At 33.9% G+C, this 273,246-nt stretch overlaps 6 protein-coding genes and 1 long non-coding RNA gene across 12 annotated transcripts; 3 read left to right on the top strand and 4 right to left on the bottom strand.

Annotated features, from left to right (window-relative positions):
* Positions 1-32,063: 32,063 nt before the first annotated feature.
* Positions 32,064-40,845, bottom strand: LOC124356882 (carbonyl reductase [NADPH] 1-like). The gene is made up of 6 exons (XM_046808156.1): positions 40,603-40,845; positions 38,150-38,278; positions 36,552-36,683; positions 34,620-34,858; positions 32,661-32,866; positions 32,064-32,575 (listed from the first exon to the last, which is right to left on the bottom strand). Exons 1-6 carry the CDS (start codon positions 40,624-40,626, stop codon positions 32,472-32,474), a joined length of 834 nt encoding a protein of 277 aa, XP_046664112.1. The 5' UTR covers positions 40,627-40,845; the 3' UTR covers positions 32,064-32,471.
* A 5,639-nt stretch (positions 40,846-46,484) lies between these two features.
* Positions 46,485-47,197, bottom strand: LOC124356883. The gene is made up of 2 exons (XR_006921904.1): positions 47,114-47,197; positions 46,485-46,525 (listed from the first exon to the last, which is right to left on the bottom strand). It is a non-coding gene; the product is annotated as an uncharacterized LOC124356883 (long non-coding RNA).
* Positions 47,198-73,706: 26,509 nt separating this feature from the next.
* Positions 73,707-81,936, bottom strand: LOC124356884 (carbonyl reductase [NADPH] 1-like). The gene is made up of 6 exons (XM_046808158.1): positions 81,786-81,936; positions 79,798-79,926; positions 78,154-78,285; positions 77,500-77,750; positions 75,588-75,793; positions 73,707-75,504 (listed from the first exon to the last, which is right to left on the bottom strand). Exons 1-6 carry the CDS (start codon positions 81,807-81,809, stop codon positions 75,401-75,403), a joined length of 846 nt encoding a protein of 281 aa, XP_046664114.1. The 5' UTR covers positions 81,810-81,936; the 3' UTR covers positions 73,707-75,400.
* A 6,825-nt stretch (positions 81,937-88,761) lies between these two features.
* On the top strand, positions 88,762-103,183 carry LOC124356887. Of its 2 annotated transcripts, none has more exons than XM_046808165.1 (4): positions 88,762-88,844; positions 91,475-91,662; positions 98,779-98,874; positions 101,366-103,183. In XM_046808165.1, exons 2-4 carry the CDS (start codon positions 91,489-91,491, stop codon positions 101,603-101,605), a joined length of 510 nt encoding a protein of 169 aa, XP_046664121.1. In that variant the 5' UTR covers positions 88,762-88,844; positions 91,475-91,488; the 3' UTR covers positions 101,606-103,183. The 2 variants fall into 2 exon arrangements, with proteins under 2 accessions (XP_046664121.1, XP_046664122.1); XM_046808166.1 differs by lacking the exon at positions 88,762-88,844 and adding an exon at positions 88,910-88,955.
* A 2,618-nt stretch (positions 103,184-105,801) lies between these two features.
* LOC124356885 (ATP-binding cassette subfamily G member 4-like) lies at positions 105,802-232,302 on the bottom strand. Of its 3 annotated transcripts, XM_046808161.1 has the most exons (12): positions 232,183-232,302; positions 201,263-201,445; positions 130,761-130,878; positions 119,034-119,223; positions 118,375-118,520; positions 115,290-115,528; positions 113,199-113,312; positions 111,727-111,902; positions 110,914-111,082; positions 110,708-110,808; positions 109,872-110,027; positions 105,802-107,047 (listed from the first exon to the last, which is right to left on the bottom strand). In XM_046808161.1, the coding sequence occupies exons 2-12, from the start codon at positions 201,315-201,317 to the stop codon at positions 106,640-106,642; spliced, it is 1,872 nt and encodes a 623-aa protein (XP_046664117.1). In that variant the 5' UTR covers positions 201,318-201,445; positions 232,183-232,302; the 3' UTR covers positions 105,802-106,639. The 3 variants fall into 3 exon arrangements, with proteins under 3 accessions (XP_046664117.1, XP_046664116.1, XP_046664115.1); XM_046808160.1 differs by lacking the exon at positions 232,183-232,302 and having other exon boundaries at positions 111,727-111,860; positions 201,263-201,791; XM_046808159.1 differs by lacking the exon at positions 232,183-232,302 and having other exon boundaries at positions 201,263-201,791.
* On the top strand, positions 156,048-160,072 carry LOC124356886 (zinc finger MYM-type protein 1-like). 3 transcript variants are annotated; one of them, XM_046808164.1, is made up of 3 exons: positions 156,048-156,775; positions 157,358-157,527; positions 157,751-159,160. In XM_046808164.1, exons 1-3 carry the CDS (start codon positions 156,598-156,600, stop codon positions 157,820-157,822), a joined length of 420 nt encoding a protein of 139 aa, XP_046664120.1. In that variant the 5' UTR covers positions 156,048-156,597; the 3' UTR covers positions 157,823-159,160. The 3 variants fall into 3 exon arrangements, with proteins under 3 accessions (XP_046664120.1, XP_046664119.1, XP_046664118.1); XM_046808163.1 differs by having other exon boundaries at positions 156,067-156,775; positions 157,751-160,072; XM_046808162.1 differs by lacking the exon at positions 156,048-156,775 and having other exon boundaries at positions 157,264-157,527; positions 157,751-160,072.
* Positions 232,303-245,586: 13,284 nt separating the features above from the next.
* Positions 245,587-263,763, top strand: LOC124356889 (protein TonB-like). The gene is made up of 2 exons (XM_046808167.1): positions 245,587-245,796; positions 263,404-263,763. Exons 1-2 carry the CDS (start codon positions 245,598-245,600, stop codon positions 263,691-263,693), a joined length of 489 nt encoding a protein of 162 aa, XP_046664123.1. The 5' UTR covers positions 245,587-245,597; the 3' UTR covers positions 263,694-263,763.
* Positions 263,764-273,246: the final 9,483 nt, after the last annotated feature.

Consider the following 273,246-nt stretch of genomic DNA (forward strand, 5'->3'; position numbering starts at 1 on the left):
GTTTTCCCGAAGCCTTTTGAGCAGCCAGACCAATTCTGCCTCGTAATTCTTCTTCTTCTGAGTTTACTGGGGTGGAATAAACTTCCTGCTTTAAAAACCCCACACAAAAAAGTCCATAGGTGTAAGGTCGGGAGATCGGGCAGGCCATGCGACAGTTCCCCCACGTCCAATCCACTCGGGATAATTTTTCAGTCAGCCATTGACGTACTGTTGCATTAAAAATGTGGAGGGGCTCCATCCTGCTGGAATATAAGCTCATCTCTTTCAACATTGTTCAAAACCATCTATAAGGTTTAGGTAGGCCGTACTGCAAAAAAATCTAAGTAGTTTGTTCCATTTACAGTTCCATCAAATATGTGAGGGCCAATCAATTGGTCGCCAAAGACTCGACACCAAACATTAATACTAAAACGCGTTTGAAAGGATTGTTCCCTTGTCCGGTGTGGGTGATTTGTACTCTAGGAGCATAATCAGTTGCTTTCAGACCTTGAACAGGCGTACAATGGTATGGGATGGAACTTATTCTTATGCAAAATGTCCAAAACCTTCCATTGTGATTACACTTACGTCTCTAGCAAGTTGTCTACTACTATCATTCCGAACTGAATTTAGAAACTACTTCATCTAATCCTTACATCATGAACAATGTGTCCTACTTCGTTAGGTCTTTTGTGAACTGTACCTCCCTCCACAAGACGTTGATGGAAGTCTTGAGAACACAGAATGACTGGGGAAGTCGGCGATCAGGGTAGCGAGCTTGATACTCTCTTTGGACAGCACGCGCATTTCCATCACAAAACCGGTAAATAAAGTGCATATCAGCGTATTCTCGAGTAGTGAACTCCATGGCAGCCTATACTTGACTGAATTGGACAGAAAAAATAGTTTATTGGAGGTAGAAGTAATTTCATGTGGACACTGGTTCTTATAAAACAAAATAAGGAATGAATGTACAATAATACTGGTGAAAGTGATAAGATAAGAAATTAAAACATTGATAAAGGATGTGACCATTAATCTGTAACTAGCATCCACAAATTTATTTTAAACTGCTTTAGCTTTTTGTAATCTTCAATTCCTTGTTTTATGAGGCAGTTTTATAAAACATAAAAATTAAGTACAGTTGTTATTAAATTATTTTAATCTTTTTGTAGCTTGCATGTTTTTTAATATTCAAACCGATAAAAAAGTATGCAACCGAATACTTAACTATGGTTCATATGGCATAACCATTTTAAAGCCCCATTAAATGGCAAAGTTTTTAATATCACTTGACACATTCTTGTGTACAGGGTGTGTTTAAACATGTGGGGTTCAATGATATTTCCGTTTTTCTGAAACTTAGCAACTTTGCCATTTGAATCGACCTGAAGCTTAATTTTATTCTCTCTTACCGTTTTAACCGATAACTTTTTCAAATTTAAAATTTAGTTTGCTCACATATGTTCTATTACGTTGCTGATAAATATCAGACTTCCGTATAAAAACACGGGGTTTTTTAGAAAAAACTGAAAATAATTCATTTCAGACCTAATTTTTGGAGTTAGACTTTTTTATAACCGCCATTGTATCACATTTACATTGCGTTATATAACCCAAAAAATTTTTGTCACACCAAGAGCCACTCACCCTGTATATGACTAACTTCTACCTCGGTTAAAATCAAAAAATAAAGTGTATTAATTTATTTTACCTATAATAGGTTTCAAGCATGTTTTGCTAATTTACTCATTTAAATTAATTAGTAATTTATTAAATAAGAATAATTTACAAATTTTGATGAGTAATTAGTAAAACGTACTTTAAAATCTAAGTCATCTTTCAACCATAAAATCATAACATTTTTCTCTTCATTCAAAATAATAAGTTATAGTTTTATAATTGGTACATACCTTAGGAATAGTTTAAAAGATATCTATAAGATATCACTAGTGGAAATAATGATTTTTTAATAAAGCATATTCAGCAACAATGTGTTAATATAAAATGCCAATTAAAGTATTTGAAAGACAACTCTAGATAATATATAAGATGACGTGACACGTAACTCATTGTTTGATGATCGTCTCTTACCAGTAGACTACGAACAACCTAAATAATCGATGTATCAACCAGGCAGCTCTTAATCTGTCACGTATATATCACGTACAATTGTATGAGTGAGTTCACTCGAAATGACGTACGTTCATCGGTTATATTTTGTACATTGATGCGTAAAACCTGTATTATCTTTCTACCAACTATTCAGCTGCTTACTATGTTACGTATATCACTTACAATTTTATGAGTCAGTTCACCCGAAACTACGTACGTTCATCGGTATACTTTATTACATTGATGCGTACAAACCTGTATTATCTTTCTACCAACTATTCAGCTGCTTACTTTGTTACGTATATCACTTACAATTTTATGAGTCAGTTCACCCGAAACTACATACGTTCATCGGTATACTATATACATTGATGCGTACAACCTGTATTATCTCTCTACCAAAAACTATTCAGCTGCTTACTTTGTTACGTATATCACGTACAATTTTTTATGAGTCAGTTCTTCCCGAAAACTGCGTACGTTCATCGGTGTACTTTATACATTGAATGCGTACAACCTGTATTATCTCTCTACCAACTATTCAGCTGCTTACTTTGTTACGTATATCACTTACAATTTTATGAGTGAGGTCACCCAAAAATTACGTACTTTCATCGTTATACTTTGTACATTGATGCGTACAAACAACCTGTATTATCTCTCTACCAACTATTCAGCTTGCTTACTTTGTTACGTATATCACTTACAATTTGTATCAGTCAGTTCTCCCGAAACTACGTACGTTCATCGGTATACTTTATACATTGATGCGTACAACCTGTATTATCTCTCTACCAACTATTCAGCTGCTTACTTTTGTTACGTATATCACGTACAATTTTATGAGTGAGGTCACCCAAAATTACGTACTTTCATCGTTATACTTTATACATTGATGCGTACAACCTGTATTATCTCTCTACCAACTATTCAGCTGCTTACTTTGTTACGTATATCACTTACAATAATTGTATCAGTCAGTTCTCCCGAAACTACGTACGTTCATCGTTAAGCTTTATACATTGATGCGTACAACCTGTATTATCTCTCTACCAACTATTCAGCTGCTTACTTTGTTACGTATATCACTTACAATTTTTATGAGTCAGTTCACCTGAAACTACGTACGTTCATCGGTATACTTTACACATTGATGCATACAACCTGTACTATCTCTCTACCATTTATTCAGCTGCTTACTTTGTCACGTATATCACGTACAATTTTATGAGTGAGTTCACCCGAAATTACGTACTTTCATCGTTATATTTTGTACATTGATGCGTACAACCTGTATTATCTCTCTACCAACTATTCAGCTGCTTACTTTGGTACGTATCTCACGTTCAGATTTGATGAGCGATTTTGAACAGATGACAACTCTACATAACTCAGTCTAGACTTATCTGCATAAAGCCTCAGTAAATTTCTAATACTCAAAATTTATGGTTACTGAATCCAAAATTTAATAATTGTTTAATTTTACTGATAATTAGCAATATTTGATTTGAGCCCCTTAATTGATTGCAGATTGGTTGATTATATCTTTTCACTGGAAACATCTCTAGCAGAAAAGCAAAGTTTGCACTAGACGGTGTTCCTAGTTTTTTATTCATGGATTTGTTCCAAGGACAAAGTCACACTTACATTAGTGATCCTTAAAAGAGCTATTCAACTAAGAAACCATTTTCAGGTTTGTAATAAGTTTTGAGCGCCTGGACATAAAACTCTTACGTCCCACGTCTGCTTCGTTTCGTTTCCAATGTTTATTACTGCAACAGTATAATTGGCTTACGATTGTTACTGACATTCAATTTTCACTTTCCCTGAAACTGATGTTGCGTCACTCCTTTAATACATAAACGTCGTCGTGTCGCTTCAGTGTGACATGGAAGACGCTCTTGCTATCTAAAATCAGGTCTATGTAGTTATCTTGACTTACAAGTATGTAAGTTTTTAATAATAAGATGTTCCTTTTGTCAAACAAACGTTTTTATAAATATTAGTAGCAATATGTTTTATATTTTCTATTTATAAATAAGTTGAAATAAGACATTAAAACATACAGCAACATGGAAATAATATGTTAGTTAATTATATGTTTGATATATTTCTATGTTATTCGCTATTATATGGTGGTGAGGAAAACGTGATGGTGATTAATTATTTCTTTTAAAAATTCTTATTTAAAAAAATTGATTTAAAAGGGAAAACAGGGTTTCGGAAATTTGCCCTTTTTTAGAAGGATAGAGCGATTACGTTTCGAGGACATTTCGTAAACACCTTTGGCAAGTTCTTCGGGAGCGCAAAAATAACCTAGACTGTGACTGTGTGATATACTACCGTACTCGGCTTGTCCTTAGTGAGGATCATTCTTTTCGGATGTTGCAGGTTTGTTTCAGTGCAGTTTAGGACTCTTTTCTAGACTTCTACTGATCAGATTCTACTTGTTTAGTGCGTCAATCAGTGATGCATGGAGTTAAATGAGAATCTCAAATAAAAAAGTTGGTGCAAAGACCGATTATTACGAGATTATAAGTTCCTTATATACTTAATTCATTTTTAAGTAAGATGTTTTAAAGTTTGCTGTGATGTGAGTGGATCATTATTTTTGCAATTAAAAACACTTCTCATATAACTTCTTTTGAAGCATGAAACGTCTATTGTAAAAGAACCACGTCCAGCGAGTTATTTTTTTTAAACAAATATTATCTGTCACATAAAATATCGGATGATTATATACTTTAGTTTTAACTGAAAGTCCTATATAATAATCAGGCTCACTCAATGCATAGTATGTAATAACATTGTAAAAAGAACAAAAGCCAACAACAAGCTGCTTGACAGGTCTCATGAAGTAGCAAAAATTAATGTGAAATGTTAAAGATTTTGTCCAATGTTAAAAGTATTAATGTTAAAATGTATTAACACTTGTCAGCATTTATTTACTTAAGTTTCCAATAGTAGCCACAGATAAAGGCTGGCTTTTCATATATCAGAGCTGTTGTCACTCATTGAGCCACTATAGACAGATTTCCCCCACAAAAGCCCTTTACACTTAGTAATCCGGGGCTTGACGGCTCACAGAGCTTTTGTCGCCACTTTCATCATTGAGATAGTTTGTATCGGCTTTGTGGAGATTGTGTGCAACAAAAACCTGCACGTGGTAGACAGTCCAAACAATTATGGCACAGGTTTGTCAAACTCATCACAAAGAATGATGAATGTATTGTATCATATCTTATATTATGTCAGTGTTCCCTTAATGGTTTATGGATATAATACACACTGAGATCAATTAATTTTACAATGATTGGTGTTTAAAAAACGGTATTAGTTTCGACGCACTCTAATTGGTCATCTAACTATTCATTCGGTAACATAATACAATCTATGTTGACACGTAATAACGTATTCCATTGTGAGATAGTGCAGCTCTATTATTATTAAGTATACTAACAGCGTACATCTACTCTAGCATTCAAATAGTTTCAGCTACTAATTAGCCTAACTATTTTGCTTTCATAATAATTCTTTTCACCATTTGGTTCATACTCTTCAAAAAATTTTAATTACAGTTTAGATACTTTAAAAAGTATTATCTTAAGGATAATAGTTGTTTTAAAAGGAACTGGACGTTTTTGCACACCGAGTTCCGATCTGCAAAGGAAAATAATGATACTTATAAAAAACATCAGTTACAATAAAATTATTTATAAAAAAAATAATGGCTGCTAAATAAAGGTAAATGCAACATTAAAGTATATGTGAAGTATAAAGTCTATTTTCTTTGAATAGAATTATTTAATCGTAGTAAAATCTTGGATAAAACGTTTGAACATTAATTCATGTAAGTCAATTTCTACAACCATTAATTATTCAATATTGAAATCAAAACGAATGACAATTCAGTTTAAATCCACTGTACCAATAGTTACAAAAGAGTAAGTATAGACTGCCCAATGTTTATGGAAAAACTGCTGAGTCTGAAAATAACAGGGCAAAAGTGTTTGTTATCGAAACAAGAGACCAGTTTTTAAATGGGTCATTTATTATTTTTCACTTTATTCTCTATAGTTGTTATATAAAAGGAAGAATGGTGAAAGGTTTTGATGAGTTTAGCAAAGTACATAGCATGTTCATTCTTTCACTATCTACTCTTATTATATAAATAAACCATCGCTGTCATCTGAAATGGGTGAACACAAAATCCTATCCGATAAAGCTCTAAAAAAATGTATAATGAACACAGGTTCATTTAAAACATGAATTTATAATAATTTATAGTAATAATAATAATAATAGACTCATGTTTAATTTACATAGTTAATAACCGTTTTATACTTCTCGCTCAAAAAACCATCGGAGAGAGACTATTATTAGACTATATGTAAATAAAATTTCTTCTTCTAAAATGTTTAAAATTAGGGTTTACATAACGTACCCTTAAATTTAGGTTTATTGAGTTTGGCTTATTATTAATTGTATTTAATGTTTATTATATTTTATTGGCAAGGTAAAGTTTTATAATTATAATGAAGTGGAATGCCAATTTTTAAGGAAACTGTATTTCCCGATTATAACATTTCAATGCATAGAATGTTTTATATTTAAAGGTGTGAGAAAATTTTATATTTTCTTTCATAAAGTCAGAAAAAGTTGAAAATATTTAATCATTTCATGAGAAAGTATAGGCTTTTAAAATATAACATTTGAGAAATAAATAACATTGGCCAAATAACTAGAGATAGAAATGAGATCTTTTAAAGTATGTACATGAGTTATACCTTCATAGAATGATTTGTTCCAAATGAATTATTAGTGAATACAATTTTATTAAAAAAACATTCAAGAAAATTAAATGTTTTTTACTATCATTATTCAATAAATGCATTTTTAATACACAGAAACCATGTCATGTCCTTCTGTCATCTTTTAGGTTGATACAGTAAAAATGTTATATGCTTATCTGCAGTAATTTTATATAGTGTGCATTGTTGCTTATAGTTATTGCAATACAATTGTGTACTCTGTTATTGTTTTACAAATTTAATACCTTAATAGGAAGAAAAAATATAATAGACCGAAATTGCAAAACTAATACTGAACTGTAAAGCTAATTTATAAACAAATATAAACGTTTCTTAACATATAAGTCATTTGAAGAAAGATAGATAAAGAGAAGACATATAAAAGACATACAATCTATAAACTATCCAACGTTTTAACTGTACTTAGCGAGGAAGAAACTCTAAACCAAAACATTCATTTGTGTTTCTTAAGGACAGTCTTATTTGGAGCTCAGTTTACTAATACCTTATTCCTATCCTCGCCAAATAAATTCTCTTGCGTTTTTGAGGCATCCCTAACGCTGAAATTTCTGTTTGCCTCAGTTTGAATTTTTACCAGAGTCTTTTTTATTTGTGTGAAACTTTGAGTGTATTGTGCGGTTTTAAATTGAATATTAATACAAAGAGAAACATCACCTTGAAAATAAAGCAAAACGTAAATAAGGTAAGTACTTTAAAACTAAGTGATTGCCAGATTATTGAAAAACATAATATCACTTTTTTTTATAAAAGAGATCGATTCCAATTACAAAGTGCAAATGAGATGTTTTGAATTATTAAGACCACTTGGCAAGAATAATCTATTTTATAAACAGACACTGTTAGTAAGAAGCAACCAACAGAGTGTAAGATACCGATGGACTGACAATCCACTATATTGTCGTCTGAGTACTGGTCGACAGACGCAATAACACCGCTGCTTGAAATTGTCTTATCAGCAACCTGACAGGAGTCGTAACCTCCAATCCGTCCTTGTTTTACGGCATTTGTTTCCTACAAATAACACGGACCAGGGCATTTTCCATTCAGCTTTCACGTCTATGATGGAAAAGTAAAACTATAATTGGATTCCAATATTTTATTTTGAGTACATTTCAGTTCAAGTATTTGTAAATGTACGTTTGTAAGTAGTTTTTAATCCAATTAAACATATTATATTATCGTATCCTACACCACGTGAGACAGAAAAGTGTAAATTTTGAGCTGGTCCCTTTTTTATTTTAAGGAATCAGAGAGTTATGAATCCTTATTTGCGATATATGTTTTTACTTTTCCTAAAAGATTACAGATTATGATTATCAAATAATAATGTATACCAATGTGTACTATTATGATAAAATTAAGTGTTTAATATTTCTCACTTTCTGTAATTTCTTTGCTTCTTCGGCATACATTGATATGTTTCTTTGTTAATCCTGATAATTCACTAAACTTAGTGAAAAAATTATGGAACAGGAAGATACGATTATGTATGAGATGTATGTTATTGATCAGAAAACTATCATTTTTACCTTGACCAAGGAACAGTCCTCTTATAAATTAAATATTGTTAAATTATTTATATACTATTTACTATTTGTTTAAACATATAAATATTCTTTTCGTTAAAGCATGACAGAACGCTTCTTATACAAATAGAAAGAAAGAAAGATATATGCTAGAAGTTACCTTAACAGCACTCCCAAGTTGAGTAGCAAAACGCGGCTAATCCTGAATTCATTAAATTCTAAGTCACATCTGACCCAGATTCACAAAAAATGTATGCATATTAGTAATTTTGTTAATTTTATCCAAGAGTAGATCCGATGAATCAAAACATTACCAGACGTATTGCTTGTAAGTTTTATTCACTACATTTCTTATTAAATCCCATTATTGACAAATATTATAACAGCATTATATTACATGCACATGTGCTTAGTTCAAATTGACCTAATTGCAATGCACAATAGATATATTCTTTTTAACCGACCTACCAAAAAAACTCCTCTGATAAGTATTTGTCACTGGAATATATTCCAATCTTCCTTACGGCCTTCTAATAAATGGACAGAGCTCTATTTTGAGGCTCCTAAAGGTGTGCGTTGAAACATTTGTAATAATTACCAATGAAATAGGTAGAATTTTCTCTGCAAATTTCCATTTCTTTTTGTTTATTGTGGAAAGAAATTAATTATAGCTTTGATTATATTAGATACAAATCAAAGGTTATAGGTGCAAACCTAACAATAATGAACGTTGTAAAATTTCTTTTTGATGGATATGTATTGCCTCCGAATAGGGACGTTACCACGAAGGTAAATATTAAAAATTAAGTTTTTCTAGCCGGAACCAAATGTACCCCTCCAATTATATTTTTGTCTAGATTTCCATAAGGTTTTTTATGTTCGGAGAAAATTATTTCCTGTTTCTGTCAATCATTACAAAGTTTAAAGTGGGGTTACTAAGGGACAACCCTGTTTTATTTAAGAAAAACTTTTCAACACCTAGTGTTATGGATGGTTGAATAGTAAGGAAAAAAGGATTTTTTAAATCTTTTGATGCAGTTTCGTGTTGCATGGGTAATTAAACTGTTATCCTGTAAATAACCCAAATGTATATATTCCTAATAATCAGAATTTTCTGTAAAAATATATTCAATGTTCCATATTTTTATAAAGAGATAAGTATTATTATAAATTTCATTGGAATGAATTCCTCATTATACATAATTCTATTTTTTTTGTTTTTATAAAATCGTTTAAAGAAAATTACAGTGTCTGTTTTTGTTTATTAATACATACAAAAGCAAATAGTAACAAGCTGATAAACAACTACACAAATAACTGCCCGGTATCGCGTCGATCGAAGATTGCGCACTTTCCGGTCTAGAAGTGTTGCGGAAAACAAAGTTTGAGGCTGCAAGGCCGGAGATGAGACAATCGCACTGGGCGGTGGTTGTTGTAGTGGTATTGGCTGTTAGTGTTTTAGTTATACGATAAAAACTTTTGGATAGAACAATAAATTCATACTGTTCGGTTCATCTTTCACCATCTAGTAATAAAATAGTTCAGTATTAACAAGTTAACTTTAAGAATATATGTCGAAGCCAACCCAGTTAAATATTATAAGACAAAATTGCCTACCGGAGATGCAATTTCCACTTTTTCGAATCCTGCTGAGTTTTGGGTCATCACAAAACCTCTCCTACCAAGCCTGTCATTTTTGATTATACAAGATAAGTGCATTACAGATAAAGTTTTATAAATAAAAACTTTGCAAGTGTTTTTATGGCGTTCCACAAGGATCGGTAATTGATTCAGTTTTATAGAATGTTTAAATTTATTAGCCACCATTTACTTTGTTTCTTAGTAATTAGATTAACTACCAGAGTTAAATATTAATTGTAAGCCAAAGAAAATAAATCTTAATTCCATTTTAATCAACAAATATTTTGCTTACTCGGTAAAACAATGTTCTATATCTAAAACATGCATATGCAATTTCAAAAAATGAAGATACGGGATATTAATGCTGCATTTATCGTTGTGGAATTTCACATAGTTTTTTACTTTTAGTTCAAAATAATAATCATGGAAAAAATCCAGAGTTGAAAAAGAGAAATTTATTGTTCTAGGTATGACTAACAAAAGTAACAAAGCAAATAAAAATTATTAAAATATGAATATATTTAATCTATAATCTAATAGAAATGTGATGGCGCATGAAATTGTGTAAAACTGTGTTGAATCGCAGTTTTAATTCTGGTCACGTCCATACTCTTGTTTTTAGTTTTTTAACGTTCAAACAAAATTAGAAAAAAGAAACATGTACACAAGCCGGTATGTGAGTGAGCACAAAAAATAAACTTTAAATGACATTTACATTCAAAAAATGGTGTTTTATACGATTTGATACGTGTTTATTACTGTCTAAAAACCATCTTAGGGTGACTTACTAATATTAAAATTACAAACGATTTAGAATACAAACTCTTAAATAGCACACTAATTTGGCAGTCTAAATATACACAAACTGCAACCTTGATATAATATCAAGAGCAGAACTGTAGCCGCAGGACAGTGAAGGAAAGCATTAAAATTGACACAGTCCTGGAAGCTTAACTTCGGCATTCGACAACTGCAACTTTACTTGGCTTATATCAATAGTGAGACTGTAAACAACCGCAGGAGAGGGAAAGAAACAGAAAACTTGTCAGTTCCTAGAAGTTGAATTTTAAACCCAATAAATGCAATTAACTTGGTTTATATCAAGAGGCTGTAACAAACGCAGGACAGGAAAGAAGCATTACAATGTAAAATGTAATTTCTCCCTTGGTTGGTTGTGACATTTAACCACACGCTGATGTTTACTGCTCTGATATTGGAGTTTTATTGAGTATTTAAGATTATCCAGTTCGCACAAATTTATCTTTGGGCCATACAGCGGCAGAAGGCTGCGAAGATACTGAAACTAGGTTCAGCGTTATTTTTCTTCTGGTTACTTTGATTAGCCATAAGAGCGCTATCCTAATACTTATCACTAGTATAAGAAATTATGTGATATACAGTTAACAACTGCAAAATCTGTGTAAGATATACATATGCCCAGTCAAATTGATTAGACACATGAAAGTTGTTTCACATGATTTTGATTGATGGAACAATAGTGTGAAAATAAAGCGTTAGACTTTATTTCTTTAGTTATTAGGAGATTCACAGTCTCCTTTGATGTAAGGCCAAATACAATCTTTAAATTTAAAGTTCCAATTTCTAAGATCCTTGATTTTGGAATTAATGACAGTTATTACTAAATATGACTTTATTTTAAGTTAATAATAATATATTTTATCCCAAACCAATCACTAAGAAACGTTATCCACTTACCTTAACTTGCGGACAGATCTCTTTGATCGGTGACATATTTCACACTTAATTAAAGGTTATTCTCCTATCCTGACTGCCTTATTAAAACCATGTGACCGTTTCTCGGGTAATTAGAGGACTGGGTTGTCCTCCGAAGTAGTGTGCTGGCCATTCACACTAATAGAGATGTAAATATATTTTGTATCAGCTGATATATAGTATATAAACATTTTGATCCCTCGTAATTTTTTAAGAGGGAAGATTAAGAGAGCAGATAAGATTTTTTGCAAATTGATTTAAATTCTTCTATTGCTCGAAAACATGGTGATATCACAGCAGTAAATTAATTTTTTGCTGATAGTTCTTGCTTAATTAGTCGAATTCTGGTCTTCAGCAGATTTCTGAAGTGAGACTCAGATCAGAAGTAACTGCTTCTGATTCATCGAGTGTACTTTATGTCTCTTTTCCAAGTTTTCAACTCAGGTAAAGCGTTTGTTTAACGTCATTTCAAAATCTGGAGAATGGTATTGACTTCTAGTCGAGTTTCATTGATCGAAATTGAATTTTATAAAGGGCATTCGCTTGTCCTATGTAGATGTCACATAACGTGCCAGGTTAGGTAATACGTTTAACCTGTCCCACTATGGGCGCTAGATGAGGTCAGTATTGTGGGTACTATTACAGTTTCCATCATTTTCTCATAATTTCCATCTATTATTTCAGTATACATGCGTAGATGGCAGTATAAAATAAAACTGTAAAAAATTCACAAGCTAGGTATAATTATACGAGTAAATTAGGGATATCAATAAGAAAACTGAAGCATTTGTGTGATACGCCAGCTAGTTCTTATTAATGATTGGCTCTATAATGGGAAAAGTTGTCTATATATTTTGTCCTAATTCCATATATTTAGTATTAAAACGTAATTTATTAAAAAACCCCTGCATTTAGTGACAAGAAGCTTGGGCTCTACTAGCCCGTACGCTAAACTTTCAGTACAGATACAACTTTACATTCCCAGAAATACATCAAGATATAATCCAAAATACTCCTCGAAATCCCATACAAAGTTTTGCTTACAAAACGTTTCTCAGACAAAAGCTATGTAAGGGTGTAACTTGGTCTGGTCTCTCCTGTTTGATGCCGAATCACTAAATTCGTGTAAGATTGAAAAATAATTTATTACAATTATTTTTCATCTGCGTCGCCAAATATTTATACGTATACAAAACAAAATTGATTTATTCGTCTTACACAGGAGACGGGCCAGGAGGCAACAGTAACATAATAAATATGCACTTACTTCATGGCTAGGTGTTAAAATTTTCAGTAGTTTTCACATTAACTTCACTGAATAGCCCAAGCACTAAATTTTTTAAGCAACCTCACACTGATGTTTGTGATACATTACAAAGTATCGTGTAATGGGTTTGTTTCAGTTATGTCACTTTCATCACAAGTATTTTGTTTTATAAATAAGAGTAATTAGTATAGCTGTCACTAGGCAATGTTAAAATTGAAATGCATTTTATTTAAAACATACAAATTGATAAACTGATAAAAAATGGATATACTCTGAATGGGTCAAAATCGTTTGTGTTAGAGGATATAAAATACACAGATTTTATTTTAAGTTTTTCAACAAACTGAAATAAAAACTTCAAAAAGTTATTTGAGTAATTTTATTCATTAGAAGCATTTTAAATTAAAAAGTAAACAACGTATGATAATAAGTGTGCATAGTAAAATTATAAGCAATTTACACCACTTGTGCCATTTCAATGTGAAGGGACAGTTTTAATGTATAGCATGCTAAATTAATGGCGTTTTTTTGCAGTACTCAAGTGCTTAAGATTTACGGACAGTTTCAGATACTGTGATTAGCTCTTGTCAAGTTATCGAACCAGTAGCTTCCTCAGCAAGTTTACGATTCCACTGAGATATTTTACTTTCGTATCCACGTTTTCATTTCATTTCAAAAACTATAAAATGAAAAGGTAAAATGACACTGAATCTAAAACTAGACCATAAAAGCAGTGTGTTTTTATGATCGAGTGATATAATAACAACCAGTATACCTATCATTGTGAGTTAGTGTCACATCATGTAACAAAATATATTTTGTAATTTCAGAAATCGAGCGGTTACTGTCATCTATAAATCATTTTTTCATGGTACTCTCATTATAGGTGACAGTCTTCTTATCGTTCTATTGTTATCTTTAAACTGTTAGAAAGTGCCAAAAAATTATCTTTTTTATTAAGGATTTCAGGTGGGTAGTTTTTATCCTATATATGTTATTATATTTTATTTTAATATTTTATTTGATATCAGTACATTACTTTATAGTGAGTGTAAATGTTCTCGTTATTTTTATAAAACTGTCAACTAATATTTTATTTCAATTTGTTGCATGCAACTTCTTTGTTACCAGATGAAATCGGAATACTCATTTAAATAGAACATAATTATTTTGATCATAAAATCATATTGCCATTTCAATGAAAATTGATTTGGAATGCTTACAGTAAAGTTTATTAAAACCTTATAAATATTTATGGTATTAAAATAATGAAGCTTTCTACAAAATCATGTTTTAATTGTATTGTAATCAGATAAAAAATAAAAATTGGAAGAATGATGTTTTTATATTGTTTTAAAAAAATATTTTATAGTAGGTTTTGAAAGAAGTACTTTGAAACTTTTTCATTATACAAGTTCATGCTACAGTCTGAGAGCCAAGAATGCGACTTATAAAAGCGCTTTAACTAGTTATTTCGAGTAATCTATAAAGCAAATTCTCTTATGAATCTATATTTTTAACCTTTGTTCTTCTTCAGTTCAAAACAACTCTCAAAGTTAACAAAATAAACGCTATTAAATGTGTAACGATGTACTCGTCAAAGTTAAAATGGACTACAGAGCAAGTTGTGCGTTAAAACAAAAACGATATTTATAAATATCCGACATGCATGAAAATGATCAGCACAGGCACAACCATGCCATTTCAAAAAAACAGACGCACTGTACTCACATGCCATAATACACCAGAGAAGATGGAGTGGGAAATATCGGCATTTTCTGTGGTATCGCGGTACGTCATCTGAAACAAAGAGAACAGCATGTCGATAGTTGGGAGGATAGAAAAAGGACAGACGTCTTTGATCTTTTGTTTTAATTCTTGGCCTCTAAAATTATAGTGTATGTTTTATTTTCTGACGTATTTTCTAAAGTTACAGTTTATTTAAATTTCCTATGTATACTTAGCACATTAGGATTTGAACTCGGTTAAATTTGCCTAAAACAAAATCATGACGATATTAGCCATTTATCGAGATAACTTAAGATTCATGAGAACGTGGTCTCGTCAGAAGGACCATCTGCAACACTATTATCAATATTAATCTGTCAAATAAAAACACCAACCAAGGTAAGTTACTTTACTATTTACAACTTTATTTTTATATTACATTCAAAATTAAATGTCTCACATAAGAGTTAATTTTATAGTACGAAAATATAAATGTTACTAGGGCGGGTGAGGTGTTTCTCGGCAGCATGATGGTCCACTACAACTTTCTCGAGAGAAAACATTAATACGCGTGCCAATTAGGTTATTAATCCGCCAGTAATTTAATTCTAAGAACATCGGATGTATGTAACTTACATTTGCCACTAACGATTAACAGTGTTGCGAATATATTTATTATATAAAATACAACTAAATAACGGTTACAAGGTGCGCTACAGTCCCAAAATAATCATCTATTTTATTTTATTAAGTGTATAATATCTATTTTTAACAAGTACAAACATATTCCCCATAATATACTATTCGTTTTTTTCAGCTGTTGTCACAGTATGTAATAAAATGTGGAAGGAATCGTTTTAGATGCCGTTTAGGCATCCATTGTTTCAATTATAATTCGATACAAAATATTAATAATAACAACAACGAAAACAAAAATTACAATAACATTTCGTTTGATGAAATTTACATTACTTCAATTGGAATAATTCATCCAATATCTATATTTGTATGGATTCTACGAGCTTAAAACAATTAATGTCTAATGAGATTGACATTTTTGCTGAGCCTGAACAGTGTTTTATAAATTCAATTATTTTATTCATTATATAATGGTTTTGTTTTTGGATTTTATTTGTTCAATTTGTCCAATAAAAGGATGAAATATTTCTGTGGGTGGTAAATTTCTTACTGCATATTTTACATAGCAGACTTTTCATTTTTCACTGTCTTTGTAATTAATTATAGAATTTAGTTGAGGAAAGAAAATAACTAACCATAACTAATTCTCTATTATGGTTATAAACGTTTATTGTTTAGTTTACTTTGTTGGAAATATTTATGTAATTTACTATAATTACTTCTTGAATGTTGAATATTTAGAACTCCCTTTTTTTTGTTACATTTGGTTTTTTTGTTGGTTATAAAAATTATACATTACATTTGGAAAGACTTCAATAAGGAAAAAAAAAACGTCTATATAATGTATAAATTTGGTGTATATACATATACAGAGTGCAGGAAATTCCCGCACGGGCTTGATAATTCCCGAGAAGTTACACATTGTAAATGTTTTAAACTTTACACCAGCGTCATTTTTTAATGATTGGATCTCTTCACGTCGGTTGTTGGGCATTGGTGCTCTACTAATAGGAGTCCTTTAATTTGATTTTTACTCGATATATCCTCTAATTCAAATTTCCTTCTGACTTCTTGCGGGGCTCTTCCCCTGACATGACAAAAAAAAGGTATTAAACTTCAAAAAGTTGATTTATAGGTGCAGTAAAGTAATGGGTGTACTGAGTGTTATTGCTTTACCTGTCGTTCGGGAATTATTAAGCCCGAGCCGGAATTGTAACTCCTTTTGTGTTTGTGTATATATATATATATATATATTATATATATATATATATATAGTTTTAACAAGTGAAATTAAAAATAGTATAATGGTTTTACATCATTCCTAAGAAGATGATGGATCACAAGCTTAAACTTTGTTCAAGTCATTTATTAAACTTCGTGGAAAAGTAAACTAATTTAAAAACAAAAGTTTCTTTCTTAGTGAAGTTCTAACCCTTTCATACTTTAATAAATAATAAATCTCACAGAAAAAGGGATCAAAATTTTATGTATATGTAAAATATCAATATATTTATTTATATATCATCATATATAATTGTAATATTTATATATATATATATATATATATATATATATATATATATATTATAATTATATTTATATATTAAAAAATAGGTTTGATTCTTAATATTTGGATTAGTTTCAAATATAATGTTGTGTATTATTAGTATAATTCTTTTGGGTCATTAGATTTAGAAATCGGTTTATTTCAGTTAAAAAAATTATATTGTTATCGGTATATTAATGCCGAAGAAGTCTTTACTACAAATTCAAAAGGAAGCAAAGTGTAGTTGAATATAAAATTTAATCGTATAATTTCCACCTATGAGATATACGAACTAACCATATGTTGACAGTACACTATTACTATGAAAATAAGTTTTTTCACAATTATATAGCAAATGACATTAATGTTATCGATGTGGCTAGATATATTTAGGAAAAAACAATTAATATCGATGAGAAAACGAGATAATTAAAATAACTAAATATAAAATCAAATTATGTTATTTAAAATGTTAGAATGGGACGAGCGTCAAAGATCAGGTGCTAGATTACAGTTTTCCTCACTCAGGTCATTCCGTGAACTTTATGGATAAAGAAAACTAATTTCAAAGAAAAGTTTTCTTTAAAGAGAGTTTAATGAATGTTACTCTGCCAATGATCAAACTTTTAATTAATTGCAGATTATATCTCTTGTGAATATCCTTGAAATAAAACAATGATATACATAAGTCCATTGTGCATTACTATTTAATTAATTTATATGCACTAGCTGTTACCCGCGGCTTCGCACGCAATTTTTAGAACCGAAGTCCTTATAAAAAGCAATTATGATGTAATATGATGGGAGTCCTACAAACATTTTAAAATGTCAGGTAGATCAGGTAGATATTATTTAAGTTCGTGGTAAATAGTATCAGAGTTTAACTTAATTATTATATCATGTTTGGGCACGTGTAGGAGCAATTTGGTTTCAATTAATTATATACATAACGGTCACAGCTGAATCTGCCTTGTAACCCCGATCAAGAAAACACAAATCTCGGATCACACAGGTCTCGGAAACTTACTTTGGTCAAAAAGCGAATATTTCCAGTCCTTGTCATATATTTCAGGTCTAACATATTTCCAGTACCATAGTAGAGTTTGCCTTGTTGTCCTGACGAAGAACAAAATTATATACTTACGTAGGACCGAGATGCCTACTTCGGTTAAATAGTGCCTACTTAAAAACCGTTTAAATTCACTTACCTACTATATTACAAGTTAGCTTGCCATATTGCCTCGATTAAAATTACTATATACGTTCGATTATATAGTTCTCGGAAATCTATTTTGGTTAAAATCGTGTTGGCATGGTTTGAGTTTGCTAGGACTAAAAAGCATATTACGACCTAGGGGGAAGTCCTACCTACTTCTTATGTACTTCCGGTATAAGGGGGAAAAACCTTATTAAGGTTATGCAACATTCCAAAATAATCGTTATTAAAGTTTTTGCGTTACACTTGTTTTTTGGACTGTAGCCAGGGAAAGAATGAATGTTTTAAGGTATGTTAGTATTAATTTCTCTGTCTTTCCGTAAGCCATTGTTAAAATGTAATATCATAATGTCAAGGAAGTCCACGGTTTAAAAGTAACTTATGTGAAAACATTCATAACTTTTTTCATTAAGCTTAGTTTTATAACAGTATTTTAATTGCATTAGATAATTAAAAAAAGAAAATTTTTTAAATTATATTTTATTCAGTATAATACATTACTAGTTTTAAGCAAAATTAATCAGGTTGGGCCAACCGTAACGCACCTCCTTTTTATAAATAGATGTTCGAAAATGAGACCATCATTATCAGTACATTTTGCAGCACGTTTGTGTATTGCTTTTGTTGCGTTTCTTAATTTTTCAGGACTTCCCTGTATCTTCACAGCCGAATACATAATACGGGCAATTTAATTCATCACGAGAATTCACTTTTGTCTTGTATACAATGTCTTTCATCCATCCCCAGATGCAATAATCCAATGGAGATAGATCTGGTGATCTTGGTGAGGCCCTCCACGACCAATCCAGTGTCCAGGAAATTGATGATTTAAGTAAGCAGAAACGGCACGTGAAAAAGTGTGGAGGTGCTCCGTCATGCTGGAAGTTACAAATTTTGTCTGAGATGTAAAGGAACATCCTCTAACAGCTGCGGCAACTCTTCTTGAAGGAAATGCAAATAGAACTCAGCATTTAGGCGTCCAGGTAATATGAAAGGTCCAATCAGCCGATTGTGCAAAAGGCCACACCAGACATTGACGCTAAATCGGTGTTGAAAGTTCTGTTCCACTACCTCATGTGGATTTTCTTCTGCCCATGAGTGTTCATTGTGCAAGTTATTGACACCATCCCGATGTGAATTGTGCCTCATCCGTAAACAAAATACGCTTGTAGAGTTGATTATTAATATTCAAAAAAGTTGCAAAACTCCAAGCGAAGCGGACCATCCCCTAGCTGTAGATGTTGAACCTTTTATTTATGAAACGGATTAAAATTTGTTTCGATTAAGTGACCTCCACACCGTTGACTGCGAAACTCCTATCCGCCTAGAAAATACGTCGTCGTGTACTTACACCTGGACTGCGATGAACAGCATTAATAACAATATCATCATCAAGTTGGACAGCTCGTTCATAATTGGTTCTAGTACTTGGTAGTGATCCTGTTTCCCGAAGAGTACGAAAAGTTCCTGAAATTGTTTTGGTATCTGGAATCCTCCTATTAGGGTAACGTAGTTCATATTCTTCTACAGCAGCTCTAGCATTACCATTACAGTAACCCAAATAAAAACCATATCAGCGTATTCCTCTGATGTAAATAAGTAAGGCATTTTTTTCGCTGAATAAACAATCGAATTATAATTCACAGAAAAAATTGCATTTAATAACACAATTCACAGAACCACGATCTCCTGCTGTAGCTTGCAAAACACCAACTAATACACAGTTCTAACGTAACAGTACAGAATACCATTTTTGATCAGCTGTTATTCGTGCGTTACCAACTTAGAAATTAATAAAACAAAAAACTGCATTTCGATGATTAGTAAACAATAATAGGAAAATGTTTTTGCTTCATTTATTTTCGAACATTTGATGTAAATTTTTATTTAAAAAAAAATACAACGTAATAAAACATGATATTTTTATTTACAAACAAATTTATTTAACAGTTTAATCTTGTTTTCTCAATTTATCTCATCATTAAGGAACAAACATTTGGTTTTGTTTTATTTTTAACTAAATACCGTACGGTATTTCTTTACAGCTAGTAATGTATTATATGAATAAAATCGATTTTTTGGGTACTTATTTCTGTTTTATATTAGACTTTGATTATATCAATTTTCTCAGAATTAAATTCTCTACAATTAATGTTTGTTTTATTTTATGTATTTATTACTAGTTTAACAAAGTTATTGTACATTAAACTTAAAAAAACATTGTTTCGTGCCCCAATTTTTTGCATTTAACCCTGAATCCCTCAAAAAACTACTTCAGGTACAGTTCTGAAACCTATTTTATTAGCTTTTATCAGGTAAAAATACATAAGAATCCACGATATTTCTTACTTAATTAACCTTTCCAAAAGTTCAGTATGGCTTTATTTTACTCTTTACCCAGGAATTCAGGCGAAATCTTTCGCTAGCTGTAACTCGCTAACGAAGCGTTTTCGGACCTATGTTTATATAACATTTTTTCATTATTTTTACTATTACAATGTGCTGTAGAAGTGGGGGGAGAACTTCATGAATCACCCTGTATTCACCCCAACCAATTCACTAAAAAACACGTTATCCACTTACTCGGTGACATATTTCACACTTAATTAATGTTTATTCTCCAATCTTTACTACTTTATTAAACCATGTGACCGTTTCTCGAGTAATCAGAGGACTGGATTATCCTCCGAAGTTGGTCTACTAGCTCTTCCACACTAATAGAGATGTAAATATATTTTGTATCGCCTGATGTATATTATAAAACATTTTGGTCCCTCGTAATTTTTTCAGAGGGCACGGGGAAGATTAAGAGAGCAGATTTTTTTGCAACTTGATTTAAACTCTTCTATTGCTCGAAAGCATGGTAATATCAGAGCAGTAAATTAATTTTTTGCTGATAGTTCTTGCTTAATTAGTCGAATTCTGGTCTTCAGCAGATTTGTGAAGGGAGGACTCAGATCAGAAGTAACTGCTTCTGATTCGTCGAGTGTACTTTATGTCTCTTTTCCAAGTTATCAAATCAGGTCAAGCGTTTGTTAACGTAATTTCAAAATCTGGAAAATAGTATAAACAGGTATTGACTTCTAGAGTTTGATGGATCGAAATTGAATTTGAGAAAGGGCATTCGCTTGTCCTATGTAGACGGTCACATAACGTGCCAGGTTAGGTAATACGTTAACCTGTCCTACTATTGGAGTTGAATGAGGTCAGTATTGTGGGTACTGTTACAGTTTACATCATTGTCTCATAATTTCCATCTATTATTTCAGTATACATGCGTAGATGGCAGTATAAAATAAAACTGTAAAAATTTACAAGATAGGTATAAGTATACGCGTAAATAAAGGATACCAATAAGAAAACTGAAGCATTTGTGTGATATGCCAGTCTTATTAATGATTGGCTCTATAATGGGAAAGTTGTCTATATATTTGTCCTAATTCCATATATTTAGTATAAAACGTAATTTATTAAAAAACCCCTGCATTTAGTGACAAGAAGCTTGGGCTCTACTAGCCCGTACGCTAACTTTCAGTACAGATACAACTTTACATTCCCAGAAATACATCAAGATATAATCCAAAATACTCCTCGAAATCCCATACTAAAGTTTTGCTTACAAAACGTTCTCAGACAAAAGCTATGTAAGGGTGTAACTTGGTCTCTCCTGTTTGATGCCGAATCACTAAATTCGTGTAAGATTGAAAAATAATTTATTACAATTATTTTCATCTGCGTCGCCAAATATTTATACGTATACAAAACAAAAATTGATTTATTCGTCTTACACAGGAGACGGGCCAGGAGGCAACAGTAACATAATAAATATGCACTTACTTCATGGCTAGGTGTTAAAATTTTCAGTAGTTTTCACATTAACTTCACTGAATAGCCCAAGCACTAAATTTTTTAAGCAACCTCACACTGCTGTTTGTGATACATTACAAGTATCGTGTAATGGGTTTGTTTCAGTTATGTCACTTTCATCACAAGTATTTTGTTTTATAAACAAGAGTAATTAGTATAGCTGTCACTAGGCAATGTTAAAATTGAAATGCATTTTATTTAAACATACAAATTGGTAAACTGATAAAAATTGATATACTCTGAATGGGTCAAAAGCGTTGTGTTAGAGGATATAAAATACACAGGATTTTATTTAAGTTTTTCAACAAACTGAAATAAAAACTTCAAAAAGTGATTTGAGTAATTTTATTCATTAGAAGCATTTTAAATTAAAAAGTAACAACGTTATGATAATAAGTGTGCATAGTAAAATTATAAGAATTCCACCACTTGTGCCATTTCAATGTGAAGGGACAGTTATAATGTATAGCATGCTAAATTAATGGCGTTTTTTGCAGTACTCAAGTGCTTAAGATTTACGGACAGTTTCAGATACTGTGATTAGCTCTTGTCATAGTTATCGTAACCAGTAGCTTCCTCAGCAAGTTTACGATTCCACTGAGATATTTTACTTTCGTACCACGTTTCATTTCATTTCAAAAACTATAAAATGAAAAGGTAAAATGTCACTGAATCTAAAACTAGACCATAAAAGCAGTGTGTTTTTATGATCGAGTGATATAATAAAACCAGTATACCTATCATTGTGAGTAGTCACATCATGTAACAAATATATTTTTGTAATTCAGAAACGAGCGGTAACTGTCATCTATAAATCATTTTTCATGGTACTCTCATTATAGGTGACAGTCTTCTTATCGTTCTATTGTTATCTTTAAACTGTAGAAAGTGCCAAAAATTATCTTTTTATTAAGGATTTCAGGTGGGTAGTTTTTATCCTATTATATGTTATTATATTTTATTTTAATATTTTATTTGATATCAGTACATTACTTTATAGTGAGTGTAAATGTTCTCGTTATTTTTATAAAACTGTCAACTAATATTTTATTTCAATTTTTGCATGCAACTTCGTTACCAGATGAAATAAGAATACTCATTTAAATAGAATAATTTTTTTTGATCATAAAATCATATTGCCATTTCAATGAAAATTGATTTGGAATGCTTACAGTAAAGTTTATTAAAACCTTATAAATATTTATGGTATTAAAATAATGAAGCTTTCTACAAAATCATGTTTTAATTGTATTGTAATCAGATAAAAATAAAAATTGGAAGAATGATGTTTTTATATTGTTTTAAAAATATTTTATAGTAGGTTTTGAAAGAAGTACTTTGAACTTTTTCATTATACAAGTTCATGCTACAGTCTGAGAGCCAAGAATGCGGACTTATAAAAGCGCTTTAACTAGTTATTCGAGTAATCTATAAAGCAAATTCTCTTATGAATCTATTTTTTAACCTTTGTTCTTCTTCAGTTCAAAAAACTCTCAAAGTTAACAAAATAAACGCTATTAAATGTGTAACGATGTACTCGTCAAAGTTAAATCGACTACAGAGCAAGTTCATGTCATCTGTATTTATTATTATTACTTATTCACTGTTTATTTACTTTCGTTTGTACTGTTTTCTTTTATATTTTTATATTTTATACAATTTTTGCACCTGAAGACGGTTTTCACCGAAATATAGTGCCAATGTTTTAAAAACACTTTGTTTTAATTGTAAAGTAATTTACTACAAATAATATATATATATTATATATATATATATATATATATATATATTCAATTTGTGGTCTCACCTCTACATTTGGGATTGAACGTCTACGGCACCACCAGTTATCACCCACAAGGCCTAATGGTTATGGAGTTCGAACGTTTTCACCGTCATCTTAAAAGCGGCCAAATTCATCTGTCACCCGGAATCAAGCTTGGCTCCAAAGCCCTCACTCTAGTTCTGCTTCGGTATCCGGAATGACGTATACAGAGAAGATTTAACAACACGTCCTCTGCTGAATACTAGTATACGTGAGAACCCCCTTACGTCTACCTGGATCACTCCTTGTCCAGCCACCGCGCGCCCCTCGCACCTCGCCTCCCTCCGGGGTATTGGTGGACGCAGCTGAAGGACATCTCTTGACCACTTGTTGTTCAGGCTGCAAACGTCAATACCATCTCGCCTTCAACCTGTCTCTGGCTTCAAGCTCACAGCAAACCTCAGACCATTTGTTCTTCCAGGAATTATCAACATTGCACTCATGTTTTTCTTACGCCCCCACCCCCCCCCCCCCTGACGATTACTGTGCGGTCGAGGCCCCTGCAACCTCCATACAGGCGGACCCTCACAAAGTGCTCAGCCGTGGAGTCGACAAAAACTATGGTGGGGGGGGGGGGGGAACCATCCATGATACGCAGATAGAAGCTCTAAAAAGTAACGCATTGACAGAGTGAAGCCTGAACTTTACATTTTTACCTGGACCCTTCCCCACAGCCTCAAACCAAGAAGCGCCCCACACACCGGCAACACAAAGCATACGGTACACCTGCTGCAGGACCCCGGACCAACGCAAACACCAAGAGTTGCGCTAGCCAAGATTTGGTCCGCAATGTGCTGTTTACGGCTTGCTCCTGACTTCCAGTCTCCCTAGGGGGCTCATGTAGTGTCAGCTGGTCAGCTGATTTAAAAATTATAATTTATTTTAGTATTGTAAAAGATATAGACCCACTGTTTTGTTTTGAGTCCATTATTATAAAGTTAGTTATCAATCTTCTCATCTGTAAATACCAATTACTATTATTCTGACTAATTACATATCCTTTAATTTCTTAATTTAGGGAAGTTATTTAGTAACATATCAATTTGCCCTCATATATATAATATATATTATATATATAATGATATAGTTTTTAACAAGTAAAACTTTAAAAAATAGTAGTATAATGGTTTTTACTTCATTCCTAAGTTAGATTGATGGGTATCACAAGCTTAAACTTCTGTTCAAAGTTCACATTTATTAAAACCTTCGTGGAAAAGTCAAACTGATTTAAAAACAAAAGTTTCTTTCTTAGATGAAGTTCTAAACCCTTTCATTACTTTAATAATAATAAATCTCACAGGAAAAAAGGGATCAAACTTTTATGTATATGTTAAAAATTATTCAATTATATTTATTTATATATTCTGCATGATATATATAATATATATATATATATAATATATAATAATAGTACTAATATATAGTATATATTTATATATTAAAATAATATACCATATGATTCTTTAAATATTTGGGATTAAGTTTGTTAAAATATTAATGTTGGGTGTATTATTAGTAATTCTTTTGGGTCATTAGATTTAGGAAATCGGTTTATTTCAGTTTAAAAAAAATTATATTGTCTATCGGTATATTAATTAGCCGAAGAAGTACTTCTACTACCAAATTCAATAAGAAGCAAAGGTGTAGTTGGAATATAAATATTTAATCGTTTATAATTTCCACCTATGGAGATATACGAATCTAACCATATGTTTGGGACAGTTATCACCAACCTTGTTTACACTAATTACATATTGCAAAAAAAGTTTTTGCGTTCACAATCGATCTAGCCAATATGACATTTAATGTTATCGCAAATCTTGGTGGCCTAGATTTATTTAGAAAAAACAAATTAATATCGATTCCACCCCCCCCCCCCCCCACCCCCCCCCCCCCCCACCCCCCCCCCCCCCCACCCCCCCCCCCCCCCACCCCCCCCCCCCCCCACCCCCCCCCCCCCCCAATCTCATATGAGCATTTTTCGTCAGGGTATTTAGTCTGATACATTTTGTGCATGATTGAAATGTTTAAATCGTCAGGAAGGTACTTCTTAGACGTATCATGCAAACAGTAATGGGCACCTCTGCCATTGAAAGAAGTTATATGTTGCTTAATCAAATTTAAAGACTCATTATTAATTTTGTGTGGTCTGTTGGAGTGCTTACCACGTTGATCTTTAGGTGAGCACCCAGTCCATCTTTAAACTGTTTAATTAAGTACTCAACTTTCTTTTGGGTAATCCCATGGATTGAGATAAATGCCTTACGGCAAACTTCCCATTCAAAAACGACTCCGTTTTGGGCTGATCTTACTTTATATTTGCAAGATACATCTCTTACCTTTGAAGAGTCAGAGGGTATTTTAGGCCGCCGTTTTTGAACCGGTACAATAGAAATCAGACCACACAGATAAGAATTTTGTTCGTTAGTGGTCTCCAATAGGTTGAATTGTTGTAAAATCTTATCTCTTATTTCCAATGTTAGGCCTACTTTCTCAAAACACTTATATCTACACTTACAAGATGCACCAGCCTCATGTCCCTGCACCCTCATTTTCTTGGTTACATCACACATTCTTCCATGTACTTTACGTTTTCTAGTTTTTTTATCACTCTCAGGACACTCCACATTTTCACTTTCACTCATTGTTTGATTGTATCAATTAAAACAATCTACAAAGTAAAATCCCAATTTTAGTAGTCACAACTAACCTCATTCACCACACAAAACAATCTGACTGAAATGAAAACAATAGCTACTAGGATCAAAATAGAGTACTATTTACATCAGCTGAGTCATTACCTGATTCCAGTTAATTTGGAAACAGATAGCTCTAGTAGTAACTATTATAATTGTAAAAAACAGATAATATAATTAATTGGCTTGAAACTTCACTTCTTTCAGTGTGATGATTGTAAAGGAACACACTTTCAGTCATGCATTTGACTCCTTCTTTCCCAGTAGCGCTGCACGTAAACTCCTTATTCCCCTGTAGCCAATATTTTCAACTATTAATTTATTAGTGATATAACCCGTTTTTCCCGCAAATGATATAACCACGTGAATCCATTTCTTGCCTGCTAAGCAACGGTGAAATAAAAAAAAAATGTGAAAAAATTGAGTTAACTCCTTTTTCCCCTGTGCCCTTCAAATGATTTTAGTTATAATGTACCTTCAACATCAGTGCTATACGCTGATGACACAACATTGATATGCTCTGATGTTAATGTTTCACAAGTTAATTCTCAACTCACCAATTCGTTTGAACTAGCGAAAATGTGGTATTCTGCCAATAATCTGGTTATAAACGATGGTAAGACTGAGAGTATACTTTTTTTCATTGAAAAATAATTTAGACACAATTAATGACAACTTTTTAAAATCGGTTAAACTACTTGGTATTTCCCTAGACAGTACACTCTGCTGGGATGAACATGTCGATGGCCTTTGTAAGAAATTGTCAAGAGTGTTATTCTTACTAAGGAAACTAAAGTATTGTGTGAGCCCGGATGTTTTATTGATGGCCTATTTTGGTCTCTTTCACAGCCATTTAAGTTACGGTGTACGCCTCTGGGGTAATTCTAGTGCTGCAAAAAAAATCCTTTACATGGCAAAAGAAGGCAGTAAGGGTATTGGCTGGGTTATCTAATCGAGAATCCTGCAGAGCAAGTTTTTGTAAATATAAAATCATGACACTTACCAACTTGTATATTTATAGTAATTTAATATTTGTTAAAGTAAATATAAATAATTTTAATACTCACAGTTTAGTGCATAATTATCAAACAAGACCTGGTTGCACCAAATATTAGATTAAGTAAAACAATGAAAAGTTACCAATACCAACAGTTGAGATTCTTTAATAAGTTACCTGTTTCAATTAGATTGTTGCCAAGTAATGAGTTTTTACAAAGTTGTATCTAAGTGGCTTAAGTGTAATGTGTTTTATACAATTGAAGAGTATATGTCTTGTGAAAATTTTATATCTTAGTTAACCTTTTTTAAATTGCTAACATTGTTCTAGTACATAATATAGGTTTAGGAAATCTAGACTTACTCTGACGAAGCCTATTGTAATTTGTAAAAATTATTTAATGGCTAATAAAGATCTTGAATCTTGTGAATCAACAATTTAAAAACAAATATCAGCTGAGTAACAATTTAAAAACAAATATCAGCTGAGTAAAACTACTCAGCTGATATTTGTTTTTAACCCTTTGAACCCCAGACCAAAATATTGATGGTGGAAAAAACGTACCAAAATCATTTGACCTAAGAACTACCGAGAATCCCCGGAGCAAAAACAGCTGTTTTGCATACTGTTTGTAAAAAATTAATACTTTTGCTATTTTTTATGCTATTGTCTTGTATTACACACCAAAATGTCCAGAATGAAATTGTATACACAGAAAAAGATTAGTCTGAAGTATAAAAAAATGTTTAACAGCATTAAAATAATTTTAAAATATATGTATATAGATTTTTAGGCAAAAAAATTGATTTTAAGATTTTTTAAATTAAAAAATAAGAAATATTTTTACTATGGGCACCCACATTTTATTTTTCTAAATTTAGTTTTGTGTATGTACAAAAAAAATTATATTGATATCTCTAAAAATAAACTTTTTTTGAATTTTTATATAAAAGTATGTGACTTGTAAAAACCTCTAGGCGTACAACACAAAAATCACTGATATTACCTAAATAAATAAATTAGTAAATAAATAAATAAAAAAAATTAGTATTTTAATAAAATACATATAAATATGTATTAATACTCATAAAATAAGTATTTTACGATTTCAAATAAATATGTATTAAACGCATATACCATGGCGACGATATTACGTCGCCCGGGGATTCTCGCAACTTCATTGGCGACGATACATCGTCGCCGCGGGGATCTTCGCATATCTTCTCGGCGACGATATTTCGTCGCCTGGGGTTCAAAGGGTTAAATTGTTGATTCACACCTGATGATGGCATCTTCAATGTCGAAAGGCCTCGTGGTAAAATACACAAATTATTGGAGAATTGTGAGTTTTCTTTTGTAAAATAAATAGAAAAAATTACACTACGTACTTTAAAAAACTTTAAATTAATATCTACCTTATACCACGTGGTCACAAGAACAACTGAATAGGGAGACGATAATAACAGAGATTAGATAAGAGACTAAGGAATTGGTTCCAAAGTTCTTCCAGGGGCAACTCGTGTATTTGGGATTGTTAAAACATGAACACCACGGTTAGATTGCTTTTGAAACATGTTCCACTGATAGAAATCCTGATGTGTTTTTTACTACATTATTTAAAAACAAATTAAACTTAAAAGTCCAACTTGTTTTCCATTTGTTTCATTAGATTTTGATATTAATACAAACTAACTTAGTAAAAATATTAAAAGATCTATTTTTGTACTACAGTTTTGAAACCATTGGAGATAGACACAAACTTTAAATGTAGAAAATGTTTATTTTTTAAAGACCTTTCAAATGATGTACAATACCACCTAGGTTGCTATTTGATTTTTTTTAGATTGGGGCTGTTAAGTATTTCAAAATTCTATGTATTTTTAAAATGTGTAAATTTTGGGGTAGGGTGGCATTTGATGATGTTTTTCGATAAGCCATTTCATTATTATGTTTCAATAAAAATATCGTCTCTCTACATTTGTGCAGGTAGTTGCAATAAATTTACCCACAAAACTCTGATTTTTTAACGTTTTGGTGTACCCTGTACATAAGCGGCAAGATAGGTTCAAAATTTTTGCATCAAAATAATCAGTAAGGAAATACCTTTAAAATGAGGTATAACTCAACATACCTTTACATTTGAAAATTTTCCAAAAACCACCCCTACCCCCCAAAAACTACCCTTTTTGGGAGTTTTAGAGATTTCAAAATAATTTCTCCGAATTCTTTGGGGTGGAAATAGGGGGGTTTAAGTTGTTACGAATAATCTACCTCGTTTGGTTTGGCCGCTATACGTACTGTACGGGTGGTCTGCCTCACCCTGTATATTATTATACAAAATCGTTCTAAAAGGCAAAGAAAAAATAATTCCCATTTGCAATTTTCTGTCCAAAAGGTAAGATACAGAAACATTGAGGCATTGGCTGGCAATCTTATTGTTCCCACACCAAAAGCCATCTCAGTGATTGACTACGGGACATGATCGTGATGTCACAAGCAGAGAGCTCCAGCCTGTAGTGGAGTCGGCCTTGTTCTAGCACAAGGTTTGTTTGTGGGTAAATGAGCTATGAGGGTGTTGGCGATTGTTAATAAGGGAGAGGGGGTTGTGTTTCATCTGTTGATAACCAGTTACACCTCAAAGTATGTCTGATTAGTTAATGTAGTTGTTACTAACTGGCAGAAGTCTGCAGACCATTCAGCCTAAAAATGAACCTTGGTGGACTACGCTTACTTTCATGCCATGACTATGGCATATTCCCTGAAATTAGCACCAATAGCAAATACTAAAAATCAGCACTAGCATAAAAATTGTTTCTCATATTTGGCAGATCGCTTTTATAAATCAAATCAAGATAGATAAGTTATGTTTATTTGATTTATTATATATAAAATGAGACTAAGTACAGTGCCATAAGTCTACATTTAGCGCTTTTTTATTTGAAAGTTAATATAGAATAGAATAAAAACTAATATATTAATATACCAATCTTTTATCAATTAACCTTCTAAATTAACAATATTTTTCTGGTTTGATATTGTGGGATAAAAGCCACAGATAAAATCTACCTATATTCCGACAAGGCTGGAAGGGATATTTTATTTCGATTACACATTTTATTTTCAAAGGCATGTAGCCTACATGAGGGTATTCCAATAGTTAACATTTAAATAAAATATTTATGTACATTTGATATATATATATATATATATATATATATATATATATATATTTATATATATAGAAGTATATAAGATTATGTATTTGAACACTCAAAAACAATAGAACACCAGGCAAACCAGCTGAACTGAATGACTTCATGCACAGAACATTACTTGAAAACAGTCCAGACATACAAAGTGCAATATAATACATTAAAGCTTCAAGGATAAGAAGATGCAGAATCATAATATAATTACGGCATATTTTAAGAAATGCATATAGTCACCCTCAGCGATTTCTGCACTAAACTCCTTGACAGCCACTCCCTTGTTACAACGTTCGAAACAGCTGTTTTGCTACACGACACCTGACAGCTGTAAGTTGATACACAATGACCTCTAATAGTGTTTATTTTGAACTCCTACAAATCCACAGAAATGCAGTTTAATTGCAATTACAATCTGGTGGTTAACCAAAGAACTATCACGAAAGCACTTGGTGAAGTTTCACCAGGACATTAAAAACAGAACGTTATTGTTTTCTAGTTTTTTCAATTTTGTTTTTGAATTTGCTACTGCAAGTTTTTTAATGTAACAGTGATATGGGCATTTTATCAATTTCTCATTTGTCTGGATTCCTTGCATTGTTGTGAATTAACAATTCAGCAATGTAACTTTTCTGAGAATGACAGCTATCGGAATGTGGACTCAATTTATCGACCACGACCAGACGTGACGAAACAGGAGATTCTGAAGGCGGTTTGGTAAATGAAGGTGATGCTGAAGTTGACCAAGGTGTTTGAGAAACATGCTACATTTGCACTGACTATGGAGCTGTTCTGTGTGCAGTAAATAAACACGGTCATAGCCTATAACAGCACCATTTGAAAACTCAGCACTTAAAGGGGTCAGGCTGTCATGGAAATGATGCTGTAGCACTAACAGGATTAATAACAGAATATTATAGCCAAAGGATTTTATTTTACCTGGGGAGGCTGATAACTGGAACTTACAATATCTATGGTTAATACAACAAAGGACTTGACTGTTGTAGTCATGTAGATTGTTTTGACTGTGTTATAATACACTCATATTTCCAATAACTAATCAAGTATATGAAATTGTTTTATTTCTGTACACTTGGGATTCTATTTTTTTTTTTTTTTTAATTAGGTAGTCACGTATATTTTACAATGAAAGAGCTGCTTTCTGGTTATCAAAAAAAGAAAATACTAACATTTACATACCTCTCACAAGTGCCTATTGAAAAAGTTCAGGTAAAGGAAAACGACATTGAACGCTCTTAGTAAAACATTAACAAATTATATTTGATATTAAACTTGGAAAAGTATCAACAATGAAATGCTACAAAAATAAACAAACAATGTTAACATTATCAGTCAAATTAATGACTTGTACTGCCATTTGGTAACAGCGCCAAACACATTTGCTTTGGAAAATCAGGTCACTGGACCAGCCAGCCGATCCAGCTATTCTACGAAATTCAATTATTTTCAATGACCAAAATCTTCTTACATTTAATACATTAATCACTACAACTATATAACATAAATCTCCAGAGTAGATTGAGGCACAAAAAGTATCAAGATTAGTTACTTATAACCAACTTATGCAATTAACATCACAGTATTATAACGAGTATGTTGTGCAGCGAATCGGAGAGCAGCCAAGGTTCAAGTCATTAACTCATTTAGCCCAGTCAGCAACTTTTCGATCGTACCACACAAACTGTCCTTTTATGACATCAGGGCTATCTGGTAGCAAGGCAAGATACACTGGCGCATCCGCACCTACAACAAATCAACGTGATGGTTATTTTATCTTAATGTTTAAATCAATGCCCTCTTCCCCTCCTTACAACATTGTTCAGGTTACCTTGCTCTATAGTTCGAGGGCCCTTGTGGCTTGTCATGTCTGTGTCCACGTAGCCTGGGTGTACACAGTTGACGATGAGGCCAGGCCTGGGATCAGTATCAAACTGCCTTTGCTGTGCAAATGTCAACGCACTCAAACCCACCTTGGACACATTATATGCACTTGTCCCCCAACCTAATTCTTGGTTCTTCCCCTCGGCAGCAGCCCTGCAACAATTTCAAATTAAAGATCAAATACATTGAATTCTACAAAATATCAATTTCTGAACCATTCTAAATGTCTTTTTAACTATAATTTTTTGTTACAGGAAACTTTACAGTCTAGCATTATTTCCAATAGGTAACCCTTTCGGGGGGTGCTTAGGGACCATCTGTTTTGGGCCTCTTCGGGTTGACGATATCGTGGCATAGGGTATGGGACGATGGCTTTGTATGAATGGTGATGGATGAATGTCTGTTAAATTCCTTGTAAGTTTTATTCTATGTATTTATTTTTAGTTTCATAGAAAACCTTTGTTTCATTTTATTACTTTATATAAATAGATATTATAATTTTCGATTGTAAAATAGTAATGTAAACTGTATTGTGGCTCTTATTTTACAGTAATAGTAGAGTTTATTAATTTATGGTTAGGTGTAAGAGAGGACTTAATAGTCCTAACCTCGCCAATTGAATATGTTTTACGTTGTATTCAATAAAGTCATTTTTCATTTCATTTCATTTCAACCCTATCACTGACTTTATTAAAGTGTGTTCACGATGACATGTACCCCATTGGATACACACGATCTTTCATAACTGCCATTGTGTACCCGATCGGGTACACATGGAGCTTTCCTAAAGTGTGTTGTGCATCCAATAGGGTACACGTCAAGCATTTCCTCTTGAATGTTTTTATTGTATGCCTGTCTTGATGGTTAGTGAAATATGAATCTGTGCTTATAGAAATACCTAGACTATCATGTACCCCGTTGTGCACATGATTACTTAATTTTTGTAGGTAAATATCCTTTTTAGACACACAATATTAAAATTAATTTTATTATATAAAATTTTGAAGTCCACATACTTTTTTATACTTTAAACTTTTAAAGTTAAAAAATATTAGGGTCTTTGGTCATTATTATTGAGAAATTTTACAGCATACAAAAAGTCAGGTTATTGACCATTCTCATGAACATATTAAAGATGGAAATTTTATACATTGGATACAATTCCTTCTGTTATCACATTATTATCTAATAGAGATAACTTTTATCTAAAATTATAGTTTAACCTTAAAATATCCATAACACAACAATTTTTTAGACATTATTAGTGTTGTTTTATTGAACTCAATTGTATACAAAAAATTACATAGGCATGTCGCTAATTTTGAATTTTATTTGTTTGTGCCACATTAACCATTTTATACACAGGTTTTATTCTAATTGAGAGTTAAAAACTCTTCCATCTGTAGTGAACAGTTTTCCAGAAACAATAAATAATATTTCACTAGCTCAGTACTCTTTAAAAAAAAATCTGGAGGCACTCTCTTACAGGATTTGGATCTCTCCACTATTTAACTTACTTCTTTCCCAAATTCATCCTCAAGTGATCCCATTCTTGTTCCTGTACTTCTTTATAATTTAAGTACCCAAACTACCAACAAGGTGTCCTGCCTCGATGTTAATCAGTAAAAAGCCACATTCAGAGATAGTAAATCTAGGAGTTTGTGCTGATTGATTGTGTTGTAGACTTTTGAGGACTTCCATTTGATGCAGAAGGTGACACTTACCTCACAGTTAGATGTTCAATAATTCTTAGTCAACACCAAATTGAGTTTTTTTTCTAGACATAGCCTACTATTGATGCATTCAATAATATCAGGTGTAGAGTTTGCTATAGATCTATTAAAACAGTAACCTCTGATTTCTTATTTAAATTTTAAAGTACTTATTTAAATTTTAAAGTACTTACTGTACAAAATCTTTCATGAGAGAATTTAGCTGACTAATGGTGAGGTTTGGATCTTTCAATCTCTTCCGCAGTTCAGGAGAAGGAATGTTGCACAAGAGGCCACAAGAGCTGGAGAGGTTGACTACTCGGGCGTGTGGACGCAGCAGAGGGAACAGCGCCTCACACACGTCCACCTGGGCAAAGTAGTTGACAGCCACTGTCACTTCAGCTTGCTCACTGAATGGTTCCTTTGCTGACATCTACAATACGACAAAAAACTTAAATTTGTTTTCTAAAATTTCAATGTAAACAATTCTGAATATTTTAATAAATATTTTAACAGTTTGAAAAGTAAAAAATTAAATTTGTGCCATTTATTATATAACCCTTACAACACTCAACTATACTGATCACAAAACCTCTAGAACTACCAAACAGATTCAGATTAAATTTTGTATACAGTATTGTCTCATCTTTTTCTTCGGGGTTTACTATAAAACATTAAAAATGTCACAATGGAAATTTGAAAAAAATTGCGTAAATGATTAATTAGGGAAACTATTGAGACCTGAGACTTTGAATGTTGAACTTCTGTAACCTTCAAGCCAAAAACATCCACTGAAAAAAATCTTGCAATCCAACTACAGACAAGTTTTAAAAATGTAATCAAAAATCATGTTCAGGACTGAAACTTTTAACTTTGGTCGCTTATTTAAAAAGCATCCTCAGAAATTTTTTTTTTAAATTTTGAATTTTAACACTGGAAGTACATGAGAACCCACAGGACCTCTAGTATTTCTAATACAAGATTTCAGAAAGCACTGAATCAAAAGATCATCCAATTTTGCATACATATTTGTGTTATCTCCTATGGGCTTATTAAGATACATTTACCTTTAATATTAAAATATCAAAAACTTTGCGTAAACAAATAATGTTATTTTAATACTACTTTAATAATAGGTTTATAACTATGCTACACTGGCTTTCTAAATTTATTATTTTACAGATTTTACCAATTATAGTTCTCAAGTTCTTTTAAACCCTAATTGTTCAAATTTATTTTGTTTAAATACAGATTTCCGATTGCATCCCTATGAGTCAACAAATTTCAGGACTTTGTGCAATGAGATACGTTAGTGTGTGATGGTGAAGTCTCATTGATTTAGTGATGCTCAGGAACATCTCACCATAGAAGTAAAGATGGCTGCTGATAACCTGTAGAAACCAAAGTGGACATAAACCACATGGTATACAGTATAAACAATAATTAGTCAGTGTACTGAAGAGAGATGTGACCCATATCATGTGGCTAGTCAGGATAAGAGTGATCACTGCAGATATCAAATTTAATTAATCAAATCAAAATTCCTGTATTTACAATATCTTTAATATATGTAATAGAGTTAAGCTGCATAAGTTAGATACAATAAGGTACAGTATTAACAAGAAATAATAACAATGCTGAGAAACGTGAAGTCATAATTTTAAGTCAAGAGCAAAGAAATTCATCCAGTGAGTACAAAGGAACAGCCAGTTGCTTAGTCGTATTTGTGCAATGCGACAATGTGACCTGCATGATGATAATCTCTAGAGCTGAGACCAGGTTATGAAGGGGGAGTATACTCAACTGATTACATGAGTATACAAAGATACGAAGGTAACCTACTGATTACATGAGTATACAAAGGTAACGTACTGATTACATGAGTATACAAAGGTAATGTACTGATGACATGAGTATACAAAACTAATGTACATCAATCAAGAGTTACATAAAACTTGTAGTGAAATTACAGTAATTTATAATATTCAATACAACACAATTACTTGAGATTGGAAAACTATTATAAGAGAAATTAGAAGACATGCAACAAACAGTATTAATCAGGGAATAAAAATGCCAATAAACGACAAACAATTTACAAAATTTTTTTTAACCTTACCACTTACCTTATAAGCAATAGCTGCATTATTAACCAGAACATCTATTCCTCCATATTTACTCTTTATGTGTTCTGCAAATGCTGAGATACTTTTCTTGTCAGTTATATCCAACTGATGGAATTCAGGTTTGAAACCCAGCTGAAAATGTCATAATAATTACATTTTATATGTGAAAATTTAGAAGAATCAAAAGGTGACCATAAAAAGTGCTCAGACATTAAACCTGGATTTGGCAAGTTATATCATATCCCTTACAAATCTTGCCTATCTGATGCTAGACTTGTCTAATCTAGTTTAGCGTAAATGTCTTCTATTATTTATTTAATGGAAAAAAATTGATGAAGCTCTCCTCACAGTTAAACACTGAATTGAACTGTTAATTCCTATTTTTACTATACTTTCTGCTCATATGCTCCAAATTGGTGTCATCCTTTAAAATCACATTTTAATATCACTTTTAACTGTGTAAATTGTAAGTACAATTTCTTCTATTCCAAGATTTTTTGCCACTTACATTAACAGAAACTGGAAGAGGGATGATAATAGGAGAGGCAAAGAATTATAGGAAGGACGCTAGGACTAACCGTATTCAACCCTTTTAATTTCCCTCACCCATGGGGTAGTTGGATGAACCCTAGAGTGTAAAATGCTCTCAGTTCTAGTGCTCATCATTTTCTGCAGAAAAATTAACACTGGTTATTTCATTCAGCATTTGAGATATGAGAACTAACAGTACTAAGAACTCTGCACTCTGAATTCCACAACTAGTTCTCATATTGGGTTTTAAAGACAAAGCTAACTTCGAAATGTTTATCAATACTTAGTTACAGGTGTGGTACAAAAAAAAACTCAGAGCAGGAATCTCATTATCTGAGTGTAAATAACAAACAGGTCATCTGTCAAGTCTTTTGCACACCATATCGGGTCTACGGTTCACCTTGTCATTTTTGGATAACCCATCTTGTGCACAATTACTGTACGGCATGATGATGCTTAACGTAACCACCATACATTCTATGACAATATAATGTATGACAATGTAATGTTGGATACTTGTACTAAGTAGTACAAGTATCCAACACAAATCAACCAGTACATTGTTGGATATCTGTACAACTTCTATGGACAAATTTATTGTCTTGTAGGCAGACAGTTCAATCATACCGTGAACTACTCTTGCTTTCAACTTCTCCTGCAGGAAGTAATATTTGGAATAGAATTGAATGTAAAAAGAAATATGAATGTACATAACTAAATTGCTAATGATCAAAACACGATGGCATGCATGTTAGCAAATTGGTCACAATCGTGTAGTGTTATAATTAAGGAAGGAACTGCATGCCTCTGCAGCCATTCAGCGACTGATCCAGTTCAAGGTCACACAGAGGGATAGATGACTGAGGATTATTACCTAGCCATCTTTGATGGAAAACTAAACTCCTGCATAATATTGTAAATATGCTGCAATTTGCCACGAATGCATGTTCTCACATATTAAAATTTAAGGTTCTGGATGGATTGTAAACATAATAAAACATTAAAACATTGAGCAAACTAAAATCAATGTTACTTATTACAGTAATCCATCATTATATGTACTGTACCTTGTTGAGTTCAGCTATAGCCGCTTTGCCCCGTTTACTATCTCGGGCTGTCAGGTACACCACACCTTTGAACTTCTCACATAGTCCTTTCACTATTCCATAACCAATTCCTTTGTTTCCCCCTGTAACCTGAAATATATTGTTTACAAGTTGAAAATGGTTTAGTAATAAAAAAAATTGCAATAAAACCACAAGAATTCTAAATTCTAATGGTAAAGTCTACTTTGCTCCTTTAGGATCCGTCTGTATCTTAATTAGAAAATCATAACTAAAAAACAGCTTTTTAGTTACCATATTGTAATTTTGCACATTTTTACATGTCTTATTATGATGTAACTTTAACCCATAGGTGACATAAAGAAATTTATTATTAATAGTTTCAAAATGGCAGCCTTTTTCAAAGTTTTAGGTCTATGGAAAGTTTTTTTATAACTGATGAGAAGAGAAAACAGAATCAACACACATACAAGATAGCTAATAAAAAAATTGTCAATAGATACCTTCTATGTTATGAACAGATGAAAAATAATATTGCCTGGATTACGTATCAGTAGCTCATTGTCACCTGTTAAGAGAATATTCCTCATTTCAGCTGCTGAACTATTATTGAATCGAAGTCCGATGATGTGTTATCAGTTGATTAGTCATATAAATCACTTAGTTGATAATCACTATTGTACTCATCCTCACGAGCACGTCATTTTACCAGTAAACTAAAAAATCAATAAAGCCAAACACTAATATACATTACAGAGTCACACATGTGATGCACCAACGTAGAGTGAAAGTAGGGCCTCACAATAAACACTATACGAAAACTGTGCTACAAGCCAGGGAGAAACCAATGCAGTAGTGATGTTGTGTCCAGTATTAGAATGGAGCGCACTCACATTTAACCTTCTACAACGCAAGCTAAGGTTGTACTTGTACTATTTGAGTTAATTGACATGAAGGTACAGTTCTGTACCATGCACTCCTTGTGGGAAAGGGTATGGCATGGGTCCGTGCCGCTTACACAAAACATGTCAGTGTACTCACGACACGTACTCAAACTTTTACATTAAATATGCAGAACATCACTCACTGGCACCACAAAAGAAATAAACAATGACTATTTCTGTACATGTCTATACAACTAAATTAACCAATCAGGAAAAGCAATGTCGAAATCAAAAAGAACAATAATTAGCTAACAGGACCAAAATAATAAAGGAAAATCAATTAATAATATTTACTATGGAGATGGAAACATTGCCCAAAATGATGAAATGACAGAAAAAAAGGACAAAAAAGCTCAAATTATATTCAAATACAATTTTATAACCAATCTTTCTTCTCAAATTTTTGTGTAAATATTGACAACCTTCCCCATGTCAATTGATACCTACCCCTCCTTAGTTTGTTATTCTTCTCCACCCTGAAACCCTGATTCCATTTCCTCCCGGACCCAAAGATTGATTGAGTAATTCAGGTATCTAAATTAAAACACTTTAATAATTATTGTGCAATATATGGTTTGCGAGGACCTAATATTCCTTTTTGGGAATGAAAGTACAGTTGCAGTATGATAAGTGGCCAACATATTTCAAATCATATATGAGTAATATTTCTAAACACTGTTAGGGGGTAGGGTACGATAAGTGGACCCGGTTTTTTATATCGAAATTGGCAAACGATATTACTTAGCATAACCATCGATATAATAAATCGATACTAATTAGGCTATTTTGAACAATTAACTTAAATAATCTATACCAACAGCTGTAAACACTTTCAAATAATACACGTAAGGTAATATTTCAATTTTACATAAGTAACATTTGATTATTCAAAGTAGCAGTCAATTTTAGAAAACTACATGACATTGCTTTGAAACATGATAAGACGTATTTTTCGTGGCTTCAACATGTTGGACTCGTACCGATAAACCCATTATGTGAAATTTGTGGGAAAGAAACAACTGTAACTGTGAGAGGAGCAAACATGGTCGTCTTCAGTTTTCCTAATTTTGGTTATAATAATTTGTTTGATCACTTTAAATATTAAATTTATATTTTAATTTAAAACGTATGATTGTTATTGAGGACCATGGATACTTCTATATCGATTGATAGTCTAGGATTTGAGATGAGATTATTAGGTATCGATGGTTACATTCTTCAATATAAAAAACCGGGTCCGCTTATCGTACTCTACCCCTATTGGGGTCTAAAATCTTACAAAGGCTTAAAAACCCTAAATTTAAAACATTATTCATTAGCCTAGAAACCATACATATACGTTATAGACATAAGTTATAGATTAACTGTTTAAGTTTAATTCCATTTTTTTCATGTTCATGTTTAATTCCAGCCTACATAGACCAATAATCTTAAGCACTTAAAAATAATTGTAAGTAACCTGTTTATTTTAGAAAAACTTTAATAACAATAATATGAGCAAAGCCTACTAACCACTGCTACTTTATCGCTTGACATTATTTGTTTTTCTGCCAACTACTAGGTTAGTAGCCTATTCTCTAATTAATTATTTGATTCACAGCCTAGAAATTAAAAAACAAATCCAAAGAATAAAAAATCTATATTGATTAAATTAAAATAATCTTTCAAAACACTTTTAAAATATGTTATTATAAGTATCACTGCTTGCTTCCCTCAGTTTCTTTTTTATCCGTTTGTGTTAACGAGCTCCTCACGCCTGAGATTTAATGGGGTGATCAACCGAGGCGGAGAGAAAGAGTGGGGACAGAGCCGAGCAGAGCCGAGCAGTACCGATAAATCCCGAAAATTCCTGACAAACTCTGTACACTGATAGCGACCTCAGTTCGGAACGGTTCTGATTTCTATTATCTTACGAATTAATGAGTCGTTTTATATCCGAATTAATGAGTCGTTTTATATCCGAACATATCTGCAAAACGTAGAAATTATATCGAATTAATTATATTAATATAGAACTTTCTTTATAACTCCAAAGACACTTTACACGAACATATCTGCAAAACATAGAAATTATATCGAATTAATTATATTAATATTGAACTTTCTTTATAACTCCAAAGACACTTTACAAAATGTGAGATGGTGCACAACGAATAAAATGTCATAACCTTTTTGTGCTATTGGAATATATTCAAAGTAATAGGGCAAAAGCAACATATTATAATGTGGAGTCCTTAATTGGTAGTAAATAAATTAATAATTACACTACAAAATCTGTAATAAGAGTTATGTAATAGCTGTAATAAACTAAGGGTATTAAAAAAGAAACTTGCGAGTAAATATTCAACCAAAAACATAATTATAGAAATATGACAAAATCAATGACAACTACCTGACTTAAATACCTAACATAGCACGTGACATCATTAATAAATACAAAATTTTGCTAATTATATTATATTACTGTAACTGACAAATTCAGTTTAAGATCATATATGAGTATATTTTTGGTTTACAATTTTAAACACTTATATTTATGTAAGAAATATTACACTTATATTACAGAAATTTTATGTAATACGGATGATGAAAATAATTTAGTCCTACTGATCTCTAATGCTACGAATATAAAGATTTATGATACAATTACAATTACACAAATTTATATAATTTATTGAAGTCTGCCATTGTTACTCAGAAGGCTTAATTAAGTCTAGGTAAATTTCTAACTTTTCCTCCTCTGTGAGGCCTCTCTGCGAGGATTTTTTGTTCTTTTTCGTAGAAAAATAACTCCTCTGTTTGGTAATATTGGTATTGCCTGGTTGCCTTCTGTTACACTCTTCTTCCTAAAACATAAATTCAATAAATTTGACAGAATTTTCCGTGGCATAGTTTTGAGATACTATTAATTGTTTTAAATTTAATTCAATTTAAATTTTACTACTAAACAATAAATATTGGTTTAATTAAAACTGGCTATAAAGTGATTGGACTTACCTTAACTGGTATCTGCGAAGTAGTGGCCATTGCTTCTAATGTAGTTAACATTTGTGTGAAATGTTTATCAATATATTCTTTTTGGTCTGAAGTAGTTGTTTGTCTTTTCATGTATTCCATCAGGATGTCATTTTTTTCGTATATTCTCTTTGTGCGGGCCTCGTCATTAGGAGTGTTGATTTTGTCTCTGTTTTATAGCTACGCCACTGAATGTAACGAGGTTACTTTGTTACATTAGACTTCCTTACGTCTTTTTGGGTCTTTCGATACTCCGTTGTATTGGTTTATTTGTATGTAGACAAGAGTAATTGCCTGCTATTAATTACGTTGTAAAATCAAGGTTTAATGAAATAAATTTAATTGCGCTGAGTCCTGCAGCATCCAGCTTTAAAAATGTTATATATATATGTTGTTGTACCAAATTACTGAAATGTGTTTAATTCAGAGTAGAAGCTAAAAACACAGTGGTACATTTTAAGAGGCTTGTCACATTGATTGCCTGCAATTAAATTGTGCTGCATCCTGCAACATCCAGCTTTGAAAATGTAATTTAAATATATGTATGCTGTACTAAACTACGGAAAGGGGTTTGAAAATACAGTGATACATTTTAATAGGTTTGCCAGGTACTGAACTAAATTAAATTCAGATGAGTACAGAGCGAGAACACGCGGACTGCCCATTCCACTATTCTAAAACACGGGCTATCTGTAGTTGGCAGGAGGGGCCCCTCCATCCCCACTCTTTCTCTCCGCCTCGGTTGATCACCCCATTAAATCTCAGGCGTGAGGAGCTCGTGTTTGTGTTACTACCTGTTGTATTGTTTAAGAAGGCTTTGGTGCAGGCCCGAAGAGGCCAATACATAACGTTAAAAAGTTTTTGTCTTGTTAGAAGTTATTTTATGCTTTTGGTAATGTTTTGTTTACATTTTCAAAAAATAAATAGGCTATATTTTCCAAAAGTAGAACACGTCCAACACGTTTATATCTTTTATGTCTCGTCGTTTATACGAAAGCTTTATACGAACTACTGTGTTATGAGTTGTGTTACGATGTGGTGTAATGCATCGTCTGCACACCACCGTGAAGTTAGCGTCACTTTATCGTCCGTTTGTATTCCGTGCAACAATGTTGCAGTCAACAATCAGAAGGCGCTAACAAACATTCAAAATCTAAAATAATAATATAAAACGAATTAGTAACATACGATTTTTCACAAAATCTACACAGTTTTTCGTATTTATTATTTACCACAAAGAATTCCCGATAAATTTATAATAAATAAAAACCCAAATATAATAACTAAAATGTAAAAATGTATCCTTAAAAGGGCGTTCTCTACTTAAAAACCACTCCTGAGACTAAACCAAACAAGTGCCCACAATGAAACTTTGTACACAGATGCTCTGTAAGCTGAAATTAAATATACCAACGTCAAAAAGATGGTGTCGGCCGTCAGAGGTCCTATCGTCTAAATTAAATGCATCGTTGGACGGGCGTTCTCGTACAAAAGCCACTCCTGAGACCAGTGGCGGCTCCTGATAAGTGGTCATGGGGGTGCACACAAGAAAATAAACAGTAGGATTAGATAATTAACTTACGTCGACAAAACATAGTTACCGTCTCAATATAATAGTAATACAAATAGTAAACAAAATATTTCAGTCCTTTTAGGCTCTTTATAGCACCAAATTGATTGTTTGTAAAAGGTGTACAAGACTGTAAGTTATTTCGTGCTGTAGAATGAATAATTCGTAAAAAGAAACTCCTTAAAATTTGCAACGATATTTGACTACTTGCATTTTAATAATTGCTTATAGCCCAGAAAGTAATTAGCAAATATAACTGATTTATTGGCTAACAAAATGTTTATGAACATGAAAAATAAAAGAAAGATAATGTGAATACAATCTTATTTTATTAAATACAAAGAAAAAATGTAAGGTTATAAGTAACTTTGAAAATAGGTTAAATAGGCTAATTGAAAATTAACTAAATGTTTCATGAAATCATAGTTCAGCATTTAATACACAGTTTTTCTCCAAAAACACTCTTTGTAAGATGATTAGTTCATGTACAGTTTTTTAAAAGTTGAAGTCCATCCTTTCTTTCTTTTTGCCTAGCAAAAACATCGATTACACACCTCATTAAAGTTATGGTATACTCCTGATCATACCCTTTTCCACAGACAACATTGCCAATGCTGTTAGTCTTTCTTGCCCCATGGTACTTCTCAAAAAATGTATTGATGCGTTTTTAAGGTCGAAAAGCACCGTTCCCGCTTCCGCAGTAGTCATAGGGATGGTAGAAACAATGGTCAAAAAGTTTGTGAGTTTCTGAAAATGAAGTCTGTAAGCCATTCTCAATAACGAACTGTAACAACGGCACAGTCCCGTTCATGACTTGAAAATCTTTTCGTTTTGTAGATCACTGAAAGTTCTGTTTTCAATCGTTCTTTGTCTAAAAATGAATACACCTGCACCGTTTCTTCCAATAGTTGAATGGGAAACGTTTTCTCATAGTGCGTGAACTTTTTTGAATCAAACAGAGAAACCGCGCTGAAATGGTGTGTCAAAAAGAGTATCTGTCTTTTATTTGATTGGAAATAACATCACACACCTCTTTTGCGGCAATTGTCCTCGTCACATGAATATTTTCATCACGTCGGGCTCTTTTCACAGGCATAGGTAGTTGATCAACATCAATTTTGACACTATCCATGTTTTGCCTTTCTTTTTCGATGCATTCAATAAAAATTGTTTCGACATTTTTCTTTGTTCGCACAGCATCGGTGTATGTAAGCTGTATGTTGTTGATTATACAAAATGTCAACATGGGGCATGATTTTATGGAACACTGCGAGCCAAAATATAAAGTTGGGATCCTCTAACATACGTCTGATTGCCCCTGCTTTGGTGATAGTGATTGCTTGATGTGATGAGGCCTCTATTTCCTCCATGCAAGCAATTAAATCTTCTCTGTATTCATACACAGTGTTGACTGTACGGCTCTTGAAGTTCCATCTAGTTGCGGAAGCACGAGGGATTCTTCTGCCAACTATTGTGTCTAAAACTGCAACTCTTTGTGGAGAATTGCTAAAGAAGTTGGTCAACATCACTCAAATTTGAAAAAAAAATTCTCACTTGTTGGTTTTTGGCTTGTAGTCTGTCCAACTACCAAATTCAGTTGGTGTGCATAGCAATGAACATAAAATGCGTGGGGATACATTTGCTTAACAAGAGTCTGTACCCCTGCATGATGTCCACTCATTACACTAGCGCCATCATAGCTTTGTGATATAAGTTTTGCTTGGATCGTCTACAACACTTTGTATTGCACTTTTAATACATCTAGCTATTGAATCAGCATCGTGACCAGTGGGTTGAACAAACTGCCAAATCGTTCTACAGGTTGGCCATCAGGCAAGACATAGCGGAAAACTATGACTAATTGAAATGTTGATGAAATGTCAGTAGTTTTCATCAGCGATCAACGATAAAAACCTAGTAGTTTTTATCTCTTGTTTTATGTTGTCCTGGCAAACGGCAAGCATGCAATCAAGCAATTCGTTTTGGATACTTTTAGATGTACCTTTAAACACTGTTGCATTGTCCAGATGTTCTTTCAATGAAGCATCAAATTCTGCTGAGAAATTACTAGTCCCCTAAAAACGCCAGGATTTGAAGAATCATCTTGCTCACGATGGCCTCTGAGTGCTAACTCAAACGCCCCACAAAAATTAATACAATCAATTAGTTTGGAAAGCACATAACGATTTTTAGTAACCTGTTTGTTGTGCTTTTTAATATTTTCCCTGTAAGCACAGTCTAGCTGCTGTCGAATGTCCTAACTTGCCCAAAATATTAAATTCTAAAACTGAGTTTAAGTGTGACTGAGAACATTCATGTTTTCTGATTTTTGATTGCAAATGGGAAAGATCAGCAACCCCATATTTTACCCAGTTAGATTCACCACTTTGCTTCGAAAAAAGTAAACAGGGGAAGCAATAAAATCTATTGCTTTGTTCACATCCACAAATCCACGGGGTTCTGGTATATACGTTTTGATTGAATTCCCTCTTAAAGTCTCTATTCCTACCTTTTGGTTATGTGAACAATGTTAAGTTGGGGGGTCGGGTTTTCCACTTACTTTAATTTCAACCTTTCTTTCCAGAGATAAGTTAGAAAACCTAAGTTCTTTAAGTTCAGTTACTGTCACTGCCATAATAATCAAATGAATAATAAAATATTACAAAACACTCACATACAAATCTCTGTAACAAAAAACAACACAAAAGAGACACAATATTCACAAACAGCGGTCATTACGACATTCACACAGCAGAGACGCAACGAAATGAGGTTATATGTACATCACCTGCGACTAGCCGTCGCACTACCAGTGTTGCCAATCCACTTTTGGAAAATTCCCACCAGTACCTGAAAAAAATACCACCTATGAGCCCAAATTACCACCTTGCTTTTAAAAGTATATTTAGGCTACTAAAGTGTGTTATCGACATCGTATGACAGTCTATATTTGTAAATGCAGGGTGGTCTACCAAACTGAACGTATAAAAATTCCCTGACTTTTCCAGGTTTTCTAGGTTAGACACTCTTAAATGGCTTAACGAGCAGGATTTTTTATTGCATTGAATATGGTTGATTTTAGAGCATAATATCATATCTTATATTGTAAAAAAATTAACTTTTTACTTTTTTTACAGAGACAATTTGCATGAAAAAGTTAGTTTCAGAAAAACAAATTTAACTTTCAATGAGCTTGGATCCATGCCCAAAGTTTTTAAATAGAAACTTGTAAACTGATAAAGCAGACATTAATCATGCAATCCTGCTGTGATTCAAAGAAGGAGTAAAGGAAATATAATATGTAAATGACTTCTAAAATTCTCACTGTCAACCAGCTAAGCACAGGCTTTAGGTTTGAACATACTATAGGCCTACAAAGTATTATTTTAGGAAAGGCCTACCAAAACCAAACATGCAAGGTTAAGCAAAAATACTTACAACACTCTTTCATGATATCCTACCTCCAAAATAGGTTGTTTACTGATGTACAGTTTAATAAATTTGTATGATAAATCACATGAAACTGTTATGTGTTGTTCTAAAAAAATCCACTTTTTCCTTTAACTCAACTTGTAGCTTTATGGAAAAAATTACACTAGATCAACTGTTTTTTAAATGTGTTAACCACAATTTTTTAATGTCAGGCAAAGTGCTAGGCACACATAGTCTTGAAATTAAAACCTTAGAAGGCTAGCATTACCATGATGTGTTTAGCCTACTCTATAACTCAGGTTCAAATATTTATTTATATATAATATATATATATATAATATACACACAAAATTTATTTCACAATATATCACTTGATGACCAAAATATGAATCACAATATATTTGGCTATATTAACACAGTTTTAGTTTTTTTTTAAAAGCCAAATAATAAAAATAAGGCCTAATTTCTTATTGCCATATATTTCTTGTGAGCATTTCCCTTGGTAGGTTCAAATTTAACACATCCACCGCTATTTCGGATTCCTTCCCTTGTACCCCATCAATGAAAACGACTGTTTCTGTTTTTCAATTTGTTTCTGTCATTGGTTTTGCAATGCTTCAGTTCACTGAATATTCGTTCGACAGATGAATTTGAAAATGGCAGTATAAAAAGTAAGTTAAACACTTTTTTGTATTTCTGTAAACATAGCATCTCCAGCGACTGTCTTTAGACTGAATACAGCCTTCCAATATTGCATAGCAGACTCATTTGCATCAAGTTTATGCTCTTTGAAGTCTAGCAAAGCATGACTTTTTCCACTGATTGTCGAGTTTTTGGACATCAACAAACTTTCTTCAGAACGGGAAATCTGTTAATGACATGAGCCAAAGACCTTACTTTGAAGGTTTGGGCACTTTTTGGCTCCAAGACACTGAGGACATCAAAAACTTCATCAGAAAAATCAAATCTAGATTTGATTTGTGTGACCAATTCCACATAGAAGCTTAAAATACTTTTTAAGAAAACTTCAATATCTTTCTTTTCTGCATTTTTCTTTAATTCATTAAATGTTTCTGTTGCCTGAATGCCTAAATATATTTGTTTCTAATTGCAGGAAATGACGGGGGTTTGAATGCTCAATGGACATGATGGGTGTATTTTTAATGTAGTTTAAGTCCATGTAGTTTGTACACAGATCTTGAAGCATCTTGTGAACCTCTGGTCGCAATCTATGGAGAAGTGGTGTTTCGGATTGTGAACATTACATTAAAATCTGTTAGCATACCAAGAACATAAGACATAAACTCCAAGTATAAGTAGATAAATTGGTTGTTCATAGCAGCTAACATGCTATCCACTGTGTTTGACGGTCTTCGACAGAAGCGGTCAGCAGGTAGGCCTTCAACGGTTGAAATTGTTCAATCACTCTGTCAACGCAAGATTTTAATGACAGCCATCTTGTTACTGCTGGTGATAGTATTTTGTGGATTTCCTCTTGAAAAAACTCTTGGAACTGTACAAAGGCAGACTGTCTCCCAAAACTTCTGCTGAAGTGAGCCCCAAAGATTTCGGAGCAAATCCTCCACTGTCTTTGGTAACTTCATACATGCTTTAACTTGCCGCCAGGGTGGATCATGTGGCAAGAACACTTGACACATGCAATGTGAGGGATTTCTATTTTCAAAAGTGAAAAAACCGAATGATGCTGCCCCACCATCACATTACATGTGTCAGAACTAAATCCCACTAAGTTTTCAATGGGTATATTTTTTGATTTCAGCGAGTTCATCATACCAGTGAATAATTCATCAGCAGTGCTAGATTTGACTTCAAAACATGTCAAATAAATTAGTTTTTGGCGTTCCAGTTACATCATCAATATAGATAACTGTGAGGGCACATTGATTAACCGATGCCTGATCCGTTGTCTCATCCATGATCAAGGAGAAAAACGATCCTGGTGCCCTTAGTTTTTGGTAAATCAATTCCATGAATGCGGGACCTAAGGCTTTTTTAATCACAGTTGTTGTTTTAGTGCGTTTTCATACACAGTTTAGCAGCAATTTCTGAGTCCGGAAAGACCGATTTGCACAGCGGAATCAATGTATCCATCAGCGAAAAGGGCAGGTTGTTGGTTGCAATTAGGCCGGCTAATTTTAATTCTGCTCGTGTTGACACTTTTATCTGTTGTAGTTCTTTGAACAATTTTTTTTATTTAAGTCTTTGTTAGTGGCTATCTCCTTGATTAATTTTAGGTGCTTGAGGGACTTTCCATGACGCACAATCTCTGTTTTATGCGCCCCCATGACTGCATCACAGACACTACAATATGCCATGTCTTGTCCGGTTCTTTCTTTGACTTTTTTTTGTAGCCAGTTTTTGAACTGGGGGTCATTCAACCAGTTTGAATTGAATTTTCTTTCTTTTTTACTAGGCCTAATGGTGGCAGTTATGGGTAAAACCTAGACCACAATTTTAGGCCTAGCAGCAGTTTTTGGTTGGGTGGTAATTTGAAGTTGAGTGTACGGCTAGGTCTGTATCAAGCTCAGTTTTCCTTGCTACTAGCAGCAATATTAACCTGGTCCTCCTCACTAGAGCTTTGACCTAATGGTTCTGGATCATCTGGATCTATTCCTAAGTCTTCGTACTCCATTGGGATTGCAAGAGACATTGAACTAGGCCAAATAGATTTTTTGCTCGATTCACCATGTGAGCTTTCTACAAACGACTTGCTCTGTCTACTTTCATCATCTTTGTCTTTTTTCTCATCTTCATCTTTCTTAGGCTTAGGCCTACCTTTTAATAATAAACTTATCCATCTTAGTAACTTAAGTTAGTCCAATTAGAGATTCATGTCAATAAAGCTAGTTCAAAGTTAGATGGATTGTAAATGGAAAATGTAAATTAGTTAGGCCCAACACTAACTATAGTTAGGTGATGTTTTAGTTAAGCTTAGGGAAAACAATTATGAAGCAGAGCAGATAGGCTAGTAGTAGTATATTACAAAGCATAAATAGGACTAGGTCGTTACCTAGCTATAGGCCCCTAATCATATTTACAAAACAAATGATTTGTATGAACTTAAAGCAGCAAAGCTAGCTCTCAAAAGTGTCATCTACACTCTAAAAATAATAGTCCAAGAAGAAAAATAGCATTGCAAAAAAAGAGATCTACGTTCTTAAGTTATATGCACTATAAAATAATGGTCCAAGGGGAAAAGATTGGCCAAGCACTACTAACAGTTATGACATGAACACAATAAAAATAATGGGCTAGTCCGAGAAGAAAAAAATATTGCTACATTTTTGTAGCCTATACCTTGGCCACAGTCTACACAATTTCACTACATACTTTACTATTCTAGGTCCACGGATTAAAATACACGATAAAGAAAAACTTGAAATCTTACGTATCTTGGAAAAAACGTACTTAACTAAAGCCAAACTCACACGGCTATGAAATCTTCATCCATTAAACTGATCAACTTATCTCAACTGAATAACTTTCACTAGAAGAAATAAGAAAATAGAAACCAAAATTCAAGAGAAGAAGAACACTAACACTATTACTAACACATAGACTAAAATATCCCTGGTGTTGTTGTTATCATAGACTAAACTATGCCAACCGTCAATTTCTATCTTAGCATAGAGTATTAAAACAACAACAATCTGAATACATATTGTAATATTATATCGATTGAATGTGTTGAATGGGAAATCAATCAGGTTACCTGAAAGCGGAATTCTCAGTGTTCGTTGTTTTCCCTAATTAATTTAAAGTTACCACCAATTTACCACCGGGGCAAAATTACCACCTGAAATACCACCGAGACCTTAAATTACCACAAAATGTGGTAATTACCACCCGATTGGCAACGCTGCGCACTACTGGCTTGTGCACCCACGCTGTTATATGAGACCCTCCTCCCACCGCTTCCCCCCGCATGCCCCTCGCCTATCCCCGCTTAGATGCCAGGCAGCTCACTGCACAATGCACTGTCAGCGCGTCTCTGCTCGATTCGCTTCGCGTTTAACGCGTCATTGTTGTTAATAAAATTCGTTTATACTCTCCGTATTAACTGAATGTTATTTATGTTGTGGATTCAATAAGAAAGTATTTTAATTATATTTTTACCATAGGGGGCTCACGTGCTCATGTGCTCAAATGGAAAAACCCGCCACTGCCTGAGACTAAACCAAACAAGTGCCCGTAATGAAACTTTGTATACAGGTGCCCTGTATGGTGTACTTTAATATAAAAACGTCAAAAAGGTGGTGTCGGCCGTAAGAGATGCTATCGTCTAAATTAAATGCACCGTTGGACGGGCGTTCTCGTATAAAAGTCACTCCTGAGACTAAACCAAAGAAGTGTCCGCAATGAAAATTTGTACACAGGTGCCCTGTATGCTGAACTTTAATATACCAACGTCAAAAAGGTAATGTCGGCCGTCAGAGGTGCTATCGTCTAAATTAAATGCACCGTTGGACGGGCGTTCTCGTATAAAAGTCACTCCTGATACTTAACCAAACAAGTGCCCGCAATGACAATTTGTACACAGGTGCCCTGTATGCTGAACTTTAATATACCAACGTCAAAATGGTGGTGTCGGCCGTCAGAGGTCCTATCGTCTAAATTAAATGCACCGTTGGACGGGCGTTCTCGTATAAAAGCCACTCCTGAGACTAAACCAAAGAAGTGCCCGCAATGAAAATTTGTACACAGGTGCCCTGTATGCTGAACTTTAATATACCAACGTCAAAAGGGTGGTGTCGGCCGTCAGAGGTCCTATCGTCTAAATTAAATGCACCGTTGGACGGGCGTTCTCGTATAAAAGCCACTCCTGAGACTAAACCAAAGAAGTGCCCGCAATGAAAATTTGTATACAGGTGCCCTGTATGGTGTACTTTAATATAAAAACGTCAAAAAGGTGGTGTCGGCCGTAAGAGATGCTATCGTCTAAATTAAATGCACCGTTGGACGGGCGTTCTCGTATAAAAGTCACTCCTGAGACTAAACCAAAGAAGTGTCCGCAATGAAAATTTGTACACAGGTGCCCTGTATGCTGAACTTTAATATACCAACGTCAAAAAGGTAATGTCGGCCGTCAGAGGTGCTATCGTCTAAATTAAATGCACCGTTGGACGGGCGTTCTCGTATAAAAGTCACTCCTGATACTTAACCAAACAAGTGCCCGCAATGACAATTTGTACACAGGTGCCCTGTATGCTGAACTTTAATATACCAACGTCAAAATGGTGGTGTCGGCCGTCAGAGGTCCTATCGTCTAAATTAAATGCACCGTTGGACGGGCGTTCTCGTATAAAAGCCACTCCTGAGACTAAACCAAAGAAGTGCCCGCAATGAAAATTTGTACACAGGTGCCCTGTATGCTGAACTTTAATATACCAACGTCAAAAGGGTGGTGTCGGCCGTCAGAGGTCCTATCGTCTAAATTAAATGCACCGTTGGACGGGCGTTCTCGTATAAAAGCCACTCCTGAGACTAAACCAAAGAAGTGCCCGCAATGAAAATTTGTATACAGGTGCCCTGTATGCTGAACTTTAATATACCAACGTCAAAAAGGTAATGTCGGCCGTCAGAGGTGCTATCGTCTAATTAAATGCACCGTTGGACGGGCGTTCTCGTATAAAAGCCACTCCTGAGACTTAACCAAACAAGTGCCCGCAATGAAAATTTGTACACAGGTGCCCTGTATGCTGAACTTTAATATACCAACGTCAAAAAGGTGGTGTCGTCCGTCTGAGTTGCTATCGTCTAAATTAAATGCACCGTTGGACGGGAGTTTTCGTATAAAAGTCACTCCTGAGATTAAACCAAACAAGTGCCCGCAATAAAAATTTGTACACAGATGCCCTGTATGCTAAACTTTAATATACCAACGTCAAAAAGGTGGTGTCGGCCGTCAGAGGTCCTATCGTCTAAATTAAATGCACCGTTGGACGGGCGTTCTCGTATAAAAGCCACTCCTGAGACTAAACCAAACAAGTGCCCGCAATGAAAATTTGTACACAGGTGCCCTGTATTATATTCAACTGCAGTGCTACAAGCTTTTTAGGAGTTTTACAAGCATGTATTGAAAGTAAATAAAAATTAATATATTATATATTATTATACACTTTATTATAAGTAAAGTGCAATATAATATACATATTTTTTAGCAAATGCTACAGAATAAGGAAATAATAATTACAATTACTAATTGTTGCCTGTTGAAAAGTTAACGGTTTTAATTTTTTGTTAATATCTTTTACATTTAGTATAGCCCTTACTAAACTCACTCAAATAAAATTACAGAATAAAGACAAATTTATTACAGATAAAAAAATATATACAACTTGGTCATTAGTTTTTAGCAAAAAACAGGATCAAAAAAATTATGGTTGCCTGTAAAGTCGGTTTTACGGGCGAAGATTTTACGTGACAACGTCTTTTTCTCGGTAGAATATTTATTGATATGAATATTATTAAATTGCACAATAGGAACAAGGAATTGAATGAAAATAAGAATTGCACAAATTTTAACTATAGAAATATATTTTGTTTACTAAAACATTGTACATAATTTGAAATTAATTAAAATTTGTTATTGTAAATGGTAAAGTTGAATAAAAAATTTACTAAAATTGGAATTTGAAATTCTTGCTAAACACAGTTAAATTCTAACTCCGCGCGTGGTGATTGGTCGGTTTAGTTCGTTTGTTTGGTCGCACTGTTATGACAGGTTAGAGGTTATAATTTGTTATTTTAAATGTTTGACTAGCAATACGCGCTGTTTCTTCTCAATCGACTGAATTACGATTGATTGCAGAGTGATTTAAACTAATAATTTACTTAACACTATCAACATTTGTCAATAGTATGACATAACCTATAAACTCAGTTTCTCAACTTTTGTGTCAATCTAACAATTAATCAATCAATCATAGTTTACGATAATGAAATATCAGTGTACAATTATTTACCTTTATTGTTGTAGTTGTTGTAAATGACGAATCTAAGCACTCCACATTTTCACGAATAAACATAGTTATCTGCTTTATCCCGTGCGGCGGACCCACAGTTATCTGCTTTATCCCGTGCGGATCCCGTGCGGCGGACCCACTGGACGGGCATCGTAACGTTACCGGGCGTTACACTTTTTCATGAGTGACTCCGAGCCGCAACCTAATTTAAGACGTTGTCACGTCAAAAACTTAAATATTTTATTATAAAAGACATGTTCAGTCCAAAACGTGGTATTGTGTAGTGGCATCAAATTAATAAAATACTCAAAAGTAAATAACTGTTCTTGATTCTATGTGTGTTTTTCAGCATTTGAAGACACCATCAAGAATGAGAAAATACCAACAAGCGACAAAGGAATGGTAAGTCGTGTACTAAGTATTGTTGCACTAAAAGATTAAAAAGCTAGTTTGAAGTAAATAACCATTTTATTAATTAATTACTGTTTTACATCCATTTTGTACTTTGAGACGCTGGAATGTGTTTCACTTTTTAACCTTAAGGACGTAGAGACTATTAGGAAAGATCGAATGCTAAGTTAACGATAGCATAAGATCTTAGAATTAAGACTTACTTGAGTTGTTCTGTAAAGCTGTGTACTATACTGAGAGACTCTCTAAATAAAATAGTATTTTTATTTATTGTTTTTTTATTACTTGAAAATTATTTTTTAAATATACATATTTGGAAAAATCATAAACAATTTCTATTGCGAGTGCTCTTCTAGAGAGAGATCCTGGTAGATTGTAGTTATATCGTAAATATATGGAAAATATTTCATAAGCCTATTACAGTATAATTGACATACTTTACAAAATAATTCTAAAATGTTTTAGATATTTACGGACAACTAATACTTTCCAGAAAAAAATTTTTAAATTGATTTTTTGTAGAGGGTGTAGCAATGCATAAGTTATATATTCCTAAATCGACACTTAAACGTAGCTGGAAGCAGTATGAATAGTTTTAATAGTTATTTTAATGTTCAAGATTTTCCTTCACAATCTAACCCAGTGACTAAAAGATAAATCATTCTAAACAGAAAACGAATTCATAAACCTAACTAAAATGTAATCTTTACACACTTTCTTGCAGTGTACTGTTCTTTGTGAATATGTCATTAAAGTTATTTGCCTATTGTTCCATCTTAGAACACTGGAAGGTGTTTTAAATATATTTATTATTTTAATAAAACGAGGTTGAAGGTAATATTTATTCTTCTGTTTTCTCGTTGCCATTATGGTTACCAATAGACAAATAAAAATATTCGCTAAAGCTCACCCAAATCCAATGTAGTCGCATGCATCATAATATCTCTCATTGTTCGTCAGATAGAAATGAAATTTTCACGATATTGTGCTGATAGATAGACATAAATGGAATTTCCCATTTGACATTTGTCAATAGTATGACATAACCTATAAACTCAGTTTCTCAACTTTTGTGTCAATCTAACAATTAATCAATCAATCATAGTTTACGATAATGAAATATCAGTGTACAATTATTTACCTTTATTGTTGTAGTTGTTGTAAATGACGAATCTAAGCACTCCACATTTTCACGAATAAACATAGTTATCTGCTTTATCCCGTGCGGCGGACCCACAGTTATCTGCTTTATCCCGTGCGGATCCCGTGCGGCGGACCCACTGGACGGGCATCTTAACGTTACCGGGCGTTACACTTTTTCATGAGTGACTCCGAGCCGCAACCTAATTTAAGACGTTGTCACGTCAAAAAGTGTGTTGTTTGCTTTTCCTAAAACTCTGGCATATTTGAACAATTATTTTAACAGATGAGTTTTATAGCAACCAAAAAGAATCGTTGGTATATTTAGGTATATTTTCATGATTTAAAAAGCTAAAAATCTTTAACACCAAAAAAAAACTTGCGTAAAGAGTGACTCCCATAAGAAACATTGATTCCAGCTGACGATATGCATATATAAAATTATCTGTAGTCTAGCCACACTCTAGTTAAGATGGTATTAAAATTCAAAATAATCTTTATTTATAGATTGTACATCAATACAAAGAATGATATCATATGTCAAATGCTAATCTAAAAGAACTAAATATACTACACATTTAATAAGATAGCATTTAATTTTGTCAGAAAATTATTTGCATTGGAACAAGGTGAACGGTAGATACCAGCGAGTACAAACTGGAAAGAGTCCAATTTACATTCAGCCAGACAACATTCAAATTCTTTTTCAGTATTAAGACTATTAATTGAAAGTGTATTTAATCCTTCAACCGTTACATTGTACTTTGATAATATGATAACTCCACTACTACTATAATCCTTTTGTGAAAAAAATTATCTTAAATAGTATCTAGAAATATTGAGCCGTTCTAATTCAATACTTGTCATTTTGTGTTCTCAAAGGACAACTATATCAGGGTTAATTTCTTGGAGTGTCACTTCTAATGCTTCAATTCTAGTTGGTAAATTCTGGATATTTTGATGGAATATTTTCAAAAAAGAACTTTTTTCAACTTTGGCTTGCTCTTTGGCTTATGCTGAATGTTGTGATACTGGTTCCCCTTGGTTTGTTGGTTATTTGCATGTTGTATTTTTATGTAATTTTATATGTGTTTGTAAATGTTATTAGTCATATCCTTCTATATATCTCTCTACTGTGTATAATTGAGTGTAGAGTGTGTAGTTTCTTTAAAATGTGACACCCTGAAAGAAAGTTTTTAAACTAGCTGTGACTTTTGAGTTTTGGATACAATTAAAGTTGAATAGCATACTGGTGAATTGTCATTTTATAGCTTCCTAATGAAGTATTCTTGATCCTCCAATATTTGGTGGATAACTATAGAACTTATTTTATGAAAGTACATATACTATGAAATTAATCATAATGTTTACAGGCTATACAATTCTGTCTACTGGAGACATTGTCAATACTAAATGTAACTTTTAAACTGTTTTCTGTGTAGGCACCCAGTTTGGTACCGTGGTCACGCTGTTCGTAGCCGGGTATCTGACTGCAGGTCCATGGGGTTGGCCCAGTATCTTTTACAGCACTGGACTGTGTGGTGTGTTGTGGGCAGTGGCCTGGCTATTTTTAGGTGCCAATTCCCCGGACACCCATCCTTCCATCAGTGACAGCGAGCGGGAATACATCAAGGCAGCCTTTGTTAGCAGCTCAGATCAAAGCAGTGTAAGTAATTCAAATATATTTTTTCTGTCTACTTAAAGCTCAATATGTACATAAAGTATCGCCAAATTATTCTCTACACTATTACCCTGTTGTCAGTTTGGGAAATCCAAAACTGAAGAACATGTGCATCAGTGACAAATTTGGTCGCCCAGATTTGTTTTTGCTATACCCAGTATAGATTCTACTGGCAGGCAAGCTAGGAGTGTACCCTACTGGGGTATCACGTTGGGTTTAGTAAAAGACAAAGCTACATGCAGACCAAAAGTCCAAGAGGTTACATAGCCCAAGGTCCTTCTCATGAAAGGCTGAATGGAACACCACACATGTTATGTCAAGGCAACAAAAGGGCTCAAGACAATATTTATTTTGCAAGGAGAATGGAGTAACAAAAGGAACCATCTACAAGTACTGGACAGTGACTCCACCGTCCCAAACTAGTGATTGCTTTGAGGCTAACAACACCCAGCTCAATTTCTAGAATTTGCTTTTCTAGAAATGATGCTGTACCATTCACATTGCTATTATTAACTGTAACATGTATGGGGGCTATTTGGAAAGTATCCTATGTTCGATGATTACTCCTTATCTACAACCGCTATTGTTGTCAGATTCAGCATTTACTATCTTTATATACTTCTACTTGCTCTGAGAATAGCTTCCATTCATACCTTTAATAAATTGGTTGTTAGTCAGTGTTCAGTCTGCAGTTTCTCTAGCCTTCATCAGATTTAAAAAAACAAGATGGAACTTGAAGATTAGCATCGTTTTGGTTCAAACCCAGGAGGATGTGTGCATAGACCAGTCAAATGATCTAGCAAGCCTTTCAGGGGAAAGGCATGACTCCAACTTCCATAAATTACTGGATCATCCATTTAAAAAATGCCCATGTTTTGGTTGAAAGTGATCTACTAGCTACGTTCTGGTCAACCTTCCTTAACGCTAACCCACAAAATAATCAAACGTGTGAGGTTTGTGATAAAACCGGACAATCGCTTAGCAGTGCATGATATGGAGGAAGATTGGGATGTATGAGATCCTGAATTCTGTCTGAGGAATTACGTTTGAAATGAGTGAATGTAAATTTCATCCCAAAATTGCTCATAAAAAAAGGAAATTGCACAAGACATGTATGAAACCATAACAAATGACTGACATCTAACTGTTCCTGAAATTGAAGGCAGAACTTGTAAAATCCCGAGGGTAGATTTTACAACTTATTTTTCAAAGTGAAAGGTTCGTTTGAAGAAGTGCATTATGTCTAATGGAAATTACTTTGAGGAAGACTAAAGTTTGGTTGTGATTGGTAAGCTAGTTTTCTGAAATATCAGACTTATCAACTTGTGTCCACCATTTTCCAACACGGTAACTTGCTAATATTGTGTTTTTCATTTATCATGATAAGCTTATAGATTTTTTCCTTTATAAACACTACGTACACCACATTCTCATCTAATTTAATGGCATAACTCATCCTAACCCAAGCTGGCTTAGCTATTGTTATCAATAAAATTTAGGTTAGGTAGTGTCTATAAAATTCAAAAGTGGTAGTCTATACATATAACAGAAAATATCCATGCTTTTTACAAGCACTAGACTTACTAATTTTGTACATGTGTGCCACAGGAAATAACAACAAAGGCTGCTTGGCGTTTCTTACAAAACGTTTGCAATTTATTTGCACAGTATAGCTAATGATCTCTAATATAGAACAATTTATTGAACAAATTTAAATCAAAGCTTTTTTCCTGGCTTTCAGCTTTGCAAACTTGTTTATAATGTCAGAAAAGTCTGTACCGAAAGTTAAGTTGTTTTCACAACACAACAATATTAGAGAATTTAGTTTCTCTTGTAAAATAGTTTTTCTCTTCACATTCTTGACACAGGGTTAACAGAAAACCCTCTTTCTGCAGTCCAGTTAGTGATGGGTAAAAATCCTGAAGGACACTTCAAGATTGGAAAATCTAGTTTACAGATAATTTTTTGAAATACAATCATATAACATCATCAATATGATAAAAACAGCTGTTTGAACGTTTAATATATGTATATCAGTCCCTTGGACGCAACCCTCATATTATAAATAACTTATACTAAATAGTAAATTAGTTTAATTAAATTAACCGATTTTAGTTTTTTCTATCTGAAACTGTTTTAAATTTAGCATGCGACGCTAGATTCTTTGATAACCTTATATTATAATGTAAACAAAAATTCTGTATAAGTTCATAATAATAAATAAATATAATAATAATTATGTATTCAAATGATTGAAAGGCCAAAAATTTTTAAAACTTCTGTAAAAAATATTTAGAATCTGTTTATTTTGTAGAAGTTGTAAATATTGTTGATTTTTTGTGAGTGGGTAATGTAATGATGTGGACATCACTCAATCTTTTTGTCATTAAATCAAAGACAAAAATTGTTATCTTTCACAAATAAATTAATCACTTCAAATTTCCAAGGACTCAACCTTTAAAAAAAACCCATCGTGACAATATTAATTAATGATTGAAGTCGACTGTTTTAAGAGTTGTTTATTTTCTTGAAGATGTGTTTTACAATTTACACAGTTTTACCATACATGAACTCATTTGTTTAAAAAAACATTTGTAAATTTGTCACTTTTTCAAACACTGATCACTAAATACTGTTCATTTAATACGTAATTTAAGTAAACTAGTAATCATTATTAATGGATAGGAGAATCATCAGGCTTACCTTGAAAACTTTCTTCTCGGGTTCACTGATTTGAAAGGAACATATGGATCTAACTATTGATACTATATTTGAGTAGTATGTTATAGTACTATATCTTGTACGAATAATATTATAAACAATAATTTACCTAATACAGATATATAGTACTAAATTGTAGCATCAACAGTGTCCAGAAAAAGTAAATTGGCTACCCTACTACCTACCTTGATTCTGAAACTTAAACTGAACTGGTTGAGATAGATTGCTGTGCAATGAAACATTTCTAAATATGTCTTTATGTGTTTCTTCCAAATCAGTGGCCCCAGAAGGATATTTTTAAGGTAAGTCTGATGATTCTCTTATCCATTACTAATATTCATTGGTTTTCAACCCTAATAATTCAGTCCTAGACTAATAATAATTAAGTGAAGTTTCGACTTTATAAGCATATTATGTTCACCCATTATCTGATCAGACCATATTCCATTGATGAAAAAATATATTTCTTACCAACCTAAGTTTCATATATAAAAAAAAATGTAAAATATGAGGATTTATCCAATAATAAGCAGAATAGCACTGTTGGGGGTTGCAGTCTTCTGTCAGACATGTATAGCACAAGCTCATAATTTTTGTTGACGAATACATATTTTAAAAATATTCTGGTTCTTTTGGGTGCCCTCTTGCAATATTTAGTATCCTAGTCTGAGGAAAATAGATGACAAAGAAGTATTTTATGTTATTTAATAGTTTTTAGTACGAGACATAACAATGCAAGCCTGGGTTGTGGCGTGGTGTTGCCAGCTTTAACGGAAGAATAACTAGTGATCAGATAATTGATTGAATTCAACAGGCGAGTGTTACTGCTCATCGTTACTGCTCATCTATCTTCGAGAAACCTTTACTGTAATTATTTACACTATGACACAGATTGTGAGTAAGAAATAATAATAAAATTAATGCGAAATAATTGAATGCTGAAGAGCAAAACAGATAAACACAACCGGAATGAAGCAAGACATCGTCGTGTCGCCTCATACTGAGAATCAGCTGATGTAACAATGTGGTAACGCTGCAGGTTACATGGGAAGTGAAGAGTGGTAACTGCACATACAGCCAGGCTTGCAATAATGTGCCTCGTACTACATTAAGATCTGATACAATAGAAGGCATTACCATTGTGTAAGAATGAATGTAATAGCCTAGTTTTAATTAAAGACTAGATTATTAGACGTAAGTGCAATATCTTTGTACCTGATTGACTGAAAAATACCTGGATTAGCCATTACAATTAGAAAGAATAAAAGTAAAATTAATCATTCAAAATAGTTTCACTACCGTTTCTTCTGTAATATCAAAACACTCAAAACTAAATCTAAAAATTGAAATATTTTTGTATGATATCTAGACGTTTGTAAGTAGTTAACTTTATGCACATATTTGTACGAGTATTCAATTAATTCAGAGAAGGTTTGATTGTTTTTAGCAAAATTATTTAAAAGGTCAATATTTGTACCGAGTTTGAACTTGTTTCAACATTCCTACCACCAGTTCTTTGTGGTAGAAAAGTTCTTATGGGAGTTACGTTTAATCAGTATATCGAAAACCATTTGAGATACAAAAAGCCTGACTTATTACCATATTTTTAGTAAACTTTATAAATATTCCAGAACACTTTTTGTTTTTTCTCCAAGTTCTTAAATAACGAAGTTGTGAATTTTTAGTTTAAAGGCAGCCATGTATTGAAACGAAATGGTGACAAAGTAGTTAGTGATTGTACCACGTACAATTTTGAACGGGGTGGATTCGGGCTCTAGAGATCATTTTCAATGAAGTTATGTAGAAATATTTGGTAAGTGCTACCGTGAGGGTGATTACAATAGGCTGATTTTGTAAAGAAAATCTCACCTTAAAAATTTACACATTACAACTCTTTATTCCAAATTTAGACAACTGAAAGCCTAGACATGCCAGACAATGAGAACCTGTGTGTATACCACAAGCACACTCGCAGCACACACCAAAGTTTGTTACTTGTTCAAAATTCAAATCCCACAATTGCTATTATTCTATTTTTAGTTATTTATTATTTATGATTTATTAGTACATATAACTATATGTATGTATCCTTCGTACTTGGGTGAAGATTGGCAAAATATGTTTTTGGAATGGGACAACATTTTGTGAAAAAACATGTTTTTTTTAACTATAAAACTTATTGTGTAATAGTAAGTTTGCACCAACTAATATTTTTACCATTAAAAAGTCATGCTGATGTATCTGCCTCTGGTGCTTACTTGACGATAATATTAGCAAATATCCATCTGTTATCATTAGTAAATTCTTTGTGAATAATACTTTTATGTTACCTACTCAATGGATAAGAATAAAAGCAATTAATTTGAGTGAAAACTATTGCTTTTAATAAGATAATATGAGCTAATAAACACACAAGGTGTACAAGAAATCATTATGAATATACCATAACAAACAATATATCATACTCAAAGTTCATTGTTTGAGAAAGTTTTGATATACCTTCCTTTGACAGCTGGGACCACCAAGTGACTGCAGTATTACCAATTGAAAACACATTTATCTTACAAATAGTCTTTAAAGTAAGGCTTTGGTAGTTTTTGTGAACATTTTTGTAAATTATTTCCAATAAATGCAGTTTCAAATGGAAAATATACTAGTATAGTTTGTGGATGATACGTGTAACATATGTGAAAAATCTAATCTTCAACGTATGTATCAGCAAATTGTCTGCTTCAAGGAAAGTCATTAGCGGATGTGCTTGTATCCATCCGTGAAGGATAAATACAAGCAATAATTTAATGCGGGTTCTAAGTAGGCAAAGGAAGCACTTAACAATTTCCATACATTCTGTTTAAGATCCTCAATTAATTATGTTGAAGTTTCCAACGTTTATTATAGTTATGTTCATCTAGGACAACAAGATGAGAATATCTCTCATAACATTTAGTCGTAAAAGACTCTTTGCTCTCCTTCTGGATATTCAGGATGGGTAAGGAGATTTGTTGAGATCTCATGATGAGGGATAACGAGCACTTTCTCAATCTTAACACCTTGGAGGAAGAGGAGGTTAGTTCTGTTCCAGCCTCTCCCATTCAAAGTGAGTAGGTGAACCAACATTAAGGGAGTCCATCCGTTCCAACAGTCATCCTCTGCAATGGACCAGACCTATTGATGACTTCCAACCCCCCTCCCCCCATAAATCTTGTCATTCACAGTTCGCGAATTGCCACTCCTGGACATCTATTGGGTAGCCTAGATTTAAGTGATACTGGTTATTGTTGTACCCAGCTAGCCAATGCTAAATAGCTGGTAGTGCCAATTGCCAATAGTGTAGGTCCAATATAAGCCATCCAGAAGTGAGCTCTCCTGGAAACCTTTTTTATTGTGCTATGAGTAACAAAGAGCAGAGGATATGAAGAGTTCAACAAATTTTGACACGCCTAGCTATGGTTTACTTTTTGTATAAATCAAACTATTAGTCTAGAAGTTGAAAGCTAATTTGCACTATGTAGAACATTCAGCCGATTGTTTGTGAAATTGGCAGAGGATTTTCCGCTAAAGTTGTCATCTATTATAGTTTTCACGGAGGTTGAAATGGAAGAATGTCAAAAGTCTTAAAGTATATCGAAATGATAATATTTTACTCTGTTCATATTTTGTTTTAGCTTGACTTACTTAAATCTAATAATTATCAGACATGCAATAAAGTTATGTCATCAGCCAACTTCCACGAAAACTGATGACTCATTTCTTTCTTAGGGAAAAATCTTCTGTCGATTTCACAAAACACTCGGCTGTAAGCCAATATAATAAAAGTTAGCCCTCAGCTCCTAGACTAATAGTTTGAATTAATTGTTCCAAAAGCAAAAATTAGCACTATTGGCTCGCAGAGTACACCAATAACCGATGTGTTACTAAAGAGTTGTCAGAAAATGCTGAATTTTAGTCGGTCTCCGTATTTTTGGCTGATTCTGATTTAACTTTTCTTTATATCTCTGTTTTAATTGTCTTAAACTAAAACCAATTGACTCAGGAAAAAACTGTTCGATATCCTATTTCTATTCCCATCAGAATTAGCGTGACAATGTCTAAGAGAAAATTCCTCTATCTATCAATTTTATGAAAAGCTACATTGTGTGCTAATGCAATGCAATTTGGCTCTTGGCTCATGGACTACAGTATCTTCTTCTGTAAGGTACAATATTTTGAAGAACTAATTCCAAGCAAATCTTTAGTTCATTTTTATCCATAGTTCACTAAAGATATTTCATATATATTTAAAAAAACAATCAAAGAACACTGAACACAAATTTACACACTTACCATAAACATGCACTATGTACGTAAGTTTAAATTTCGTTCCTCAAACACTTATATTACAAACATCTTACTATATATGTATACGTACAAAATGTTACAATTTTGTTTAAAAAAAACTAACATAACGCATTGAAGGCATCATATGAGGGTGTATGACATGTGCTCGGAATTGACTTGTAAAGAATTATAACTTTATTTAACTAAACCAAAGGATATATAATATTTTTTTAATATTCTCCCACCCTTAAAATAATTTTATTTCTATATAATTGGAAGCTTTTTTTTATTCCATCGTAAAGATTTAGTTTCGTCACAAGAAAAAATGTAATTCAAAAAGGCATCATTTTGTTGAAATGGTTTGAAGAGCCGCTTCAAAAACATCCAATTGATGTCACTTGTCATCCTGCGATAACAGATGTGGAGCTCACCAAGAAGACACATTGTGATATCCCAAGTATGCTATCACGATCTCTTGGACACTACTGTAACTGATTCTGAGTTCTTCAACATTTTAAAAACAAGTTATGCGCTGATCTTCCTCAATGAGATTTTGGACTTCCTCAATGTTGATCTCGGTTTCACTCGTCCTTGGGTGACAATTGTGGCACTCATTCTCAACCCTTTCACATCCCTCAAAAATTTGTTTGTGCCAAGTAAACACATGTTTTTCGCAAGATATTGTCCCTGAACTTTTTTCATCACATTACAAAATTTCGGTTAGGCTTACTCTTTCCTGAGCCAAGACTTAATAATGAATTTGAGAGTTGCGGTTGTTTCTTTCTGTCCCCAACAGTATATAAGCTACGTACACATCAAGCAATTTTAGGTCAATGACTCATTCGGAATTTTTTAGATAACCAGTCTCGTTTATAGTTTACTTATTCTTGTAGTAACCTTTAAGGTGGTCAGTTGGAATAAATTTTTTTGATTCCAAAGAACTGGTTGCTCTTAGCCCTTTAAATACTACTTCTGAGGAGAGGAACATATAGAAAAATTGTTTTCTTACATGAGGAGTGTTAGGAATTTGATATAAAAATTTGGGGCTTATTCAGACTCAAGGAAAAATGGTTTAAGATAAGGATATAAACTGTTTACAGTATGTACATGAGAAGTGACTGAACTTTATGAAATATTACTATTTCCATAATAAATACTATTTAATAACCAATTTTAAACTTAAATTTAATAATAGGAAATAATTATCATGAAACCTTGAGTTAAAAGAAAATAATTCACTAAAGCCAAAATAACTATTAGTTAAATAAAATTGTTATTACTGTATAACCCTCAGTGGCAAAATAAATGCACAAGTTGGCAACATAGACTATTATTAAAAATTTAAGCTTAGCAGCCAATCACAGTAAAAATTCTGATTAAAGCCCTTCTAAAACTTCATAACAATATGCAACAAGTCTGATTTTGGAAAATGCATCAAGATTTCTTTATGTATTTTTCTCTGTAGACAACAGATATACTTTACCTTACAGTGGTCACTAGAGTAGCCAATCATGTTCCGTGATGTAATGCAATAGGGCTAGTTATAATTATTATATTCATCACAATAATGATCACTGACTTCAGAAATGCTATTTTTGGATATCTACTCATACTGAAGACCTGTCTTTGGCCTGTGCACAAGGATCATCCCAGTTATCATCAATATTACCTAGAATTCCTGGTGGGATATGTTTTGAAATAAGGTCTCTTCTCAACTCACTGTAACTCCTTTACATCGCTGTCCCAACACTACCTTTCAAATTGTATTGTTGGATGGAATTATTAACATGAGAAGATTTCTTCTAATAACTTCAGAGGTTGACTGTCACTGCTGAAAAAATGTTTTGATGTAGTAGAGATTACATTTTCTAGGTGTAAAAACCGATATTTGTAATTATTTGTCAAAAATCTGGCATTTTAAGAACTGCTTAAAAATCTTTTAGATTACAGTTTACAATTATGTCCTGTATAAAGATTGCATAATGTTAATAGGGTATCAATTATTAATCATAAGCATATTATAAACCACCCCTACACTGTGAGTTGATAGCAAAGGAAAGAGGTTTAATCGTTAATCTTCATCAATTTTGTTTTTTATATAATCTAGACAAGTAAATAGTGAGATTTAAGAGAAAGTTTTTTATTGTTACATTAGAAATTACACGATTGAATGAATGACAAAAATTACAAATATGAAGATGTGGAGAGGAAATACATCACAACTAAATCCATTTATCAGCAACCCCAGTGACTTGTGTTCAAATGAAAAATGTAAGAAATAGTGGTGAGCAAACAGCCAATAGCTTACAACGTGAATTTTAGCAACTGGTGCGTATCCACAACGTGCCTTCAGATTGGATGAACATTGTGCAGCTGCAGCAAACGGGAATTTAGGTACCTGGCGATTATCCACAACGTGACTTCAGATTGGATGAACATTGTGCGGCTGCATCAAACGGGCATTTAGGTACCTGGCGATTATCCACAACGTGACTTCAGATTGGATGAACATTGTGCAGCTGCAGCAAACGGGAATTTAGGTACCTGGCGATTATCCACAACGTGACTTCAGATTGGATGAACATTGTGCGGCTGCATCAAACGGGCATTTAGGTACCTGGCGATTATCCACAACGTGACTTCAGATTGGATGAACATTGTGCGGCTGCAGCAAACGGGAATTTAGGTACCTGGCGATTATCCACAACGTGACTTCAGATTGGATGAACATTGTGCAGCTGCAGCAAACAGGAATTTAGGTACCTGGCGATTATCCACAACGTGACTTCAGATTGGATGAACATTGTGCGGCTGCAGCAAACGGGAATTTAGGTACCTGGCGATTATCCACAACGTGCCTTCAGATTGGATGAACATTGTGCAGCTGCAGCAAACAGGAATTTAGGTACCTGGTGATTATCCACAACATGTCTTCAGATTGTATGAATAGTGCAGCGGCTGCAAACAGGAATTTAGGTACCTGGTATGTATCCACATGTCGTCTGATTGGATGAATAGTGCAGCGGCTGCAAACAGGAATTTAGGTACCTGGTATGTATCCACAACTTATTTTCAGATTGGATGAATAGTGCAGCGGCTGCAAACAGGAATTTAGGTACCTGGTATGTATCCACATGTCGTCTGGTTGGATGAATAGTGCAGCGGCTGCAAACAGGAATTTAGGTACCTGGTATGTATCCACAACATGTCTTCAGATTGGATGAATAGTGCAGCGGCTGCAAACAAGAATTTAGGTACCTGGTATGTATCCACATGTCGTCTGGTTGGATGAATAGTGCAGCGGCTGCAAACAGGAATTTAGGTACCTGGTATGTATCCACAACATGTCTTCAGATTGGATGAATAGTGCTGCAGCTGCAAACAGGAATTTAGGTACCTGGTGCATATCCACCATGTGGTGGTAAGATTCTTGGTATGTGTTCTTTACTGTATTGTATATCAGTAGTCTAGGGGCTATCAAGCAGGATTTTAGAATGTTGGATCCTCTGTTGAACTGTGATGGGTGTAGATGTTTGTTGTTTGACTGTTTTATCATTGTCCCTGGGGTTTTGATTCATTATTTTGTATCTCCACTTGTCTCTTCATATTAATGTACAGTTTGAAGGAGACGCAAATTTTCAAAACTCTGCCGTTATTACAGTTAATGGCTGTTGGAATTTATTCACATCTTGCACATCAAATTTTAAGCACAACAGGATTTTCTACTAGATTGTAACAGAAATGTTATCTACTCATGTTTATGTCACTTCCACAATTTAAATGAGTTTTTATAAATCATCTCTATAGTTACAATACAAAATTGTCCAATTGTTGAATAGAAAAGACTTAATTTGAGATCTGAATGAATACTATTAATTTGTTAAAAGTTTGGTTGGTAGTGTTGATTCAGAATATATTTTTAAAATTGTCATGTCCCAAATACTATTTTTAGTAACACAAAAGATTAGATTTAGTTAAATAACATACTAAATGTTTATGTATATTTCTATGCAAGAGTTTTTAATACTTTGACTGTGTCAGACACCTTACGGCATAGAATCAGAGTGATAGTATTAAAGTTTACTCAGTGTAGAGCCACAATAAAGGTGTTTAACATTAAATGTTCTATTTAAATAGTCAATTTACTGGATAAACTATACAAGAGTTTTTAATACTTTGACTGTGTCAGACACCTTACGGCATAGAATCAGAGTGATAGTATTAAAGTTTACTCAGTATAGAGCCACAATAAAGGTGTTAAACATTAAATGTTCTATTTAAATAGTCCATTTACTGGATAAACTATACAAGAGTTTTTAATACTTTGACTGTGTCAGACACCTTACGGCATAGAATCAGAGTGATAATATTAAAGTTTACTCAGTATAGAGCCACAATAAAGGTGTTAAACATTAAATGTTCTATTTAAATAGTCCATTTACTGGATAAACTATGCAAGAGTTTTTAATACTTTGACTGTGTCAGACACCTTACGGCATAGAATCAGAGTGATAGTATTAAAGTTTACTCAGTATAGAGCCACAATAAAGGTGTTAAACATTAAATGTTCTATTTAAATAGTCCATTTACTAAGACTTGGCCTTTCATTCTCAAACCATCATTTGGAACAACTCTCCTATGGTTTGTAAAAATACGATTAAACTTTGAATCTCATATGTAATATTTTGGCAGTAAAAGTTTATCTCTTAAAAATTACGGATTGTATAAATTAATTATTTCAATTGTTCATAACTACTGAAACTAACACGCAGATTAACTTCCAAATATCACAAAGGAATTTGTTGAGTGAAAAAATAGTTTTTTTTACTACTTAACCTAAGTCCATCCTGAACCCTTACCTCGCAGCCTTATCTTGTCCATTTGAACTTTCTGGTGCTATTTGCTTTCCCCACACATCCACTGATGTCTTTGATATCTTTATCGTCTATATACTTTTTTACAGGCACTTAACTGGTCAGATTATATGTTTAGCTAATTTACTTTATAGCCATGCAATTGCTCAATGCAGGAGCCAACCGCAAAATCTTTAGTGACCTGCAGAAAAGACAACATTATTTTCTTATTTATTTTTTTGTTAAGAGAGGCTGATCTCCTTTTAAGCCCTGTTCTGCCGTCCTCATGGACGGATCTTATCAAAAAGAATAAGAAGGAGAGTCGATACAGTATAATGTAATTAATTATTACTTACTGATAAAAAGTGGAGGCTACAGAGAGGCCACTATTTTTCCTGCGCTATTTTTCTCAGATCCAAAATTCGACGTTTAAACCGCTCGCCATCGCGCTTGTAATTTATTAGTACTTACTTACTTACTTACTTACTGCCGGGGCGTAGTAAGTAAGTAAGTACTAATAAATAGTAAATAGTAAAAATAGTAATTTATTAGTTCCAATATAAATTAAGTCACAGAATTTTGAATCATTTAAATTCACGGCATTTACATTTTTAACTGTAAAAGCATTCTGTATACATTTTACTTAGGAATAAGCGGTCACTATAATAGTTCACAAAGTATGTATGTCCAGTTACCGTTCGTCTCTTATTATATGGCAGCGTATTGATGACGTCACGCTAAAGCCATATTTTCTAAGGCGACAAAGTGAGAGCTCCACCATACTGGTATTTTAAGGTTAATTTTTGAATTATCATTGTCCTTTATTTTGTTACCGCTGGGTTAATCAAAATAGATGTAAAGTTTAAATCCTTTTAATATTTGAACGTTTACTCCCGGACTCCGAGGTGCTTAGTCACTGAACTCATATCCTCTGTAATTTAATTCAAAATCTGAGTCTTACAGAAACCTACTGTCGTTATATACGGTTTGCAGTTTAGAAAAGACAGCTAAGGCCAATAAGGGACTCTTACCGCATTTAAAATTATACATGGTGTAACAAAAACGGGATTGGGGATGAGGATGATTCCCGAACGATTACAGGTATAAATTACTGCACCTATAAATCTACTTTTAGAAGTAACTACCATTTTTTGTCATCTCGGGAGACGACCTGAAAAGAGTCAGAAGGAAATCTTACATTGAAGGATAGGTCGAGTAGTACATAACATTAAAGTTCTCTATTATTAGAATACAATGCCGCAAATATAACCTGAAAAGGTTCATTCTTTAAAAATTACGCTGGTTTAAAGTTTGAAACATTTACAATGTCAGTCCTTTTCTAAGTGGTTCCTCTAAAGTGTTCCGAATATATTCGTTTTTGTTTTACCAGGCGTGACTGCCTTAAAATTACATATTTTGCCAAGTTCTTTCAGTTTCCACAAATGCTGGTCGATATTTTCACCAAGTCCTTGCCTTCTAGTCGCCAACAAACTGGTGACGGAACTATATCGTATTAGTTGGTTTTATAAAAAGTTTGTCGAGGATAGTTATAGGTTCAGGATACGAATCAGCTCCTGATAGTAGTTCATGGATGCTGAAGTTGACAAAGTTTATAAGAAGCTTTAACTTGCTTTCCTCAGCAGCGCATATTGCTTCAGTAAAGTTTTCAAATGTTGCTTTCCAGTGGTTCCAATGGCCATCAGCATGATGTTCATTTGGGTCAGGCATAAGCGTTCTGAAGATTCTTGGAGCAATTGGAAAATTCTTTAAATATTTAAATATAAGCGTTCTGGCTTAAAGAATTGTTCAATTAATGCCCTTAATGTGAAAATCACTTGTAATATGATTAATACAATTAAGTTGAATAAAATTGTTATGAAATGGATTAAAGTTTAACCAAACTTAAATGGTATTATTCAACTTATTACATTAGATAATAGACTTACAGAAAGTAAACAGTAAACATAACTATTGGGAATTGATAAACAGCATAATAGGCTACTACAATACCACACACAATAACATACACCATTATATATGATAAAGAAAATAATGAAATGCTTCTCTAATCTAGTAAAATGTTTTACAATGATTTGTTTTCTAACTGTTAACCACATTTTTGACGTTGGTATATTAAAGTTCAGCTTACAGAGCATCTGTGTACAAAGTTTCATTGCGGGCACTTGTTTGGTTAAGTCTCAGGAGTGACTTTTATACGAGAACGCCCGTCCAACGGTGCATTTAATTTAGACGATAGGACCTCTGACGGCCGACACCACCTTTTTGACGTTGGTATATTAAAGTTCAGCTTACAGAGCATCTGTGTACAAAGTTTCATTGCGGGCACTTGTTTGGTTTAGTCTCAGGAGTGACTTTTATTCGAGAACGCCCGTCTAACGGTGCATTTAATTTAGACGATAGGACCTCTGACGGCCGACACCACCTTTTTGACGTTGGTATATTAAAGTTCAGCTTACAGAGCATCTGTGTACAAAGTTTAATTGCGGGCACTTGTTTGTTTTAATCTCAGGAGTGGCTTTTATTAGAGGACGTCCATTTTACGATACATTCCTACGGTTTACTTTGGTATTATATTTGGGATTTTTATTCATTACACATTTAATGGGAAACCTTTGTGGAAAGTAATAAATAGAAAAAACTGTGTTGATTTTATAAAAGATCGTTTTTATAATTAGTATTATACAATTTATCTCAGTTTTTGAATTTTTGTTAACGCCTTCAGATTGATGACTGCAACATTGATGCACTAGACTGTCTGGACGATAAAGTGACGCTAACTTCACGGTGGTGTCTGCACTGTACCTTCAAACTTGCGTACACGTACAGCAGACAACTGCACAGCGATGCTCTATCTGATCAGCTGATCACTCAGTAGAGCTGTAACTTAGTATATATTTTCCTGAGCCGATTTTTTGACTGGTACTAAAATAAAAATTGGTGGTATAAAATTTGTACAAAAATATGGTGCAGTTTATTTTCATTTACGACAGTTTTTTTTTCAACACGTAGACCTGTGAGCCGACTTTTAAACGGTTAATAACTTTTTTCAGTGATTGGTACAAAATTTTATTTTTGTGATACAATAAAGTAGGTACAAAATTCTGATATAATTTTTAAAACGATTAGTGATGGTCGGCTTACGGGTCTATACAGCGACTCAGTAGGGCCCTGCAAGTGCATATCGTCCTCCCCCTCCCCCTTCTCCAACTCATAAAAACATTCACCCCACACCATTGTTTTCAGGTCAGTACAAGTCGATTTTATGTTTGTGCGGTGCGGTTTGCTAAATTTACAGCGCAGTTTTGTTTAGTTTCAAGCTATGTGATAATTTAGTCTAGTGGACTTCTCGGTCTAGATCAGTCTTCTTTAATCGGAAGACACCCTAGAAAAATTGTGAAACGCAATCCCAGTTGCCCTCATCATCCTCCATCATCTTTCCGCATACCGTTTTCACCGAGAATGTACCAAGTAACCCAGTGACCTCCAGGCAGGGTCGTTCCCCACGCGGGCAGCGGAAGAAAATGTTAGGAAGAACACACTAATGGTTTAAAGGTGACTTACAAATAACCATTAGTCATTAGGCAGGCATGATAATCGATCCATATATTAGACACGCTCGTCGTTGCTAGATTTAGTTATCAAGCAAACACCATATTAATTCAATCGGTTTTTATCAATTCTGTCATTATACTTGTAGGAGGCACAGCGTTTATATTGTTAAAGCTGTTTGGGGGCATACCAATTGTTCATATAAGATTTATTAACGATTTATTAAAGGTGCGCTCTATCACTCTGGTGAACGCTGATGCAGGGGTTTTGTGAATCTACCTCATTGTAGGCCCATTTTGAGCTATTGTAAACATATTGATGTCATTTATGGAACTAAATGTTTATATACACACCTACATTTTTTAAATTTCAATTTAACTTAAGCTGTACATCAGGTGTAAAGTTTTTTTTTAATTAAGGGCATTTTCAACGCTTCGTAAAAAGGACGTGATTTTTTTTTTAATTGAGTACATACTGGGGTAGACTGGAATGTAGTAAGCATAAAACTGCACACAGTTTGCTAAAGTTCTGAAGTTAAGGCACAATGAGGCAGACATGAAAGGTCTGCAAGCGTTATTCAACGCTCTGTCAGGTGGCGCGCATGGCGGCTACCGCCAGAAACTTCGGCAACTCTCCTATATACCACTACTTGCTGGATATTTCCCATCACCAGTTTTCGCAAGGTTATAACGTATAACCATACACGTTCACTATACGTTTCATTTGGTGTATAACTCGTGTTTACAAGTTTGATATAGTTACAAAGTGCCAAATCCAAGACTAACAAATAAGCACCGTCTGCCACTGAGTGCAAAGAGGGGAAAAAACCGTGGCCAATATCCTAGACACTGGTGAGAAAAACAAACCAGAAAGAATAACATCAGGTAAGAAAAAGGGGGTTTTAAAGAAAATCGCCAAAATTATGCATATTTTGAAATATGTGTTACTTAATTTATTTTATTTATACATTTTAATCTTGAAGTTCTTAAACTAGTAATATAGAAGGCTAGAAAGATAAAGTATAACACCTAATCTGTAACAGTAGTTAATTCATAGTTCTAATATTGGGTCAGCAGAGGAAACTAATAAGTTGCCGGCAGTTTGGAAAATCCTCTAGGTCTTGGATTTACATGGGTTGGTTAAAGTGAATTCTGTACTAACTAATTATTAGCGTTTTTAGTCAAAACTAAAATTTAACCCACCGAATTGAAAATATGTTAAAGTTTCCTTATCTCCCAAACAATTCTTTTACTGAAACTAACAAAATATTACGATTATCTTAAAATTCTTAGCGATGATTAAAGCTGTAATATATTAAATGGTACTATATATTACTTCGCTAAATTTTGAGATTGATATATAAATGTTTATTTGCGCGCGTAATTCGACCTCTACTGTAACGATTTGGAAATGGAAAGAAATACAAATTTAAATTTTCATTAATTATACCAATATTGACACCCAAAAAGCTAATTTAGCTATTTTACTTTACTTTACTCAGTATTCAAATAATTAATTTTTATCTGCCTTACGTACTTCTTGTACCTGTCATTATTATGAATGTACAGTATATAATTGATATAACATGATTTTTTTTAAATTGTGTGTGGAGTTTTGTTCTTAAAAACTTCTGTAAGTATATATTACAGTTAATAAACCGAATAAAGGAATTTCACTTATGAATGAAAAATAACAGATAAAAAGCATCTATATTTCGTGGGATTGTATACTCACATCTTTTGGAATCATAAAATAAGAATATAACAAGAACAATAAACAAACAAAAAAATAGGAAAATAACCACAAAATGTAAATTATTAACTAAAACATTCAAAGACCCAGTTTTTATATCATTAGCGGCACAAAAGGAATTTGGAAAAATCATATTTATGTTAATTTTAAACTAGTTGGGTATTTAGATTTTGGAATTAACTGATGGGCTTGTTCGAGATTGTTTAGTTTTAAACGTATTTAAATTTCATCAGGAGATGGGAAGACCTTATTAATCCTTTAAGATCATAACACTCTTTATTTTGTCTGTTTTGTGCTCAGTAGCATGTTTGGCCAATGGCTTCTCCTTTCCCTTATGACAAATATCCAATCTGTGCCCTGTTATTCTGACTCTAAGATGATTAGAAGTTTGCCCAATGTATTGTTTGTTACAAAATGTACAACTAGTTTGATAAATTACATTCTATACTTTTAGGAATATCAGTTATAAGATCGAGTGTGCTACATGCGTTATTGTAAAGGAAATCATTGTTGTATGGGATACAATGACCGCACAACTAACTCACTTTTCTATAATCTCTTGATAATGTGAGTCCCTTTTTAATGTTCGCCCCTTTGGACAATCTTATTTAAAAAAACTTTACCGTTGGGTTTGGAAATGAATTAAAAAAGTTAATACTACAAAAACTACTGGACATGTTATATATACGTATTTTAACAGTAACATGAGTCAAAACGAAATATAAAGGTTTTTCCAACGTTAATTACACGAAATAGTTTTAAAATAAATATGATTAGGTACTTTTATGATGATGCAGTTGTTATTGGCAACACAGAATTTATGGAAATGTTTTGATCGGGAAAAAGCATCCAACCTCTTCACTCATGTAGCCCAGACTACGACATCACGATTATACGTCACAAATTGGCCTTTGGGAACGTCACAGGTATCAGGTAGTAGGGCAAGATACACTGGCGCATCAGCACCTGAAACAAAACAGGTTGATGGAATATTGCTTTTTTGATGGAGCGTTTGAATATTTCACTCCCAACAACACATTATGCTTTACCTTGTTCTATAGTGCGATGTCCCTTGTATCCAGTCATGTCTGTGTTCACATAGCCTGGGTGTACACAGTTGACGATGAGGCCAGGTCTAGGGTCAGTATCAAACTGTCTCTGCTGTGCGAATGTCAACGCACTCAAACCCACCTTTGATACATTATAAGCATTTGTTCCCCAACCCACCTCTTCGTTCTTTCGCTCGGCAGCAGCCCTAGAACAATTGACAATTATGGCATCGTCTCTCATAAGATAGTTATTCTTATCCCTCTTAGTTTTTCTCTATTGTATTGTGAACAATTATTTTTGAACCTGTAACAGTAATTTTCTGCTTTACAATCAATGTTTTAATTCATAGATTATAAACAAGGTGGTAGCACTCTATACCACGTGTCGCGTAATGGGCGTCGCTGAGGCTGCATGCAAAATTTAAATCTATAGCTTATTTCATTTTCAAGACAAATTAACTGGAATATAGACAGAAGACAATCATACAGAAAATACACTTTTACAACCCCGGCAGACGAAAGAGAAATTGTGTTAGCCTACCGAGTGATGTGTTTCAATGGCGCTTAGCCAAATTCTGAGGTTAACAAACACTATCATACAATATATTATTGTATATTTAAAAATTAAGTTTCCTAGAAATTTTAAATATTAGCTTACAGATGAAATATTGCACTAGAAGGTACCTTAACACATGATACATTCACATTTTTATTCATTGTTTCATATCAGTGTTAAAATAGTAAAAGTTCACCGACGCTTTCAGTGCCCTGAAATCAAATCTTGTCACTAACTTTTAACACTGACTCTCCAATCTATTATTTTTCCTTTGAACAAAATGCCACATGTCAATATTTCATATACTTGTACTCAGTTTGTTTACAAATATACAAATATTCACTGAAACTAAGCCAAATCCCATGGAGTGACCTGTTATATCATCGAACTCAGTGTTGTATATATAGAAATTAAACTTTTGCAAAATCTAAAGTTCATATGCCAATTCGTTTTCGATATATTATGCGGACAGACAGACAGAAATGAACATTCCAGTATCTCGAGTCATTCACTTTGCTAACGCTCAGCCAATAATCAAGTATTATATAATGTAAGCGATTTTCTTTAGAGTAGTTTAAACAAACTTGAAACATAATAAAATACATTTTTCTAAAATGAGCTACTCATCATAAACCTATGAGTTTGAGAGGTGCTGTTAAAAGAAATACTTGTATTAGTTCAAATAAGTTATTTCACTAATGTATTAATTAAAATACAAAAAACATATTAATTTAATCACATCTAATTTAATAAAAGGATTGAATTTGTTAAAATAAGAAATTAATAGAAATTTGTTAATTTTTCCTACTTCATAATTTATTTTTTATAAAATTTTGATCACAATGTTAATACTGAATTAATCTTTAGATCATTTAATTACAAATTAATTTCTGGTCCTTCGCTAGATGACCAACTTAAGCATCGTGTTTGATAACAGCAACAATAAGAAAGATGTATCGAATCTAAAAAAATCCAATTTTATTTCCTACTCAATTAATATTGACAAGAAACTTATTTCAACACATACACCAGACAAAAAGATCACTATTGAATTTTACAATACAAACATGAAGTGTTAAACTTAATTAAGAACAAAGCCTTTAAACAAAGTTTGCCGATATCTTAAATAATAATAGTTTATAAATAGTTTATATATGTGTGACATTGTATAATATATCTCGAGTATATTAATAATCAGGTATCAAATTTCATGAGCCACATCTGGCATTTTGGCAAGTCAATTTCCAAGAAGTACACTTCTGCCGAATTGTACACAACCTAAACAGGATATTATTGTTAGATATTATTATTATTGTTAGGATATAATTTTTAGCTGGAGACAAACTAAGAACTTACTGCACAAACTCTTTCATGAGGATGTTTAGCTGACTGATGGTGAGGTTTGGATCTTTAAACCTCTTCCGCAGTTCAGGAGAAGGAATGTTGCACAAGAGACCACAAGAGCTGGAGAGGTTGACTACTCGGGCGTGTGGACGCAGAAGAGGGAACAGCGCCTCACACACGTCCACCTGGGCGAAGTAGTTGACTGCCACTGTCATCTCAGCACGTTTACTGAACGATTCCTCGCCTATTTTGTACGTTGTTGGCTGAGCAAATACTAAAACTTGTTAGTGATGGTCAAATTAAGCTTTGGAAATGACTTATTATAATAACTCACTGAATTTACTTAATCCAGATGTTTGATGAGTTAATTGAATAATGGAGTACATAGTTTTCTGATCAGGAACGAATAACCAGTTAAACTTAACACATTGATACTTAGAACTACCGGCCAATTAATGTGTATCAAGATGAAAAACTTACCAATGGCCTTTTTAGTTAAAAGTTTTCACAATATTTGTATTAAATAACTTACAGTCGTTCTTTTCCATAAAAAAACTAATTATACCATATATGTACAAATCCATATCATTCACTAATTCTTAGGAATTGTTGAAAAATCTAAACGACTAAATAGTTTATTAACATCGTGTGGGTAATTATACTTACTTCCAGTGCAACAGCTGCATTATTAACCAAAACATCTATACCTCCATGTTTACTCTTAACGTGTTCTGCAAATGTTGAGATACTTTTCTTATCAGTTATGTCCAACTGATGGAATTCAGGTTTGAAACCCAGCTGAAAATTTGGAAGTAATCAAATTGCATATATTTTGTAATTATATATATTTTACAATCATCATTCACAACATAAATAGACGAAAATGAGTGAGGGAATATACTAGTAAGATTAAACAGGTGCAATAACGTTTTGTAGGTAAATGGATACTAGTAAGGGGGCTAACAAACTTACGTGCAGATGAAGATGGTCACAGCTCAACATGTGTCTTTAATTCTCCTACAGTATAACTAAATTATATGTATGTTATATTTGTCTAAAACGTTTTACTAATAAGTACAATATTATATTAAATTTATATACTATACATTTAATTATTTAGTTAGCTCACACTTTCTTTTTGTTATAAACATGTTTACACAAATATAATGGGCATCTGTAGGAATAAAATTAGACATCAATTTAAATCTGACGCGTTGTATTATCTGGTTAGTAATATATTGTTAAATATTGTGGTTGGTTATTGTTTATTGTTATCTGTTATGCGTTTAAGCAATGGTGTAACTAGGACTTGGCTTTGTAGGGGATGGATCTGTTTGAAGAGCACACCACATCTGAGAGTATGGATTAAATTTGAATAAATATAGGTTTAAATAAACTATACAACCCTAATTAAAAATAAAATACTTAAATGCTGTATTTCAAACTAGATACATTGCATTTATACCTTTTTAATATTTGTGCTTATGGGAAGGATCTATCCCCCTTCGCCCCCCTTCATAGTTACGCCACTTGGTTCACCATGGTACAGTATGCTATAATTAAGCATGATGTTATTACTACAGAGATAAGCTTGTTAGGCCTATATAATGTTATTATTTAACCCGAATGTTTCGAGAGGGTGGACAAATAATTTAAGATATAGGCTACACGGTCTCTACAAATGACTCTACTAACTTCACCATTTAATTTTTCAGTTCAAAATAAGTCAGAAATGACATAAAAAGTCTTAGTTTGCTTAGTTTACTGTCTGTCCATTTGCCTGTTTGTGATTTTTAGGAATAACTTATGCATTAAAACTGAATAAAGTTATAACGTTCAAACTTTACAACATGTTCTGTCACATTACAAACTGTTTTCTAAGTTTGAAAAAAATTGATATCAGGTTTTAAAATGGCAGCCCACAAAGTTTTAAGAGTGTAATAAATGAAAAACGAGATGTTCTATGAGAATTTCCAAGTATAGTGAAATATGGATTAGTTTCATATGAACAATCAGATACCAAGTCGATTTCTAATAAACAATAATGGAATAGTAAAGGATCTCTGCATCATTCCTAATTTAAAATACACCAATCGAGCTTTTAATGCTGTTTAACTGCTGATTATTAGTCAGCTGATAAATAACAACTGAAATTACCTACTCGCAAAATAAAATATATTTTAAAACTCTGACAAATAAAATGGTGAAGTTTGATAGAGTAATTTGTGTCCACACATTGTGTTCACACAATACTGTAGACTAGAAACGTTAAATAGGTTATAACTTAACAACATTAAGTGGTTGCTATACCTTATTGAGTTCGGCTACAGCCGCTAGTCCTCGTCCGCTATCTCGAGCTGTTAAATACACGATACCTCTGAACTTCTCACATAGTTCTTTGACTATTGCGTATCCAATTCCTTTATTTCCACCTGTCACCTGTTTTAAATTAAAGGTTATTTATCATGAGAGTATAGGTAACATTAATTATTATAACTGTTTTAAATTGGTTATTTTCTGGCAAAACAAACATAATTTAAAGGTAAACAAATTAAAAAAGATATACAAATGAAATTAGAAATAAGAATGTACGCGTATGTAAAAGTATTTGGCAGATTTTCTTGGCCTTTCTATCCCCCCCCCCACTTCAAGTGAATCTGAACTGAAAATGAGTTTTTAAATTACTAGGTATCTTTTTCCAGTTTGTTTTAAAACAGTTTACTTTCATAAAACAGCTCTGATGTGTTAATCCTATTTTATATGTAAGGTAACATATTTTAACCTCATAATTAACAAGATATTGCCCTAAATAGATGTTTAACTATTTGTTATCTAACTTGGGTGGGCTATATTGAAAATTATTGTTGTTAATTGTTTTACAGTTCAATGGTTTAGCACGCATATTATACTTTTTACAGTTGTGTATTCGCACATATAGAGAGAATTTCGTTATTATGGTATTGTAGACCATTCCATTTGAGATAAATAAAATTGCATTGGTGTGTTCGAACTTAAAAAGGTTTTTAATACATCTCCATATCTATTCATATAAAGTGTTCTACCACTCAGGGATTTGTTTATTTAGACCTATTTTAATATTAATTGAACGATTAAGAATTAGCAATTAATTATCTAGCAGATATTTTACTACACGCCACTGGGCAATTCATGTTTCATGTAATATGAAGGTAACACAATATTTACATTCAAAACTAATTATATGAGTATTAAGAATCGTTAGTTTATTAATTAGGGTTTCAGATAATAGGACTACAAATATGTTAAGCTCAAATATTTGAGAAAAGTTTTAAGGAACCAAATTGTGTGAATATTAACCTCAATTTAATAAGTGCCAAAAGACGCTTTATGTTGTGTTGGATAGTGGGTTTCTAAACACCATTACTGGGACATAATCTATTTAACAGCTTCCCTGTTCAGACAATTATATATGAATATAAAACCCTTAAGAGTCTATCGAACTGCATTTTAGTAACAGAAGCATTTTTTTCCGATTGTCGATTTGTAACAGTTTACTTGTTAGTTAAGCCTGCAATTATAGTTACAAATTAACGAGGACTTTTGGGATTAAACTACTTCCTGGTTGCTTAAATAGTTTAATTGCGTGTTTAGCCTAGTTATTTGTAATTGCCAAAGTGATACATTGTATATTTCAAATAAATAAATAAGCCTATTTAATATAATTCCTCCTTAATGGCCAGTTTAAAACAGTTTATGTAATTTTTATGATATAACTATAAGTTAAGAAAATAAAAATGGTACTAGGAACAGAATGCGAGAATAAAAGTTTATAATTTAGGTACCGTAATGAAGTATTGTACAATTATTTGTTATTTTGCGGAAGCTACACTATTTATTTGGGAATGGAAATAGAATTGACATTGAAGAGGAAGTAATAATACACCTATTTCGTATCGCAGCTGAGTTCGTATCTTTTGTAGCCTACTCCGAAACTGCTTCCTAGTTTTCAAATTCGAGCAAACCTTTTTTATGTTGAAATAAGGGTACAAATTGAAGCAATATATGACGTAGGCATACGTTCGAATTATTTTTTTGGGGTTTTCACACACACACACACATTCATTCAGTTTGTTGTTAATTTCGGTTTTGGGATCACTGAGAAAGTGAAAAAGATCTACCACATATTTCATCATGAGGACTATTGCAATAGTTTACTACAATAAATGAACTTAACTAAAATATTACACTTTCATTGCGTTTAATTCGTTTTAAATGGAATATTTTACTTAAATAAATATGAAATATATGAGTATACTAACCACTGCTACTTTAATATTTGACATGTCGGTACTTGATGTTCACTGTTATACAATAAAACACAAAAAATCGAATACACTGAAAACTGTTGAATAAAACACTCTCGTTTTAATACATTTCTACTATTCTGTTATGTTTTATTAGGTCATTAAACAGTGATAGGAGTGAGACAGAGATAAATGCGGTAGTTGATAACTTGGTACCGATATGACGTCACTCTACTGCTCATCTGGTTAAGAGGTCAGCAAATACCATGGGGGGGGAGGGGGCGAATACATTCAAAGTTGTACACTTTCAATGCTGCTACAATACATACTACTTCCTGATCAATACAATTAAACAAAATGGTAAAGTTATTGTCACACCTAGACAGTTCTAAACCAGCATCACATAAATGGAAGGTCTAATCGTGTATAACAAATCAAAAATATAACTCAGTAAAGGTATGCTAGGATATACACCATTATTAAACTCGATATTGCCTATAAAGATGTGGAATTGTGCGCAAACATTTAAGTATTTGAAGTCTTCAGCTCAGCTCATTTTCGACATTATAACATGGATAAATAGACAGACAGTAAAGAAATCTGCCCGTTCCATGAATTATTGAACTCACAAACTCCCATTCATAAAAATATAATTATAAGACAGATAAGTATTTCTTTTTCATTCGTCAATAACATTAAGACATAATTAAAAAAAAAAACATCAGTGTGTTGTTACGTTTACTTATATTTTAATCATAATCTATAAAAAAAGGTATAAACAAAACAAATTAAAAATATTAAGGCTTTTAAAGTGTAATTTTTTGGCTAAGCATTATTGAACTCTAGGAAAATTTAATTTCTGTCAGTCTGCCTGACAGAAATACATCTGTTCCACAATCTCTCGATGTCGAACAGGTCTATACACTGGGAATTTCGCATGATGCTTCGTTTCTATATAGATAACAGCAAGTTTTATTATGGCGTATGTCACTTGATATGATTTGGCTGAGCGTTAGTGAACATTTTTACATCGGTTATTATTCAGTTCTTTTTTAAGGTGTCAGTGAAGCGTTTGATAGGGTGTGGCATACTTGATTTTTTTGTACAAAATTAAGAAGTTATTGTTCTATTTTCCAATGTTAAAATCATATCTTCCAAACAGATCTTTCCAAGTAAAATATCGATATATTCTTACTCAGCTGCATTTAATGGAATGTGGAGTTCCTCAAGGAAGTGTACTTGGTATGATTTTATAATTACTGTATACTGCTGATCTCCCAGAAAATTAACATACTCAAGTTGCAACTTTTGCAGATGATACTGAAGTTTTGTTAGCTCATAAAGATTGTCTTCAAACATATAATTCACAACAGAGTTTAAAAATAAAATAAAATCAAATCAGCTTTATTGCAGCGACAATATTACAATGTATAGCAAACGTCACAAATTTTAATCTAAAATTTCTTACATTCATGCCACAAAATTCTCATTTACACATACAATTTTACACTTATGCACCTTTCATCCTTCGCCAATATATCCCACTTTAAACAGCAGAATCAGTCGTGTAATTGGGCGGTCTCCCAGTTAAATGCTAAAAACTCCCCTGCATTATAAAATGCTTGTGACACCAAGAGGTGTTTAAGGCGACTTTTGAACGCCTTGAGCGTTAGGGAATTTTTTATTGAATTTGGCAGTCTGTTAATAAAATTAACACCTGCCTGTGAGGTCAGGTGTTCAAAAACCACTGTTCTGTGGCTAGCAGTTCGTAGTAATTCTCTACCTCGTGTCTCATGTGTATGTATGTCCCGGCCTCTGGTTAAGGCACACTTATACATACAAAACAAAGTGGTTTCTAAAATGTACAGACACGGGAGAGTTAACAGCTGTAATTCCTTAAAAGCTTGCCTGCACAACTCTCTGAATTTTATTTTTGCAATTATTCGAATAGCTTTTTTTGGAGTTTGAATGCTCTCTGAAACTGAGAGCTTGCGCACGCTCCCCACAGGACCACTCCGTAAGACAAATGGGGGTAAATTAAGCCATAATACGCCGTTATCAGTACCTGACTTGGGCAGTATTTTTCTAAGGATCTCAAGACATAAATGCCTGAGGAAATTTTTGCGCAAACATGATTGATGTGTTCATTCCAAGTCAACCCTTGATCAAGGTGTATTCCTAGGAATTTTGAAGAGAGGACTTCTTCCAGTGTGGAATCAGCTAACAAGACGGCGGATCCACAATGGTTGCCTACATCGCGCAAAGCAAAATTTAAAACGTTGGATTTTGAGGAGTTTGTTGTGAGATTGAGGCTTTGGAAGTATTGTACACAGTTATTGATGTCAACAAAGGCCTGTTGTTCCAACACTTCACTTGATCTTGCACTAAAACAGAGAGTCGTATCATCAGCATACTGCACTAGTCCTCCATGCAGAAGTGATGATCCTATGTCGTTGACATAAAGCAGGAAAAGCACAGGACTGAGAATGGATCCCTGGGGAACACCGTACCTCAGTTCTATTGGTTTTGACGATTGATTTGATATTTGGACAACTTGTGATCTATGACTTAGAAATGAGCTAAGCCATTTAAGGGACACGCCTCTGATGCCATGGGACCCAAGTCTGTTGAGCAGTATGCTATGGTCAACGCAGTCGAATGCTTTGGACAAGTCTAAGAACACACTCATTGTGTGGTTCCGACATTCTATTCCCTCTACAATCATATCGACAAGACTCACTACTGCGTCTGTCGTCGATTTGCCCTTTCTGAATCCAAATTGTTCATTTGAGAGCTGACTGTATTTGTCCAAAAATTGAAGCATTCTTATGAGAAAAAGCTTTTCAAAAACTTTGCTCAATACTGGCAAAATTGAGACAGGCCGATAGTTATTGATTAAAAATTGATCGTCTTTTTTAAAAATTGGAACAACTTTTGCAATTTTCAGGAGGGAGGGAAAACTCCTGTTTGGAATGAAGAATTTACCAATTTATTTAAAGGTCTCACCAAATGCTTGCAGCATTGTTTGATGAGCCATGTGGACATTAGATTAAGATCATTTGACTTTTTGGCTGGGAGCTGCTGAATAATTCGGTGAAGCTCATCCTCAGTGACAGGCGTCAGCAACATTGAGGCTGCTGGACTCTGTCTTCGCGAGGGACGTACTTGCGGTTCAGACGGCCGAGGACTTTGCCCAACAGCAACGGATGCGAAAAATTCGTTAAACTGATTGGCAACCTCAGTTCCATCCTCCACAAGTATATTCCCATTTTTAATTTTGATTTGTTTTTTAACTTTTGTTTTATTGTTAATGATGTCCCAAGTTGTTTTTGAAATATTTTTAGAAGATAGAATAGATTTGGAGACATCGTATGCTTTCGCAGCTTGGATCACTTTCCGGTAAATTTTTTTGTATTTTTTGAAGAATGTTTTGAAATTTTCATTACAAGTACGTTTGTTAATTTCAGAGAAAAATTTCACTTTCTCTCTCGAGATCAGAATACCTTTTGTGATCCATCTGTTTTTTGACGTTTTTTCGCAAATATTAATCGTTTTTGTAGGGCAGCATGTGTTAATATGGAAATTTAGGACGTCGTTAAATGTTTTGAACTGCTGCTCTACAGATTGAGAAGAGTGAAGGAAACTCCACTTTTCTGTTGACAGGGAAGTGTTGTGTGTTGAGGTGAGCGATGTTTTCTGGCCTTGTGTCTCTTATTGTTTGGTTAATTTTGGGCTCCCTTTCAAGTATCATTCCACTGACGACAGCTTCTTGCCCGTAGTGGTCAGATATAGCTGTGTTTACCACAGACACCGCGACACTTGGATGGTTGGTGATGATGTTGTCGATAGCCGATTGGGTTGTAGCCGTCACTCTCGTCGGAGTTTTGACTAACAACTCCAGGTCGAATGACCTAAGTAAATCAACTGATCGAACTGTGGAATGGTGTGTGTTGTCCAACGCGTCAATGTTAAAATCCCCCATCACGATATATTCCTGACGTTGATCAGTCAGGTCTGTCAGTAATTGTTCGAATTTTGAGAAAAAAATAGTTTAGCTATATTTACACAATAATTAATATATCTCCATATCTTAATATTATCTTTTCATATCCAAATTAACCCTCTCCCGTTCCCATGGTTTCCAGGCGCTCACGGTGCTTCTAACCTCAATTAATTCGCTCTGCCGGTCGGGCTCGGTCAAAATACGCGGCGTCTCGGTATTTATTGACAATGCCGTGACCATGGAAAATGGACTTTTTTCATGGGTTGGGCATTTATAGCCAAGTATTATTATCACAGGTGCATATAAACTGGGGGGAAAGTATATTATTGTACTGTATTATATTGATGCCTTTCGGGCATTATTGCGTTAAGGATGGAAAATAACCGACAAAACTTTGTCGAACAACACTTGGAGGGTTAAGGAGCAGGGGCATCACGTGATCTGGGATTCGGCTTTTGCATGCTGGAGTTAATTTTTTTTCTAAAAGAGCAAGCAGTGCGCAGCACTGCGCAGCGGGCAGGCATCGTTGACAGGATTAATGTACTAGTCAGCATCATTTCAGTAAAATTGCCAGAGGTACTGTCAAAAACAGAGTTTTCAAAGGATTTCAAAAAATCGTAACTCCTTTGATTTTCGTTGCCGACGAATTTTTTCTTCACTATTGTTTTCAGGAAAAATTGTAGTTTTCAGGAAAAAAAATGAACATACCTTTCCATGGTCACGTTATTGTAAATTGATACCGGCGTCTCAACTTACATACGTTCTGTCATTGTAATTAACTATAATTATATATATTAATTATTTTACTATATATTGGTTCAATGAAGTTGATTGTACGAGACCAGGGAGGGGGCACACGGACAGCTGGGCGCCGGGTTGTTTGTTGCGCAGCTACTTGGTGAAGGTCATTGTCTGGCTCGCCGTCACTGCCCCTCCCACTGTGATCACTCCGAACTACATCCTCAATGCCACTAACCACTTCACAAAGCTCTGGTACATCACTACACTCACTTGAATCGTCGCAATCACTACTAATAACGAGATCGATTTCACTGTCACGAAGTGTACGACTACAACCCGCCATTGTTTCCGCACAACTAATATACTGTAAATAGCAAAATAATGGAATAAATCTATTGTAAAAGTAAAGTAAATGGTCTCCTGATAGCAAACAACCCGTAGTAGTACATACTATTGCTACTCGAGAGCAGCACTTATCGGCTCTAGTAGATAAAGCAGTGCGTGCCGATCTGTGCCGTTTAGGCTGCAGTGGCTATATTGTGGCCGTGCCGATTCATGCCTTGCGAGCGGGAGAGGGTTAACCATAATAAATTAGTTCACATAACGTTTACATTAAATCAAGTTTTTTTGTTCTCCAGTTACCCTGAACAACGTTCATTTACCCGAAGTAACTTAAGTAAATTATAAAACTTAAATTTATAAAACTAAGCGTGCGCTTAGAGAGAAGTGCTTACTTAGAAAACCCACATTTGGACGAAGAGACAGCAGCTAAACTTATAAAAAGATCAAATGAATCGGTTACTCAGATTTAAATGAAAACTTAGTTTGAAAAACAAGTTGCTGTTTATATTAAACTATCCTAAACCTGTATAGACATATTGCGTGCAGTTATGGGGCACAACGAGCAATTCATATTTGGAGGTAATTCAACGGTATCAATCAAACTTTTAAGAAATTTTTGCAAAAGCGCCTTGGTATATATCCAATAAAAAGTTACATCGAGATTTGAAAAATCCAACAGTCAAAGAAGAAATTATCAAATATAGTCTAAATTATCTTTCAAAAGTAGAAGGTCACCCAAACCTCCTTGCGTAAATCTACTTGAACAAATAGAAATGCAATCGCGGGACTGATCGACAGAAGTGACTACTTCTTAACGTGCTGTCCTAGTTGTCAGTTGTTGACTGCTGGTTGTTTCAGTAAAACATACTTTAAATGTCATGTTTATCAGATGTACAGATCAGATGTTTATATAACGGATTGTTTACGTTTTAGTAAAGCTGTCATTCTACTTTGAAAGCATGTTAAAAATAGACATTCTTTTAAAAAACTTCCAAGTACAATTTTTGCTTAAAATTATGGGTTTTATAAAAAAAACTATCATCCTATATATTTTAAATAAATTTAAGTTTATAACCTACTAAAATTAATAAAATGTTATAAATTTAATAAAGTAATATATCCAATTTTGTAAAACCCAATATGCAAAACAATTTTATTGTAGTTATTTTTTTATTATCAAGTAAGATTAACTGCACATATCTTTGGTAAACACATAAATACTTAGGGCTATGAACCCCAAATCTATGCATTTAATTTCTGAAGAATCCTTCTATCTCAATTAATGTGCATTAAACAAATCCCCAAAACAATTTCTAATTAGAATTATATGTAGTCTTTAAAAATATTCTTGTCCAACAATTTGTAACATTTTACTTAAAATGATTTTAAAAGCGATTTCTATACCCTTGTAGTATACAATTAGATTACCCAAATCATTAATAATGGTTTATTGAACTTGAAAAATATTATTATTAGCTCAAACATGCGTGATATGACATTTCGGACGCGAAACGAAAGTTTTCCTCCCGTGCAAAACATACATACATAGCCCGCCAAAAGAAGTAGTCACTTAAAAAACTGTGACTTCAACAATCTGCTATTCTGGAACTACCTTTTATGTTCTTGAATTAAGTAAGTTAGTTTTAACCATAGTTACAGCTAACTCAATTTTAATTGTTAATGTTGTTTCTTTATATAATATTTATTTATAGTTCTTTTTCAGTTGAACAGATTGAAAATAAATAACTTTAGACACTAACCGAGAGGGTTCAAATCCCGGGGAGGTCCAATAATGTAATAATAATAATAATAACCAGTGCACTTCGAAGCCGGCATAGCTGACGCTGGGCTTAAATGAGATTTAAAAAAAACTTTTGACGTTAAGAAAACCTTTTTTTTTCTTATGTCGAACTTCTTTGGCAGACGACTGAACAGCTGTAATCACTAGCAGCAGCAGGTTAATACAAAATACACAACATTGGAATTGTGTACGTATGTGTATTTAGATTGTATGTTTAATTTTAGTAATTGGACGTAGTGTTTATGATTTTATTATATATTATACTGCATTACAAATACATTTAAATTCAAATTCTTGGGTATTATTTTCAACTGATTTTTTACAGTAATATCCCGTTTGACACTTTTAATGCCATACACAACATGTATTGTTATTATATTTATTCAATATTTATAGTTAAGCTATAACAAACATCAGAATGGGCGATGAATAATAGATGTAAAAGTATAGAATATGGATTTTACTGACTACTTTTTCTTTTTATGTTTTTAGTATGTACAATAAAGAAACATGTTGATATGGTAAATAGAATAAGATAAATATTGCCTTAAGGGACACTCAACAAAATGACTTAAAACCACCTTTAAAATATTCTTAACTGTGTAAACGAATTTCTTAATAATGAAATAAAACATGAAAAAAATAAATAGTAATAAATAACCTGAATTTAGTCCAGTAACCAATAAACTAGGGGATAGGGAAGGAATTGGGTTGTGGGTGCGTGATTAACAAGTTAAGAGATGTAGAGATATCAGGGTAACCAACAAAAAAGGGCTGCTGAGAAAAATAACACCAATGAAAACTCACCTAACCTAACTTTCTGACAGACATATCCGAGGAATAACTGTCTGTCTATATGTGCCACTGCCATAACTTTCTTATTTTCAGATAATGTTAACTTTAGCCATGTTAGGTAAAACTATCAAAAACCACTTGTAACAATTCCTCAACACGTACACACGACAACGTGAACCCCGTACACACCGAGCTTTTGTAAAGTGAACTGTATCCCTGATGGGGTACACATTACTAATTTGTACTCTATCGGGGGCACAATTGCTTAATTTTTAAGGTACAAATAAAAAGTCCAGAAATAAGCTTTGTGTCCTAAACGTGTTAAAATAGTATTCTTTTATTTCCAAATATAATTTTAGGCAGTTGCAAAGAAATATTGTAAACAAATTATTAGTGTTTTAAGTTTACATTTTATATTAATTAGTCTATTCCATTTACAGAACTAGTCATCGTTTATTTGCTTTATGGTGATAGTGATCAGTGTTCTTCTGCATATTCAATGTAAAAGTTAGTGTCGTGAATGCACTTTAAAGTATACTAGGCCTAATTTTTATTGTGTCAGAATGGACAGAGAAGACTGTGTTATTTTATTTAATTTGAATTAAAATTTTTTAACTAACTTGAAAGTTTTTGAACTTCTACAGTAGCGGGTGTTGCCCTGCTATGTAGAATAATATGGTTAGGTGAGCTTGTAATATTTTTAATTATCAAGCATTAGTGATCAGCCTTTCGGAATTTCATATTTTACTGATTGGTGCTATCTTTAGGAATGTTTTTCACTTGTTGCCATCAGCACTGCTCCTCCTAGATAATCGGAGGCATTGCTGTTAATCTGCATGTTTTAATCTACTCTAAGACCCAAGAACCAATCACCAAACTAGTGGTCAAATCACCTGCTCAAGAATTAACCACTCTACCCTAGAACCAACTACTCTAATATAGGGCTAATTGTCCTTGTATAGGGCATAGAAAGAGTAAATCTGAGTACGGGTTGGCCTTGGATGGGGTTAGTCAAACCTGGAGAGAGTGGTCGATCCTGGGTAGAGTGGTCAGCCCACGGGTAGAGTATGTTGTGACATGTGCATGACAGTTTGTTTGTACGTATTTTACCGTAGATATAATAGGAGTAATTGTAACAATTCTCTTATCACCCACAATGTTTTTCATTTTGAGATATGTTACTATACATTTCTAAAAATAAAGAATCGTGAATAAAATGTCAGTTAGTTGAAATATTTCTAGATAACCGACCAGGTCAGAGTTTGCTGCTTAGCCGATCACAACTATCAGTTTGTATTATATTTTAGCTCTTGAGCAATCGTGATCAGATACTCTAGAATTTTGACATTTTACTGATAGATACTATTTCGAGGGATGTTCTTCATTGCTTACCATCAGCACAGGGGTGGCACTGAATGGGTTGTTACAAGCTGTGATAATGCCAAAAGCATTACCATTAGCCTTGTCAACTAATAGTTCCTTTTACAAACAGAAAATACGTCTTATAACGTGAATAGAAAAACAAACATGACAATTAAGTTTCAGAAAAGCTGAAAAAATTAAAAAAAATCTTGTAAAAAGAATTGTAAAAATTTGCCTCAGTCAATGTGTTAAGAGGTCTAACAGTATAATAAATTACAACATAATTGAATAGCCTACATTTTTTGGATATTACATATTTTTTTATAAATGCCAGTTGTTCTAGGAATGTATTGTGAATTAATAATTTTGTGTGTGTGCTATCACATTTTTGATAACATGATTAATTTTGTTTTGGTGTGATTATATTGTCGAAGAAAGTTTCATTAGAGTAGATGTTTAATTGTAACATCACTTGGAGTAATCAATAGGTTACTTAATAATTTACTTTTGATTGTTTTATTCAGAAAACTTTTCTGATAGACATTGGTTTACTTTAAACTTTTAATAATTAAAATGACTACAATTTAATCTCGTAACATGTAGTCAAAATAATTTTTAGGAATGTGATTGTAAGACTAATAGGTTTTTCTTATGGTCTAGGTGATTGTGAGACAATGGTGTGCAATTGGTCTCCAGATCCTCCAAGAGATATAGATGACCATATGTTCGTGCCCTCACAAGTGATGACTGTGGAGAGCGATGACAGCGACGAGGAGACATTAGGAAACGCTCCCCCGGGATATGAGCTGCTGCCGCAGGGTCCAGCTGTTGGATTGTCAAGTGAGGAGGTATGTGACCTTACATTGCTTCAGAATAGCCATTGCTTTGTAATTATTAAGGGCCACATGCTGAATTAAGCGTATTTATGTGTTGTAGTTCATCAGATTTGATACTGCACACTTGATCCTACAACTGGAAAATATCCAGTATTGGGCATTTTAGTTTTATTCTAGAATGTAGTACCCAATATTGGGTATTTTAATGCGGCTTATATCTTTATGTTATAATGTCTTTAAGATGTGCTCAAGAAGTACCCGTATTGATACTAACTGAAATAGGGATGTTTAGTTTGTATCTAATACACTTTTGGATCATTTAGAGATTCTGTACATTTTGTAACTATTATTGTCTACTATACATGGTGTGAAAAGTCATCCGGTTCACTCATGTATTGTTATTCTATCAATCACATGTTGTTTTTTCTTATTTATGAGTATCATACAAGCAGCTTACACCAAAATAGCCCGATGACTTTTCAGATGGTTTTACCATATCACTGCTAACAACCAGCTATTTTCACTTAGACGTGGCTATGGTCATATACTGTGTGCAAAACAGATAAATGAAATAAAACATATGTATATTTGTTTATGGTAACAGCTGACGATGTGTGTTTATTGAAACAAATCAGTAATTTTCCGTATACATAAAATTGGTAACATTTTTTGCGTGTGGGGTACAGAGGTGTAATTTAGATGTAACAACCACTATTAGACTATTTTGGTGCGGTCTGCTCTACTAGTATTTGTTTGTTTTAATTTGAGCATGTGTTTTACTGCGCTGTTACTATTACTTATGGCAGTGGTTTGTTATTTTTGTGATCCCTCTAATGATTAGCAAGCATGTGTAAATAGATTTATATGGTTTAATCCCTTGAGTCCCAAGAGCCGATGAGATCAGCCCGCAGGTAATTCAGAAAAGTGCTGAGAGTTGACTAGTTCAGCTTTTCGAATATTTGTTATTCTGTAACTAGATTTTTACATATAGCAATTTACTTAGTCTCATTTTATTCATAATAAATCAAATAAAAATATATAATCTATTTCGATTTGATTTATTACAGCTGGTAAAAGCTAGTTGCCAAATATGAGAGACAACTTTTATTCGAGTGCAGATTGTAAACATTTTGCACTAATATATAAGAAAAGTCAAAACATAGTTATACAGATACTTAATTTTTTGCAACTTGGTGTGTTTGTTAATATGTAGGCCTATGTAAGGAACAATCATAAAATACATACAAATGAATGAAAATCATAAAATTACAAATTTTGTATTTAAAAATGTTAACCTGTTATATTATTCAAACAAATACTAAGTTATAGGCTACTTCCTCCACTACATAATAAAAGGAAAATCTCATTGCTTATTTTTTCCTAAGATGAAGCAATGTCAACGAGCCAATCTGTCCTTATCTACTATTTGTCATTTAGCTATACAAGTAGGTAAATACATACATAATCAGAAATCAGAAATTAGAAATTCTTTATTGATAATCTTTAAGATTACAAGTAGCGTCAATTAACAAAAAGTTTACATAGTTATAAAATATAAAAGTTCATGTTTGTCTCTGTCAAGTTGTCAGTCTCCATAAGTAAAATTCCTCCACTGTGTAGATGGTTCTTTGCAAGAGCCAGTTCTTTATTGCAGTCTTCATGTTAATGTGATTGTTTCCATTTTTCTTAATTTCTTCTGGCAGAGCATTAAAAAGTTTTTTCCCGGCATAGGTTGGTTTTTTCTCAAATACAGCTGTTCTGTGAAGAGGTAGTGGAAAGTCTTGACCATGTCTTGTGTTATGTTCATGAAGATTACTATTTTGAGGAAAGTCTTTTGATAAGCAGTACAATATCGTTTCCAGAATATATAGAGAAGTCACTGTCAGTATATTCAATTCTTTAAAAGTAGCTCTACAGCTTTCTCTAGGTCCTAGCTTCCCCATTAACCGGATTGCTTTCTTCTGAATTTTGAGGACTTTTAGTAGGTTAAATTGAGTTGTGCCCCCCATACTACTATCCCGTAGGCTACCTAAGATGACTTTCAAATAGGGCATAGTATGCTATTTTGGTAGATTCAAGAGTGCTTGTTGCATGGGTCCTTCGCAAAGCATAGAGTGATGAATTTAGCTTCAGGCATAAGTTTTTAATGTGATTTGTCCATGTCAATGTATTATTTAGTGTTATTCTTAAATAATTCATGTCCTCTGTTTCTTGAATACCAGGGATTTCGGACACATAGTTTTTATTAGTTCCTAGAGTGAGTTGTTTAGTTTTCAAGCTGTTTAAGACCAGATCATTGTATTTGCAATATTGTTGGGCCATATTGAATGAGATGTAGGAGTTTATTTCTAGCTGTTCAACAACCTTCTGGGCTGAGAGTAGTACGGTATCGTCTGCGTACATGATGGAATTTGTGTAGTTTTCCAAGAATATTGGCAGGTCATTGGTGAATAAAATATATAACACTGGTCCTAAGACGGAGCCTTGGGGAACCCCTCGAGTCATAGGTAGTTTTTCAGATCTAACAGTACAGGTCTCTCCCATTCTTCTCTGTTTAACCTCTACAACTTGGTATCTTTCGTTCAAATAACTCTCAAACCATTTTAAGGCTGACTTTTGGACGCCAAGAGTTTGTAGTTTGGCTAGGATGAGCTTATGGCCAAGACAGTCGAAAGCTTTGCTCAAGTCTAAAAAGATACTAGTGATGGTGTTGCCCTCTTCCAGGTTGTCTGTAATATATTCAACAAGGTCTATTATTGCAGTCGATGTAGATCTTTCTTTTCTGAAGCCATGTTGATTATTGGAAAGGAGGTTATTTGTCTTGTAGGTGAGTGAGTAGTCTAGAAAGAGTGATCTTCTCTATTATTTTTTATACAGTTGGTAGTAGTGAAATGGGACGGTAGTTTGTTGCTTCATCTTTGTTTCCTTGTTTATATTTAGGGTATACTTTGGCCTGTTTTAAGTTTTTTGGAAATATGCTCTGTATAAAGGATATGTTAGTGATGTGAAGGATTGGTTTCAGAAGTTCAGCTTCGCAGAATTTTATGATATTTGATGAAATCTCGTCCAAACCCGAGGAGGTTTTACTTTTCAATGAACGGATTGTTTGTTTAATTTCTTTGGCTGTGGTTGGGGTCATTTCTGTCATTGTGGTATCTATATTGTAGCATGGACTATACAGTAAGTTGTCATTCGATATTTGGTGTTGTTTTAGCGTGTTTTCTGCTATATTTACAAAGAAGGTGTTAAGGTGGTCAGCGATTTTCTTTGGGTCCGTTTCTTTTATTCCGTCGATTGTTAAATGATTCAAGTCTGATGTTGATTGGTTCTTAGCAGCTCTTTCTCTGTTTATGAGTTCCCAGACTGCTTTTGTTTTGTTATTAGCATGATATTGTGGTCTGCATTAGCTTCCTTCCTAAGTCGCCTGAGTTTCAGATCATAGGCCTTCTTCTTCTGGTTTGCCTCAGATTTATCTTCAGTTCTTCCTGTGACATTAAACTTATCCTGCTCATTGATAAATTCCTTTTGTAATCTTAAGGTTTCTTCATCATAGACTGTGTTCTTTCTAGAGTGGCTTTGTTTCTTGGTCTTGAGTGGGCAGGCAAGATCTAATGCCCTTGTAAAGGTATTAAGGAAGTTATCGTAAGCGTCATCAATGTTGTTCGATTGCGTCACATTCTCCCAGGTTTCTGTGGCTAGGATAGATTTTAGGTAATTTAGGTTCCTCACGCATGTGTTTCTGTATGTTGAGAATGTTATATTGTCAAATATTTTAGGAAAGTCAGCTGTGCAATATTGGCCAGTATGATCTGATAAGCCAGTGTTACAGATTTCGACATTTAGTTTACTGGGTGGGAGGTCAGTGCATATAAAGTCAATAGAGGAGTTAGAGGCGGCTGTGACTCTCGTTGGTGGCAGGGCAAGTCTCTTTAGGTCATGTGAAGCCAGCAGTTCATCTAGTGCACCTTGTTCTCGGTTTCTGGTAAGGTTATCTATGTTGATGTCTCCAGTGATTATGATGTAAGAGTTGTGTCTTTTGATTTCAGTTAAGGTGTCGTCTATCACTTGGAGTGCAGTCTCAAGATTTGCATTCGGTGGTCTGTAATAGCCTAATATATGTATGTCCTTTTTATTACTAATTTTTATTTTAGTTCCAGTTACCTCACATACCATTTCTATACTGTATTTTTCCAGGTTGAGAGTGGTGGTTTTGTTGGCTAACTTCTTGTGTCTATATATAGCAACTCCTCCCTTGATATGCTCTGTTCTGCCATATGCTCAAACAAAGTCATAATTACTGAGCCTCACATGATTGATGACATGCTGTTTTAGTCCGTGCTCAGTTAGGACCACTATGTCAGCAGGTTTAGTATGTAGTTGGTGTTCCAGTCTTTCGATTTTATTGCTTACTCTGTCTATGTTTTGATGAAAAACTATGAGCTTCTCTGTTTTTGTGTTACTTAGACAGGTGCGTCGTGAGGTTGGCTTGTTTCTAAAAAATTGCTGGATGTGCTAGAGAAATTCGTAGAAGCTAAGGCAGATTCATTGTTAGTGCATGACAGATCACCACTATTACAAGCATACCCATAATGTTTTTTCATATGCTCCTTATAGAAGGCAATGTATTTTATGAAGAAGTCCTCATAGTTTTCATCGCTTCTTTTTGATATTGAATTAAGTGGTGGAGAATTGCTCAAATTCACCTTTCCATAAGGCTTAGTAGGTACTTGGAGCTTCAGTGAATTTGCTTTATCTGCAGCTTTGGCCACTTGAAGGGAGACACTAAACATGTTTACGTTTTTACCTCTGTTTTTCCGGGGTGTATGTAATTTTTGTTTACTGGTTCCTGAGGTTGGGGGTAGGTTGCAATCTGTCAAAGTGGTTTGCAGTTTTTGTTTGCAGGTTTGGCTGGTTCTTGAAGTCGGGGGTAGGTTGCAATCTGTCAAAGTGGTTTGCAGTTTTTGTTTGCAGGTTTGGCTGGTTCCTGAAGTCAGGGGTAGGTTACAATCTGTCAGAGTGGTTTGCAGTTTTTGTTTGCAGGTTTGGCTGGTTCCTGAAGTCAAGGTTTGGATTGTCTCTGTCATCGGTAATGTCAGGGTGTTTTCTAGTTTTTCACTAAATGTTAGACTGGATCTTGAGGTCAAAGTATTAATAGCTATCTCCATTCGTTCAAGTTTTGTTTTTATGTCAGATATTTCAACTTTGAAAAAAATTGAGCTGTCTCTAGTTTCATGATTATCTTGACTAGAGGAGGAAGTTTGAGTCGTAGTGTGTTTCAAAATGCTTGTTTTTGAGACTTGGTTTTCAGTTTTCCTTTTAAGCATTGAAACAGTTTTTTCTAGTTCCGCTATCTTCTTAACATAACCATCAATGAGTAGACCGAGTTTTGAGTAATTTTCCTCATAAATAGTTTGTGCTTCTAAGTAAAGTTTCTTCTCTTTAGTGAGTTGACCTCCAATATCTGTATTAAGCTGTAACAGGTTTTCTATTTTGTCAATGTGTGCCTTTTCTAAGTTTTCCATTTCCTCAAATTTTTCCTCCATAATGCTAACTTTGGTTTTCAGCTTGAGTGTTTCCTCTTTTAAAAACTTGTTTTCTTCTACTAGTGCTGATCCTATCTTGGCAGCCATTTCCAATTTCTCTTCTTGACTATCTGAGTTCTCTAAACAGTTATTTTCAATTAGACTATTTTGAAGTTCTTGAATGGTGTCAGAGCTGTTGAATGATATTGGACAAGCTAGCCTTTGATTGTTAGGATTGGGGTTAGATAGAGAAGAATTCAGGTTGTAATGATCAGGTCTTGGGAATTGGTCCATTGTTGCTTTACAGTTGTTACAGGTCCAAGAATTAATATCTGCTGGGGTCATTTTTTTTTAGTTGTCTGTCAGAGATGTTGACACAACCCAGATGGAACCATAGCCTGCAAGTGGCTGTGCAGAAGATAGCAGAATATTTAACTCCAATACCACAACTGCCACACGGGTATTTAGATTTGCTTTTGTTGCTGTCCATTTAGTGGATTGGAAGTGGTTATTGGTATATCAATTTATATAAGCGTTCTTGATTAAATGGCACATAAGTGTCGTGTCAGGAATAAGAGTAGTACAGCAGCTGGCTATGTTGCTGTAGGTCAGCGCTGACGATGCTGACACAGTGTCTGGGGTCAGTGGTCTAGTTACAGGTGGCCAAGCAGCTGTGTGCCATGCCAACGCTGTATGGTGTGGAATTTGTTGGATTGTGACTTGGCAGTGACGTCACTTTTTATGATCATACTTAACATAATACAACAGTTAACGAGCGCTCACATGATCTGAGTTTGAATTCAGTTACTATCTCGAGGGAAGCCTTTGTTTTTTTACCAGAAGTGCGGGATGGCACCACCGAAGCCCGCACTGATGGCCAGGGGCATTTACGATTGGTACTGTCCTGAACTCATACCACGTCCCAGATTGTCCAACTTTTCAGATATCAGATCACGTTGGTCAATCTGGCATGTGATCTGAGGTCAGGAAAGTACCGATCAGAAATGCCCCTGGCCATCAGTGTTGGCTTTGGTGGCACCACTCCGCAGTTCTGGCTAAAAAAAGAAAGCATGCCTCAATATAGTATACCCAAAGTCAAGCTCAAATCGCGTGAGTGCTAGTAAAGGTTATCTTTAACTTTAGTACTACTAGTAATATATTAAATGGCAATCTAATTTAAACCTACTTATATCACATAATAACAAGTAGATAGATAGAGACAGAGTGGCCTCCTTCAGGCTGACATCACTTCCTCTTAGGAAAAAATAAGCAATGAATTGATTTTCCTTTTTATTATGTAAGGGAGAAAGTAGCCTATAACTTGTAATATTTGTTTGAATAATAAAACATGTAAACATTTTTAATGCTGAACAACATTTTTTAAGTAATAGAACAAAAATATATTTTTTAAATTTTTAAAAATTTGGAAAGACAAAAATTGTAATTTTATGATTTAAATTTATGTGTATGTCTTGTTCCTTACATAGGCCTACATATTAACAGTTCAAAGTTCAAGCCAACACAGTGAAATTCCTTCAACTTTATACGCATTGGTACAGTAAGTTATATAACATCTGAAGCCGCTCATTTACTGTATTGTGTGTAGGAAGAGGAGAGTGATTCAGAAACGAGTGGCAGTGTCGCAGTCACAGTCTCCAGTTCTAGACAACCCAGTGAAGTTCCTTCAACTTCAGATGCATTGGTACTCAGCAGTTTGTTTACAATCCTTGTATATGTGTTTAAATGAGACCTTCATCTTAGGAGAATACAATTTTACTACTATTTGAAACATGTATTAAAATGTATTGCTAAGAATAATACTATTGTATTTCTCAAATTGTGCAGTGTAAAGACTGCACCATAAAAGGCTTAAGTATTCAGGAAGTAAAGTTTGTTAGTAAATAAGAGGATTATGAATATTAGCCATTATAAAATTTGACAAAAACTGAAACACATGATATTTTGAGAAACGATAGACATCTTGGCTCTCTTCTTCAGGAGACAAACAGAAAAGAATGCTTAGCATACTTAATAGTCGATGGAAACATGATAATTTTCCTGCGAATTGTTGTTCTCTAGTAATAACGTCCTTTCGCTATTGATGGAAATTTAATACATACATGGGTTTTTCTCAGAGAAGCATATATTACTTTCTTATTGATCTTACAGACCATTGATTTGTTGAAGGTAAAATTCCCCTTCCACACATGAAATCCTGGATCTCCAACAGTACGGAGAAGTGTCTTGATACAGGCTTCATTTTTAATAGCTCCCCCTCATTGGGAAACATTAAAACAGACAAAAGATCCACAATTTATCACCCAATAAGAAAATATGTTTAAAATTTGTATAAGAATGTATATTATTATATATACAGGGTCTGTATAATAAGTAACCGGACTGACTTCAGGAAATTTTTTATTGGCAAAATATGTACAATTTTTCTTTAGAAATCTTCAAAGTAGTCCCCATTGGAGTCGATAACACGCTGATACCATATTTTCCAATCCCTGAACGCTCCCTGGAAGTCGGCAACCTCGATGTTGTCTAGAGCCCTCGTCGTAGCACGTTGAATGTTTTCCAGAGTCCCGAACCGTGTCCCCTTAAGGTGTCTCTTGATCTTGGGGAACAGAAAGAAGTCCGGTGGTGCCATATCCGGGCTGTAAGGAGGCTGTGGCAACGTTGCCCTCAACTGTTTTGCCAACTGTTCGGTGACGAGCAGGCAGGTGTGGAGAATCCACGAATCGGCAATCTCCAGACGGACTCGGTGAACCCGGGCGGTTAGTCGACGGAGCACCTCTCTGTAGTACTGGCCGTGTACAGTTTGACCGGGTGGCAAAAACTCTTTGTGAACAATGCCTTTCACGTCAAAGAAAGCAATGAGCATCAACTTCACCTTCGATTTGCTCATGCGCGCTTTTTTCGGTCGTGGTGACACCGGTGTGTGCCACTCCGAACTCTGCCGCTTCGTCTCAGGATCGTATTCAAAAACCCACGTCTCGTCTCCTGTAATAACGTGGTTGAAAAACTCTGGTTCGGTTTGCAGTCGATCAAGGATTTCCGAAGCGACAGCAACACGACGCTTCTTTTGCTCATCAGTCAGGTGTTTGGGTACCAGCTTCGCGCAGATCTTCCTCATGCCCAGATCGTTCTTAATAATGTTTTGAACGGTCATCTTATCAATTCCGACCTCATCTGCGATAGCCCGAATGCTCAGACGACGATCACTGTTCAACACATCACACACTTTTTGCACATTTGTGTCCGTGTGACTCGTTGATGGAGGACCGACGCGCTGTTTGTCATGGACGTCATCGCGGCCCTCCCGGAAATTTTTGTGCCACTGAAACACCTGAGTTCTGGACAGAGCATCCTCACCGTAAGCCTCTTGAATCATTTGAAGAGTTTCCGTGGCCGTTTTCTTGAGTTTGACACAAAATTTAATGCTAAAACGTTGCTCGATCGTACTCTCCATTTTCACTCCGACGGGGTAACTGAACATGCACTCCGTTCTCGCTCGATACTAACTCTCCAAGCCCTTGGAGGCAACTGCTGCAGCCCGGTTCCCTTTCACTAGACCCCCCACCACCACTACAGCACCAGATACCGGTTAGCAGACGCTTTGACGGAGCGGGGCAGGCTCAGTCCGGTTACTTATTATACAGACCCTGTATAAACCGGTAAGTGAGAGATCCGAGTTCGAGTCCCGGCGGAGCAAGTACTTTTTGTGATTCAATCTTTATTGAAATATATATATATATAATTAAAATGTAGCATATTGACCAAAAATGCAATAATGTTTTTGATGGGCCAATATAAATACAGCTCTACATAAAAGCCCAACATTTGTTGTCTTATTGGTCTGAAATAGTGCTTTATAAAATAGTTTTTAACATACTGATTGGCACAACAATGATAAAAAGTCAAAAAAGCAAACTTCATTTATTGTTTTTAAGAGCAATCTGCTCATAAATTCGTGATCTTTTAGAATGCCTTAGGAACGTACTGGTAATACTTTACTTATGATAAAATTCTCATTTTCAGTATTGAAAATTATGTTTGTCTTATATCTCAAATCATATTTAAAAGTAGTAAATATGTGTTTAAGAATTATTTTCAATTAATTATTAATTGCACCCAAGTGTTTCTGAGAGGTAGTGATCAAACAACTGACACGAAACTACTTTTGTTAGGCTCGGCGCCGCAGTGAAGTAGAGGAGGTGGATCGACTGTACTCCACACCAGCGCTGCGGCCAGAGATTGCTGTGGACTGTGACGAGGTCAGGGCAGCCATGTCCGGCTTCTCTTTGCCTCCTTCAGCATTCCCCCCCTGGGCTACCGGTGTGCCTGAGGCCGAGTGGGCCACTGTCCTGACCCAGCACATACAGAGGATACAGTCTGGCCACAACAGCAGTGATACTCCACACAGCTGAGTTTGTTAACCCCACTTTTAACCATTGATAAGATTTTGTAATTTTATTAAAGCGTCCCCAGATCTGTTTTATTAGATTTAAGGACTGTTCTACATTATATATTTAAAATAAATAATGATGTTAATTAGCAGGTTATGTAGAATAGGGTTTTTGAGGAAATATGTGTAACTGCAACATGGCTTTCAGAGTATTGTTTGTACTAACTGACTGTTAGTACTGATGTGCTTTTGTATACATTTGAAGAAACATAAATAAATAGCTTGAGTTTTTTCAAAAATATTTTGGCACTGTAATATTCACAATATATATGTTTTATAGAGTAATAAAAGTAAGACGATTATGTATTTTTTAAATACAAATTTGTATTGACATTTTTTAATATTACAAAATATGTATAACAAAATTGTACTGCTTCACAAATATTATACTCCAAGAGATTAATAGCAATAATACAACAAATTTTCATTGTTTTAACAAAGTATTAGAATAGTTGTTTTATTACAAAGGCTATAATGTTCCAAGAACTAAGTTATTTTGGCTGACAGTACATTCTTTAATAATTAAATGTTAATGCAGGATGTCTTTGAAACTAATATTATTTATTACACAATGCCAAGTATTAATACATTTTATGAAAATTAGAAATGGCTACAAAGGTAATCATTCAGAAATCATAGTATTATCAGTGACGTGTTCATAACGACGTGTATTCCCATCGGGTAAACACAATCTTTCAAAACTGCTGTCATGTACCCAATCGGGTTCACACCGTGCTTTCGTAGATCGTGTTGTGCGCTTGATGGGGTATACGTTGTTATGCATTTCATTATTGGTTTGTTAAATTTGATCCCATGCTTAAATAAATACCTCAGATTATCATTTACCCTATTGGGTGCACGATTGCTTACTTTTTAGGGTTTATTAGTTATTTTAGGTATCCCAGAGAAAAATTGGAAAAAAAGATAACTAAATTGTTTTTGTACAAAATTATGAAGCCTACATACCTATCTCATTATATTTAGATGTTTGATGTAAAAATCTGATTCCGATTTTATGCCATTATTATTGAAAAATTCAATAGCAAATATAAAAGTTCGGAAAAATGCTGACGTATGTGTATGTATTGAAGTTAATTACAAGACGTTTAAACCATGTGGTAACATTATAAAACTGGATGTAAAAAGTTTTACTGTACTATTCCATTTAGAAATGGTTACATCAATTTAACAATCAAAATGTGTAGGTTATGTGGATAAAACATACTGTTTCATTCTGTTTAAAGTTTTATTAGTATGATTTACTACTATATTTCACAAATAAAATCAATGATCTTAAATATTTTGTTGTAAGTGGTGACTATTTCACTTTATATTATTTCATGTGTTTTAGGAAATGTAAAGGTAATAGAAAATAATTAATTTCTTTCACCTTCTAATTTTCATCAAACTTCATACGTACATTTTATTATGTACATTACCATTTAAGCTAAAATTGTATTGTTGATCTGTTAGTATTATTATTAATTTATAGATTGCATTGTTCTGATTACACAGATATATTAAAAACAAATTGAGCAAGTTTTGTGTATTTTTATTTGGTTTAACAATCAATTTGTTGGATACTAACCAATAGGGATTTATCGTAGGTTGAGTGATTTCTCATGATTAGTAGTTAAAGCACTAGAAGATTATTTCTGAATTGGTCATAGCACATCAGCTCAAGATGTGTCGATTTGGCCTCTGAAGATGAGTATAACAAATAAGATTAAGAAAATACTATTGACTGACTGATCACTTTTTCTCGAAAATTATAATGCTTTGGACAGTGAAACTTGGCATGAATAATCTGTATAGGCTTTAGATGTGTACTAAGAAAGGATTTTGGAAAATTCAGTGCACAATTTTGTTGTTACACATCAAACTCTACTCTGATGTGCATGTTGCATACCTTAATTTCATGAAAGAACTGAGCTACCAATCCTCACAATATCTCCTAGAGCCTGCTGTAATGCAACGATCTCGAATTTTTCCTGTAAGAATAATGCTAAACCTCATTCATTTCTACCACATTATTTTTGACTGCAGCGTTATCGAAGATGTCTTGCTTAAAGATCTTATTAATATGCATACAAAAGCTTTTTAGTTTTTCTTGTAAAATGTATACTTTTTTGATATTTAAATGTTAAAGTAGCAAAAAATGATAAACGTACCTAGAAAATCACTGTAAATATTCCAGAAAATCTTTGTGGTGTTGTTCAAGGCTTAAAGATATTAAGAGAAATGTCTTGGCATACTCAATAATGATTCTTCTAAAGGTGTAATTACGAGTTGTAAATAATCATCTTGGCTCAGGGAACAAACTATTTTAACTTCCAAAAACAACTCTACAACGTACATTGATAATCTTTTATTGGAGCAGCTCCTCACTCAGATTGTGAAGTACCAAGATGATTCTGTCCACTATTCTGTTAAGGTTCTACAAAATCTTAACCCACCAGGAATTTTATATCACAATCTGCTGAGTGTCTAATAATGTTGCTATGGAACCTTATCCCTCCTAAACTATGTAATAGCACAACACTGCAAGTACCGAAATGTCATAGAGAAAAATAATTGCCTGTGGGACTGGTGAAGCAGTCCTCATATTCCCATGATTCCCTCAAATTATCAGTTTAAATTTAAATAACTACAGTTCTACTAAACTTTTTTCTATGACAGTGAATAATGCTTAAGGACAATCATTAAAAATGGCTAGAATGAATATAAGGAGCCTGTGTTTCTTCCATGGCCAGCTGCATACGGCCTGGCCTGCTTTTGATTAAGCTCTTCTCACAGTCACACAAAAAATGTTATGTATGGGGAAAGTTTAAAAACAATAAACATTCAAATATTAATGACTGACTCATGTATTACATTATTCAATACACAATAGTAGTTGACACATAACAACTAAGTGAAACAAGTAGTTTATGTTTTGATCCTGTAAGAAACCACGGGCATTCAGCTAGTGCTTTCTAAGAGAGTTCAGATATAAAGATTCACTATTTTTGAGGGCAAGAGAGTTTGTAATCTTGTTAGATGCACTGCTGTGCGAAGAAGAGAGAGGAGACTGGCCGTAGTGATTTCCAATAATGTTCTGCCAACTCCAGCGCAGTAAAAGATTCTGTAAAGAGTTATCTTCCTTGAAGGTCATCATTGGCTGGTCACTGCATGTTGTTCAAACTCAAAGAATCACCAGAATGTGATGCAAGGTTTTTTATCAGCTTAAAGAAAAGAAAATGTGCTTAAAATTATGAAGCATCAGGATATTTGCCTATTGTTATTAACACTTTTTGTAAAAATAAATTACATTGTTCATTAATCCAAGATATCATTAAGTCTTATAGGGCTAGTAGAAACAAATTATATATTAAATTGTAAAATTTGTACAGTACAGATTGCTTACTTTTGGCCTTTCAAAGCCTGTTCAATGATGGATCCCTACTCAATCAATCTCTATCCTATACATGAGAGAAATTTATAGATTATCTAACCCCGGACAGTCCCTATAGCTGTGATCAGTAATAGTTCTTCCACATATTGAACTTAACATGGTTATCTCAAGAAACCCATATCTTGAGTCACTTGAGCATCCCAAATTCACCAAGAACTCTTGTGTTCTCAGATGATGAGTGATTGATAACAAAAAATACATCAGATGTTCTTGACCTCATCAAAGGTAACACACAGGACTTTTGTGGAGGAATTAAATACTTAAGAAAGAGAAAAGTAATAACCAAGAGGAAAGTAATAACCTCCTGCTTTGTCATTACATGAAACTTATCAAGAGTTCACACTTGCCTAGGACCAGCTTTTTGTCAATGAATACCTAGGACGATCTTAAGAGTGAAAGTTTCTTAGGTACTCAAATTTTACAGGAATCACAGGAACATGAAGGGGAGTCATGTGAGGGAATAGTTAGTGGACAGATCCAAATTATTGGAGTGAGCACTTCAGAATTGTTATTTGTGTCTTCTATAAGAGGGCCAACTGGTTTTGAGCTTTGAACTATGAGTTGGTGAGCCACCACTGGGAGAATTAATTCATCATATTTTAATGCAGTGCTCAAGTTTTAATACTTTATTTTTAGTACTTTAATTTTCTTTGATTTCTACATTAAATAAGGTAAGAATTTTGGGTAAAAATCAAAAGTTGCACTAACAGTGTCAATTATTTATTTATAATAATTTACAACAATAAAAAAATACTTAAATAGAATCTATTTTCTAAGTTTCTCTCTACCTCACAAAACATTTATAAAATATACTTACATCTAACAATTTGTCAATTGCCTTACACACTATTTAATACTAAAGAATTGACTTTGTACAATGAGCAATATGACTGATGAATAGTTGAGTTAAGGTGATTTACAATCAAAATAATAATAATGTTTCAATGTTTAACGATAATTTAATTTAAAGCTAGATACAGTATATTAAATCCTGCTCAAAACTAACGTAAATTTGATTTACATGCTTAAAAGCATGTTTAAGTTTAATGTTTTGTCTAATTATTATCACATTGTCACAGTAAACTTAACAGTTTAAGTTTACTTACTACAAGTTTATGTTACAGTACAACAAAAACATAAAAGTACAAATCTTAGTTGTATGGATTTGGATTATTACAAGTGAAAGTTTAAAGCAAGATTTGTCAAAGAAGAAACTGAATTGTCTTTGGTCTCTTTAAAAACGGACTTTAAACAATGGTGTTTTCTAATAGGTTTATAATATAATAAGACCAGTGCAAATGAAAAAAATAATGCGCACAGAAATGAAATAAGGTGTAAAAAGAAACAATAATTAAAAAATAGTATGAGCAAATGTTACAAACAAAATTTAATAAAAAGTTGTCATGTTCAAGGTGTTTGTAGGAACAATAAACTATCGTTTGATTATTTTACTTCCTTCATCCGTCGATCACAAGTAATGAGTGGAAAAGGGTGAAGATGACAATAAATAAGTAACAGTAAGGAACCGAGAGGAAGGATTGACTATCTCTGCTTGATGATCTTGTGGACATAGCTGATTATATGGCTACGAAGTTGGTTTGTGAGCCGGAACTTCATGGCAAAGTACGCAGCTATCCTAAACAGCAACAAGTAGCTGCAGAGACCGATGAGGTTGTAGAGTGTGGACTCTCCCGACATGCCCAGATCCCGCACTAGTATAGTGGGATCCTTATAGTGGCAGTAGGGATGAGTATCATCCACGTCGCGGCAGGTGAGAGGAGTGCGGTCGTGGTAGTACAGCGTTGTCACTATTGACACCAGTGCCAGCCGTAGGAAGCTGAACTTCATCAGAATCACTTGGAATGGCAGTGTTTTCACACCGTAGCCCATGCCGATGTATGACAGCATCAGGATAGGAGCCATCACCGATGGCCCTACTACTGCTCCATTCTGGGAAAAATATGAATCGTTACACACTTAAGTCTTACAATACTTTTAATTAAAAAGAGAAACAAATAGAGTTAAGTCTTATTTTGTAATTCCTTTTAATTCAAGTTCCCTCGTTTCAGGAACAATATTCTCTATTAATAAATTTGGGACTAATAATTACTCTCGATATTATTAGTACTCTCGATATTATTAGTACTCTCGATATTCTAGAGCAACATAAATGATTAGGTCAATGACTACAATTTTCGAACTTTTTTATGCGCTTAGGGATTTTTATGGCGATAATGCATTAAAAACAAAACATTTAATGTGAATCATGTTTTGTGTGATGGCTGAGGAAATTATCAAGATGGTCAAGGATGAAAAACCTTTCAACATCCTTTGTTAGTAAAAAAAGTAATTCTTTCAGTTTCGTGTCCTTTTTGGCAGTAGCGTAGCCAGAAATTTCGTTCGGGGGGGGTCCGAAACCGGGGGATCTGGGGGACTTTTTGTGTGTTATTTGCCAATGAGTTCACTGGTAAAAGGTAAATACCAAAAATATGGAGCTTTAGTAACTATGCCTTATAGAAAGTGGAAAGATGTAATAGGCAAATTCAACTCTCACAGCAACTCTAGTACCACAAATTTTCTTGTATAGCTACAGAAACTTTACGAAGTTAGATTCTGGCCGAGTAGAAGGCACCAAAGTGATGTTGGATTCACTGGATGAGAAAGAAAAAGAACAAAACAGAGCTTCACTCAAGCGTATAATTGACACAACTATATTCTGTGGAGAAAATCAAATACCCCTTCAGGGACATTGGGCCACTGACAGCCAAAAACCCTTTAGAAAAGGAGGGCAATTTTTGAGCTTTGCTCGGGTACAGATCAAACTAACGGTCGGAAAATAACCGGAAAAAACTCTATTGATTAGAAGTTCAGCTACTTGGATTTCACTGATTGAGGTATTTATGAATGAGTTATAGCCTAATGACGATTTTTTGTATCATTACACTGTAGACGAGTATATAGGCCTAATTATCAGAAAAAAATCAAAAAAATCACTTTCGGTCGGAAACAAAATACACCTGAAGAACTCTAACGATTAGAACTTCAACTACTTCGGACTTCAGTTATTGAGGTAAACATGGTATTGTTGATGGAGTTAGGACGACAATTTTTTGTTATCATTAAACTGTTCTTGACTACCTATATAATTATCGAGAAAAAATCACTTCCGATCGGTAAATACCGAAGAAAAGCTCTCTACAAATTCAAGTTTTGACGATTTTGGATTTCACTGGTCGTGGTAAAAGTGGTACTTAGAATTATGTTAAGACGTTGATTTTAGATATTAATTCAACGCCGACTAATACCCATATAATTAATTATCGAGAAAAAAAAAACAAAAATAATCACTTCCGAGCGGAATATACTAAGGAAAATGAAATAATACCTCAGTCAGTGAAATCCAAAGTAGTCGGAACTTCTTATCAGCAGAGTTTTTCCGGTGTATTATTCGACCGGAAGTGATTTTTCCAATTTTTCTTTGATAGTTATATAGGTATTAGTCGGCGTTCAATTGATACCTAAAATCAATGTTCTAACATAATTTTATTCTAAGTACCACTTTTATCTCAACGACTCAACCAGTGAAATCCAAAATCGTCAAAACTTGAATCTGTAGAGAGCTTTTCTTCGGTATTTACCGACCGGAAGTGATTTTTTTTCTCGATAATTATATAGGTACAGTGTACAGTTTAATGATAACAAAAATCGTCGTCCTAACTCAATCGAAAACGCCACGTTTACCTCAATCACTGAAGTCCAAATTAGTTAAAGTTCTAATCAGTAGAGTTTTTCAAGTGTATTTTCCGACCGAAAGTGATTTATTTTTTTTTGTTTCGATAATTATATACACATCTACAGTTTAATCACACTTAAAATGAATGTCGTAACTTAATTCTAAGCAGTCATTATACGTCCCCAAGACGAATTTGAACGAAGTGGTCGCTAATTTAAACTATTCGCCGTGTTACGGTTCAGATTACTTTGCGACGTCACGTGACTGCGCCCTATATAAATACTGTGATTACACTACACTATCCGAAAGGCCGAGCCCAAAAGTATCGTTTGATACTTTATGATTTAAACGAAAGGACAATTATATGTTTAACAACGGTCGTTTTAATCAATTAAATCAATCAATTTAATGTTTCTAGACAAGAGTAATTATAACTCTCCCTTTTTCTCCTGCTCCATGCTTAATTTTTTTAATATGTCTTAAAATTTCGGGGGGGGACCCCCCCCTTCGCTACGCCACTGCTTTTTGGTAGCCGGTCAATGACCTTATTTTAGGACAAGTTATGAGTACGTCACACCACGTGTTGTGTAACAAGCTTTTCTGAGATTGCATGAAAAATCTCAAATCTATACCTTGTCTCATTCTTTATTATATGTCATGCAGACAGACTGCCATACAGAAAAGAAATATTTACAGTTGCTTATGTTTATTGAGCAATTAATTAAAGATTTCAAAAATTTCACTCTATAACCTAAAAAGATCACAACAAAATTTGTTATAACTGTAACAGTTTACTTGGTTTAATTTGCATATTAATTTTGTGAGACAGACAAATAAATGTAGTTTGCATTGTAGTACAATCCATTGTAACAAGATGTGTTCAATATTATGTTACAAGTTTTGACAGGTTTTCAAATCAAAATATTACCGAAATCTACAGCTGCAAGTTCTAGAACAATTCTCATTCCCACAAAAATATGAACAAAGACAGGCCGGGAAAGACATGTAATATGTGATGTTCAAGACTACTACGTTACTCACTGTGCAATTGAAGATAACACCGATGAGTATTCCCATTCCTTCAGACACAATAGCCAGGACTGTTGTTGCTGTAGAGAACCAAGCGAATCGTGACAACTCCATTGGTTGGTTTGACATTGTGTACACAATTGTGTTGAACAGCATACACAGCGTCAGCTAAACACAAAACCTTGACATCAGTACTCATCTTTGAACGGATTTTACAGTTGTTTCTATTCTGTATAAAAATATATTTTATCTAATTTATAAAATAATCATTATTGTGTTTGGAATTTAAAATATTGGATAAAAAGATTGATAATAAAGAATGTTTATATTTTTCAATATAAAAGCTTTCTAGACTGTAATATACAAAAAATGCAATCTTTTCTCTACTCTTATTTATATGAAGTGACATTGTATGAACCAATGATTTGTTAACTATACTATTAATGTATATAATCAGTTAGATGGTAGTTAAACTATGTTTCAGTTGTTTTTATGTGTTACAAATAAGTTTGATATTTTATTAAGATAACACAATATTGTGTAGCTGTAAGAATTTTACTATAATGAAATATTATATTTCTTCTAAAACATGTACATGATGTCCTGGATCAATTTTGTTTAACCTATGTGGTGTTTAATATGAGGCTACATACGTTTTCAAATGCATTCCTTACAAAATTTAAATGTACAGTTCTAATCTACAAGCTCATAATATATTTTCCTCAATACCTACTTCTGATCAACTAATAGGTATGATTTATATTGTATTGATGTAAGACCTATCATACTAGTTTAAATAGAAATAAGTTTAATACTTCATAAACATACTCAAGGTTTTCTTCACTTACTGTTAAAGGTATCGTAGAAACTGTTCGTGCCAGGTAAAATGCTTTTACACCATACCACCGGTTGAAGTATTCTCTTCTCAGTACTTTCATTTCCATTGGTACTGAAATAAAATTTTTATTATACAAATGTGTATTATGAAGTATGTGTGTGTCACACCTAAGAAATCATTTAATTTTTCCGTTACTGAAGGTAGAGGACAACTTACATATAAGTATAGGGGACATGACGTAAGTATACATCATGAAGACAGCAACACACAGGCAGAACTTGAAGTTCTCGAAGGGTCTGCTGGCGTTGTCACCGATGTCCCAGAAGATTGCACCCATTATCAATCCGGAGAACAGGTGATGGATGATCTGGAGCCACAGTGCTGTCTATGGCCAATAAATTGATTGATATTGTTTTGTTTCATCTTGAAAGTATATGACAGTATATAAATATATTCAGGGTATGATAGAAATAGAGACCTCTAGTTTGTGCTGTTCAGTTTCTTTTACTAAGACCTCCAGGAAGGGTCACATAATAAGGGTTTGCTTTGTTATTTGTGCACATCCGATACATCTTGTTTCCGCCAAAAGTGTTAAAAGTGAACAAATTATTTGCATTTTACCACAGATTGAATTGTGTTACCCAATACGACCAGTTGTATACCATACAGGGCTGAATCTGATGGTCTGTTCCTTGTCTTATCCCATATAACATAAATCTTGTATTTATTATAAGTATGTTGATGTCAATTACTTCAACTTCACAATAATGGCTGAAATAAACTAAAATGTGCTAGGCACAACCATTCCATAGCATACACAACTTAGTGTAGTAAACAAATAGGATATTCATGAGTTGGAGTATTAGTATACAGGAAATTAAAAATAGTGCAAAAAAGACAGCAATACAAATAATTTCAGAAATCAGCCATTTAGGGCAATAGTACGAAAAGATTTTTTGCTAACTGAATATGTCTTTATTCTAAATTTCACTAAGAATTACAATTTTCAGTTAAATTTGCAGAACTCACCTTGTTTCTCATCTTCTGCAATAACAGCCTGCCCAGGATGATGCAGAACTGTTGGAAGAAAGATGTAGGAAAGTCTAGAGCCCTTGATTCTGCACCATAAACATTTGGCATGACAGCCATCGTCTCCTTGCGACCTGACGGATAATCACTGCCTAGAGTGGTGTCCTGCGAGTTTACTGAACACATGCAAACATGCACAGAATGAGACATGCGGTGACATGCAATGATATGACAATGTGAATCATGACAACAGACACTTCCCTTTCTGGCTCTTGTAAGTGTGACAAGACAAATATTCTGCATTTCCCTAAAGATTAACAAACAGATGATGAAATCAAATGACAGTTATTTTGAGAAGTGCATACATGTTGCGTGCATGAATATTTCAAATCGTGATTTAACTAAAACAGACTCATTTGCAAAAAAGTGTAAAATGTTAAAAAAATTAAAATTCCTTGATTGATATTAAAAAGTTAAATTTTAGATTTAAGACACAACCAACTTCCACACTACTTTTCTGACAGAAATAGATTAATTTCGTTGTATCTCTTCATGACTCAGTACAGATGGTGTGCTTAAACCAGTTTCTCTCAACTCATTCAGTTGATACACAACAACTGAACACACACAACAACAAACAATATATTGTAATTTTTTTCTATGACTTGTTTTGGCACGAAGTTTGAAAACAATGAGATTAGTGGTCATTCACTTTTATTAATATCAATATATTTTATCTAAAGTGAAGGCTATATTATTGATAATTAATAATATTAATGAATCTACACACTTGATTTGATAAAAACAAAATGAATGTCTTTTTAGCCACAGGTAATCTCTAAAACTACTATGTTATGGTAGTTAAAAGTGTATAAATACTCTTTAACGATGTACCCCCTTAACAAGCAGAAGCCAACTTTCTCCTCTGGTATTGTCTATAAGGCAGCAATTGGCCATATCAACAACACAGTGATATGGCTCATTCAACATGGAACACACAACAAACACAGTCAACAACAATGAAGATGAAACCACATTTTAACCAGTTAATAAATGTTCTGAAACTGAAAACATGAATGGTAAAAACATGATATAGAGTGCAATATAAAAATGTAAAGCCCATGCTCAAGTTAAAATCCAAACATTTGAAAATGTAATGAAATAATGTCAAATTATAATTTTTGTTATGTAACTCAATTAATTAAAGTTAGGTTATGTCTTTATGAATTCTACGATACATTACATGCAAGACTGTTACTTTATGAATCAGCGTTATTTATGTCAAACTGTAACCAACATTACTTTACTGTAAAATCATAACTTTTTTATATACCACTACTAATGTATAAATTTATTCTAAATATTTGCCAAAATAAACACTAAATTATAAAAATTAATGTGCTGAATTTTGATATAAAGTGGTAAAGAAATTGGAAAGAAAGAAAATACTCTACTGGCGTATAAAAACTTACAAAGTTTAGATCGTGGAGGTTCTGATTTGGTTGGTGCATCCAGTTTAATAATTCGTCCATTCTGGATTTCATTTGTCATCGTATTTATGACATCTAATTGTAGAACTTCAAAAACTGAAAAAGAAATTACAGTAGTTTAATATACCTTTTAGAAGTAAATGATATTGTATTTAAAGTAACGTAAATTGCAGAGTATTGTTCAAAGTTGAGTAAAGAAACTTGAATATCCATAAGTGAATGGTAATTTGTAGTGAAGGGCATATGGCATTCTGCCAGAGACCTACTAGCTCTTTAAAAGTGAGATCTGAAAAAGAAAGATTTTATTCCCAGTAGCACAAGTTGTTTTTCAGTATATATTATTTGATGACTAGTTTGTATCTTTCAGTTGATAACATTTTGTCTACAGCCTAGAACTAAATAGAAATGTTTTCAGAGCAGCTAATATAAACTGAACTAAGTACTGAAATGAATAACAGTTCAGGGTGATGAAACATTATTGCCTTAACCACAAATGCACATCAGCTGCTTCATACTTGTTTTTGTCTGCACCAGTTTCTGCCCTTAACTCAAGGTAAAGTAAAGTAAAGATGTCTTATTTTACCAGGCGAAATTAAGGCTAAGAAGCCCTCTCCTAACACTTAACCTCGGGACCAACAGCTTTAAGATGACTTCCGAACCACCACCAATGGCTAGGCAGGCGAGCTGCTTTCAAAGACAGGGTCGCCCAGCAATCACTCATCCAAGCAGCACAGCAGCCATGCTTGACGTTGCTTGATCAAGGTCTACATACTTTAAATGTCTGCAAAATGTAAGAGGTGCTAACACTTTCCTTAATTTTTTAACTCAACATTTAAATAACCGCATCGTAAAAAATTATCTTAAAAAATAAGTTGTTTTAAGTTTCTCATTTGATATGAAATCAAAGGAGGAAACTGTCAACAGAGAATCAATTAATAGCTGTAATATGTAAATTGAGCCAAACTAATTTACATTTGTAGATAAAACACAATGCCTTAAGTCGGTCAGGCCAGCCCACTTTCGTTCGTCTGCTGGTTTGTATCACCTTGACCCAAAAGCAGAGCATTGTCGTCCAGCGGGAACACTGTCGTAAATTGTACACTCACTTGTAGTTTATGATCCATTTCAGTCAAAGTGGGTAGTTGGTCTATTATGGTCTCGTCAAGCTCAAAGTGTTAAAGGTTAAAGTTAGTTTTTGATTATGGCTAGTTGTTAAAATCATACAAATCTTATCAAATCGAATTGAAAGTCCATACTTTTAAATACAAATACTGACCTCAACTGTTTAAATATTGAATCCACATTAAATTAAGTTGAATATAGTTTTGATCAATTATTAATTCATAGCAAAATAAGAACTTATTTTAGTAATCCTATAAGATATGTTGAAATCTTTAAAACCATGATACTTAGAGGTTGCAGTTTCAAATAATTACTATAGTTTAGTTCATGTATACGGCAATGGTAGTATGCTTGTTCTTTACCAGCTTTAAAAATTAGTACTTAATCCTTAAATTATTATTGTTTTGACTTTAGTAAATGGGAAAACTACAATTAGTTAATTAAAATGCAAGTAATATAACCACAAATAGAAGCTCAGGTGATTGGTCAGTGTGTGCAAAAATGCTATGCTCAAAAAGGTACTCGAAAATGAGGTGATAAACTAAAACATTTAAGATCTGCTCCAATTTAAGATTCAAAAAGTCCATCCTCAAGAGAATTCCAAGCTAAATTAAGGACATTTTGAGTAAAAACATGTTAATTGATAACATTTATATGAACTTACATTAACATTTTAATATATATTTAAAAAATAAAGTTAGCAAATGAAGAAGATAAATGAGCATCAAACCAACCAGTGGTTCTCTTATATATTAAACGTTATGGGCAAGGTTCTCTTATGTATTAATATTATGGACAAGGTTGAAAATAGCTGTAAATTAGTATGGATTCACTGTGGTGGGGGAGGGAAGGAGGAGGAATGCTTCAGTGTTGGTGATTTATTGAAAAACCAAGTCTTAACTCTTAATCCCCCCCTCCACGGTTTATGTTAAGGGTTGAAGTGACAGTTACCATAGTCAGCAGGGTTATAGGTGGCGGGACAGTTGAGACCACAGTTTGACAGGAAGGGGACCAGCTGGTGACTGGATCCCTGGTAGATACACTGGCCGCGAGCCAGCATGTAGACGACGTCAAACATGTGAAACATGGTGGCGCTGGGTTGGTGGATAGTGCAGACGATGGTACGTCCTTGCCGTGACAGGTCCTTCAGCAGCTGGATACAGTTGTTGATAGAAACAATATCCAATCCCCTGTGAAAAACAGATTCTCAGTACTTGCCAAAGAAATTTCTATAAAAAGTCCTGAGAAAGCTAAATAAAATAACAAGAATACAGCAAGATATTGTTAAATCTTTAAGTGACTGGGAATGTAGGTGATCAATGATAAGTAAACTGAATTTTGCATTATTTTAATTTATTCCGCATAGCTACTCTAGTTTTTTGTAGTTTTAGTAGTGATCATTTGAAAACATTGATGAACTATTTTTATTATAATATAACTATATTTATTCAAATAATGTGTTGTATTAATAATTAGCATTAAAATTAATTTTAAAAGGGAGGACCACAGAATAGATTTCTATGGTAATTGTATTGACATACAATTGGTCTAATTAACTCTAAAACTCTGCTACCAAGCACCGAGGCTGTATTTTAATTCATAAAACCTGCCATTTGCCTAGTAGATGACTCTCAAATTATTCCATTGAAATATTACTGATACTGTTAACTGGAAACTAATTGGCCGAAAGTCATACAATATGTAGTCAGTGGAATAATACTGTGTTGTGTTCAGTAAGCAAGTCATGGTACTAATTAATCTTTATTTCATGAAGAACAATCGTTATGATTGCATTGCAAATGTCAAGGGTTTTTTCATATTTGCATTCATAAAGATTATCATTCATACTTGTGTAAATTTACAATCATAGGCTTGTGTACTCATCAATCACATTTGACACCAGAATCAAGACTTTTGCCAATCGGGTATTCATTACATAATTGTTCCACCTAGTCATGTTAACTCGTAATTTATTTATTATTAACTAAACATTTATTAGCCTTGCTCAGAAACATGTAAGGTTATGTTTATAAGTTGACACATTGTCTTAGTGAATAAATTGAAGAACTCATTGATTCAGGATGGTATTTACCTCACATGAGTAAGACTATATTTAGTTAGTTTTACTTGTGATAAGACACTTTCTTTCTTTGGTTTAAGTAGACTGACCAAATCATTCCCTATGTAAACCGGGACACCTCCAAATTTGTAACCCTCCTTCCAACTAACTACCCCAATAATTCCTTGGTTTATGAAACTTCTCCGATATATTCATACATTTATAATACTGTTTTATTTATAATATTTTATAGATTTAAATAAAAAACAAAGATTGTATGAGTGTTCTAAATAATCTAACTCTAAGTACTTACCATTAATAACATTCTCGTACTATAAAAATGTAATTTCTATATTTTTATGTATAATTTCTACAATTAAAAAATGGTTTATGGAATTTATTATGAAATAGCGTACCTAAGGCCAAAACATTTGCAGGTCAATACAATATTACTAATCACTATGTAAATACAGGTACAACTCTTGACTAAAATAACCTTATCAACAGTACACATCGCTTTGACAGTAACATGATAATGATAAGTGGTTTGAAAAGCAGATGTTGGTAGTTTACATGATTGCTGATAAAAATAAAAAAACAGCTGTTATAACAGTGGATGCGTCAAAGAAACAAAATTGCTTGGTATATGCCCTCAAATTTCCCTTGTTTCCATGACATAAACTGAGCGAAATCTATAAATATGTAGTGTATAGTGTAATCTATAGAGTGTTCAGAGCCAGTCCCAGTTTTCCAGGACGTTTGGTTATCCTAGGTTAAAGGGAGTGTTTTCTATGCCAATAGCATTTTAATTGAATGCAATAAAAATATTTTTAGGAGAAAATTATCCAAACCCATTTTTAAGTTTTTACTGACCAACTTGGGAATTGAACCTGAATTGACTAGGGTTAAGATTGGTAACTGACCTTAAATGATTGTGGTATTCCTTAAATGTATTCCTAAAAACTTGGGATTAATTGCAGGACTTAGGGTTAGAAGCTTATTAGAATACGCTGATTCTCTACTGAGCCCTTGATTCTATATTCATATTACTAGTATTCCCAATTATTCCCACAAATTATGTAAAATTAGAAGATCTAGTATATATTCCAACTTTGAGAAAGAGAATAGAATATGAGTTCTTTCACTTTATCAACGCCTAGAATATTATGTACACATCCGCCAAGGTGAGATCAGAACAATCATTTCCTTAGTACTTGACCTCTTAGCAGATTACTAGCCGCACACCACAAGCATAGAGTAAGCACTAAAAGTGTTTAATGCCATGTAATCACGTGGTGCTGCTATTAAAGCCTTCTCTATTATTTTAATTGCACACCTCTTTATTTATGATGAAATTCTGTATCAAGGCTATCAGAAACTAATAAATGTCTGACTAATTTGCTAATGACCATGGGACTCTTAAATTATACAAATTTAAATTGCTGATAAATAAGTGTGTATATGCTATTTGTGTGTATTTCCTTTTTGTCAATACTTTATATGCTGAAATATAATTAATGCAATAGTAAGTCACTATACAGTTGCAGAAAATTCATAATTAAATTATTGGATACAACTTCAGTAGTTTGTACTGTAACTGATGTTGAAGCTACCTTATCTATTTGTTAATGGTTTTAATGTGAGTACAATAATACCTGCTGTTTTCAACAAAGTAAAAAAAGTGATTTTTTGTAATAATCCATGCAACATTATAAACTATCAAAATGTCTATAAAATATTAGAAAATACCACAAAGTTTGGTAGCTATTAGATTTTAGTTGCTTATCATATCCTGAAAAAAATTACACTACCATAGTTTTTTTGCGTCACTGGACTTCCTGAACAAAAAATACCAAAAAATGTCTTAATAATAATAATAAATTATTTGATAGCTCTACCTGATTTAGCCTTATATTCTCATATGTTCTTCATTTTGATGGTATGGCTAGTGTTTTAGGCAATGACTGTGATGCTTACGTGGTTGGTTCATCCAGGAAGATGACTGGAGGATTGTTGACCAGTTCCAGAGCCACTGATACCCTTTTCCTCTGGCCACCAGAGAGTCTCTCAGTGAACGTATTACCACACGCAGACAGCCCCAGTGTGTCCAGGATTTCCTCCACCTCGCACACAACAAAACACACTACAGTCCCTGTCAAAGCAAAACTGTGAATCTTCATTCAGTCTTAAGAAAAACCTTATATCAGATTAAAATATAAAGTTTATTGGTTTTTTCCCTGGTAAGTGCATTCATTATTAAAGATAGTGTACACCTGTTTTTATGGATTTGCATCCATTATTCGTATTTCCAAAATAAAAATAGTATATTTGTTGAAAATAAAAAAATTATTTTGGTCTTTTCTTCTTAAAATGAACACCAGCTGGAAGAAGTAGTTGTTTTTTTATTAGCTTTTATATGAAAGACATATTGGAAATATGTAGAACTGAAAGAAGAGTGATCAAATACATTTCCTTCACACAAAATCCATTAACAATTTTTTGTTTTATTTGTTTAATAATGCTACTATGAAATATGACTTACAATGAATTAAATTGATTGGTTCAGTCTTATATTAAGTACCCTAATTTTTATAACTTTAGAGCACAAAACACACTATGATGTTGAGGTAACTTACAGCAGCTTCCTTGTCTTCTCTAGAGAGTTCGTCTCCCAATTTGAGGTGAGCAGCTACCATCATTGCCTCACTGACTGTGAGGTTTGGTTGGATCATGTCCTCTTGCATGATGTACGAACTGAGCTTGTTGAACAGCTTCATCTGCCTGGGATGTCCATTCGTCATGATGGTGCCAGACATGCCAGAAGATCTGTAAAGAGAAGAAATTAATGACCACAACTGTGATAAAACTGATCAAAATGTGAAATGTCAAATTGATATTTTCATATCTGCCATGAGAAGAATTAATCATTAATTAATATTTAAAATTAAAAAAATTAAAAGGCAAGAGTATTAATTGAAATCTATCAAGCCAACACAAATTGTTGCTAATTTAACTTATAGACTTGAATTTGTTTTCCGTCACCTAGCTTTGCCTTCATGGCTTAATTTCATGACCATTACTCTACATATTCTGCCCTCACATGACACATCAAGGTTGGATTCTACATTATGACCTATCTGTGTTGTCAGGAAGTAACCCACAGGCATTGACCAAAAGTAAAGTATCATGACATATGATTGGTACCGATGACTCATCATCCACTGGCCCTGCCCACATGTATCCACTAGGTCAATGAATCCATTAATAATCTTAAAATCCTTGAGCACACCATTCAGGTTTCTTTATGTGCTGAAAAAAATAAAGAACGATTGCTTTATTAATTTAGGAAGAAGAAAAACAGTAGAAAGGTTGTAAAACTTCATTGCTACACCCATTTATTTGTTAATAGTAACATACGTATTTGTAACTTGCTATCTTAGAAGAGTGAGCCTTTAATCTATTTAGGGGCATATTAATTATGAAAGGAACCTAAGTAGAAACTGTAGTAGAACCATTATTCCAATGTTTTGCCATATGGATCATCATGTTAAGTTACAGAATACCTCAATCTATTGAACTAGAAAGGCGAAACTTGGTTCACCACTCTTCATCATTCATGTAGGTCACTTTAATTTCCTACAAATTTACTAAACATCTTCCTAAAGTCACTAATTTATACTTTTGCAATAAAATTTAAAATTTTATTTATTGTTAGATGTTTGCAACATTTTAAAATAGAACTAAATCAAATAGCAAGTTTAAAACATATTTTAAGTATATGTATTTGGAAGTTTTGAACTTTGTTTGAAAAACAATACAAATGATTATTTTTATTGTTAATTTTTTAGTTTTAATTGACTTACTTTTTATTTTGGCTAAAACACTATCAACTGGAGGGTTTTTAGAATCATTTAACAAAATGCTTAAGTTTTGTGTTAATAATTCTGAAATTATTTCGTATTGTTATTCTTATAGAAAAGTTTGAAGCAAAACCATGATTATAAAGAGTTTTGTGAAATTCAGTGTGTAATATACTATATTTTAATGAATACCTGACACATTTTAACATTAACTCAGTTATTTCTAGATTCAATGAAACTTTTCACATGTCTTGAGAGTATTTTGTAAAACAAAACTTTGGCTCTAACACTACTTACTACTTGAAACTTACCAATATTTATAAAAGAATTGTTCACTTACTCATTTCTTAGCACATAATATTCAAGATAAGCACCTTTATTAATTAACATTTGTTTTCCCTCATATTATCATATGCAAAAAAATTCAGAAATACACAGACTGAATATTTGTCTATCTTTACAGTTGGGTAGTGATAAGACTCAAGTAAACTGCTCTCTATTTTTCCATAAGTAAACATTAACCAGTTATCGTTCAGTTTGTACCAGCCATAGGTTAAAGCTACATTGCCAAATGGCCAGGAGTATTTTTTCTTATAAAATTCCTGCTCTGAAATTAATTCAAGGCTAGCAACTTGATCTGCACGAGACCTTGACAATGTACTGTATCCTTAATATGGTGTGAATGATTTAACAATCTTGAAGATATGTTAATTAATAACTCAATATGTTCTATCTAATAATTTGCCATAAACTAACAAATTACTTGTATGACATGTATATTGCACGTTAATATGTTTTCATGATTTTTGATAATATGCAACTTAGAATTACTATGAAATATATATATAAAACAATGGGCCAATTATATTTTGGTGACAATGGACCATGCATTGTTTGACAACATGTGTAGGATTGTTGTCTTTCTAAGTGAAGGATTCAGAGGCCAGTGAAGAGGGACCTGACATTGACATCTAGGATAGAGTATGATGCTGAAACAGAAATGGGCTTATCTTGACGGACCAATACTTTTTCAGAATGAGAATCTAAAATTAAGAATTTGAACATTGGAACTTGGTAAATGATTAAAATAGGATTAAGACTTATATAAATAAGGAATTTTGTGAGAGATCCTACTCCTGGTCTTCCTGCAGAGATGTCAAGTTGCCTTTCTGTGCTCTCAATTAAGGTCCTTGAGATTTTTCTTTAGAAATAAATAATTGAAGAACACAAGAATATACTCCAAATTAACAACAAGCTGAAAAACAGTATCAGGTATGTGATTGAGTTGAGGTGATTCCTTTTGAGATAAATTAACAAACTGTAAAGATCTTCCTATTTCTGACCTTTTGGCACAAAACTCATCTAACGCAATATACTGTATTAACTCGAATTCCTTTATTGTCCCTGAAGCAGGGCCTTACTCAGCTTTAAGGGGCCCCGAAAAAGATATTCGGCTGGGCTCCATCATGTCCCCCACGTCCGTCGACAGAGTCCCTTCAAATAGACAGGTGTCGGGCCCCCCCCAGTTGCCTGGGCCCTGGTAAAATTGTCTGAAAAACCCGTCTAAGTACAGGTCTAAATATACCCAAAGATCTATTTCTATAGAGGTTTATTGTCAATACAGTTAAAATATTGATAGCATTCTCATTAAAATTTGTATTTTGTTGTTTACAAGTATAAATTTATTTGATTTCTTTAATTTATTTAGCATGTCAGTTTTGTTACTAAATATAAAAAAATGTATTATTGGTGTTTATAATTTTTAAAGTATTATTGTAATTTTATATTTTTACAATTAAACGAATTAATTCGTTACTGTTTCTTATGTTTCTAAGCTTATTTGCTCACCTAAAATTCTACAAAGGGGAAGGAGATACATTAACCACTCTGTATGGTGTATGCAATTCACTCATAGCAATCCTGTCAAGAAATTGCATTATAAAACTGAAGGCTTTTGGATTTATTGTCCCACTGGGTTTTTGGAAACATGCTGTAGCGAATGCATCAAAATTAATAAATAGTTTTTGGATAGTAACATATCCTTTACTTTACTCTTCTTTTTTGATAATATTACATTGATTAAGTTGTGTAGTACATCTGAGAATTTCCTGACGGTATGTTAATTTTTCGAAACAAAGTGTACAATAATACTGATTAACATTAGCTTCTCGTGTGTGGTTATAGAAGCAAAATGATTTTTAAGTTAATTTTGTGAGCTGCGATTTGTATGTAATGTACTCTCAATTACAGAGCATTTTGATAAAATTCAAAAACTAACTTTGTAAGCAAGTAATCTGGATGATTATGGACTGAATAAATAAAATTTTCCCTAGTTTATTAATCTAGCTCAGATTGGTGACTTGCCAATGAGATAATGTGTTGAGTGCAATTTCAAATAAAAAGATTTAATTGGAGTTGACCCTTTCTAATAACGATGATTCAGACAAACTTCGGATTATTAATGCCAATAATTAATTGTCCACGAGCAAATTAAGTATTATGATCACTACAATTGTGCAATTTCTGTAATTATTTAATCACGGGATGTGTTTAATTCTATACTTGATTAATTGTATACCAGCAACTGTCATCCAAAATCCATTAAGAAGTGCGGATTTGGATTATAAATCCTCTCCTGAAGTAATTAAATAATTAGAACAAAATTCAAATTAAAATTTTCAAGAATTCCCTCAACTTCAACTGATATGAATTAGTGGCGATGCAGCGTGGTGGAGTATATTAGAGAATGTTGCAGGCTGGCCTTTTAATAATCATTTTAATAAAAATTTTGATATTATAAATACAAGAACTCAAATTTGACTTAAATTATTGGTTTAGACCAATAACCCTCTTTCGCAACCCGTTTTTATCCGTTCTCATTACAATACAATAATAATCTTAAATAATACAACTCGAGTCAACTGATTGGTTAGGAGATTCACTAACTTAATATAAACTATTATTTTTGATAGTAATCACTCGTCTGTTCTAATTTTGTTTAGAGGCTGCAAAAAATAGTTACAAAGAGAAAATTTGAGTTGCAATCATTATCTTTTATTCTAAAATTAACAATTTTACTTTATTATACATAAATTTTATACATAGAAATTAAAAACAATATTTTAGCTTGATAACAAAATAATAAAGTAGTTTTTATTAAATTGGTCACTCGCAAGTTTCCTTAAAAAATAAAAACTTTATTATAGTACGATTTAAACTACTCAAAATTAAACATTTATTGAGAAACTATTTTTACTTTTTCTGCATATAACTTCTGCCAAATTCTAAAAAATGGTCAAGTAAAAATAAAAAAAATTAGGGCTACTAGGGAGATTAGGGCATTGACTTGACCAGAGGTGCGTTTACACAAAAGTTATTATAAGTTTCTTTCAAAGTGAGGATCCTTTTCTTTTATTTTTGTCTTAATATACGACATATCACTAGGCTTCTACCCTTAATTACGAGTACTTTGACCTCTGTTTATGAATTTCATTACATTATACTGTTGAAACTTCAGAGGCTAGAATGGTGCCACACAACAGGATACGACATGCCACACCACCTTGTAGGTTGGTCTAACCTCTGAGTTCCTGGTAGTCATACACTTGGGTATGATTGGGCATTCCATCTTGTTCCTGTGACTAATCAGAACCCATCCCTCTCATGTTTATGTCATCTGGTTTCCTCCTGCATTAATCACAGGTTAAATGAGGAAAAGTCATGGTGTCTTTAATTCAAAGCCCAGCAACGTATGGATTTTAGTGATGAAAAAAACTTTGGTACCTAATACAATTCTAGAAAGTCAACGCTTTATATTGAACAAATAGCTAGTTAACAGCATGAACAGGTTTCTGGTTGCATGTTGAGGGGAAATATATGAATGCCCAATAGATAATTTTAAAAATTTCCAGTTTTAAAAACACAATCTTGAGCCTCTTTTACACTAATTTGGTTTGGTGGAAAATGTTGAATTCTATGTTACATTTCATATTAGCAAAGTTGCTACCAAAATTAGATAATCTATCAAGTGTTCTGGAATGTAAACTTGTAATTAAAACCTGAAGATATTTTAGCCTCACTGTTGCGATCTAGTAAAGAGATGTTCAACTGCATCTCAGACTAAAGATAGATGGACATTCTAAGAGTCCCTAGTTAAGTATAGGGCTATATTCTTATATCAAAAATCCTTTCGGCCTACGCCCCACAGGTCTCTAAAGTAGCAATACAGCAAACAATATTAATTAATTAATTGAAAGAGCCTGATTACCATTACTGTTCTGTGTAAACATTGTTTTATGACAGCACAAACATATGTTTAATTAATTTAACCACTGTTATCAATTTGTCTTAAACGCATAGAGTAACCTTTCAGCACTTCCTTTTTCAACCTATTCTGCAACCACCGATAGCACAGAGTAAGAAAATATCTAGATTCAAAATTAAAAAGGTTTAGTAAAAATTTACTTTTAGCTGTACATTTTATCAAATATTAAGTAGTCTATTCAGTGCTCGGTCAGTACTGTTATGCAGATATCAACGAAAAAGTTACTGTCTAACTTTTAATATAAATTTGAAGATTGTTATAAAACCCATCTTAGCTGTATTTTCACAGAAGTAGGCTTCTTACACCTGTCTAGCTATATATATTTTCTTGGTTGGGGAAACAAGGCAAATCAACAAATACTAAAAGCGGCGGATTCCTTATTACAATATCTATAAATATACACTTTTTTATGTATTTTTTAACTCAACATTAGCGTCGGAAACATAATTCACTCTAACCGGAAATGAATAAACGTGCAAAGCTTACGGAATTGGGTACGAAGCCTAGGGTTAATAGTATAGGATACAACTTTACTAGTACATTTTTTATTATAATAGTCTAACCATGAATTAGGCTACATATAAAACAACATTTATATAATGAACTTATTTCTACAATACTTTACTTGTGTGATATATAAGACATGCATTGGTAATTACAATTTCCTTGTAAAACGGAACAATTATTTTTACATGGGATTCACTTAATTAATGGCATCAAAATATGAAGTTTTCGATTAAATGTTCTCGGTATTCAAAACTCACTGGATAATGGGGTGATGGTTCAAGCTTCGATGTAATTATCCCCGGAACTCAGTAAAGTTAAAAAACAATCTAGACTTTCAGGTTAACCTTGGTGTATCGGGTGGCCTATAAATTACCATATAAGAGAAAACTCAACTAAACTAATTTTACTTATTGCGTAACCAATCTCCACTATTTCCAGTTGTGCTGGAATTCTTGTCAGACCCTTTTAAAAATAATTACCTATGTAGAAGAAAATAATAACGCGTATGCACAGAGATTATTTGGGTGTTTTAAGCAAACAGTAATTTGGACTTTGTTGTTGGGTTGGGGATTTCGAAACCCAACTATACGATGCAGTGTTTGAACTCTAATATTATTATTCAGCTGCTGAAAATATGAACACGTTCCCTTGACTATACTTGACTAACGAACCAATGGAACAACTGTCGCCACTAGGGGAGCTATAAGAAGTTCTCTAGGTTTAAGGTGGTGTAATCAGGATTTTTCCATAATTTGTAGGTGTAATAATATAGTACAATAACTAGAATTTTACTGTAAAATTAATTTAAAAACTGGAAAAAATGTGTATATCCATCTCAACAGTTTTTCTTTGGACCTAATTATGAGATGCCCCTAATTTCGATTTCAAATGTCTATAATTCTTCCTAAACTCACAAATGGAACAGATTTCCCCTGTTTTCATTAAAGCTGTATTGAAGTGGTGTGACCAACACTTATTCCAAACATAGAAAAATATATTCCAATCGAAAATTAATCACTCTCCCTTAAAGGTCGTAACTCATCCAGCAATTTACACTTTCGGTTGAACATCACTTTTATGAGAAGAATTCAGGCTCCAGTGAGGGTGGAAACCTATTAATTAATTGGTGGATTCCTGTTCCCTCCCTTCACAAAAGCCCATGGTAGCCGAAACACGATGGGATACACTGAAAAGTGACAGTAATATTAACAACATTTTTACCACATATTAACCACAGTTCTATTAACCACACAAAACTACCAAGATCCTGCATCATTACGTACGTTGCTTACGATGCCTACAATTTCGAGTTGCATACCACATGGATTACCCACATGGACTGAATGGTTGTGTAGTATTGTGCAGAACTACCTGCACAACTACCATAATTACCTGCAGGACTCAGGCTAGTCGGTTGCATGTTCGCAGCTCATTCAGCAGCTAAGACCCGCGTACGGTCATTGGCAGATTGAGATTATGTAACGTAATGTTGGTACTCTATAGGTCAAGTGCTCTTACGTCACTGTTATGCGTACGCTACCTCAGCTACCACCAATCTGTTATACATCTAACGGTATACTCTAACTCATAGCTAAGTCACACTTCAAATTTGATGATTTTCCATGGGTACCGAAAGGAATACGTGTATTGACAGTGTCATTATAATACTTAACTCCTTTGAAATTGAAAAAGACAGGCAAATCTTACATCACGCAGTGTGGCAGGTTCTCAAAAAAAATTTTGCAAGAAAGACGGGTGAACAACTGTAATTTGGCAGACCTTGGAGGGGCTCGGAAGTGACTTGATGGAGATAATGATGGCTGATAACATTGTTCGCCTGTTGGCCTGTAATCATGGCATCAGAGCTCCAATAATGAGCCATCAGACAGTCTGACTTACGAGTGCGGCGGCGCGGCGAGGCTCTGTTGTCAACGGTATAATTTCGTCGGTCTCACAGCAATCGTGCTCTCATGCTCGTACTGATAACACACTCAAAATTGGTTGAGGTATCCAAGGTAAACCACTCTAATTGAAGAACTTGATAAAAAAAAGTTTATATAACACGATTGTTGAAGTATTTGGAGGCTAAAACGCCATTAAAAATCCAACTTCAATTCAATAGGTACTTTAATTTAAAACTTTGAAAAATATTTTTTTTTTCGAAACGTTGCTAATGGTACAGAATAAGTCAAATACACAACAGAGTTGCTGAAAAAAAAACGATAAGCATTCTCTATTCTTCATGAATCAGGCGTTGCATAATGTGGTCGATAAGTTTATAACAGTTTATTTGTATAATCGTTACGTGTAGCTGGAACCTACCACAATACTACCTGTAGTGTGAAATACGCTATTGGAACACTCCGGGAGGTGCTCGTAGCATCGCAATATTGGCAACGACGCATTTCTTCTTTGGCAACACTGGAAGAACTGGTTTATAGCACCAAGTGACAGGGCTCGTTTTACACTTGTGGCTCAGCTGAGTGGAGAAATCTATTATACACGTGTGCACTTTATGTCTGTACAATATTGTATAATCAAAGTTTGTCATTTCCCTCTTAATAGAGAATTGTTGTGTACGTATTTTAAATCAGGAAATGAATGTAATTCACACACAAGATGTAAACTTGTTATATTTTAAGTAACCAAAGTATACAGGACATTTCAAAATTGTATACAGGTTGTCTGGAAATACAAGGGTATATTTTCGTGTTAAATAATATTTGCGTCTCTTATGAACATCTGCCCGCAAATACACCCTTTGGAACTAGAACTTCCAAGGACTAGTCCTAAAGTAATATTACTTTTTTGTCATACCGTTCAAATGTGCAGATCATCCATCACACATTTTGCCATCCTGTAGTATTGGAACGAAAAATTCTATTTTAGTTACATACAACATATTAAGTGTGATTTGGAGTGTTTTGAGGATTTTATTGTGTTACCGTACTGGTAAACATTTTGGCTTTAGAGCTCTAAAAATAAAAGTAATCACTATTGTACTGAGTTTTTGTCGATTACTATGTATTATGTTATAAATCACCTAGAAAGAAATAAACACAAATGAGTACGTTCAGGTTTTGTGATTTTAACTGCTAAAGTAGTAAAGTTTACTGCAAATTTTATGTTGTATTTATGATTAATGCGTTTCTAAATAGTAATGTGTACATATAGTTATTACTCATTTACATTTACTACCTTCAACAGCTGACGTTCATAATCTCGGTTACAATATCACTGGACTAAATCACTTATTAAATTTAAAATGTCGGTTATTCTTTTCTATTTTCAGATTGTACTCAGTATAGTATGTCTGATACTTTTCTGTAATGTATTAAATTTATAATTACTGTTTGTATAGTTTTTGATAAATATTATACAACCAGAACATTTAAAGCATAAACAGAATTATCAGTCTGTGTAATGATAAAAAAAAACCTTTACCTTAGAACAAAAATATTTCATGAGCTGATTCGGCTATCGGAATACTGTAAATATTAGTCAATTTAGTGATTATAATTTTACTCTTTGATTTGTATAAACTAATATAAGTTCAGCAGATGGTCACAGCGTAATATAACCACATTCCCAGCAGCTGGCCACAATCCTAACTTATTGCAGCTGGTCATACTTCCATCATTTGGGCACAATTCCAGCCAGGTACAATCCAAAATCATCAACAACGTAGCTGGTGACAATATCAGCAGCTGGTCAGAATACCATATGAGTACAATCGCAAATTCTCAACGCTATAACTGATGAAAATATCAGCAGCTGGTCACAGTTCCATCATATGGTCTGAGAATATCTGGTCGTGATCCCAGCTGGGTACAATCCCAAATTGTCAACACCGTAACTGGTGGCAATATCAGCAGCTGGTCACAATCCCATATGAATACAATCCCAAATTGTCAACGCCCTAGCTGATGCCAATATCAGCAGGTGATCACAATTCCATCATATGGTCCGAGAATATCTTGTCACAATTCAAGCTGGGTACAATCCCAAATTGTCAACACCGTAGCTGGTGCCAATATCAGGAGCTGGTCACAATCCCATATGAGTACAGTCACAAATTGTCAACGCCCTAGCTGATGACAATATCAGCAGGTGATCACAATTCCATCATATGGTCCGAGAATATCTTGTCACAATTCAAGCTGGGTACAATCCCAAATTGTCAACACCGTAGCTGGTGCCAATATCAGGAGCTGGTCACAATCCCATATGAGTACAGTCACAAATTGTCAACGCCCTAGCTGATGACAATATCAGCAGGTGATCACAATTCCATCATCTGGTCACAATTCCAGTTGAGTATAATCCCAATCCTAGTTTATCAACACCCTAGCTGATGATAACATCAGCAGCTGGTCATACATCCAGTGTGTAGTTTGTATTCCGTTGCCATCATAGATGCACAAGGCAGATTGTTATTTTTTAATAACACTATTCAAGTTTAATAACTATTTGTAGTAAATTGATTATTTAAAAAAATCATGTTTTATTCAGAATGTCGATGATTAATATCGGCGATAATAACGATATTACGAGTGACGAAGGGATATCAGGACACTCGATAATGATCAAGAACTGTACTATCTTCGAGATCAGAATGTTTGAACATAAATCTCTTAGAGATCCTTTGTCGAAAACCGATATAGATGAGGTGCACGTTATAGACATACAGTGGATTATATAATCTCAAATCATGAATAAAATTATGTTCCTACATAATTGGATGAGGGCCTAACTATCTTTGAGCAATTACGTGGCACGGCCAACTAGTACATCGAGTTTCTAGAGGACTTTCCCGTAATAGATAGTAGTGCTTGGTGGCAGAGGCGACATCCTACGTCACCATCACGTTCTGTGCTGGACTCGCTGACCTTCGTGAGGACTAGAAAACGTGCACTTTGAGACATTCCTCTGTGTAAAAAAACACGTTACTAGTAAAGTTGTTCTATTGTGGTCACTACAGTAAAGTTGTCTCGTGGACACTGCTAACTCGTGAGGACTAGAAAACGTGCACTTTGAGACATTCCTCTGTGTAAAAACACGTTACTAGTAAAGTTGTTCTATTGTGGTCACTACAGTAAAGTTGTCTCGTGGACACTGCTAACTCGTGAGGACTAGAAAACGTGCACTTTGAGACATTCCTCTGTGTAAAAACACGTTACTAGTAAAGTTGTTCTATTGTGGTCACTACAGTAAAGTTGTCTCGTGGACACTGCTAACTCGTGAGTCGATGAGTTGCCTACTTCCTCAAGGAGTACTTTGGCCGCTAATTTAACACTTGCAGCTCGCTCACGTTCGACAATGAATCTCCGTGAGTTAACCTGCCGGGTGCCAATGTTACCGGAGAGCTGGTGTTGGTTCACACGTCACTTTTCTAGCCGAATAGCAACACGTTCCCACTGTTCGTTAATACATTAATGTGGTAATATAACGAACATCTGTAATATTTGATGGACAAGCACTGTTTTGGAATCTTCTGACAGGGCAGTCAGGGAATGTCTGGATGGATTTTCTTCGTCTCCCATTTTTCTCAAAGCTTTTTGAAAATTGAATAGCCAAAACGATTGCAGTTATATTGTTCTATTTGGCTATAGTGAAGTGTAAAGTAACAACAAATTACTTTTACAACAACAAAAGATTGATATAAAACTTACACGTAGCCTACGAGTATGTTCATGAGAGTGCTCTTCCCGGCGCCTGATGGCCCCATGATAGCGGTGAGTTCCCCCGACTTGAAGATACCATTGATGTTCTTCAGGATCCTCTTTTGTCCTGCAACAAACCAGGATTCGGGTTTTATTAGATATTACATTAACATAAATATTTATCATCTTTATAAAAAGTACTTTCTAACCCAAACAGAGACAGTTTGAGAATATAAATAATAATGTATAATAAACAAACAAAAATAACTTAAACTCTAAACAAACCGTTTGACATAAAACAATGTACGAGACATAAAGACAAATGAATGAAATAAATACAAATAATTGAATACGAGAAAACAATATCAATAAACCACTAAATATCAGTAGCAACAAATAAAATAACACCAGAACCGAACAATAATAAAAATACACTCGTAAAAATACAACATTAATAGGTGATTAACGAATAAATAATTAAAGCATTTGAAGAGTCCTCTCTAGCACAGGTCCCCGGGCAAAAATCCGCAGCTGGGGGTTGATATTTTCTGGGTTGCCGAAGAAAAATCCATCAACGGTAATACAGACGCTTTTATCTAGGGATAGGGCTGTGCTAAAGATACCAACAATTTCATATAGCCGATGTTGACTGGTTCTTGTCAGAAGGCAAAAGTTCATATAGTAATTTTAGACCAATCATGCGGCAACAATTTAAAGAAACCCAATAAATGATTTTGATGTACTTTTAAACCCAAAGTCATTGAGTTAAATAAAGATTCTATTTACATTAATTTCTTACATAATACTTTAGAGTGTCACACATAACTCAAACCTTATTGGTTAGACGTTATATTTTAGTGTGATTTACGGCAGATGTCACATCGAATAGATAGATCATAGAGCAGGTGTTGCACTGGGCCCTGAAATGACTCTATCAAGAATGGCTCGCTCTCCTTGAGAAGTCTAAACTTTAGTGCTAGTATTAATAGATATGACCTTGGTTTATTTGGGGCATGTTACGAATAACATTTAAATTTTTTAATTTCCCTCTCTCCTCCATAACCTTCAAATCAGATCCGAACCAAAGTTCTGTTCAGTAAAATCAGTTCCTTTGATTTTGATGTTAACAAGTGGAAAATTAAACTGAGAATTTGGCGGTCAATACAGTACAAGGTCGACGGTAATGTCACATACAGGATTTCATCACGTGTGCTAACTCTAACTCAGATCCATCGGCACTCCCAACCGTAATACAGTGAATACAGCATTAAAGAGATTTCTAAGATTTAATTGAGTGAGTAGCACATAGTTCCAATAATTCCAGTTTTATTAGACAAAGCAATCTTTAAATCTTGCCATACGTATTACAGTCGTACATGTTCATAATAAAGCAATTACCGTTAAACCCTTATTGAAAACATCCAATATAAGTTACTGGATGTAAAAAATCATAAACTTTACAGTAGAAAATGTCATCTTTAAAATCAAAAAACTAATAGAGGTTCAAGTAAGACAAAAACTAAAAATTGCGTGACAAAGAATTTGCAACAAATAGAGCATATTGATTACATGGCTACAAATGAAACTTGTACTTCTCTAAGCTTGTCCGGGAAATAAATAATAAAGAATGTTAAATTATGAACATAAAAATAGGTCGTAACTTTATATAATGCGACACCCGTGGTACATGAATACTCCTGGAGGAGAGTCATTTTTCCACTTATCCCAAACACTTACCCTAAACAGTTTAAATACACATTAGTATAATTTTTATCTTTACCGAACCAAAATTATTATTTCTTATTCTGAACCAATACTTTCCAGTCAAGATGTCTAATCAGCAACACAAAACCGTGTTGCTCTAATGCAGTCTCTAATGAGCACGAAATAATGTAACACCTGAGATTGTGCACTGGTTGTAATGAAATCGAAGAATACTTTGTCATTTTTTCAGATTATTATGATGCAATCTTCGAAACATGGATAGTAAGCGAGGAAGTACACACGTCTGTATTTAAATGCAGTACGTATTTGATTGTACTAGGTTTGTTTTCAATAATGGCAAGCCATGCTAGTTAGCCATGATAGAGACTAAGAACGAAGTTTTCAAAAAAAACCTGCAAACATACGACCGTATAAAAAAGTTCTATATAAAGACGAACCCATATTATTTCCAATACTTTCCTTGTCTGTCTGAAATCATCATTTCTGAACGTAATTTTAGTATGTCTGAGATAGCCACAGCAGGAAGTTAGTTGCAAGGTCAACACAACTGCGACGGGATCTAATTTAGATGTAGAAGTCTGCAATTTTCCAGCTACAAGCATCTTATATATTAAGTGAAGGCATCACAATTAACGTGCTCTTACCTCATCATAATTATTCTGTCGTGTCAGCAGTGAAGTCTTTTGTTTGTCACTGTCATAGTGTTGTTCAGAAACACACATCTACTGTCCTGCACTAGCTTGGTGAAATCTGTTCAGTTAGACTTATTTGATCATAGTCTGAAATAGTGTAGATACCTCTTATTAGATATAGATAATCATGATTACTGAGTAAAATCTTATACTGTCCCCAGAAGAGAACCTATTCTAGGAAAAAAGGTGGTATCTCATAATTTGGGCAATCAAGTGAATGTCCAGGATCGGCTCATCATTGATTGCAAATGTTGAGATATTGGGGTAAATGGTGGTTGACAGGTTTACTTTACTGCGGAGGATGACTCTTGGATTGGTCCCAAGCCTAAATAAGGGAGAGTACGAAACATGTTCGCTTTGATTGAAATGGAAGGAGTTCGTGGAGAACTAGCATCCCCTTCTTCCGTGATGACATGATTGATAATAGAGCCCGCGCTAACCCGCTCTCCTCATGGTGAAAGTTACATAGCAAGTCAACAGGAGGCCACCCCTAGTCCCAATTTATTCTTACTAAGCAAGAACGTAGCCAGAAAGAAATTGGAGGGAGGGGTCAAGATAAGTGCTATTTTCCCGTGGTGGACAGAAATTATGGAAAGTGCAGTCAACCACTCATTCCACCATCGTGACAATGTTGCGAACGATCAGTAGATGTCAGTAATACTGAATTATTGAAATAATAATAATAGTTTGCTAAAAATATAATTAAAAACGTTAAAAATTTGGGAGTGATCCGGACCCCTTGCACCCACTACGTCCTTGGTACTAAGTATCCTATTAGTTCAGAAGCAGTGCAAAGGTCCTTGGACTAGGTGGAATGAGTGGTTTCCTCATCTTCTTATCTCAAGCGAACCAAGTTGACAGGTTGATAACAGGTTTAAAAACAGGAATAGCTTACTATGACGAGTAGATCGATGACTTCAGGGTATGTTTTAATGATATTTGACTAAAACAGTACTTTTATGTTTTTCAAAGTATCACAGGAAAGATAGAACCCAGAAGTCTCACTAGAACACTGTTTACAGAACGATCTGATGGCCAAACCCAAGAACTACCATTGCCGGACCATAGAACACAATATAAAAATCTGTTCTAGTTATTAACCTCAGTGAGATGTCTGGGTTTGGCTTATTTTTGTTATCTACGAACAGTAGTTAACCGTCAGTTTTCGTAAGTTTTGTTTTAGTTTCAATAACTTTTAAAATTCTATACTTGAGCATAATTTTATTGCGATCGATAATTTTAGAATCAGCTGTAACACGTAAGTATAATGAGGATTAGAATGGTCACTACCTTAAACTTTAACAAGCATTCACGTTAACCAACGGTGAATATTACCAAACAAGGTAATTGTTCCGAAAGGGCCTATGGTAATCCGAAGAAGTGACTAAGGTTGCCGTCGTGCAACACGAGGACAACTTCTTCTCAGCGCTCCTCGTGCCACATAGACGTGAAAGCGTCCGCAGAGTGTCAGTGCACTGAAGGCGTGACATTCACACCGCAAAGTATAAAACCTCAACTGAGCACTTTAAGACAATTTATTGTCACAACAATAAATCTTCTTCCCATCCCATTCTCTCATCCCGAGAACGAACTCCCGACTTAAATTGTGTTCAGTAGTTTTAGCTTAAAACCAGACATTATTATTTCACACAATATTTACTTTAACAACACCACGAGATATGTACACAGATAATCAATTAATCCTTTAAACAATGAAAGTATCATTTTTAAAACATTCTCAATTAAATAAACGACAGCAAACGTGGAGAGGTGTAAATGTTGATGGCGCTAATATCAGTAATAACCTAATAATCCCTACCAAGGCACCTATCGCCCATATGTGTGCTTGATGGGCGGAGTACCTGACACCCATAAGTGTGGTAGTTGGGCGAAGTACTTGACATCCACTCGTGTGGTCGATGGGCGAATTACCTGACACCCATAAGTGTAGTAGTTGGTCGAAGTGCCTGACATCCACTCGTGTGGTCGATGGGCGAATTACCTGACACCCATAAGTGTGGGAGTTGGGCGAATTACCTGACACCCATAAGTGTAGTAGTTGGTCGAAGTACTTGACATCCACTCGTGTGGTCGATGGGCGAATTACCTGACACCCATAAGTGTGGGAGTTGGGCGAATTACCTGACACCCATAAGTGTAGTAGTTGGTCGAAGTACTTGACATCCACTCGTGTGGTCGATGGGCGAATTACCTGACACCCATAAGTGTGGGAGTTGGGCGAAGTACCTGACATCCACTCGTGTGGTCGATGGGCGAATTACCTGACACCCAATAAGTGTAGTAGTTGGTCGAAGTGCCTGACACCCTTTCGTATGGTCGATGGGCGAATTACCTGACACCAATACGTGTAGTAGTTGGTCGAAGTACCTGACAACCATGAGTATGGTAGTTGGGCGAAGTACCTGACATGCACTCGTGGTCTATGGGCGAAGTACCTGACATCCACACATGTGGTCGATGGACGAAGTAACTGACACCCATAAGTTTAGTAGTTGGGCGAAGTACCTACATCCACTCGTGTGGTCAATGGGCAAAGTAACTGACACCGATAAGTGTGGTAGTTGGGTGAAGTAACTGACACCCATAAGTTTAGTAGTTGGGCGAAGTACCTACATCCACTCGTGTGGTCGATGGGCGAAGTACCCATGTGTGATAGGTGGAAGTACTACTTCACATTTACACTTGTTTAGGGTGGGCGAAGAAGTGAATGCCAAAACACCACATCTATTAGGTATTTTTTACAACGAATCTCTAATTTTCATTCTATGATTTATAAGCACTGAATTTTCATAACGATTTTCTGATTTTCCTATCGGAATGCATTTAAACTAAATTTTTGGAATACAAACCCATTTATTACAACTTAACCTGATACGTGTTATTCCATAATTTAAATTGATACGTAACATACGATTACAGTATCAAATAAAGGAATTAAATTGTTTAACTTTTATCTAAAAAAAAAAGAATGCCTGTCGGTTTAGCCTGCCATATCAGTTTTGTATCTCGAGTAAATGGGGTACGGGTACAAATTGTTAATACGTATTTAATTAAGTTGTCAAGGTTAGCTTTGATCTACTTTAGTAATTGTTACACCGGATACCGCTCATATATTTAATTCATCTGTATAATGAAATAAGTGGTATATTATAAAAAGTCGCATAGTACGGTACTTGCGTGGAAATAAGATTAGTGCACAATGATCACGAACTCAGCCTGTAAAGTGAGCACGAAGTTAACCGTCTCTTTTGTCCGGCCAGTGCAGTGACCGGTGAGACCAGCATCTCTTGCGCTGGCGATCAGACCGGTGTTACCGGTGACACACTTTGCCGCTAACTTTCACTCCCCTCGTCGTTTGCAACACGACCGACCGATTCCTGCGGTAAGTTACCGTACCATCACAGTCGGCCCCCTTGAGTGTGACGAAACTCTATCTTTTCTGCTTACTGTTGGATGAGATTTACATATAGTTTAGCACTCCTTTGAAATGTTCATAATCGAAAAGGACTGTCCAATGTCTTTGTGTGAAACTGTATTACCTCATCAGCTGTTCAAAACGTGTGGTTACAATGGGGCAGTGCAGTAATTAACAGGCTGTGTATACCTGAATCCACACGAAACCTTCTAGGGCGTATCGAGAGATTAAACAACTCTTTCGTCACTTCAAACTCTTATATACTCGTAAAACTATACTTGAAGACCTAGGGCTTCTCAATATTTAGTCACAAGCTTGGTTATATATATACTTCCCCATAACATCGCAATACCTTTCCCAATTTTTATACGAGTAGTTGGTTGGATTACTCATTCCAACTGAAGTCCAAGTGAAAGTTCAAAATTCTTTAAGTATTCTAAGTCAACGATTAAGTACATAAATCTCACTGATCCCCATGCGCCTCACAGGGCGCGTGTGGGACTGAAGTCGTAAGCTACGTGTAACTGGAAGAGCACTATGGGGTGTTGACTGGAATTGAATATAAGATAGAATGAGTCGTTCGAATAAGTAATACGAAAGTAAAGGTTACCAGTAATCAGAATTTCATTTAACTGTGTTGCCCAAGATTGCGTATACTAAGTAAATGGCTCAGTAAAATATAAAAACAATATATATATATATATATATATATATATATATATATATATATATATCTGTAAAATGTATTATATATTGTATATTATATATACAATATTTAATAATGTACCTCTTCTGGATCATGTGGAAAACAAATCCAGAAACATCGGAACAACATACACTGTAGAGAATACTAAGAGTTACAGTAGTACGGAACTATTTTCGTTACAAAAATCATTAGAAATGTTTAAATATTGTGTCATGAGGAACATTTTACGCCGCTTGCTAAATTTATGTACAATTATGATAATGTTCTCAATAGTGTATAAGAATAGAAGACATGTGATATAACTTTCTATGGTGTACAATTCTCAACCAAAGTGATGAGCGCCTTTACACGTGACTTCTCCTGGTGTAATTGCCTTCGAGGCGGTTTTATAAGGTCTCGTGCGGATAAGACCTTGAGCTATGTAAATATCCCTCATTAATTAATTATGACCTCCTTAGTGGGATTACAATTGTTATTTTAAATGGTGCATAATAGTCATGTTATAAAAACCAGTATAACGCGTGATGACCTTGTTACGAGATCAGAAACGTGCTGTTTATTTTCAGCATAAGATACGTCTCGTGTCTGATATTTCTCAATAAAACATATCCGTATATTGATATAAAGAACGAAACTTAATAAAAACAACCCAGTCAAACATGTATCAAACTGACTCTAACTATAAAATGTTGGTACACTTTCATTTCTTTAATACTTGTTAATGGAATTAACAAGTAACCAAAAATAACAAATATAACCTCAAAAGGCAACTCTCAACACTCACAAGTATAATAATAAGGCTTGATGTTATAAACAAAACAGTGGATCGACGAAACTTTTAGTATATAATTTTATTATAAATCCTTACTGTTAAAATACATTTATCTGTAATGGTTCTACGTTTATTACGTTTTAGGTTAAGGTAGACATCTGAGAAATTGCGTAACCATGATAGTAGTTGCAGACACCGTAAAGAGATGCAACAGGTTTGCACATGCACACCGTTTTGCATAGCTGGCTTGCACTAGCGCATTGACCGCGTGGATACTGTACAGTTACTACCGTACTGGTTTAATGACACCACGGCCGCAGCGCCTCTATCGTTAATATGAACAATGGTGGAACACGTTGTGTCTGCTATTGTGTTTTTGCATCGTGACCTTCTAGAAAAGGTTATCTTTACTATCCCTTTTAAGGTTCTGTCAAATACAGTTTTCAAAGCTTTCGTACTGTGTGTCAAATTGAACGGCCACATTAGGGCCGTCACATAACAACAGCTGACTTTCACATAACCCCTTGTGTCAACAACATGTGAAGCCAGGTGCAAGAATGTAGCTGTTCTCTACCAGAATAGTAAAGTTGTTATCTTTCTCCTCAGTTCTTCCTATCTTGAACGAGAATGGCGTGAGGGTTATGCTGGATGGAGGGTGTTTGGCAGTTCATGAAAAGATCAAAACTCTTGGACTTTAAGTTGGACAGCAAACTAATTTCACTGACCATGTCGCGCACTCTATGCAGCGTGCTTTAGGCAGGCTCAAGGGCCTTTACAGGTTTAGGAATTTACTGCCACAGACAGCAAAACCGCAGTTCATACAGTCACTGCTCGTATCAATGTTTTTACTGTTACATATGGCAATAGCATCTTGAGAGGTGACACTGAGCGAATACAAAACTTCCAGAACAGTGCTATACGGTTCATTTTCAATCTTTAACGATTCGCTCACGTGTCTGGTTGCCGAGATACCTTAAATATGCTACCTGTGGCATCCATAAGCAGATACTTACTAGTTGAATGGTCCACAAAGTTCCGGGAGACTAACATACCGGGAGGTCTCGCAGCGAAGCACTCGCCATGGCGGGAGCTTCACTTTCCCAGCGTGACAAGGGAGATCGGAAGAAGTTTCTCATTCTTTAGCCCGACAGTGTACAATTTCTTCCCTGCATGCCTCTCGAGTTTTTAAAAACATTTTAAATTTTATCTCTGTAGTTTTTTAATTCGAAATTAAGATTTTACGTATGAATTAATACAGGAATTATATTATAGGAATTAATATTTATTTTTATTTATTAATTCTCTTCTATAGTTTAGTTAAACACATTTTAGATTAAAGATTGTTGTTATAGTTCATTTAAATGTAGAATTTGTAATATTTAAACGTGACATGAGTTTCTTTGAAAACGAGTGTATCTAAGAAACGCTCAAATGAAAAAAGGAATTTTTATTTTATTTTTTATTTTAAAAAAAAACCACTTAAAGTACACTTGGTTTTCGAAAAAATGAAATAGTTGTAGAAAACAGTTATGTTCGGTTTGAAATGCATATGCAGGTTTTCATAAATTGTTTACCACAAAGTTAATAATTAAATATATATTTACCGACGTGTTATGTGAGTAAAATAACAATTTTGATGCTGGCCAAGTAAATGATTAATAAACAGGTCTGTGACAGCCTTATCACCACAGTTGAAACAACCACAGTTCTTGCTCAAGGCAGATTGAAGGATTCCTGTGGTAATTACCAATTACTGAGCTATTACTTGACACGTGTGAAGGAAAAGTATATGCTACAAATAACACATCTTTGTTGGGAAGGGTTCACTTAATTGGAATGTTGAGTTATCTCCATTTCACCTTGACATAGATCTTCATTCGCGGTAGATTCTAGCTAAACATACGACAGCAAAGCACGGTTCTGATCTGCACCATACATCATTAACAATATACATAATTAGCATTATACATCATTAGCACTATACATTATTACCATTGGTGATGTGGGTTCGGCACTATAGAATATAAATTAAAGTGTTCAATATAGATAATACAGACATCCGATACAGATAGATTTTAATTCAATATGTATAATTATCATTTAATACACAAAAATATAACAATTTAAATCATCTTTACAGTCGTACTCTAATATTGTTCTTGTACACAGTTATAGTGCCAACCCGCTATAGTTTGATAACCCCGTAAACTATTGAAATGTAGAAGCAATATTTCACTACTGTTTATTGGAACACAACAGGATTAATATTTGTTTGATTTCGCTAAGAACATACGAGAAGCTAACTGGCCTAAATAGCCCTATTTTCCATAATGTTATATGTACTTTATTCACAAAAATTATTTTTGTTATTATTTTAAATAAGGTGTTTTAACGCAATTATAATTATGTTCTTAAATTATTATTTTATATTTAAGGTTTTTATCAAGACTTAGCATTTCTTAGGTAGGTTTTATTTTATTGAGAAAAGATCCGGTCCACTAATCAAAATACATTTTAATTCAGGTCTCAGACGGCAAAGGATTAGCAATGCAAAATCATCGAGATACCTAATTCTGTTGACGAGAAGAAGGTACAAAAGGGATTAAAACCTATAGACTGAATCTATTCTACTAAAAAACGATAAACATGTCTGAACAACGCATGATTTCATATAACTTCCAAACCCCAAACAATAGACAACAAACATTTATACCATAATTTCCAATCTTTGCTAGAAATAAAAATATGCTGACACACACATATTTACGTTATTATTAAGCATATTTAACTGCAACCTTACTAGAGATTCTGTTTAGGTCATCATAGACAATGTCTCATACCTTTACTTTATTGATAAAAAATGTGTATAGTACATTTTACCAGCTTCTTCTTATTGGAAACTAAATGCTTAATATATAATCAACACTCCAATAAATGAAAGATTTTTATTTTGTGAGGCCTTTCGTGGCTCAAAGAACACATCGTCAGACCCACATAACTGAAATAAAAGTAAATTAATAATAAAAACAATTTAGATTTAAATAAAAACATATGTCTTGAAAAATACAAAGAGATAAGATTTTAAAGGCCAGGAAGCATGTCTACTGTATATATAAAAATTAATATTTAATTAGATTAAAGGCAGTAACGGTGAATTTTGTAGAGGTCCAGGTTCATTATTTACTAAATAATTTTGGTTCTTCTGTATAAAAATAGTTTCGTAAGCATCGAGGAATTTGTTGTCATTGATTTCTTTTAATAATTTGACTTGTGAAAAGCAGTGTCCAGTATGGAGTGCATGTTTCGCCATGGCCGATCTTTCCTCTTGCTGATACTTCAGACATGCTTTATGTTCCTTTACTCTCTTTTTTATTTTCCTTTTTGTTTGGCCAATATATTTTAAATCACAGTTGTCACAATTAACAATGTGTATAGTGTTAATAAATCTGATTTGATTTGATTGTATCAATCCCAATAAAATATGCAACGTTAAACACCCTCAGTTTTGATTTTAACGAATGTTCAATAAGCTATTTTCTCGATCGTATATTTGTTTCTCAACAGTAACGTCACGTTTACAATAATGTACGTGGGAACAGGAAAATATATAATGGGATACAAAAATGGGTAATTTAGAGTTTGAATAATAGTCTACTCCAGATCCACAAAAATCGCTGAATACTATGTTGCAGTTCTCTCTTCGAAAGTGAGCATTACGTGAGGCAAAGAAATCGACCAGGTTTCCCACTTCCTTACCGCTGTGTAGAGGACGGGTTATCACACTGTACTGCTGGTACAGTATACAGAAGTAGTGCCTTTCAAAGGTGTCACGTGTTTTCTTCTGTCTAACAGAGTGGAAGTAAATTTAATTTAGCAACCGGGGACCATCGATAATTATTTACCTTGTATCCACGGTAAGATCCAGAACACAAGGTTCTTCCTAAAAATTAGCGGCCGCAGCGATTAGGTCATCTCCTGTGGTCAGAGGAGTCAAGGATAGACAGGGAAAGGTCAAGGAAAATTACGATTCTTCAAGATACGTGCTGAACCTCCATTCCTTGAAGTTAAATATGCATATATGTTGGCGGACAACTAAGTGTAAGATGATGACACAGTGAATGAAACTTTCGAATGGTTGTGAAGGTCAAGATTTAGATAGTGTCAATATACGTCAAGCTCAATTAAACGTTGCTTAGTTTCTTTAAATGTGGATTATTTTATTTAAATGTTTGAAGACACATGTTGTGAATTTTTAGTAAACATCATTACACAAAATAACTACTTAAATTAAACATATACCTGTTTCCCAAGTAATAGTGTAGTGTTATATTGCGTTAAGCAGGTAACGTTTCTTATACGTAAATGTACTTTCAATAGAAACGGGTCAACAGTTCTACGATGTACAATAAATCGTACTATGATATAAATCTCTGTTGCCAATTGTAAATGATAAAGTACTCGTAGCTGATGAAAGGACTCTGAAGATTTCACCGTTATTATTCGAAAGCGACCAAAAATGAGGAAAGTTTCGCTGATAAATTATTTATTAAATAGTAACTCACAAATATGTACTACATTAAAATTTACTATCATTATTTTATGAAAAATTAAAGTCTTTAAGCTTAATACAGATCATTAAACAAAATAAAGGGGTGTAAATGGTCAGTCATAAAAAAACTATCGTTACAAGGTGCGAAAAAAAGGCCAAAACATTAGAAAATGTAACGTTCTTACAATAATATTTTTGATTGAGTTTTGAATAAGACCTACGGTATTGTCTTCTTTTTGAAACTAAGTTATATATTTCCTGTGTAACATAGTTATAAATCTCTACATATCTTTAGTTTTTTGGAGAATCCAAAAATTCTCTACATATCTTTAGTTTTTTGGAGAATCCAAGAAATTTTGGTTAGTTTACCAAAATCTGTCGATTAAAGGGATCCTCGCGATTTCTGAAAAGATTTAAATTTAAAAAGGTTCTTATAAAAGTTAAAAAGTTCCTTAATGGGTTTATTAAGTAAAAATTATTGTGTATCAGAACCAAATAATACAAAATACCCCATTAAAATAATTTTTCTTATATGAATTTGTGATCAAATAATAATTTAGAAATATGCAATATTGAAGCCCATTCTTGTAGTGTGATGTATCGCGTGGGGGAGAGTATGATTAACCAATTTAAGATAATCAACAATGCAACAAAAAGTAATAAGGTTTCTTATTTATTAATTCCTTAAGGGTGACTGTCGTAATTGTTTACCTATGAAATGAACCTAACGTGTTAACACTTATCACAAATGCAGTTGAGTAACATGCTCTCACATTAGAAGACATTTTGGTTTTTGAAATTTACTGGAAGAAGAAAACCTTACGATAAAAAAACTCATGATAATGCCATACGAGTAAAAAATATATCCTCCTAACGAAGTGTGACAGGATACGGAAGCTGATATAAGGACACACATTTAACTAGGACGTAGATTATTAAATATTAAAATCCATAATGGCAACATTAGCATTCACAGCTGATTTGGAGGTAGCCATTGACAGATGGATTGCATTGACCTTGTGATTTAAGTGCACCCATATATTCCACACGTGGACTTCTTATGACTGCTTCCTAAATATTCCATGTATCCCTGGACAACCGCCGCCTACAGAGCTCTCATTATTGTGATGTCTTCCGCCGGCGTCAGCAGTCAAGGTCAAGCTCGTGAACTTGAAACAGTGACAGGTCGTTGCCGAGACTTGCAGCGTGGTTCAGAGAACTGATATTGGCACTAATACCCAGGTTAATATTGAAAATGTCCTTGGATACGATGCTCTTGCTATTCTATTAATCTTATTATTTGTAGTTTTGATGGGCAACTTCGACCATTACTTACATGTATGGAAGGATAAGGTTGATTAATCAGGTTTTAAAGATTTCAAAAATATTTGTATTTGCTCAAAATATTTTATTTAGTCTATTGCTCAATAGACTAAAGTAAAAAATGGGAATCTTTAATTTAAAATATTTGTTGTGTGTGTGTGTTTTTTTTTTATTTACTGATATCTACATTGATAAGTGTTTCAAGGTTGCAGTTCAAACACTTCTACAAAGTATATCAACCCTAAGAAGTTAAGCATCTAAGCTAAAACCAATTATATAAAAACAAAAATATGATTCAAAACTATCGGGAAGTTTGAAAAACGTTTTTCTTATGTATTTTTATCTCGTAAGGGTTAATACAATATGGTGACTGTGCATGTTTTTCTGAAGTAAGTTAGCGGTAACATCACAGCAGAAAGAGTGGACACAAAAATTATAATAAACTCTAACTAAAAATAGTTGGCAACATCACTAAGCTTGCTGAGTTTATTAACCATTTCAATTATTTGACATTTTTCCAGGTGGTAGTTATTAATCAAAATATACGTTTCATTTTGATTACTGTGGAATGTAAATAAAAATAACACTTTTCTGAAAATATACGTGATTAAAACGATATATCTGTAGAATTCTAGATTGCTTCATTCAACATTTCAGATGTGTACAAGTAAACAAAGTATAGGTAGTCTACGCTATCGAGGAGAAACTAAAAGTAATTTTCAGTTATATATAAAACAACGTCTGTCCTATAGTTTATAAGTATAACATATACACGATGCGAGTGACACAGTAGCTGTACGAATTTTAGTATGTTTATATTTACAGTTTTAAATAAAAATCTTAGTAATCGGCATATTTGACCTTATTTCTGCATTTTAAATGAGCGTGGAACAACCTTTATTTTTAGTCATGGAGTCTTTCTACGTCAGTGACATTACAGGTTTATGGGGCAGCGGATTAAATCTACAAACGCAATCGTGTTAAATAGATAGCTTTGTTGAAAATTTTTAAATTTTAGAGAATAGAAAAGCCTTGACATCTGAGACTGGATATCAAATCAATACAAGCTGCCATTTTGTATGTATTGATTTGTTTGAGATCATAGATATTATAAACAATAAGATGGATGAACAAATAGATAAGCAATTCTATGAACAAGTGGAGATATTCATGAATAGTATTAATATGTTATTTTTTATTTAGTGGTGTATCTGCTTTCGTTCATAAAATATAAAACATACAAACTGACTAGTTTGTCGCCTATGAATGGCATTATTTCGTAGTACAGTATTACATTATTGTATTCGCGTTGGCAATAATTTATCACTTACACTAAGGTCCTATCACAGAACGATATACGATATTAATCGTCCATTTAACAGTAATGCCATTCTCTTCTTATTACGTTTGAAATGATCCACACAAGTATTCTTCAACACATTAACACGTACTTAAAGATTTTTTGTAAACTTTGTCGTATAAACAACTCCTAAATGAGTAAGTTCAAAAAATGTATTAAAACCTGTTTTTAATTTTATATTTAAATGTGAAAGTTAGGTATCCTACAAGAATTTCAAAGTTATGAAATTTTTAAATACCATTTTTTACTGACAGTAAAAAGTACATGGTGCCACGGATAAAATGGACGCTCTGTATATAGGGCAAGGCGACCACCCGTACGGTATTTATAGCCGTCACACTAACTTAAACACCGTATTTACACAGTGTACCAAAATTTTAAAATAGGCCTTAAAATTTAAGTACTTCGTGTCAGAATTGGTGTAAATTGATCGTGTCAGAGTTGATTAAAAAGTGTTCAATAAGGAGTAAATCATAATAAATTCAAACTCTTTTTTTATGAGGTAAAATATTGATATTATCAATGCAAAAAAGACTTGTCAGTTTAAACTGGCAAAATATTGCATCATACACAAAAGAGTTAAGCGGCATCTGACAGTAAACTAATGATGTTTAATGTGATGCAAGTCTAATCGTGTTAGAGCTGATTTACTAAGCCCAGTAGCTCCTGACCTTTCAAGAGGAGTCAAGTCTCATTGATTATTGATCGCTTGCCGCTGATAAGTACCACGATTGTTTATGTTTGTCTGTATGTCTCTTGTAACATCTCTCATTGTTGTGTTCCGCTTATTGTTGATTTTGTTTTTGCTTTCTCAATACGACCCGAAGGCAGTTCATAATGCGATACTGTACAATTTAAAGGCTGTAAAATGCTACTTGCTCATTTGACACAGTTTTCTGGAGGATAACGAGATTAGATGCCAACACTCTGAAATGAGGAAAAGAGTCCTTCAGATCACGTGTCCTGGGAAAACCGCATGCTAAAGAGGTATTGCTACAAACACGCATTACTTACAAGGTGAGAACCCGGTGAACTATCTCGACACATGCATATGTTCAGAGTGCCCACACTCGCGTTCTGACTTTAATGTATTTCAATGACCTCAGAACCTTACTTGGGGTTGTGTTTAGTAATAATAAAGAAACAGCAATATTTATAGCGGGAGGACGGTTGAAACGGCGCGTAAAACAGATTTCTATTTATTTTTCAAAAACCATTGGAGACACGAAAATAGTGTAAATACACACTTTGGCCATCTTAACGATGTGTTAAAAACAATGCACAATATTATGCATGTTGCTATTTAAAAATTTGGACTTATATGAATTTTGAGTTTTTTTTTTAATTTGAGTTAGGGATCAAAACCTAAATACTGTTAAAAGTAGCTATGTGATACATCAAAGTGAAGCTGAATTTCTTGTGAACAAGGAATCAGAATCAGAATAAAAAAGTCACACGAATAAAATTCAGGGCGTTTTGTAAATTTTTTTTAACGGCCGCCAATTTGAAACGAATTGAGATAAGTGAATTCCGTTTTCGCCAATAAGTTTCTTTTAACAAGACCCTTAAATTATATATGATTTGCCCTATGATTTACCTTTAAACAGTTCGAGTCCTTTACCAGTTAAAGATTCGAGTCTTAATTTTGGTACACACTATACATATTTTCAATGACCCCCATGGACGATTTACGGAGATAACATTATGTTTTAGTTTGGTGAAAACATTCACCAAACTGCTCTCCCACTATAAAATATTGCACGGGTGGCGTGTCTCACACTGTATGTGCTGTTAAAAATGTATTATCTGACTTTAAATTCGGTTACTGTCATACATAAATAAATGTTTCACTATCCATTTCTTCAAAGTCAATGCTATCACACCCGGCTACGATAGTCGCTAACTAACTGTACCAACGTCGTTAAAACCTACTAGCCATTACAAAATCCATTTAACATTAATAAGTGTAAGTTTACTATTATTGATTTGCACAGCTGAAGTGCTATATTTAATTCTGACATCACTGTAGGCACAAAATAATAATCAGTAAACTTACAACGAAAATAAGTAAACAATCGTATGCTAAACGCTTGTCGTACTATAATGAAAGACACTACAGAAATAAAACTTGATGATGCACTGAGTGTCAAACTTGAATATATAACGGTGATTTCTTGGCGGCCTTCTTACACAGAAGGTGAATGTTTTTGCCTTAAGAGAAAGCAGCTTCAGCATGCCACGGCCAGCCTCTGACTTGTAACTTAAATATTGCAGTGTCACTGTTCTTACAAAAGTACAAGGTTTTAAGTGCAAATGCACTAAGGTAACTATTGTCTGATAAGTCACAATGAAATTACAATCTAAGTTGATACAATGTGGTCAATAAGAAGATATATTAACTATTTTTAAAAGCTAAACCGTTTATTGTATGTACAACTTTACTACTGAAAAATATGTTTCCTAAAAAACGTAAAACAACATATTTTTTGACTATAGAAATTATTTTTTCCGCATAAGTTTGATACTGCACAGGACCTACATTTGTAGTAGCCTCCGGTGTTAGGCCCAAAACACATAAATTCAATTGTCCTATACACACGTGATGCATAAATGACGTTTGCCCATATTGTATTTAAATTTAACACGCGTACCATCGTCTGGTGCGGAAATCGAAATAGGTAAACAAAATATTTTTTTTTTTAATGACGAAGAAAAACCACAAAATGCATTAAAACTAGTTAAGCACCCGGAATTCACAAAACTTTTAAAATAGATGGACATTAAAATATTTTTGATTTTTCAGCTTAATAATTGCTCATTGATGAAATTTTCCAACAATATGAAGATAAGAGAATTCAAGACCCCCCATCATAAACGGAAATTATGGAAAAAAGGAGAAGACAAATTAAAGGAGTGCCCTTTTGATGGCGCCCTAGTGTTTATGTTTTTGCAACCGAACTTCGTACAGCTACCCGGGAAAATCTGAGTTATGTTACGTTAATTACTATTTTTGAGTAGCCAAACATGAGACCGAAGAGCTTCACGCTATGAGACGAACATCCTTGCTATGTACATGACGAAAACTGAAAGTTACTTGCAGACTACTTCTGAAACAGAGCCAGTCTCAGCGTCTAATTATCTCAATATGCAGTCACTCTCGTGGATTAACCCACTCAACCCAGTAACTCGACTCGCTACCGGAGTACTAATAACACGAGGTCGACGCCCTTTTTCCAGTCCACTGGGCTTTTGATATTTCTCCACTTGGGCGTGTAATTTTGTAAACAATTATTTAAAACGTTTAATATTCACCGCGGTTATAATTGAAATTATATAGGCCTAGTCGTTTGCAACTTACCTGCCCAAGATAATGATGATTTCATAACAAGACCAACACAGAATTTTGTAAATAATAAAAGCCAATTTTAATAAATATTTTATAATTTTAAAAAATTATAAAATGACATAATCAATAACAGTACACTTGTACGAACTTACCTATCTTATATAATATTCGGTAATATAATGGCAGCTGTGGTGACAAGTCTTCGAGTTACGATTTTTCAAAATTGCAGATTGGTTGAAAAGCGCCAAAAACTGGTAACCTTTTCGTTGATATCGATACAAAAACAGGAAATTATTGTTTGAAAATATTCTATTCTTTATATGTATAAACACGGAAATAAATAAGCTAAATTGTAATATATTTTTCGTTATAGTTCCTCTACTGATTAATTTGTGATTAACTTTCAAATTTGGGTGTCTACATTTTTTTTTATTCTGGAGTAAACACCAGGTATACTAAAATTCCTTAAACCATCTTACCGTTTACGATAGTCTTATTACATAAGTACGTTTTTTATGAATTTAAAAGTGAACTACCTCTGTTGTAATGTTTTGAAATATCAAAATAGTGAATGGGGCACCTCAAAAACAAAGCGAGTGGAATCACCCTCTAAAGTTAAAAGAAAATAGAAATACTAAGAAAACCAATTCCATACTAAACGATCCAAAATGGATACCTTTTGGACCAAGTAAAAATTCTATCACATTGGACATTTGATGGGTCTACTTATAGATCTTACATTTTCACCATGATCCTTCTTTTCTTTCAAGATCTATAATTACTATTACACATACTTTACTCTTATTCATAAATGGGGGTTTACTGGGGTAAGTAAAATATTTTTTACACCATTATATTTTCAGTGCTGTATATATAGGCCTACTGTGTATATATATATATATATATATATATATATATATATATATATCGTAATTATGGGAGGGGAGAGTTAAACAATGTCAACTATTCACGTGGAGAATAAGCACAAACATCTTTAATGAAGTTCCACGTAAGGTACGCTAGGCATGGGTACTCTTTTTGGAATTCAAGCGTTGTGACTACATTGCCTTCTGTATTCCGTAAGCAGATCCAAGTAGGTCCGCCCAACGTCGAGGAACGCAGTAACATTTGGACATCCACGGCAAAGAGAGATTCAGCGTTCCGCGACGACCGACTATTACGTAGAAATGTTGCGGTCAGTTGCACAAGACACCGGTCTCGGGCTGGTCTCGCCCCTCCCGCCAACCCGGGACACATTCGAAAGTCAACCATTTGCAAGTTTTATGTAGGCTAATAAAGCGCAACTTCAAATACCAAAGGTGGCACTTCCTTCTGTTCTCAGGATTTTAACTAAACTATATAATCTATTCGTATTTATATCAGATTGTGTATTTCTAAGAATCGCACGTTATGGAGACGGTTGGGTTGTGGAAAATGCGTCCAAGAAAAACCTGGCAGTAGAACAAGTGAGCTAATGAACGGTGTCGCGCACACTGAGCTACTCTCGTTAGTTTCAAACAAGTTTTTAGTGCACCTGCTGTAAACTGGTAAATCTAGATCAATTCAAGTTGACCGGAATTTTCTATATTCACTCTTTCCGACGCTGGTCTACACTAGGGCATTGCGAAAGTCTTCTTGCATACGTGTCACATGATCACAAGAAAATGTTCTCATTTTAATCTATCAATTTAGCCTTAATGTAAATAAGGCAGGGCACCGTGTTGGAGTGGGTATCATCCAGTCCTGGATGGAGAGCTATCCATTTTACTTTTGCCTATAGTGATAATATTGGGATCAACCCACTTCTATATCCCATATTCTATTCCAACGCATGTGATCCAGGCTGCAAGCCCATTACCTTGCCTGCATCTGATATTCCTGACTTACGCGTACCTAGGAAATGAAGATATGTCCCAGATATATCCAAGGTCATAAAATGGGGTTAGGGCTACAATCCATATAAACCATTTCATCCACTTGTGGTACCTGAAAATGGCATGAATTCATGTATGATAGGAAACCTCAAGTTTGGAACAATAGTATTTTGGTACAATATTTTTATTAATTTGAACCGGTCTATTTCATTGTTTTGGTATGAATGTAATCTTTAACTCAATGTATTTTTTATTCTTTGCGGTATAAAATCAGTTAAAAGTATTGAATTTTCACACATTGAAACATAGCAACTCACAAACACACTATATTTAATATGGGGTATCTAAGAAATGCAAAATATAATTTCAATTTTATAAAATTTCACAAATTTACTCTTTGCAATCTACATTATGAGTATTTATAGTTTTCTTTATTTTTGAGTTCAATGTTACATATACAGCTTCTCCAATAGTACCAGAAACAGATTTATATAAAAATTATATGAAATATTTTCAAAATAATATTTAAAAGCAAAGACGTAGCCAGCGAGGGGGTCCAAGGGGCCTGGACCCTCCAAATTTTAAATTTTTTAATCACTTTTTAGTAAACGAGTATTATTATTTAAATAATTCAGTAGGCCTATTGTTGACATGTACTGCTGAAAGAACGATCTCAACAAAGAAACGGACCAAGAACTTTTTAAGGGACAAAATGAGATCTTACTCTCTGTCCACTACGGGAATATATCAGTTGTCTGGACCCTCCTCCCAAAAATATTTTCCTGGCTACGTTCTTGCTTTCGTGGAAAGTGTACTCAATTTTACTTCATAAAAAACTTGTAGCGACAGTTGTAAGCTTTATAAAGCAGAATGAATCACTATGACATGAAGTCTTCCGAGAAAGAATTGAGGAAATTAAAACGTAAATTAAGACACCCCTGGCAGCAAGGTGACCGGTAACACTGCTACGGTCGTGTCACACTCGCTACATACTGATGTCCCTCTGTAGGCCAAGGTCACTATTGTGTTATTATATGCTGCAGCGGTTGTTTGTTTCGAATCATTTAGTTATTGCCAACCTAGCATTGTCAGTCTATAAAACTCGATTTTATCCTCGTTATTTGTATCGTTCTCTGTTCTTTTAGTATACAAGTTTCAAGGTCATTTTATAACGTTTGAACTGTTCCCAAATTGACAGCGTCACTGTGTTAGCATGAGCTTTATTAGTTTATGACCAAAAGCAATATAAATTTTTACCATCACACATTAAGTAGGACTAGTTGCCACACTGCTATATACCGCCCAGGCCTAGTACTAGCATTGACGGGGACGTAACGCAAAATAGTAGTGAAGTTTGTTGACTTGTTTCAGTTAATTACCTCATGGAGATGTCTAAGATTAGAATATAATAGAAACACTTCCTTATTGATTGCATTTTAGCAAATAGTTTAATGGTATTGGGTTTCATTGGGTACAAAATGTTTAAAGTCATACTTCTATTTTTGACTGCAACGTACAAAAATTACAAAAAGTATTTACTCAAGGTTTTCGGTTGGATATTGCTCTATTGCTATACAAACTTTAAGAGAAAATGGATTTTTAAATCATTACACAAGGAATGGTAGGCTTTTGAAGCAAAATGAAGGGGCATAAAACAGTTGAAGATAAAGATATACATTTTTACTGTAACATTTAAAGATGACTAAGAAATAGCATGTGCTAAATTATAAATAAACAAATTTTCTTTTTCAAAATTCTATTAATCGTCTTCTTAAATTATATTTAGTTAAAAATACATGTTCGTTAGTCATAAATTACCAAAAATATAGTATACAATGAACATGATTCCGGAAAAAAATGCGCTTGGATTCTAAATTGGATGAAGTTCCAACTTTAAGAGCTTGTAGTTCTCCGTAGAGTGATGTAAAGTTGTGGTGTTTCTGTCCCTGCGTAAGTTATCTTAAAAGGCTTAAATTTTAAAATTTATTAAGTGTCAGCCAAAAACTAACTGCACTTGCTCAAAATCTACCGAGATCAGTCCAGGGCTTCTGTTCTACTCAAAAACCGTCGTCAGTCCAAGTTGCGTGAGGTCACTGTCATCAGTTATGGAAATGAGCCCTACTTCCAGTTCTGTCCTCTGGATGTGACAAATTTAAGCCGCTCCAGCGAGGTGCAAGGCCCGTGACGAGGTGAGCTGGGGACCGTTCCCCACGCTGCCCACAAGCTCTAATCAAATTGACAAATCCAATCAAATACGGCCTAATTGAGAAAAATTAATTAACTCACAAGGCCAAAAATCAGTTGGTAGTGCCTTTGTATCATTCTACGACAAGATATAGCACACGAGATATAGCACCCAATGTCCAAGGTATAGCATCTGTTGCAGTTTGAAGCGTTTTGAGTTATTTAGCGACAAAAGAAATAAACAGTTATTATAAATACATTACATAAATCTAAAAAAATACAGTATAAATTATTAACATTGAATAAAATCCGACAGTAATAACAAATGTTCAACATTTTAAAATTTACAGAAAAATGAGGTAATTACTATACGATTAAAAGGAATGAATCCTTTAGAAAAAATTATTTTAACCATGGCAAACATTTAAAACATACTACTGGTACTACCACAGACACCACAGACTCTATGAGGTAAAATTAAATTTCAAGCAAATAACGCCAAAATAAAATTAATGTAACATATAGTATTTTTAATGAAAAGACCAGAGTAAGCTAATTACACGTTCAAATGTATAACCATAGCTAACAATTACAAAAGACGTTAGATTTATTTTATTATAAGTTTCGTTCTAATCATCAAACTGAACATTTCAATACTGTGTACAGCATTCATTTAGAAATTTTATTTCCAATTCAAAAAATTAAGATAATTAGAAAGTGTAAACTGGTTAAAAGACAAAAAACTATTCTTCCGATTCTGAAGTGAACTGCTATGTAGAACATAACGTATCAACATTTCAAGTGTACAAATCAAGGTTAGTTAGTGCTCAATATGGTTTGAGTGCTCCGTAAAAAACTTGGTGATAATGAATTTCTTGCTCGCTAAACCGTTCAGTCAAATCGAGAAAAAGTAAACAACTGGCCTGTCTCACAAAAAGCTGTTTTCATAGTGACGCTCTCCTTCAGAAGTATACCGTCTGCATACTTCCTTATCACTTCCAACTTCGCCACTTTCAACCGGCTGATATTTGGTTAGTCATCACAACGTTATCACCAGCTGCACTCGATTGAGCCGGCCTTCGTTCAATGAATGGAGCCTATATGGATACTGCGGCTTCTTTGTCGTGCACCTTTCACTTCCCGCGATATACAACTTCGTGTCGCGGAAAAGCTATGGCAGGAAATATTTACGTGCCTTCCGGATCAATGACTGGAGAGTACACTTTTCATGGACGTCAGCAAACGTATGCCTCGTACCTTGAACTTAACCTTAGAGCTAGAGACCACAAAAACTGGCCCGACCTCCACCGACACCCGCCTGCCTTGTCGCCGGAGAGGTGCTCACTGCTCGGTCTTGCAGCAGGTTCCGCTGGTAGCCCACGAGCGACACACCATGACGTGACGTGCCGTTACGTGGGGAGAAACTCGGTTTCTAACTGCAGAAGTTCGGAAATCAATTCCCTCCAGTCTCATGCACAAATGTAATCGTTAGGAAACGGGGACCGTACACACCGATCTTTCAGGTGGTCCAATCGATTTCTGTTTGGAAAATATTTTTTTTATGTTGAATTCATAACTCTTTAAAATATTATTCGAGTAAAGAGAAAGTAGAAACATTACGGTATGATCACTCTACGTGAAGTTTCAGGTATTTTAAGTAGATTATAGGCAATTTTGTAATCAAACCAAAATGAAAACGTCTGAAGCAAAACCATGAAACTGTTACAGTACATGTATTATCGCTTCAAGAGTGACATGCCTTAAGAAAATGATGTTGTTATTGGTAATTACATTTTTTTTATAAATATTATTATTTACATGTTTATACATGTTGCATCCTGAAGTTATAATTCATGTACATACTGTAGGCACTTCACATTTTTTATCTTCAACCGTTTATACAACCAGCCCCCTGCTACAAATGTCCGTACATTACTTACTTTAAATGCCTGTAACTGCTATGGTAGGATAAAATAGTATACTGTATTCTACTGCTACTGTTTCAGGGAAGTTATCTCAGGGCTATGGATTTGACATAAAAAAAATTTTAAAGATTGAAAATTTTGCTTCGACGCTTTCGTAAAAGACCTTAAATAGAAGTAAAACATTAAATTAAGTAAAAAAGTATGAATTTTGAAAATTTGTTTTATAATATACAAAAGACATTTTTGTACCTTTTTTGTATATTTTGTATTTTTTTCGCTTCAGTTTACCTCCCTCTTAGTACAGAGTCTGAAATCTGACGCTGTCACGGACTTGACTCCTGGAGCCTGGAGTGATGTTCGTCTGAACAGATACAAAGAAGTCGGCGACAAAGAAACTCAAAACGAACTTTTAGCATTGTTTCGACATCAGAGACACCTAAGCTGCAAAATATTATGCAATCTAGGCAAAGAGACATTCCAATTGTCTCATTAGGTGCAAAATTGAGTGCGCTACAGTTAAAAATCATGCAAATAGATTAATTCATCCCACGACATATGACCAAATGTTCAAAACAAACTCATCCCATTCTATCTCAACTTCCATAATATCTTTAACTGCAGTGCCACTATCATGGTTAAACCTCGTATGTACAACATTAAGCAACAAATACTTTTTAGGTCTAATTTTGGTCCTATACTTATGGACGATGTCTAATTTTAAATGCATAATTAATGCAAATCCAAACATTTTTAACTTTTTCGTAAATTACAATACCATTCTCAACTTTTAATGACCAATAAAGCATTTGGATGCATTTTCACAACATATTTTAAATTGTGCATCTCTCATAATTCTGCGGCAAAAAACAAGAGAATAAGTATTTGAAGTGTAATATTATTCTTATGGGGCTGAAAATAATATGGCTGCCGGTAGGCTACAGTCGGCTCTTAAGCAAGAGCTCGGGATCAAAACAGAGTTAAAACACAGCAAATAATAACTTAATATAGGTAACGCTTTTTCTATTATTATATGGCACTACTTATGTACAAAAACGTATTATATGTTAAAACATAGTTACCTAGAATTACAATAGTTATCAATGTACTTTTTACGAATTCATAGATAATAAATTAGGCGTGGCTAACAAATCAACCAACTCGACCCAGATAAGTTTTTACTGTGATCTACTGTTTCTGCGACTGACCCACGTGGACTTTGAACGTCATTAAGTGTTCTCAACATTTTAAAGAGTAAACAGCATTACTTGTGGACTTTCAGCTTTATACTGTCATAATACGTGTGCAAATAATACAATCTTACCAGCGAGACGTTCTCTTATTTTTGACACCCATTCTTGTTACCTGCAATACAGGCCCGTAGCTAGGCTGGGGCAACCGGGGCATTGCCCCGGGGCCCCCGGCCAGGGGGGGGGCCCAAATGAAGGTGGAAAAATTGAAAATGAAATTAAAGTTTATGTGAAATTTATTGATTACTGTAGGGTCGTAGGGATATTTCATCGAATCATCAAAATGTCTTTATAAAAAAATATTTAAATAGCTTTTCAATATAAAATAATGGACAGATATTGTTCTCACAGAGATTTCGTAACAAAAATAGACAGACTATCAATCAGCCTGTCAGTTGTTACGCAATTAAAGAAATGCAGTTTGCACTTTTAGTTCACCTTACTCCCCCATCCCCAACAGTAATAAACTCGTCCTGACGTCGACGTGACGTAGACGGCTCCGTCTGCCGACTGCCTCTGCCACAGCTGACAGACGACAGTGAGAGTGACTACGACTAGTGAGCTAGTGACAGACAGCCCGGATAAGGTTATGTTATGTTGATGGTAAACTAACACCAAAAACTGACGTTTTGGCGTTCGTCCGTTACTCGTTTGTTACGGTGTTAAAGTGTTATACAATTTGTATTCTTATTCTTGTATTTGTTAAAATGAAAAGAAGCTATCAAAGTGGGGCAAAGAAAAGGCAAGACAAGAAGAAAAGAGAAGAGGATGCTTCAAAGTGTTCTTTCACCCTATCTGCTTGGTTATGTCCTACTACTAGTACTACTACAACTAAAAGTACTAATGTCACATCTACATCTAGTACTGAAACTAGACCAATAATTGGTGAGTGGTTTGAATTTAGATACGGTATTTAGGCCTAATTAATTAGCTTGGCCAATAACTATATAATTAATATCTTAAAATTTAACTATGTTAAAATTAACTGTGTTAAAATTTAACTAGAGTTTGGATGTTTGATTGAGTTTAGACCACTGTGTCTGACTCAGACTGCAATCTATTCTAATCTAATAAGCAATGTTTGTTTGTGAATTTATCACTAGTCATATATAGGCTACATATTATCTACTATTGTGTAGTGGTCATTTAATTTTTTATGTGATTTTTATGATTCCTTTGGTTTCTACTTCTTTCTGTGTAGGTATTTTATTTGTTTATACATGCACAGCAGCACAGCATGAATATCTATCATAGTAATTTTATATCTTTTTGTGATAATATGATGTAAAAAATGCACCACACTCGCTTGCACATTCATTATTTATCAGGCCATGTATCTACTCTTTTTATATTTTTTTATATATTTTTATATATTTTATTATATCTTTACAATGTTATTAAAATTGGCTTTAAATTATATGTTATATGTAACTTAATGTTATTTTGACTTGCTATTTTTTATTGCAGCCTCAGTCCCAGGAAATGAGATTGAAGAGGAAGTTACAGCTCAAGATAACGCTGAAGAAAGTATTGATGAAGAAGTAACATGCCTAGGGCTAGGGCATCAACAAGAAAATTGTGCCAAACCTCCAACAAGTCCTACGTCAAGCAGTGAACTGATCGGCGTAAATGATCAAGTAAGTAGACATGCCAAGTACAGAATACTTATATTATATTTTTCAACATAACAACATATGCTGTTTTATCGCCCTAAACATGGAATCCCTACGATAAAATATTCCATGGTTACATGGAAGTAAACAGTATTACTTCCATGTAAACATGGAATTACAGTAAGTCCCTATTGTTATGATCATGTTTGTAAGAAAAAAATACTAATGCATTGCAATCTACTTACAGGTGGAATGTAGCCGGACGAATAAAATTAATGAAACTTGTTTAAACACCGGAGAACCCCATTTTCCAGACTAGATCATCGATCCAGAGGTGAAAAAACGAATTATTGAATTAGGACTAGGACCCTATCAACCAGTTGGCCCATTTCCATATGATGGAAAACAAGGTAGGTCCTTTTCAGACAATTATTTTACCCTGAAGTCAAAGTCTGGGCTCAAACTGAAAAGAACTTGGTTGTGCTATTCGTCCAAATTGGATTGTGTTTATTGCCAACCTTGCTGGTTGTTTCCCCAGAAAGGACCTGTAGGAGGATGGGATTCAGGATTAAGGGACTGGAAACATTTGTCTGATCGCATAAAGACACATGAGAATTCACAGCACCATGCTGATTCCTGCTTGGTTTATGAGCAATGGCGACGTCATGGCTCAATAGACGATGCACTAGAAAAAGGTTTGAAGGAGGAGCGGAATTTTTGGAGGAAAGTTTTGAAGAGGGTCTTAGATGTCTCCCTTATGTTGGCAACATGCAACCTTCCTTTTCGTGGAGACAGTTGGCATATCACTGATAGAAATAAAGGTAATTTTCTATCATTGATTGAATTGCTGTCAAAATATGACACTATCCTAGAAGATCTAATTACAAGGCCAAGTGGTACTGTTAATTATCTCAGCCCAACAATTCAGAATGAAATTATTTCTCTGATGGCTAGTGAAGTGCTTAGTGGAATTAAAGAAGAGCTTTTGAGTGCGCCTTTTTTCTCCATAATTTACGACACAACACAAGATGTAAGTAAAGTAGATCAGCTAAGCGAAGTTTTTCGCTATGTAAAGATTGACCATGACCAACTCGGAAAACCTTGTGAGTTGAGAATTTGTGAAACGTTTACATCTTTCACAGCAGTTACTGACCAAACCGCTTCGGGGCTAGAAGACGTCATCATAAAATCAATTTCAGAAAAAGGCCTTGACATAACAAAATGCAGAGGACAAGGATACGATGGTGCATCGGTCATGAGTGGTGTGTATAATGGAGTACAAAAGAGAATCCAAGAACTTGCACCCCATGCCTATTTCATTCACTGTGCCAGCCATAATTTGAATCTGGTTCTTAAAGATGCCGTTGAATGCAATCGAGAAATAGCACAATTTTTTGAGACGGTGCAAAATATTTACAGTTTTTTTGGCCACAGCATTGTTCGGTGGCAAGAACTAAAAGTCGTTTCTGGTTGTACAGAGAATCCGAAGGCTCCTGTTCCTAAAGACAAGGTAACATTAAAGACTTTAAACCCTACACGTTGGGCAGGGAGATATGAAGCTGTGTACGCTTTAAAGGAAAGGTTCGGTGATGTAATGAAAGCCTTAAATAAAATAATTTTGACAAGCAAAAAGCCAAAGGAAAGGAATGAAGCTGAGGGGCTCAAAAAAAGGTTAGAATCTTTTAGTTTTGTTTTGCTCTTGACTGTCCAGTGCAAAATATTAGGGGAAATAAACATTGCCTCAAAATCCTTGCAAACGGAATCTATTGATTTAATGACAGCGTACGATCTCCTAGGCAATGCTTTATTGAAAGTAACCGAACTTCGTTGGTCCTTTGAAGAAGTCTGTAGTGAAGCAGAAGAAGTATGTTCAAAATGGGGGATTACGATTACCCATGAATTTATTGGCCAACGTGCAAGAAAGGTAAAAAAGCACTTTGATGAACTTTGTGAAGACCAAAGACTGACAGATCCTAAAAGCAATTTCAGAGTGACAATATTCTTCCCAATGGTTGATACTATAGTGTCACAAATTGACAACCGTTTTAAAGGCATGAAGCAAGTGATTGATGCCTATAAAATTGTTCACCCTTCTTTCCTGGCCTCATGTTCAGATGAAGAACTGCGTTGTGAAGCTGATAATTTTGTAAGCAGATTTTCAGATGATGTAACGCCATTGTTCAAAGCTCAGATTTTATCAGTAAGGAATGCTTTTCAATCCAAATTAAAGGATTTCAAAGAAGTAAAAGAAGTTGCAAATCTCCTACTCATTGAAAACAGTTCCCTAGCATCAACCTACCCGGATGTACTAACAGCATGCTTTATGTACCTCACAGTCCCTGTGACAGTAGCCAAAGCAGAGAGATCATTCTCAAAATTAAAACTCATCAAAAACTACCTGCGAAGCTCCATGTCCCAACAACGTCTCACTGATTTGGCTCTTTTGTCTATTGAAAATGACAGAGCCCGAAAAATAGATTTTGACCGAATTATTGATGTTTTTGCTAGTGTCAAGTCAAGAAGAAAGTCTTTTTAGTAAGTTCAGTTGCATTCTCACTATCAAACTAGTTGGGCAATTTTAAACTTGAGAATGAGTGGGTATTACCACCATTGATCATATATAATTAATGGTATTACCAGTATTACCATAAACACCATAAATAAATATACAATTTATTGTGTATTCAAAGGTATTACATAATTAATGATATTACTTGTATGTTTATCTACTAAACTACATTGCTTGGATGTAGGCCTAAGAAGAGACTAAAAAGTTTTAAGACATCAGCACTTATGTCTTTATTTATTTATTATCTATTGTGAATAAAATTTGAAAAAATAATTATGTTTTTCATTTTCCTTTCAGCACTATAAATAGAATACCAATCACAATGGTAAGCTGAAAAAATAATGGCTCTAAAAACCAAACTAATGGCACCAGGGCCAGGAGTCATACAAATTTGCATATAAAATCATTACCAGTTTATGACTTACCGTAGAAATTTGTAAACATAGTTTAAGCAAACAATTAAGTATTATAGATTTAATAAGAAAAAAAGGTAATAATAATAATAATAGGATAATAATAAAAAAATGCACATAAATTCTAAGCCTAAAGATCCAATTACTGTATGCTTATATCTATTAATTAAAAAAAGTGCGAAATATATAACAAAGGGGGCCCCGAATGGACTTTCTGCCCCGGGGCCTCCAAGGGCCTAGCTACGGGCCTGCTGCAATAGAAATAAAATTATTGAAAAATGGTATACGGTTCCTATGGGTTTTATATTATACAAATAAACAAGTAAGTTACAAATAAACAAGCACAATTACAATATTAGTACACCATAACGATACCATATCTATCTTTTTGTTCTGTACCACAAAGTAATTTTGATAAAACAGAGCAAATAAAAATACTGCAAAGCCAATTAACGTTGTACACATTAATATATTTTTTAGTGTACTTAATATTATGTTTTATTTACGGAATAAGTTATTCAATTCAAATTAATTACCATTTAATACGTTTAAGGAGATTCATACACTATTTGGCATTAAAATCGTGTACACTAAACATTTTAAATAGAAAATTGTCCAATTGAAATTGTAATTTTCAAATTTAGACGGTCCCTGCCCACTTGCAGTTATGTACTGACCTACCCGAGAATTGAACCCGTAACCTCTCGGTTAGATAGGCCTAGTCTTATCCCTACACTAAGGTGCAGATTGATCTGAATTTTTGTTTTGTATCCAAAAGTTTTGTCTTAATATATTGTCCTTTCCAATTATAAATGAATCATATATAACATCTGCATACATACTAGTCACACATCAAAAATATTGAAAAATAACAAAGACTTTCGAGTACAACCAAATAAAAAAATTATGATAACAAAAATAAATATAATGGTAAACTCATTACTTATGCTAAATCCTCTTTTCCTTGCATAGCAACCAAGAGCTGGTCGTCACAACCTTATCGATGATGTAATAAAGTCAAGCTGGAAATTTCGATTTCACATTGCAAAATTTCAGCATTTGTATCTGTGTAATTGCATAACTGTAACGTAACCTACTTCTTCCTTAGCCCAATAAATAAGAATTTATCATGGTAAGGAAAGTTAGTAATACAAATAAGTCAATGCAAAACTGTAATATTGCATTAACGTAGTAATAAATATAAGCTATTGATACGTAAGCCAGTGATTTGATCACTACTGCTGTTGAGGAGGTTCCTCATTATACCATCCGTTGCTTAACGAGACGAAAGGCAATTAATTAGCCATGCGTCGGTAAATTTCCACGAATATTTCCTTTGAGCTGTAGGATGTGGAGAGTAGTCCCCAAAAGGGTGGACTTCTGGCTGGATTATACCTTCCAGTTGAACATACACTGAGTACATAAAAACGCGATGAGTCACTTAAATCTGGGCAACCTTATAGATGTCCAGGAGCGTCACATCACTCACTAAACGCGAATGTAGAGATTCTGGGGTGCAAGTGTAATTCGATAGGTCTAGTCTACTGCGGAAGATGGCTGTTGGAGTTGGTGGTGCTCCCTAAGTGTCAAAGGTTCTTGCTAGCATAGACATAATGGCGTTCCACCCCCTGTCTGCTTTGTCTGGAGAGACTGGTTCAGAGCTGGCTTCCCTTTCTTCCGAGGAGACATGACTGATATTAATACCCTAAATTATTCCTCATGGATCTTAACAGGAGGCGGCGCTATCCCCAACCTTACCCATCCAGAATATCATGTCACTCCGGAAGCAGCACAAAATTCCTTTTAGGATGATGTGCAATTTATAAGCTTCTTGCCCTAATAGAACTAAACAATGTAGCGAGAAGGAGGTTCACGAGGATAATAGGTATTATCAGATAACCTATGTGAGTGAGGCGATTGCAAATTCCACAGTGCAGTGATAAGAGATAAGGAAGCGCTGAATGGTAGCATGCCGAGGCTCCAGCACGTATGTACCGGTCAGACAGGGTAACTTCTACAGCGAGCTCGTGTTTCTTGCAAATAACTTCCTCCTGGAGTAGCGTCTGTCTAGTCTCAAGAGATGGAGGTTGCTAAGTGTCATATCAGTTACACAGTTCACGTCATCGGTAACATACTCCGTGTACTTCATGTGTGGATTGCATAATGTTATGAAAGGTCTATGATTAGTTTACAATCAGCGATGATGTATTCAGCGTTTAATCGTACACTGAATTTACAAATAAGTAACATTGTTAATAGTGATATGATTAATTGTTGGTAAACCTTGTTCATAAATACTTTTACGATTTAATTACAATTCATAACTCACACAGAAATGTCTCCCTGCAGTTACAGAGGGCATTTTATACAAAACGCACACAGTTACTTTCAGCATTCACTTTTGTTTGGTGTAAATATGATTTGTGAGGCGATATCTAACATGAAATCAGTTCCATTTCAGAATATCTGTAAGTCGGGTGTATCTGGTGCAGCTGCGACGTTAGTTTGTTTCTAACGCATGGAGAGATCAGCTGGGAAGAAGGTAAAAAAACAAAAGAGGTATCTTATCTAATAAATAATCATTAATTGATAAACGCTAATCTTCAGAATTTCCGGACGAATTCGACTAATTCTCTTTGCAAAGTATTCATTGAAACCAATTATATGAAGAAAAATATGTTGCCTCGAATAATTTGAAACTTTGTAGTATTCACATTTCATAATCCAAATTTAACTGACACTACTTGTTTCATGCAAAAAATGAACTTTATAAGGATTTACCCCTTATACCGTAATTATATAGTAATTAGGTAGGATTTCTCCCTAGGCCGTAATAGGTTTCTCAGTCCAACGTATGTATGTATTATAGCTTCTTTGTCGGGCCAAAGCAAAATCAACTATAGCACTAGAAATATTTTAGACCGAACGTAGATTAAGTTATTAATTAAATTTTCGAGAGGTATACAGGCATATAGTTTTTTGATCGAGAACGGCAAACTAAACTGTGGCACCGTAAGTAAATGTAAAAGGTCGGAAGTTGGCCCTTTTGACCGAAATCAGTTTCTTAGTTCTTCATATGTATACATTCTTTCTTCGTCGGGAAAACAATGCATCTCTACTGGGGTACTTGAACTATTTTAAACCATAGGTATATGACAAGGGCTAGAAGTAAACGTTTTCTGACCGCATAAGTTTCCGAGGCAGTGAATTTGTATTTTCTTGTTCGTAATAAAAAGACAGACTCAGCTGTGAAGTTGGACTAATAATTAATTTGAACCAGAATGTTCCTACATGTGCAAAACATGATATAAGAGTCAAAGTAAACTCTGATACTCTTAACCATGATATTCTTAAATAATATCTACGTAGTCTATACGTTTGATAAATTTCATAAGACTACCATCATGTTACATCATAAGTGGTTTTACAAAGTTATTGGGTATCTGATTTTGAAAAATACATGTTAAGCTGCGGGTATTCCAGCAGTATTTACTAAAATTCCAAGAAAATTTACTGAAGCGAATTAGGGGAACAACAGGATATGCAAATAAACGTTTTCATCGTATAACAAAGTATATATATAAATTACATTATGCATTAATGTACATGTACATTTTACAATCAAAATACCAACATTTTTCTTTTACAAGAGCAGTGTGTACAATAAAACACCTCTACAAATTTGTTTTCCAATCCTTTGTACATTGCCTATTTTTTCAACGAAACTAAGAGTATACTCATAGTTGACGTCAGTAAATATACCCGGATACTGGCCGAGGGCCGTCAACAAACAGCCTGCAAGTGACGGGTCATGTTCGAGTTGTACTCCCGGATGGAGCCCACTGTCGGTCAACATGTAAACGCTCTCTTAGAACTTATTTAACAAGCCCAGTGACGACGGGGAAACTTTTGCACTAATGGTAATTTAAATAGGTACAACTAGAACTTGTAATCGCTCTGTTTATATGTTTACAGACTCGTTATTTATTAACTCACCTACAAACTAGACCGAAGATGACATAACTGATAGTATATGGTACTAATGGGTTTGTAACGGTTCCTGCAATTCTAATCAACTATTGATATCATATTTAGAATTTGATCGCATATTTATGTTTAATGTTTTTTGAAATTGTGTATAAGTACCGGATTTGAAAAAACTGTAACCAACCATTGCTATGTATTATGGTGTATTTTTCATTTTGAGCAAAACAAAATATACCAAAAGGTGAAATGATGGAATATGGCTGAGGAAAGGAATTACGGTAAGGGTCCAAGTGCTTTCAATATTAACAGGTATCAAATTCATATTTTGTTGTTTTTTCATTCAATTTTCCACCTAGGATATGTGATAAAACTCTTGAGTTTCTGAATTTTTGTGGTTATCTTGTTTTTTTTTTTATATAGTACAGGTCATACTTACATAAAAGACTCACCCTAATAAAAAAAATACCACAAAGATTCCCTAAAAGGAGCCTAAATTTGCAAGAGTATATTTTCGAAATTCCGTACCTCGTGATCGTGAGCGATGAATATTGTCAATTTTACGAGTAAACATCATTACGAGCAAAGACAATACAAACCCAAACTCTCACTGAGGTTAATAACTAATCCTGTTAATAGAATGCGCTAGCGTCCCAACTATGGTAGTTCCTAAATCTAGCCGTCAGATGGCACTGTGAAGAGTGATGCAATGAGAATTCTGTATTCTATATTATTTCCTGTGCTCGGTGGCGTAGCAAAGGGGGGCGGGGGGGGCGGGCACGGTGAAACCCACCCGATCTCTTAACTTTAAGAACAATGTACAAACAGAACAAAAAAACATATATCTCTAGCACAAAAATGTCTTTTTCTGGGATTCCTCCACAAGCACTAGCTCAACTCAGTGTATAATTCGGGGATTCTCGCAAAAGAGCCTGACGTTATCGTGGGGGATTCCCCGTTCCATACTCGCGATCTTTGACGTTTCAGTTGCAACATTTCTCATTTGTTTCGTGAGGTGTGTTGTTGCGTGTCCGTAGCTTCATATGAGAGGAGTTTCAGTAAATTAAAATTAGTAAAAAACTATTTGCGGGCAACAATTACGCAATCCCGCTTTAGCAATCTTGGTATATTATCCATCGAATACGAGGCAATACAAAATATAAATTTTGATGAAGTTATTGCTGATTTTGCAGCTGTCAAAGCTATAAAGAAGAGATTTTAATTGTATTACAATTCCTTTTCTGTCTTAATTATTATTGTTTTGCTATTTATTTAATATTATAAATAATAAATTATCCATGACCTTTATCATATAAAATGTATTGCTTTTTACTTTCGATGGGGTGACACCACCCACTTCCGCACCGGGTGCCACCCAAGATAACTACGCCACTGCCTGTGTTCTTTACACGTTTATGTTAATACAACTCTATTCATCAGACTTTATAAATGTTCCGAAAACAACTTTCTCCGTGTTTCCCCTTGAGATCACTATTTTTATGATGTTTCTGTAACGATCTACAGTATAATTGACAGAACGTACACCACCAACGAACGTATCACCAATGAGGATACGTAGGCTACATCATACTACTGCCGCATAGTCACAAGAGTAAACAGCGATCATCAATTAAGGGTCATAAACCTGCGACTCGTGGAGTGACTCGAGTCTTCCATATGGTCTTGGTACTAAAATCATCTCCTCGTTGGGTTTTGCATTTTCATCTAACTATACTGTTTATAACTTTTCCTTTCGGACGAAAAGTAGTCACATTTCCTCAACAACACACAATGCTTAAGATAAAATCTTCTTAAAATGCTGTCCATTTTCTAATCACGGACATTTACATGATGAGAATATATTGGTACTGCTGTAGACAATGTTACAACTGTGATAATGTCACTGCTGTTGACGATGTTACCACTATGGACAATGTTACTGCTGTAGATAATGTTACTGTTACTGATGTAGATGATGTTGCTTCGGTAGATGTTGTCACTTCTGCACTTTTGAGAAAATGTGTGCCTTAATCTAGATAGGCTTCATTGCTGTGAACCATTAAATAAAACTTACGATCGGATTGTCAACAGTTTCTCTCCTTAGTAAAGGTTAGGGAAGGAAATGTATACACAGTGCAGAATATCTAGGGCTATGTCCTATGACAAACCTTCTTAAAGGTCTGATTCTGCCAGTTAAAAAAAGGTTTGGAGTCGTTAAGTGCTGGTCACTCATAAGGAACATAGCAATACACCATGGGTTGTTTCCCCTATTTCTGTACATCCCCGGTTTTTTTTGTTATTCAACGGCCATCATAACATTAACTTTAATGTGCTCAGTGTAATGTGTGACCCTGAACTAAGTAGCTAAGTAGCCGTTTATGTCCTTCGGTTAGATAAGATAACTAATGTTCTCCGGACGTTAGTTCTCTGCACAGACACTGAAGTCGTTCTTTTCTTTTATGTAATCACTTCACGGTGCGTTGTTGGCTGAGCGTTGGCGAAGCCTATTACTTCAGGGCTGAAGAATTAATTTCTGCCTGTCTTTTAAGTCTTGAAATTTTGCATTTGTATACGAGGAGCACTGAGTTCTCCGATGGTACATGTCACACCGTGGGATCTTGATAGTATAAACAAATTTGTACACAGACTGAGCTCAATCGGTCTTGACTTTTGATGGATTGGTTGATAAGTCTTTCGTAACATTCTACCGGTCCCTTAAAAACTCCGCTGTATATGTTTATTTATATACAGACACGTTAGAGTTTGATTATGATGCGAATTCCGAGGTGTGATTTGATTAAACGTTAGAAGAGCCTATCGCTCAGGCCGATACATCGAGATTGAAAATTGAAATGTATTTTCTGTTCAGCTATCACTAAGGGTTCTGGACAAATTTTTATTCTGTCTGAAATGTTGCATGTGAGGCTTTACACAGCCTAATGAATATCAACGTGATACTCGAGAACTATTTTACCTGTTGATCTAAATTTTGCATGAAACTTCATTCTTACATTGGCACGGATTAATTCACTTAAGGTTTATGTCTATCCAAAGATGGACTGAGTGCAGTTGAAGGCATATATCACTCGATAGGTCAACAGATTTCTATTCTTTCTGTCTAGAGGCCCTAAAAAACTTTCGCCTGATTGGTGTCTGTCCGAAGAAAATCTCGATATTGAAATAAATTGTGGCTTATTCCTACCTTTATAGAAAGCAAAAAGCAATTGATTAATTTTACCTTTGTCGATAATATCTACGTAAAGTTTTTCACTACAAACAAAATTGTTTTACTATATTATGTATTTCCTTAATCTTCAAGATCACATGATTGTCTCATTGTACTATTGAAAAGATAACTTATACATTTCAGATTACAAGGCGTTTGTATAAAATTGCACGAAATAATAGGGTAGTTACAATAAAAAAGAAATTGTATTTTTATCGAAGCTATGGTTACCCTACATTGAATCAGAATTGGATCTTTTATTAAATTATTTATTGGAGAAATTCCTATTAATACGTGTATTAGTCTTCACATTCATAATGGGCTTGTTTGTCATTTACATTTACGTTTTAAATAAATTAATCTCGAAATCTGACAAAATGTATTTATGAATATGGTTTATAGAATGGTCATCTAAAAATGATAAATTAGATTTGTGTAAATCGTTTTGAAATGTATGTATTCAAACAGCATTTTTGCTGTTACCCAATAGGTATTCCCGTCTGTAAATTTGACCAAAGTTTGTATTAAGACACGTACCATCATATTTACGATTAAAGACATAATAATTCTACCACGAAACCGTAATCAATATGATCTATAACAAGGTAAAGAATGTAGAAACACTGAATGCTAAACGTATGATTGCAGAGGTTTAGAACTTCCGAACTAAGCATTAACGCCGTGTAGGAGCCGTACAGAAGCGGTGGTAAGAACAAACAGCCTTGGAGCAGGCGGCAAGAGACAAGGGCATGGCTGCCCATGTTAGATAACATAGCATCATCAGCAAGTGAAAGTGAAGAGGTGAAAGTTTGGTCCACACTTTCTTGGTCAGACTCAGCTAGACTCCGCGAACACTCTCTCTTGGCTTGCGAATTCCCTCTTCCAGAAGATGTTAATTAACAGTTTTGTAATCTGAGTTTCCTATTACGTAATTTAACGAGCAAAGATGACATCGTATTTCCAAAATAAAAGTTGAAAATACTCAAATTATAAATGAATACCAATTCCAATATCGATTAGGGTATTTAAGTGGCAGCTAGTACCATGTGTACAATGTTGCCTTCTTAAAAACGTTAAGCATAATATTATTCTGATTTCATAATGCAGTGGCTTTGTTCTATTGATAGGTTTTAATGCCTATTGATTGGTCTTTCTGGGTTTCGTGCAGAAGAATGGTGTTTCTGAAGTCCTTTATTTCTAAATTGCTTGGTTAAGGCAATGCAAGCCATAAAAAACAAGCCCACTGGTACACGACCCATATTTCAGACCTAGAAACTACCAAATAATGGTATAGCCAAATCTGGTGACTGATCCTTGTACACCTCAGTGAGGCGTTTTGGTTTGGACTGTGTTTTACATAGGCTGTTTGTTGGCTTGCTTGCAGCCAAAGATATTATTGGCTGAATGTTAGTGAAGTCGTGGGGCTGAGAATTTAATTTCTGTCTGTCTGTCTGTCTGTCCGTCTGCCACAAGCATCTCGAAAACAAAGTGATCTTTAGATTTAGAATGTTATATCCAGTTTCGTTTATTTCAATACTAAGTTCGATTATGGTTACGATATTCCATGGTATTTGGATGAGCGTTAGCAAATATTTTTACATTGGTATTACGGGTAACCATGATGGTAACGAAAAAATAGCGGAATAAATAAATTTGTAAAGAATCAGAGTAAATCATATCATATTTTAGTAAATAACAATTAACACCGTTAGATTATTCATGTACGCATTAAGACTTTTGAATACTAGAAATTTGTGATACAGAGAGAAAAAAATAGAGTCAATGTTAAAAGTGGTGACAAGATCTGACTTTAGTACACTCTAGCGTTGTAGTACCCTCCTTACGTAAGTTTTTTATTATTTAATCGATGCTATGAAACCAAGCTCAATGAACAAAAAGTTAATGTGTCATATATCAGTTTTCAAGATATACCGATAAAGAAAATCTGCAGGTTTTAAAATGTGCTTGAAACTGTATATGTTCATAGTTGAAGAATTATTTCTATGATGGTTCATGTCTAGCCAATGGATTTGGCTGAGAGTCATTGAAGCACTTTCTAGGCTGACACTTTCTTTTAATCTTCCAGGAGGTTGTAAAAATGTGTTTCTGTATCACGTAGGCGATGTATGTGACAACAAGACATCGAGAATAATACATGCAACCTGAAGCTACCCTATGCGCGCGCGTGAGAGAGAGATGCGTGCGTGCGTGCGTGCGTGCGTGCGTGCGTGCGAGAGAGAGAGAGAGAGAGAGAGAGAGAGAGAGAGAGAGAGAGAGAGAGCCATGCATGCTGTGAAGCCTGTTACGTGACATGAGGTATTACGGAATAGTTCCAGATTATGCGTCATCCTCTACTGTCATTCGTGGGGGGAAGTCGGAGTAACAATTCGCACTAAGATATTGGGGACTTTTTAAAGAATATCTCATGACCATCGAATTAAACATTCTCTTCAACATTATCACCCTATAAGCCAACTTTTACATCGTCCATAATAAAATGTTTCCTGGTGTGTCAGAAGCCTGTGTAGGCAACGGTCCTCTCTTCCTGCGCGGTACCAGGTAACCTAGCTGCCTTTGTGTGGAGTGGAGGCCAAGGGCTGGGCCAGCCACCTGCGACCATCGAGGTCAGCCACAACGGGACGTGCTCACAGCTATGGTTCCTTACAGTGTAGCTGCACACGATAATCAAATACGGTGCATTGAATCAGGGATATCTTGCAATTTGTCAGTAGTGAGAGTATTCGAAAAGATGATGATAGATCGAAAAGTTACTGTTGTCTCACGAATAAGATGGAGACTTATAAATATTTTTTGACCCTGATGGGAATTCTAGGTTAAATTATTGGCTTTAAATTGAACAAATCTAAGAATATAGATACACTAGTGCAATATCCATACACTGTTGCTATCCGCTGGACGGACAGGGCGTTGCAGAACTAAGTAATTCTTGGATAAAACGAAATAGTATTGTAAATATTCGTATGCTTACATTACAACATTGAATACAAATCTAATTATTTAAGTGGGTTAATCAAAACATTCAAATTTGGCATAATGGTGCATTAAATTTACGGAAATATTAATTTGTAGACCATTACGAAACACCTAATAGTAAAAGGCGTCAGAATAAGTTGTAAAAACAAAATAGTATAGTTTTACCTATACGTTGTACTGGTCATAGATTTAACTAATTATTCTGTATAACAAAGAATTCGTTTGATCACTTAGAAAATGTATTACCCACAAAATAATTCATTTACCGGGAACCACAGTACTTATGTGAAAAGAAAAAAAGTTGAAGTCTCAGAACGTAGCACCCGTAATTAATGTCAGCTCCACTTATCTCGTGTAAGACTTGTAGCTGGCAAGAAGGGCTTATCCTACTGGGCCAACCATGCATAATGAACTCCCTGCGTGCCTTAAAATGTTGTCTCAAGAATCGTTTACGCGTAGTTGAAGGGAACTTGTTAAAGATTATAATATTTTGTAGCGTATTAAGTAACGATATTATTAGGTTTAAGTGACTAGAGTCTGAAAACCAATTGAAACTTAGAAATTCTCGCAATAAAAGGCATTTTTATTTATTTATTAACATTTATATAATGATGATAACATAACACGTAACATCAAATATATTATATTTTCATTATTTAAATCATATTTACTCATATTTTCAGTCTTCACATTTCATTGTTTCAGATTACATAAACCGATACAATTGAGCATCGAAGGTACCATTGGTTGGTAACAAGTCTTACCAACGAATTCAACAAAGTAACTTCGTCACATACGTTGGTAATTAACTGACAAGTGGTACATGATCTGTTCTATACTTATATATATAGAATATCATACTAAAATGGCCGCCATTTTGTAAAGGACAAATGTGTTAGGAACCACTTTATAAAAGAAGAGTACTTTGAGTACTGGAAGTATTGAAACTTTGAGTATTGAGTTTCGGTTATTAAACTAATATATACCTATTATTCCCAAATCTATCTATGGCTGTTTAAAGGTTCAATATTGATCTTATAACAACAGTCACCATTTCTAATGAATAAAGCCTTTGAAGTGTGGATGCAGGCTTACGTTCTAATAATAATAAACTTTCAAATTATATGCATATTGACCTGGGCTTGTATTTAAGATTTATATGACATTCCCCAATGACCGTTATTAAATGTAGACGTGTGTGATGGTAATTGCATAAGTATGCATTCTGGAAATTCAATAAATTGTATTTACTATGATTTAGAAAATATTACGGTTTTTCTAGAGATTTTACACAATTTGTATAGCGGGCACTGTTGCATTTATATTGTAACGTTGAACTTTACCCATATTGTGTTTTAACTAAATAGTTACATATTTTTGTGAATACGAATTTAGAATTTAGAACTTAAAATGTTAAATTTCTCAGCCCAAGTGTTATAAGGAACCTTTTACTGTACTATGATTGGATCAGTGCTGAAATGTACTCTTGGAATTTTAAAAATTAATGCAGCACCTGCGATCGGTAATAATTCAAAGTTTTTATAAAAATAACACCAGTTTTCTAAATTTATATGGACATTACAAACTGTTATTAAAATTAAAAACTCCTTCTCTGTCGCAAACAGGATGTAAACTCAACATGCAGAATTATTTCGGGTAAAAATCAAAATAACATTGTAGAATAATCAAGCTTGTGATTAAAAGTTAAATATTTGCGAGATTACAAACCCTTGAGGCCTCTGAAGCAGGATACGTTTTTGTGGTGAATCAATTAATCCCTGAGTGACATTGAGTCGTTACTTAAAGTAATTCCCTTTACACTAATATCCGGTTCGGAACCTTGGGACGACAGGTTTGGGTTCATTTGTTTCTGCCCACTTCTGCAACATTCTAACACGATGCGTCGTCTCAAGTTTACGGATGGTCAGAAAACAATATCTTACGAAGTAATTACAGCCTATGTTCTTTGTGGAGCAATAAAAGTTCTCCACTCTTTGTGTCATTAGGAAAGTTATATTAAAGAGTTATAGATTTAAAATAAAAAATATTTTCCTAACAAAAAATGGATTGCACATCTTAACCGGTCTATTGCTAGGCAAATACAAGGACGAGGACCTAGCATAGACCACTCTAGGCCTTCTACCGGCCTCGGTTAGATGCTAAAAGCAAAATGATTCTTGCATTGAATCAAATAAGACATCAAAAGTGTTCATCCTTAACGTACATGCTTATTGGAATAAACATAATTATTTATTAAATATATATATAAGGGTGTCCCAGAACTCTCTACCAATATTTTCAGGTATTATTCCGGAACCAAAGATAAACCAAAATATCATACTAAAACTTTTATAAATTATATAACTACCCGAATAGCCTCTATTTTGGTTTTCCACTTAACCTTTTTTATTTTGAGAACCGGGTTGTTATAATAAGTTGAAATTTGGTATATAACTTTACAACCTACAGTGGCAATCATAGAACAATTTCAATTTCTTAGAACCTTTATTTTCAAAATGGCGGCTTCCTAAAACTTTATGATAAGTGGAAATTGATTAAAAGTGTAGTATTAGCTTGGTTAAAGAAATGAACGGATGTCAGATTTTGGATCTTTCCATAGAGGCATCACTTTAGTTTATGACTAAGAGATCCTTGCATAGAAATAAATAAATAATAAATAAAAAAAATAAATATTTAAAAAGACTAGAAAATATCAACTTCTAAAAATATATGCAATAATTAAACGGATATCGTAGAATTTATTATAAATGGCACATTGTTTAATCGTTGAAACATTTTTCAGAATTTTAAATTATTTTCCAACAAGAATACTCCAATAAACAAAACTTTTGGAAACTGTAATAATATTTAAAACTATTTAAATTCGTCCTTGCCAATTCAACTGCATTTTAAAACCAAGTTCACCAAATCTCTGACTGCAGTAAAGACCGCTCTGACCCCTCTCTATAACTTGAGACGGTAAAAAACTTATTTTATCTCAACTACGTGACAAAAAGCAATGATTCCGTCGATTCATGCTGTTAGTAAACCAAGGTACTTTGTCGAACTGCTAGGTTTTATCACAATAAGTAATAGCACATTTACACTCGACAACAAAGAAATTAAATTGTGTTATGGCCTTATTACAGGAAACAGTGTCTTTGTGGTGTTATTACAGGGGTTTATGCATTTGTGGCTTTATTACAGGAAGTGATGTCTTAAAAAGAATAACAGTTAAATCTGGTGCAGACATGTTTAAAACATATAAATGGCGCATTTTTATGAACATTACTCATAAACGTTTCATTCTCATTCCCTCATTGGATGGGAACGAAGATTTACTATATGTCTTAACTGTTTTGTAATTTACTTCTGAAGCACGCCTCCTTTGGTGTACGTGTACCCGTCTATCGTTTTACCAACCAGAATTATAATTAAAAAGTATTTTTTATTTCTTTGTCTGAAGTTTGTTTTGACGGTTTGTAAGATTGTGAAGGAAACAGGATTTTTCCAACATTTGATATTGTTCAGTGATGCAAAAATTAAAAAAAAAATAATTCGTTTCGAGATCTGCAATCTGATCTCTTCCTCAGGTGAATAAATAATCCAACATATAACTAAAATATAGGATAAAATAAACAAATCATAACTTATCGTTGTGACACGCATAAACCAGGAATCACAACAACCATTTTAACTCCATTACACTAACTCTAACTAATCTACATAGATCTCACTAGAGGCCAATAGTCAAGGGCGATAGTAATGGCAGAAACAAGATGCCGGCACAAATGGAGGCAACGTGAGTTATTTTGATTTACTTACTCAACCTCAAAATGTCAGTATAGGGATTATAACAATATTTTACGAGGATAATAATAATTGATGACTCAACCAGGCAAAACCCCAAAGAGAGCCTCTTGTAATATTCCTATACCAAACATTGCTCCTCATTTCAACAGGTCTTGCTATGACGCAAGACATCTAGTGTTACACATGATCAAATTTGACATTGAGTAGAACCGGTTTAAATGGAGTCAGCATTAACCTAACTTGTCCTTCCTGATAAAACCTAAGTGATGTAATTACAGACCAGTCCAAATTATGTTAGTGCTCTCAGAAGTACATAAGGTTTGTTGTAGATGTTTTTCGACCTTGACCGTTGCAGCTATGTTGAAAGTGCAATTGTCTTCAATTTTTTAATTAATTCCGTCCAAGCTGATCACACATTCTATACATCTTCTGACATTATACTGGCTTCTAGGAGGTGTCGATTTAATTCACAATTTAAAATCTTATTTAACATTTACTTTCCAGTCACGACAGTACACTTTAGCAATGCATGAAAGGATTTTATATATTCATAGCGCTGCTGGGACTCAGGTTTACTGTACGCTGATGTCATATGAATTCATATATATATATATAAAAAACTGAAATGAAGTTTGTTAGTCCCATTTACACTCGAGAACGGCTGGACCGATTTGGCTAATTTTGGTTTTGAAATATTTGTAGAAGTCCAAGTAAGATTAAAAATGTGAGAAATATTGGAATAGTTTCTCAGAATATTTAATAATTCTGGAAAATACTTCTAATATTTATGACACATAATCCAAAGCTGACCCCAAACAGCTGTTGACCCTTTCAGCTGAAGTTTACCACGGAGGCAGAAACATGAGTTTACATTTAAAGTTTAGAAAATAAAGAATAATTGTACAGTGCTTGATCAGTAATGTTATGCAGATTAAAAACTATCTGATCTTTATTTTAGATTAAACCAGTGACGAATAAACCATCTAACGCATTGAAAATAATATTTAAACAGTGTTCTTAAATCCACCTTCATGAGCAAGGCTGTGATTGTCTTGCACATAAGTTTATCGAAACTGGTTGTCTCTCTTAACAATTTTACTGCAGTTAAAGAAAAAGCAAAGGGATGTCACACTCTTCCCCTTATATCAAAAGTAGAATATAAGCGACGGAAGTAAATGCATTTTGGCTAAAGTAGTCTTTTTTAGCCCATATTTTCTTGATCGGGGTTATAATCAATATTACTTATAGCACCAGAAACATTGCGGAGCGCAAAATAAATATTTTAAAATAAATGTGGATTTTAAAACCCACACTCGTGTTTATTTTCTTGGTCAGTGCAACAACATAAACTCAACTGTGGAACCGTAATTGAATTTGACCGGAAGTGAATTTAATCAGTCGCATCTGATACTTTTGGACTACGTAACTTTTCAGTCGCTCGTAGTTATTTTTTTATCGTGCCAATACATCTGTCACTATGCAGTTGAAAACGCTTAGATAGAAAGTATATTAAAAGAGCCGAAAGTAGCCGCTTTTTAATCGAAGTTGGTTTTTCAAACTCAACTATGGCATTGAACATTGCATTGAAATAACTTAGATAGAAAATTAATATAAAAAGACGGAAGTTGTCTTTTTCATCAGATTATGTTTTTGAGACTTATAACAGAAACCAGTCAAAATTTATTTACGTTTTAAATATCTCAACTATGGATACTGAAATAATATGTACCTGATGTGTCTACTATTTAGGACTGTATCATATTACGTCATAAATGTTTTCACTACGAAAGCAACGGCCTTCTATTTAGAAAATTGCGTGTATATATATATGTAAGAGGCAGCTATATCTTTGCCATTTTATGTCATTATGCTGTTTCAGACAACATAACAAGTGCTACTAAACTGATATAAATATATTACATGACACTGTTATGAGTTGTAAATCTGTATTTCTATTGCCATGCCCTACATAATGCTAAATCAAAACTTGCTTCATTATAATGTACTTTTACATTTGTATGGCTTATTTTTAGGATTAGTTTATTGTTTGATATAAAATCTGTAAGCGTTACGACCAATTTAGGAAGAACCAGTTTTAAAGATAAATCTTATCCAGAACTGACCTCAGAGAAATGTCCGTATCCAACATGTTCATAAATACAAAATTAGACACAGTAGGCAGCTTGACTGAAAGATTGATGATATAGCAGTAAGTACCTATCATTACAGGAAATGTATGACGTAGTGAAGTTGAAAAAAATTGTAGTAATAACAAAGTTTAAGACTGTTATGGCAGGTGTAATTTACAACAATCATAAATATTTGAGTTGTAAATTGTTTTCCTGTCTCCACTGATTTGATTGCTTTCATTAGTAGCCCATGACTCACAAGATAAATCTCTGCCAAGTCTCTAGCGCATTTGTTACAACAATAGCCATATCCGTTATTGATTTATTTTTTCTTGTTGTGCTTCTAAACACCTTAAAATAACTTGCTCGTTAAGTATATTACGCCATTAGCTATAAGATTTCTCCTTGTGGTTCAGAATATTTACAAGTAACGATCATTTTGTAAAATTTCCTATCATTTGTAGGGGATTTTTTCTACTCCTGTTGCATTTTATTCGGTTATTTTAATCGCTTTTAACGGTTCAAATCAACTTGAAAGTATTTATTGACCTCTCCGAGAATCGAACCCATGACTTTTTCGTTCTATTAAGACAAGAAGCTTAGAAATTGCACCTAGTTCTCCTAAATGACCTTTCCTCTCCGAAAAAGCAAAGCTCTGAACCAGCCACTCCGGTCAAAGCCGGCAGGGGTGGCACACCCTTATGACTAGGCTAGCAAGAATCTTTGACTCTTAGGGAACAAACCCACCTAACCCAACAGCCATCTCCCGCAGTAAACCAGATCTATCGAATTACTCTTGAATCTAGACAGTTGCGGTTAGAGATGTCCCTCTCCTAGACATCCATAAGGTTACCCAGATTTAAATGTTACATCCGTTTTTGCTATGTTCGTGTGGGTTCAACTGGAAGCCAGAACCAGTTAAACCAGCCAGAAGTGAACCCACCTGGGTTAAACCCATGTCTTACCCCTTTGCTACGGCGTATGTAATTATGATTAACTAATAAAGTGTCCAAATTCAGTAAAATCTAATACAATATTCATACATAACAATCCTAGTTTCTTCTTGCATTACAATTCGAGTATCAATGTATTTTTATAAAATATTATAAACTAGGTCGTACTATACTAAATAATGTACTATGTACTATACTAACTATATACTAAAACTATACTATGTATTATCAAAGTAAGTCTCGATGTGTTAGAAATACATTTCACCTCATGGTGCTATAAATCTAATATTACAACACAAACAGAAACTTTTGTTACACAACTTACCAATATTTTAAGATTTAAAAACTATTCATATCGTACGTTAATATAACTTTCACAAGTAGATCAAACTTCTAGTTGTGGCGGCTATTAGCATTTTAATTGCCATTTAAATGTATGGCGAAAGCTATTATTAATGCAAAACAATATAGGTTCAAAGTTTCGTTAATACGTAATCTGTAATAACAGGCCAAGGCGCCAAGGGCAAGGTCAATGTTTATCTCTGATTTAGGCAACAAGAAACACAGACGGTTCTTGTATTGTGTATCTCAGACGGTTGTATATAAATGCTGAGACGATAAAACTTTTTCCATAGCCTGCTCCAGCCTTACACTATAATCTCAGCTTTATAATAATAGAAGTACTTCCTCAGTTGGAATAAGTTTTATATGGCAAAAGGATTTTTCAGCCGCGACCTATAAAGTGTGCCCTTGACAGATGTAGGATTAAACAGTAACCTTGATTATGAAACCTCACATAGTTTCATAATCAATTGTAGTACAATATAACAGCTTGGTGCTGATAAATTCTATTTTAGAGATTTAAACATTCACTTTCTCAATAACTATTCAATAGTGTTGTGATAGAATATTATTTTCAAGATAATTACAAAAAAATAGAATTCTTGTAATGTACGTTTCTGAAACTCACATTCTCTAGACGGTTTTGACCAGTTCACGACCTATTATAGAATATTCTGGAGCGAATAAGTCTCTAGAACACTTTTTAAACAAATATAGGAATCACGGCAAGCCAAGTACTTTTTGTTTGTCAATTTGTATTGAAATTAAAGTAGGCTATTGTCACATATAAAGATTTTATGAATATTAAGTCAGTTGAGAGGTAGCCTATTTGGTTTTCCTATCACATGTTAGTTTGCTTATTTAATCACATTTTAATTACAAATTAACTGATGCACTAAAAATAAGAGCTATATGGTGTAATAATAGCATACTCGCCCGGCAAGTAAGAGGTCTGGATACGACTCTGGATACTGGTCTGGAGTCCCGGCGGCGCGGCGATGCAAGGACTTCTAGTGCATCTTTTTTTTTTAATTAAATTAGACTAGTCCTATAAGAACCTTTGCGCTGCATCCCGAGTGACAGGATTTTCTGTACTGATAATGTTGTGGTAGGGGCCACCTCCTGTAGAAATCCATGAGGAAGAATTTAGGCCACTAATATCAGGTCATGTTCTCTCGGAAGAAGGAGAAGCACCTGACGTAGCAGTTAGCACCGTATAAAAATTGTATGGTGATATAAACACATATTTTCAAATTAGTTATTACTATCAATACCGCAAAAGTCCAATTTTTAGAATTGGCAACCAAAGCGGCCTAATCTCGACTGATGGTTGACTGATTGGTTGGTCTGCCAATTTAATGTATGTTGCCTCAATTAATTTCCTTTTGAAGAAATGTGATTCCTGATGTATTATGTTGGCTTCATCCCAATTCATATGATGGTCTTCGGACCAACAATGGTGTGCAATTTTTGAATTTTCTGTGAGACCCTTTCTTGTGTTTTCTTTGTGCTCTTTTATCCTTACGTTTAGTGGTCTTTTTGTCTCGCCTATGTATTCCCTATTGCAACTACATTTTATACCGTAAACACAGTTTTTGGAATCATTTAATATAACCGCATTATATTAAAGCCTTATAAAACTTGTTCTAAAATATTTCTACTCTACTTATGACCTATTGCTTTCTGTCCGGGAAGGACGACTTTTGCGGTTCCTAAGCAAGGGACTGTTCAGAGCAGTGTTTATATACGTGTATATTGGTATATGTTTTCACAAGGTTACTTCCGCGCATTTATCCACCTATATTAACAACTACTCATTTATCAGTATTAAATATTAGCACGCATTTGCTTACAATTTACAATAAACCACCCAGCCTGTCTACAGACATATAATTAGATATTTAGTTCCGTCTCGAGTCAAGCCCCATTACTGCCACACACACAGCCTTGCGTTATTGCCCATGTTCCTACGTAATCTCATGTGACTTACTTCCGGATAGTACGGAACATTAAAGTCATCCATTTTATAGGAATAATTTTCGCTTGGTACCGCGTTGCGTGTTAAAGTGCCAATGTAGAGGGTGAGTAAAGGCTAAGTAATGACTTCAAGATATTATTTAAAGGCTCCCTAAAGAAAAAAAACCTTCCATCCACATTTAATCTTTTCATTTAAAAACCCTCCAATCTCATTTCAACCTGATTTATTTTATATTTTACATAAAATCTGCTGATTCTTCATTTTGCTCCTTAGCTGTTAGGTTTTCATAGGTCATAAAATATAAAAGAATATTTCAAGTAACTCTTTTCCCCTTGAAATTAGAATAATTTAAAACACACAGCTGTTGAAACCTATTGCAAAAAATAATAAGATTCGTTGAATTGAAAAGATAGATCACCTTACTCAGTTTAATAAGACTGCAACAATTAAAACTCAGCTCTTTGTGTCAAATGAACACGTCGATTTCGATTCTATGTTCTGACACAGTCATGCACGAATCTAATAATGTTTGCATCATCGTTCACTTAAATTGTTTAATTTTTTTAAAATCTGAGAGGCACAAGATGAGCACATTGTCCTCTGGTAAGTACTATGTGGTTGGTCGATGAGTGCAGACCTATTTTGACCTGTATTCTATAGTTCAGTTATAATAATTAGTGTTTTGTTTTTATTAAGTGCATGTTAGTAGAGTTAGTTTACATGGATATGTCATAAATAAACGCTCTGGTATGATTTGTTTATTTTAACCTAGGCTGTGGTAATGTGTTAAGTTAGTTAGTCACCTGAGAAAGAGATCAGATTGCAGATACGAAACGTAGTGTTACTGAATTTTTGTATAGCTGAGCGATGGAAAATTTCCGGAAAATACCGTTTCCTTCTCAACCCTTCCATCCTTACAAAAAACTTCAAACAGGCACAAGATCTTACCATCAGGATACAGCTGGTAGTTCGAACCACTTAAGTTGTAGAATATAAAAATAATGTACGGAGGAAAGAAAATATTTAATGTGATGACATCTTGCAATATATTCGTGAGGTCTTCCCCAGCTGAGTTTACGAAAGTTTAGTTGGACACATCTGGCCTCTGGACACCTCTGACCTACAACAGTAGTGTATTATATTCTGTCTGGGACATGAACGACACAACTATGATATACGCGAGAGAAGGGTCCATTAATACTTGTGTCAGCTATGTAGGTTTAAATTTGCATATCAATAGATCCTATTCCTACAGCAAAGGATACACCCGAGGCTCACAGCAAATTAAATTTCAGAGATGGTATAAAATTTCCGTACTCCACTTCTCTATATGTTTACAGATCACGTATCTCTAGATCAACCATTTTAACACAAATCCGAAAACAACTCAAGGCTAGACTAAGTGAGTATGTTGAAAGAATTCGGACACCTTCACAGGATTTGTATCTAACCTTGAATCGATTGTTTGTGATGCATACCACCACAAGGGAGAGGCTGGTTTAAATTCCAAAGAATGTTTGTTTGCATAAAGCGGAACTTGTTATTGCAAAAGCTTGCAACCTACTTTTCGAGAAAGACAGTGAAGGTTAAATAAAATTAGTCAATATTCTTTTCTCAGATCATTCTTTAGCTGAGAATACTAGAGATTAATTGTAATACACATAAATAAATGTTATATCAGCGTTAGACTACATCTTTATACATCTTTATTCGCCACTTTCAGCGAAAACTTCGGTCTTCACGGGGTTGGCTGATGCTGTTGTAACTCCAATTTTCGTGTCTGGAGGTTGGCTAAGTGTTTTAAGCTGATGGGAATGTCATCTGAAAAACTATTTCATCTGAGGATTCGCTATTTTTAACCTCTTGGATACCCTTCCCTTTCGGTCCACCATAACTAACGTTCCTGACTATCAATATATTTTTTTAAGGGAAATTACTGCACCAGTTTCACAAAAAGCTAGGTTTTGTGTGCTTACACAATACAAATTGGCTCTGGCTCCTGGATTATCATCTAATTAAATACCATGTAATTAAATTGTCTGCTGTGGTGTGTTATACTCTACTATGTTCAATGCCTTAAAAGTATAACAGGATGGTTACTGACATTTGCCGTGGTTACGGTGGTTGCCAACGTTATTGTCAAAGTGCGTTATTTGCCAATGTACGTAAGACATTGAACGTAATGTATATGCATTTGTCTTGTGTTCTCAATAATGTAGAGCCACACATGCATGTTTTGATTGATTGAGTTTTATTCATGTTGTTTTTATATGTATCGCGCTCCATCTAAAGTTGTTAGTTTCTGTGTCAGAAGTGAGTATTAAAAGAGGCGGATTCCTGATCTCGAAGGCGGAAACCAATTGATTCTACTTGCAGAAAATTCTAAGAATACATAATTATGTAGATGAATATGCAATGTAATAATGACCGAGTTCAGCTTCATCAATTTAATTAGAGGTCTTTCGATGTCAGCAATTTGATAAGAGCCTGTTCATTATAGCCAAGGCATGTCTTGAAATTTTTAATATAAGGTTCCAGTGTTTATATAAAAATTCATATAACCATTATTTATGATCATATAAAGTTAAAGTATGTTTTTTTTTCAAAAGAACCTTAGCTTAAGAAAATACATTTTACTCTATATACATTAAATGTGTGTGTATATCAACATTAAAAAATATTATAAAAAAACTAAGATACTTTTATAAATACAATCATTGTTGACGTTTTTGTGAAGAAATTACTTGACACTTCAATTTGCAATTACAAATATGGAACTCACACAAACAAAATAAATTATTTTAAAGATAAAATTAAGTTTTGGACATCTACAAATAAAATTATACTTCCCAAACAACACTAGAAAAGTACAGTTTAGTTAAATATTATTAACATTTTTATAAGTCAGGCCTTTGATTTTTTAATACAAATACGGAGCTAACATAAAAATAAAAAATCAATAAATAAATGAATAAATGATTTATTCCACCAAGCAAAATCTCTTTTTGGGAGATAATTTAGTTTTTGAATATTTTAACTAAAAAAGTCTACAAACTTACAAAATACTATAACTTACAGTTTGTGTAAATATCATTATTATCAAAGTTCCATCATTTAGCAGTAGTAAAGGTGGTATTACTATATAATGAAGCATTTTTTGCATTTTGAACATATTTATATAGACATTTTTATAAAAGAATTATTTCTATCTACGTCTATCAGTTAAAATATTTCAATCTAAATAGGAATCTTGCATTAGATAATTGTCAATGTGACTTATTTATTTTTATTTTATACATCCGTAAAACCAGACGCTGGCGGTTTAGAGTTTCTCCACGTCCGGCAAACGTTGGCGGTGAAAGGGTTAACATAAACAAGTTAATAAATTATATTTGTAACAAATATTTTTCTTCTTGTTACATGATGAAATAGTGTTGCAAATCCTACCCTAAAACGCTAGCCACTCTAGAAGAACATGTTCGCTTCTCTGAAAATATCAGTTCTTGTAGTAGTTACGAAATACTATACTGTTACCCAACTCTTTCAACGCGGAAGAATAGGAATTGATTGATAAACACTTTTTTATAACAGAAGAATTCAGAAAACCTGCTCGAAGTGGTAATGGGAAGTGTTAAGTACTAGTATATGTTTGTTAGCGTACATATTTCGTTGAAGAGGTAATAAAAAATGCTACAAACGTTTTAGTAATTATACGATTACATGAACGCAGACGCTTGGTAACTGCAGGACGTGGCACTACAGTCACGTGTAAAAACGAGTTCTTCACTTAATGCACCTTTCGTCACGCAGACTGGAGATTTCCAAGAAGTCGGAGGTGAAAGTGTAAAGTCAAGAGAGTGACGCAATTCTCAGACAAGAGCTCACGAACTCCTGCGGCTCCTGCGTCCTGTCTGAGAATCGGTCGGCCTACACGACTCCTGGAGCGTCACGAGGATGTCGCGTCACATTATGTCGTGAGAAACTGAACTGAGAGCTTCTGTTGCAAACTGAACTGTGAGCGTCTGTTACAAACAGAACTGAGAGCTTCCGTTGCAAACTGAACTGTGAGCGTCTGTTACAAACAGAACTTAGAGCTTCTGTTGCAAACAGAACTGAGAGCTTCTGTTGCAAACTGAGCTATGATCTTCTGTTGAAAACAGAACTGAGACCTTATGTTGCAAACTGAGCTGTGAGCTTCTGTTGCAAACTGAGCTGCGTGCTTCTGTTGAAAACTGAACTCTGTTTAACTGACTCCTTGTCCGTGGAGTCCCAGCTCCCTAGCCGAACTATCACGAATTTAAATCCCGGGGTGTAGTCGTGAAAATATAAAGAACTTAAATGCCGGCATAGCCTAGAGAAGAGGCTTAAAAAGTAATGAAAATCTCTTTACAGACTAAAACGCTTGAATTTATAGGAAAATGAATCTCTCAATGCAACATCAATAAAGGTAGCATTGCTATCCTAACTTGCACCAGGGCAAATTTGGATCAAGCGCCTGCGCTAGAGACCAATATTGATATGGTTTATCTTGTCATTGAAGATATGAAATTGTAGATTTTTCGGCGTAACATATTTCGCTACGAGTTACAGCGTATTTATACCAACTTTGATATATTGAGTATAGATTTACTGTCTCTCTTATGGGTTGGCTATAGTAAAATGACATTGAGGTTTCCCTATGTTAAACTCAACTCAACTCCTCAATTCGTTATTTTAGCATGAAAGATATAATTAATGCGCATTTAATAGCTTTATAGTTTTTTTTTGTATATACTCTTCGAATGTTTTGTGTGTGAACAGTTTGAGTGTTTTCTGAAAAACGTATAAAAATATTTTTTTTTACTGAAAAAAGAGATTGGATGCGTATCAATTACCTATATCTTTTAAATTAAACGTCTTCCGTAAATACTGCTGAGATCAGGATAGCCGCCAAACAGCCGGTTCTTAAACTACTAGCCCTTATGAATATTCTAACACCCGCAGCGAAACGTGTTAACCCTGACCATGATAACCTAGCAGTCGGATATAAACAAACAGATAATGAGTATTTATACACTCATACTCTCTTAAGTGTAAGAAAGAGTATGAGGTCCCTACGGCCTAACGTAAAAAGTTGTCATCTTTCATTTATGTATCAATTACTGATAAGTTCGCTAATTTGAACCTATAATTCATATATTTAATAATATACTTGTTATCAACCTTATGAGTAAGATAGTTTTTAACATTTGAAAAACTATGTAATACAATTTTTTTAATTTAAAAATTAAATTAAATTATTTTTAACATTTTAATTTATTATTGAACAATTGGATACTTTTTCTGTTAAAAGATCAATAACATTAAATTTGTGCTAAAAATTGAACATTATTGATAAACAAGCTCAAGGTTCCCATCTCTAAATTTTAAAAGACAAATTTGAAATAGGACCCGAATGCCAAGCGTAGTGCTCATTGCTCTCGTAACGGCTGAGTTAGTTTCTGCTAGGCATTGTAACTAACGACAATTAATTTCAGTTTGTGATAACAATTATTCTGTTAAAAAGCTGTATGGTATTTCTTTTTATTTATTTAAAACCTTACATCCTCCACTGCTTAAATAGCAAAATGGCTTTTGCTATTTCTTATATGTTTATTTTAAGCAAGCCTTGATTTTAAAATAATAAAGAGAATTGAAACTTTGCATACTAGTTAGAAGTTTTGATATTTGTAAAATAAAATAAATCCGCGACAACATTTCTCACGGATGGAGAAATAAAGTTTACGCATAGGACAGTCAACAAAATGAAGAGAAGACAAAGCCGAGTGTCATAGTACAACTACAGAATGATATCGTATTTAAATTATTAATTTAAAAAAAATAACGGTCCCAATAACTCCAATATTTGATACAGATATTGACAATCAATGTCGTTAAATTAATATAAATATTGAGTTTGGTGAGCCAATATTTTCTTGTAGCTAGTTTTGTGAGGTGGGAGAATATAAAAGAAAACATCTGACAAGGATGGTGAGTTACGAAGTTAATAATAATGTGATAATAATTTGTCAAGTGGAAAATAATTACTTATATACATTTATGAAACATTATTTACCTTCACCTAGGTCTACGTACAAATTCAACCGAGTAGTCAAGTAGTATACACAATCATGTGTATGTGTGTATTCACAACTTTTAAACGTAGTGATAACATTCTTGAGAATTAAAGTGAGATATTCTAAGCACTCAATAAACAATACAGCAGGAGTGTAGCAATCAGTCCTTCAATTAAAATTCTGTAAATATGGATAGGTTCTAGATGGGCTCTATATTTCTCAATGATAGGTTATTTGAGAAAATTCAGTACCTTTGAATATTCAAGGCAAATGTACAAGCATATATCTAAGTTGTCCATTTATCCCAAAAAAGGTCTGGAAATCGAAGACATAACGGTGTAATTATTCCTTTATGTATCCCGATAAACGTGTTATTTGTTAGAACAATCAGTTTTCACTTATGACCGAATGTATAAGGGACTATCGGGACATTGCTACTGTCAGATCTGTCAGCAGTATTGGCCGGCATTGCAGTGTGGAGTGATGACCTTCGTAGTCAGCTGACTCGGGAAAGTATTGTTGAACATCTCCATGTTGTGACTGACGGTCGATGCTCCCTGCTCTCTTCGTGGCATTGTGTTAAGAATGGCCTTCAGATCCTACCGTTCTGTCCGCTTCACACCTGTCTGCTCACGGAAACTTCCCTGACGAAAAGGGGAAATGAAGTAACCAACAACAATTAACGTTTTAACGGATAATCACTTTTCAGAAACGATAAGCTGTGTTTGTTTTCCCTTGTTTACATTCCAATAAGTATATTGTTTTATTCAAAACAAAGAAAGGACGTAAAATACTCTTCAAATGGTTAAACAAATCATCTTCAGAGTCACCCGCCATTGACCTTCGTAAAGTATACCTGAAGTCAAGAAATAAACTTAACCAAACTAACATAGAGACACGTGAAGAATACGTGCATGAGTACAAAAAAACGTTCACGGTTGCGTGGGAGAGGCTGCTGCGGCTCTAGCCGAGAGGTCTCGGGTTCGATTTAGAGAGGAGATCAATACAAACTTGCAAGTGAGTTTGTAAAAACGTTTAGCGTGTTAAATTTAAAGAGCCATTAATATAGGAAGAACTCTATGGAGTTCTTCCTATAGTTAGATTAACTTCGAATCTGTTATTGTTTTTATGATTAAGTTTAAAGTTATAATGCCTATTCCACACACACCTTAAGAGGAGGTTCAACGCCAAACTGTACTCCGTTTCATTACAAATAGGCCAGAAAATATTCTGTCCTTGACTGACAGATTATTAGCAAAGATTATCACTCAGGAACTGGTAAAGCCCTCTATGTCGGTATACAGAACATCTGGAGAATCATCGGGTTGTAAACTCTAAATTTTTCGCGAAACTATCTTTATTTTCATATAACATTGAATTCGATGATGGTTTTTTTCACAGGATCACTCTGAGCGATAGCGAAGGAGAATATTTTGAGAACTAACGGAGCTATAAACTTAAAATTTATACATTGGCAAAACTGACTTCGATGATCGTCCCTCCATGGGATATCCGTCACTGTAGCATTAGTGTAGCCTGTTACGCGACACATAGTTCGGCTTTGTAACGTACAAAATTAGTACCCCGCAACTGTTTTTTTCCTTTTCTTTGTTTGATCTGGAACCGATTACCACATTACCTCAGGCTAAGATTAGACAATTATTTTAGCGTTAAGAATTCCGTGTTCAATCTGGAATTCGGACCGGGGTCCTTGGATTGGGAAGCTGGGATACTAATCACTTTGCTACCAGAAGTGGAACTCCACCAATTGTTAAGGTGAAGTTAAGGTCAATGTGTTTCAAATAAGTATTCTTAAATTGATAGTCTCGTAATCCATTTAAGTATAATACGGCCAGTTATGGTATATTCTTGAGGTAATAGGCAAGGCTACACTTATCGCAGACAGTTGACAAACACTCACTTATCTAACCCTTCATGTGTTTCTTGTCACTCAAACTCGGTAATATCACCGTTTCTATGTTGAAAGTATGACGTCATTTCCCTATATATGACAGTCCGGGACCTTCGGTCAGATGATTGTGGTGTCCTGTTGACTTAGCGGTACATATGACAGCACGGTCTCAAAAATTGGTCAATTACATTGCTCACGAGACCTCTACGTGAGACTGGAAGTGCTCGACTGCCACACAAGAATATATATTATATAGCACCATAGTTGTCTTAGGGAGATATAACTTTTCGGCCAAGTATCGCCTATACACGCTATACAGCGAAACATCCTTATCCTCTGTACTTTTGTAATACGAGGAACATTTTTAAGGGAGGACTGATTTTGTAAAAATTCAAATATTAAAAAAAGTTCAGGTTCTAGATACATTGCTATATGTTCTACAAGGTTTATCTCAGAACTTATATTTTAAAACTAAATTTTAAATTCCGTCTTCAATGAAATTTTCCACCTGCTCCGACAGCCAAGAGTGCCGACCGTTCTCTCTTCTTCTGAAGTGCTTCTCACCAACATTATTTTGATGACTAAAAATGTTATATTCGCTTGGGAAAAGGTCAGAGGTGTGCATTTGATGACCCAACTTCCTATCCAAGGTCAGGAGTGCAGCTGATGACCCAAATTCCTATCCAAGGTCAGGAGTGTGCAGTTGATGACCCAACTTCCTATCCAAGGTCAGGAGTGTGCATTTGATGACCCAACTTCCTATCCAAGGTCAGGAGTGTGCAGTTGATGATCGAACTTCCTATCCAAGGTCAGGAGTGCGCAGCTGATGACCCAACTTCCTATCCAAAAGTCATTAATTTTCCAGGTTTGGACAGGAATGTGAGGCCTTCTGAGAGGCCTATCAATTTAGAAGCCTTAGTAGACTATTGCGTCGTACCGTGCAAACTTTTTAATTTTTAGATATCATATTGGAACATTTATGAATTAACTGGATCAGTTAGTAACATCAAAGTTTTTTGGTTCACAACACGACCAATCATTGCTTACACAATTAACTTCTTGAAATATTTCGGTCTCTCTGAGGAGAGTCAACAGATGTTAAACCAAAAGGTTGCGATCTAAAAAGAGACAAGGGTACACACAAACCTGCTGACGTAATCACCTGACGGAAACTACTCCGACCGCAAAGACGTAACTGGAACGGACTAAAAAAGCGCTCAAAAAACTGGAACCTTCCTTAAAAGGTCAAACAAAATTTGGCAATGACCAAGTCGAAATCCTACGAATCATCTAATCTACCACCTTGGTGTAGTATTTTAGTACTATACCGTAGAATTTCTTATGACAAGTTTGATCCATTTTGAAATAATAATCAATTTAAACAATCGGAATGTTTTGCCGTGCGTTTTGAAATGAATGGAAGTACACTATAATTTAGGTTTGTTATGAAGGTGATTCATAGTTGACGTAATGAAGAAGATTCTGAATTTAAATATTTTCATATCAAAAAATGTTTTAGCAAGCATATGTTAATGGACAATTCCCAATCCACCCTATTTTAATATTAACTCTTAATGACTAAGAAGACAAATCTGAAATTGAACACTTTATTTTTCTGCAGAAAAATCGCCTATACGTTCGAACACTAAATGGGACTGTTGAATTATTCTTGTTTACTGATTTTCGCGTCTACAAAAGATTCAATAAAAACCCATAATTGCCAGACTTGAAGTCCAACTTTACGAACAAAAAGCAATTTTAAATCCTACAAGGTAAACTCAGAAACAAGTGGCTGTTAAGTGTTGAGTCCATCGTTGAGCGGAAGTAGGAAGTACGAATCTCTGGTTGGGAAAGGCCAAACTGGTTAAACCAAGACAGAGAGAGCGACCGACAACCAGACTAACCGGCAGATGTGACAACCAAACAGACAAGAGACCTAGATTACCTGCCGACCTTCATCGTTCCACATGAATAGCCAAGAGGGCGAATAAAATTCATTTTGTATTGTTTCAATCTTTAACAAATAACTGTGGTATGTTATACATTGTTTAATTTCAAAAATCCTGTTTCTTTACCAAAATTCATCTTTGCTGATAAGACCTACTAAAAATATTTTAAATTGAACAATGTTATATTTCGAAACTACTTTGTAAATATTTTACGTGTGTTATATTAAATCGTAGGTAAATAATTCTGCCTATTCAACTTGTATAACATGAGGGCTCTGAGATTAAGTTAAAAAAAAAATGTTATTGTTAGTGGCTATGTATACAATTCATTCTTCGTAAGCATTTTTATCAAAGTTTAACACTTTTGATTTATACAATTTGTACATTAAATATTCTTCTGTGCAAGTTAAAGTGTTCGACTGCACTATTCATTAAATACTTTATCTGTACAAATTATCAAATGTTCATCACTCAACCTTGTAAGGTTCCACTATACGATGTTGTGTAATTTTCTGATTTGTACACTCCATCTAAACATAATTTGTATTTCTGACTCTTTTATGAATTATATCATATTTTATGTGTTGTAAAAATGTAATATTTAGTTTTGTTTGCCCCTAAACTTGCTTATATTTAAAACTTTTATAATCACCAAATCGTTAACAAGTTATACAAAAACAAATAATACAAATTTATTTTTCAATATACATTTTTAAAATAAACGTTTTACAAGTACTTAAAATTATTATTACACAACGCATTTGTGTCACGTGTAATAGTATTTAATTGCTTTTACATTTTGCGTGAATGCAACTTGCGTTAAACTTACAAAATCGATTGTTTGTATCTTACTAAAACTTTCTGTATTCTGTGGGGGTTTGTATTATAGACCTATGATTAATTTTTATCTGCTGACCTCATCAAAATTACCCCTTAGTCACTCAGGGTTACACGTTATGATGTACGTTGTAGTACGTAGAGTAAGTATGAAAAAGTACGTAACATTTTATTTGAGTACACCGAAATAAACCTAAACAACGTATTATCGAAGGACTCGACGCAAAACATAATGTAACGAAAGTCTTCATCAAACTAATATCAAATTTTACCTGCAATAGTGCAAATGTATGTCCCTTGCTTCGCCAACCTTTTAACACCAAAATCAATAGTTATTATTTGTCACTAAGAGAACTTACACTAACAATTTTAAGTCTCAAGAAACTTTCATCTTAGAGTCATCGCACACACATACAAACAGACCACGATAGATTTTAAGAAGGAACTATCTTGTTTTTATAACGGTTTATAATGTTATTGTTATAGTTTAAAATTGGAAAATAATCCCTCTTCCCTAACACGAATGGATCCACATCCCCAAAATTATAGAGAATCATTACTCTATTAGAAAACTTCATACATGTATGGCTATTTTGTACGAATAACATAAATTACTGAGTTTTAATCAGGTTTGAGTCATAAATCCGAAACAGTTTTTATAAAGGGAAAACACTAAGCAGCAATATTCAACAATCTAGATCAAGGCAAACAATCCCTCGAATCACAATAGTTCAGGAACAGAGTAAGGTATGTTTACATAGACTCCGGTTGCTCAACAAGACAACAGGGTATGTTCACAATAAATTCAATAGTCCAGAGCAAAGTGAGGTATATCTACAAAAAACTGATAGACCAGCCACAGAGTGAGGTGTACTAAAAGGAATCTGCGGTAGTTCAGCAACAGAGTGGAGGCTATCCACAAGAAGCTTCAAGTCCTAAAACGTAGTGGATTATATCTACAGCGAATTTTGATAGTTCAGCAACAGAATGGGGTTGTCCACAATAAACGTTGACTGTGCAGGAATACAGGGGGTTATATTCACAACTTAGATAGTTCAAAAACCTAGTGGATTATATTAATTTTGATAGTCCAGCAACAGAGTGGATTATACTCACATCCAACTTAATAGTCCATCAACATAGTGGATTATATTCAGAGCAAACTTTGATAGTCTAGTAACAGAGTGAGGTGTATCCACAACAAAATTTGATAGTGCAGGAAAAGTGGGTAATTTTCACAACAAACTTCGATAGCCCAGCAACGTAGTGAGGTGTGTCCATAAGAAATTCTGGTATTTCAGGAACAGAGAGGTGACATTGAAGCATGGCACGTTGAAATTGGCTGAAGAAAAAAACGGAGAGGCGGGGTTGTCACGCAAAGAGCTGTAATTGCAGTGTACCACACAACGAGTCACTCTCACCAGGACGTGGTCCGAGGAAACAAACCAGGGCAGCGAGCTCTTGTCCAAAATTATGCTATTGACTCATAAACTATCAAATTATTTGAAAGTAAACCCGGAAATGGGAATATTTCCTAATTACTTATATCAGGAGTGCCTGGTATAATTAGCATGCCTATTGCCCCCTTTTATACTGTAGAGAAATTCGTGCGAAGATGCGGGTAACATCCAACCTTCATAAACGGGACATACGTAGGTAAACTATTCGTAGTTGAGGCCTGTTTTTAGTTGAACGAACTCTCAGCTCTCACTCATTACCTGTATTAGTGGCACTTGGCACTCATTCCTCAACATAGTAATGCGTTCAACCATTGTGCTGTACCTATGAAGTATCCTGACCATATTAAATCATGTATCCAAGCATCTATAATGTTTTTTGTTATAAAGTGGCATAATTGTTTCCATTGTGTGCTTGTGTTTCGATCATGTGTACACATAGATGTTTTAAATGATATTAAATATTTTTAAGATTGGTTGTCTTCCTCTCAGTAGAAAATATTAGTTAATTTATTTTTGTATATGCATTTTACAAATTTTTAAGCAAAGAACTGAATAAATGTGTTGTTAAAGGATTCAATTCAGAATTGTTTTTTGTAAGGTAATCGTAAATACTGGAAAGGTAAGAGGGTGATTGTAGGTCTAAATCATCATCGGAGCAACCAAGTAACTCAGTATCGTTCGTTTGTATACCAGGTCAAATTGATGTTCCCATTGTATAAATGAATGTCTTCAATATAAATTATACAAAGTACAGGATTCTAGATGAACATATTTTTGATATGAATACACTTATAAATTAAAATAGTGTAAGGTCATACATAAAAATCCACCAAAATGTTTGAAGGTTAAACATTTTTGTACAGATAAAATTGAGATTACAAGTTATGAAAATACGATAAAAAAATATTATTCAATAGTTAAACATTATCTACACTTAAAATACACCTGATTTTGACAATTCCTTGAGGATATGAGAGCGAAACTTCTACCCAAAAGCCCTTGAGCATACTTTCAGATTCAGAGGAATTGTTAATTTATCAAATGCATCCTCCAGCATACTTTTATAGTATTGTGAATTATTAATTCGATGATTATAGATACCCTGAAATATATTAACTATTCATAAATACTAGCAGACATTTGAAGATTAAAGTACATGCCCCCTTTAATCTTAAAAGACGATTTAATCCAAAATTAACACGTCTTGATGCTAGGATATCAAGATAAAAGATCAATATATACATTCACTCACTAGTAGGTTACTGACCATTCCGAAGAACAACGTGACCTGCGCCTAGAGTCATGAAGGTTGTCATGGTGTCATATTTGTATTCTGCCCACTCCGATACCGGATGCTCCCCGCACGAGGTTTTCCCGCAGAGCTGGCACTACCCCACCTAGCTGAGGACAGCTGCACCTTCACCTCGACTTGGCCCTTCCCGCAGAGCTGGCACTAACCCACCTGTCTGTGGACAGCTGTACTTTCACCATAGACTTGCCACTTCCCGCAGACCTGGCACTAACCCACATGGCTTTGTAGACAGCTGCACCTTCACCATAGACTTGCCACTTCCCGCAGACCTGGCACTAACTCACATGGCTTTGTAGACAGCTGCACCTTCACCATAGACTTGCCACTTCCCGCAGACCTGGCACTAACCCACATGGCTTTGTAGACAGCTGCACCTTCACCTCGACTTGGCCCTTCCCGCAGAGCTGGCACTAACCCACCTGTCTGTGGACAGCTGTACTTTCATCATAGACTTGCCACTTCCCGCAGACCTGGCACTACACCACCTGTGTGTGGACAGCTGCACCTTCACCATAGACTTGCCACTTCCCGCAGACCTGACACTAACCCACATGGCTTTGTAGACAGCTGCACCTTCACCATAGACTTGCCACTTCCCGCAGACCTGGCACTAACCCACATGGCTTTGTAGACAGCTGCACCTTCACCATAGACTTGCCACCTTCCCACAGAGTTGGCACTAACCCACATGGCTTTGTAGACAGCTGCACCTTCACCTCGACTTGGCCCTTCCCGCAGAGCTGGCACTAACCCACCTGTCTGTGGACAGCTGTACTTTCACCATAGACTTGCCACTTCCCGCAGACCTGGCACTAACCCACATGGCTTTGTAGACAGCTGCACCTTCACCATAGACTTGCCACTTCCCGCAGACCTGGCACTAACCCACATGGCTTTGTAGACAGCTGCACCTTCACCTCGACTTGGCCCTTCCCGCAGACCTGGCACTACACCACCTGTGTGTGGACAGCTGCACCTTCACCATAGACTTGCCACTTCCCGCAGACCTGGCACTAACCCACATGGCTTTGTAGACAGCTGTACCTTCACCATAGACTTGCCACTTCCCGCAGAGCTGGCACTAACCCACATGGCTGTGTGGATAGCTGCACCTTCACCATAGACTTGCCACCTTCCCACAGAGCTGGCACTAACCCACAAGCCTGTGCGGACAGCATTGCTGTACCTTCACCATAGACTTGCCACTTCCCGCAGACCTGGCACTAACCCACAAGCCTGTGTGGACAGCTGCACTTTCACCATAGACTTGCCACTTCCTCATCAACCAATTCTTTCAAGATGCTCCTCTACATTAGCTATAAACTATGCCTGAAACAATCATCGAACAAATCTGTTCAACCCGCGCAATTGTAAGCGAAACTTTGCAACTGACCGACATACCATTCTCCGTAATGGTGATAGGTTTAGTAAGCTCAGAATAATTGGGCTTGACGTAACGTGATTGCCTGACTGAACTTATTTATAGTCACTATTTACTGTTGCTCCACGCCAATTAGACATTTTCAAATAGAACCAGTTTGTTTGCTACAACTATTTTATATTTACTGTTTGTTGTCAATAAGTTTAAATGTCTAAAACAAGTAAATAAAGTTCTTTTGATATTTTTAGTGTTTACTGACTTGAAAATTATTCTTTATAATTTTTCTACTAATTTGTGGTCGAGGGCGTTTTCCATTTCTTATTGGAAGTTACGAGCAGTCTTCGGATCTGCTTGTTAATATCAGTTCATAAAAATTAAATACTGTTATCCTTAAATACGTAAATAATAGATAAAACTCGAGTTTTTACAAAGGATACATTTTATTCCTTGTCTCTGGGAAAAAAAATTAAAAATTCAGTACTAAACAATTAGGAACGATAACTTAAATACCGTACGTATCGTGTAGCAAACAGGATGGTTTGTACTCTAGCAGATATGCTACATTTTGATCATTTTTCGATAATACTGCAACTTTTAACAAATATAAAAATGAAAATGAAATGAAATGAAATGAAATATGTCTTTATTTTAAGAGGCACAGGGAGGGCAAAGATATCTGACCATATGTAATTTTGGTTGTTTAATTATTTGTATAACAGAAACATTTTAATACAAAATAATGCGTGAGCAAACATTAAGCGCTCTGTGATGTGATGGCAGCGTTGTAGCCCAAAGTGATACATCGGTTTCGAACCCCGGCGGCAAATGGTTTATGTTTGCGAAACAAATCCGTACACTACTAAAGTTTTTTTCTAAACCCAGATTTAGAATACTTTAGATGATTGACATAAAATGTTAAAATTCGGAATTGATTTTGCAAACATGAAGTGTTAGATTAGATAAATAGTAATCCTTCTTAGATTATTCTAACGAAAGGACTGTGGTGACGAGTTGGAAGTCATATAAATGTGTTTACGGAAGTTAATAATACTTAATGAATTAATTTGTACGTGACGCCAGAGAAATTGTTTATCGTATAAGACAAGAACAATGCGCTATTGCCAACAAAGATACAGAACTAGGGAAGTGTCTACATCCAAGGGCAAATCAGCAGGTTGTGCAATATGAATATCATGAGCAGATCTCTGATTGCGACTGACAGCTATAGCTAGGAAGTGATGTATGACGGCATAAGGCATTTTAACTCTTGTAGGTCATATCCGTTTTTATTATCCGAGACATTATTGTGAGTTACACTGGAAGTACGGAAGAGTGTGAACCCTAGCACACACTAAACCGAGTTTTAAATCTGCCAAAAACTCGAGCCTGTTTACGAATAAAAACGTTTATGAAACGTTTTTATTGTTTTCGATAAAAGTTACAAACAAAACTTAATAAAGCTTCATAAATTTAATGAGAATGACTTAATAGCTGTATACCAATTTTGAAATCGGATATAGTATAAGTTAAAAGTTATCATGGTAACAGTGCTTATTGAAACATCAAACAAGTTTATGAAATGTTTATATTTTTTCCATACAAGATAAAAACAGTTTAAAGTTACCATGGTAAAAGTGCTTAGCGTAAATATATCATATAGAAGTGATAATATCACTAAAGTTGAATGTACGTTATTCTGTACTTCCAAGGTCATAAATACACGGTTTTACTACCAACTGTACATATTTAAACTTTACAACTCGATTGGGCCACTTCAGTACCAGTATCTTACCAGGAAAGGATGGTTCTCTATAGTATATATTTTACCAGACAGTATGTTGAAACTTGTATTTTTGTCCAAAATCTACGTGATTATTTATTTATTAATAAGCTGTACTAAATACAATCAATCACTTCAATGGCAGTTTATTTTAGAGGGGGTTTTTAACACCAAATTCATAAACCAATACGTTTAAACTGTTATTTATTAGAAATCCATTCAAATGGTATTTAAAACAACTTACACATTTTCAGATGAAGATTTACTCAACTTGAGACCTTTGGATACTTCGAGGAACACACCAAGGGCCATTGGTGTCTGTCTCCAATGGCTCAAGCCTTCCATGATTGTGTACATCTATGACGAAATTTTGCAGTGGTGTCAGATTACCATATGATTACAACCGTAAAATAATTTAACCACTACGTGTAATATGTAATTAAAATGTTCCACGTCATATTTCTCACATTACGACCCACGTCACTGCCTGCACCGGCCAACAGTCCGGCGGTTGGGTTGCATAATGACAAATGTTGGCTCGGATCGAGGCCGGTCTCATAGCCTTGGTAGCCTTGCTGTGTAACTAGACACACTTTCTTTGTGGATAAACACTACCCGATATTGTAGCAGTGGTCATGGGCGTCATCAGCCTTATTACCTTGCTGTGTAACTAGACACACTTTCTTTGTGGATAAACACTACCCAATATTGTGGCAGTGATTATGGGCGTCATCAGCCTTATTACCTTGGTAGCCTTGCTGTGTAACTAGACACACTTTCTTTGAGGATAAACACTACCAGTACTGTTGCCGTGGCCACCAGCGTCATCAGCCTTATTTACCTTGGTAGTCTGCTATGTAACGAAATACTTTAGTTATGGATAAACACTACCTGATATTGTAGCCGTGGCCACCGGCGTCATCAGTCTTATTTACCTTGGTAGTCTGCTATGTAACGAAATACTTTAGTTATGGATAAACACTACCTGATACTGTAGCCGTGGCCACCGGCGTCATCAGCCTTATTTACCTTGGTAGTCTGCTATGTAACGAAATACTTTAGTTATGGATAAACACTACCTGATACTGTAGCCGTGGCCACCGGCGTCATCAGCCTTATTTACCTAGGTAGTCTGCTATGTAACGAAATACTTTAGTTATGGATAAACACTACCTGATACTGTAGCCGTAGCCACCGGCGTCATCAGCCTTATTTACCTAGGTAGTCTGCTATGTAACGAAATACTTTAGTTATGGATAAACACTACCCGATACTGTAGCCGTGGCCACCGGCGTCATCAGCCTTATTTACCTAGGTAGTCTGCTATGTAACGAAATACTTTAGTTATGGATAAACACTACCCGATACTGTAGCCGTGGCCACCGGCGTCATCAGCCTTATTTACCTAGGTAGTCTGCTATGTAACGAAATACTTTAGTTATGGATAAACACTACCTGATACTGTAGCCGTAGCCACCGGCGTCATCAGCCTTATTTACCTAGGTAGTCTGCTATGTAACGAAATACTTTAGTTATGGATAAACACTACCCGATACTGTAGCCGTGGCCACCGGCGTCATCAGCCTTATTTACCTAGGTAGTCTGCTATGTAACGAAATACTTTAGTTATGGATAAACACTACCCGATACTGTAGCCGTGGCCACCGGCGTCATCAGCCTTATTTACCTAGGTAGTCTGCTATGTAACGAAATACTTTAGTTATGGATAAACACTACCTGATACTGTAGCTGTAGCCACCGGCGTCATCAGTCTCTTCTTTTTGTCAACATTTGTCGACATAACATCCGAGATACAACACAACGGTGTGGAGAACACCCACGGTTAATATTGGAAGAATACTACTTAGTCGGTGTGGCTCGTATGTTCAATTATCGGCCAATTTCAGCTATTCTAATAAGAGTTAATAACAAAATTAGAATTGGAAATTAACTTAAAACGGTAATTACGGCTGCCTACAGTGTAAAACATAACTTCTGACCCGCACCTACATAAAGGTCTAACCTAAATGTTGTTCGCTATTTTATTTTTTTTTAATCTTGGACAAATTAAATCGTACTTAAATTAAAAGGACAATTCAAAAAGTTGTATCTGATACACCTGAATCTATCTGAATGTTCAGTAAAATTTTCCAAAGACACAAGATGTAATAGTAGGCTACACAAAAAACGTATACAACGTACAGCTATGAGAGTTTGTCTGTGTGTGATTTTACATAAAAATTTAATACTTGGGAACCACTTTAGTACGATTTAGAAACTTAGTGATTGAATTAACCTTTATATACCTTTCAAAATTAAAAAAATCTTTACCGTAATATTTAATATGTGTTAAGTACCAATGAATACTAATACTAGTATTCATTGGTAGTACTGCCCTCCATAACTATACAGCACAATCTTATCTACGAAGAGATTACAGTTTCCTGTACAATAAACACAGTTTATGTTCCAAGGACCCTTACTTCCGTAACACTGTTTCCATTTATTCTGCCATTGAAATAACCAGTATATAAAAATACCGGTTAATTTGTACAAACACATACATAAAAGTTTTATAATTTCTCACAAGTACATAATTTTATTCTTGCCTCTTGTGGAAGCTAAAGTTTTTAACGGAGCTTAGTTCTTCATTAAGAAAAACTATTTTTGTTTTCTTTCCAATTCTTTAAATTGAACGTATTAATTATATAAAAAGTAACATTTGGGATTGAAACACGTGTTAAACCAATAACGCTATAAACACATCCAGTTTGCGTCAATATGCGGTAGTGTTTATTTCTTCTCAAACGCATTTACAGCATGAAAAGAGAATTACCATTAAAATTAAACATCCTAAGTTAGGGTGTGCTCTTTTAACGATGATTTCTTCAGAGCATTGAGTGCACCCAAAAAACTAAGTTCAATGGACCTAGGAATATTTTATAAATTTCCGTTTATATTTATATTTTATATATTTGCAAAACCGTTTTAATTACCCTTGTATAATTTTATCACACCCTTGTTTTGTTTTATTTCCCTTAGTGGATTAAAAAAAACAGAAGATCCCAAAACAAAAATTACAGGTTTTATTTTATGACCATTTTACACAATGGGATATTGCTTTAAATAATGTAAAGTTTGACTCCTGCAACGGTAGGGAAATCGAAAAATGTCTGAGTTAGCGAATGTAATTGAGGCTAATCAGAACATAAATATTCGGACTAAATTTGCTACCCATATTTCTCTTATTATAATTTTTATCGACACTGCTTGAATAAGTTAGCTAGACTTGATTTTGCGATGCTAATTACCACTGGTTTAGGAGTTAATTTGGACAACCTGTATCTGCAGTCAGAGTAACAGACCATGTTGAGTTTCACAAAACTGACCACATACGGTCCATTTTATTACTAAAGTAATTAAATTTTGGGAACACGCCTGCTTTTTTTCTTTCAGATTTAATGACTGGTATTTTCTGGAACTTTATAGGTAATGTTATTGTTGCTGTTGAAAGCTGAAAACAGCAATAAAAGTGTATAGGAATATTGTAAGTGCAATCTTAACTTTTATTTTTCATCTTTAATGTACTGGATGACTTAAAGTACATTACCAGAGTATGCTATTAGCGTGAGTAGATCTCTATCTGCAGGTAAACATCCGGATCAGTCACAATCTATCTGCAAGTCATGGTTTAACTCACAAAACACCTTGCATAACACAAGAAACATTAGACCAATTTAAGTCTGCCATCTTTGGAGAATATCCGAAATCCTTGTAATCTTGTTGTCTTTCAAGCTATTCATCGCCGATGAACCTTACAAACAATTATAATATTTTTAGAGCAAGTATCAATTGATTCTCAGAGGTGTCTGTTCTTTCGTAATTTGTATCCTAAAATAAAATTCTCTGTACACTTTTTTCTACAAAATTGGGTTATTTGAAATACATTATACAGGTTTCCTTAAAAAAGTTTTCCTTTTAGCTTGTAATTTTATACGCTAAGTCTGCGTTTAGACACGTATTTATGGATTGTAACATCAGTTCTACAAGGCGCATCCCACGAGTAACCCGAAAAACTTATCAAGTAGATTCCTCTCATGAAAAAAGTTCATAAACATATGTCCGAAAACGCTCTATTAGCTACGGCTAGCGAAAGATTTCACTCGATTTTCTATGAAAGTGAAATTTATGTTTTTATTGCATAAAGATAGTTGTTAAATTTATTGGATTTTATGTAAAATGAACTGAAAGTTTTAATAAAACCCGTCCCAGACCTGTAAGGCCACTCATATCTGACAAATCATGCTCGAACATATGTTTTTATGAACTTTGTTCATTATTTTGATGAGAGAAAACCACCTGAGAAGTTTGTCGGGTTACTCGTGGGACACCCTGTATGTGTCAAAACAAATCTGCCGTCCTATTTTACTTGGACAACTGTTAATACTATCTTAATTAATTGGAAGAGTCTTCAAAAATTGGTTCGGTCTTCATTTATTGCACTAACCTTTAACAGTTTCTTTGACGTTTCTTCTTGAAACCCTATGAATACGCTTTCGCACGGAATACATTTATGCCCTTAAGGGATACTTGTTAAAGCTTAGTGTTGTTACATATAAAAGTGCTCCTGACCTGCAGTGAAGGTGAGGTCCTGGAACTCGATGTCTACGGCGGGTCTTTTTGCCATCCTGGTGAGGGTGGTGAGTTCGACCCTCGTGGGTATCCTGGTGATGGGGCGAGGCCGCTCGATGTCTTCAGTGCCGGAGAATCGAACCAGAGACTTGCGGCGAGGGATGCGACAGATCTCCTCCACGCCTGCACAAGGCATCATTTGCACCGTTTCAGACATTTTGTCGTTCAAATTTCAACCAAAGTAAATCACAAATGTCGCCGTACAAGTATATCAATAAGACACAATTTCCCTAGAGAAATTATAAATCGGTTCACTTTGTGAATAAAAAGTTTTTTCGCTATGATCACAGAAAATTAAGAAAATGATTTTCACTAATAGCCGACAGCAAGTTTTAACCACTTGACAAAGTTTTGATTTTCAAATAGAGAAAAGTACGCGAGGTGAGCGCGGTTGTCAGGGACATGAGCGTGGTGCGGGAGCGAGAGACATGACGCGGTCTACCAACACTAATACTGGAATATGGTGGCTCAAGCCCTGCTCCCGTGGGTCGCGCTGGGAGAAAGTGTTGGAGGGGAGCGGGCGCAAGGAGGGGCTCCCTTTGTCCTTACCGATATTTCGATTACCTCCAGTACATTTTTAATTATGTACTTAAATTATTTATACACATTTGATGCGTAAATCGTTCACCAATTATTCAAATACCAGAGTTCGAAAAAAATATTTTATGCAACATCAACTCGTTGTAACATTATAACACTACTAAACCACAATCATTTTCTAATAATAAGACAGTAATATATTGTGGGCGATTTTGAATTAATTAAATCCTTAATGAATGTCTTTGACTGCAGCGCGTTTACTGAAAGCCTGTGTTATTAATCCCCCCCCCCCCCCCCACAGATCATTGCCTTCATTTTATTTCATCGCTTTTGAATGACTAATTAGTAGTTTATTGTTTCTGGTATTATGATTTGTCAATCCTCAATACAACCAAGGGAGTGTTTGCGCGTTTCCTTATTGCACATTGACTACATCACCATGCACGTTAGAAAAATCGAAACTAATACACACGTTGTTAAAAACTAACAACGCCAGGAAATCTAAATTTTTGACCATTTACAATTATTTTTTTATACATGATTGTTAAATAAAGAGCAAGAATGCAAATCAAGCTATTAATGATTTTATTAAGTTCAATACGATTTAATAATTTTATTACCTATTAAGATCAATATAAAACTTTACTTCATTAAAACAAGCCACTTATAAATTATTTACTTCCTGCTATTCTTTCTTTATTCATGTATTGAATGTGGTCAATTATTAATTTCTTACAAACTGCAGTGTTTTAAGAGGATGTTGAACATAAGATTTAAATAAAATAATGTTGTTCCTTCTTATATCTCGTTAGAATTTATCTAATTTTATTAAATTTTTATTTTAAGTTAATAAAGCGTATTCTCATCTTCAAACTTGTTTGTTCAATGTTAGGACAACTATTGTAATTCATACTAGTAGGTTATATGTATGTATTTGAATTATTATTCAATTTTATTTCTTACAATATACTCAATAGTAATTACAAAAGTACAATACAACATAAAACAAAATATCATACAGTAATAAATAGAGTAAAACGAAAATATAATAGAGTGGAAAGTGAATGTTAAAAGTCTGCGTCAAAATTTAAGTGGACTGAAGCACTCTTGCGTTTAAATTATTGAAAACACTTTTAATGTATCAATGTTGTAAGACATCGTGAGAAAGGTTTCATCCATTGATTTTAAATATTGCATGAACTTCATTACTACATATACGAGAGTGTGTTCTATGATGGTGCTTTTCCAACCTTAGAATTTGGCTGAACGTAATGTTCGTGTCAATTTATTTTCTGAGTGATTGTCTGTCTGTCTATCTGCGCACAGGACATCTCGGGAATTAAATTAGTTATATATTAGAAAATTTGGCTTGCAACCTCAACGAAGCCCGTAACGCGACACGTAGAAATCAAGCGTGTACTCCTATCTTGTAGTAAAGAATATTCTTTAATGTAAACAGGACTCCTCCGCGTCATACTGACTCCGATATCTACTTTAAAAACGAAAGCCTCATTACGTCAATTTATTAAACTGTAGAATTCTCTCTACTGAAATCAAAACATGCCATGAAGATAAAAAATGCAGTATGCAAGCACAATTTTTTAGAGTTTTGATTGGACGAAGACTAAACTTATGGGACGATAGTACGATATAATGTGAACCGTGCATCACTCTAGAGAGTATTCTGTATAAGATTAAGATTGGTGAGGGCTCTGTGGTGCAAGTATGGTAATGGGAATCTTGAGTTTTACGAGTACTGTAAGTTTTGAAAATACAGTAGAGTCCCGTTAATCCGACCTAATTGGGACCGAGCCCTGTTCGGATTAGCCAGAATTACAGAAAAATACGGTTTTAAACTTGAGAATGGGTCTATTTTGTTATAGAATTATCAACATTGTTTATTAAAACATGTTTTCTGACTGTTGCATTGTATTTCTTGACAAATAAACGTGTTTGCGAATACTAAACACATTTACCGTATTTAGTGTGAGAGTTCTATTGTTAAGCAATGTGAGCGTACTGGATATTGTACGGGTCCACGCGTTCAATAGTTGTACTCTATTGGAGAGTCATCCAATAGACTCTCTTTAATGCGACAGAAGACAATAACTGAATTTATGTCTTTTAACAATTAATATTGTGCTCAATAATAATATCAGTACTGTACGTCCAATTTTTGTTTGATTTCACTTCTTAATACAGTAATTTAACTCATACTTAACCTATAAGTTTCAATTTGGTACTGTATTTAACTTCATTATTTATGTACTGTACCGTACACAATTTGTCTTAATAAAATACTGTATGTCTATTTAATTAAATTTTTCTTTGTTTATGTACGAAATGATGCAGCCATTTTCATTTTTTATGTAATTAGTTCCTATAACTGTTCATTATCGTTATAAATAATTCCTCCTGGACCTGTTCGGATTAACCGACGTTCGGATTACACGTGTTCGGATTAGCGGGACTCCACTGTACAGTTTCTCTCGACTCGAATTTTTAGCACTGCTGTAAGAGTTTTGATTTAGGTAAAGGGGTAAGTAATCTTTATAAACAGTACAGCTTATGTAGTGCTCGTATTTCTGGGTCCTTCTTTGTTTTCAGAATCGTGGTACATATCATATAAAAACAGACGATTAATAATTTCCAAGTGTGTTAATAAAATCACATTTTAAACTTTTCTTGGAAAATATAAGAAAAATGCAACGAAAGAGTAATAACTAGCTGACAATTACTTACTGGTGATTCTACACAATGACCGCCTGCAGTCTAATGCTCTATTAGCAAGTGTCTGTCATGCCTTGATGGGTGTATTACCACTAATGTATGTCACAGATCACTACTACTATGACCCTCAAGATGGGCTTGGACAAGAATTACTTTAGTGTCTTTGAAAGCATTGTAATAAATCACAACTCCTTCATCAATATAGGGTTTGCAATGATCATCCTGATGACCAAACTGTAGTCGAAGTTAACTCAAATGTGTCCACGTATCTATTCACAGCATTGCATGACTGTTAAAATACGTTTATGATAGAAAGTATACATGCTAATGTGTATGCTGCTTTTCAAAAAACTGTGAACCATTATTGTTCAGATTTCGACACAAATTACTGTAAATCCATCTCCCTAAAAATAGTTTCACCGTCCATTCCTACGTTTTAAGTTCCATTTTTTATTAAGATTACTATTTTTGTTTAGCACTGTGTATTTGTTTGTAAATATTGATGAAGCCACCCGTAAATCAAATTGTAAGATAAACGAGGTTGTAGCACGTTCTGTTGTTGATTATTCATTACAAAGCTCTCATGTACACCTATGGGAAATAAACATGGAACAAAACCGCACACATTTAATAACAGTTCATTCACAGGGCAATTAATTGTGAAACAGAGTATATTACAGTTCTTATAGATTATCATAGCCCGTCTGTAATGGCACGCTAATTATCGCTTACGGTGTACAAAACTGGAATACAACCGGTTGTCTAGAACAGGAATTAGTTCACGGTTATTGTTGCTAATACAAGCACGGTTTGCGACCGTATCTCTCGCCAATTTATACAATAAAAGTGCCTGTTTCAGCATAAACACTAAATGTTGCAAATAAACAACAATTACCCTACAGCAAACAATCTACATAAATCTATTCCTTTTTTCTTTATTATTCGTATACAATCAAATGTAAATTAGTTTAAAAGTTTGAAAGAATTATATTAAAATCATTGACGTTTTAAAACCTAGTAACAGAAATTAAGGCAGATTTAAAGATACAATAGTTAGACTATAATCTGGGAATATCACGACAATATAAACAAAATTAGAGATATAATAAAGATAGCATGGAGATATAAAACCTATTTTAAAATTAAATCCTTATAAAACTTAATGGTACAACTTATGTAAGTGTTTATGTTAACTGAGTAATTAACATATCAAAATACCATGGAGGACCTGAGAAATTCCGGTTTGGGCAAGACATTTTCATACTTAGTAGTACAACGTAGTAGCTTGAGGTAATGTAATATTAGTATACTTAAAAACAAGATAACTCATCCAAAACAATTATTTAAAAGTTATTAGTGTTATAATTATGACACAATATGAGAATTCTTTGAACTTAAATCCTTACAAACGTCTCGTATTAACGCCTTACAAAGATGTACTTATTGTTAGTTCAAGTTTTATTTTGACGTTTTCTATGTTTTCGTTGCTTCGGGCGCCGAAATAGCGGTAAAACCACGTTTATTTACTCATTAAAATAGTTCGAGCCGCAGTGTTCAAAAAACTACATAAATTCACCGACTATAACATTTCAAAGTTTATTGAAAATAATTTTCCAATAAACTGATTGAATGTGGGTCCTGTAATTTACAGACAGGCAGAATAACCTGGGACTATAAACCGAACAAAAATAAAAATTAACATTACGCTTCTTTAAAGTAACATCACGTTGTAAAAACTTTCTTGGATACCTATATGTTGTTGTAAGTTTTATATAAGAGATTTTATAAAATATAACCTAACAGAATGAAAATTGTGTAGAAGGTTTAATGGAATTGTAAGTGATCTATTATTAATAGTCACTTACATTTAAAAAAAATTAGGTCAATCCTTAAAACAAAGGACTTGCACATTTTAACATTGGTTTCTAATGTATAAGTTTACTTTTCCTGGTTGAATTGTCTAAAGTTTAAGTTCCTGTTTCCTACATCTTCACTTGCATCTCAATTGCCAGCCGCGGATCGCTTAGCTTCGCGAAGAATTCTGAGAAATAATGAACTTACTCCTAAATGAACTTACTTGATGAGAGATGATAAGCAAAGAACAACTGATAGAAATTTTTTACCATTTTTCAATTATAAGCTGGGATTAAGTCCAAAAGTAATAAGATCATTGCAAGTAACACATAGACTAATAATGCTCTATTTCAGAATCGAAGAAGAATGGAATTAATTCATAATGATTTGTATATATGTTTTATTACAGAAAAAAATAACTATAGCCCATTAATGCTTTGAAAATAATATAATATTTAAAAATATTGTAGGTGGACAGTGAAAATAATTGCGGAAGATAAATCTAATTTTCCGCGTAGCTTCTCATCTCCTGATCTTATTTTTTTTCTCTCCACTTTTTATTGCTGTCTGTCTATCTGTCAGTTTCTGCAGTAACTCTTGATAGAAAGGTTATAGAGACTAACGTCCTTCCATCTGTCTGGTAACCATTCGTTACGCTCCGTCGATAAACGTTTACAAGAAATATATTTTACAGTGATGTTTATCCCCCAAGTATAAAATTATTTATTATGTAGTCTGACAGAAATAATATGTGCATTCCGCAATTACGACTGAACGGGTTAACTCAATTAATTATGTTTATTTGGACAAGAATGTTGTTCATTTATGTTTGGCCAATTTTACTGCATATACTAACACACTTTAATCCACGTGACAAACATAATATATAGTTGTATTTTAAAGGTCAAAATTAATAGTGTTTTTCTTTAAAACATATGAAAAAACAATTCAAGGTATTGCCGGCCGGAATAAGCGTAGAATAACGAGTTTATAACGACAAAAGCAATTAAGTGTAATAATCCAGGAACAGACAGAACATTTTATAACCACACAACCTTAACATCGATTAAGAATTAATTTCTCCTAAGAAAGAAATGGACGGTCAAATGTGCTAGTTCTGGTGGAGATCGAAGTAGAAGGGTTTCAAAAGGTTTAACACATAAAAGATCATTTTATTCTCAGATAATTTTTTTTTTACCGTGTCTCAGTCAACAACCAACCGCCAGGCACTTAAATAAATTTCAAATGAGTGTCAGCTAGTTATTTCCAGATTCTTAAAGTGGAGACATTCAATTCAATAGCAATCTAGTTGACAGACTTCGTTTCACATTGTTAACTGTTTTGATATCTTCCAATTGTGACCACCACCAACATTATTGTGGCTGTTGATCGATTACTTTCTTAAGAAAAATACTTCTTACAATTTCCAAAAAGGATTTTTTACTTATATAATGTCTTTTAGCCCGAGACTAATATAAACCTAGACTATAATTGGTGTAGTAACCTATCCAAGAAAAATAAAATTTTATTTAAAACTTTTAATTGCGGATAGATAGAAAGTGTGCTTACACCGTTTGTACGTTTTTGCACCAACAAGCCGTGGACCAAACAAGTTAGAACCAGCGCCGTGGATCTTTATATATACCCTAAAGCTTTTAAAATGTCTAATCAGGGGATTTCTTTATTATTTTTATGGCAGGAATAAAAATATAACTTAATTTCATTGTCTATCTATGTTATACGCCTCACCAACAACATTTTTTCCCAATTGTCACTAAAATATGTTTCTGGACTTGCTTAATATTCCTTTATATTTCATTATACATGAAATTGAGGATCGTTTTCTCAAGAGTGATGTAACGTTCTTTTAATCAGACAATATGGGATTTTAAAAATTAACAGAGCAATTAAAACCGTATTACCATTTCTTGTTCATCTTATTTTAAGATTGTCATTTTACTCACAAAGCGAACATTTCCCTTATACACATAACTTACTTTAAATAAATTTAAATACAAAAATGTGATTGAGCTCAAAATCTGTGAAGGCGGGGTGATAATGAATAAGATGGCCTTGCATGACTCAGTGTAGATAACAATATGACGACCTCGCTAATCTAGTATACACTTATAACGGGCTTCTTTAGTGCATCTATAGTTTCTCCGCCTTTCTATGGAAATACAAGACTAGTTTCACTCTGAACACCAGCACCAGCACCGCTTCCTGCACTACAAACATGTACCTCCAAGGCTAATCTTGTGGCACACAAATAGAGGTATTAAGGCATTAAACTGCGTGAACTGCGTAGTTAGAGAGCGTAAATTACGCACTGCTTCTTTACATTTATTGCAATGTAACGACCACGTGTATGTATGTTGAGTCCAACCTCATATGCAGGGTTATCTCTTGTGTCTGCACTTCCACCATCAACTTCCGGAATCTAATGTACTGGATATGGAGTCCAGAAATGAGTCAGTATTAAATTCAAAACACGAGTTTTCTTCAGGGCCGACTATTTCTCTTCGCCCCATGTAAAACATTTATGGAAATACACATTTGAACAACAATTATAGGTTAAAACGTACCTTGTCGTAGAATCCGGTATAAAAAACAAGCTTCAGTATAAATATACAATCATTATAGGTTAAAGCCACAATACATACATCGGCGTTACCTTAGTCAACATTATGAATTTATTTTACAGAACAGAATTTTAAAGCTTCGCAAGCAAGGACAAATTTAATTTATCTGCAAACATTAAGCTATGATCCTTTTAAATTGTATTTACTCACTTTTGGCACATTTTCATTATTTAAAGTTGATTATAAACGATGGAAGATTCGAGGAATAAAAGTGTGACACTTGCTATATGTAAAATAAATCGTGATGCTACGATTCTAGGAATTGTATTTAGCCTTTCTTCCAGTAAACTCATTAGATAAAGTAAGGCAATCAAAAAATAAACAATCCAAGATATGACGATCACACTGGCCTGAAGAAAATCATAGTAAGTAAGATGGATCTAACATAATAAATCGCGAAGAATTCGTTTCAAATAATTTAAAAAATCTGGTGCGTGCAGGCTGGACTGCACACCAACCCCAAAATTAAAGAAGATTTCTTGTTTTAAAGTTATTACTAATACGTATCCAAATTATTTTTACTTATTTTATATATCTTATGGGTTATTCAGTTAAGACTTTTTTTATATTTTAAGATTACGTGCAACCAACATGTTTAAATGCATATTAATTGAATAGTTTTAAAATTATACAATTCCCACAACGCTGCGATCAAAAATAAGAGCGTGAAATTTCATGAGGATTAAGATTGTTTTATGATGAAAAACTCAAGGTCATTTTGTTACAGCCGACTCTTAAAATTGCATCGCTGTCTGTCTGTCCGTCTTTAGACAATAGCTTTTGACAGAAATTGTCCTAGAGACGTGACACTTATGTTACTTATGTAATGACACTTATGTACGTATGTTCCTTTTGATCCAAATAAGAACTCTATTGATTTTGTAGTTAATAGAGCAAAGTTACATGAAAACTTAACTAAACCGGTAAATAAATAAAATACCACTAACACTAGCACCGTTACCGAGCTACGGCCTGCAGGAAACATCGCGCGCGATCCTGTATATTGTGCTAGTGTTATTTGTTTATTTATATGTACACTGTGTTTTGTTTGTGTAGTTTTAATTCTATAACAAAGCCATCCGCCACCACGGCTACTGAGGTTGACGATAAAGGTTAACTTTCGAAACATGTCACCGTAACCATTTAGACCCCATGAATTTGGATCGAATTCACGGTAGGATATAACCTATTGCATTTTTAATCGTTAAAATCAATCCTGGGCTATCAACCATTAAATATAAATATAAACTAGTGGCTAGCAGCATCAATTGCTGCCTTTTATTGCTATAAAACGAACACATTTATTGTGTTATGTTAGATAAAAACTCAATTTTACGTAATTAAATCAGTCTTGTCAATTCAATATTTAAACGTGTTATGTTAATTTTTGTGTAACTATTGTTGACATTGTTCAATTTTCCTTGTGTCTTTTTTTCTATTTGCGTCAGTATGTCTTGAGTGATTTCTTCCTCTAGAAAAACCACAAATAATTGTCCATAACCGAATACTACAATATATACCGATCTATTAAAAGACGACCTTGAGCTTTTTTATTGTCATTGCAAAGGTTAGTCGTGATGGAATTGAGCTCTGACAGAGGAAAAAGGCATGTTTTTCTCCGTTACTATATAATCAGCCATATGAATGCATGTGGCTGTGATATACCTATAAATGTAACCTTGCACCTTAACAGTATAAGGACTATCTTCAGGTATCTTTGCTACATGCTGTTCATTATGTAAAGCTATGGCACTGTTATATTTTCTGATATTACCAAAACAATATTTACCGTTCAACGTTGTGTTGTAATTGTGGGTTTGTTTTGGGCTGAGGTTAAAATACAAGTAAATTAAAATACATTGTGGGAATATGATGTAAAGTAGCCTTTCACTGACTCTGGTAAAAATAAAATTTACCACAATGCATGCAGTTTTTATCACGGCTACCAATGCAATCCTGAGTGGCATAGCTTTTATCAACCAACGGCGCCCAAAATTGTTGTATTGTTCATCATGTTCACCGTCGTTTCAAATTCTCCTTAATCATTCTCTTTGCTGTGTATAATTCTTAAATAATCTTCTACGAACTACGATGGATTTTAACGTGTTCAATTAAGGGGGCAATGTACCCAAAAAAGATTTATATTTGTTTCTAAAAAATCTTTTTATTAATAAAAGTGTACCTTAGTACTAAACTAAAAATAACATGTGTTATTAGCCCCCCACCCCGACCCCTTCGGTGGAAGGGGTAAAAAAATCACAAAAACCAATATTCTTGTATTACAGCATAACTCCTTTTGTATTGCACCTATTTCAATGATATAAACATTTTTTTAAAGGTAATACGTAGCATTACAAACATGCATGGTTTTTTTATTTGTTGTAAAAAATAAATAACTGTTTGACAAAATTTTTCGATAAATACAAAAAAATATATTAGGAGTATGGCTACAAATATTTTGATTTCCATGCTACAGTTTATGCACAATATATTGAATATCATATGTATAAAATTTCAGTTCTATAGCTCAAAAAATAAAACAGTTATGCTGTAAAACGTGATTGAAAACACAGGAAAATCAAACTTACGGTAAATCGCAAAAAACCTCAGATGTTTATTTATAATGAAAAAGTAACACAATTTACATAAAATGCTTTGTCTTTGGTATTTTACGTTTTACTTACATCTTTTGCAGTTAAAAGAGACCAACACCTTATTTTTTTCAATTTTTCGCCTTCTATTTTCAATTTTTTAATTTTTATTTGTTCACATTTTGCCAACGTTTCTCTGCTGCCAATGCAGCTTTGTTTTTCTTACCAACTCTACTTCTTGAATACTGATTTTTAGTTGATTGCTTCTTGACTAACACAAAAGTACTAAACCAAATCAATAAACTGAACCACAAAACACAACATGAACAGTGAATCAGTCACAAAGTAAGGTTATGTATGAGTACAACTTGGAAAATGGTTCTAAAACATTGAAACTAACCTAGTAAACTAAATACAGAATTAAGGCACATTAGTAATGAATTGATATATGATATATTATGAATATCAAGCGTTTTGCTTCCAATAGACGCCTGGAGGAGAAAAATCAGCTCTGCGCGGTGATGAATTTTAATCTAAAAGACACACTTTTGACGTTGAAATGCAAAACCAATGCTTAATACTTGTTTCCAAATAGTTTGGGAACAAAAATATGTAATAAAATGTTTTTTTTTTTTTTAAACTCAATTTTGTGGGTACATTACCACTTTAAACAGAACACTGTTATCAATAAACAATAAAATACTAAATATTTTTGTAAATTATCCTTAATCACATTCGCTCTGCTGCATACTACACAAATTACACGAAATCGCGGTCTATACATTTCAACGGATCACTAAAAACAATAAACAATAAAATACAAAATATTTTTGTAAATTATCCTTCATCACATTCCCTCTGCTGCATACTACACAAATTACACGAAATCGCGGTTTATACATTTCAACGGATCACTAAAAACAATAAACAATAAAATACTAAATATTTTTGTAAATTATCCTTCATCACATTCCCTCTGCTGCATACTACACAAATTACACGAAATCGCGGTCTATACATTTCAACGGATCACTAAAAACAATAAACAATAAAATACTAAATATTTTTGTAAATTATCCTTCATAACATTCCCTCTGCTGCATACTACACAAATTACACGAAATCGCGGTTTATACATTTCAACGGATCACTAAAAACAATAAACAATAAAATACTAAATATTTTTGTAAATTATCCTTCATCACATTCCCTCTGCTGCATACTACACAAATTACACGAAATCGCGGTTTATACATTTCAACGGATCACTAAAAACAATAAACAATAAAATACTAAATATTTTTGTAAATTATCCTTAATCACATTCCCTCTGCTGCATACTACACAAATTACACGAAATCGTGGTCTATACATTTCAACGGATCACTAAAAACAATAAACAATAAAATACTAAATATTTTTGTAAATTATCCTTAATCACATTCGCTCTGCTGCATACTACACAAATTACACGAAATCGCGGTCTATACATTTCAACGGATCACTAAAAACAATAAACAATAAAATACTAAATATTTTTGTAAATTATCCTTAATCACATTCGCTCTGCTGCATACTACACAAATTACACGAAATCGCGGTCTATACATTTCAACGGATCACTAAAAACAATAAACAATAAAATACTAAATATTTTTGTAAATTATCCTTAATCACATTCGCTCTGCTGCATACTACACAAATTACACGAAATCGCGGTCTATACATTTCAACGGATCACTAAAAACAATAAACAATAAGTATAAGCATTGTTTGCATAAGACTTTGTTCACACTAGATGACACAATGAAGACATATACGTGCTGTATTACTAATAAAACGGCTAACTGTAGTTATACAAAAATGAACATCGAACATGTGAGTAACATTCAGACTGTTTATTCACCAATGCATTTCCTATGGAGATTCATTCAACTTTATAGGCCAGTGAGGCAGGGCTCAAGTTATTTTTGTTACACTCAAGCTTTAAAATGAATCTCGTAAAGCTATCTTATTTCCCTCACAGCTCGAGAAAAATGTTCAGAAGACCGACTTACTTACGGAATTAAATAGATAGATATATAGATCAGTTACGACTCGGGTTTGAATATCGCCCCAGTGGAGTCTTTGTAGTGAAATGGCAAATAAAATTTTAATATATATATATATATATATATATATATATATATATATATATATATTGGTTTAATGTTCCACCCTTTAGTATTCTAGTAAAAAATACTAAATCTATCAATTCTATTCTATTATACTGGAGGACGAATCAAATTTTCTATGGATGAAGCAAAGTAAAACCATCCAAATTATTAGACCATATACTATATTTTAAATTTCATAACCAGAACTATAATAAAGGATAAAGGGATATAATACAATATAATATTATAATACACTTTTCATCATCTGTATTGACCCCACATAGACCATAAAATATCAGAGTTTTTGTAGATCCTGGATGGATATGCGAAACTTGTTATTTTTATATTTTTAATAAACACGTAAAGTATAGTTTTAAGTATATTTTATGAAGGAACTAAAGTTCATGTGACTTTCCTGACGAATGTTTGCGAAGAGTAGACACGTAGGGTGTTATTATCAATCTTCTATTATTAATGGTTAAAAACATCCTGTATGACTCATATCAAAACCTAAACGTTCATGGCATCGTCATCGTTTTTATAATTACGAACAGCTTTATCTCAACTAATACAGCTATTATACACACCACTGGGGAATTGCGCGTGGCTTCAGATAATAATTATAATATATTATACGTGCAAACCTATTTACACGTGTACAGTAGGTAACAGAATTGACCATGTTGTGTGAATTTTGTATCAAACAAAATCCTTTTGTATTTATTTAAAATACTGACAATAGTTTCAGTCAAAGCCACTATATTTCAATTGCAGCAACTACATGAGATAGTGCCTCGGCAATCTCAATGAGGCATCTTTATATTCCTATTTTCAAGGGACGAAAAATGGAAAAAACAGATGAACAGATTTTATGTAGTACCATGTATACACACCATGCCATGCTATGTATGTCATCCAGCGCCATTTGTTCGTACACACCAAACCACTCAAACCTTGTTTAAAGTATGGTAAGGTTTTGTTACTATCCTGATTCTCAAAAGTGCTGCTAGCATCTATATCTCTTTTCAGTTTATTTTCAACGTTTTCTAAATTAGAACTATCCATGTAATCATGATCAGGTACAATAATAGTTTAGACAGCTCTGTACCTCCATATTCTCCGTCTGGGCGGGGCTCAGAGCCGAACCCTCCGACATGTTGGGTCAGGCCCCGTATACAGAAGAAAATTAAATCAGATTATGCTGATAACGTGCAGTAATACAAATCACAGGGGAAACTACAGCAAAAAGTTACTTCACCAAAGTTGGACCTGGATAATGACTGGCCACTACAACCTTACCTCTCATTGATCGTCCAACTGAAACAAAGGCAATAATCCAACTAAGAAATCCAAATAAACTTACAGTTTATCCCTCATTAAATGTTTGACTGTTAAGTTAAAATTTAAAGTAGTGAACAACAACAATAAACACCAAAGACGAAACTAAGTTATCAAGATTAATTCAATTGACATGTGAAGTAAACACCAAACTGTAAACAATTCTGATGTGTCGAAATACAGTTATGAATGTTTTATAACAATTTTATGTAAGTATCCAAGTATCCAACAACGCCTTTTTCCAGCTAATTTCGGCTGATTCTACTGGGAATAAAGATTAACTACTTCAAAACTAACGATTGGTTTATAATTAATATCGTCATATTAACGAAGTATCAACTGGCACGTGATGTAATTAATAATATGCATGAATTGTATAAAATAATTATAATTTTAATGAATAGTTCCACTTTAAAATGTATTCTCATCTTTCAAACGATCTCAATAACCACCACGAATAATTATTTACAAGTAACAACACAGTAATTTCATGAAACAATCAATCTTGCATAACGATTTCTCATTCCATGTACAAGTTATGTTATTGTATACAAAGCTATTAAACAAGGTTTTGTGAGAATATCATAGTATAGGTATATTTACTCTTTTAATTTTATTTATTTAAGATAAGATTTATAATATAAAAAAACAAATATTTAAAACATTTTAAATGTAGTTCTAAGTTTCAAATTTACATAAAATGAACGTGACATGTTTCGTATACTTAATTGTTTTCATTATGCATTACTAAATCCTAAACCACAAAACCCTAGTGAGAATTTAATACAGTGTAGAACAGTATAAGAAGCTATTGGTTTGTCCTAAAACCTTATAAGATATTTAGAACAGTAACATACTTCGTGTACAGCAATTCTCTCTCAAATCATAATTAAGTGTTTCAAATGTATGCATGCAGATCATAAATTATGATTTCCATAATAGGGATTCTCATTGAACCAACAACACGGTGGCATTCAAAGTTTTGTTAAATCCCTCCATGACATCTATTCCAACCCAAGTTAAATAATGAAATGACAAGTCGAAGAACAGAGTGGTCACGTTTAGTACTGACCCAGTTCCCCACTAACCTGCTATTGTTATCTTTACCGGCCCCTCACGTGTTATCCGAGTGTTATTTAATAACGAATTCCATTAAAAGCTGAAAATAAATTTAACTACGAAATGTATCCAGAAATGACCTGTTTTACTTCGATTTCAGAATAATTTATATGTTGCAACATAGATAAATCTGTTGTAACATAGATTATTAGTTATTTTCTTTAGGTATTTTCCTGTAGTAGTTTCCTTATATTCAGTTACTTCAACTGCATTTCTGGCATATCGGTTTATTGCGATCTTGGTATTCTTTATAATCTGAAATGTATATCTGATCTGATTGTAAGGCTATGTGTTTGAGCTATGTTTATGATAAAAAATCTCTTCGCTTACCTTTATTCCACAAGAAGCATCTTATCCTTAAAAATTTGCTCTGTATTATTTTTTGTATTGTGTATCCAGATGTATAATTGTATACATAACAGTTAGATTCGCATGCAATTTCCTGCTAAAAAACTGGGACATCGTGGGCATATTTATTTTGAATGACCTTCTTAATTATCCTGAGATAAATTATAGTCACTTAAAGATATCTAGTCTTCTGATCCATCTCATATTTTAATTTTAAAATCATTTTATAAACTCAGAAGTCAGAGTGGAACAGTTTTTATAAAAATCTGTGTAACAAATTAAATTTCTCTCCAATATTCTATATTTTTATTGAATAATATTGACAATTTTCAGTAGAAATTAAAGTATTTTAGGCCAGTGGGGAAGAGCTTTTCAGTAAACACACATTTATAATAAACGGTGGGGCTCTATATAATTTTGAAACGGAAGTAGGGATATTTAGGTACATATCATTATAGTGATCATGGTTATGTATGAGCTTAAGATATTAAGCGAAATTGCGTATGGTTTTTATTTTAGCCCTTAAGTATAATGCGCAATTCTGGTTCGAATGAATTATATTTCCGACGCCATGGTTGAGTTTGGGTTGTTTTACCTTGAAATGGATAGCCTATTTGAAGCAAAACATAAAAAAGTACATATATGATTCGGTCATAAAACGTTTACTTGGCCATTGTAATTTTCATCCAGTATAGGATAGTTTTGTTACCATAGTTCAATTTGCTTTGTTGCTGCGATCGAGAAGAAGATATATGAAACATATGCATATTAAGCAGTTCTGATAACCCTACTTCTGTCAAAATAAACAACTAAGGTAGTTTTTATAGCCTTATAGCTTATTGGTATAACAGCCTTTAATCTGTAGCCAAAATAAAGATAGTAGGCCTACTTTTGTCATTGATATCTGCATTACTCTACTGATCAAACACTGCAAACTTAATATTTCCTAAATCGTACATTTAAACGTCTATTTTTACTAAAACTTCCAGTTTTATTATCTGGATAACCTCTGTGCTTAACAGTGATTACTGCAAAGGCTTAATAAGAAGTGTTGTTGTTTTTATGCTTAATCTATATTTCCAACATTTCCTCAAAAAGTAACTTACATTATTGACAACGTATTTTAGAAAGCTAACTTAGTTTACACAATGTGGAACATTGGAGATCATATGTTTCTTTAACGTTTTATGTGTATATTTTATACCGAGATAACAAAATGAAAAGATAAGCTAAAAATTAAAAATCTATACCATACACTTTTAAGGTGTATCATATTTCTCAAATAAAAAACCTCAGAATTGTAGACAGTACGCTATCTCAGCTCGAAAATAATCTCTGATTTCAAACTGTCAAGATAAACCATAACCTTCCCACTATCTCAAGTAGTTTATACGAGCACCAATATATTATCACTAAAAAGATTGCAGAATTTAAAGCTTCGCAGTCACATTAGAAGATTTGAGCAATATTTAAAAACGTTAGAGAAGTTTCAGAATAAAGGATTTAGATGATTCGTTTGTATAATATTTCCCAGGAATGAGTTGAAGTAGTCTGTCCTGTAGATCATGAGGATCCCTGGTCCTACAACACCTTCCTAGACGTTATCTGGATCATGGCCTAAATAAACCAACCCCAAGATGACAGATCTCTGGTTGTTTTGCACTTCTCACATACACCTTCCAAACATATTCCTAATATCCTTTGCAATATAAAAAAACCGGTCTTATTTTGGCTGAGCGTTAGCGAAGCGTATTACTCGTGCTTTATACAATGGCATTTTTGTCTGTATGTCGTCTGTGTCGTCTATACGCACGATATCAAGAAAACTAACGGAAAAAGATTTGTAATTGTCCAAGAAGCTTCAAATGAGAATAACCGAGTTAGATGATGGTCCATCACATCCAAGGGATTTGGCTGAGCGTTAGCGAATACTTTTACATTGAGCTTGTTGGTAACAATGATGGAAACGAGAAAATAGCAGGATAAATAGATTTGTAAACAAACACAGTACACTTACAAGAAATTTCAACATGTGACACACTAACATATGTAGGATAACTATTCCAACACAAACTTCAATTTAAGGTGACTGCGTGTGTGAAGTTTCATTACTTAAACGTTGATATGAAACCTAATTTAATGAACAAGACTTTGAGTGTGTCACTTGGCAACATATGTCGAGTAAGATTTTACCTGTAGAGTTGAAACTTTGAATACAAATTCATTTCCACATTGACAAAAATGAATTCTATGATGGTCCAACTATGGAACTTTTCTGATCGTCGTTGAAGCCTGTCACTCAGTAGGCTGACACAATTTCTCTTTTGTTTCCCGGTGGGGGGGGGGGGTGTAAAAATTCCTGTTTCGTATGATTATCAATGGTGTCATCTGCCAGTAATAATATTGGCAATAAACTCCAAACTTTGCATTGATTCTCAGCGAAGTTTGTTAAGCGAGACGTGGTGTGGTGTGCTCCTAGCTTCTATATAACGAGACCGAAACCGTAAACACAATATAACTATTTCAAATATCTAACAAATAATTAAACTCACAAATTGTTATTGGCGTATGAGAATTAGCACTGACAAGTTAAACAAGGTTACTACGTGAACAGGCTTCATTGATATTGCATGCAAAATGTTAAGACTAGGAACCGTATGTTAGTATGTCACATGTTAAAATGCCACATGATTTCACTCAATCTGTTTAAAATTGGTTTATTCTATAATTTTTTCATTGCCATAATTCCATCACATGCAAAAGGTACAGTATACAGATATCTTGCGATAGATATAATATGTTAAAATACCATATGATTGTACTTAGTTAATTAAAACATTTTATTTACTTTGCAGTCTCGTTGTTGCTTGTCGGTTACTCATGAGATAAAATGTAAAAATACTCGCTATGCTCATCCTAATCTCATTGAGTAACAAGCACCATAATCGAACTCGATGTTGCTTATGTAGAAATAAAGCTTCATGCAAAATTTCAAGTATATAGGTCAGTTCCTTCTCGAGATATCTTGCCTCAAAATTGTTCCAGAACCTCGTGTGATAAGGCTTCGCTGTCGCTCAGCCAATCATGTAATAAAAATGAAACAATACTTTTTCAAACAAGACTATGCCAAACAGGATGGAGGACCAGTTTAATGTAGTGACAGCTCCATTATACTAGTATATTCTAATTTAGGATTAAATTTATAACAAAAACAAATTCAAACTCGGCTCCTTGTGATCAGAAGCTATTGCTATTTTAAGAATGGAAATTTTATACTTGAAACAATACCGTCATCTCTCACATAATGATTACAATTCCCACGAATACGGCAGCGGTGATTCAGCAGAACAGAACAATGCTATCATGTGAAACGTCAACACTGCCAATGTGCTGTGGTTACCACTAAATTGAAACGCCATTGTCTTTGTCGCCAATGTCAGCGTATAAAGAGGTTTTAGAATAAAATATGAAGTTCTCTAACGTTAATAGTGAACTGGCATTCGTAGAAATATATATTATATTAGTAATAAGGGCATTAGTCATAAATAAACGTATTTGTATTGGAAGCTAAGTACTTATTTGCGTCATTTTTGCCAACATCTTATAGTATTAAAATGCAGTAATTAGTGAAAATTAAACTTCAATTCATGTACAATTTAGAGCTACAATAAAAGTCTAACCCTAATTAGCTTTATCTATTGCAATAATTAACAGGTGTTGTAGGATGTCTTTCATAATAACCTTCCCAAACGCGAACCATCCATCGCCTCCTTACCCATCGCATCGAACCTTATTTCTGCATCCATCGCTGCAGAGAGGATGCAGAAATTATGATGCCCAGTGCCTTATCATACTCAGGGTAATTAATATGCATGTAGCCTAGTAACAGTATTTTACAAATTTATATCTTTGAAATCTGCAAAAACAGATAATCGGCCAATCTTGAATAATTTAGCAGCCTCGAAGAGACTCTTTGTGTGTGATAATTGTATTCTGCTTTGAAAACATTGCGTTTGTATTCCCGAGATATAGTGAATTAATTACATATAACCTTCGCCGTAACACTGTTGTCACCTATCACCGAGGAGCTCACATCACTAACATGGGCGCTGCGTAACAAAAGCAATTTCTTGGTAATTACAGAGTGTACGCCATAAACATATTTTTTAATGTACAGATAATTTCCAACAGTTATTAAAGGGCGGAGGTTAATACAAATTCCTGGTAAAGACGAATTATCCCAAAGAATTTATTAATAATAAATTCTATACTCAATAATCCGCTATTAAAAAGGTTAACAATTTTGATATACGACCTCGTACTAACTCACATCTAAGTTTTTTTTAGAAGTATTATCTTATTGAATACTCGTAAGTACGGTATGAACTGTTATTTTAAAATTAAATTACAATTTTAAATTGTTATTTTAAATACTGTTTTATTTTAAGGTTTCATAAATAAGTCACGAAATTATTATGCTGTAATATTTTTATTTCGTGGCTTCTTTATGTTTTGAAACTAATGACATGCTAATTAATATCCTATACATTTTCAAAATAACGTAATACGTGGTGGTGATATCTTTAATGTTTTCTAAAATTTCGAGTTAAACATCAAATTAATAATTTTTTTGATAGGGCATTATTTTAGTAAAGCTACTAACAATAACCTGTTATTTTCATAGTCACTTAAATTGCGTACAGGAAGTTAATTAAGCAATAAACTCTTATTTCAAATATTATAAATTCATCTTACAAATACATACCGTGCTATACATTGATTAGTCTCTATACACCTTATTCTCAAAATAACACCAATTAATCAATCATTCATCGCTAAATGTGATTAATGCAGAATGTGCTTAGTACACAGAAAGTAAATATGCATACTGTTAGTTAATATTTTCCTATTAAGAAAATATTATATTATCTCATTTAAAGTTTATTACAGCTCGATTTAAATATTTCACTTTAAAATTGTAAACATTTTCCGTTTCTGCAGAAACCACTTTCCCCTGCAACTCACAAACGCATATACTCGTAAACACCGTTTGAGATTCTATACCCCCGGACCTGTGGGAGGTGTTCCATACCCCGGACCTGTGGGAGGTGTTCCATACCCCCGGACCTGAGGTAGGTGTTCCATACCCCCGGACCTGTGGGAGGTGTTCCATACCCCGGACCTGTGGGAGGTGTTCCATACCCCCGGACCTGAGGTAGGTGTTCCATACCCCCGGATCTTTAGGAGGTGTTCCATACCCTCGAACCTTAGGAGGTCGAAGATCCACCACCTAGTTCCACACATACTTAAAACGTTATTTCGGTCGTCTTACAAAAACAGGAATAACAAACGCATAGCTTGTCAATGGCTTGGATTAAGTATACTGAGATGTAAGATTGAGTTTCAATGTGGTCTAGTGGTTGCCTTCTGAACTTACGGAGCAAGAGTTTAAATCGTGGTGGCTGCCAGTACATATTGTTAGCTAAAACCTCTAGGGTGTAGACAATAAAAAATTACAACAATTTGGAAAGGTGATAATGCAATAGTAAATGTTGTCGACAGCTAAATAAAAATGTTTATGGTCTTTCCATTTCGGGACTTCAATCTCTAACGCTGCGTCATTAGAATGTTCTACAACTCGTAAAAACGCTGTGTTGATTTAAGAAGTGTTAGATGACAAACAGTGTCGGATTAACCGGATATGGCTATTGTAGGTGTCCTTCCAAACCGGTTGTCCTGTAACCGGACCAGCCATAAGCAGGAAGACATGGCCCTAGAACTTCGCGGACCGGATACTACATGATACAATGGGTACCTGTCTAAGCTGCGCATAATTTGAGAATTTTTTTACTTGGAGGTCAAAATACGAACCTAAATTGTATTCAAAGTTTACTCTTATTTGACAAATTATAAGAACGTAAGTTTTTGTTAGTTAAGAATGGTATAGTGTACATAATATACATTACGGTCCTACATAAACTTTCGAACGGGTGGCTTTGGGATCGTGGTGAGGATATAAAAATGTTTTTACTCTGCTGTCTTGAAAACTATTATATACTGTGTAAAAAAACAAACACAACACTTTTAAAATATTTATGAATACTTAATACAATTAGCCTAAACTGTAAACTATGTGAGAGAAACCAGTTCTATGTGATTTGAACATATTCGTTTAATTTATCATAATTTTTAACATTACCAAGATAAGCGTTAAAATGTGGTCAGTAATTTTGAACAAAACATGTCTTCACTGTAACACACATCTCGCCTAAATTGGACCCCAAGTTGGTCACGTGGTACATTAATTCCATACATACTTCATGAACAAATGGTGTCTACCTCTATGTTTTATAAATAATGCTATGAATAAGAAATTCCACGTCCATATGCTCATTTCAACGTGATTACTTTTATAGCCGACAACAAATCAAGTTTTTATACTTTTCAAGAAAGAAAGTTAATGATGGTACATGTCTCAAACACATGTCGCTACCCATGTGCAAAGTCTATAGGTCGAGCTGCACAACGGGTACTGCATAATTACAAAGAAAAACTAAGATTTACTCCATCTGTAACTTATCGCCGTTGATTAAGCATTAATTATTTGAAATTGCAACTAAATACTGATGCTTTTTGAGTACCAGTAATGATAATGTTATCATTTTACCTCAATTAATTTTAAAATATGATCCAATTATCTATCGTAGAATTTTTCCTATTTCAAAGTTATTCTGAAGAATAAATTCTCATAATCGAAATTACAAAGCACAAAGAGTTTAAAATGCTAACGAGATCCAAAATTTAAGATCCGCCTAACAAATTATTTCTAATTTTGTAATATTTAATCTGAATTTCGCCAACGGAAATTTAACCATTTGCAATTTTCAACAATAACATGTTTAAATTACTGGTATTCATAACGTTGTCCAAACTGTTTAATATTATGTTGTTAACAAAAACGTTTACAATAAAATTATTGTATTATATATTTACAATTCAATTTAAACTATTTAAAAGTAGCCACTCAAACGAAAGATTTTAAAATTGTTTATAATATAAAGTAATACAATATTCTAACATTTCATTGGAAGAATATTGCACTCCGAGTTAATTTTTTTTATTTGAAAATGCTAAAACATGCCTCTTTAATAACTGTTAAAGAAAAAGTTTACGAAACATTTGGCAGTCTTGCTAGCGTTTAGTTTACGTAAATCATAACAACACCAAGAATTAAAAAAAGTTTTACATTCTAAACCAATAGTTTAAAAGTTAAAGTTTTCATAGGAAATTTCAAAGTTGACTGACATATTGGGAAATGTAGACCGAATTTTAAAATATTAACTATGTAATTTAATAAGCGCAAAGAATAGAGTAACGTTCCCAATTTAAAGTTTGATGTAAAGTTAATAATTTCAGAAATTCAGAAATGTCATGCCGTGGGAAGCTACCAGAGTACGAGCTGAAGATGTTCGTATAACAGATAATGGATCTCCTCAGCCACTAGGTCCTCGTGACACTTATATAAATATTTTAGTACCAGTACATCATGATGGAGTTTTCTATGATGTGGCCAGTTGCAGATATATTACAGTAATTAAGGTGCTGAGGTAGTAGCGGTCAAGGTCAGGTGGTGGTGGCAGTGAGGAGGGCAGAGGGCATGGGATTCTACCAGAGAAACAGCGAGTGCTCGTGTAACAGAAGGCCGGGCGTTATCGAAGGCAAACAAAGTAACACGTCATTCACTAGGTTCTCGTGTCAGTTGTATCAATATTTTAACACAAATCATATCGTGATTGTTATCTAAAGCTATGACAACAAGAACGAGTTAACCTTTAACGTTTGTAAAAATAGACTTTTGTTGTTTGAAAAACGTGAAAAATGGAAAATTATGGCTTTGCTTTTACACTAAGTACACGCCCGTTGCCGTTCCAACTGCAGGTCAAGCAGGAACCTTCATGTTGTGGACGTGTTCTCAAACATCATTATAAATGTTTTACAGTCATTGTAATGTTTTACAGTCATTGTAATGTTTTACAGTCATTGTAATGTTTTATAGTCATTGTAATGTATACTTATCGTAATAAGTCAACGATTTTGCACCCTAACTCTCACGCCATCTCGCGTTATCTCGTGTGTCTAAATACATATATTATCGAGCAGCATTACATTCATCATTGTAAGTAAATATTTTAAAATGTCAATCCACACTAGCCTCGGTATTTAGCATTTACGAAGATGTTCGAATGATGATTTAGAATTTTATGTTCGCATAATGATATCTATGAAGCTTAAAACTGGTTATAATCTTTAGTTTACGTTAGTTTTATCATTCCGGACGTTTTTAAATCGTTTCATATATATATTTTTTTTACTAAAACGTCTTCTTCCGCAAGTCTGTGAAGTTAGCCAATCCAAAATAACCCATCCAGTTAAGGCTGGTAGGAACTGATAATTTCTCGTTAGTTTACTTTTGTTTTGTTATTTCCGACGTTTGTTTGGGTCGTATTCTAATTTTAAAATTAATTTAAAAGTTTTCATTTCGCATATCTGTGAAGTTGACCTACCCAAAATATCCCACCCACTTAAATCCGGTTGCAATCGCCAGAAAGGATAGTCTAAAGTGCACAAACGTGACGGGTTATAATTAAAATAGTGTTATTATACATAGTGTCATTGTTCCGTATGTTCAATACATTATAAAATGGATACGACTTTTATTTGGAATTCTTTTTATGTGTAAGTTCTATTTTTATTATTTAAATGTTAGGACATATTGTCGGATTGGATGCGAATTGTAAAGTCTGTGGTTTAACTAATGAAAATAATGTAAAATAATTTTTGGTTTTGTTTATGCTTCTATAAAAATTCAAATATAAAATATATTAATTCAGCGCAATCAATATTTTACACAAACAGTTACTTGAAAGAAAAGTATTCTCATACTAGAGTATTTGAAAGTTAGTATACCGTACTCAAAAGTTTATAGGACAGACCAGTCACGATCAACCTTATAAGAAGGATTAGATAAAGTTTGTTGTAACTGAGAAGGCGCTTTGTACCCTTTGCGATAACGAGGAACTGATAACAATAAGTGCTGTGTACGTAACGGAACTTGGTACACCAGCACCCGCCACGTCTCCTAGCGACCCTGAACCATTGACTAGTCTTGTCGCTGCAACTTTCTACACGACAACCCTCAGGACAAGGCTGACATATGAACGGCTAATCGGCTAGACACATACATGGGTGCTTAGATGTAAACAATCCTCTCACAAGGACCCGTTCAGTAATTGTCTGTTGCCCCTAGAAAGATCGGGTAGTTCTTTTCCGTCATTATATCTAAAAAATAATAAGTCAGAGTCGCCATGAAGTCCTAACGGGCGATTTTCTTAAACGCGTGGTAAATTAGCGAGTCTCAGATTCAAGGGTTTATGAGGAAAACAACAAACTGCTGACAGGGTCTACACGTTCATATTGGTCTGCTGTCAGCGGAAAAAGCCGGAATGCGAAATTCATTCATATTTCCAGGAAGTTATGGCGTCGGAACCACGCACGCGGTGCGGTGTCAGGTCATATCGCCATTTCCTGTGGTTTTATGTCAGCTTCAGACGATCTTTCTTGTACTTTAAAGTTAAAGACTGCGCAAATTGCAAAATAAGTACTTCCGCGTTCCGCGAGTGACGTAAATAAAGTTCCTATACACTCATTAGAGATTATGAATAGCTCTTAACAAGGAGGAGTTGTATTAGAGACGTTTAATGGTGAACAATGATCGTGGCAACGCTGCCATAATTCAAAATACTGTCATTCACTATAATCACTAAGTTTGAGTGCACTCAAAAGAAAATTTAACTATTCGAATGAAATATTTTCACGTGTTTAAGAAATTATAAATTAAGCCGTGACGAATCGTAAATTGTGAGCTTGTAATCCCAAAGACATTACTACCGAAATATTTATCAAACTTATTATAAATCAAAATAATACATTCTTTATTTTTAAGATTTTAATCAAATAATTTAGAATTTTGTAAAGTAAGGTAAGCAAAGTAAAGAAACTAAACACACAGAAATAGCCAGACTGATCTTGTTGCATTTATAATAAAATACCCAATAATATGCTGAATACTTTAATAAACTAAGGGCAATACAAAATTTAGAAAATATACCAAATTCAAATCGTTAATTTGTTAATTCGTTAAGGAATTGGACCCACAAGGCCTAGCCAGAGATGAGGTTGTACTATTGAGTAAACTATATGAAAAATTGAGTTGTGGTCGAAAGCATATAGAATTTATCTTGCCAAATTTTATTGTCTAAACCCCTAAAGAAGCTTGTTTTTGGACGATCTACAAACTATATTTACAATATAAAATGTATTTTACATAGTCCTTATCAGTAGAACAAGAGTCAAACATACAGTATTAATTCATTAAATAAGGGATCACCACACTTGTATATTCATTAGTGCTTCAACGATGACCTAATTTTCTCATTTATAACCTCATTTTCTGCGCCCATTTTATGTTGTTTCTGAATAAGATTCATTTAATTATTTGAACGTTTTATATTCTTAGGCAAGCTTCTGAAATCCTTGCAGCGATTTGTCTTTAAAAACATATATTTTGTCTGGCAAATAACATATCATCGCAATGCTAAGCCTAGATTTATACTGTTTAATTGCACTTCTTAAAATACGTTTTAATATTGTATATAAATACATAGGGAGAAGGGATAAAAGTTGCACAGTAATAAATTATTGCTTCAGAGAAAATAAATATAAACAAGTGTACTTAAATATTAATATAACTATCGCGTTCAAATGTGTGTGTGTGTGTGTGTGTGTGTGTGCGTGCGCGCGCGCGCGCGCGTGTGTGTGTGTGTGTGTGTGTGTGTGTGTGTGTGTGTGTGTGTGTGTGTGTGTGTGTGTGTGTGTGTGTGTGTGTGTGTGTGTGTGTGTGTGTATGAGTTAAAAAATATTATACTTCCTCGTACATGATTAATTTTAAAACGTATTTTTAATAAGGATCTTAATATAAGACATTTTCTTCAGAGGCCTTTGGTACTATTATTTATTTAATTTCAGAGCCATAGTCCACTAAGATAACGGTTTTGAAAATTGAGCAACCTCTTTAAGTTTTTATCATAAAATTTAGAGACATTTAAAATAGCATTTTTAAGCTTACTGTGACCAAGAATGTAGTAAAATATCTGATAATGAAGCAGAATTACATGTATGTGAATTATACTTAAGAGTTATCAATGTATTTAATTAATTATGATTTTATTTTAAGGGAATGATATTATTAATGGAATACGATTTAAGATTATACTTTACTAACATCTATATATATAAAAATGAATGTTTGTATGTTTGTCCTTTATGGAATCGTGAACTATTGGACCGATCATGATGAAAATTTGTACGTATATGTATTTTTCCACGGAGAAGGTTTATAAGCTATGCCCATCCCTTTCCCGATTCAGGATTCCGCCCCACTGGTTACAGAAATACCCATAAGAAATGCATTGCAGCAAACATATGTTAACGTCTTTTCAAATTTTTAATCAGCTGTTCTTTGTAAACATATATTACACTTATAGTTTTAAAGCATAGAGTAAGCTTAAGAGAAACGACAAATTTTGTTTAAACTGTTTCTGCAATCACTGTTAAACATAGACTTTACTATCCAGATAATACAATTCAAATTTGACGTAAAAATTCACCTTTAACTGCAATATTTATTTAATATAAACCATGCTCATGCTTGATCAGAAGAGCAATGCAGATATCATAATTACTATCTTACGTTGGCTACAAATATAAAGAATGTTATAAAATCAACCTTAGTTGTTTTTTTTTGACAGAAGTATGGTTCTCAAAACTCCGTGTGTACATATTCTCTCGATCGAGACAACAAAGCAAGCTCAATCGTGGCATCGGAGATATAACTAATTTAATCTAAAATTTATTATAGTAAAAAAAAATTTACTAAGTAATATAAGGACTTCGGTTCTTAAGATTTGCGTGCGAAGCCGTGGGTAACAGCTAGATAGAGGCAGGAATATGGTACATACCTTCATAATACGCCCAAGAGGCTCACGATGGAACGACTATCAATTATCTCAGCAATGTTTAGAATGTGATAGAAAAAGAATAAGTGAATATAGTATACTGTTTTCAACGGGAAATTGCGTGCGAAGCCGCGGGCAACTTTTGCAAAAAATTATTGAAATGCGCAGCAAAGCGCGCCAGGCCCGCTAGTATTTCATAAAACTATCCAGCCATATCTGGTTGATCTATTTAGCCACCTTTCATATACGTACTGTAAAACATTCTTATCCTTATCTTCTGTTTACCTTGATAACTACTGCTGTAAATTCCTTGAATTCATCGTAGAATAATAAAAATGTTATTTTCTATACTTTCCTGTCTACATGAAAGGTATCATAAAGGGCGGTTGTGTTTTAGATTAAAAAGTTAGTTAACCAAGGAATACGAATCACGTGAACGTAATGATAATTTATTATGTTATTTCCTTAACATGCGTCTACTTTCACCTTGCCCGCACGTTGGCAAGACTGTACCAGCTACCGAGCCGACATACAGACCAAGCTGATAAGTAATGCAGTTTTACAATAGTGTTTATTCTATATTAAATTATTGAAATTTTCACACGCCTATTTTATACCACAGTGACTTTTAGATTGTTACTGATATGTTTATAAATTGTGTTTGAAATTGTGAAACATCAATTCATGAATATTAATATCTTCAATGTTTATTCATCTATGTTATTAGCGTTTGGAGATTAACGTTGTTGTAGGTCATATAAGATACCGTAGTTTAAACTCATCGACTGAATGAATGAATGCAGGTCTCGTTTATAGAAGTTTCTCATTTTTTTCTGTGGTCGTTGAAGTAAAAATTAAATTTTAGTCATATGCATAATTTTGTCGTAACACTATCTTCTATACCTTTTTTATATTTTTATTTATTCTTAAAAGTAACAAGGAATTCTAACAATTAAGATTTTATTTTAAACGGTTAAATTATAATAGAATCTATAAAATTATATTAACTTTATAAATTCCACCACCTGGAATTCTTTAATCAAAATATACTGCATCAGAATTATTTATGATGAATTCTTTTTGCTTCTTATCCTAATTTATTATTTTTTTACTTCGGGTAACAATTCCTAAATATTCAGATAAGGACGTAACGTATTTTTGGTGTTATTTTAATCATGGCAGTTCCCAAATTAACATTCAAACTGAGCGAAGTTAAACATTCATTCAATATTATATCATAGCTTTTCGAAATTATCAAAATCTTAGAATTCAACAACTGTTCCTACATGGTTTGTTTTAATAATATGAGGGCTATTTATATTTACGTGTTTAAATTGAGCTTTAGTAGTCAACGAGATTTTATATATAGTATGCTACCTCTTTAACTATGTATAATTTTATATTTATGTATCTTATCTGTTGCTTGTTTGTTAAAAGCATCGAAATCTGAATTTAATTTAACTTAATTCGTAAATTCCTAAGCTTATAGTGTATACAGTACTGACTTTATACATATTTACAATTAAATCAAATATTGGCATGTGCTACTAAGGATCGACAATTCTCTTGAGTAAATCACATATTGATTTGTGTCAGAAAAATATATTACATTTTGGTTTCGGTTTACTGTACTCTCATTAGTACAAAATGTTTCTCTAAACTTATCGCGGATTGAATGTAACTTTAATCAAATGCAACTATTAATAAATTGTAATAATATAAGCTGACAAACTTAAAAAATATTTGTTGTTACATTTATCTAGCCAAAGCCTAGATTACGACTTGTCTGTTATCGGGCTATTTCTAGGTGTTTTCCCAAAGAGACAGTATCAAGCAAGCCATTACCGCCACTAACAATCCCGATAGATAAACAGAAGACCGCCTGTGTTGACCTGGCCTTGACCCCTTCAATACAGCGATGGCAAGTCAAGTGTTCACCTTGAGAATCTAGATCAGTCCATCGAATTTAATGGTTATCGATCAAACAGGCAGCTTATTATTTTTAAGTTACTATATGGTTTTCGAATCATTTTACATTTAATTCCGTCACTATGCAAAAGTACTGTTCATAATTTACGTTTAAATAAAATTTTTTTTAATATTACGTACTTCTTGAATATTTTGTTTTATTCATCATATGCAAATTCGGTGTTATCAGAAACCTCAACTGTTTGTATAATATTTTAGAATTTAAAATATTTTTCTCGTATGGTAGGTACTCCATTGTACGTAATGTATTACAATGCAACTTTTAACATGTATATATATATATATATATATATATATATATATATATTATACTTATTAAAATAACAGAAAATAAGTTATTAAAGAATGAAATAGGTGTGTGTATATATATATATATATATATATATATATATATATATGTGTGTGTGTGTGTGTGTGTGTGTGTGTGTGTGTGTGTGTGTGTGTGTGTGTGTGTGTGTGTGTGTGTGTGTGTATATATATATATATATATATATATATATATATATACATACAAACAAACATATATATGTTATTATACATTATATATACATACATATATACACACACACACTCACACACACTTATTTCATTCTTTAATAACTTATTTTCAGTTATTTTAATAAGTTTGTTAATCACCTAAAATTGTTGTATCGCATTTGAGTAACATATATTACCTATTTATATTAACATTTTACTGCGTATATTTTATAAATTAACTTAACACTCCGTACTGTTTCTTATTATCATTATTAATACAGTATTATTGCTTGATGGTTAATGTTAAAATAAAATATTTGAATATATGTGCGTGTGTGAGTGTGTGTGTTGCAGAAAAATAATGGAATCGTGATTGTGTGATATGTTATACATGTAGCGTAAATACTAGCACGTGACATATTTAGGCTTATTTCTATTTCGTCTACAAATTCTATCAACCTATTAAAAAAAAAACATTTACATCAAATGTAAACAGACTTTTATACTCTGTACAACTGATTCAACGTTAAACGTAATGAATAAAATGGTCTTGTATTAACAAAACCCAATAAGAATAGATCGTGCCAATATTAATGAAATCTGTCCGTCCATCGTATTATCTTAGTAGAAAAAACTAGATGTTTTGAATTTAATAAAACTAGGTGCCTCAATTATTATTCAATATTTATATGTATTTCGTTCTTTGGCTAATATCGATTGAGAATATTATGTATTGCAAAGAGACTAAGTAAGCTATATTTTTGCAATGTCCTCTTTTGTTCACATTATGGACTAATTGCGGTTGGCAAATATTGATAAAAATATTTTTTTATAATCTGTAAAATAATATTTGTACCTATCGAGAAAAGAAAATGTTTGAGAAAATCTATATTAATACTGACTTAATATTTGACTTGAGCGCAATCCATATTTTTAGAAAAATAAACAAATCTATAATTAAAAAATAAAAATTGCTTAAGTAGTAATTGAAACTATACTCACGGCACGGAATAGATAGCGGCGATTCTACAACTTCACAATACACTACTATCGGAAGTCCATTAGCAACTGCACTGAACTAAACTAGATTGACTAGACAGAGACAGACACAGCCCGTATCAGCTGATTCAGCGGCTACTGTATCAGGAAGCGCGCGCATCGTCTACCGTACAATTACGGATTCTCACTTATTGATATGGAGATATACCGACATTTTTTGCACTTTCCATTGTTTTTCACTGCCTTGATGGAACAGGATAATAATTCCTTTTACTGTTCACGCTGTGACAGTCGCCACCAGGAAAATACTGGAATTTGTAGAATGATATAGATAGAGTAATTTATTACGCTATTGTTCCACAATGTATTTACATTCCAAGATTGTTTTATTTTAATTACACTTAATGTACAAGAGTTAATAACAGAGAGTAATTAACGTTCTTATCGCCCACAGTTTAGTCTATCATTGCTGTTAATTTTATCGTTGCGTACATCTTTGATTAATATTTTGGCGCAATAAAGTATCGGAAAACTGTGTCCACAGATAACATTGAACCTTATGTTTTAAAACTTCATATCCTAATAATATCATACATTTGAAAGTGCCGCACGAGTGAGGGAGGCAGTTTCTCCAAATAAAGGTTTTATGAAACACTGTCAACGTTTGGCTTAAACCTTATAAACTCCCACTCGATAAAAAAAACCCTTGACACAAAGGGATTCAAATAACATGTTTTACCATTTAAGGACGCAATGGAGAATTCAGACTTCTCTCTGTTTTAAGGGAAAATATAATACTACTTTAAAATCTTTGGAAAACCCAGGCAAATTTTGTGAACGATTTCAAGCCAGTAATGGTTGAGGTTTAATAGCTACGTAACGCAACGTCGAACCCCGCATGAGAGAACAGTGTACAAAAATAATAGTAACTAAAAGCAATAGAAAACTTACCCAATAATCATTGAAGCAAAATAAATAACCAATTAAATTAAATAGCAGGACAGCAATGAGTAAAGTTCTGTACAATAGATAAAGTCGCTAACTCTATTACAAATAGACTATGACAATAATATGAAAAAATAAATTATAGCTAGTATGATATAATATAATATAATATATATTTCAAAACAAGAACAATAAAGATAATACATCAATAACAATAACACAAAAAACTATAGTATAAAATAACAAGAGTGTAAATATAAATATATACATAAATAGATACAAATTTCCAGAAATGAAGACAGCAAACGATTGTAACATAAAGCAGTATAAAATGGAAGCCTAAGTAGGAAGCACTGCACATCTTACTTTCACCTTCAAAGTTCTCACAGTATGGTGAAACAGATCGACAGACAAAGGCAGGTTATTGCCGGCTTTCTGTAGACGTGCCACCGTGCTGTTCGCTGCATAGTTTGTCCCATAGTGTTGTCTGGCGAAGAGGTTTTTTGAACGAGTGCTTAATAATGTCTTGAAGGAGATGAGTTGGAGGACGTCGGGGCACACCATTTCACCATTTACCAACTTGTGGAGAGCCACTAAGTCAGCTACAGTCCTGCGAGTCTCAAGATGTCCCAGTTCAAGTATGGAGTAGAAATCATGGATAGACACTCGATGATAATGGTAACCATTCCTGACACCCATCAAGCGAATGAATCGTCTCTGGATTCCTTCAAGATCATCATAATGGTATTTTTGGTGTTAGTTCCAAACCGTTGATCCAAATTCCAAATTCTGACGAACCGGGGCACAGTGTATTTATTTATTATTCCAACGGAATTACACCAGAAGTACACTGAAATAAGTTAAAAAGAGTATAAACAATTAATAGCATTAATTATGTTTATCTGTAAGATTAAATAACAAACAGTGTTAAAAACAAATAAACAACAAAACAATAAATAAATAAGAAATATAAGTTAGCAAATAATCAACAGAAAGGTCAAAAACGAAGATAATAATAAATAGTTCAATATAAAAACGAGCAACAGTAATAAATTTGTGGTGTATGATAAGAAATAAATAACAACAAAGTGATAAAAAATTTTGACAAATAACCATATGCAAAAATTACAATATATAACCAGCAAGATGCAAGAAATGATAACCAATATATAACCAGCAAGATGCAAGAAAATATAACTATATATGGAACGTGCGTTAAACATAAATTATAATCAACATCTTAAGTAATAAATAATTTAAAATACACATTAACTAAATCCGCTACATACATACCAGAGTAACGTGTGTATATTGTTCTCAATGCAACATATTCTTAATATGTTTAGAGAAGCGGGAAATAAAACCAAGCATTGTGATAGCCCTGGAGCAGATATGAATGCCTGAGAGCTCAACTTCTGCGACAGTATAACTAAGATCTCTCACCTCACTCACTCTGGCGATGGTTACTCTTTGTAATGAATAGTTATGTTTTATGGGCGGACTGCAACGGTGAAATGATACGGCTTGGCATTTATACAAGGGAAGCCAGATATGTATCGTGATTGGCTCAAACTTAACTAACCAGTGATCAAATATGGCTTCTTCAGTACGGGCTGCCAGCTGATAACAATAAGTTTATACAGCGAGGCCTAAATCTCTCAAGATTCCAATTGTGCTAGCAGTTTAGATACGGAGTCAACCGTGAAATTTATATTATAGCCGTGACGCCTGCCGCGTGACACTGAACCTCGTTGAATAGTGGTTTAAATAAATACAACGTTGATTTTTTGATTTTTAAAATAATGTACGTCTTTGGTTAACGAAGCAATACTTGTACAGTAACCTTTAAGTAATATTTTTGGGGGAAATGTGGTTATAAGGAAAGCAACAGTAAGCGTCTAGGTAAGTTGTTATTTACATGTCACTTGAACGTAATTGGTGGTTAAGGTCTCGACTTATGATCTCAGGGGCTCAGGATTGAGTGCCGGTCTGGGCTAGTATTTTTCACGCTGAGCTTTTTCCGGGTAGGGCTTTACCTCATCCAAATATACGAAGGAAAGACAACTTCATCATTTGTATACATGTTAGCTCTTAGCCCCTCTTTACTGCAAGCTTTTGAACAGGAATCTATCAAGCAGTACTCATAAAAGGTTCATTTAAATCTAGAAAATTAGTACACTGTATGTACATATATATACAATGTTGCTGAGAAATCGTTATAGCCCTGCCATTGCCTCGTTTTGTAGTAATAAAGGCATCTAATGACACTAGAAGCATTAAAGATTATTAGGGAATGGTTACCACCGTGTAATATTGTTGTTGAGAAATCGGTATAACCCTGTCATTGCCAGTTTTGTAGTGGTAAAGGAATCTACTAACACTGAAGCATTGAAGATTACTAGGGAATGGTTACCATCGTGTACTATAGATAGTGGGGCATTGTTGTAGCCTATCGACAACTCCAGTACTGTTAAAGACAGTTTCTAACATTAGCAGGATTTGATATTGGAAGTAAAAGTGTAAAAAAAACAACAAACCTCAATTAAACATAACTATTAATTGTACTTTATTTAATAAACTACTAGAGAAGATACGTACTCAACGATTCCAAACTGAAAACATATGTATATAATTGAACATTACATCAAAAAGACCTTCATCAAAAAGGGTAAATGAACTCAATCAAAGAGATCACGAAGGACAATTGAACCAGCGGGGGTCCAACAGATACACAAGAACAAAAGACCAATCATACTGGGCCATGAATGGAAGACAACAATGCATGTTTCTTTAACGATAGCATTCTTACTACAGAGAACAAAGAAGGCGGAAGTATTGAATAAAAGCGAATAAAACACTATGGATCAAATTCAAGTGTAGCAGTGTTGAAATGTTGAAAATTCTGTAATACTTACAGCACTAAGCATAGTCAAATTGATTAAGTATAAAGAATGGCAATGTAATCTGAAACAATAGTAGCCTAGTGATATTAACCGCTATATTTTATCGCTCCCAATGTATGTAATTTGAAAAATCTTGAACCGACTGCAACCCTCTGATTTCGCACATTTAAGGCCGATGGCCTTCCATATACATCGAAGGTGCATGTATATGAGTGTAGGTTCGGCCTCGGATGTTGTTTTGAAACGATGTTCAATTAAAAATAAACTCTTCGTGCAAACCTGCCATTGTAGTAGCTTTGCTCTTGACATATAGATTAGCTACGGGTATTGGTTGACCTCCGTCTCGGTTCCAACTCTCCCGTATTTCTTGCACAATCTCAGAAATTAGTTTGAGACCTTTAGTTTCTTCACAGATGATTTAACTGCACTAAATCCTTTGGGATCTGAAAGACAACTCAGTACACACAAGTTGTACTTGCCCGCTTCTAGTTCACGCTGCCCATTCCATATAAACATTTGGCACGTCTTAAAAAATAGGGATTTATAACGTATAATGACTTTTTAAACAAAACTGAGAAATCTGTTATAAAGCAGTAAGAGTTTAAGATATTGGCAATGTATAATTCCAATTCAGTTAATAATTGAACTGAATATGATCTTACGGTATATAAGGTTTTTTTTAGGGAGAGGCAAAAAAATGCTTTTACGCACACAGGTGGCCAGCCTGTAGTGTGGGACTCCTACTTACGTAGAATACCCACTAAAAATAGTACACAATGGTAAAACCATTCCCTAGTAATCTTCAATGCTTCTAGTGTCATTAGATGCCTTTATTACTACAAAACGAGGCAATGGCAGGGCTATAACGATTTCTCAGCAACAATAGTGCACGATGGTAAAACCATTCCCTAGTAATCTTCAATGCTTCTAGTGTCAGTAGATGCCTTTATTACTACAAAACGAGGCAATGGCAGGGCTATAACGATTTCTCAGCAACAATAGTGCACGATGGTAAAACCATTCCCTAGTAATCTTCAATGCTTCTAGTACCAGTAGATACCTTTATTACTACAAAACGTAGCAATGGCAGGGCTATAACGGTTTCTCAGCAACAATATTACACGATGATAACCATTCCCTAGTAATCTTCAATGCTTCTAGTGTCAGTAGATGCCTTTATTACTACAAAACGAGGCAATGGCAGGGCTATAACGATTTCTCAGCAACAATAGTGCACGATGGTAAAACCATTCCCTAGTAATCTTCAATGCTTCTAGTATCAGTAGATACCTTTATTACTACAAAACGTAGCAATGGCAGGGCTATAACGGTTTCTCAGCAACAATATTACACGATGATAACCATTCCCTAGTAATCTTCAATGCTTCTAGTGTCAGTAGATGCCTTTATTACTACAAAACGAGGCAATGGCAGGGCTATAACGATTTCTCAGCAACAATAGTGCACGATGGTAAAACCATTCCCTAGTAATCTTCAATGCTTCTAGTATCAGTAGATACCTTTATTACTACAAAAAGTAGCAATGGCAGGGCTATAACGGTTTCTCAGCAACAATATTACACGATGATAACCATTCCCTAGTAATCTTCAATGCTTCTAGTGTCAGTAGATACCTTTATTACTACAAAACGAGGCAATGGCAGGGCTATAACGATTTCTCAGCAACAATAGTGCACGATGGTAAAACCATTCCCTAGTAATCTTCAATGCTTCTAGTATCAGTAGATACCTTTATTACTACAAAACGTAGCAATGGCAGGGCTATAACGGTTTCTCAGCAACAATATTACACGATGATAACCATTCCCTAGTAATCTTCAATGCTTCTAGTGTCATTAGATGCCTTTATTACTACAAAACGAGGCAATGGCAGGACTATAAAGATTTCTCAGCAACAATAGTACACGATGGTAAAACCATTCCCTAGTAATCTTCAATGCTTCTAGTATCAGTAGATACCTTTATTACTACAAAACGTAGCAATGGCAGGGCTATAACGGTTTCTCAGCAACAATATTACACGATGGTAAAACCATTCCCTAGTAATCTTCAATGCTTCTAGTGTCAGTAGATGCCTTTATTACTACAAAACGAGGCAATGGCAGGGCTATAACGATTTCTCAGCAACAATAGTGCACGATGGTAAAACCATTCCCTAGTAATCTTCAATGCTTCTAGTATCAGTAGATACCTTTATTACTACAAAACGTAGCAATGGCAGGGCTATAACGGTTTCTCAGCAACAATATTACACGATGATAACCATTCCCTAGTAATCTTCAATGCTTCTAGTGTCATTAGATGCCTTTATTACTACAAAACGAGGCAATGGCAGGGCTATAACGATTTCTCAGCAACAATAGTACACGATGGTAACCATTCCCTAAACATGGTCTAAAGTTCTAGTGTCACGGGGTGTCTTTATCACTACCAAATGTGTCAATGACAGGGTAGCATCGATTCCTCATCAACAATAGTACACGATGGTAGCCATTCCCTAAACATAGTCTAAATTTCTAGTGTTAGGAGGTGTTTTTATCACGACAAAACTTGGCAGTGACAGGGTGGTAGCGACTCCTCAGCAACTATAGTACATGATGGTAACCATTCTCTAAACATGGTCTAAATTTCTAGTGTTAGGAGGTGTTTTTATCACGACAAAACTTGGCAGTGACAGGATGGTAGCGACTCCTCAGCAACTATAGTACATGATGGTAACCATTCTCTAAACATGGTCTAAATTTCTAGTGTTAGGAGGTGTTTTTATCACGACAAAACTTGGCAGTGACAGGATGGTAGCGATTCCTCAGCAACTATAGTACGTGGTGACAACTATTCCTTAGTTATGTTCAATGCTTTCTGTGTCAGTATACATATGTACCTGTATGTCTTTATCACTGACGGGATAACAGACATTTCTTTATTACGGCATGGCAAACAAGGAGCTATAAATGCATTGCCAACTATAATATATGATGACTACTATTTCCTAGTTATGTGGCAATGACATGTAGTATTAAGGAAAGAGTAATGCTGAGAAGTAATTATTGCATTTCCTGTGTTTAAAGTATCATGAAACAGTCACCAATTATAGTCTTGTTTCGTAAATACAATCACTATTAACCCAAACATAGTCTTTTTGTCGTGTACGAGCACTGTTTACATTTTCCTCTCCAGTTGATAGTGTCAACTGTTTAATCTCAGTTAAACTTAGGTTGTGTTTTGGAAATATTAACATTGTTTTTTTTTTTCAAATTATAAAACTTTTTAGGAAAATTTTCCAATTTCTTCCATACAAATCTTCCTCGGACCTCATATTTAGAAAGTTGGTTCAGGCGTTCCTGAGATAGTAATTAGCAACGCATTTAGCGATTCATTTAATTTATAAGATACACAGTGGAATTTTTTTAAACATGTTTAAAACATTGTTTTATTTCTTACAACAGTGGATCGTACACTATAAAGGAACCAAGAATGATTGTATTAGTCACTCCGACTATTGAAGGAAGTGTACAGAATGAGCATAGAGCCTATTTTCAAATATTTGTTTCCCTCTTATTCATTTGTTTAGCCGAGCGAGCGAACATGTCACTCGAGGAGTTGCAAAATGTTCATTTCTGTCTGCCTGTCTGTCTGCACGATATCTTGAAAACGAACTGACCCATTTGATTTAAAATTTTGCATGAAACAACATTTCTGTATAAGCAACACTGAATTTGATGTTGACGCATGTCACGCAATTAGATTTATCTAAGCGTTAGTAAAAATGTTTACGTTGGTCTATTGGGTAGGCATAATGGCAATGAGAAAATAACAAAATAAATAAATGTGTAAACAAGCTGAGTACCAAGATATGTGATATTAACATATATAGATTAATCCTACAGCAAAAAGGAAAAAATAATGAAGTGGAAAGTCAATGTTAAAAGCCGGAGGCATATAGTAAAAAAGCAAAATTTAGAGTGGAAATTCAATTTTAAAATTTACTTCCTTTTTCTATTTATTTCATTAGGATTTATCTCATTTTATTAAACTTTGATTGTAAGTTAAAAACATCTTTTCGCCTTCAAACTTGTTTCCTCTATGTTAGGACAACTTTTGTAATACATACCAGTATATGTATGTACTTGAATTATTATTTAACGTTTATTTCTTACAATGTACTCAATCACAATTACCAAATTACAATAGAGCATGAAAACTAAATGACGTATATTAAAAATATGAATTAGTATTCCATACAGTAAAACAAAAATGTAATAGAGTGGAAAATGAATTTTAAAAGTACATAACAAGATTTGATTTCAACACAATCAGACATTGTAGTACACTGTCTACCTCCCCAGAACTTTTAATTTTTAAACATTGATATAAAACTTAACTATACAAAAAATTATTTATTTAAAATTTTGTCTATTTTTTGGAATGAACACAATTGTAAATGAAACATATGGCAAGATATCTCGAAAAATATTTGATCTGTATACATTTAAAACCTGCATAAACTTAATTTTCTCTTGGAAAAGAATGAGTTCTTTGATTGTGTATGCCAAACCATATAATTACGCCGAGCGTCATTGAAGCCTATCACTCAGTAAGCTGATAAAAGTTCACTTTTGCCTGTCGGGGGATGTAAAGATTTGTTTTCTGTATGATTATTTGTCCGGTTGTATGTTATATGGTTATAAGGCTATAGTACATCTCGAGAATGCGATGAACTACAGACTTGAAATACTGCATCCACTCTCAGCAAGCCTGGCACGTGACAGGTGGTGTGAATACTACTGCCTTATGATAAATATTGACGTAATTACTTCGCAAGATAAAGCACGAATCGCATTAATTCTTCATCTGTAATTTTTATTGACTGAGCTGACAAACTGGTTTGAATAAGAAAGGATACTAACTGTTTACTTCACTCGTTTAACTATTTGCAGCCGACGTTGAGCAATATTATTTTGATGCAGCTTCACTGTACAGAAGAGTCGTCGTTAACGATAAGAGTAACAAAGTTAGGAACGAGAGCCCTGCTCTGGGTGACTTTGATTGGTCTAAATCCTCTCGAAGGTGAGCGAGAACGACCACGTAAAAACTGGACAGCGAGGAAATGGTCGTGGTTACTTGCAAATTTGAGTTTCAAATGTAGTATGGAAAAGATTATGTACAGTCTCGTCCTCCTCATTCTCGTAAAAATGTATCAGAACTAATATTGGTAAATTATTTATAACTAACTGCTATCCATGCTTTGCACGGAACTTTCGAAATCGAATTCCTTTTATTATTTAATAAAAGCACTTGTCATGTATGATGGAATCGTATGAAATGTTCCATACGTAAGTAAGCATACATCAGGTACATATCATTGCAGTATTCATAGTTAATAGGGTTTTAACTTAACTGTTATATCATGATTTGCACATTTATGAGCATTTTTAAAACTAATTATACAGTGTTTCCGACGCTATAGCTGGGTTTGCCTTGTTCCCCCAATCAGAGAAGATTCGTAGGTCTCGGAAACCTACTCATTTAACTTTTAGTCATATATATTCGGTATAAGTACTTTAATAAGATTTTCATTGATTTATTGACTAGTTATTAGGTCTCTGATACCTTATACTGTAAGTATGTATCGACTGAAAACGTCGTGTTGCCATGTGACGATGACTTAATATATCCGGCTGTAAAGATGACCATGTTAATTTTAACCCTATGAGAACAATGTTTGGAAAAGCCCCAAGGTCATTTCACTCTGCCGGCTTTTAAGAGTTCCACTTTTACACTACTGAATACTGACAGTACCTCTTGAAATTGACACACCTTATCTATACTTTTATTAGAATCGGAATGTGAACAACTATTGTTTTTTGTTACATTTATCTATGAAGAAATTTTGTTGTTGTATTCTCTTATTTTAAGAATCAATACGAAGTCAGTACAACTCTTTACTGAAACAACAACACTAAATAATTTGCAAAATAACCCGTTAAAAACTTTAGCAACTGATTTTTTTATTCCCCCAATGAGGATTTTACTAAAATAGTTATAGTTATTATATAAGCTTCCTGTCCAGGAAGCAGAATAGTTCTCTTATAGTCGGTTTCTGTAACAGGATGTTATGATGAGATAATAGCATCTGTCATCTTCCTCTCTTAATCTGAAACCCTGATGACTTCCTACATCAATGTCATCGGGTGCACTCCACAAGAGTCAAGGACTGATCAGGACTGTCACTGAAATACCGTAATGACTATAAAAGATTACTGGCTTTTAATGTATATTTAAAAACAAAAACGAGGAAAACTCATAAGGAAAGTACTTAGCAGAAGAATGTTAATATGTTGGCGGGCTCGAGTTTAAGTTATTCTAAGAAATGTAAGTCCGTAATATTAATTATATAAAAAAATAAAAAATATAGGATAATTAATTTATTTTATACTTATTTAAATGTATACCTGTAAATTTAACAATAACAATTTCCATATCGGCCATGAAACTGGCACTTACTTAACGCATCATCGTCGAAGTGTCGCGAAGTGTAACCGCCTGCACAAACGTTGATACTGCAATATAGTAACATAACTGTTAACAGATAGTTTCGATACAATTGTAGGCGCTCTTGGGATAATTCTGCCCAACAGCCAGTTATTATTCCCATGCGTTCAAAAGTAGTGGTTCGAGTGTCCACAATAAACGGTTGGTAATAGAACGCAGCAAATAATAAATTGGCATTCTCTAATTTTTTCGATTGAAACTTTTACTATACTATAGCACAATAAATTACATCATGATTATGTTCACTGGGTTATTATTTATTGAAGACTATTAATATAAATTTCTGAGAGGATTTGTTGACCTTAGATAAGAACAAGACTGCGTAGACGATCCACAATCTTTCTGAACATTACCCGTCTCATAAAATTGGTTTTACTCTGTTATAAAAAAATAAAAAATATTAAAAACCACACAGCGTTTACAACATAAAGTCAATAAGTTACGGTCCATTTGAGAAGTCTCCGCTACTTCACAATATGTTTCGACATCAATAAAACGGTAATGAAGTATCGAGAGACCTGACCAAACGTAACGAAACTATTATCGCTCAGACAGACGGACTACCCTTTGAACTTTTGACCCCAAAAACAATTACACTTCTTCCTTGGACCAAAAAGAACCTATGTAGCCTACTAAGTCTAAAGTCTTTATAACCTTTATATCACGGGTTAGTGTGCAGGCGGACATAAAACACAACGATGAGGGATCCTAAAAACGATACACGCAATGTTTAGAGGTTAAAGTTGATTTTGGAATAATCTCCATGGTTATATGTTTTTACATGTTTAATGTAATATTTTTGTAATATATAGGTTGGCTTGTCGCATATTATAGGGGATCTTTCTTATTGTAATATTAAACTCATTTTTTAACTATAATTGAATTTTTGTGTTTTTGGTATTCTGTCTGTGGGAATGTATGTGTTTTTATCTGTTTTTTTCTTAAAAACCCTTTCACACGATTAGAAACCTTTTTATAGACGTTAAATAGTTTATTAAAGATATTATAATGTAGATTTTATACTTAGCTATTTTAAAATGACCATATGACATTTTAACGTCCATGCAGAAATTAGTTATTGTATGTGTAAGTATTATAGACAAAAATAGGTTTCAATAAATAAACAAACATGCAAGCAGTCATAATACGAAAATATCCAACTTTAGTTACAAATTAGTTTTATTGCCTCAGGAACGACCCCGAAAATGTCCGGACAACACCCTGTATAACAATGACAAATGTCCGAAAACCTGTTATATTCTTTCAAGATAGGTAAAGTCGCCCTTTGGCAACGCATCTTCGATACGCTCATGATTTTGATTGCGTGCAATCATGTAACAATGCCTCCTAATTACGCAGCTTCAAACATAATCGTACCTGTATGCTTTCTGCGTTTGTGCTTGTTAATTGTCTTTATAGCTTCATATCAATTTCTGCAAGCATGAAAGCACAGAAAGCTCGTATTTACCACACACATAGCGTTGTCGGCATTAGTCTGTAGGCCTACTTATTTGGATTACATTCAAAAATGTTAAATATCATCCTTCAGATGAAAAAATATATTTTCATATAAATGTCTTGGATATATATAAAATTATATCCAGCTTCATCTGTCTTACGCTTTAAATCCCCTTATTGATCTATGTTAATATGTTTTGAAGTATTTAACGTAATATTTTTGTAATATACAGGATGGTTTGTCGGATATTTTAGAGCATCTTTCTAATTGTAATATCCCACAATATCCCATGCAATATACCATACTCTAATCCATTTTTAAACAATATTATTATTTTTAGAATCATCAGAATGTATTAACCTTCTTTCTTAACGCAACGTTTGTCCCGTTAATACATAAATCTACATGCAATAACTGTAAATAACTGTCTATTTTGGGAAATTATACTCAAAGCGTAATAGATACATTTCTAAATTTTAATACACAATAAACTACACTTGTGAAATTTAGCCCTTAATGACTGAAACGCTTTCATATAATCAACAGACTTAAATTAGCAATTTATAAATTTGTTTTTATAATCTCTCAATTCGAAACAACTATAAATATATACAAATTCCAAAACTGTTCTCAATGCTGCAGTTTTTAGAAAAGGAATTGTATTGACTAGGGTGTGTTTAGGAAACTCTCAATAGCGCCCTCTCTGGTACCCGGATGTTCTCATCGCAATCTGGGCACACCAGACTACTTTAGGTGTGTCCAAATTATTATGTAAATGAATAATTATTAATTAAATAGTAAGAGTGCTGTATACCTTACAACGTTGACCTTCCAGCCGATGACTACACCAACATAGCGATAACAACAGAACAGTCCGATAAGCACCTACAATTTTAATGCCACTATTTAGTACAGTCCTGTTGTTATATTGCAATACCAACTATCGTGTCTAGGCGTTGTGAGCTTTCTGCTAGACTTCGAATTTGGGACTGTTTATGGATAATTGTGACTTTCTAATTGGCAATTCTGTTACTTTTTAAAGCGTATGTTTATTAAAAAATGTGTATAAAATAAAATATTAATTATGGATAGCAACATTTGACACTATGCCGTTTGGGAACCAAATATATATTTATTTTCTGTGTTGATGTTTTATGTTTATTCTGTTCTTATACTGTAGCCCTATTTATATTTTTGTAATTTCCTAAAGATGGCTTAAGCCGAAATATAGAAACTGTTTAATACATTTGAAGAATTCTTATTGAAGGTTAATATATATATATATATATATTTATCACCGGCATTGGTTGTCTGGTGATTGTCTGGATCTGTGCTCCCGCATTTTGTGTAAACTTAATGAGTTTTTTGTGCGATATATAGTTTTTAATTACTTGTTTCGTTCATAATTAACATATTCTACAATGCCTAACGATGGGGCTAACCCAAATTGCGGTAAATGCAAAAATAGCCTTCTAACTGATGGTGACTATGCCATTTGTAGGTTATGTCACCTAGGTTATCATTTTGAAGAGTGTAGCATGAAATCTCAGTCTTGGAAGGGTTTGGGTAAGGTCGGTCAAGGAAAATGGGCATGCTCTTCTTGCAGAAGGAAGGAGAAGACTAGCCAATCTCAGGAAGATGAGTTAGTGACACAAGATATTGCTAGTAAACTTGATAGTCTTATGGACATCATTCCATCCGTTGAGCAGATCAAGAACTCCTTATGGTTTATGACAAGTAAGTACGATACCTTGCTGGAAGAAATCAGGCAGTTAAGAAAAGAAAATAAGGAACTAAGGGATGAAGTAGTTGAGGTTAAGAAAAGGCTAAATATAAGTGAAGGCTCTATTACAGCTCTCACTGATAGGGTTAATGATCTCGAACAATACGGTCGCCGTGTTAACCTCGAAATACAGGGAGTACCCGTAAGAGGGGGAGTATTAGAAAAAGAAGATACTACTCAAGTGGTAAAAGACTTGGCGAGTGAAATTGGTGTCCCTTTTGTTTCACAACAAATACATAAGCTACATAGACTTCAGAAAAGGTTAGATGGTAAACCACCCATTATCATTGTGCAATTTGTGTCAAATGTTGATCGCGACATATGGCTGAAGAAAGGGAAAAGGGCTCGTCTTTCGGAAAATAATACCGGCAATAAGATCTTCTTTAACGAGAATTTGAGTTATTTCTACAAGGGCCTGTTGAGAGAGACTAAAGCTCGAGCTAAACTTCACAACTTTAAATTCGTGTGGTTTCAGAACGGAAAAATCCTAGTTAAAAGACATGAAAACGACAAAAACATAGTGGTTATTAAAAGCCTAGATGATCTTAATAAGATAGGAGTGTAAAAAGGTACGAATAAATTCTCCAATAAATATGTTTAGCCTATCTTGTACAAGTGGCACAATGTTTAGAAATAGATTTAGATAGTAATATAAGCTTTGCAAACTATAATAGTTTTGGTGAGTGGTTTTCTGGTTGCAATAGTAGCAATAGTGATTTTACGGGTATTTCCATTGTACACATTAACATAAGGTCCATAAAGAAAAACTGGGATTTACTCATGTTAGAATTAAACATCTTTTCTGATACATTCGATGTGCTGATTTTATCAGAGATATTTTGTGACGAAATTGAGATAGACAAATTTAACATTGATAACTTCTGCAGAATTAGTGCATGTAGGGTGGGTAAAAGAGGAGGAGGTTTAGCCTTATTTTATAATACCTTAAAACTTAAATTTACCGAATTTAACATTCATACAGAATCATTTGAAAACATTGCTGGGTCATTACATACTTACGGAAATAATTTTAGTTGCAATTTGCAGATTCTAGCTCTTTATAGGCCTCCAACTCAGAGCACAGGTTTTAGCGTAGGTTATTTTGTGAACGAATTATCAATTAAGTTGGATAAAATTTATCATAATGGGAATATAATTATGATTGGGGACACAAACATTAATATTAATGGTGACCTGAAGAATTCTGCTTTAGATTATTTAACGATGTTATTGTCGAAGGGACTGGATAGAGTAATTTACGACAATACTAGGGAAGAATTTAGAGGTGAAATATTATGTTCATCTTGCATTGACCATATATTTATTAGAAAAGTTTCTACTTTCGAGAAAATTGTTGGAGGCGTTATTAGGTCTAAAATTTCGGATCACTATCCTGTTGGTGTAAAACTCAAATTTGTGCAATCCATCACAAACTGTAGTGCATCTTTGCCCAAAATAGATAATATAAATGAAACTAGGTTGAAATTAGAATTAGTTAACATTGATTTATTAAATATGCCTATAGAGAACTCAGATATGGCCTATAACTATATAATCAACAATCTGAAAGCATTATACGATAAATGTAAGGTTATAAATAAACCCCAAAACAATAAAAAAATTAAAAATAGGACAAGAAAAAGTAAAGAGTGGATGACTAATGACCTGAGAGACCTGACAAAGGAAAGAGATAGGCTATTTAGAAAATCGAAGGCGAATCCTACAAATCTAGTTTATAGGAGGAACTACAATTGCTTTCGAAATAGAGTAAATAGTGAAATTTCAAAAAGAAAAAATGAGTACTATAAACATTATTTTCAGAACACTAAAAGTGACCCTAGGAAACTATGGAATGGAGTAAATAAACTATTGGGCAGATTGAAAGATAAAAATTCCGATAACCAAATAATGGGTTCCATATCAGACTCTGTACAAAATATAACTAACGGATTTGCCAACCAGTTTGATACAGGGGTGATGAAAATTAAACATCACTGTGCTAATAAAGAATTTACTGGTACGTGTAACAATGCAAAACATAGTTTCTATATACCTAAGGCAACTGCAACAGAGATTAAACGTATTATTGATAACTGTAATGAGCACAAAGCTCCAGGAATAGACGGGATCAGGTATAAAGATCTGAAAAGTATATCTGCATCCTTGGCTCCTGTTCTGGCCAAAGCTATAAATATATCGATTTCGACGGGGGTATTTCCAGAAAACTTAAAAACTTCCATAGTTAGACCAATATACAAAAAGGGGCCCAGAGAGGCCTATATTAATTACCGTCCGATTGCCTTGCTTTCAAGCATAAAAAAAATAACTGAGATGTTCATTATCGGAAAATTAAATAAATATCTTAATGAATGTAGTTTAATTAATGAAAACCAATTTGCATTTCAAAAAGGCAAAGGAGCGGAAGATCTCTTACATGTATTTGGTACATATATTAATAAACAATTATATAAAGGATGTCACGTACTGTGCCTATTTATTGACTTGTCAAAGGCATTTGACACAATTGATTATTGCAAAATAGCTGAGACACTGAAAAGCATTGGGGTGGTTGGTTTGCAGCTGCAATGGTTCCAGTCCTATTTGAAAAATCGGATGTTTACAGTTAAAATTTCCAACATATTTAGCACTTACAAAACAAATACTTGTGGGGTGCCCCAAGGTAGCAATCTTGGGCCAGTACTTTTTAATATTTACCTTAATAAAGTGTTTGAAACTGTAAAACATGTAAAATTATGGGCCTATGCTGATGATTTGCTACTAGTAGCAAGTCATCATTGCTTGCCGACAGCTCAATCCATGTTGCAGGCCGACTTTGGCCGGGTTTGTGAATGGTTTCATGACATGGAACTGATCGTGAACTCGGAGAAGACGGTTATGATGCACATTCACTTGAGAAATAAAAATGTAGCAATAAATCCAGTAATAAAATATCACAAGTGTTCCTGTCCAAATTTTAGAAATTCAACAAATGGAATAGTAACAGTATGCAGTTGCAAAGAAATAGAACTGGTAGAAGATTGCAGTTATTTAGGAATAATAATTGACAGTGGTCTTACTTGGAAAAAACATACTGAAAAAATTCAAAAGAAAATGTTGTCATGTATGACTGCGTTTTATAGATTGAAAAACACCATTAATTTAGAATGTAAAATATCCATATATAAAGCATTAATTGAGTCTATTATTAGATATGGAATACAACTGTATGGGTCAGCAGCGAATTGCCATTTGAATAAGATTTGCCAACTTCAAAACAGGAGTCTACAGCTGATGTTTACACGCAGCCCAGATGATATAAATATTAGCAATCTACGTAGGGCGAATACATTAACCCCTCAAGATTTTTATAAATATACGATATACGTGAGATACTTTGGTAATGACGAATACATGATGGTAAACTCTAATACTACATCTGCAAATTTAAGAAACACAAAAAACTAATTGTTCCTTACATAAAAACGGATTTTGGGAAGAGACTGGTGGAATTTATTGTGCCTACTCTTTACAACAACTTGCCTAACCACATTTACAATGAAAATAATTTTACAAAATTTAAAAAATCTGTATATAATTGGTTAGTTCACACATATTAATGGTAAGGCTGAAAATTTCCTGATACTTTATGGACCTTGTTGTTGTTTTTTTTCACTATAATATTGTTTTATTTCATATTTTTAAGAACTGTTAATGCCAAAGATGTATTCCTGTAGTTGTATTGATGTTTTTCTATGTTCATTAGTTTAGATCACTGTTGTTATTTATTATTGTCATGTTTACTAAGTATTATTTATATATAATTTTACTCATTACAAATAATATCTATAAAATACAAGACCTATCTACAAGTGTTTGATTATATATCTGTCAGAGAAATGTTTTGCTTTCTTTTTATGTTATGTGTACAGTTTAATAAGATATCTTTATTTGTTTACTAATTAATTCAATTATATCTCTCTAGACTTCTGTTATCCTCAGGGATGGATTTTTATTATTGTTTTTTTTTTTCTGTTTATAACTTAAATAATATATTTTTGCTTATTTCACACTTTAATGAACATATTGAATAATCGACTAGGTATAAGGTAATCTGAACTTTACGTAAAACTGATGATTGCAATTTGCTACTGGTGTTCCATTAATACTGCACAGTATATCACTTTGATAATACATCAAGTAAATCAACCGGTAAAGTACTCAACCGGTGCTTACCATTTTAATAAGGAATGCATATTTTAATGGTTCTAGAGGTAATCTCCATTGTGCTGTATGTAGTGTTTCTGGTACACTATGTCTACTAAAGGATATAACAATTACTAGTTGTGTTTAATTATTTGAGCTTATATTAGAAATGAATTTATGTACTCGGTTACTATCTGTTGTTATAAACGACTAATATAGAAAGTTTGCTAAGACCTGCCAGATTGAGAGTTGCTTGAATTTTTATTTATTCTATGCACTGAATGTAAATATAACTAAGAGTGTAGCTTTAATATATAACAAAATAATTTATATTATATCTAGTATTAAATGTAAGTTATTAGGGGCAATATCATAGTTATCAAGATAATGTTATTTACCTGGAAAATAGAATATCCAAATTTTCACTTACACAGTTGAATAATTTCAATCACACTTTACACAACATTTAACAAAGACATAACCGACACACAGTACGCCAGCATATGTTCAAATACTTGTATGCGAAGAAAAGTTATTAAGTAAGAATGAATAAATTTGATATACATAATTTCTATAAAATAAATAAATTAGAATAGCTGTAACAGTTGTAAGAACCACATTTATATCATATTAATTCACCTCGATCCGTCTGTATGTAGGCTACACGACATGACTGTTGGTTCTTGCCCAATGCACGGAAATTAATCGTTTTTGAAAACATGTTTGAATTGTACGTAATATTTGTCTACCTCTTCCGATAACCCAATATCTTTAATGGTTATTACACAAATGGATAGGAATGGGTAATAACTGATAAGACTAATGAGTTACTTAGTTGACCGAGTCTTTTGACTATTCGCCACGGTCAATACCATCGACCTATTCACCCAATTTATTTACTTTTCTTCAACTTTTCAGTTTATCTAAAAGCTTAATCAACAGAATGTTCTAAATATTTAACAGTGTTATGGGAATGATGTATTGTATTAACTTATAGTCATAATCAGACAATATTTTTTAATCACTCCAAATTAATAATTTCACTGTTGTATGTATATTATATACCAATGTTCACCACAATTAAATTAAAAATACTACGTTAAGGACCTGAAAGATAATTAAATGTAATTATGTATCTCAACTGTAGTTAAATATAGTTATATAGGTTCCCGCTGACAAGTATTGTACTTAGCGGGGCCTCAGAAATGTATAATTTCTTGAATAAACGCAATTCAATTCAATTCAATATAATATATATATATATATATATATATATAATATATATATATATATATCAATAATATCAATGTGATTCTGTAATCACACGATAACCTACTTTGGTGTTGATTGATTGGGGAATTCTTCATACATGTGTAAATTATTATGAGGGTAGTTTTGACAAGGTAAAAGACTAATAATATAAAAATTACAAACATTCAGTATTAATTTTATTAATTCATAAAACTCTCTTTTAAATTAAAATCTCATTAAATTCCATTATAGCTTAGTCTAATTTTTATTCACTATTATTATACACAGTTTTATTACACATAAATAATCCAGAATCCATATGGAAAAAACCGGTACTCATCAATGTTTATATAGTATTAGGAAGAATAAACGTAAAATTATTGGATAATTGTGACTTTTCTTTCATCAGTTAATAGAAAATACTGGTTGGGTTAGACCAAGTTATCACCATTTTCTTCAAAAGACTTCTAAGTTTTGCATATTTGTTTACTACATTTATAAATTAGTTGAAAACCATAATTTAAATTTCAACAATCTTTTTATTTTATGGTAGTTTAATAAATAGACGTGTAAATTTAAAACTAGTGACTTGATCAGTTAGTGAGTTTAGACTTTGCGGATTTCAGGTCATACGTAGAATGTTAAACAACTGATATGTTACGTTTATGGAAGTACACACTGTACAGTTTAATTATAATTACTTCATTACATGTTACAAAACGGCTTGGAAAATAATTAATAACTTTTCTCGAGATGGAGGTTCCAAGAAGTGTTCCAAATCTATTGCAATCCAAATTAATAATGAAATTGTTGAAGATAAATTAAAAGTGACAAACGAGTTCAACAAATACTTTTCAACCGTTGCTTTTACGAATTCGTCATTTAAGAATCCTCAGTCTCACGGAGAAGAGACTGGGGGACCAGTTGCGTCCATGGCTTTGGCTCCTGTGTGTGAAGAGGAGGTAGCACGTGTCATACAGAGACTGAAATCAAAAAAGACCGGTGACGCCAACGGGATGTCAGTATGGCTACTCAAACGATGCTTCAAGCATATTTTGAGTCCTCTAACAAAATTGATCAATTTTTCATGGGAGACTGGAAGTTTTCCATCTCTTTAAAGACGGCCAAGATCACCCCAATTTTCAAAAAGGACGATCCTTGTCTTACAAGCAATTATCGTCCAATATCAATTCTTCCAGTTTTCAGTAAAGTTTTTGAAAAACTTTTCTACGAAAGGCTTGAAAGCTTTCTGGAAGAATTCGAAATTCTGAATCCAGAACAATTTGGATTTAGAAAAAACAAATCCACAATTGACGCTGTGAACAACCTTTTGGACAATGTTGTCGATGGTTTGGATAGACGAGAGCATGTGCTTAGTATATTTCTCGATTTGTCCAAAGCCTTTGACTGCGTGCACCACGAGACACTGTTGCACCAGTTGGAGAAATGTGGCATTCGGGGTGTCCATCACTTATGGATCGGTTCTTACCTTAAGGATCGACATCAGTGCGTGGAGATTTCGAGCGTCATTTCAAACAAAATTAAAATAGCCCACGGTGTTCCTCAGGGTTCTATCCTTGGGCCTCTCCTGTTTTTAATTTATGTCGGCGGATTGAATTCAGTTATCCAGCATGGAAAACTGGTTCAATATGCCGATGACACAACTCTTTGTTTTAAAATTAAATCAATAGAAGAACTAGAAATCACCTCATTCATGGAACTGAACACTTGCATTCAGTATTTCACTTAAATGAATCTGAAAACAAATCAGTCAAAAACAATCGTAGTAAATTTCGGCCTTCGTCAGCATGATCGAGTGGTGCGTCCGGCCGTATTTATAGATGACGACCTTCTCGAAGAAAATAACTCCACAAACTTTTTAGGAATGATTCTAGACAAAAGACTGACCTGGAGCGATCATGTTGACAGGGTCTGTGCTAGAGCTACCTCAGGTATATATGCTCTGCGCAATCTAGCAAAATTTTGTTCCCCAGAAGTTTTAAAAATGGCCTACTATGGCCTAATCCATGCTCATTTTGCGTATGGGATAAGACTTTGGGGAAGTTGTGCAAAAAACAAAATGGAGCGCGTCTTTAGACTCCAGAAAAAAGCTGTCAGAATCATTAAAAATTTAAATTATAGAGAGTCGTGTAGGGAATCTTTCGGGGAGTTGAGATTGCTGACTTTGCCTTGCCTCTATATTTTTGAGGTGATCGTGTACTGCAGATCAAGGTGCACTTTGATTCGTGGCGGGGACGTTCATCAATATGAAACTAGAGGCAGGGACAACTTTCGCACGCATCAACACAGATTGACATTAGCGCAAAATCTACCGCAAGAAGTTGGTGTCAGATTAATCAACAGGCTCCCTGAAGAAATCAAAATTTCCAATAATCAAAATCAATTTAAAACGCGTCTCAAGCTCCTTTTGGAGTCCAAGGCTTTCTACTCTGTTGATGAATTCATGTCAAGCCGCTGGGATATTTGAGATTGCTGGATCTGAGGTCAATGCGATTGTGACCTGAATGATTGCAAGAATTGTGAGTGTGAGGTTGTGTGAATGTGTGGATGATCTCGTGTAAATGGACTTATAAAAACTGTTGACGATTGCGATACGATGTAAAAAATTGTTAAAAGAATGCAATAAAGAGATTATTATTATTATTATTATGTTAGTATTGGTCCACATTTTAAAAACATTTATTAATTCGGTATATATGTATGTTGTTAAAAAAAATGTTAATATACTCATTTCCTCCCAAGAAATATGAATTGATGGGTTTATAATCCTAACCCCCCTCGCACCCCCCCCCCATTACCAATACTAGGTACGGTACTGATTATTGTATTACCACATTGCATGAGGCGGATGCTTACTTGGCAAAGCTAGTCATTGTAAGTGTGTCAAGACCGGTTATTATAATTAGGCTACTAGAAAACATTTTATTTAGTTTGTTGTAAAAGAAAATGGCTGAAACGTTTCTTGAAGTATTTTTTGTTATTGTGGAATGTATAAGAGGACGTTTGTACCTGCTATGTAGTACCACTCATCTTATATTGTGCACAAATTAAAGTTGTGTAAATGGCAAAAGCCTGATTTAATTTCAATAAACATTGAATCATAAAAAAGTAATTGCTCCGCCGCGACTCGAACCCGGATCTCTCACTTGCCGGGTGAGTGCGCCAAGTACAAAACAATTAAATCGTAAAAGTAAGGGCTCTGTGGTGTAGTGGTAGCTTGTATATATATATATATTTTTTTTTTTTTCAATAAGTAAGGCTGTGTGTGTGTGTGTGCGTGTGTGTGTGTGTGTGTGTGTGTGTGTGTGTGTGTGTGTGTGCGTGCGTGCGTGCGTGCGTGCGTGCGTGTGTGTGTGTGTGTGTGTGTGTGTGTGTGTGTGTGTGTGTGTGTGTGTGTGTGTGTGTGTGTGTGTGTGTGTGTGTGTGTGTGTGTGTGTGTGTGTGTGTGTGTGTGTGTGTGTGTGTGTGTGTGTGTGTGTGTGTGTGTGTGTGTGTGTGTGTGTGTGTGTGTGTGTGTGTGTGTGTGTGTGTGTGTGTGTGTGTGTGTGTGTGTGTGTGTGTGTGTGTGTGTGTGTGTGTGTGTGTGTGTGTGTGTGTGAAACGTTTGTTCTTACTAAAACTCGAGAACGGCTGTGCCGATTTGGCTAAATTTGGTTTTAAAATATTTGTTAAAGTCCAAGAAGGGGTTAAAATTAGAGTTACATTGGAAAAGTCTATCAGAATATATTTTCGTAATTCTGGAAAATAATTATATTTACGACACGTAATCCAAATAATCAAAAGTTAACTAACCCTAAACAGCTGTTAGCACTTTCAGATGAAGTTCACTAAAGTGGCAGAAACATTTGCTTAGATTTAAATTTGATAAAATATTATCTTATTCTTATAAATAAAATTGAATGCGAAATGTGTTGGTAAGCGCTAATCTTGATAACGGCTGGACCAATTCGATTAATTATTTTTGTACAATATCCATTGAAATACGAGGAAGGTGTTTATGGAAAAAAGTTAAGAAAAGTTATCTGGAATATTTTGAAATTCAGAAAAATTTTTTTACGTTTCATAATTCAAATTAAACTGGCACTAAACAGCTGTTGACAGCTATAGTTCGACAAACTCTCTGAAACATCTGTTTACATTTAAATTTTATCAATAATAAGTAAACAGTGCTTTATCGGTAGTGTAATGCAGATAGTAAATAAAACATTAATATATAAATTTTACTCCAGATTGCGCCAGTGAAGAATTAAAATCATCTAATACATTACATCTTAACTTTATAAATAAAAAAGAATCACAAAATGAGTTGCTAAGCGCAAATCTTGAGAACGACTGGACCACTTGGGTTAATTCCTTTTGTAAAATGTTCATTGAAATCCATGGAAGGTTTTTATGAAGCAAAATATAAGAATAGTTACCTACCTTGAATATTTTGAAATTCAGAAAAAAATTAGTTTTTACGTTTCATAATCCAAATTAAACCAGCACTAAACAGCTGTTCAAACCTTCAGTTTTATGTCGACAAATTGGCTGAAACATATGTTTACATTTAAATTTGATGAAATATTAAGAAAACGGTAATTTATCAGTAGTGTAATGCAGATAGTAAATATGAAGTTAATATATAAATTTTAATCCAGATTGTGCCAGTGTGATGGATTTAAATAATCTAATGCATTTTAAATATTATTTAAACATTGTTATGTAACCAACCTTAATGAACAAAGTTATGAATGTTTTCACATAAGTTACTACTGGTGGGCTTCCTTGACATTGTGATATTGCATTTTAACAGTGGCTTATGGAAAACAGAGAAATGAACACTAACATGCCTCAACGATTCATTGTTTTCCTGGCTACAGTCCAAAAAGCAAGACTGGTATAACGCAAAACTTTAATAACGATTATTTTGGTATGTTGCATTACCTTAATAAGGATTTCTCCCTTATACCGAAAGTACATAAGAAGTAGGTAGGACTTCCCCCTAGGTCGTAATAGGCTTTTCAGTTCTACTTATGTGTATATTTTCTTCATCAGGACAAGGCAAACAACTTTGTCAACAAGAGTTTGACCAAAATAGATTTCCGAGGACTAGATAATCGAACTTATATAGTATTTTGATCAAGGCAATATGGCAAGCTAAACTATGACATAGTAGGTAAGTGAATTTAAACGGTCTTAAGTAGGCACTTTTTAATCGAAGTAGGCATCTCGGTCCTACGTAAGTAATATATTTTTTCTTCGTCAGAACAACAAGGCAAACTCTACTATGGTGCTGGAAATATCTTAGACCTGAAATATATGACAAGGACTGGAAATATACGCTTTTTGACCAAAGTAAGTTTCCGAAACCTGTGTGATTCGAGATTTGTGTTTTCTTGATCGGGATGACAAGGGAGATTCAGCTGTGGCGTTATGTAGCCTATTTAATTAATTTGAACCAGAAGTGCTCCAACACGTGCCAAACATGATACAATAATTAAGTTAAACTCTGATACTATGTACCATGAACTTAAATAATATCTACCTGATGTATGTCTACTTACGTTTTAAAATTTGTATAGGACTCCCATCATATTACATCATAACTGATTTTAATAAGTAATATAAGGACTTCGGTTCTAAAGATTGCGTGCGAAGCCGCGGGCAACAGCTAGTATTGAATAATTATACAATGCTTGATCAGTAGTGTTATGCAGATTGCAAAGACAAAGTTTCTATCTAATTTTTATTTTAGATTGCACTAGTAAGGATTAAACCATCTAATGCTTAACCACTTATTTCACCAGGGTTCTAGAACAAAACAGTGATAAAAAATAAGTGAAATTACTTTTTGCCATTCTAGAAACTGTAATTGTCGCGTGATTACTTTCGTGGAAATCCGTAACTTAAGTGACTTGCCCATTCGATTCTCGTTTGCTAACATGTTGCACTGCTGTACGACTCATAGGCCAATGTTCTGGAAATGTTAAACCCTACTAGAACACTGACATTGCATCCCTCAAAGTTGTTCATATTATAAACTATGTTAACTTTTAAGTTATCTTAAACAGATATGGGTCGAATGGCAGTGATTTCATTTTGGGGTACACGGCGAATATTATAACATCACGTCTTTGTTTAACGTTTGTTATTTACGTTGGAGGGCTGGAAAGAATAATAGGATTTGGTACATTTGCCATCGTTATGTTACAAACAGTATAACACTGTGTTTCAAGGGTTGGAGTTACGCTGATTTGAAACTTTAAACAACTTAACTCACTTTCTAGATAGAAACACGGGCAGAGTATCCTAAACGATCGTTTAAGAATAAAATTAAAATAAAATCAATAACATTTGTTTCAGTGTACTAATAAGGTTCACGTTGTAATTTTACGTATGCGCTCTGCAACCGATGTAAAAATTATATTTAACAATCCTGTCACAGTTCTGAAAAGTAGTGTACGTAAAGCTTTATTACGTAATAAGGTGAAATTTTGTTTTAGGTGGTCGTTATGAACAAAGTCAGCCCGTTGTAATCTGTTCACTTGGTAGCATTTGAGGAAAATTTCCATTTATAACTTCATCAAACATAACCCCAAGGCATAAAACCATCTTCCGTTACAGAGTTGTACATATATGTAAATACCTGCTGTACAACACGATTTATGGAACGACAAATGCTTCAAAAAAGGCCAAGAAAGGTTGAACCTTGGTGTTAAAATTATCTTTCAAATATTGCGGCTAAGTTAGTTCCTATATAGTGGCCTTTTAAACTTTAAAAATTCCGTAATATAAGCAACTAAATAAAATATAAAAAGTTCTTATATGCTCATAACATTATCTACACCTTTTTTACTATCAATGTTTGCATCTTGAACGCTTTTCAACGTACCAATTACGTGTAAGTCTATAAGAATTTCTCGATCACCTAGAACTAGTGAAAATAATGTTGAAACAAATTTAAACTTTGTACAGAAATTGATCATATATTTCGGCCACGTTCATTGATCAACTTGGTACGCTATTTCGTTCCAATAACAATCACAACGGTGGCAGTTATTTTGTTATTCATACCTCAGTTATATAAGTACTTTGAGAACAAGTTAAAAGAGTTCTGGGATGCTATTTACATTTCTTAAACTTGCAATAAACAATTGTGTATGTTGGACTGCTTTGGAGATATTGATTACGTGTAAATTCCATAAGAGATAAATTATTAATATTTCTGCTTTCACAAAATACCTATTTGTTCTTAATGAAGAAGAAGGACTATTTTTATTTACATATGATTGTTATATTTTTATTTGGATTATTTCTTTTTTAATGCAGATTATTCTTGTTTTTTTAAAACTAAACACTCAACATTTAATATTTGTATATTTAATAAATTTGTTGCTGTCGGTGTGACTTTCATTAGAATATTAATTACCTCCAACAACTATTTAGTATTGAAAGATATGTATGAAATGTAAAGAAGGGTACTGTGGTGAAGACTACTTACGGTTCACCTTACCTCGGTTATTTACGACTGGTTTGGTCTGTCTACAAAGGGGAACTGGCTAGCCTGAAGTCTATCACGCTGCAATTTGCTGAAGGTCAGAAATAATACACGCGAACAATAAATACTATATTGAAGCCAGACCGCGGCTGCAGCACGGGACCGTGCAAGAGTAACCTTGAATGACCGCTGCGGTACGTGTAGCAGGTGCGGATATTCTAATGTTCTCAGGGTGGATATTGGCCTTACACTTCAAAGTGCTGCACCGGTTTTCCGATATTTCACGTGTTTGAAAAATGCAAAAAGGTGGATATTGTCGATATGACAATACAACGATGCAGGGTTCCAAATAAGATAGTGATTCATTTTATTGATGGTACGTATAATTTATGTGTATATCCCCATCACACGTTTTATTATCGTGTTATATTAGTGTCGTATGGTGTGTTTAATGTTTGTGTATAGTGTGCCTGTGTGAAAGGATATAAAGGAGAGTACAATAAGGCTATTACTACATTGGGCGCTCCTTACTTCCGGGTTTTTCGTGTGCCATCAGACTATAATGTAGAAAATAAATTCTACATATCTAGTGAAGGAAATTAGAATAGAATATGCATCCTTCCACCATAAAGTTCATTGAGCTGTATTACATACTCGTCAGTCTCAAATTAAACATGTTCAACCATGTATGATCAACCTTTAGTATAACTCTATCAAAACCTGATCAACTCCAGTCAATTAGTCCAGATTAAAACCAGTCAATATTGATTGAAGAAGTATGATACGTTTTTCATGGTCAATATTAAGGGCTATGAAACGTGATTAGATTCATATTAAACGGTTTAATCGAAAATGATCAAGTACGATAATGCAATTAAATATATTTTTTTATATGATCTGGCAATATCTCATGATACCATATCATTTTAAACAAACCCAATGCTTACCGTCTTGCCTTATCAACACAAGATTCCGTTGTCATTCACTAAATAACTTAATATAATAGTTAACTGTTACAATTTACTTGTTTCTATTGAAAATTATATTTGTTATGATTTTCAATATAATAATGCACAACGTATCGATGAGCCGAACAGTACGTGACGCGAGATTTACCGCACACACAGACAGACATATAGACGGACTGACCTTTTACTTTTAGACCCTAAAATCGTTAGAGCTCTTCAAGGGATCAATCGGAAGGGTATGCACCATGTACGAGCTTCCAACAGTCACCGTACATACGGACAACCACACGTTAAAGAAGGTCCTGTCGTGTCGTTAATACAAATCAGTGAACTTCACCTTCAATTATAATGTGGAATTCAGATATTTTTGTTTCAGTCTTTGTAACCACTAAGTTCATCTTGTGCTGTATCTGTATTTATTTTTGTGAATTAAATTGTTAATTTGTATTGGTTGTTATATTGCATTCGATCACTACTACCACTCTACTTGTACCAAACAATGTCCTGGCATTTCCATCACTTGATTGTATTGTTTATATCTGACAAAGCGTAGATGGAACGATTCGTTGTAGCACACATTCTTAAAGCATATAAAATTAAACAAAAGATAAAAATAAATCAAATATTTATCGGAAAACGTTTAAATTGAAACATTGTTTTACTGTTGCAATATCAAGTGTTTAATTTTATAAGATCACGAATCTGAAAACAAACAAATGTAAAGATCTTAAAAGGCTGTTTAATAAATATTTCTAAAAATTAACGTTCAAAATTATTCAGTTCAGACAAGTATTTTTCAATTTAAATATATGAAAACTAAATTTAATTATAATTCCAATTACCTAGCTACACGATTTTGTTTGTAAGTTATTAACTTGAACGTTGTAAAAGTATCCTCATGTTCCCAAACTAATTTTTACGAAGCATTCAAGGTTTACGATGGATATGAGTTGTTAATTTAAGGAAAAGCGTTTAACCAAGAGATAAAGAGCGTGAAAGAGTAAAAAAAGTTCATTAGTTTGCGCGCCATGACCCAGTGGGAGTTAGTGATGTAGTAATGCACATTTGAGCAACTTTAAGCCATGATCCAATTTACGTATTATCTTTTACACTGATTACCTGACAGTGATATTCACACAAAAAAACACTCAAAATAATTAAGTCACACAAATATATACTGTGGTTACCCCACCATTGCGTGTAGTCAAGTACAGTAGTTAGTACTGTCTACTGAAAACGAACAACCATGAAATGTAAGTAAATACGTTAGTAGCTCAGTGTAATTATTTATGTTTGTATATATCAATTTATATTAACCTCAATGTTAAAACTCTTGAGTAAGTAAGCCTTGTGTTAACTTCTTCGCATGCTATATTTTAAAAAACCATGTAAAATAGAAACGAACATGTTGCATCCTGAGTGTTTCATGGAGACATGTTTTCCATACAATTTACTAATTATTAGTAAAAAGTCCATAAATATATTTTTACCACTTTTTATTACATACAAAAGTAAGCTAAAATGAGTTTCTTTAAGTTTTATGAATATAAAAAAAATCAACTAGTTAAAAAAGTAAAAACCTGATGTTATTTACAAAGAATTACCAAAACTGTAAAATAATTGTTAAAAATAATAATATTAAACAATTAAAAAATATGTACAGTATATATCACTATACAGCATGTAGTACTAATTTGAAAACATATTTTAATTTCTATCGAATACATTTTAATTTTGAATAAACTATGGGAAAATTTGAAAATGTAGCAACCAGCAAAAATCAATCAACTATCTATTAGAAAGTGTTAAAGTGAAAGGCAGTCATATAGGGGGGTAGATATTTACAGTTAAAGGCTTTTTTTCTAAAATCTTCAGAAAAACTTCAAAATCACTTTTTTTCAATGCCGACTCAGGGTGCGTAGAGTTCTAGCATACAATTTTAACTATGATAAAAATACAAATGTTAAACCTGTAAACTAAATTTGCAGCACCAAGAGTAAAATTTCAGTGCCTTTCGAAATGTACACTGTGTACAACTCTGTTAAAACTCAAAGAATAGGGGAAGTCCTTTTGTATTTTGGCAGTACAGAAAACTGGGAAGTGGCAACAAAGAAAAAGTCAATAATTGATGCCACAACTGAATAAATTGTAAAACATATAGTTATAATTTAGGCAGAAATATGTAGATCACAGGGATACCAAACTCAGGGATGTATTGCTCTGTTTTTCAGTAACAGTTTTTAATTATTAAAAAAAATACAATTATTTTTGAAATAGAAATAAACCATATCAAAACGATCAGGGTGTCTGTATTAGGGTCAGGGTGTCACTTGAAGCGTCTTTTGCCATCAGAAAAACGCATTTAAAAGACATGTTAAGGGTGTTTTGTAATGTCTAAGGTTAAAGTTCACATACATATTTGATTAATAACATTTCTTTTTTTGTGAGTAACAGGATACCTTGGTAATAATATTTAAATTAATTAATCCTAGAATGCTGTTGGGGTAGATTTTTGTGCGCTGTTAAGGTCCCGATCTGCTTAAAATCTTGTTGCTAACAAAAAATGTCAAAATAAAACTGTAGCATTTTAACAGTTGTATTTTTAACACAATTTTACTGCGTAATCGATTTGTTATCATGTGAAGTGATGTTATCAAAGTTCTTCTATCAATAGTTTCATTTACGAGCATTAGCTTAGTAAAAATGTTTCTAATGTGCAGTATTAAACTGTGTTTGTAGTTTCATGTTTATTTTCCAATACAATAGTACGTACAAAAATATCAACAGATCCAAGAGAAGTGAATATAGGTTAGATGCTAGAAATTTTTTATTTATGTAGTATATATAGGTAACAGACGTAACTATACTAGTATAATCTAATTCATTCAGGAATTTAAAATGTTTAATGACAATTTTATTTTGTTTCCGGCAAAGTAAATACATCAATACTGGTTATTCTGTTTTGAGATTTCACCTATATCAGACTACATGAAAGTTTTGTATTTGTTGCTTAACATAAGAAAATATGTTAATTTATTTCTGTATTATTTTATGGACTCCTTCAGGTCCATGAAATTTTATATTGACAGTTAAAACTTTATTACAAATTAGGAAACGCTATAACTTTGCAAACTATGTAAGAATTTTCACAACATGAGTACCGCATTTCATTGTTGTAGTTTAAACACATATTGGTATATAGATATAAATTCATTTTCGGAAATACATCCCATTTCATTATTTTCACATTTTGAAGACCTGAACCAATTTCCAAAGTATTGATCATCCGCTATGCAACACTCCATTTGTTAACATTGTACAGGATGTTATTTTAAAACATTTTCTTGCAATAATAAAATCACAAGGGTTTATCAAAATTAACACAATGGTATTTAACTATATTCATTATACTTTTTAATTTGGTTCGACATTCGCCGTCATTAAGGAAAAAATATAGGCCTAAGCTTCTTTTGCAGAATAATTGCATGGCTTTGCAAACGTAGCAATAAATTAAAATATTTGTTAGCGAGTAAATAGTTACGAAACAACTGTGGCTTCTATTTTTAACCTTCTTATTTTTATTTTAAACAAATCATATGCACAACTCGATTCCATTACCTGAACATTTTAAATTTCAGTGTTCTTAATATTGATCGTGGCCATCTTCTTCGTTGGATGTAGCCTCCAGGGGCCAGTGCCCAATGCACCCAAGGGTACAAGAATGGAAACTCGGCTTGCCAAGACATGGATGGCGATGGAACATGAGATGCCCAAAGAAGAACCCGAAACTCCAGAACCTGAAACCCCAGAACCCGAAACTCCAGAACCCGAAACCCCAGAACCCGAAACTCCAGAACCCGAAACCCCAGAACCTGAAACCCCTCCTCCAGAGTCCAAAGAACCCAAGCCGTACTACTCATCTGCCTAAGAAGCTATTTAACGTTTTCTGTTTCCTAAGCTTTACCAATAAATTGTTTTATTTTCCGCCCTGGAATATATCAATGTCTCTTTAATTCTCCTGGATAGCCATCTTCCTTCGAAAAACTAAATCAAACTTTATACGGTTTGTATCTATCTATTAGTGTATGTGGCTTATTCTTTCTGATTATCATTATATTGAAAAAAAGGATTCATTCCTAGGAGATACTTTTATTAAGTCAGATTATAAAATGTAGCATTTACTCGTTGTATAGAAGAAAGTAATTTTAAGAACACTTGTATTGTATTTAATAATCCAAATTAAATAATCTGTTTTTATATATTCATACTCATACTTTTATTCAGATTTTTAAAGCAGATCTTTACTTTTATTCGTAGAGTGTGGATAATATATTACAGATTTATACTATTAGTAAATGAATATAAAATGTTCGTGTTTGTATAACGTCATTCTCATGTCCTAATATTATAAATGCGAAAGTGACTTGGTTTGGCTTTCACGAGTAAACTTCAGAAACTTTACATGGACATTCTTAGCGTCCCTGGTTAGGATATAGGCGTACTCTTATTTCGATAAACCCTCCAGGCTACTCCCCACTGGTAGTGAAAGTTTCATCTTGGCCTCTAATGTTGCATAACACCAAAACATGTCATTAATTGAAAGAACCTGCTGTTCTGTGTGAACATTGTTTTGTGACAGCACAACCATATGTTTAAGTAATTTAACTACTATTTTCAATCTGTTTACATTAAATAGTGTGAAAGCATAGTGTAATCTTGATAACAACTCTTCTTATTTCAACCTGTTCTGCACAGCTGTTGAGCAAAGACTAAGGAAATATCCAGATAAGAAAATTATGTTTTAGTAAAAGTTTACTTTTAACAGTATATTTCTGGCAAACATTGAGTATTAGATATAAAAACGATTAGACAAGATCACTTGTCTAATTGTTACTATAAATTTGAAGACTTTTATAGAACCCATCTTAGTGTAGCAATTTTTGAATGACATAAGATCATGGTTCGACATTGCGTCTATGTTTACTCCCCCGTATTATATCATAAATTCTTTCACTAAGAACGCTAAGAACTTCGATCCTGGGAATTCTTCACATTGGTCTAAAATAGTTCCAGTGATACTGAAATAGTTGGAACTATTCAATCAAATACTTGGAATGTTCGATGAAATCCAATACAGAGGAATTGTGAGTGAAGCCATGAGTAAATGCTAGTTTGTAATAAATAATATCATAGACAAAAACATACTCCTATTAATAGCTGACCGGTAGGTCGCATTAAGCATGATCTTTTCCTGTTTTCTGCCGTTCCTGCGATAATGCAGCCAGATAGCCCATTCCCCCTCCACTCCTGTACCAGGAAAATAGTTATCTGTGTCCCACCTGCTCTCATCTCTCTCAATCCTCTGAACCCTAGATTTGGCGACCTCTATAGTAGCAGTATGTTTTGTAAACGTTCTTTTAGACATTCCTAACAAATATCTTTTATACTCAATGTATCAAATAATTGGTAGATAATAATTTAATGAGGTTGAAAGTACACCTATAACATTTGTAAACAAAAACATCAAGTTTGGCAAAACAATGCGAAATAGCAAAATGTTGTTAATATTAGGTTTTACAACTTTACAAGATAAAACACGAATCAAAACTGATATATAATCATCCCTTTTCCAAATTTTGAACGATCAACTTAAGAGCTTAAGAGAAGTAAAAAAAAATGTAAGTATAATAAAACTTGTCAATTATTACGTAATATTTAAGAACTGTAATATTGTGTCTGTATCGGTAAATTGTTGAATTCAAACGATGCAGTGTTGAAATAATATATATTTAACTTTTCGGAAATAGTGGTAAAATTTCATAATTTCTAGCCAATTCGAATTGGTACTAAGGCAATACTTATACATTACTTAATTTCTCCCCCAATAAAATTGTAGTCTCTCTACCAATAGAATATTTCAAGATGGCGACTACAGGCATTTGTGCAAAATTACGACAAAATGTAATTTTATGAACATGCATTCTATAAAATACTAAGTTTAAATTGATGTCTCGACAAATGACAAGTTAAAAGTATCGAAATCCTGTTATTCTTTCAAATCTGCCATGGAAACCACAGTCAATGGAATTGTCGATTAAACAATTTATAGGCTTATTTCAATCTTTGAATACAGCTCTACATTATTAAGAAATAGCTATGAATATTCGTTAACGCTCAGCCAAATTCCATGGAGTGGCATGCACCATCATCGAAATCGATGTTCCTTGTATAAAAATGAAGTTAATGTAAATTGTATGCCTTGAAGTCAGTTTGTTTTTGAGAAAGCGTTTGGAAAACGTTGGCAAAGCTTAGCTGTCGACCCCAGGTTAACTTTTCAATTAACTTTCTTTGATAAGTGATTTGGTAAAACACGTTTTTTATAACTTTACAGGAATTATAGACATTTAAAGTAGAAAATGTAGGCAATTGTGTTATCACGGTCAAATAAAAAACTGCTGAACATAAAGTTTTGAACGTTTTGCAGTATGTACGTGAGTTAAATCTTTGAATGTATCTTTGTGTAACTAATGCAATCATCTAGTTACTTAGAACTGTCGTTGAAACGCAGCAATGTCCGCAGATTATTTGACGAACAACCATGATCACTGGATAACTGTCTAAACACGTGTTTGTAAATATAAAGCATATGTTTAAGGGCCACCTGCTTATTATGTTTAGTAACATTCCAATTTTTTTCATAAGTAAATTAAATGGTTACCTATTTATATACTTCATTTCAATGTGAACACCAGCTCAAGACTCCACATAAACGCAAGGAAAAGGATAGGCGACATATTATGAAGACTGAAGCCAGTACTCCATACTTTCTGTCTACCTAAGTATCCACAAAATCCTAACCTCAAAAAATAAGCCCGGCCAGCAACCCAGTCAGTTGCTATTGTTTGTATTTAAGGTTCTTATTATTGATGAACTACTAATATAATTACAGTATTGTGCTATTTTATTGTTATATTAAAATATCACAGTAGTATCTTTCCGTTGATACAAGGAGACATTATTTACTACTTTGATTTTCATCTTCGTTCAGCCACTTTCCTCATATCTACGGTTTTACAATCAGTTGAGTTTAACGCCTAAAACAACGTATACATCAATTACCTTGTATTTTCTTTAAATAATTATTTTAATACAATGAAATTTTCGAAATAATTTAATATGATGTGAGTTAAGTCAGTGTTTCAACAGGCTGCTGTGAGTAGGATTCAAACATCTGGAGGAAAGTGATATTGAAGAATGGCAATGACTGTGTAAAGATTTACAAGGACGCCAAATAGCTAGTCACGTGGATGCATTCGCAGCGGGATGGATAATTGTGGACCGTATGTATCGACCGGTTTGTAATTCAGACACAATCATAGCAAAATTGTCCAATTCACAGGTGCACTCTACCCAAGGCCCACTAATGATTTACAAAAGTAGTGTCTGAAGAGCCAAGCAGGAAGAATATAGTGTTCACAAATTAGCGTCACTATTTGTGTGTGTGTGTGCGCGCGCGTGTGTGCGCGTGCGTGGGCGTGTGCGCGCGTGCGTGCGTGCGTGCGTGCGTGCGTGTGCGTGCGTGCGTGCGTGCGTGTGTGTGTGTGTGTGTGTGTGTGTGTGTGTGTGTGTGTGTGTGTGTGTGTGTGTGTTGTGTGTGTGTGTGTGTGTGTGTGTGTGTGTGTGTGTGTGTGTGTGTGTGTGTGTGTGTGTGTGTGTGTGTGTGTGTGTGTGATGTTGGCTTGACAAGTGAAATTATTACTTTTTGATCGAGAAAATCACTGTATGTCTAAATTTAGCAAACTTTTTGGAGTAATAAGAGTTCAAGTATGAAATTCAAGAGAATCTGGTTTCTGACTTATACGTCAATATTTATAACATAAATTACTAAAATCATCAATATAAACTTCAATTTTTTTCTAAATGTGTTCTTTTCACAACGTCACCATCTAACAGGAAAAAATTCTACTAGTGGAGTTTTCCAAGAATGACTTTTGTGAAAATCAAAAATAAATAAATGTAGTCTGCTCATCACAATACTTTTTCTCTATAAATTGTCATGCTTTTAACTTTACGTATGAATATTATGTTTCCATTGTCTTCATAATGTCAACAATGGCCTTGAGCACGCAAAGTTTACGTTCACTTATTCGACAAAACGGTGCTATCCAATAGATGACTACACTAAATAATACCGGTTTGGCTCTTTACAACTTAACCTTAACATTAATAAATGGAGAACTTGTAATCCGATTAAGATCAAATGTTTATACAATATAGATAAAGATATATTGTGATTGAGTATGTAATTTTAGATTAGTAGGTATTAAAATAAAATTATTAAATTACCATCTCAACTTTCATTCTTGACCAGGTGGTCTACAAAAATTTCGGCATTGGTCGCGTTATGGAGCTCTCATGTTGGTTACCAAACTGCTAAGGGCGGTGTTGCCTCGTAGAGACAACGAATGACAACAAACAAAGTACAGAACTGCTCAGAGCTCGGCATCTCACTTACTACAATAACAACTGATCACGTCAGGACTACTATAACATACTTTGCTCCGGGTACTCATCTGTCCTGAAAGTACAGGTTACCGCAAACCGAAAGTACCCTGTGCACATAGGCGTAGCGTGACCTAATAATTTGGGGGGGCACGGGGTCTCCGGGTGGGGGGGGTGGTCCCGTGGAAACTTTTTTGAAAACTACCACTTAAGAACTAAAGTAAAGTATATGTGTATTTTTGTTAAACATTGGTTTTAATCAATTTTTACTATATTGATGGATTGTAAAAAGACTCAATTTCAAATTATACAAGTTGTACAATTATACAACTATTCTAGACATAACTGCAAGGACATTTATAACACAAAAACAAATTTGTGTACAAGACAAAGTTTTAAGGTGAACAGAACTACAGTAATGGTTTTCAACGAACCAATTTTCGTTACTTCTAATGAAGCATTAGCCTCCTATCGGCTAGATTTGAAAATCTGTCAACTAACAGATCTAGTTTTTTATCTTTCATGTATTCAGACGTCAATTCTTGCTCAATAGACATCAGGGCAAGCCCACTTAAGCGGTCTTCTGTCATGGTGCTTCGAAGAAATGTCTTTAGCCTTCGTAGTGTAGAAAACGATCTTTCTGCGCTTGCTGTTGTGATAGGCCACGAAAGTGATATTTCTAGTAGCTGCCAAACATCTGGTGCACTGGCTTGAAGATCATTCTCAATAAAAAAATCAGCCAACTCTTGGAACGTTATTCTTGTGGTTGCTTTGTCTGTTTTGACAAAATTGTTCTTTGCATAACAGTGAAAAAACTTAAGATGTACAGAGAAACTTAAAGACAAGTTATAAAACTTTTGGATTGCCATAACAGCGTTGTTGTCAATTTCGGTCAAATTAAATAGTAACTGGGCAATGCAGTTGATTTTATCATAATCGTTCTTGGAAAAACGAGATTGCAGGTTTACAATTACTGTGTCTAAAGCAGCAAAGTAAATGCCAGTCTTGAACATCTGTTCAGGTTCAGGTTCAGGTGATTGATGAAATGCAGCATCTGAAGAGCTACTACTAGCTTCAAGTTTTTTCGGAATCTTCCGTTTGCGTGGTAGTGAAGGCCTTTCAACTGACAAACCTTTCATACCATATTTGTTACACTGTTCTTCTGACTCATTCCACATCTGAATAAAGCCATCATCATTTCTGTCCAGTTTTAAACAGTCAATGACTGATTCAACTTTTGCAAAAACCTTAGAAATGTCAAGAGATTCACTCTGCAGTTCTTTGGAGAGTATATCAGTCTGACTCAAAACGCTGTGCAATAGTTTTAAACTGAATACAAATTCAAATGTGCTGATTTGTTTGGCTAGACCATCAGCTTCGGCTGCAATTTTACGATTTGATACATCGTTTGCAATAACTTCCAAAGTTTCGTACACTTCAGGGAGCTGCTCTAGAATTACATGGATTGCTTTGTGTCGAACTGTCCATCTAGTTCGAGACAAGCTCACCAGTCTTTTCATTTTTGTTTCTCCGCTTTGCTTACATATTGATTCAAATATTGAAAACCTGTTAGCTGATGCATTAATTAAGTTATACAGGTGATTTACTATGGATAAGCAATTCCGAAGCTGTCTTATTTCTTCACAAAATCTCTGAACAGCCAGATCAAGCAAGTGGGCATGGCAGTGTGTGTACAAAGCTTTAGGCTCTTCTTCTTGGAACCTTGAGGCAACACCTTTGAATTTGCCGCTCATGTTACTAGCTCCATCATATGCCTGGCCGTGCATTTTATTTAAGCTTATACCCAACTGCTGCAGATACTGTTTAATAGTGTGATGTAAATTTTCACCAGTAGTGTCTGACACATCAACGAAGCCCAAAAACCTTTCATTGATTTTAATGTGTCCATCTATTTTAGTAATGTATCGAATGCAAATGCTAAGCTGTTCACGGGTTGAAATATCCGTAGTTTCATCACAAATAATTGAGTAGGCCAAAGCCTCACTCACCTCTTGGACAATTTGTTGAAGCATTTCACTTTTTATGCAATCTATTATCTCATTTTGTACCTGGGCACTTTTGTATGAATGGACTGGGGATTTCATTAATGTTTGGATTCCTTCCTCCATTTGAGTAGATCTCAGTTGTAGCAGTTCTATAAAGTTCCCCCTGTTAAATGAAGCAGTACTCTCATCATGTCCTCTTAAGGCAAGATTCTGTTTTCCAAGGAATAGGATGTTTTCAATTATGAATTTTAAATACCTCCTATTCATCTCAACCATTTTAGTATGTGCCGAGGACAACGAATCTGCTACCGTGCTTCCTGCTTTTCTATACTCATTGAGAAACTGTTTAGATTTTTGATGCATTTCACTATTCTCATGTTTCCTGAATTTTTCCAAAGCTTTCTTCCAATTGTTCATGCCCAGTTTAGTGAATGACTCCTCCCCGCGACCAGACTTATGTTGACAAAATAGTCGGCATGGGTAACAAAATGCAGCGTCTTTAATGGGGCTATATTCGACCCAATTAAATTCACTGTACCAGGATTCTTTGAACTGCCTCGATTTGGATTGAATCTTGCTTACCTTAAAACAATCAACAGGCTGAAATGCTCCTTTTGCAATATCTGCACTTTGTACTCCCAATGAAGGATCTCTACTTTCGCCCTGGAATGTAGCATCACGATCTGGGCGTAAACAAGATGGCGATTCATCACCAACGCTACCTCCAGTGCTACTTCCCGCTAAATGTCTATCTTCATTTACACTTTCACTTGAATTTCCAAGTTTTTTAAAGAATGTTAGTACAGAGGACTGTTTCTTAGACATGATAACAAACGAACATCCGCAAAAATTACACAAACAATAGCAGCTCAGCTAGTAACAATAAGCTTATTGAACGAATAAAACGTGGCGACCACCTACACAACACAACACACGCGCACTGAGCTGGTATGATATCCCTCCGCCAGGCGTCGTCAATGCTCGGAGGCCCTCGGCCGGCGTCGGCTGGGCTCGGGTGCATTCGATCGGCTGCTCCAGCTCGGGCGCAACCGGCCAGAGTCGGCTCACCGGCACTTGTAAATTTAGTTGTAACACGCGCATACTTTACACACACAGAATCAAATTAGATGCATACAGAAAAATAGACTAACGGGGGATCTATATTAGTTATTCATTCGTAACTTTTAGTGTATACATATACGTAATTTAAAGATAATTTATATTATTTTTTTCTTTTTTTGCATAATGTTGGGGGGGGCACGTGCCCCCCCGTGCCCCCCCGGCCCGACGCCACTGCCTGTGCAAGTGTGCATATGTTACTTGTTACAGGTAGTTTTACAATACAGATACTTTACACGGCATGGTTTCTGGTACAAAATACTCGGACTCCTGTAGCAGTAACAATAACTGAAATATGTACCTGCATTATTTTAGGAGTACACTGTAACGAGTAATTTACATCACTACCAGTACTAAATCAGTACGAGTAAAGTCATGTTTACTCGGTTACAGAAAGCACCAGATACAGATAGAAGCGACAAGAAATAGTAGGAACTAACCTCGTTTTCTTAGTTGCTATGTGGTGGTGATATTCGAAATAGCAGTGTTTTGAACAAAATTGAATTATTATGATTATGTGTTGTGTTATTTATTATGTGTGCAAGTTCCAACATAAATGTCATTTGTAGTCGAAAATAGACTATTGAAACGATTGATTATTTTGAAAGAAAATGCTTTGGGGGAGGGCAGGTCCCGTTGCCCCCCTCCATCGTAGCATCTATGTTGATATGCATAGATATATTTAACTATCTTAAATACTATAATCATTATTATATAACATATATTATGCATAAGTTACATAATAATCGTTTTGTTTTTAAGGTAGTTAGTATTATTATGCATATCAGTAAAAACATGGCATTTTATTAAATCCCAGGGTATATAGCTAATATCTTTAATGAAAATGAAAATACAGTAGCCAAATACATTGGATAACCCAAATTACATTAATATTCTTAATGAAGACTATTGTATTCATTGGAATAACTTAAAACAATTCAACGACTTCGTTTAAACATAACACTAAAAAGTAAAAAGTCATTGCACAAAAGTATGAATGGAGAATTGCACAAACGGCCGTAGTTCGGAAATATCAAGCTAAATTGTTTAGATATATTAAATTGTCGAATAGTTCATGTGTATACAAACAATCATGACAGAGATATCTCCCCTTCTATCAGTATTCATATTTTCAAGATTAATGCACATTTATCTCATATCTCTAGAGAAAGACACTAACTTAGATAATTTATAATTTGTCAAAAATACGATTTTTTTATATGTGCTTTAATTGAAAGAGAAGCTCATAAATTCAAACAATATTGAAGTATATGATAAATTAGAAAGTTTATTCGTTTGACTAATACAAGAATTAAAAACACAAACATAATATATACATTAGAAACACAAATGTTCTCCTTTCTACCACACTTTCTGGGATAGAAGTGGTAAGAAGGGTTTCCACAATTCTCCTCCACATACTAATGGGTATTTTCGGCTCTATAATTGAGAGATCACGGGTTCATGTTCCAGGAAGATCCGATCTTGTGTAGAGACGTGCAATGTACTTAGAAGCAGGCAAAGCTTAACACTGAGGCTTGTACTAAAGAGAGTAAAATGAAGTGGTTTTCCAACTCAAATACAATCAAACATTCTTACAGTCTTTCACTAAATTATCCAGAGTATGACCTTCGACTTTACATTACAAATTAATTATATATAAATGACTTACGTCATCCTTATGACTATTCAGCATACTTTTTTCTACAATTATAAGAAATTTCAACCTCTAATTATGCAGCGTGAAATAACACGTTAGAGAATAATGGAACTGCATGGCTTAAAATTCTTAGACTGCCACTAAAGTGGAAAAACAGAAAAAGATAACCTACCCAATTATGATTCTATACTGAC

Source organism: Homalodisca vitripennis, chromosome 3 (assembly GCF_021130785.1).
Source record: "Homalodisca vitripennis isolate AUS2020 chromosome 3, UT_GWSS_2.1, whole genome shotgun sequence".
NCBI classification, from domain to species: Eukaryota; Metazoa; Arthropoda; class Insecta; order Hemiptera; family Cicadellidae; genus Homalodisca; species Homalodisca vitripennis.

Coding starts and splice junctions, on each gene's coding strand:
- LOC124356882 (XM_046808156.1), bottom strand. CDS start 40,626: ATGTCAAGCGATAAAGTAGCAGTG. Junction 34,859..36,551: donor ATGCAGCTATTGCTTATAAG/GTAAGTGGTAAG, acceptor GTCGTATTGTAG/ATGTCAGCAAAGGAACCATT. Junction 32,576..32,660: donor CCCTCGAACTATAGAGCAAG/GTAACCTGAACA, acceptor GATTTGTTGTAG/GTGCGGATGCGCCAGTGTAT.
- LOC124356884 (XM_046808158.1), bottom strand. CDS start 81,809: ATGTCAAATATTAAAGTAGCAGTG. Junction 79,927..81,785: donor CAAATATTAAAGTAGCAGTG/GTTAGTATACTC, acceptor AATTTAAAACAG/GTGACAGGTGGAAATAAAGG. Junction 75,505..75,587: donor ACATCGCACTATAGAACAAG/GTAAAGCATAAT, acceptor GTTTTGTTTCAG/GTGCTGATGCGCCAGTGTAT.
- LOC124356887 (XM_046808165.1), top strand. CDS start 91,489: ATGGTGTGCAATTGGTCTCCAGATCCTCCAAGAGATATAGATGACCAT. Junction 91,663..98,778: donor TTGGATTGTCAAGTGAGGAG/GTATGTGACCTT, acceptor TATTGTGTGTAG/GAAGAGGAGAGTGATTCAGA. Junction 98,875..101,365: donor CTTCAACTTCAGATGCATTG/GTACTCAGCAGT, acceptor TACTTTTGTTAG/GCTCGGCGCCGCAGTGAAGT.
- LOC124356886 (XM_046808163.1), top strand. CDS start 158,261: ATGTTGGCAACATGCAACCTTCCTTTTCGTGGAGACAGTTGGCATATC.
- LOC124356885 (XM_046808159.1), bottom strand. CDS start 201,479: ATGTCTGAAACGGTGCAAATGATGCCTTGTGCAGGCGTGGAGGAGATC. Junction 130,879..201,262: donor GGACCTCACCTTCACTGCAG/GTCAGGAGCACT, acceptor GGTTTGTTGCAG/GACAAAAGAGGATCCTGAAG. Junction 113,313..115,289: donor CTATAACCCTGCTGACTATG/GTAACTGTCACT, acceptor TTTCTTTTTCAG/TTTTTGAAGTTCTACAATTA.
- LOC124356889 (XM_046808167.1), top strand. CDS start 245,598: ATGAAATCTCAGTCTTGGAAGGGTTTGGGTAAGGTCGGTCAAGGAAAA. Junction 245,797..263,403: donor CTCCTTATGGTTTATGACAA/GTAAGTACGATA, acceptor TTTAAATTTCAG/TGTTCTTAATATTGATCGTG.